Here is a 237988-nt window from a genome sequence, read left to right as displayed (position 1 = left end):
AAGCAAATAAAGGAAAATTAGCTCCAATGAAAAGAAAAATAACCACAGCATACTCCAGAGTATTTCCAGAGATAAGCTAAATCTTCAAAACGCATCTGAATTCCAGGCTGGGCCCAGCGAGTGTGAAATTTTCACAAGCTCCCTGGGGAGTCCAGTACTGCTGCACCCCGATCACACTATTGAGCAGCAAAGGCACTGCATGATTCAGCTATGAATGAAACACAGAACAACGTACACTTTAAATTGTTGTTGTTCAGTCACTAAGTTGTGTCCGACTGTTTGTGACCCCATGGACTGCAGCACGCCAGGCTTCCCTGTCCTTCACTATCTCCCAGAGCTTGCTCAAACTCATCTCCATTGAGTCAGTGATGACATCCAACCAACTTGTCCTCTGTCGCCACCTTCTCCTCCCGCCTTCAATCTTTCCCAGCATCAGGGTCTTTTCCAATGAGTCAGCTCTTCGCATCACATGGCCAAAGTATTGGAGCTTCAGCATCAGTCCTTCCAATGAATATTCAGGGTTGATTTCCTTTAGGATGGACTGTGGTATTGACTCCAGCACCACAGTTCAAAAGCATCAATTCTTCAGTGCTCAGTTATCTTTATGGTCCAGCTTTCACATCCATACATGACTACTGGAAAAACCATAGCCTTGACTAGATGGACCTTTGTTGGCAAAGTGATGTCTCTGCTTTTTAATATGCTGTCTAGGTCTGTCATAGATTTTCTTCCAAGGAGCAAGCATCTTTTGATTTCATGGCTGCAGTCACTATTTGCAATGATTTTGGAGTCCAAGAAAATAAAGTCTCTATTTCCATTGCTTCCCCATCAAATCAACATGAAGTGATGGGACCAGATGCCATGATCTTCGCTTTTTCAATGTCGAGCTTTAAGCCAGTTTTTTTCACGTTCCTCTTTCACCTCATCAAGAGGCTCTTTAGTTTACTCTTTGCTCTCTGCCACTAGGGTGGTATCATCTGCATATCTGAGATTATTGCTATTTCTGCCGGCACTCTTAATCCAGCTTGTTATTCATCCAGCCCACCATTTTGCATGGTATACTCTGCACGTAAGTTAAATAAACAGGGTGCCACTATACAGCCTTGTCGTACTCCTTTTCTAATTAAGAACCAGTCCATTATTCCATGTCTGGTTCTAACTGTTGCTTCTTGATCTGCATACAGGTTTCTCAGGAGTCAGGTAAGATGTGATTACAATGATGAAATACAGTGGTAGGAGGGAAGATGGGAAAGATGCATGCATGTCTTGGGAGTAAAGAAAGGAAAACGAAATCATCCTCCTTTACAGATGGAAGTTAATGCCTAAATGGAAACTATTAAAATTGGCTAGCTCTTTCAATTATGTACAAGTATAAAACTGATAAAGTCCTTAAAAAAAAAAAAGGGCAAAGAAGGTGGACATAATTCACTGAAATGACTGTTTTTCACTTGGCTGGCAAAGAAGTAATTATTCACTGACTGCAACATGAACAAACAGCAACACGTACAGCAATAGTTGTGAAACCTTTTCTGACAATCCTATCGCCCTATCTCTAAAACAATTTGATTCTAGGCATCTTTCTGTGACAGATCTTTTACAGTGACTTCCCAGAATCCACTCTCAACTACTCACTTCCTTGTCTGCCACTCTATCAGGAATGAGAAGATTGTATTTCACTTTGCGCCAGAGTTCTTGACAATGAAACAAGTGAAAGTTGGCCAGGACAGGTTTTGAGAAATCCCTGCCTTTTTCAACACACTTTCCAGGAAATTTTTGCAGAGATTAACACCTGTGGCAGGCAGTTTTTATTGTGATCAAGCAAAAATTGTTATTTTTAACAATTAAAACTCAAAATTCAGAAAACTTAAATCATGACATCCGGTCCCATCACTTCATGGCAAATAGATGGGGAAACAGTGGAAACAGTGGCAGACTTTATTTTGGGGGGCTCCAAAGTCACTGCAGATGGTGACTGCAGCCATGAAATTAAAAGACACTTGCTCCTTGGAAGAAAAGCTATGACCAACCTAGATGGCATATTAAAAAGCAGAGACATTACTTTGCCGACAAAGGTCCGTCTAGTCAAAGCTGTGGTTTTTCCAGTGGTCATGTATGGATGTGAGAGCTGGACTATAAAGAAAGCTGAACGTTGAAGAATTGATGCCTTTGAACTGTGGTGTTGGAGAAGACTCTTGAGAGTCCCTTGGACTGCAAGGAGATCCAACCAGTCTGAAGGACATGAGTCCTAACTATTCATTGGAAGGACTGATGCTGAAGCTGAAACTCCAATACTTTGGCCACCTGATGTGAAGAACTGACTCATTAGAAAAGACCCTGATGCTGGGAAAGACTGAAGGTGGGAGAAGGGAACGACAGAAGTTGATGATTGGATGGTATCACCAACTCAGTGGACATGAGTTTGAGTAAACTCTGGAAGTTGGTGATGGACAGGGAGGCTGGTGCAGTCCATTGGGTCACAAAGAGTCGGACATGGAGTGACTGAACACCTGTGGCCGGCAATTTTTACAGTGGCTGGCCAAAAACTGTTATTTCACTAACACTTTATGGGTTATTACATTCAACAATTACACCTAACACACCTGTAAAATCATTTTCTTGAAACACTATATTCAATACACTTTTCTTTGGAAGCAAAGGAGCATTCTCCAGCACCATTTTCACTTCCCACTGCTGAATCAATCACTAAGGATTGTCTTTTTGTTGGTCTGATATTATCATTTACATCATTTGAATCAGAACTATATTCTGAAGAACTATCATCTGAGACACTAGTATTAATACATATGTCACTCAGAGAAAGTATCTACGTAAGATTCACTGAAAAATTCTTCACTCAAAATTTTGTGATGCTTCTTTCTCGAAAGTTTTACAGTATAAAGGTGTATTTATAGTACACACAGTATTGGAGCAAAAACCTGACACAGCACAATGTGAATGATAATGACAATCGTAAGTTGTTTGATGAACCCCTGATCAACCTATGAACTTCACACAGTGAGGTCAAGGGGGACAGATGTGGAACTCTGATGTGGTGTCGGGTCTGTCACCAGTCCTTTTACAAGTTTGTAACAACTGTAAGCATGTTGGAAACATGCCACAGATAGTGGAGTAGAGAGTTATGAGCGGAGAAGGCAATGGCACCCCACTCCAGTACTCTTGCCTGGAAAATCCCATGGACCGAGGAGCCTGGTGGGCTGCAGTCCATGGGGTCGCTAAGAGTCGGACACGACTGAGCGACTTCACTTTCACTTTTCACTTTCACGCACTGGAGAAGGAAATGGCAACCCACTCCAGTGTTCTTGCCTGGAGAATCCCAGGGACAGGGGAGCCTGGTGGGCTGCCGTCTATGGGGTTGCACAGAGTCAGACACAACTAAAGTGACTTAGTAGCAGCAGCAGAGGTATGAGGGCATCACTGAGCAACTGAATCAACACCTACAATAACTTCTGAGTTTCATGTTATTTAAAAATTTAATTCCTGTTTAAGTCCCTCATTCTTTTCTGTTATACAGCCATATTCCTAAGCGATACATTTTCCCAAAGATGGCTTTTCTGAATCATGTTTTACACCCCTGTATTTATTTGTAAGTTTGATATATAAACTGCTATACAATTATGTTCACTATAAGACATAATAACAACAGAAACTGTTGGAGAGAAAACCTAAGTAGCAATTCTAATACTTTCCCCTGCACACCGATGGATCATCTCATACAGCCTGGGTGTAATCCCTTTTAAAGTTCTGAAACTCTGGCTTCGTTTATTCTGTAATCACTTGGAATTGTTCCATCTCTAGCAATAAAAAAGGAATTGGGATTTGAAAGTTAAGAATTCACTCACAGGATTCAAAGAAGAGCTGCACTAGGCCTCAAGATGTGAATCAAATCTTAGCTCCTATCACCATCTGTACTTGTGTTTCTACTCCATATATAAAATTGAGAGAAACACTCCACTGGCCTGGCCTTGGTCACATCCTGTGGTCAGGGTGCAGTCCTATGACTGACAGCTCTTCCGGAAGCACAGTGAGTCAGAGAAGGCAGTCCCCCAGGAGATGCTCAGTAGACAAAAACAAAAGCTGGAGAATGAGTCTCTTAAATTTTACACAAAGTCACCACTTTTAGAACAGTGCTTTGGAATAAAGTCAGAATTATCAATCCACTTTAGTTTCTTGGAAGAATGTTTATCTCAAGGTGCTAAAACATAGATAATTTTAGAACTCCAATCTACACAATAAGCAAATCTTAAGCTGAAATTTCAGGACATGTCAACAAACCAGTAATTGATGAAATAACTCAATTATAAAGACTGATTAAAAGAATATGATCCACAGACTGCCTGTTCATAGACCTCCAAAAGGATTTAACTACCTTCCAGTTTTAGGTTCCACTCCCCATTTTATTCTCTTTATCTCCTCTACTGGCATTAATCAGTTCATAAGCAAAAGCTACAAAAAGTCAAGTTTCAAATTTTATTTCACTAAAATTAAAAAGATAAACAAAATGTGTATTTCAAATTTTATTAAACTCATTTATTTGAAACATGTTTACACAGAGGACAAACAGATATAGGATTTCAAGTAACTTATGGTAGAGCCCACTGTCCATTAAAGAATATGCTTCTTTCTTTCACAAAAACTCTGCATTAAGAGGCAAAAAAAAATTTATACTGCATAAGAGCTGGATGCAAACTTCTGATGTATATTTATTTCATTATCAACTCTGATGTTGAAGCTGGGAAGCACAAACGTTCACAGCTCAGTTAAATGATGCAAACAAAAAGCTTCCGCTTCTCTCAGATACAAATGAGAAGCGTCCGCTCACGTCTCTTACAGTAGTGTCACATCCTTGATGCTCAGACCAGGTCACTTCTTCTTCTTTCCTTTCCCTTTCTTACTTCCCTCTCCTTGCTGAAGACTTTGGTCACCACCTCCTGTTTTTTGTGTCCTTGTTTTCAGTTTAGGTATCATTTCTGCAGCATACAACATTACTGACTTACCTAGGAACCAGAAGTTAGGCTTAGAATATAAACTGAGAAACAAGATGTAAAAGGTCATCATACTTGAAAATCATAAAGTTCATGAAGTCATCACCACATCAAGAAAATAAGAATTTAAGAAGAAAAACTTAAATAACTAGGAAGACAATGATCTACAGAAGTGGGGACCATTCCGGGAGAAAATGTATTAAGGACAATGCTGAAATTAAATTCAAATGAACAAAACAAAAATTTAGAACACTCTATTTGAAATAAAAATTTTTACCCTGATCCTAGTAATTGACTTGAAGATCAAAGGAAATATCTAAACATAACAAAGTGGTAACAGAATCAGGCTGTTATTGTATCTTAAGCTAGGAAGTATACGCTTCAGAGTCTCCTAACAAAAATTCAATGTCATTAAGCTGTAAAAGATTTTTTAAGGAATAAAATGCTAAAGATAATGCAACAGTCTTCTCTGACCATCATATCCCTGGCACCACTCCTCACCGCCTGCTTACATTAGGGTAACCACTACCTTAAGACCTGGTGTTTTCTTCCAGTCTATTTCAAATATATATATACACACACACGGAGCCAAAGCAAAAACAAGACCCAGTTGTGGATGTGACTGGTGATAGAAGCAAGGTCTGATGCTGTAATGAGCAACTTGCATAGGAACCTGGAATGTTAGGTCCATGAATCAAGGCAAATTGGAAGTGGTCAAACAGGAGACCGCAAGAGTGAATGTCGACATTTTAGGAATCAGCAAACTAAAATGGACTGGAATGGATGAATTTAACTCAGATGACCACTATATCTACTACTGTGGGTAAGAATCCCTTAGAAGAAATGGAGTAGCCATCATGGTCAACAGAAGAGTCCAAAATGCAGTACCTGAATGCAATCTCAAAAACGACAGAATGATCTCTGTTCGTTTCCAAGGCAAACCATTCAATATCACAGTAATCCAAGTCTATGCCCCGATTAGTAATGCTGAAGAAGCTAAACGGTTCTATGAAGACCTACACGACCTTTTAGACCTAACACCCAAAAAAGATGTCCTTTTCATTATAGGGGACTGGAATGCAAAAGTAGAAGTCCAGAAACACCTGAAGTAACAGGTAAATTTGGCCTTGGAGTATAGCATGAAGCAGGGCAAAGGCTAATAGAGTTTTGCCAAGAGAACACACTTGTCAGAGCAAACACCCTCTTCCAACAACACAAGAGAAGGCTCTCACATGGACATCATCAGATGGTCAACACTGAAATTAGACTGATTATATTCTTTGCATCCAAAGATGGAGAACCTCTATACAGTCAGCAAAAACAAGTCCGGGAGCTGACTGTGGCTCAGATCATGAACTCCTTATTGCCAAATTCAGACTTAAATTGAAGAAAGTAGGGAAAACCACTAGGTCATTCAAGTATGACCTAAATCAAATCCCTAATGGTTATAGAGTGGAAGTGAGAAATAGATTTAAGGGACTAGATTTGATAGACACAGTGCCTGATGAACTATGGACAGAGGTTTGTGACATTGTATAGGAGACAGGGATCAAGACCATTCCCAAGGAAAAGAAATGCAAAAAAGCAGAATGGTTGTCTGAGGAGGCTTTAGAAATAGCTGTGAAAAGAAGAGAAGCGAAAAGCAAAGGAGAAAAGGAAAGATATACCCATTTGAATGCAGAGTTCCAAAGAACAGCAAGGAGAGATAAGAAAGCCTTCTTCAGTGATCAATGCAAAGAAAAACAATAGAATGGGCAAGATTAGAGATCTCTTCAAGAAAATGAGAGATAAAAAAAAAAAAAAAAGAAAATGAGAGATAGCAAGGGAACATTTCATGCAAAGATGGGCACAAAAAGGATAAAATGGTATGGACCTAACAGAAGCAGAAGATAGTAAGATGAGATGGCAAGAATACACAGAAGAACTGTACAAAAAAGAGCTTCTCAATGCAGATAACCATGATGGTGTGATCACTCACCTAGAGCCAGACATCCTGGAATGCGAAGTCAAGTGGGCATTAGGAAGCATCACTACGAACAAAGCTAGTGGAGGTGATGGAATTCCAGTGGAGCTATTTCAAATCCTGAAAGATGATGCTGTGAAAGTGCTGCACTCAGTATGTCAGCAAATTTGGAAAACTCAGCAGTGGCTGCAGGACTGGAAAAGGTCCCTTTTCATTCCAATCCCTAAGAAGGGATATGCCAAAGAATGCTGAAACTACCGCACAACTGCACTCATCTCACACGCTAGTAAAATAATGCTCAAAATTCTCCAAGCCAGGCTTCAACAATACATGAACCGTGATGTTCAAGCTGGATTTAGAAAAGGCAAAGGAACCAGAGATCAAATTGCCAATATCCACTTGATCATCGAAAAAGTAAAGAAAGTTCCAGAAAAACATCTATTTCTGTGTCATTGATTATGCCAAAGCCCTTGACTCTGTGGATCACAATAAACTGTGGAAAATTCTGAAAGAGATGGGAATACCAGACCACCTGACCTGCCTCTTGAGAAATCTGTATGTAGGTCAGGAAGCAACAGTTAGAACTGGACATGGAACAACAGACTGGTTCCAAATAGGAAAAGGAGTATATCAAGGCTGTATCTTGTCACCCTGCTTATTTAACTTAAATGTGGAGTACATCATGAGAAACGCTGGGCTGGATGAAGCACAAGCTGGGACCAAGATTGCCAGAAGAAATATCAAGAATGTCAGATAAGCAGACACCACCCTTATGGCAAAAAGTGAAGAAGAACTAAACAGCCTCTTGATGAAAGTGAAAGAGGAGAGTGAAAAAGTTGGCTTAAAGCTCAATATTCAGAAAACTAAGATCATGTCACCTAGTCCCATCATTTCATGGCAAACAGATGGAGAAACAGTGGAAACAATGGCAGACTTTATTATTTGGGACTCCAAAAATCACTGCTCATGGCGACTACAGCCATGAAATTAAAAGACGTTTATTCCTTGGGAGAAAAGTTATGACCATCCTAAAGAGCATATTAAAAAGCTGAGACGTTACTTTGCCAACAAAGGCCCATCTATTCAAGGCTATGGTTTTTCCAGTGGTCATGTATGGACGTGAGAGTTGGAGTATAAAGAAAGCTGAGCACCGAAGATTGATGGTTTTAACTATGGTGTTGGCGAAGACTCTTGAGAGCCCCTTGGACTGCCAAAGGAGATCCAATTAGTCCATCCTAAAGGAAATCAGTTCTGAATATTCATTGGAAGTACTGATGTTGAAGCTGAAACTCCAATAGTTTGGACACCTCATGCGAAGAGCTGAGTCATTTGAAAAGACCTTGATGCTGGGAAAGATTGAAGGCAGGACAGAAGGGGACGACAGAGGACGAGATGGTTGGATGGCATCACCTACTCAATGGAGATGAGTTTGGGTACACTCCGGGAGTTGGTGATGGACAGGGAGGCCTGGTGTGCTGTGGTCCATTGGGTCACAAAGAGCAGACACGACTGAGCAACTGAACTGATACACACGCACATATATAAAATCAATAAATAACACTTTATCCACATCTATCAATAAATAGTAATATTCTATATTTAAATTTACATGTTAGCAGCACCACACTGCATACTTCTTGCTTTTTTCCACTCAATACAGTGTTTCATATTTATCAATATTAGAAATGAGTAACAGACTGAAGCATTTCTGGATGTGGAATAGCAATAATATCTGACCATTTAAAAATTTCTCATTCTTAACCTGGGAACAACAACGGACTTCCATAGGTTCATAAAATGTTCATGTAACAATTTTTTTTGGAGAAACGATTACTAGGTTTCATCAAATTCTCAAATGTCCTTAACATAAAAGAAATTAAAAGCACTGTTTCTCTCTCTCCATCAGCAGTAGTCATTTTTCTAAATTAATTCACATAATGCAAATTATGTTTCTGACTTGTCAAAATGTCAGTTGTAGAACATTTTTGACAATGTAGAGGAATAACCTATCCCAAACTTCATTCATTCATTAAAAAAAGCTTACGTGATGGGAACTGTACAAGACAGAGGCTGCCATCTTCCTGTCTGAGCTGGACCCGGACTCTGCCCCTGTACTGAAGATCACGATTCCATTCTCTAGAGTACATTTTATTTTTCTTAACAGAAAGAAATAAAAACAAGATTTATGAAAGTTATCACATCAATGAAATGAGTATGGAAGTTAGTGAATGAAGAACTGTATCATACCTCAAGAAATACATTAAGTCCAACTGCTGCACATACATCTTGAATCTCTGTAGCTGTGGGATTTTCAACAGCCTGAAATGTTAAAGATGAAAACAGTAAATAGCTCGGCTTTAAGTGGATACTGCTACACTGTTGTATAAACCATTTCAAACACTATGAATAAAACACATACCAAGACCCTTGGTTTCCTTTAAAAAAAAAAAAAAAAACAAACTAGGTACAGCTGTTTCAACTGTAATTTTTAAATTCCTGGGACTCACATATTCAGATTTTGTGTCCATTTCCCTTCCATGAGAAAATAAACTTCTCAAGGTTAAGGACTGCTTTGTTCACTGATATATTCACCTGGCATAATGCTTGGAACATAGGTTTCAATGAATACTGGTTAAACAACTATTACAGACACAACAACTTTAGAAAACTGTTTGGCAGAATCTGTGGAAGTAAAATAAATTCATTCTTTATGGCCATGCAATTCCACTGCAAGGTATATACCCCCCCCAAAAATACAAATTACACAATCTCAAGAAGCATTATTTATAACAGCCTCAAACTAAAAACAACCCAACTATTTGTCAATAGTAAAATGGACTGTGGTACATTCACACAATGCAATACTATAGAGCAGTAGTTTTCAGCAAGGTAATCTTGCACCCTGACACTTAGTGCTTGGAGACATTTTTGATCATCACAACTAAGGTTGGGTAGGGCACTGGCTTCCAGTGGGTAGATGACAAGGAAGCTGCTCAGAGACCCAGACAGCACAGGACAGAACTCACAACCATGAACTATCTGGCTCAAAATGTGAACAGTGCTGCTGTTGGGAAACCCTACAACAGGGAGACGAGATTTAACAAACTATACTCAAAAGTGCAGGTAAACCTCGTAAGTTTAACATTCATTGAAATAAGACAGACATAAAAGCACATAGCGTGTGATGCCATTTAAATAAAATAAAAAAACAAGCAATAGTAATCTATGGTATTGGAAGTCAGGACAGTGGTCATCCTTTGTTACGACTCTATGTGCAGGGGATACCGACTCGGGGTGGGGTGGAGGGGGACATAAAGGAATCTTTCTGGGTGCTAGTAATGTTTTGCTTTTTTTTGATTTGGGTACTTGGTTAACCATGTGCTCTTACTTCATGAAAATTAATCAAGAAAAACACTTAAGATTTATGTATGTAAGCTATCAATAAAGTCAAAAGTAATTCAATCATTCTCCAAATTATCTGAAAGCCTGCTACCAGAGGCCTCTGTCAAAGTGGCTTGATGTCAGGCATTTTTCTGATCAGTGCTTTGGCATCTTCTCCTTTACCCTGTAGCAGGAAAGCAGACTTTACATATTTAAGCAGCAAAATGGGAGATATTAAATAACACAAAAATAATGTATTGCTTTAGTCCAAGTTCCTTAAATCCATTAGATTACAAAATGTAAATCAGTCTTAAAAAATAGGATATAACATTAATTTTGAAAATAAAAAGCTACAAAGATCCCTTCACTTGGCTCTAGGCTCTTTCTAAACTTAAGACAGTAGGCCAACTAAGAACTTGGGTTTTTCTATTGAAACAGCACAAAGGAGAAATAATTTAAGACTATAAACACCTACTTTAAAAAAGTGTTAATTTTAGAGTAACTTAATCCAAGTTAAAAGGATGATGATGATGATAAGGGGCCTAAAACTGTAAAACTCAACACATCTGAATTTTCTGCAAGTCTTGTTTAAAATAAAAAACTCAACTACATTCTGGACATGATATTGTACAGTGCCATAATTTTGGTTTCCTTTATTAAGGAGAAGATTGTCATAACACTGGTTTAAAAAAAGAAAAAAATGTGCAAACCCTACAACACCCCACTCCCAAACTGTTTCAAACAAAGGCTCATGAAGAATCACTTAAAAAGCAGCCTAGTCGTTGGCTGCTTGTTCTCCTTGGGCCTCAAACAATGCAGCAGAGTAAAAGAAGTCTTTGTGGCCTAACAGGACAACCTGCCCAGGTCCTCGTTGCAAAGCATGCTTACCTTACTTATGGGGATTCGCCGCCCCTCCGCGATGGTCTTCTTGTTATTTAAATAAGCAGGATAAATACAAATGAACCTGCCACAGGAAAAGCCCAGCTGGTATCATTAGAGCAATATTTCCGCAAATTCATTCATTCTTTCACCATCATCAAGATTGCCGGTGCACCAATACTATTATTCAGTTCAGTTCAGTCGCTCAGTCGCGTCCGACTCTGCGACCCCAGGGACCGCAGCACGCCAGGCTTCCCTGTCCATCACCAACTCCCGGAGCCTGCTCAAACTCGTGTCCATCGCGTCAGTGATGCTCCCCTCTATTTAAAAACCGAACTTTAACTTATTACCTTAGATGAAAAAAACATCACTTGCAAGACAAAGCTTTTTTAAAAAAAGAAAAGAAAACAATACCGGAACTGTTCATTTAATACAACAGCCCGTCAAAAGCTTCTGAGGGCGGGCTCCGCTCTCACAGGCCAACGATTGAAAAAAAAGTTGTCCCTTAACGACTCCTTACTGCCACCCACGGAGCTCCCAATATCCGTGTCAAGCACAGGTAAACATCGAGCTACGTAAAGTTGGAAGCTAGGGTCCTGCAAACGGCGGCCTCCGGGAGGTACAGACGCCCGAGAACAGGGCCAGGGCCTAGCTCCCTCTGAGGAGCCTTCCTTAGGGCTGGGGAAGGAGGCGCAGAGCCGGCGGGTTTGCCCCAAGTCGCTTCCTCTTTCCGAACTCACCTGTCCTGGTCGGCCGGGGACCGCGCCGCGGCGCAAGCCATCTTCACCCGGGTGCAGACAGCGTCCACGCCCAGACAGCACCCGGGCCGGGCCTGCAGCTAAAAACCTTGCCGGAGCTCAGCTCTCAGGGTCCCAGACCATCCCGTTTCCGGCGGAAGTCCCGCCCGCCGGAACGCCTACTCGCCGGGGCTCTCTGGTTCCTGACGTGGCGTTGAAGTCCCTTCCTCTCGCGAGAGGGTACATGAACGTGACTGTGTGCAGAAACCAGCCTTTGGAACGCTTGCGCCGTCGCTACAATTGGTTTGCGCTTTCACGCCCCGCCTACCCCCCCCGCTTTTTTTAGCTACTTTCGGTTTGAGTGTGCATGTTGCATGCTTGTCTCATCCTTAGAGTACGGCTCAACACCGCGGGTTATCTGTGAGTTCTGAGCAAGTTGTTAGAGTAGGCAAGGAAATGCCCTGTTTGTTTAATCTTTAACCGCTCCTGGGCCCTGCAGCTTGCTTTCAACTTGGCAAAAATGGATTTTTTTAGTGGTGGAACTAGCAAAATTACTGGCACTTTTCAGTGTTCCGTGTAAATGTTAGGAATTCGACTATACACTTTTCAGAATCTCTACCCTAAAATTAAACTCAGTGGTAAAGACTCCTTGCACATGGCTTGGATCCGTGGGTTAGGATAGCAAATAGCAACCCACTTCAGTAGTCTTCAGATCTTTATCTTGGTGTGGGAGGGTAGACTCTAAGTAAAATTTCTCTTGGTGAAACTGTTTCACTACAAATCCTTTAAGGCATTTGAACACAAGCAGTACTGCTTTCGGAGAAGGCAATGGCAACCCACTCCAGTACTCTTGCCTGGAAAATCCCATGGACCGAGGAGCCTGGTGGGCTGCAGTCCATGGGGTCGCTAAGAGTCGGACACGACTGAGCGACTTCACTTTCACTTTTCACTTTCATGCATTGGAGAAGGAAATGGCAACCCACTCCAGTGTTCTTGCCTGGAAAATCCCGGGGATGGGGGAGCCTGTTGGGCTAACGTCTATGGGGTCGCACAGAGTCGGACACGACTGAAGCGACTTAGCAGCAGCAGCAGTACTGCTTTGGTACTGTGAGGAGAAGTGTTACACTAAATCCCAAAGTGGAGGACAAGTGTTCTTCCCACTTCTGTAGGGACAGGGTGCAGCTTTTGGAACCAAGAACTGACAGGATGGCACTCAGTATGGTGCCTCTCACTTAGGCACCACAAAGCTTCTGGCTGACGTCTGATGGAGAGCAGTGTTTTGGTAGGTCTGGTTGGTTTGTAAAGAGTAAGGTGAGAACATTCAATGAACTGAAGACTCAAGATTGAAAAGACTCGGTATTAAAAGACAGGGCTGTGGAAAAAAAGACACACAGCTGGGCTTATGCTAGTAAAATTACTTTATTTCAAGGATTAAAAACAAAACCCTAAGAACACAAGGTAGGAAATAAGTTTTCTATAGGGGAAACAGAACTCAGCCTGATAACGGAAATTTTTAGCCGCAGTAAACATTAGAAGAGTTTTGAAGAAAATGAAATGTGACTAAAGTTGTGACTCAAATTATCCTTCATGTGAGGGCAAAAGAAAAACAATTTTAAACAAGCAAGGATTGAGAAAGTATATTCCCAACCTAGCTTTTCTGGAAAACAAACACACACACACACACACTATTTAAGGACATACTCCAGCCAAACCAAATTATATTAACACAAAGAAGAAAGTGTTTCCGCTATGCAATACAGAGGAAACGGTGAACACTTACATCTAATATAAGTAAATTCAAACAATTTAATAATTTATATAAAGTGATGGTGAAGATAACTGCGATTGTTGAAAAGATTCTGAAAATTAAAAACAAGTGCATGCATTGTTACTGAACACAGATTTTATAAAGAACTTAGATTTCAACTGAAATAGTGTATGTCTGTTTCTAAAACCGTCGCCTGTCGCATCACCAGGGCCACAGGACCCTGACTTCCTGCAATTTTTCCTGTTCTGTCTCTTGTGCTCACATCTCTGATCCTCCACCCCCCATTCCTGGGCACCCCCCAAACCCCGAGTTCTTGCCTCTCTTAAGCACACCTATGCGATTTTCTCTAACCCTCCTCCCACTAAACTCCAGGCTTGGCTTTACAGATCCCAAACCCATCAAGGTCCGCAGCTAAACAAAAGGACTTTTCAAGAATTTTATCTTAGCCAGAGTCCCCCTTTCTGGAAGGAAGTTGTGGTTTTAAGTAGTAACTCTCCTTTGGTTGTGTGTAGACCAAGTCATCTGTCAAACACTGACCCTGTCACTGGCTCCAGTTGTTGTCAGTCTCTTTGTGTTTGTAATTTTGTTTCACACACTTGATGCTTTATCATTTGATGTTCAAAGAAAGTCATAACTTGTTCATCTTCTTTTCATTGTTTGATGCCTTTCATCTGGAATTATACTTTGACATACATTTACCTATACTGCTTTCTTTGCATTTGCCTGTGTGTAGTTGTGCTTTTAGTTTTGTCCAGTCTGGATCATTTTAGGTGTATATTTTACTAATGGCATATAGGTAAAGGATTTTTCTTTTTTACTTGACTCCAACTTTACCATATGTGCTTAATCCACTCATTATTTGTTATTACTGTCATTTTATGCTTTTTTGTGGCTAATTCTCCCTCTCCCCTTTTTCCTATTCTTTGATATCCTGTTCTTGTATTCATAGTTATTTTGACTAATGATTTGGATGGAAAGCTTTCTTTTTAACATTGGCGTTAGCACTAAGTAGAAAAATTGAACTTGTATTTTTCCAAGTTAAAAGTAAAATAGTATCTTTTGACACTGCCTACTTAAAAGAGTAGAAATTTAGCATGCTTCTATGTCTTCTCCCAGTTTGGGGTGGAATAATGTGGAATTTAAATTAAGCATTTAATCTTTTCAGTTCTGACTTCCGTGTACATTCACATTGAGATTCATTATCAGATTAACCACAGTTACTTACAGTAATAACCAGTTATTCAGTCCTAAGGTTTTATTGCTCAAACTGTTTCCTTAATACGTTCCCATTTAATTGCTCAGGCAGCAGGAGTACTATGGTAGGAGGTATGTCATGGATTCTGGTTTCCCAGTCGTGCCTTTGAAATGCCCCTTGTAGGTTTGGAGAATTCATGTCCTAGGCATTCAGCTTCCTCAATGGAGAAACCAAAACACTGAGCTTTCCCAGGCCCTATAGGCATACGACACAGCTTCTGCCAACAGTATCTGCTCAGCGAGACTGCAGTCCAGAATTGAGTGGTGTGATGAGGCAAGTGCTGAATATATTCTTAATTTACGGGGAGGGTGGAGTCAGAGGGCTCCAGAGTTGACACGTAATAACTGGGTTTTTCTGAAGCAGCCTCACAGTATGGTTTGAGTATTGTTTCTGCAGTGGTTTCCAAGCCTGATTTTCTGACCCTCATACAGCTCCTGTGAGCTGATTCCTTAAATGAGTGTCTCCTCTTTTAGAGAAAGTCTTGTTGTTAACAACTGTAACAAGAATCCCAAATGATACAAGTGTTTCAGATAAATTAAGTGCTGGTTTGGCAGGTTTCAGAATTCTTAGGGAATATTTCCATTTGCTTCCAAATGGTACATATATTGTCCTATAGATTTATTTTTTTGGCATTCAGTATTTCAGAGAAGAAATCTGATGCCAATCTATTTTTTTCTTTGTAGGCAGCCTTTTCCTCTTTCCCCACAGATGATTTTAAGAAAGAACAATTTAAAGAAAGCAAGCTTTCTTTATATTAAAAAAAAAAAACAAAAACACTAAACTGTGTCTAAATAGTTTTCTGTTTCAAGTTTAAAGTGGGTTTGAAAGTTCACAAATGTTCCAAACACAAGGAAAAGTAGAACTAGCCCCAGAATCAGCACAACTGCGGTAGCGCCAGGAGCGAGCCGTTCTTGTGCGTCTCTGCCTCCCTCAGACCTGCTCCTTCTCTCTCGAGCGACCGACTTTCTCTCATTTTAGCTTCATGATGCCAATCCGTGCACCTTCAGCCTTAACTCCTCAAGATCTTTCAGTTCTAGTGCTCAATCTCCAACCAGAAATTTCGTGACTCTTTTATTTAAAATTGGCCTAATCTTTTTTTAACACAAGCATACAAGTCTTTGGTAACTAGTCTCCTCTAGGTCAGGTGCCCTCTCTAGTGGAAACAGCCATGGCCGGGGAAACACTGAGTACAAGGTTCAGTGATCAACAGTGAGACTGTATGTCAGGATTCCAAAAGGCTGTGTAGGTGGGACAGGTAATGTCTTCCACAATAGCTAATTTTTGCAACATTCACTAATGTTGCTTTACATTCAGTGGTCACCTTCACTAGCACAATGTTGAGTATTTTTAATTAAAAAAAGGAACAATCTCACAATGTCAAGAAAATAAGCAAATAGTCACAATTGTGGAGAGTTATCCTGAATGTCAGAAGTATATTTAGCACCAAGAACAATATTATACACACACAACATACAGGTTGAAGGAAGGATCAATGGTCTAACAAAAACCAGAATATAGCTTTATAGACCACAGAAGAGAGAAGGGCAGAAAAGAAGACCTGGAGTTTGTAGGAGACAACGTCCATAGGTTTCAACACTATTAAGTACTATTTGAAAGTCAGCATTAATATGAAGGAATTAGAAACTAAAATATAATTTATATACTCTATTTCAACCCTTGTGACTCTTGAAAAGTTATCTTTGTTTGGTTAACTGTGAATGATCTGACTACTCAAGTATTTTTCAGCTCTTGGCAATTTTCTTTTTGCATTTCTGGCACTCAGTTCTTTTTCTATTTAGATACAAGGAAACTCTGTGAAAACATGAATTCAGATATAGTGCAACTGGCTTCCATCTTCAGCAAGACTCATCCCTTCAGTTCATTAACCTTGTGGAAACAATCCATAGTTTATGGGGAAAAGTTTTTTGACCGTTCTTACAATGCAGTTGGATTCTTTGGGGTTTATCTTTATTTCCCTCTCAGTAACTTTCCTGTCAGTGCAAAGTAACTTGTAAAGTTTATTATCAAATACCGAATTTGCCATTGGTTGTTGTTTGTATACTGACTGGGCACATTTTTCCTTCATCTTAAGTCCATTTGCCCTCTCTTCAAAGTTCTCTTCTTTGCCCTGTCCTTGGTGTGTCTCTACTGATATTATTGCAAATCCAAATTAGATATTTGCTGAAATTTTGCCTTTTTGATAACTGTTCCAAAGGGAACATGAGTCAATTCCTCAGATATAGAATTACCTTTTCATTCATGTCTGGTAAACTTGTGGACCATTCGGAGTTGGGATGGGCTGTATCAGATTGTAACTCAATATTCACATCTTTTCATGCCTAAAGGAGAGGGCAGTTTGGTTTACTTTCTCAGATGCTGAGTCCAGTGGTTGAGAAGAATACTCGAACTGAAGGCAGTCCCTTGAGGAGCTTTACTGCAGTCACGCACGGCAGTAACTCTCAGTGGTCTCAGACCAGCAGCATCAGCATCGCCTGCTAGTTCCCAGGCCTGACTCAAGAGTCAGGAAGGATGGGGATGTGTTTTAACAAACATTTTTGGTGATTTGCATGCATTCAAGTTCGAAAACCTCCTCAGTTCTGTCTGCTGCAGTCCAAAGATAACAGGGCACTGCCCTACTTCTCTTAACAGGCGTTGCAACTCAACTAACCCCCCAACGCTGGCTCGGTGTGCCATTTGTAACATACAGGTGTAAACTGGGGACTATCTGGGTTGTTATCAGTTATGGGAGCACTCCCTGAACTTCGAAAATTAGAACTGAGATTGTCTCCTTTACTAATTCAGAGCCATTGTCTCTAAGTAGAGGGTCTCATGCAGAACTTTTTCCTCAATGGGCAATGTATACTGTACCTTCTCCCAGTAGGCACTGCTTACTGGAATTCCTGAGTTTTCTGGGATATGGAGGGCATCCTTTGTTCATTTTCAGCACTGAGGTGTTTTTTTTTCTTCTCCTTTTTCCTTCCTTGAGAAAGGCAATTTTATTCTAATTGACTTATATCCCATTTTTTTCTATAAAAGTATTTGAAGTGGTTTATAAAAATTGGCATGCAGTAGTAACTTAAAAAAAAATAGAAAATCAGGGCTAAACAGGAAAGAAATATGACCTCTATTCATATATCCCTGCTGGATAAGGCATCCTTTGAGGAAAACAGAATAGTCTTATGACTTACAAATGATTTCACTCAGATAGAACTTGACGAAAGTTTAAATGTAGGTATATTCCAAAGGTGAGCAGTAGAAAGAGTATGGGCTTTGGAGTCACATGCCTTTCTTCAAATCACATCACTTATTTACTGGCATTTTAGTAAATGACTTAAAAGAAAAAGTCCTTACCTGTAAACAATAAACACAGGTAAGCGGTAGATAACTAACACTATGATGTGATTTCAAAGACAGCAGGTAGATATGCTTACTCTTCATCACCTTTCCCCAGTGTCCTGCCATATCTCAGTATCTTTTCCCTTCCCCAAATGCAGAGTGCATGAATTAATCATTAAAAAATAAAATGTCATTTATTCAACAAATACGTGAACATTTATCATCATCCTTACTCTCTGATCATTTAGAATAAATTCTGGAAAGATATAATAGCTTTTTAAATAAATCTTATCAGTCTATCTTCCTTCTTGAAGGAGGATCCTCTCCTTGCTGTGTGAGGAAGGGGGCATTTGAACACATACCCCACAACCCTACTCAACAAAAACAACGTTTTCGTTAACAGGCAGTGGTTTCTTAAGAGTCTCTTGAATGTACATGGCAAGGTGCTGATTATATTTGGCTGCTGAAATTTTGCTGTAACACAAAAAGTGATGAAAGGTGTTCATTCCAGACCCAGGAGCAACAGGAAGGACAAGACAGTGACATTCCAAGACAGGCTTGGAAGAGACTACTTCTACCTCAGAATAATTAATTTCTTAAGGACAGAATTCTATTAAGAAAAAAGAAATGTTCTTTGTGGGCCTATTGTGTTTAATGCCCATATGCAAGGCAGTTCACATTGCTATTATATGAATTAAAAAAATCAACTCCAGTGGAGTAAGAAAAAAAAAAGTGAACAGGAAAATATTAAACAGGAAATGCTAATCACACATTAGAAAAATTTTCAGGAAAAGTTAAGTGCCAATGCATTGAATGGTTAAATGCCAACAATCAGCTTCAATTGTTTTTTTTATTACAGTAAGAGGAATTTTACTCTTAATGCATAGAATTTGAAGAAAAAATTTATATAAGCTTTTAAAAGAGGCCCTTTTTGACAATTATTAATACAAATGTGAAATAAGACCCTTCAACAAATACCAATTTCAGTAACAGTTTACATACAGCAATAATTTATTCTGAAATGTTCATTTAGTTTCTGTTGAGACACGATTCATGTCTCAATAATAAAAGAGCAGCCATCTCACCTCAAATACCAGAATATACAACAAGTTACAGCATAGCAAAAATTCTACCTACTTTCAGATGTTCAGGTAAAATAGTTTCATTCAATGTTTTACAGTTACACATATTTTTTTGTTTTGCGCACAAAATAGTGTAAGTTGTTACACTATAACTATCTATATGCACATCATGTGACCACAGAACTGTTAATCATTACTCCTGAAATTGAACCATCAGTTTCATTCATGCAGTAAAGCAAAGCAGGCTGGGTAAACTTGTTCATCGGGAACCATATTACTGTGAATTTCACAGCCACATGATTAATTATGATGTTAGATGGACTCTCAAGGACTAAAACAGAATGGTTTTTTGCATAAATACCAATTTCTCCCTGATGTAAGTTTAGTCAGTTTATTATCTAGAAATGATTGATAACAGCAATATATCATATCTTCTATCTGTAGTGTTATTTTAAGACAAGCAATAATTAAAGGATGCTGGGATGGGACGCTACTTAAATACATGAAAAACATACTGTACAAATATACTTGGCTTTACCATTTTCTTTCTAACTATCAAGAGTGCCTCCCAAAATATGACCAGTGAAGACGAAGTATACTATCAAATATGGCTTCCAGAACAAAAACCCTCTAACAAGAATCAAACCTATTTACAAAATTTTTCAGTCTTTTACAGTTTCACTTGAAACAAAATTTCTACATAGCAGTTGTAATGAACACATATCACATTCTTAGTTTCATCCTTCCAGCTCTTTTCACACAGATGTCACAAGGTAAGACCCGGAATGACGTTTAGGACTTTGAGTCCCACTGGGTTCCGTGCTGTCGGGTTTTGAGTCGCGTTTCTTTGTGTTGTTACTCACTGGCGTTGGGATCTGAGACGGTCGGGCTGAAGTGCCATCTGCGCTGCTTTTCCTTGGGCTTGGGTTGTAATTAAAAGGACTCACCCTGGCGGCAACAGTCCCACTTGGTGAACTGTGCTTGCTTGAGCTGCTAGAACTAAACGGGGTACGCTCAGCTATAGAACTTTCGTTAGTCTCGGATGCAGGGACAGGGTTATTACTTTGTCCCGGTTTTGTCTCAGTTCCTTTTTGGTCTGGAGGATCTACCTGAATAAAGGAATTCAGGCGGTTTTCCAGACCCATGGTGCGTGCAGGGGCACTACCATTGCTCACATTTTGTTTTCCCTGATTATCTTTTGAATCTTTAGGGTTTGGGTTTCCCTTTTCTGAAACAGTGTCAATCACGGGGGGAGTATTTCCTGTTGGAGATCTTCCGGATCTAGGGTTGTTAATGGGGCAATCCTCAATTCTCACCCAAACATCCTCTGTTTTAGAAACAGCAGGTGCCATTTGATAAATCAGAGTCTTTGATTCAGCACCATTTGCAGCACCTGAAGAAGTGGTCTGAGAAGTACTATTTGTGGGAGAAATTTCACTTTCTTTTATTTTTCTCCATGTTCCTTTTGTGGATACCTGGTTTTCTTTAGTTTGTTTGCTTCCTGAAACAGAGTTCACATGTTTTTCGTCCTCACTTTTTGCCTTTTCACTAGATTCTGATGAAGCAGAAAGAATTGAGGATGAACTTCCAGTTCGTCTCCAAGTGCTTACTCGAGGAAGCGATGATGAGTGTTTGCTGTGCTCACGTTTCCAGGTCCCTGACCTATTGATGGGAAGTCTGGAAGGACTTTCAGAATGAGAGCGTGCTATATCATGGCGCTTTACTGGTCTTCCATCATTATACTCTATGGTGGGACTCAGGTTAGGTGGGAGTTTTCGCCATCCACCAGACTGAACAGACGAATGTGTAGATAAAGACATATCAGGAAGGGAAGGACTTAAAACTGGAGTATGTGCCTGGGACCGTGTAGGAGAATCGGGTCTAGAAGATGGAGAAAGAGACTCAAATGAAGCAGACTCCTCCAGTTTTCTCCTTAGGGTTGGGCTTGGAGCTTCTTTGATGAAAGTTGATTGGCGTACTAATACAGGTCTCTCTGACCTATCGGATTCACTTCCACTCGACTTTGTTGAAGACATTCTAGAAAGCTCTACTTTTTTATTGGATCCATTACTATTACTCATTTGATTTAGCCCTTTGGAGGCAGATTCACTTCTTGGGATACCACTGCCATTCTTGGATAAGCCTGTTTGTTTGGTGAGATTCTGCTGGCTCATCTGTCTGCCAGGAGATGTGTAAGACATTTTCCCAGAACCTGAGGACTTAGTTGAAGCAGTACTAGGGGATGACGTCCTTGGTAGTTGAGATAATTTGTTAGGGGGACTTATTCCATTTCTACCAGGAGAGATTGAGTTTCGCCCTGGAGACTGCATTGGTCTACTTAATGGTTGCTGGGCAGGTCTTGAAGGAGTGGAATCTCTAGATCCTGATCTAGAAGGTCCTTTATTTGATCCCGCTGTCTGGGATGCCTGCCTTGTAACAGGGCTTAATTCTGACTTCACTGATGGCTTGGTTCCTCTGGGAGAGGTGGTAGCTGGCTGACTTTCACTAGGGCTTTTGGAGGCTGGAGTCTTGAGGGGTGGGCCTTTTTTAGAAACTGGGCTTGTACTTGAAGAGCTATTCCGAACTCCTGGAATATGAATCATTGTCCGACCTCGAGAGATTGAAGGCATGCTTGTTTGAAGGGGTTGTTTCATTTGGCTCGAAATTTCCGAATTAGATCGAACTTTTCCAGTAATCAAACTTTTATAAACCTTTTTGCCTCCTTTTATTCCTTTATTTTCAGATTCTATTTTTTTAGTTTCCAATGTACTTTTCTCCCCAGGTTTTAGAATTCGTGGGCCTTTATTACTCGTAAAGGGTTTTTCTTCTTGATCAGGTGTAAGATGAAACGGTGATCCCAGAGAGATGCCGGATTTCAGTGAAAGGATGGAATCTGAATCAGACGAAGCCTGTCGAGATAAACATGCAGCAGCAGCAGCTTGATGTAAACTACTTACTATGGAATTTGCACCTTCCTGAATAGCTTTCCAATCAAAATTTTCTGAATCTGGGGATAAACCATGTTCTGAATCTGGTCTCTGTATATCTTTCAAATCGAGTGTCAAATCTTCTGCTAATATGCCACCCATATTTCTGGGACTATGCTTTTCATTATCAGGCTTGAGCCTTGAAGGCTTTTTCTTTTTTGGCATTGCAGAACTTATACATTCCTGCAACAGGTCATCTTCAGAATCAATACTAAGAGAACTGAGAGAACTGTTTCTTGAGAAACAAACAGGGGTGTCTTCCACGTGAAATGATTTAGGAGCATAACCTGAGGCCTGAGGTTTACCTGGTTCCCCCTGTGAGGCAGGGGGCTCTGTCTCTTTCACAGGTTCATTTTCCTTGTTGTTGTTTTCTTGATCAATGTCACTAAGAGAGCTTAGAGAGGAATTTCGAGAAAAGCAAACTGGAGTATTTTCAATAGCGAAATTCTGTAATTTCTCATCTGTTGCTGCCCCTCTGTCTGGTATATCTTTGGAGGACTGGGGGAAAGTGGACTGCTTCTGTAGCATGGGTTTAGACTGACCTCTGTTTATTGGCTGCTTTGTAACAGCTGGTGTCTTACTAGCTGATTGTTGGTTTGAGGTTAGTTCTGTGTGGTTGGTCACTTTAGCTTCTGATTCTTTATTTTCCTTCCCCTTTCTTAACTCAGCCTTTTCCTTGGAAAGGTCAACATCATCATCATCAAAATCTAGAGAACTCAAAGAGTCATTTCGTGAAAAACAGTATGGAGTGCCTTCAATGGGTGTGTAATGATGAGGTGAATCAAAAGTAAAACTTCCTCTGACTCTGTCTTCATTATTTGGCAGTTTATCATTGAAGTCCTTGGAACTATTTTTCAAGTGCTGTTTCTTTGAGTCTTTGTTTTCCGAGAAATTTCTTTCGGCATTTAAATTATTTTTTGAGTCTGTATTTTTTCTTACACGTGTCCTGTATTCAGTATTTTGTGGTATAGGTTTTACTGGTGAAGTAGGTTTCTTTGTCTTACCATCTAATTGATTTTTGTTAGTTCCAGATGAAGACATAGATGCTTGTTGGACCTGGTCCATAATCTTTTTCACACGGAAAGGCTTGTGACTTTTTCCTTTGGGCATAGCAGAATTAATGCATTCTGCAAGAATATCACCTTCTTCTGTTTTATTGTCATCCAGTTCAGGTACAGTGACAGATGAGGCTTTCCCTCTTTGAGCCTCATCTGTACTTCTGCCTTCAGTAGGAATGGTATCTCGTTTTTCAAATTCACTTGACTGTGCCCCTGCTCTAACTCCTTCTCCAGCAGCTAACTCATTTGGAGGGGATTCTATCGTTAGATCACTCAGAGATGTAGCTGTGGAAAAGTTTATAGGTGTCCCTTCTACACAATACACCCGTGGCATATCATCTCCTGGTGTAAAACTAACATGCTTTTGTGCCTGTAACCTGTTTTGTGATGGCAGAAGTTTGTATACAGGCAGCTGACTTGGTTTCCTTGCCACAGGTGGAGGTAATTTCGAAGTAGTCTGGGCTGGTTTTTTGGCTTTGCGTGAAGATTTTGTTGGCATGGCAGAAATTATACACTCTTCTAGTATTTCAATATCATCATCATCTGACTCATCTAAAAGATCTTTTTCAGAATCAGTGGGTTTTTCTGCCTCTTTTTCCTGGTTTTCATTTGATTCTTCAGGCTGCTCACTTTCTGTTTCATTCCCGTTGTCATTTTCCTGAACTGGAGGCATTATTCTTAGTTCCACATCTTTCTGAATAAATGGCTCATCAAGGCTCAGAGCACTCAGGCTAGATGAACAAGAAAATCCATCAGGAGTACTCTCCGTAGCAAAATGTAACAGAGTATCAGCATCTGGAAGAACCTGGACCCTTTGTACTGCAGCATTTATGGCAGCTTGCTTAGGTCCACTTTCTCTCTTTTCAGCACTAGGTGCTTTATTTTTAGGTACTTCCTGGTTCGTTTGAACTGTCTGAGGAGGGGGAGGAGGAGGAGGAGGAGGAGGGGTTTTACTTCTGCTTGGTGGCATGGTTTGTCCAGGGCTATCTGGGAGGTCACTGGGGCTTATAATGCCACTCACCATTCCACTGCAGGGTTCACTCTGAACGGAGCTGGCAATCGAGCGACTCTCAAAACTATCGAGTGAACTGACCGAAGTACATCTGCTAAACATGAGTGGGGTCTCCTGAACGTAGTGCTCTGGTGGACTTTTGGGTGTCTGAGCACCACTCTTGGAAGGAGATTTGGCCCCTGAAGAAAATTCAACAGCTTTGTGCCTGGCTGACTCTGAAGACAGACCAGAAGCCTGGAGTCTGCTGGATTTGGTTCTTATGTGCTGCGACCCTGTTGGAACTTTACTCACAGAATCTTCATTTGACCTAGGTCCGCTGTTGTCCTTGATTTCGGCTATTTGCAGAGTGTTAGCGGACTCTGCTTCCTGTGTTGTCTGATCACACCCTACTTCATCTTCAGCAGATGACAAAGACGATAATGAACTGCATCTTGAAAAACATATTGGGGTATCTTCTACACAGTAAGTCTGTATTGTTTCTTGGTTGATAGAGGGGACTTTGCAAGAGGAAGAGGTGGCTTTTGGGGTCTGACCACTTCTGCTTTGTGCTGAGCTTGGATGCAGCTGATTCTGCCTCTTGGCATTAGATGAAGTCGTGGACGTATTCTCGCTGCTTGAAGAGATGTGTTCAGTTTTTGTGCTCTGTCCAGATGAATTCTTTGAGAATGAATATGCTGGTTTCTGTGAAGAAGAAATGTCTGTGGTGTATTTTAAACTATAATCAATAGGCTGATCCACGTGATGTTTTTCTTCACTGTATTTTATGCTGTAATTGGTTGGTCTCTCTTCTTCCTCATGCTGCCCTTCCTCGGAGTAACGTTCACTATAGTTGGTTGGTTTATCATCTTCATAGTCATCTTCTTGACACAAAGACTGGTTCACATTTTGACTAATTCCATGATTAGCGCCTACTCGATTTGTTTCAGATCCATTGGCTGCTCTTGACCTGTACGGGGAAACACATTCTTGCTGCCCAAAGTGTGGCTGGAACTTGAGATGCTTATCCTCAGTGCTCTCAGGATATACAGGATAAGCTGTGTTTTGTCCCCTTGGTTGTCTCTGCTCGCTCGGTTTTGTTTCATCTTCCAGGATATGTTTGGGTCTTGCCCATCTTTCATTCTGCGAAGGGCTCTGCCTCCCAGAATTCAACTGTTCATCAGAATATTTAAGACTGTAATTTATTGGTGTATCTAGTTCTCCATCATTATCATCCATATGATTTGCACTATGTATTTTATGGGCTAGGTCAGCTGGATACTGACCATAGCTGCAAAATTTACTTTCATCATCTTCAGAATAGGATTCAATTGAAGGTTTCATCTGACCTCTTTTACCATAACCATCACTACTGCTGACACTATTTAAACTATCATTTGAAGATCTCTTATATTCTACTTTGGCATATGGTAATGGACATGTTCTGTTTGAGTTTTCTGACTTGGTAAAGTTATAAGTGTTTGCATGTGTGTGGGTGCTAGAGCTTCTTCTTAGTGCATTCCTTTCATCTGTCCCACAGTGTAGTTCTGTGGCAGACCCAGAACTTCTGTCTTCCTGGGAGGTATGAATGGCTGATACTTCTTCCATGACTTTGGCAATCTGGGCTGCAGTGGTAGAAATCTGCAAACCTCGCTTTGAAGAGGTTCCTGGATTTTCTGTTGCTGGGTGATAGCTGCCTAGGCTAATACCTCGTTCTCTCTCCAAACTTCTATCTTTCTCAGAACGAGAGCTATCTAAACTTCCCCTTGATGAAGAAGAGCTGGGCAATACTGTAGTATTTAAGTACGGTGATAGGACAGTCATGTTTCCAGTATTAAAATTGTCTGACCTGTTATCATCATGTCGATTGGTGTCAAAAACATAGTCACCATAGAGATTTTGCTTGTGTCTCTGCTTACTACGATGAGATGCCTTGGGACTTAAATTGTCAATATTGTCAAAAGTTTCTGATAAATGCTGAGCATCTAATTCTGCTTCCAGAGCCTTTTGTTTCCTGACATGAAGAGAAGGCAAACTTGAACCAGGAGACATGATATTGGCATCTTTATACTTTGCAGGTCTATTTGCCATGAGATTCCTTAAAGCTGCAGCACTTCCCATAGCAATCATCTTGTGCTTTGAATGGATGAGGTTCTTGAGCATGCTGACCGCTCCCATGTCCCACAATGCTTCCTGGTCTTTAGGGTTTCTTGCTGAGAGATTCCACAAGGTTCCGCATGCATTACTGACTATCGTCAAACTGTGAGATTTCAAGTGTTGTAATAAGGTCTGTAAGCAATTATTCTCTCTTAGGATTTGCCTGAAATAAAAACAAGATATTACAGAAGTAAGGTAAAAATCTGTTTGCAGTGACAAATAAAAGGAAAGAGAACAAATTTAAATCTAAAGATAACTGCTAAAACTTGTAACAACAGGCATAATAAAACTACACCGAATTATATTATAAATTTCAAGCACTGCCCATCTCCTTTTGTTCTACCTTAGTTCATTTAATGTTTATTGTTTTATAGTACTCATCTGTCAGACTAAAAGGTAAAAATGTTCAGTTTCATCAATTCTGCACTTCCTATTCTGACCTAACAGCTTTAAAATTTTTTCTTGAGCAAATATATATTTAACTTTACATAGAGTTTCTCAGTTTACTGAGTATAAATATATTATGAAATCTTAGCTGAACAGGGACTCTGTGGTAATTTAACATCTGGGTGGGTTCCACAATGTTGACAACAGAGACATCTCAGAAGAGGTAGAGAGAAGAAATCAACTGATAGATCTTTACAAAGTCAGGGAACACACTGTAAGTTCAGGTCAGCAAAATGACTTTTAGATAATCTCTCTCTGGTTTGAATTTGTAATACTGATATTCCCCCTTATAAGTGGTCGTGGGAAAATTGTGTGTGTAGTTTTTCTAAAAATAAAGTGAAAGTTTTCAAAACATTTAAAAGTAACTATAAAAACACGAGTTGAGAGTCAGCGTAATGAATGTGAGGATCTGAGGAGCTATGGCTTGTTTAATGCATGGTAAAATGAAGTTTAATGAGAGCATAGTCAATTTTAGTGGGCTTTAAACCTGATAGGCAAAAAGGTACAATAAGCTTTAGCATGGCAGCTCTCTCTCAGCAGTCCAGTAGACACCTGAGTGCTTACTGAGTTTAAGAGTTCTTTCATGAGAAGAGGAAAGGGCTGTAAGGCTTGTAGTTTGTGCATCAAAAACTTACAGAAAAGATGTTGACATTCTTTACAAAGCCCTTTTACTACAAGTACCCCATAGTCTTTTTTTTTTTTTAAATGTGAGAGGAACAATACAGGATAAAATAAATAAATACACTGTGAAAGATACTATATTTTTGTTGAGATAATGCAGAGCTCAAGTTCTGAAAATGGATGCCTTGCATCTGAGGTGCTCTGTTAGGTTTTACAGTTCTAATAAATTGGATGAATGGCTGTTGGCTGAAAACCATTTTGATTACTGATATTATGGCTCCACTAGAAAAATGTGAATCATTGTACTTTCTGGATCATAACCACAAGTTTTTTTATAACGTCATATTCCCTAATCCATACTACATATAGGAAAGGATTTTGTTGTCTGTAATATTTATGGCTTTCATTTTTTATTCTACACATGGGTTATATCTCTCAAATATCACTGGTTTTAGACATCTTTGTGATACTATGAACTTTTATTGGCATAAATGTTAATGAGTAAATCAGGTGTTAATAGTTTCACTGTCATAAATGTAATTTGGCTCAGAACTTGCGTAATTACATAAAACACTGCTCAGTTAAGTCTTCTTTCTGAAGATATGAATCTTACAGATTCATTTAAAAGTAACATAAAACTCTGTATTTACCTGTGGTCCTCATTTGTAGCTATCAAGCTGGATACATTCCGTAATATCCCACCTCCACTTTCAATAATGGCTAAAGTATTTGTCTGGCTGCGATAAGTGAGAGTGCCAACCAAAAATGCAAGCGCACCATCTACAGCACATATGTCAGCTTTATTCTCAGTGCAGTGTGCTGACAAATTCCATAAGGCACTCAATACACTTTTGAGGGTTGATTCCTATCAAGAAACAGAATATATGTCATCTAGTTAAGAGTTGTAAGTATGACTCTTAGAACTTCTATGCTTACTTCTATAGAGAAAGCTCTTTCTCTTTTTTAAAAATATCCCCTGGCTGCCCATCCTTTACTGGTAAAGGATTAGGAACGCCTCACTTAAAAAAACTTTCATAAAATACCAAACAGAACTTAAGACAGTGATATCCCCATGAAACAAGCAGAACACAATATTAAAACAATGACCATCACATTCATCTAAACAATGAATGTGAAATGTTTAGATGGCACACACTTATCTCACAGAAGCTTATATTAGAAAATGAAACAACTGATGTGCATTCTGAAAAGATAACATTTTCAGGATAATATAAACTAGAAAAAACCCTCTATATGCTGATTTGAAAAGATATCCAGACCTATCATTAAATGAAAAGAGCAAGTTGCAGAGAAGCATGTACAATATTCTATTTGTATAAAAATGCACATCCATATTTATGTGTGGTTGATGCAAAAGTAACAACTTATTAAAATGGAAGCATACTGGAAATACTCCACTTTCTTAAAATCCTCAAAGAAACAAAGTCATTATAAAAATGAGAACTCCTTGATATACAGTATCATAGTAAACTGTCAAATTATAACTGTCAGAGAAATGAGTATACAATTAAAGATGTTTGGTTAAAACTTGCCATGCTCCTGATGTCAGTCTTCTTACTCAATCAATCAGGGAACAAACAAACATTCATTAGAAACCTACTCTGTGCCTATCACAGTTATAGGTACTCTAGAGGACACAAACAGAGCAACTGACACTTGCTTTGAAGGTGCTGTTTACTTTGGGGAAAAAGACAGTAACACTGTATTTAAAACCAAGGGTTCTAATGAAAAGATTACTGCCATGGGAACTTAAGTCAAATAAATGAAATAATTTTTGGAGGAGAGCACCTCTGCAGATAAAAAGACATGTACGTTCAGAGGAGGCAGGGGAAGTAGAATAAGTAAAGGCATGGAAGTGGGAATAAGCAAGGGAGGACTAAGTAACAGAAAGAAGACACAGAAGAAGTCAAAGTCCACGTTGGGACATTGTGGGAAGTAAGGTCAGACAGGGAAAAGATGGCCCTGAATGTCACGGCAAACATTTTGGGCTCAACCCAATCAAGAGCCATTGTATTCTCTTCTTCAGGATATGAAATGAATAAAATAGATGCTATTTACCACGAGGCAGAGAAGAAATGCTTTCGCCACTGAAGATGTGAAAAGGACAACAGCTCAATTTTAATTATAATGTGGTTGAGGAAATGGGACAAAGTATCTTGAGATCAGAAAAAATGGGAACAGTTTAGAGGAGTGAGCTAAACTCACAACTGACCTAGAGATGAGAGCTGAAGGTAGGAAAACAGAAGTTGCTCTCTTTGGGACTACAGGTAGGGAGCGAAGGGTTTTGTTTCAAAGAAGCTTTATAGTTAGAGGAGACAAGGTGAAACGATTAGATGTTGGAAGTATAGGTGGTAAAAACAAAGGGAGGAGATTCAGTAAGGTATGTGATCAAAGGTATCAAATACAGGTACAGGCAGAAAAGTGATACCCTAGGTAGGCTATACATCTAGATTTTTGTTAGGAACAAATTTAGAAAGGACTGAGGAAGATATGGCCAGTAAAGAAACGAAGGCAGTGACTACTTGACTACTTGTCCAGGGCTTTGGTTGTTACAGGAGACTCTCTGAAGAAGTTGGAAGCAGCAATGAAAATGAACATTTTTGTTTTTATTTTCAAAATACTGGGCTTCTTACAGATAAGTGAAACATTAAACAAGCCTCCTTCTCTATAACCAGTAAAGAAGGCATAGCGGACAAGAGGAAGGGACGAACAGTTCTGAGTCAACAGCAGTGCCCAGAGCACAGGTGCAGGTGAAGGAGAGCCTTGTGTGGAGAGCAGGGCCAGTGAGATGCAGGAGACGCAGCACACGGGACTGCGGACGGGAGCTTTGGCTCCTGCGGCTGTGAGGGGTAAACGAAGCTGAGAAGGAAGAGACGACAAGCTAAAAAGAGAAAGACTGTTCATATTGGCTGTTGCACGGAATGTAGAAAAAGATGGAAAACATAAATCCTAATACCGTTAACCAGAGCAAGACCAAACCAGAACTGGATAATATAACTGTCTGATGGGCTAGTTCTTCCAAGATTGGGCTTACATTAAAAAACATTTTTTTTAATTAATTGATTTTAATTGGAGGCTAATTACAATATTGTAGTGATTTTTGCCATACATTGACATGAATCAGCCATGGGTGTACATGTGTTCCCCATCCCAAACTCCTCCTCCCACCTCCCTCCCATCCCATCCCTCAGGGTCATCCCAGTGCGCCAGCCCTGAGTGCCCTGCCTCATGCATCAAACCTGGACTGGCGATCTGTTTCACATATGATAATATACATGTTTCAATGCTATTCTCTCAAATCATCCCACCCTCGCCCTCTCCCCCAGAGTCCAAAAGTCTGTTCTTTACATCTGTGTCTCTTTTGCTATCTCGCATATAGGGTCATTGTTACCATCTTTCTAAATTCCATAATACACTGTATTGGTGTTTTTCTTTCTGACTTACTTCACTCTGTATAACAGGTTCCAGTTTCATCCACCTCATTAGAACTGATTCAAATGCATTCTTTTTAATAGCTGACTAATATTCCACTGTGTATATGTACCACAGCTTTCTTATCCATTCGTTTGCCAGTGGACATCTAGGTTGCTTCCATGTCCTGGCTATTATAAACAGTGCTGTGATAAACACTGGGGTACACGTGTCTCTTTCAATTCTGGTTTTCTTGGTGTGGGCTTACATTAAAAATTTATAGATGAATTTAGGGAGAAATGATCTTTAATGATCTCTCTCTCATCTAGGAGAGAGAAATGATCCACTCTTCCTTTACAAGACAGGCTATGTCTTGACATTTATTAAAATCTTCTTTTACACTTTTCAGTAGGCTGTGTCTGTTAATTGGTATGTAGCAATTGGTTTGTACGTAGATCTTTGAGGTCCCTGAGTGATAATACAATGAGCTATTCAGCAGCAATACAAGTTCCAATAATATACAAAAACATTAAATCTTTCTGAAAATACACAAAGTTGATTAGAAAGGAGTCTTAAAGTGTACATGGCACTAATTTTTTTGTATAATTTTAGTAAGGTATTAAGGCAACCAATAAACTGTACTTTGATCCTCCTCCAATTTCCTCATACCCCTTGCAATCCACCCCCAAACCCAGGCAACTACTGTTCTGATTTCAGACATAACAGATTATTGCAGGTATCAATAGTTCATTTTTTTTATAGCCAAATAGTATTCCACAATTTATTTACCCATTTGCCTACTGATGGACATTAGAATTTTTTCCTAGCTTTTGGCTATCACAGATATCACAAACATAAACTATATGTCCGTGTAAATTTAAGTTTTTGTTCCTCATGGGTGGCCAGGTTGTATGGCAGGTAAATGTTAGTTTTAAAACACTGCCAAAAGTTCTCTCAAGTGGGACAGGCAGACCTCAGAGATATTGTAGGTATGGTTCCAGACCACTCCAATAAAGCAAATATTGCAATAAAGCAAGTCACACCATTTCTTTGGTTTCTCAGTGCATATAAAGTTACATTTACATTATACTGTCTGTAGTCTATTAACTGTCCAACAGCATTATGTATAAAGATGTGCATACCTTAACTGAAAAATAATGCTGTTGGGAAAATGGCACTAAAAGACTTGCTTAGTGCCGGGTTGCCACAGGCTTTCAATTTACCAAAAATACAGTATCTGCAAACTGCAATAAAGTGAGGTACACTTGTATACCATTTAACTTTTCTGCCAGCAGTGCGTAAGAATTCGTTGTTTAACATCTTTGACAGCACATGGTCAATTTAAAAAATTTTAACCAATATAATATGTGTAATGGTATCTCATAGTTTTAATTTGTATTTCCCTGATGACTAATGATGTTGAGAATATTTTCAAGTGCTTACTGGCCATTCATAATTGTTTTTTCTAGAGCATGAGTACAAGTGTTCTGCTGATTCAGTAGTGTTCTAAAGGTATCTTTATGCAAATCCTGAGTATATTTGAACAGTATTGTTTTCTCCCAGTTTTGAGACATAATTGATATGTAACGCTATTTAAGGTATATGGCATAATGATTTAACTTACATACATCATGAAATGATTACCGCAGTGAGTTCAGTGAACATCTATTATCTCATATATTATCTCATATATATATATGTATATATACATACACAAAAATTAAAGAAATAGAAAACTTTTTCCTTGTGATGAGCACTCAGGACTTACTATCTTAATATAATGATATGGCAGTGTTAACAACCTTTATCATATTGTATATTACATTCTAGTATGTATTTATCTTATAACTGGAAGTTTGTACCTCTTGATCACCTTTGAACATTATCTTTATAGCCAGTTACTTAACTGAATATTTTTCTTACTTCTAATAGTTCTCCAGTTGATTTTCTTGGAGTTTCCAGGTATAAAACAATGTAATTTAGAAAAAAAATACATAAATTTAAAAAAAGCTCCAGACTGAAAAGGAAATTCTGAAGAGAAAAATGTAGGCTCTGGGTCACAGAGGGCTGGTTGGGTGAAAGGAAGCTCAGATTAGCTAAAAAGACTAACTTAGCTTAGTTCTTCGCAAATTTCAATTAAAAAAAAAAAATCAGCTTAGTTTCTAAAGTAGATATCCCACCTGGATATTACTTCCTTTTGTAAACAAATTATTATTTGATGGATTTTTCATCTTTAGGTCTGATTACCTCTATAAGGTGACTATCAAAATCTGGAGACTCTGGGAGATTGGGATTTGGGCAGCAAGGAATCATCTGGGGGTGATTCTGTCCCTTTTCCCTTTACAGGGGACATCTGGTAATAGATGGAGACATTTCTGATTATTATGATTGAGGGGAGGGTATGTCAGCATTTAGTGGGCAAAGGCCAGGAATGCTGCTGAACATCCTACAAGGCACAGATCATACCCCCAAACACAGACTTATCTGTCCAAGATGTCAACAGAGCTAAGTCTGAAACACCCCGATTTACACTAGGTCACCTTGTACAGTCTTGTCTGCCTTAATACTTGCAGAGTTTGGAGCAGTCTAAGTCTTGGGATTGGTAAGCTAAGAGGGTCAGAAATTAGTGAGTCTCAGAGGTGAGAGAGGGCAGCGAAAAAGTATCCAAAGATGAAATGCATATGGTAATACCAAATGTTCTCAAAGGTACCTTTTTCACTTCCAAAGCACATTCCATCAGTGCTTTCACGCTTCCAACTTCACGCAAAGTCTTTTTACTATTTACATCTGCTCTCCAAGACAGATTCCTCAAAACACTTGCAATAACCTGCAAATGGATCAATTTTAGAATAGTTTGTTTATAAAATTATTTATACTAGTTGCTTTCTTGCTCTTAATGTTAAAAGTAAGAGTGTGTGCATGCGTGTTAGGTTGTTTCAGTCGTGTCTGACTCTTTGCAACCCTATAGACTGTAGCCCACCAGGCTCCTCCATCCATGGGACTGTCCAGGCAAGAATATTGGAATGGATTGCCATGCCCTCCTCCAGGGGGTCTTCCCGACCCAGAGATCAAACCCGTGTCTCTTATGTCTCCTGCGTTGGCAGGTGGGTTCTTTACCACAGGCACCACCTGGGAAGCCCAAAAGTAAGAGTAGAAATCTATTAATAAATAAATTTCCTCTTAAAGCTAATATAGAGCCAAAAGGAAGTCTACAGTAAAATTCTTTTCCTCTATTCTGGTGTTAATGTAACCACAATTTAAACATGAGATGCTGAATACTGAATCACAACTTGTATTAACCTAAGTCTGGGTGTTAAGCCACTAATACCCGAGAAAACCAGCGGGATCTGAGGAGTACCTGCTGCAAGTCCTCGCTCTCGGACTGGAGCTGAGCCACGAGCGCCCTCATGCAGCCTTTCATAGAGCAGAGGGTAGCCTGGAAAGTCAAGGGTTACATGGGGTTAGTAACAAGGCAACCTGCAGCTGTGCTCTAGTTTTGACCAGTAAACTTCAAATCAAGTTTCAATTGTCTCCTTTTAATACTAATGATTTACCCATAAAAGAACTAGAACCATAAATTACATAAATGAAAGACAAAGACCCTCCTAATTCTTTGCAATATTCATTCCTTTCTTGGCAAACTGGAAAAATAAAGTGAATAAATAATAAGAAACGGTAAGAAAAGGGTTTGAATATAAAGTCTTTTATTTGGATGCAACACTTGCACCAATCATCAAGATTTCCAGATTTTTGCTATCATTCCCCAAAACAGTATTTTTTTAAAAAAATTACTTTCTGGCCTCACTAGGCAGTATATGGGATCTAGTTCCCCAATCAGGGATTGAACCTGTGCTCCCTGTAGTGGAAGAGCAGAGTCTTAACTGCGGGACCACCAGGGAAGTCTGCCCAGGAACAGAATTTTAAATCTGATGACATAAATTCACTTCTGCGTTCCACCTTTTGCCTTTGTTTAGGCATTAGACACCAAATGAGTAAGGATATGCAGTGGACTATAAAGTACAGGTTTTTATTAGTCAGTGTTTAATGAGGAGAGTGACAAAAAGAAAGTCAGTGAAAAGTAGTCTGTATGAGAAAAAAGCTCATACCAGAGCTACCTTAAGAAATGGATCTTATAAAACATACCTTGTTGGCTACATCTCCGAAAGTCAAGTTTGTCAAAGCCATTCCTGCATATCGTCTTAAAGTAATACTGTAGTGGTCATTAGTAAGCCCATACATTTCACAGTCCACTTGCAATAATTCTGCAATGGCCTGTAGTCCCCCTAATTTAAAAAGGGCAAGAGGAAAAAGACAAAAATCTAAAATAACACAAATGGGTACCAAGTTATAAATTACTAGAGAAAAATCCCAAAGAATGAGAATATATGGTTTAATTCTGTCTTCAGAATTACAAGCTACAAAAAATGTTATAAAGCACTCTTGTGTAATATACTTATCAAGTGACAACTATTTCATTTTCTGCCAGTTTCTCCACCCTCCAGTCACCTGTCTTACTGAGTAAGATGAATATTATACTCTGTATACTCTGTATACACTGTATCCTGTCAAAGAAGACTATTTTCTACTATTAGGGCCTCCTGAATGTAAGCAGAAAAAGGTAACTTTATTACTAGGACTTTATAGACATTCTTCACTGTCACACACTATGGCCTAATTACTTTAATATATTTTTATCTCCAAAATAATTTTTAGTATCATTAGGAATACTAAAACTTCTAAGTGAAATAGTGCATGAAGCGAAACTTATAATTTTTTTATGAAAATGAATTACCTGTTCAACTTATTACTAAGCTGCATAGAACCATTTTTATGTTTTTTCTTTTTAAGTTCTTACTTTTCTTTGATACACACAAAGTGTCAAATACCAATACTAGGATTTAGTATTTCCTTTCCCCTTGGTTCCAACCACTGTGGCATACGTAACAATGTCCACAGTGGCCAACTGTAGGAAGGCAAGGAGGAAAATGAAGGGAAAGGAAAGGAAAAGACAGAAAGGAAGGGGTAGTAGAAAGACAACACCAAACAGAAGGACAAAAAGTGAAGCAAAATGGTGAGGGAGTGAATAAAAAGAAAAATAAAAATGCATATGGAGGTTATTCAAAATATTATTCATCATCAATATTAATCATTATGAAACTGGAGATATTGTTTTGTCAGAGAAGTAGCTAAGACAGAAAGAGATGAATATAAAACAGGTAATTCTTGGATACTGTAAGTCTAAACTGTCAGGTCATTAATCTGAAAGAGGATCTGTACATTCATTATTTTTGTAAATGATCTAAAAGGATCAGTATAAAGAGCAATCAGCAAGTTTGCAATACAGACCAAGTTCAATTCTGGGTCAAGAATCCCAAGCCAGGGATTTAACTCTTAGAACATCTGTGTAAATCTTTATAACTGGCACCAATGACAGGTAAGTCTGAATGTAGGTAAATAAAAATTAATTTGGTTAAGGAAAATCCAAACCATATTTAGGAAGATTTTCCTTCATCCACCCGTAATGATGGGAAAGATAAATGGCCCATGAACAAAACAGCCAATGAACAAAACAACCAATGTCTTTATGGAGCTTACAGATTAGCACAGCCAGCCATCGAACAACTAATTTAAATGTCATGATTCTGTAGAAGCATGGGGCATGATAACAGGCAAACCTAACGTAGATGAAGGATCAAGAAAATGGCTGAGGAACTAAGGTTTAACTTGAGACTTAAAGGATGAATGACCATCTAAAAAGGGCAGAGGAGAAACAATAAGGGAGCATTTCAAGCAGATAAAATAGCACGTGCAAGGGCTGCTGGGCCTGAAACATTAATATACAGCAACAAGGAGAGGCTACAAAAATGCCAGGTAATACAAGACTTTGTGTACCTCACCAAGAATTTAATGCAGGAGAAAAGAATAATCAGATGTATGTTCTAAACAGATTCTTATTATTAAGGCTATAGAAATTAGAAATGATTACAATTGGAAGTGGGGAGTCAAGTAAGACAAACTATGGGAGACTAGGAATGAAGAAAGAGGCTTTGCTTATGCTGGGGATAAAAAGAATAGCAGTGGTGTAAGACGTATTTAAGAACCAGAATTAAAGCAGTTAGCAGATATAGGGGACAGGAATACAGTCCAAAATGTCTTCTAAGATTCTGGCTTCAGCAAGTGGGTTGACGGAAAGGCTACTGTCTGAGAAAAGGAACCCTGGTCAAGAGACAGTTTTGGGGATAGAAGAGACAGACTCAGTTTCTGTGAGTTGAGTCAGAAATGTCTGAAAAATCATCTTGGTGAAAATGCTGGAGGAGCAGTATGAAAATGTGTGTAAATCTCAGGAGAGAAAGCGTGGATTAAGATGTGAGTGTGAAAACCACTGTCAGGGAATCCATGCAGTAGAGCATACAGCCTAGGGAGAGGGGAAGAAAGCCCAGTACCGAGCTTCAGAAAATTCCACTATTTAATCCTTCAGCAAAGGAGGAGGAACTAGAGTCTTGATGAGGAAACAGACCTGGGAGTCACTGTTGACTTAAAGACAGCAGCCCTGGGTACTGATCAGATCACCAAATGTTGAGGACTATAAAGGGGACCATCAAAGCCATACAGAGCACACTCTGCTTCACGCCTACATAAAATCCTGCCTGGTACAGCAGCATCTGTGACACTGTCTAAGAAAGTAACATGGGAAATAATCTTAAGAAACTACCAAGAAGGCCCTTGACTACTTTTGTATGGAAAACCCCAAAATCTTAGGACTTGATTCTGAAAATAATGATTAAAGAACAACATGATTCATGCCAATAAAATGATGAAGAACGTGCTAATGAAAAAAAGAACATTCAATAAAACAGAGTATTAGACAAAAGAGAGAGACCCTTTATGATTTCCAGGAGTTAAAAAAAAACTTCCAGTGAACTTTAAGGCAAAGAATCTATACACTTTATAAATGGATTCACAAAAATATGATGTGAATTCATGACAGATAGGAAAAAAACTGGTTGCCCTAAGAAATACTAGGATGTTTCAAGGTAATGAAAAGGTCATGAGCACATCCTTCCACATTTTCTTGGTGTCTATGTTAGAGAACAGTGGTCCAGATGAACCAAATATTATCTCGTATGATATCTCATAACCTGATAGTAGACGATCAATGTCTTCAGGTGACATTTACCAAAATCTTTAAACTTATCAAAACAAGATAATAGAAAGATGACAGAATTTTAAAAAAGTATATTACTTTTCTTTTACTTGGTTTAGATAGTCACCATTAGCATGAAAAACCTCATTCTAAAATAAGTACGGCTCAGCAACAATATTCTATATATTGGTTCCGTTCCGTTCCATCGCTCAGTCGTGTCCGACTCTTTGCGACCCCGTGGACTGTAGCCTACCAGGCTTCTCCAGGCAAGAATACTGGAGTGGGTTACCATTTCCTTCTCCAGGGGATCTTCTATATATTGGTAGTTTCACAAAATTTCCTGATCATAAGCATCACCTGGGCCACTTACTGGATTGATTCCTAGGTTCCTTGCTCTGGAGACTCTATTTTCCTAAGCTTGCTTACCATGGGCCAGAGAAGTACACGTTCTGACCACTGCCTCAGTGATCATTATCATCTAGTCTGGGAAACACTAATGCTTATTAACTATGAGTCCCTTGAAAATCAGGACCACATCTTAATCATTTTTGTATCTAGTGCCTAGCACAGTTTCTAGGATGGAGCTGGAAATTAATAAATGTGTACATTCCTGGTATTATAGTCTAAAACTTGCAACACTAATAGTTGCAAACTTAAATGACCCTAACAGTTGTAGAATTTTCTTGCATCTACAAAAGGCAGTCCTAGTTGAATGGGCTTAGGAATTTTTCTTCATCGCCTCCTGTCCCTCACTGTCAGATCCCTTGTGCTACCTGACTGTATCTGTCCACAGTCGACACACCTTGTTCCTTCTTTGGCTCCAACGCAAAGTCAGAGGCTAGGAGTGAGAAGGTAATCCCCTGTGGCTACATCCCCACAGCCACACCCCCAGAGGCCCCATCCTGCTCCTCACCTGAAAGCCCCTGCCCTAGCTCCTGGGATGAAATGCCCCGGGTAGCCTTCCTACCTGAAGAAGGAAGAGGAACAAATACTGAGTCTAGATTTTACTTGGAAATTCAGATGATTAATGTGGGTCAGTCCTAGTCTACAGTTCAGTGGAACACAGGGACATTTAGAAAAAACATTTGTGGGAGCTTAAAACTGGATTAGTTTTCCTGTTTGTTCATTATTTTCCCCATTATTACGAGTGTTAAAAACAAACAAACAAAAAAAAACCACCCAAACTTGAAATTTCACCAATGCTGGATTGTACTGAGGAGGGGAGAACTCACAAGTGCATACTCAATTTCACAGGAACCTGGGGAATAAGAAAAGAGAATCAAGAGGGCTAGGGCCTGTGGGGAGAAAAGTATAGCTGGGGGGCAGGCGGAGACCAAGTATACACAGCCTCCCAAAATGACGATCTGAAGGAGACAGCACTCATTTTCAGCCACTCAGGTTCTCTGTGTTTTAAGAGACTCACAACTTTGTCACTTTTAAGATAAATGATGAATGAAAATGGTAAGGGTGGCAGGGATACAAAGTGGGGGCTGGAATGAAAGGTCACGTAAACAGCACAAAAAGCAAGGGCACAGCTGCACTAAGATGGAGACTCAGTGCATGCTTCTTGCTTGTGGCACGATTAGAGCGATCCAGGGTCACATGAGATGGCTCAGCATGACGCAACTTATAAATACCACATGTGCAAAATGAACCTAGAAATCAAAGAGAAACCACCACATGAAAAATGGGGCCACAGAGGCAGGTTTTATAAGGTTCAGAGTATGTGAGAAAACATACTAAGAGTAATCCTTCCAAAATTAAATGGACTGTTTTCTAACATAAATTAGAGAATAATGCTTTTCCATTATTAATGAGTTTCAGAGATACCAACCATGCTGCTTATCATAAAAATCCAGGAAAGTACAAATAACCATGAAGATAAATGAGAATCTTAATAATAATTCTTTCCTGTGTCCATCAGAAGTGACTGAGTTCAAGAATAATTACAAAGCTCCATATCATCACATCTCAAAATGATTCAAATTACCCTCCCAGCAACTGTCACCCAGGGTCTACCTTGACAATATTGGCAAGAGTGGCCCATTTATTTATTTTTGCCCATCTCTGGCTAAGATTTTAAAAACCCAAGTTAGGTTATAAAAGGGTAGCAGTTTCTGTCACTTAGGACATTGTCTTCTCTGGAAACCAGAGTCACTTGCTACAAGGAGGAAGCAGATGGTAATAGAAGTAAGTGGCCTTATATCCTAATTCAACAATGATGAAAAATCTTCAGGATTCTTCTATGGCATTAAGAAACATTTTTATCTTACCAAGTTCATTCATTGCATGTCTATGCTCTTCATCAAATGAAAGTTTCATTAGAACACACACAGCAGGACAGATCTGATGTTCAACAGGAGCTGGCACTGAAAAATAAAATTGACATAAACCATAATGCTTTGTTTTCTCAAAGTAGTGTATACCTGAAAAATACTCAAGTTTGCTGATATACTTCTCATGCATGGTAGCTTAGTGAATCAACAAGTATTTGCTGAAGAGATGAATAAATACTACACACAGGAAAATACAGGTAAAGGACTTTTCTTGGTTCCATAGAACTGTTTACCTCTCACCAGCCTTTGACCAAGTCTGTTGGACTAACTCCCATGTGGGTTTATGCTATAATTCAATTAATAACTTAAAAATTATATTGGTTATTTGAAATAATAAAAACATTTTGGTATAAAACTATTTATTTATAATCTCTATTTTCAACTGAAAGGCACATGGCTGTATAGAAATGTATAGAGAAACCTAGTGCAACTCTAGTAGAGAAAGGTTATTATATAGATACCAGATACTAGATAAAAATTTAAAGGAAAAGTGTCTAAGAAAATGTACTTGCACATTTAATATTATGCATAAAGTTTCAAAACTGTTACTTGAAATAAAAATTTAAAAACCAAGTTTATTTTTCAGAAGTAATAATATTTATTCTATTTAACTTTTCTGAGAACAGGTATTAAGAGCACACAATACAAGTCATTACATGGTTGTGGGCAGTCAAAGAAAACAATTCCCATAATGTTAATGTGTTCCCAGTAAAGCAACTTACTAATTCTCCCTAGCCCTAGGACAAACAGAAAGGATGTTTTTGCTATATTCATATTGTTGAAAAATTTTTAATAAATTCACCTTTAAAACCTAACCCTAAGAGAAATCTACTAAATCTTTATAGATCAAGTTCTTATCATCAGTCTTTCTCCTGCTCCCCCAATCAAGATATTGATTCGATAGTCCTTTGTTGTGTTTATGTCTATGTGTGGGTTCTTATCAGATGAAAGGAGGTCTTACCTTACATACTTACTGCTTTTGGTTCTTCCTATAGGAACGAAGTAAGTTATCTCCCCAAGGGTCCCAACTCCATGATCCCTGTTCCTGGGGGACAGGGCTTCTCCCTGCGCAAAGAGCTGGGTGGCTGATCACCCCAGCAACTGGGGCCCCAAGGCCTGAAGACAGATGGTGCAGTGGGAAGAACACTGGGCTGAGAGTCAGGAGGTCTGGCCTCTGATCCTGGATCCACCACCCACTATCTGTGAAGCCATAGGCAAGTCTTTTAGCCTCTCTGAACCTCAGTCTCTTCATCTGTAAAATGAAGATGATAATATCTTCCCTTCCTACTTCACAAGGTTATTGTAAGGATCAAGTAACAGATATAATACAGCTCTGCATCCACTGAGTAAAGCGATGTGTGAATATGAGAGAATGGCTTGGTCACTCACAGCTGAAGGAACTTACATAAAGTCAGTTTTCTGAGCTTAATCTCGAGAGAAGGAGAACATAATCACTCAAGTTCTTTCTAGATCATCTATGCTATGACTGTTTAAGTCTACTTTGATTTTCTGTTGTTTTCTGGTTGTATTGTAGTGCATACATTTTCCTTTGCTAATTTTTTTTCTAGGGAAATAGAGAAATTAAGCTTTAAACCATGTGAACAGTGTAGGTGGCTAATATGAATTTCCCACTCTGATTAATAAAGACATCATCCCAATTAAAAAACTTTTCATTTCAAAAACTTTTACATTTGTTTGTCACATGCACCAGATGGAACATACTTGCATTTTTGTCCTGGTCCATGCCTTGTTCATGGGCTTCCTGCCACTCCCAACAGGTTTCACAGTAAGCTCGTATCTGTTCCAAAAGATGAAGGACTCGGATTTCACGCCTGCCTCTCTTGTCATCAGGCTGTGAGTGAATGATGTTGTGGAGTGCTGCACTGGCCCTGGCCCGAGCCTCTTTACTGCCCCGGGAATTTCCCAACAACACAGAGTCTTTGTCATTGCCATGTAAAAGCTGGATGAGGAGAGGAAGACATCCAGACTGTCGCATGGATATACAGCTGTCTTGGGAGCTAGACATAGCTAGCAAAGTTCGCGACATATCATCCTTATCATGAGTACCAAGCATTGACAACAATGAATACACCATTTCCACCTGTGGGCCAAATGAGTTTAGAAACAAAATTATGACTTTAATAGCCAAAAGCCAACACCAATGAAGTGATGAATGGGATATTAATTGTAACTCAAACAAAAACAGAAACAAAAATGAAAATCTCTTTCCAAGATGAAGTAATGAGCATTATTTCAAAATCCATATGCTACAATCATCATCACCATCTTGTTTATAAGTAAATATTAGTAATGGTAGTATACAGTCATAAGGAGACAGTAGGTTCTTGCATACCTCAACTGCTATTGTCTGAATCAGTGGGTGATAATCCGTTATAATGAAAGACAATCAACTTACTTCTCTCTTTCTCTCACATCTCCCCCACCCACCACACACACACACCCCCCTACTGACACACACAGAGTAAGAAATGTGGTTTATCTAGAATTCTTTACATAATTAAAAATTTTACTTTTTAAAATCTACAACCATAATCAATAAAGAGAAAATATCTTTTAGCAATTACTATTTACTAAGTACTAGTTCTCAGCAATTGCTAACCCTCAGCAGACTATAATATTGTTAAAATCATGATGTCTCCCTTATACATGTAAAAGTATGTCCTAAAAAGAATGCCCTGATCATATGGATACAAAGTCAATATTCTTATTAAATTGTGTTTTTAAAGCAGCTGGTAAGCATCATCACTCCCTTACTGTAAACTCTAAGAATTTACTCAGAAGCAGACTAGAAACAGGAAACAGCACCCAGTCATCCTGTCCTGTGATCAACCAGTTTTTTAAAGCAAGAGCTACTGCATAACAGTTGAGGCTATTATATAAATGCATCATATCTATAAATTAGTGGTTCCAAACCAGGGGCAACTTTAGTCACCTTGAGACTCTTCTGGCAATGTCTTGGAGAAATTTTTGGCCATCACACTTTGGGAGGAAACACTTTGGGCATTCAGTGGGTGAAGACCAGGGATGCTGCTAAACACCCTATAATGCAATGAGGAATTATCCAGCCAATAATGCTGAGGCTGAGAAACTCTACTCTAAATGTGTATACACACTACTCTTAGATTTGAAAGTTTTATTACGAAGGCAGTACAGGACTGCCTTCCTAATGGAAAAAAAAAAAAAAAAAAGGCTTTCAAATTCTGACTCCACTATTTGCAAGTGAGCTGTGTGACATAACCAAGTTATCTGAATTCTCTGAGGTCCAGCTTTCTCAGTTGCAAAATGGAATAATTTACCTAATAGGGCTTTCTTTGTGAAGATTAAATAAAGTAACACATGTATAGGACAGTAACTGGCATTCAAAAATGTAGTAAGGTCTTAATATTATCATGCATAAATCACTCCAAAAGGAAATTATTCAAGCTGCCAGTTTTCAAGTAACAGTACTCTTAAATATTAAAGGTTTTCTTTATAGTAAAAACTACTCATTGATGTTGGACAGATTGGGGTGGAATTCTAATTACCATGGTTTTGGCTTCAGTATTCTCATTTAAAAGAGGGGCAAGAATAATACATTCAAAGGGTTTTTGAAAAGATGAGAGATACTAAACGTACAACTCTTAGCAGTTATTGGCATACTAGTGATCCCAAGTAGCAACTATTGTGAGTTACTAAAGGGATTAAGCTTTATATTAATAATATCACTGCTACTCTAAAATTCGTTTCTTAAATTGACATTAGTCATGTAATGCTTTTCCTCAAAGCCATTATATTACTAAAGTAAAGAAAGAGTATGTAGAATATGCTATGAAAACAAGGAAGTATTTAGATGTAAAGGAAAATAATACTGTTTAAAAAACAGTCCCTGTGCTCCAGATGTACTGATTCAAAGGAGGCAGACACAGACTGCACGGGTAGGCAAGAGGGCCCTGGAAATCAGAAAATGTTTGTAAAGAAGGAAAGCCCAAGAGGAGTTCTGAAGGCTGGCGAGGACTCTGACGGTCATCTTGCAGTGGCGGGGGAAGTGGAGGGGGACACACCTGCAGACAGGGCACCCAGGCAAAGTCATGGGACGGGAGGGCTTGGGGAGCAAGCCAGCTTTTGGGCTGGACCTTAGGATACTTGCAGAGAACTGGCTGTCATTTCTTTAAGAGACTGTGATGATGGAAACAAAATAATTCTTTAGCTAAATTTAAAAGAAGAATGAAGAATGTTTTAATAAAGTACTCAGAGTTCTAACAACAAGACTTTATAATCTATTACCTTGGTTCCCAGATGACTTGTCAGCCTTCGAGGAGCAGAATGTGTGCTACTAGAACTCAAAACACTGGCTGTTTCATGATCTATTCGTGTAGCTGAACCCTAGAAATTAAGCAAATTATAGACAGTATAATTTAGATTATAGATATATATAGCTAGCTTCATGTTAAGATACTCCAAATAAACTGTCTTTAGGGTAAATAGCTAAATATACCATGAAAGTGTGAACATTTATAACTGCTCAAAATGAGTATTTTTATATATAAACTTGAGTAGAATTTAGAGAAGCACTGAAGGGAAAAAAATCTGTTGCAAAAGACAAAGTACAATGTAGAAGTAACCAAACACTGAAGAAATTCTAAGAGTAATATTCTTTCCCAAATCAAAAGGCATGAAACCACATTCAGTTAAATACAGACTGGTTGGTAGAAAGTTCCACTGAGTGATGAAATACTCTGAATTACCACAAAACTAACTGTGAACTGGGTACAGTCCAAGGTCTCCAGGAGCTGAGAGCAGAGAGAAGACTGCTTGAAACTTCTATTGGGGAAAGACATGAAAAAATAAATAACTGCACTGAGATGTCTAAAGGGACTAATACGGGGAGCAAGTTAGAAGATAATATAGGCAGAACACTCTTTGACATAAGTTGTAGCAATATTGCTTTGGATCTGTCTCCTAAGACAAAAGAAATAAAAGTAAAAATAAACAAATTGAACCCAACTAAACTTAAAAGCTGCTGCATAGCAATGGAAACCATAGACAAAACAAAAAGACGAACTAGAGAATGGGAGAAAATATTTGCAAATGATGTGAGCAACAAGGAATTAAAATCCAAAGTATTTAAATAGCTTATAAGACTCAATATAAAAAAAATGAAAAATCCAATCAAAAAATGTGCAGAAGACCTGAATAGACATTTCTCCAAAGAAGACATATAGGCACAAGAAAAGATGCTCAACATCACCATTTATTACAGAAATACAAATTGCAACGAGATACCATTCTCATAGCTGCCAGAATGGCTATTATTAAAACAAAGTTTTAAGAGAAAAATACATTTATAAATATAACTGTAGGAAAAAACTGTAAATGTGAAACTCACTTAACTATATATTTAAAATAGGTACATTTTACTATATGTTACTCTTTCCTCAATAAAGTTTATTTTTAAGAAGTCATAACTTGAGAGGTCTTGTTTATGTCTCCCCAGATAAAAGTATGAAGACCTACCTCTTCACACACACACACTGGGAAATCTAGGGTTAGATTAAGAATACTAGCGCAGAGTCCCAGACAGGCTACCCTTTCTAGACTCCACTCCTTCTGCGGGTCTGTATGCTTTATGTTGATTAATCTTCTAGGGGTATTTCTCAATTAGAAGCAGAAGGGTAGCACCCTCAGGGCAGAACAGAAAGACATCTCCTTCCCCTGTCACCAGCTACCGTGTGCTTCTATAATGGTATTTCAGTTCACATGCATGCAAACAACAAACATTTACTGAGCTCCTGCTCCTTTCTTCAGTTCAGTTCAGTTCAGTTGCTCAGGCACGTCTGACTCTTTGCGACCCCATGGACTGTAGCAGGCCAGGCCTCCCTGTCCATCACCAACTGCCGGAGCTTGCTCAAAGTCATGTTCAATGAGTCAGTGACACCATCCAACCATCGCATCCTCTGTTATTGCCTTCTCCTCCCACCTTCAATCTTTCCCAGCACCAAGGTCTTTTCCAGTGAGTCAGCTGTTTGCATCAGTGGCCAAAGTACTGGAGTTTCAGCTTCAGCATCAGTCCTTCCAATGAATATTCAGGACTGATTTCCTTTAGGATGGACTGGTTGGATCTCCTTGCAGTCCAAGGGACTCTCAAGTCTTTTCCAACACCACAGTTCTAAAGCATCAATTCTTCAGTGCTCAGCTTTCTTTATAGTCCAATTCTCACATCCATACATGCTTCCCTTGTACCTCACTCGGTAAAGAGTCTGCCTGCAATACAGGAGACCAGGATTCGATCCCTGGAGAAGGAAATGGCAACCCACTCCAGTATCCTTGCCAGGAAAATCTCATGGACAGAGGAACCTGGTGGGCTACAGTCCATGGGGTCACAAAGAGTCGGGCACGACTGAGTGACTAACACACACATCCATGCATGACTACTGGAAAAACCATAGCTTTGACTAGACGGACCTTTGCTGGCAAAGCAGTGTCTATTTTTAATATGCTGTCTAGGTTGGTCATAACTTTTCTTCCAAGGAGCAAGTGTCTTTTAATTTCATGGCTGCAGTCACCATCTGCAATGATTTTGGAGTCTCCCAAAATAAAGTCTCTCACTGTTTCCATTGTTTCCCCATCTATTTCCCATGAAGTGATGGGACCGGATGCCGTGATCTTAGTTTTCTGAATGTTGAGTTTTAAGCCAACTTTTTCACTCTCCTCTTTCACTTTCATCAACAGGCTCTTTAGTCCTTCTTCGCTCTCTGCCATAAGGGTGGTGTCATCTGCATATCTGAGGTTATTGATACTTTTCCCGGCAATTTTGATTCCAGCTTGTGCTTCATCCAGCCTGGCATTTCTCATGATGTACTCTGCATATAAGTTAAATAAGCAGGGTGACAATATACAACCTTGATGTAGTCCTTTCCTGATTTTGAACCAGTCTGTCGTTCCATGTCCAGTTCTAACTATTGCTTCTTGACTTGCATGCAGGTTTCTCCAGAGGCAGGTCAGGTGGTCTGGGATTCCCATATCTTTCAGTATTTTCCACAGTTTGTCGTGATCCACACAGTCAAGGCTTTGGCGTAGTGAATAAAGCAGAAGTAGATGTTTTTCTGGAACTCTTTTGCTTTTTCGATGATCCAACAGATGTTGGCAATTTGATCTCTGGTTCCTCTGCCTTTTCTAAATCCAGCTTGAACATCTGGAAATTCACAGTTCACGTCCAGTTGAAGCCTGGCTTGGAGAATTTTGAGCATTACTTTTCTAGTGTGTGAGAAGTGTGCAATTGTACGGTAGTTTGAAAATTCTTTGGCATTGCCTTTCTTTGGGATTGGAATGAAGACCGACCTTTTTCAGTCCTGTGGCCACCGCTGAGAATTCCAAATTTGCTGGCATACTGAATGCAACACTTGCACAGCAGCAGCATCTTTTAGGATCTGAAATAGCTCAACTGGAATTCTATCACCTCCACTAGTTTTGTTCGTAGTGATGCTTCCTAAGGCCCACTTGACTTCTCATTCCAGGATGTCTGGCTCTAGGTGAGTGATCACACCACTGTGGTTATCTGGGTCATGAAGATCTTTTTTGTATAGTTCTTCTGTGTATTTTTGCCACCTATTCTTAGTATCTTCTGCTTTTGTTACGTCCAAACCATTTCTGTCCTTTCTTGGTGCAATGCTAGTCTCTAGGAACATAAGTGAGTAAGACATGCACACCCTCACTGCATGCGGAGTCTAGACAGGCTGCTCAACGTGTAAATACAGTGCTGTGACAGAGCCCAGGTGTACACACAGGAATGGCGTGCACTCAGTTAGGGATTACAGAGTAAAGGGCTGTCTAATTTTGAATGACAAAGAGGTGTTTAGTTAAAAAAGAGGAAGGTTAGCCACATGGCGGCTCAGATGAGGCAGAGGCCATAAGCACAGGTCAGAAAGATTATGTGTGTGTGTGTGTGAGAGAGAGAGAGAGAAAGAGACAGAGAGAGAGAAACTGACTGACTGTGTGTGTGTGTGTGTGAGAGAGAGAGAGAGAGAAAGACACAGAGAGAGAGAGAGCAACTGACTGACTGTGTGTGTGTGTGTGTGTGTGAGAGAGAGAGAGAGAGAAAGACACAGAGAGAGAGAGAGAAACTGACTGACTGTGTGTGTGTGTGTGTGTGTGAGAGAGAGAGAGAGAGAGAGAGAAAGACACAGAGAGAGAGAGAGAGCAACTGACTGACTGTGTGTGTGTGTGTGTGTGTGTGAGAGAGAGAGAGAGAGAGAAAGACACAGAGAGAGAGAGAGAGAGAGCAACTGACTGACTGTGTGTGTGTGTGTGTGTGTGTGTGAGAGAGAGAGAGAGAGAGAGAAAGACACAGAGAGAGAGAGAGAGCAACTGACTGACTGTGTGTGTGTGTGTGTGTGTGTGTGTGAGAGAGAGAGAGAGAGAGAGAAAGACACAGAGAGAGAGAGAGAGCAACTGACTGACTGTGTGTGTGTGTGTGTGTGTGTGTGTGAGAGAGAGAGAGAGAGAGAGAAAGACACAGAGAGAGAGAGAGAGCAACTGACTGACTGTGTGTGTGTGTGTGAGAGAGAGAGACAGAGAAAGACACAGAGAGAGAGAGAGAAACTGACTGACTGTGTGTGTGTGTGTGTGAGAGAGAGAGAGAGAGAGAGAAAGACACAGAGAGAGAGAGAGAAACTGACTGACTGACTTGGAGATTAAGAGGTTCTTCTGATTGCATTAAAGAAGATGGAGTTGAGGGACCAAGACTCAAGATAGAGAGAGCAGGTAGGAGGCTTTTAAGGAAATTTTGGCAAAAGGCTGCTTTTGATCTACAGGAGGGAATTAATGACTCCTTATCCTGAAGTAAGCTGAACTGTCTTTCAGTTCAGTTCAATTCAGTTCAGTCGCTCAGTCGTGTCCGACTCTCCGCGACCCCATGAATCACAGCACACCAGGCTTCCCTGTCCCTCACCAACTCTCGGAGTTCTCTCAAACTCATGTCCACAGAGTCAGTAGGATATCTAAATACTTTGACTGTTTCTGGTAGTGAGGATGTAACACAACCCTTAAGGATCCTCGTCTTCTAGAATTCACAACCTTATGAATTACCCCTGTGTTTAAGTGTGGGCTAGATTTAGTGAAAGGTTTTTAGTGAACAGTCTGCTGTAGATATGATGAGAAGTCACTTTCAAAATAAGTTTACAAAGACTGTGGCTTCCATCCTGGACACCCTCTCTTGTTCTTCTTTGAGGGATGCCAGATATTACACTATGAACTGCTCTTTGTAGAGGCCTTGGTGGCAAGAAATGATACCGCTGGCTGGCAGCCTGGAGACCTGAGGCCTGCTAAGTCATACGGTGAGTTTAGAAGCAGATCCTCCCCTCATCAAATCTTGAAATGACTGCGGCCCCAGCCAACATGGTGACCGCAGCCTATGAGAGACCCTGAACCAGAGGCACCCAGCTAAGCTGCACCAGGAATCCTGACCTACAGAGACAATAAATGGTTGCCGATTTAAGCTGCTAAATTTGTCAGGCAGCAATAGATAACTAACATATTGTTTGAAACAGAAGAGAAACAAGAGGTTACACTATGAAAAAAGGAAAAACCCATGTCTATGATGAAACATGTTCTGACATTCATTTCAGTGTAGACATCAAATCATCTTTAAGCTTCAGACTTAGTATCTTTCTATACAGGTTCTTGATTTTGGGACACTCTCCACTCTGCTCTCCCAATCTCTCTAGCTAGAAACCCAGATGGATTTATTATAAGGAGATTCCAAGAGAACATTCCCATACCCATACTACCTGAAAGCCAGAACTCGAGTCTTGAGAATCTTTCCTGGGCCTTTTTATTATGATTAAGTCTGCACCAACATCCTTCAGAGGGACCAGAGAAGCAGTAACCTGTAGGAAATGGTTATCGTTGTTCGGTCGCTAAGTCATGTCTTACTCTTTGTGACCCGTGGACTGCAGCACGCCACGCTTCCCTGTCCTTCACTGTCTCCCGGAGTTCACTCAAACTCCTGTCCTTTGAGTCGGTGATGCCATCCAGCCATCTCATCCTCCTTCGCCCCCTTCTCCTCTTGCCCTCAATCGTTCCCAGCATCAGGGTCTTTTTCAATGACTCGCCTCTTTGCATCAGGTGGCCAAAGTATTGGAGCGTCTGGATCAGTTCTTACAATGAATATTCAGGGTTGATTTCATTTATGATAGACTGGTTTGATCTCCCTGTAGTCCACGGAACTCTCAAGAGTCTTCTCCAACACCACAGTTCAAAAGCATCAATTCTTCAGTGCTCAGCCTTCTTTATGGTCCAACTCTCACATCTGTATATGACTACTAGAAAAACCACAGCTTTGACTACATGAACCTTTGTTGGCAAAGTTACGTCTCTGCTTTTTAATATGCTGTCTAGGTTGGTCATAGCTTTTCTTTCAAGGAGCAAGCCTCTTTTAATTTCATGGCTGCAGTCACCATCCGCAGTGATTTTGGAGCCCAAGAAAATAACATCTGCCACTGTTCTACTTTCCCCCTGTCTATTTGCCATGAAATGACAAGACAGGATGTCACGATCTTCATTTTTTGAATGTTGAATTTTAAGCCAGCTTTTGCACTCTCCTCTTTCACCCTCATCAAGCGGTTCTTTAGTCTTCTTCACTTTCTGCCATTAGAGTGGTATCATCTGCATATCTGAGGTTGCTGATATTCCTTCCAACAATCTTGATTCCAGCTTGTGAGTCTTCTAGCCTGGGATTTTGCATGATGTACTCTGCACGTAAGTTAAATAAGCAGGGTGACAATATACAGCCTTGATGTACTCCTTTCCAGATCTTGAACCAGCCTGTTATTACGTGTCTGGTTCAAACTGTTGCTTCTGACCTGCACCTCCTTTTCAGCACACATTAGAATCAAGCACCTCTCTATTTTCCGGTCCTCCTCTATCCACCCTTCAAGACCCACTGCCATCACGGGCACTCAAATGTGTGCCGAGGGGCCCAAGAAGGACTATGCCTGGCAGCTCAATCAGCACAGCTGGGACACGGTCAGTTTCAACTACACCTGCTAGGGACAAAACCCTCTTCTATCATGCTCACTTTAGGAAGTGACTCAAAAGTAGTATTTTTCTGAGAAAACAAAACAAAGTGACTCTAAAAAGTTCACCATAGAGGTAGCAACAGTCTCCAACTCACTGCGAAGCTGTGTAAGAGGGGGAAGAAGGAAAAGCAGCAAGCACCCTCCTCACCTTGCCTTTTTTCATACAGATGGTACATGGAAGTGGTCCAACAGTAGATAAGGAGAAGTTTCTTTATTAAAGTACTACAGCTAATTCTATAACCCTTAGTGAATTAATGAAGCTAGACATTAAGTATAAATGCTGTTAATATCACAAAAAGAGAGCCCACCAGACGTTATATGCTTCCTGGTGGAAGACCACCATGCTACTCGGCCACAGAATGAGGGCCTGAGACCAAATCTGATCACATCTCTAGACCCAAATACCAATTTACAGGGAATACAGAAGACAGAGAGAGAGGTCAAACCTCACCATGCAGATGTTCCTAGCAGAATTCAGACTATGGAAAACTTGAGAAGACAAATAACTTTGGTTATTCAACAAATATATAGCAGAAATCTAAGAGAGAAAGAAGAAATCTATAGACTAAAAGAAAATTCAAAGACACATTAACCAATCTCTGTGCATGAAATTTATCTGGCCCTTGTGTCAAGTAAATTTAAAAATTATGACATTTATGAAACAATGACAAATTTGAATACTGACTAGTTACCTGATGCTGCTGAGGAATCACTGTTAGTTTCTTTGGGAGCATAATAATGGCACAACAGTTATGTATTCTGTAGGTGCCCTCTGTCCACAGGATTGCTTTAGCAATTCTGGGCCTTTTGTGGTTCCATATAAATTTTAGTATCATTTGTTCTAGTTCTGTGAAAATGTCATAGGCGTTTTGACAGGAATTGCATTAAATCTACATACTGCTTTGGGACTTCAGACAATACTACTAAGCTACAGTAATCAAAACAGCATGGTATTTGTACAAAAACATGACAGACAGACAGACACACAGACCAAAAGAACAGAATAGAGAGCCCAGAACTAAACCCACATATCTACACTCAATTAACCCTTGACAAAGGAGGTAAGAATACACAATGGAGAAAAGAAGGTCTTTTCAGCAAGTGACACCAGGAAAGCTGGACAGCTATATGTAAACCAATGAAGTTAGAACACACCCTCACACCATAAACAAACAAGCCACACCCAAGAAACCTCTAAGACATGATACCATAAAACTTCTGGAAGAAAACATAGGCAAATAGTCTCATAGTCTCAAATTATAGCAATATTTTCTTAGATCAGTCTCCCAAGGGAAAACAAATAAAAGCAAAAATAAACAAATGGGACCTAGTCAAACTTAAAAGATTTTTTACAGTAAAGAAAACTATCAACAAAACAGAAACACAGCCTACAGACTGGGAGAAAATATTTACAAGTGATGTGACTGACAGTCAATATCCAAAATGTACAAACAGCTCATACAACTCAGTATAAATAAATAAATAAAAACAACAAAATCAAAGGGTGGACAGAAGACCTAAACAGACATTCCTTCAAAAAAGACAGACAGCCAACAAATCATGAAAAGACGCTCAACATCACTGATTACTGAGAAATTCAAACTAAAAATGGCCACCATCAAAGCAAAAAGTCTGGAGAGAATGTGGAAAAAAGGAAACCCTCCTACACTGTTAGTGGGGATATAAGCCACAGTGAAAAACAGTATGGAGGTTTCTTAAAAAACTAAAAATAAGAGTTACCACATGATCCAGCAGTCTCACTCCTGGGCATAATCCAAAAAAGATGAAAACTCTAATCTGAAAAGATAAATGCACCCCAATGTTCACATCAACGTATTTACAATAACCAAGACATGGAATGAACCCAAGTACCCATCAACAGATGAAGGTTTAAGAAGATATAATGGTTTAAGAAGTCACAAAAAAGAATGAAATATTGACACTCGCAGCAACATGGATGGAGCTAGAGAATGTCATACTAAGTGAGGGAAGTCAGATAAAGACAGATATTATATGATATCACTTATATGTAGAATCTAAAAAATAATACAAATGTATCTATATACAAAACAGAAATAGACTCACAGACACAGAAAACAAACTTATGGCTACCAGAGGGGACAGGGAAGGACAAATTAATGGTACGGGATTAACAGATACAAATAATCCAAAAAATATGTATATATTACTGAATCACTTTGCTGTAGAGCTAAAACTAACACAATAATGTAAATCAATTGTATTTCAATTTAAAAGGAAGTATTCTTAGACACAGAAAACAAACTTATGGTTATCAAAGGGGAAATGGGAGGTGGGATAAATGAGGAGTATGGGATTAACAGATATATACACTTTGATATACACAAAATAAACAACAAGGATTTACTTTATAGTACGTGCATGTGCGCATGCTAAGTCACTTCAGTCACGTCCAACTCTTTGAGACCCTGTGGACCATAGCCTGCCAGGCTCCTCTGTCCATGGGATTCTCTAGGCAACAACACTGAAGTGGGTGCCACGCCCTCCTCTAGGGGATCGTCCCAACCCAGGGACCAAACCTGCATCTCTTACGTCTCCTGCACTGGCAGGCAGGCAAGTTCTTTACCACTAGCACCACCTGGGAAGCCCTAGGGAATTATATTCAATATCTTGTAATAACCTAAAATGGAAAAGAATTGGAAAAATACAATATAACTGAATCGCTTTGCTATATACCTGAAACTAACAATATTATGATTCAGCTATATTTCAGTTAAAAAAGTGTTATATTCTGGAAATACACAGTGAAATATTTAAGCAAAAAATGATGACGTCTGGCATCTTTACCAAAAATAAAACCAGAGGACAGAGTATATAGGGTGCCTGCTGCTGCTACTGCTAAGTCACTTCAGTCGTGTCCAACTCTGTGCGACCCCATGGACGGCAGCCCACCAGGCTCCGCCATCCTTGGGATTCTCCAGGCAAGAACACTGGAGTGGGTTGCCATTTCCTTCTCCAATGTGTGAAGGTGAAAAGTGAAAGTGAAGTCGCTCAGTCTTGTCCGACTAGTAGCGACCCCATGGACTGTAGCCCATGGACTGTAGGGTGCCTGCAGATTACTGTATTACTCTGTTTGCCTCTGTCTAGATTTGAGATTTTCCATAGTAACAGGCTGAAAACATATTATCAGCAGTGGAAAAGGTTCTCCTCCCATTTCATCCCTTTCCCACTCTTGTTTGAACTTCATCACTACTTACTGGTTGTATCACTAGAGATCTGGTTCTAAACATTAAATGGAAAAGCTGAGAATCGATTCATAAAATGAATTACACACAGTTATATACTAAGCAAGTAGGGATCTAGCTCATATAATTTATTTCTAGCTTTCTCTTTTCATTTAACTTTCAAGGGAGATTAATCACAGATCGAAAATCCCTATTTCTAGAAGGGATGTTAGTTATCCCTTCCAACCTACATATATTCATTGCTGTTATCTCCTATTTATCAGGGACTGTGGGGATATAAAAATGGATAAAACTGGAAAGAATCTTTGTCTTTCTGGAGCTTACAATCTAGTAGGAAGAACAGAAATAACCACATAAATAAATATAAAACTGCAAATGTGGTCTTCAAAGAGAGAACAAGCTAGGACAGCCTGTAATAACGGGATGTGAACAGTTCAAGCCTCTTGAGAGAAATCATGCATAAGTTCAGACACACACAAACTGATGTTAACTGAGAGAAGTGGAATGAGAACACACAACAGGGAACAGGTGCAGACGCTGTGCAGGCTGCAGCAGAGGAAGTCCAGTCAAGGGGAGGTCCTGAAGGGCCAGTGTGGCAGAAGTGCTGAGAGCAAAGGGTGAGAGAGAGCTGACAAGCTTACGGAGGAGCCAGATTATACAGGTCGTGATAAAGGCTGGTCTTTTTCTAAGGACCAAGGGACATCAACAGAGGATTTTACCAAGAGGGTGATTTACTCGTGAAAGATCATTCTGGCAGAGTGGTTGTGGGCAGGAAACCAGGTGAGGTACGATGAACTTCCTTCCACAAAGTGGTAGATATAAGGGCACTAGGGTAGAAGCTTTGATGGATCATATTACTGTGATCCTGATTTCTCAGGATAATCAAAGAGATTATTTTCATTTTTGTTAGTGTCAATTGTTTTTGTCTCTGGAGCAAATAATAAAAGAAATGAACAAACCCCAAGAGTCTGTCATGTGTGTCAATCCTATTAAGACAGGTAAAGGGATTCTGGTATAACTAAATCAGTCTCAGACACACCACTTATCTACATTAGGATCTGGAAGTCGCTGCAGCGTCATTAATGTGATCGTGGTTTTTGTCTTCTAAGTTTGTTATGATTTTATGGCACACTAAAGTCTTACATTTTTTAGATGAAACCTATCGTTCTTTTATAGTTTCCTACTCACTTCATGATTATAAAAATTCTATCCTCATTTTCCTACCTTTTAATATTTTAATAGTTTTCATTTGGGGGACTTCCCTGGTGGTTCAGTGATTTAAGAATCTGCCTTCTAATGCAGGGGATGTGAGTTTGACCCCTGGTCTGGGAACTAAGATCCCACATGCTGCAAGGCAACTAAGCCCGAGGGCCACAACTACTGGGCCTGCCCGGCGCAACGGAAGATCCCACATGACGCGGGGAGATCTCACGTGCCGCGACTAAGACATGACACAGGCAAATAAGTAAATTGTTTTTTAAAGTTTTCATTTTTGACATTAAATCTAATATATTTAGAGTTAAATTCTGATACAAGAAGTGAGATAGGAATTTAATTTTAAAAAAATATCCAGCTTATTGGCTAGGTGAGGCTTTAAAGGAAATAATAATTGAAATATGACCCAAAGCATTAATAGTGGGTCTTAAACCTAAAGCAAAAAAAAAAAAAATGTTTTTGTCAAGAAGACAGAACTTCTTTCTACATATGTGCAGGAACACATGATATTCCCAAAGAATTCCCTAAACAGTAGACAAAGAACCCGAATGTACTATTTAAATATAATTTCTTTTGCCCTAATTTACCATCTGTAGAGTATTACCCAGTACAATGTGGACCAGTAATATTAAAATGAAGTACATCTTTGTTTAAATGTGGTAAATTTAAATATTTAAGTATGAGACATTTTAAGCTTTAAATTTTAATGAACTAATAGAACCACGTTCTTTCTAAATAAATAGTATCATTAAAAGTAACCTATAGACACTAAAAGAATATTTTATATCAACAGTAAGAAAATTTCCTTAAAATCAACTTAGTTGAAACTGTATTTTAAAAAATCATTCATTTAAAACATAAAATATTGCTTGAAAAGATGTGGAGAATACAGAATACTCCAAAGAAAATTACTGTCATATTAGGATGCATTCCAATCAAACTCTAATAGAAAACTGATGGCAGCACAACAAGATAATGTTCTACATTAAAAAAAATTATCTTCCATAATTTTGCTAAAGATGATAATAGTAAATATGACTAGGGTATGTATTTACTTTTTTAATGGGCATTAGAATCATCTATTTCAATGCTGGGTTTATATAATCTTGAAATATAACTGAAGACGAGAATATTAACTCTTTATGATTTTTTTAAAAAAACATAAAAATGTTTCAGAAAGAATGCCACAGAGAAAGAGCAAATCTATTCAATGCAAGCAATAATAACTAGGTCAAGTCACATATGACCAAAATGCAGCTCAGTATTTATTTTTCAAAGAAACTCTACTCACATTAATCATTTTAGGCTAAAACAGAGACACATAATTTAGAGCTATAAAATATACTTGGAAATTTTGGAAGCATCATTGTTAAATATAATAAAGAAAAATGACATAGCATTTTAGTACTGAATTCTGGAGATATCCATTTAGGACTAAGGAAACAGATAATATTTACAGATTGTTGTGAGAATCATCTCACTCAGTATTTCTTTTTAAATATTTAAATAGTTAACTATAAAAAAATTAATAAAATAATTTATTTACCTGACCGCTACCCGAAGTTGCCATGTTGATTTCTGCCACTCCTTGACCTTCATTCTGCCGTTCAGCTTCATGTGAGCCCGCTTCATGCTTGCTCTGAGATGACCTCTGTTAATACGGAGTTAACATCAGTACATATAAAAATGGTGCATGCTTTCTTAGCCCACAGCTTTCCTTCTTTCTTGCTTTAAAGCTCTGAATACATCAATTATACAGGTTTACAAAAGCATGGAACTGCACTTCATACTTCATAACCTCCAGCACGGTTGTCAGTTGACTATTTCGGTAAAAGGAAAGTGAAGTGTGTCCCTCGAGCATTAGAGCTGCACAAGACAAAGGATTTTCTGACACTCACAGAAACACCATCCTCCACCAGCTGTGCTCACATCACTATCAGGGACATAACCCAACTAGAACAAATAACTGTCTTTTCCGCAAGGTCATATGGTTCCGGTATTTAATAGAGCTGCAAATGTAACAGTTACTTCCTAAGCTTATAAATACCTTCTATTTAAGTGTATTTATACACACATATATTTTTATGTACATCTGCTAATAAAAGTCATATGAAACCAACAGATAAGCTCTTAAGATTCTAATATGAATAAAACCAAAACCTTTTCTAATGTGACCACCATCTGCTATGTAAAGTGAAAAGGCAAGATTATATCCAGTAAAAGCAGTCATTTCAAGACAGATTATATCCAGTACAAAGCAGTCATTTTGAAAAATATCACCACAGAACCAAAGAAATAAAATAATCTATCAATTATCTTTTATAGAAACAATTACCAGTGTGCCTCCTCTAGGAAAATTACAGGCAAAATTAAAAAGTGTGAAATAATGGAAAACTACATTACAAAATGGCTTCACTGGAATTTCTTTAAACATAAAGTTTTCTTAGACCATTTAAAACGTGACTTAAAAATAATTTACATATACTATTTCCATCAATAAACAAGTGTAAGTTATACACAGGCAAAAGAGGTAGTCCCAATAATTGAGAAACAAGAAAAACCAGTACCACGGGAACATTATAGAATTCCTTACAAAATTCAACAAAATCATGTAAAGTAGAGAATACAAAGTCATTGAAGAGAAATAATTATTGAATATATGCTATGTTAGCTACCTGCAATAGGGTTCGAGAATACAGCACTGATGAAACCAGACATTGTTCAACGCACTTTTCAAGATTTAGTCTAGTCAGGGATACCATCAAATAATGAAAGAAACGACAATAAAGTTAAAAACTTCGACAAGTACTTGAGAAAAGGGTACAGGGTGCTTATAAGGGTATATAACAGAGGGACATCAGACAGTGTGGGAGTCCGGGGAGGCGCTCTCTTAGGAAGTGTTGTTTGGACTGAGATCTAAAATATAAACGGGAGTTCCGGGATGCAGGACGTGGCAGAGGATGAAGGAAACGGAGACCATATGCAGAGGACCAGGGATGGGAGGAACACGGTTTGCTCTAGGATATCAAAGAATTACAGTGTGAAGAGTAGGACAGAGAGATGGTTAAAAAAAGGAACTTAATGATTTTGTTGAATTTTAGTGTGATTCTCAGATGGCACTCATGCCCACACATAACCAATACTAGTAATACTAAAGGAAATAGGTATATGTATTCTGATCGTTTAAACTCAAATTTTAAGTGGTCTAAGTAGGTGGGAAACAGAAGAGATCAACTTGCAGACTCCATATTAAAAGTTAAAGTGGGAGATGATGGCCCTTTAACCCAGGGAAGCGCTGATGCAGACAAAAGCAGTGGAGACAGGTCAGTCTGAAGGACTGCATGACAGACTGGACACAGGGAGTGGAAGCAGAGATCTGGGCTCACAAACCACTCTTCCGTTTCTCAGCTCTCACAGCTGAACAATGGTGGTGCCATTCACAGAGACAGACAATACTAAAGGAGAATGACGATTTGGAGGATGTGGAGGTCCCATGGAGGACTCAGGAGGAGATCATCATTAATTATGCTTTGCATATGTTGGATTTAAAATGTCTTTAAGACAACTTACCCACTTTTAAGTGTACAACCCAATGACTTTGAATAAACTTACCAAGAATCACCATACTTCAATTTTAGACCATTTTCATCATTCTAAAAAGATCCTTCGTGCTAATTTATAGGTAATCCCCATTCCCACTCACAGCTCCAAGTAACTACGACTCTACTTTGTAAACTTGTCTTTTCTGTATACTTACTGTGAATGGAATATATGGACTTACACATCTAGCTACTTTTACTTAGTATAATGTTTTTGAGGTTCACCTCTGTTATAGTGTGTGTCAATAATATGTTCCTTTTAATTGCCGAATATTTACTGATTGACCAGTTGATACACTTTTGCGTTTTTCTACTTTTGGGCTACTGTGAGTAATGCTGCCATGAGTATTCACACTAAAGTCTCTGTGTGGATATACGTGCTTATTTCTCTTAAGACAGCCGGAAGTGGGACTGCTGGGTCATATGGTAACTGTACGTTCAATACTTCAGGTAACTGCCAAACTTCCAAGTGGCTGAACCATTTCACATTCCCATCAGCAACGTATGACAGCTTCTATTGATCCACATCCTTGCCAAAGCTTATTGTTTTCTTCATGACTACAGCCATCCTAGTGCGTACAGAGTGATATAGCATTGTGGTTTTAACTTGACTTCCTTAACGACCAATGATGTTGAGCCTATTTTCATGTGCTTATTAGCCATTCCTATGTATTTTTCTGGTGAAATGTGTATTCAAATCTTTAGCCCATCTGTAAGCTGGGTTGTCTCTTTATTAATGAGTTATAAGAGTACTCTGCATGGGATTTTAAAAACTATTTCTCACTGGCTATTTTCTAGACATTATTAAACCATGCCATAATTTTCCTTACAGCTCCCATCTTTTGGGGTCCCTCTCCCCCAAATGTATACACTTGTCAGTAAATAACCTATTGGAAAGAAAACAAAAGAAAGTGGTAGCACTGGTTGCCTCATGTACTCTCTTGGAACTTCTGAAATTTGAATCAAGTGCAATAGTTATATCATCTGAGTTATATCCTGCATCTAGACCCTAAACCAGAGTTGTCAGCAGGTAGGGCAAAGATAGTGTTATAAGATGCTTCATGGTGGAGAAATTATTTGGCAGACATCTTTTCTTCTCTATACTGTATGTGAACTAATTTGTGAGTATCTGATCCCCAGTTTTCTCCATTTTCTAGCTTCTCCTTCTGATAGTAATAATTTCTTTCTTAAATAAGACATGACATCTTCTTTTAGTTTATATTCACTGAATAAATATAACCACTTAATGCTATGAAAAATACAGCCATTTTTATAACAAAAAGAAACAAGAATAGACTAGGTTACAGTGGTAGACAGTTGGTCCCAAATCCAATGATATAAATGAAATCTTGAACAGATAAAAAAACACAAACAAGCCCCCGACCTGCAATAAACTTATAATTGTGCTGACAATGAGAACTGTTATTAACAAATGACAATTTTTTTTAGGAATTTCTAGAGGCCAGAATGTTGGTAAAGTTTGGAAACGTACTGACAGTGAGTATATTATACCAGGCAAATGATGGCCAAAAGAAGTCCCGCGCAGTCATACTAATAGCAAAGAAGGCTATTTCACACACATAAAAGAGTCAATCAAGTAGAAAAAATAAATGTAAATATTGACTTAGAAATTAAAAAAAAAAGAAAAAACAAACAACCAAACAAAAAAAAACCTTGTTGATGGAGCCAAACAGTAAAAATCATAATACAAGAAAGATGGTGAATAAAAACTAACTATAACTAAAGAAGCTAGAAAAACAGCAGCAAAAACTCAAAGCAGAAAAAATATATATAAAAAGAAAATGTAAATGCAGTGCTGCTCAATAAAAAACAAAAGTTGCCTCTCTAAAAACAGTTTTAAAAATAGAGCATAGTAATTTTGATCAGGGAAAAAAAAAAACAGATTAACTACCCTGGAAAGCCAAAGGGGCCATAACAATCAGAATGCCACATACAGCAATGCCAGTGACACCGAAAAAGGAGTAAAGAGATAGTTTTGTTTTATTTTGGAAGGAAAAAAATAGTCCTGAAGAGATAACATTGTAAAAAGGACACATTCTGTGTATTACAAATATTTGGTTCATACTGACTTAAAACATCCAGGTTAAATTACTTTTAACAACATGACTATCACACTGAACTTGACTACTTGGCAAATACATGTTTCTACATATTTCAAATTCCAATGTACTGAAGCCAAAGCTTCTAAGATATTTAAAAAGCAAGGCATGGATGAAGAGAGTCTTAAAAACAGTTTTCAAAAATCATACTTTTTAACATTAGAATTAGTTGTCTTCCCTGTGTATAAATGGGCCTGCACTAAGTTTCTGCCTCCAAACAGAACTATTCATTATTTGATCAGATTTTCCATGGGTGGAAAATATGTGCTGGTGATGAGCACTGTTGCTGTTGTTTAGTTGCCAAGTCATGTCCGACTCTTTTGCAACCCCACGGACGGTAGTCCACCAGGTTTCTCTTTCTATAGGATTTCCTGGGCAAGAATACTGGAGTGGGTTGCCATTTCCTTCTCCAGGGAATCTTCCCGACCCAGTGATAGAATCTGTGTTGGCAGGTGGATTCTTTGCCACCAAGTTACCTGGGAAGCATGCTGGTGATGAAAGGACATGCCAAACTTGTTTCCCATATAAAAGTTTTCTCTCACTGTAAAAGCTGTACAGTTATTATAAAAACATTACAAAACTGGCCAAACTAAAAAAATAAGGACGTATTAACAATGGTTATCTGCCTTTTCATATTATTTCTGATACACTATGTTTGTTTGTGCATATTAAAAAATGGGATCAAAGTATACATACTATTTTGTATATCATAAACATTGAAAAATATCAACAAGCACTTCATCATGTCTTTAGTAAGTATATTTAGAATAAAGCACTAGGTTGATGTTTCATTCTTTGCATTCTCTTCTTTTTGCCTGTATGATCTGGAATGTGAGTCTCAATCTGGCTGCACATTAGAAACTTTGCATTGATGTATCCCCAAATACTGAGCCAAGTTTTCCTAGCAACAATTATGTGTCAGTCAATGTGGACTTTTATTCAACACTTTTTGTTCTTATTGCATAGAGACAGGTCTTCCTGTATTTGACTTAAGAAGCAAATACTTTATTTTCTCTGAGCCTTCCACATGCTATTTTTCCTTATTCGGCAATAGTTCATTTAAGTTCCATGTAGGTTTTCTTACTATTTACTCATAAACAAGGTGAGAAGTGCCCAAATTCAGTGGCTATAAACAGATGGCTGAAGGGATGGTTTTTTATACCCCATCCTTCTGTGTGGTGATCAAAACCAAATTTTAGCTGACAAATATGGTTTTAGCCCCCTTTTTAATCCTCATATCCAGAAATCCTCATTTCCAATTCTGGAAATGTTCAGGGCTCCACAGGGTAAAGTAAGCTGCTTTATGACCTACTAGTGCTCACTCCGGGGTCAACTCTCTACCGTAATCTAGAAGAATGATTTACCTGCTGTGCAGTTCTCCAAGTTTTATTAATTGTCACCTTCCCTGGTATTTGTGCTTTTTCATTTCATCCTTTTACTGTCATTTTAAATGAATTTTGTAAAGTAAGCATAGATAAATGTATATGATCAATTTTTACTATGGATTACACAAGGAGATAGCTTATTTACAAACTGTTAGTAGCCAAATTATATGTAAACAGATAACTGAAGTAAGGTATCTATTTATGGCTCTATAAACTTTAATTGCCTAAATGTTATGAAGAAATCATAGTAGTACAGGTTTTTGAAATCTACTTAATTTAATGAAAAAGCTTATCAAGTGTCTCAATTCTCCAGAACATCTATTTCAATGACTCTGTGCTAACTGTACAAATCTTCTCCTCTTAGAATAACCACCTGTCATTACATCTGCAAACAAAACAGACAGTTTACTAACCTCTGTTTCTGTTGCTTGGGACTGTAAAAGCTGTCGTATACGAAGTATGTCCTTTTCTATTTGTTGAATTCTGGTTATTCTTCGCTAAAATAAAATAAGTAACCAAATTAGATCTATTTTTATTAAAAACATTAGTTTTTAATATTAATTTAACATTAACCATTCTATGGTTACCATTTAAAAAATTAGGATTATATCAAGTCATTCTTTTTTTCTATACCAAATCATTCTTATTTGAGAATTAGATACATATATATACATATTCATATACTGAGGACATCAGTGGATCAGTTCAACTTCTTAAAATATATAACTTTAAAAAACAGATCTCTAGATTTAGGAAAACTGTACAAATGCAAGTCATGTATCTACTTGGACCATAAAGAAAGGTGAGCGCTGAAGAATTGATGCCTCTGAACTGTGGTGTTGGAGAAGACTCTTGAGAGTCCCTTGGACAGAAAGGAGATCCAACCAATCCATCCTAAAGGAAATCAGTCCTGAATATTCATCGGAAGGACTGATGCTGAAGCTGAAACTCCAACACTTTGGCCATGTGATGCGAAGAGCCAACTCCCTGGAAAAGACCCTGACGCTGGGAAAGACTGAAGGCAGAAGGAGAAGGGGACGACAGAGGATAAGATATGGTTAGATGGTATCATGAATTTCAATGGACATGAGTTTGAGCAAACCCAGGGAGATAGTGAAGGACAGGAAAGTCTGGCATGCTGCAGTTCACAGAGTAGCAACGAGTTGGACATGACTGAGCAACTGAACAACAAATGATACATAACAGTGTGAAACTGGTATTTAAAAGCTGTTCTCAAAGACTACTTCAAAAAGAAAATTACATCTGAATTTAAATTTTTATATTAATTCAGATGTCAGTACAGTATAATGGGTTTATATAAAGGATGGCATCCTGTAAAGAGAAAGAGCATCTGATCTTTTTAAGAAGCAACAGTATGTAAAAAATAATAATCTTCCCGAAAGTTATTCCTATTACAGGTCAGCAGTACCTTTCAGAGTTAGCTTTCCCAAATACTTACTGCATCTAAACATTACTCCCAACACTAAAGATCACAATGATGGTAGGAGTTATTGCTTCCCCCATGTACTGAGATCTTCAAATGAACACAAAGCAGTAACTACAGATCAAACAACGTGGAATTGAAAAATGTAGGAAATGTTTTCAAGTATATGTTTTAAAAATAAGTACTGCCAACATTGTATCGTCTTCTGCCATAATTCCATAGTTGACATTGTAACATTGGTATAAAAAACGGTATTGTAAGAGTCATTATTTCAATGAGAAAAAAGTGTCAGAAACTAGATGGATTCATTTCCAAACTCCCTATGATTATGTGTCCATCAATGAAAACGTTTTGAGCATGTATACTTCAATAGATAGTTAAAGTATTATAACGAAGAGCTTTAAGTATATATAGCTAAAAAACTTACATACAAAACTCACCCTTTGATCATACACAGTTATGTTTAAATACAATGTCCTTATGATTTTGTTGCCATAGTAGGAATGATTATTGCTGCTATTTCTATTATTATGACAAACAAACATGGAAAAGCTCAATAAAGTTGTGCTCACCAAAATAGAAAACTTCCTTCCTCTGTCCCTCCTTTGTAACATTACAAATATGCTGATTCTCTATCACGATTCTGAAAATAGTGAACTTAAGGTAAATAATATTCTCTAATTAAGATATTTTACCATGTCCAATTTTCACCATGAAAACATGCTAAAGAAGAAATACTTTTGGTAGCTCTCTAAAGATTCTGCAGAGATTAGTAATCACTTCTACATCAGATACTAAATACATCCTGGCATTACAGAAACAACAGAACTATCTACACTTACTACTTTCATAACATTTCATTGTTTTCCTCTCTCTATATAACCAGCGCCCCCCGCCAATGAAGTCCCAAGTCAAAATTTTTAATATTTAGAGGATGAAAACAGGAAAACATATCTAACATTCCTCTTCACAGGACTATATTTCTGCATTGCTATTAGGTCACTAAACCCTGTAATCAAGTCAACGCCTTGATGACTGCTTCCACAATAACGTGTGTGCTTCTGTTACTCAACATAAAATGGAAGAAGCCAGTAGCATTTCTTTCCATTCTCTATATGACAATCTTGAATACTTATGAAATTAAATTAAATCCAAAATGCTTAACTGTTCAGCCATACAGAGATGGTATGACTTTTGAAAAACTGATATAAACTTTACTAGCGTGTGAGACGAGTACAATGGTGTGGTAGTTTGAGCATTCTTTGGCATTGCCTTTCTTTGGGATTGGATGAAGACCGACCTTTTCCAGTCCTGTGGCCACTGTTGAGTTTTCCAAATTTGCTGGCATATTGAGTACAGCACTTTCACAGCATCATCTTTCAGGATTTGAAATAGCTCAAATGGAATTCCATCACCTCCACTAGCTTTGTTCCTAGTGATGCTTTTTAAGGCCCACTTGACTTCACATTCCAAGATGTCTGGCTCTAGGTGAGTGATCACACCATCGTGATTATCTTGGTTGTGAAGAATCTTTTTTGTACAGTTCTTCTGTGTATTCTTGCCACCTCTTCTTAATATCTTCTGCTTCTGTTAGGTCCATACCATTTCTGTCCTTTACTGAGCCCATCTTTGCATGAAATGTTCCCTTGGTATCTCTAATTTTCTTGAAGAGATCTCTTGTTTTTCCTATTCTGTTGTTTTCCTCTATTTCTTTGCATTGATTGCTGAGGAAGGCTTTCTTATCTCTCCTTGCTATTCTTTGGAACTCTGCATTCAGATCACCACAGCCCTGTCTAACTCAATGAAACTAAGCCATGCCGTGTGTGGCCACCCAAGACAGGAGGGTCATGGTGGAGAGGTCTGACAGAATGTGGTCCACTGGAGAAGGGAATGGTAAACCACTTCAGTAGACTTGCCTTGAGAACCCCATGAACAGTATCAAAAAGCAAAATGATAGGATACTGAATGAGGAACTCCCCAGGTCGGTAGGTGCCCAGTATGCTACTGGAGATCAGTGGAGAAATAACCCCAGAAAGAAGAAGGGATGGAGCCAAAGCAAAACCAATACCCAGTTGTGGATGTGACTGGTGATAGAAGCAAGGTCCAGTGCTGTAAAGAGCAGTATTGCATAGGAACCTGGAATGTTAGGTCCATGAATCAAGGCAAATTGGAAGTGGTCAAACAGGAGATGGCAAGAGTGAACATAGACATTCTAGGAATCAGTGAACTAAAATGGACTGGAATGGGTGAATTTAACTCAGATGACCATTGTATCTACTACTGTGGGCAGGAATCCCTTAGAAGAAATGGCCACCATGGTCAACAAGAGTCCGAAATGCAGTACTTGGATGCAATCTCAAAAACGACAGAATGATCTCTGTTCGTTTCCAAGGCAAACCATTCAATATTACAGCAATCCAAGCCTATGCCCCAACCAGTAATACTGAAGAAGCCGAAGTTGAACGGTTCTATGAAGACCTACAAGACCTTTTAGAACTAATACCCAAAAGAGATGTCCTTTTCATTACAGGGGACTGGAATGTGAAAGCAGGAAGTCAAGAAACACCTGGAGTAACAGGCAAATTTGACCTTGGAGCACGGAATGAAGCAGGGCAAAGGCTAATAGAGTTTTGCTAAGAGAATGCACTGGTCATAGCAAACACCCTCTTCCAACAACACAAGATTCTATACACGGACATCACCAGATGGTCAACACTGAAATCAGACTGATTATATTCTTTGCAGCCAAAGATGGAGAAGCTCTATACAGTTAGCAAAAACAAGACCAGGAGCTGACTGTGGCTCAGATCATGAACTCCTTATTGCCAAATTCAGACTGAAATTGAAGAAAGTAGGGAAAACCACTAGACCATTCAGATATGACCTAAATCAAATCCCTTATGATTATACAGTGGAAGTGAGAAATAGATTTAAGGGACTAGATCTGATAGATAGAGTGCCTGATGAACTCTGGACGGAGGTTCATGACATTGTACAGGAGACAGGGACCAAGACCATCCCCATGGAAAGGAAATGCAAAAAAGCAAAATGGCTGTCTGAGGAGGCCTTACAAATAGCTGTGAAAAGAAGAGAAGCGAAAAGCAAAGGAGAAAAGGAAAGATATAAGCATCTGAATGTAGAGTTCCAAAGAATAGCAAGGAGAGATAAGAAAGCCTTCCTCAGTGATCAGTACAGAGAAATAGAGGAAAACAAGAGAAAGGGAAAGACTAGAGATATCTTCGAGAAAATTAGAGATACCGAAGGAACATTTCATGCAAAGATGGGCACAATAAAGGACAGAAATGGTATAGACCTAATAGAAGCAGAAAATATTAAGAAGAGGTGGCAAGAACATACAGAAGAACTGTACAAAAAGATCTTCATGACCCAGATAATCATGGTGATATGATCACTCACCTAGAGCCAGACATCCTGGAGTGTAAAGTCAGGTGGGCCTTAGGAAGCACCACTACAAACAAAGCTAGTGGAGGTGATGGAATTCCAGTTAAGCTATTTCAAATCCTAAAAGATGATGCTGTGCAAGTGTTGCACTCAATATGTCAGCAAATTTGGAAAACTGAGCAGTGGCCACAGGACTGGAAAAGGTAGTTTTCATTCCAATCCCAAAGAAAGGCAATGCTGAAGAATGCTAAAACGACCGCACCATTGCACTCATCTCACACGTTAGTAAAGTGATGCTCAAAATTCTCCAAGTCAGACCTCAACAGTATGTGAACTTTCAAATGTTCAAGCTGGTTTTAGAAAAGGCAGAGGAACCAGAGATCAAATTGCCAACACCTGCTGACTCATCGAAAAAGCAAGAGTGCTCCAGAAAATCATCTAATTCTGTTTTATTGTCTATGCCAAAGACTTTGTGTGGATCACAGCAAGCTATGAAAAATTCTTAAAGAGATGGGAATACCAGACCCCCTGACCTGCCTTTTGAGAAATCTGTATGCAGGTCAGGAGGCAGTTAGAACTGGACATGGAACAACAGACTGGTTCCAAATAGGGAAAGGAGCATGTCAAGGCTGTATCTTGTCACCCTGTTCATTTAACTTATATGCAGAGTACATCATGAGAAACGCTGGGCTGGAGGAAGCACAAGCTGGAATCAAGATTGCCAGGAGAAATATCAATAACCTCAGATATGCAGATGACACCACCCTTATGGCAGAAAGTGAAGAAGAACTAAAGAGCCTCTTGATGAAAGTGGAAGAGTAGAGAGAAAAAGTTGGCTTAAAACTCAACATTCAGAAAATTAAGATCATGGCATCTGGTCCCATCACTTCACGTCAAATAGATTGGGAAACAGTGGAAACAGTGACAGACCTTATATTTTTGGGTTCCAAAATCACTGCAGATGGTGACTGCAGCCATGAAATAAAAGACACTTGCTCCTTGGAAGAAAATTTATGACCCACCTAGAGAGCATATTAAAAAGCAGCAACATCACTTTGCCAACAAAGGTCCATCTAGTCAAGGCTATAGTTTTTCCAGTGGTCATGTATGGATGTGAGAGTGGACTATAAAGAAAGCTGATTGCCGAACAACTGACGCTTTTGAACTGTGGTGTTGGAGAAGACTCTTGAGAGTCCCGTGGACTGCAAGGAGATCCAACCAGTCCATCCTAAAGGAGATCAGTCCTGAATACTCATTGGAAGGACTGCTGCTGAAGCTGAAACTCCAATACTTTGGCCACCTGATGCGAAAAACTGACTCATTTGAAAAGACCCTGACGCTGGGAAAGATCGAAGGCGGGAGGAGAAGGTGACAATAGAGGATGAGATGGTTGGATGGCAACACCAACTTAATGGACATGACTTTGAGTAAACTCCAGGAATTGGTGTTGGACAGGGAGGCCTGACGTGCTGCAGTCCATGGGGTTGCAAAGAGTTGGACACAACTGAGCGACTGAATTGAACTGAACAGTTCAATATGAATTCAGGACAGCTCTCAACAAATTAGGAATAGAAGGTAAATTCCTTAACCTGATAAACAGTATCAAAAACCTTAAGTAAACCACATACTTAATGGTGAAATTTCAGAAGACTTCTCTTTAAAGCCAAGGCAAGATGATGAATACCAATTATCATTGCTTTATTCAAAGATGTATTACAGTTCTTATATAATACAAAGAGGGGAAAAAGGGCTGGAAAGGACAAAACTGTCATTAATTGTAGACAATTTAACATTTAAATGGAAAATCCAAGAAAATCTTAAAGTACTGAGACAATCTAACAAAACAATTCGGGAAGACTGTTGGACACATCAAATTTAGGAATGTACCTAGAGAAAAATCCCATTCACAGTAGCAACAAAAACTAAAATATTCAGGAATTAAAAAAAAAAAGATGCGTAAGAATTTTATGAAGAATATGGGCAACAGGGGATGAGACGTTTGGGTAGCATCACAGACTCACTGGACATGACTTTGAGCAAACTGTGGGAGAAGGTGAACGCAAGGGAAGCCTGGTGTGCTGTAGACCATGTGGTTGCAAAGAGCTGGACATGACAACAACTGAGCAGCAAGAGTTTAATGAAGAATATTACAAAACTTTTCTGAAGGACATAAAATAAGATCCAAGTGAATGGAGAGATATAAAACTAGTCACAATACCTAATATTTACTTGGAATTTGCCAAATTCCAAGGGTTTTATGCATATTAACTCATTTTATCCTCACATTTTTTACAAGGAATTATTTTCTACATTTTACCAATGAGAAGTCTGAGGCAGAGTTTAAACAAGTTCAACGTGCTGATAAGTGACAGGTAGGGAATTAGAATCCAGAGTCCAACCTGTCAACCAAGATCCAATCTTCATACTGTAAAGATATAAATTCTCCTTAAATTAACTTATAAATTCAAAGTAATTCTAATCAAAAGTCAGTAAGGTTTTCCTTGAATAAAATAAGCTGATACTAAATTTCAAATAAAAGAGTAACGAAACAGAATATAAACACATTTTCACAAACCTAAATAAGTAGGACTCATACTACAAGACTTAAGATTAATAAAATTATAGCAAATAAAACAAGTGTGGTGTCTACAGAAGCTAAAACAGACTAATGGAATAGAGTTCACAAATATTCAGCAAATACAACTTCTCATATGCCAAAAATAGCATTACTAATCCATGGGGAAATAGAGGCGCATCCAATAAATGATAATGGAAAATTTAGTTAACAATATATATATATATATCTGTGTGTATCAAAGTATCTGTACACAAAGTAGTGTACACAAAAATCACTACTTAAAGTAAGGAAGCAATAAATTCTATTGTGTTATAAATAATATCTTATGGAACATAACTGCAAGCTGTACAAATGGTCTGTTTTAGTTTTTCTACATTAAACTAGCAACAAATGGAATCTTAGAAGGATAGATGGTACATGAACCCATTCTGGGACAACACTTTGCCCTCAGCCCGCTTTTTTTTCCTCACAGGACCAGTCACAGGAACCACGGACAGCCCTTTGGGGCTGAAAATTTCTTTAGATCAAGTGAATTTACCTACTTGGTAATAAAAGAAGAAATGAATTAGCTATCCCATCTTCTAAATAGACATCAAAAATCCTGGTAGGATTCCTATTATTCTCTGAGCATTAAGATTTTAAAAGTGTAAATGTTTAAGATATTTAATTATATACTTTCTGGGAAAATATATAGAAATGAAGTTGTCAGAGGCCGCTAAATATCACTAGTGAGCAGATGATCTTCCAAGGCTGTCAGCGTCAAAAGGGACTTTTATTCAGCTAGGGCGTTATCTTGTTGACAAGGCACTTACTAACCATTGAACAGAAGAAAACCCATTTACAAGAAATCGGCCAGTTGGTGCATCAAATCAGTGGTTAATCTAAACCTAGCAAAGAAGCACGTGCTTTGTGTTAGCTTAGTAGAATACAAATGGGTCATACATTTTCTTTTCATTTGTTCCAATCACAAACCAATTCAGCTCTGTGGACTGTGCCCTGAAGAGATATTGAGAAATACAATGCAGGAAATTGGAGAGGCAATGGCAACCCACTCCAGTACTCTTGCCTGGAAAATCCCATGGATGGAGGAGCCTGGCAGGCTGCAGTCCATGGGGTCACTAGGAGTCGGACACGACTGAGTGACTTCACTTTCACTTTCCACTTTCACGCATTGGAGAAGGAAATGGCAACACTCCAGTGTTCTTGCCTGGAGAATCCCTGGGACAGGGGAGCCTGGAGGGCTGCCGTCTATGGGGTCGCACAGAGTCGGACACGATTGAAGCGACTTGGCAGCAGCAGCAGTGTGTATCTGTATGTGTGTATATATCACTAACTATATAACTACTGAATAGAAATTATACTGCATATAATATATACTAAATATATACACATATAAAAATCATATGCATGAGTGTGTATATAGATATTTAAAAATTAGATTCCTACCTCTTAAAACTAAAAGATGATGCTGTGAAAGTGCTGCACTCAATATGTCAGCAAATTTGGAAAACTCAGCAGTGGCCACAGGACTGGAAAAGGTCAGTTTTCATTCCAATCCCAAAGAAAGGCAATGCCAAAGAATGCTCCAACTACCATACAATTTCACTCATCTCACACGCTAGTAAAGGAATGCTCAAAATTCTCCAAGCCAGGCTTTAGCAATACGTGAACCGTGAACTTCCAGATGTTCAAGGTGGATTTAGAAAAGGCAGAGGAACCAGAGATCAAATTGCCAAGATCCTCTGGATCACTGAAAAAAGCAAAAGAGTTCCAGAAAAATATCTATTTTTGCTTTACTGACTATGCCAAAACCTTTGACTATGAGGATCACCATAAACTGTGGAAAATTCTTCGAGATGGAATGCCAGACCACCTTATCTGCCTCTTGAGAAACCTGTATGCAGGTCAGGAAGCAACAGTTAGAACTGGACATGGAACAACAAACTGGTTCCAAATAGGAAAAGGAGTATGTCAAGGCTGTATATTGTCACCCTGTTCATTTAACTTATATGCAGAGTACATCATGAGGAACGCTGGGCTGGATGAAGCACAAGCCAGAATCAAGATTGCTGGGAAAATACCAATAACCTCAGATATGCAGATGATACCACCCTTATGGCAGAAAGTGAAGAAGAACTAAAGAGCCTCTTGATGAAAGTGAAAGAGGAGAGTGAAAAAGTTGGCTTAAAGCTCAACATTCAGAAAACTAAGATCATGGCATCTGGTCCCATCACTTCATGGCAAATAGATGGGCAAACAGTGGAAACAGTGGCTGACTTTATTTTCTTGGGCTCCAAAATCACTGCAGATGGTGACTGCAGCCATGAAATTAAAAGACGCTTACTCCTTGGAAGGAAAGTTATGACCAACCTAGAAGCATATATAAAGCAGAGACATTACTTTACCAACAAGGCTATGGTTTTTCCAGTGGTCATGTATGGATGTGAGCGCTTGACTATAAAGAAAGCTGAGTGCCAAAGAATTGATGCTTTTGAACTGTGGTGTTGGAGAAGACTCTTGAGAGTCCCTCGGACTGCAAGAAGATCCAAGCAGTCCACCCTAAAGGAGATCAGTCCTGGGTGTTCATTGGAAGGACTGATGTTGAAGCTGAAACTTCAATACTTTGGCCACCTGATGTGAAGAGCTGACTCATTTGAAAAGACCCTGATGCTGGGAAAGATTGAGGGCACGACGAGAAGGGGATGACAGAGGATGAGATGGTTGGATGCCATCACCAACTTGATGGACATGGGTTTGGGTGGACTCCGGGAGTTGGTGATGGACAGGGAGGCCTGGCGTGCTGCTGTTCATGGGGTCGCAGAGTTGGACATAACTGACCGACTGAACTGACTGAATGACCTCTAAAACATATATAGTAGTAAATTTGAGATAAATTAAAGATCTAATTGAAAAATAAAACATTAGACTTACTAGAAAAAAATATGAGGGTATATTTAAAGATAGGAAAAGATGTAAAAACAGTTCGAAGAAAGCACAAATATGACAATATAATTTGGCACTACAATAAAAACTAATTTTTTGTTATCTTTAAGCTAAACTAGGTAACAGATTTAGCAGGGAAGGGTTGTGAAATACATCATGTATAACAGATGGGTATTAAGAGTATATTAAAATCTCTTACATATATATGAATAAGACATCTAATAATAAGAAAGGAACAGCAAAAAGAAAATCTAACAGTCTAATACATATATGAAAAGATACTCAACTTCAGTAGTACTCATGAAAGTATAAACTAAATGACAAGATAATTGTTTCATATGCCCATTGCCTGTTAAGTATAAAGTCTGAGTCACAATTTCTGAAGGAAAAAGAAAAACAAGTCAAAGGAAACAGAATTCTCATATACTGCTGGGAGGAATGTAAACTGATGAAATCATTTCGCGTGCAATTTGGCAAACACTATTCAGAACACTCCTTCCTTAGGACCAGCAATTATGCTTTCAGGTATGTGTACTAGAGCAGAGGTCAGCAAATCAAAGCTTGCCAGTCACCTGTGTTTATGAATTAAGTTTTATTGAAACACAGCCATGCTCATTTGCTCATATACTGTTGTCTATGGTTGCTTTCTTGCTACAAAGGCAAGGTGAGTATTTCCAACAGACCACATGGTCCACAAAGTCTAAAATACTTACCACACGGCCCTCTAAGAAAAAGACTCTTGACCTAGAAAAACTTTTGTGCACGTTTATAGGACATGGTAAGTATGTTTATCAGAGTTGTTTTAACAGAAATTATAAACAACCTTAATTTCTGTCAACCAGAAAACAGGTAAAGCTACACAGAACTATGTCATCCCTGTATTTATAAAACATTACAGCAGTACAGAAGTATAAGTAACGTTCACCCTACCAATCCCCAACTCCCAGACAAAGCTCTTATGAACAACTTCATGTACATTTATCCAACCTTTTCTTACACGCATAGAGGAGAGTATGGAGCACCATATTAGGTACCCAAATTTGTGTAGAACAAATAAAGAAACAAATAAATAAATAACCCAACTGTTAACGTAGGTAGCTAGAGACTAATTCAAACAGGCATGGGCAAGAGTGGATTTTGTTTCAATTTTCCCGGAACTGTTCAACAGTCATTTGCATGTGTTTTATTGGTTATCTGCATTTTCTTTTCAATAAGCTGAATGATTACATCCTCTGCCCATATAAAAAGAATTGTCTTTTTCTTATTAGTTTGTAGAATTCTTACAGTACAGGGATATTAAACCTTTCTCCCCTGACGTGTCACAAATAGTTTCCTGTATGTTTTTTCCTGCAGGATGAATGCTTGAAATTTTACAAAATAAATCCTGTGACCTCCTATTGCTTTTGAGTTTCCATTCTTAATTAAGATCTCTCTTGTCCTCTATTTTCTTCTATTAATTTTATTTTTTACATTGAGATATTTAACTCACCTGTAACTGTTCATGTACAAGATGTGAGGTAGGGATCTAATTTAATTTCTGTACTACCAGATAGGGCTTCCCTGGTGGCTCAGTGGTAAAGAACCCGCCTGCCAATGCAGGAGATGCGGGTTCGATCCCTGGGTCAGGAAGATCCCCTGGAGAAGGAAATGGCAACCCACTCCAGTATTCTTGCCTGAGAAATCCCACGGTCAGAGAAGCCTGACAGCCTACAGTTCATAGGGTCACAAAAGAATCGGACATGGCTTAGTGACTAAAGACAACTACCACCAAAAAGATTCCTAGTCATTATCTATGTGTTCACTGAGTTATTTACCATTCCCCCTCTGCCCCAAACTTGTGACTTTTATCATTGAAAGATTCCAGATTTTCTTACATCTTTTTCTAGTTTCTATTCTGTTCTATTTGCCTACGTCTATGCCTGTGCTATTAATATCATACAGTGATTACTGCAACACCTTTAACAGTCAGTCAGTCAGTTCAGTTGCTCAGTCGTGTCCGACTCTCTGCGACCCCATGAATCACAGCACGCCAGGCCTCCCTGTCCATCACCAAATCCCGGAGTTCACTCAAACTCATGTCCACAGAGTCGGTGATGCCATCCAGCCATCTCAGTAAATTTTACCAAATGGTCAGGTAAATCCTCACTCATAATTTTCTTAAATTTGGAAATTTTTACTTTACAAACTTAAGAATAATTTTTTCGGGCTTTAAAAAAATTAAGTTTATGACTGGAATCATATTATATTTCTAAATCAACTTTTTAAAGAAAGACATCATTAGGATATTAAAATCTTCTCACCTAGGGATCTTATTTATTTTTAGCAACAGAGACATCAATGGTTTAATGGAAGGGGGATCTTACACACCTGAAACAAGGTCCTGGAGTGATACCCTACCATGTGCGATGGATGGCAGGCAGGACATGCAGCAGGCTTCCCTCTCGGGTGGAAGGGGAGATTGCCAGTTATAGAGTGATGTCAGGTTGGCTCATTAGTTACCAGGGAAACCAGCAGAGGGGGGAAGGCCCTTCACTGCCCCAGTGATAAGCACAGTCAATAGCTGGGGCCAGGGGCAAATGTGTGGGAAGGTCAGTCTTGTTATGTAGGGTGCAGGGGAAGCAGGCACTCACAGGATGAACAGACAGCAAGAGAACAGCCAGCTTGAGTGGTCTGACTACTCATGTCACTCTTCCATTCCCTGCAGGACCCTTACAATCTTAGTTGGCCTCTCTTCTGCGATATCCCTGGCGTCGCTGCAACCAGATAACACAAACAACGCAGACAGCCACACAGGCTTCTCTACTTTCAAGGCCACATAGTGTGTCCTTTAGCAATTTTATATTTTTCTTCATGTGGTCTGTCTTTGGTATTTTAAAGTTTCCCGTCATAATGAAGAGATCCTTCTATCCAATTTCCATTTCCAAATGGTAGCCACTGCTAATACAGAAACCCTAATTTGCCTTAACTCTAGCCACCTTACTGAGCTCTTTCATTAGCTGAAATACTTTTTGGCGCTTCACTATGGCTTTTCTAGGTAGACCACCACATAATTCACAAATGACAATTATTTGGTCTCTTCCCTTGTAGTTGGAAAACAGTGCAGTAGTTAAACAACTTGTTTTCTTTCTACTTGAATTAGTGGAACCTCCAAACAAAGTTAAGTAATAGCGATGACAGCAAGCGGCAAACCATGTTAATGACTGCAACGGTAATAATCTAATTATTTCTCTGTTTTCTCAATCTAATATAATGTTGGCTTCTGTTTCTGGAACATGATTATTTTTAAAAAAACTTTTACTCTATTTTTATTTTACTTGGAATTTTTATCCATCTTTTTTCCTTTCAAAGGAGGTACCACATTTTTTTTCTCATGGCCTCAGGCCTTCTTGGAATTCACTTCCATGTTCATTAGCTGGTCATTCTAGTCTTACATGTTGAGTCACTCAAGCAGAGTTACAAGGGAAAGAATTACTATGGACAATTATTTTCATTATTCCCATTACCTAATTATTAATATTTGTAACAGCTGCATACTACTAATTTAATAATTTAATAACTACCCAAATGTGATGGACACTGAAATTGTCTCTCTAAGTGTCTTACAAATAGTGTTGCAATGAATATCATAAAATCTACACTTATATTCTTGATGCTTTAAGTAGACATTCCTGGAGGACATATTCTGAGAGTCTTACAGAATTACTAGGTCAGAGGGTACAAACATTTTAACTTTGACAGGTAGTGCTACAGAGTCCTTCAGGATGGTACCAGTTTATTCTTACAACAGGCAGACGACAACGCTTCGTATTAGTCTCTCACAATCTCACCAGTATTACACGACACTTAACTTTAAAGCTTTTGCCAGTCTGATAGGCAGAAAATTAACCAACCAGACAATAAACCACCACCACCGACCAAAAACGACACTATTTTATGTTACTTTTCCCTGATGACTAGTGATGTTTAAGAATCTTTTCACAATTATTTATTAACCACTTGTACTTCTGTGATGGGACTACTCATACCTTCTGATTATTTTCCTCTTTGTTGTCTTGTTTTCAATTGACTTGTAGGTGCTGTATATTAGGGATATTAACTCCTCATATGCACTACAAATACTCCCATGTTTGCTTTGTGTACAATATTTCTTTGTGAGTGAAAGTCGCTCAGTCGTGTCCGACTCTCAGCGACCCCATGGACTGCAGCCTACCTGGCTCCTTCCATGGGATTTTCCAGGCAACAGTACTGGAGTGGGGTGCCATTGCCTTCTCCGTCTGAAGCCTAACCTTAATTTGTCTCCAGAATAAATGAATGTTTGTTGAATTTATAAAATATGGACTAAAAATTCCTTAGAATATTAACTAGCAAAAGAAGAACGCTATATTCCAGAATAAAATTAAAATGAATACATCTGCACATATCTGGACAAAATGGCCAACAAAGAACTCAAGTTGATCTGTTCTACAGTAAGCTGTCTGGAATATACTTATTTATATATTAATACAGAAATTTTCATATCTACATCTCATTTCTTAAGTACCTATAAAAACAAACACATTAACAGATATAGAAAAACATGTATACAGTATTCCATAAATTCACATTCTAAAAACGTAAATTTATATAAACCAGAGTAAAATTTCTCATAGTTTTTCTATCAACAAACAAAGAAAATCTGTCTGGTATTTTAAAATAATTTCATGAAAAAACCAACTGTTACAAATACTAAATCTGTATTAATTGTATCATAATTTAATTTAAAGTATTTTTGGATATTCATTCTATCTTCTTGATTCCATGCCACTTATATGGTGACAAACACCTTCTCCCAGTATGTAACTTATCTTTCCACCTTTCTTTTCCTTTTGGCTGTGCCATTCGGCTTGTGGGATCTTAGTTCTCTGACCACAGACTGAACTCAGGACCTGGCGGTAAGAGCACTGAGTCCAAACCAGGGGACAGGCAGGAAAGTCCCAAACATGTTTTTCCCCTTTTCATTTTCTTTAAGGTACCTAATAAAGATAAATCCTTAATTTTAAAATGGTAGAATTTTACCCACCTTTATAATTAGTCTAACATCTTAAGAAACCTTTCTTATCCCAATACTGCCTCTTTGCACAGCAGAGGGCAGAAGCATGGGCACGGTCTCCATCCACTTCTCTCCCAACACTCTCTTCATCTGTTTCTCTCCTTGAGTGAGACCCTCCTGCTTTAATACTCTGGGTTTCATTACACAGACACAGAAGTAAATGGGTAACTGAAGTTAGCTAGCAACTAACAAGATGACCAGAACTTACACAGACACAGAAGTAAATGGGTAACTGAAGTTAGCTAGCAACTAACAAGATGACCAGAACTGAATTCTTCTTTCCTCTTATAATTCCAAGGCATAGCAGAACAGCATCAGAGAAGTGAAATATGAAGGCAGAATTATGTGAATGCTGGTTATGCTTCCCAGCAGCCATAATAAATTATTCTTATTTTGAACTAGTGCCAAAGTAAAGACAGACTTTAAAATACCTTTTAATCATAAAACGTAACCAAAGTTAACAGAGCTGTAATTCATTAGATTCTTCACAGAAATCTAGCTACTACCGTTTCAGAGTTTAATAATAAATGTTACCTGTGCTCGTTTTTCCATATCCTGGCAAGTACCTAGTTGTTCTTCCATTGCAACTCTGATTTGCCTTGCCTCATATTCCAACTGCCTTCTGGTCATATCTGTTTGTAAGGAAAACTAAAACCACAAATAAAACGGAAATGTTAATATCTTGTGTTTATCAGTAAAAATAAAAAAGCATATACCTATCAATAAAGAAAATGAATAAACAAATACATAAGTTATTATACATGAGAAAATTATTTTTTACTCTAAGAAGTCCTAAAACTTGATGATCAGTGCGAGGCTCAGCCTGGGTTTCTGATGAGAAGTGAAGAGCTGAAACACTTTTATTGCCCTACAGTCACAAATAGTTTTAATTAAATTATACAAACTCTTTAAAAAAAAAAAAAATATATATATATATATATATACCAGTCCAGTTAAGGTAAGCCTATTTTTTTAGTTCAGTTCAGTCGCTCAGTCATGTCCGACTCTCTGCGACCCCATGAATCACAGCACGCCAGGCCTCCCTGTCCATCACCTTACAATTCTTCTGCCCTGAAGAAGCACTACTTTGAATTATTAAAAATTAGAATATTAATGTGGACAAAATAGAAAAATCAACAATCAGGTCCATCATCCTTAAGTTTATATTTCACTTTAGGATTGTTATATACATGTAGACTAAACAGAGAGAACTTTCCAACATATAAAATGAAGAAGATAGAATAAAGAAAAACTTTTATATAATACAATCATAAATTGCAAGATAACACAAACTTTTTGGTAAAAATATAAATATGAACCAAAGTTGAAACAAACCAAAAAAAGTACTTCTTCATGGAGTGGGTGTTAGTACATTCAAAACTTTATTAGCCCTCTGACTACAATTCCAGATGCTGTGGTAACTGCTAGGTATAAAAAAATGATGAAAAGGAGAAGGCAAAGAAACTTACACAGACAAGCTCCAAGACTAAAAAAATGACTGGACAAAATGACAGGTGACAGTTATAATGGATCATGAAGGGAATAAGCAAGTGCTGTAGATTTTTCTTGCTCTGTAAGTCCAATAAAAAGCTGCATGTGGACAACTCCCTGCAGGTCCAGGGGTCAGGACTCCACGTGCTCACTGTCAAGGGAGCAGGTTTGACCCTGATCAAGAAACTAAGATCCTACATACACATACACACATACTCACACACACACACAGACAAAAGCTGCTTGTGTATGAGTCTGAATCAGAAGAGCATTCTGTAGGCCTAAGAATCCCAAACTGTGTTGTCAGGTAAGTTAGAGGAGTTTTCACCCTTTTCCCTTGAAATATACAGACGACACACGCAGAATGTGTTCCTACAGGCATATCCACATTATGTGTTGCAACACAGCTGAAACAGTCTGCATGCTGTGAGTCATGTTATAACTACAGTGAGTCAGTTATAACTACACTTATTTGTCTTCCACTTCTAAAAATCCCTTGCACAAAAGGTTGAAGATGACACATTATGTTACAATAATGTGGTTTATATCTGATGTTTTAAGCAATGACTAGTAAACTGATAAGTATTTCCATATGAAAGCATTCTTAACTGCCTTCCCAATATAGAATAAAAATTTTGTGAATTTAAAAATATTTATGGCTTTTCAGTCTGGCACTGAGTGGTTCTTTGGATCATGTCTGGTGGCTCCATGGATTATAACAGCAGAGAACATGGCGACCCAGAGGGAATGGACCCCGATGGTGTCATCAAGAGCAACTGGAATGAGATTGTTGATAACTTTGATGATATGAACTTAAGTCTCTTCTTCGGGGCATCTATGCTTATGATTTTGAGAAGCCATCAGCTATTCAGCAGAGAGCTATTATCCCATGTATTAAAGGGTATGATGTGATTGCTCAAGCTCAGTCAGGTTCTGGCAAGACAGCCACATTTGCTATTTCCATCCTGCAACAGTTAGAGATTGAGTTCAAGGAGACCCAAGCACTAGTATTGGCCCCCACCAGAGAACTGGCTCAACAGATCCAAAAGGTAATTCTGGTACTTGGAGATTATATGGGAGCAACTTGTCATGCCTACATTGGTGGAACAAATGTTCGAAATGAAATGCAAAAACTGCAGGCTGAAGCACCACACATTGTTGTTGGGACACCAGGGAGAGTGTTGATATGTTAAACAGGAGATATCTCTCTCCAAAACGGATCAAAAATGTTCGTTTTGGATGAAGCAGATGAAATGCTGAGCCGAGGGTTTAAGGATCAAACCTATGAGATTTTCCAAAAATTAAATACTAGTATTCAGGTGGTGTTGCTTTCTGCCACAATGCCAACGGATGTGTTGGAAGTGACCAAAAAATTCATGAGAGATCCAATTCGAATTTTGGTGAAAAAGCAAGAATTGACCCTTGAAGGAATCAAACAGTTTTATATTAACGTTGAAAGAGAGGAATGGAAGTTGGATACACTCTGTGACTTGTACGAGACACTGACAATTACACAGGCTGTTATTTTTCTCAATACAAGGCGCAAGGTGGACTGGCTCACAGAGAAAATGCATGCCAGGGACTTCACAGTTTCTGCCCTGCATGGTGACATGGACCAGAAAGAAAGAGATGTTATCATGAGGGAATTCCGATCAGGGTCAAGCCGTGTTCTGATCACTACTGACTTGCTGGCTTGTGGAATTGATGTGCAACAAGTGTCATTGGTTATAAACTATGATCTACCTACCCACTGTGAAAACTACATTCACAGAATTGGCAGAGGGGGTTGATTTGGGAGGAAAGGTGTGGCTATAAACTTTGTTACTGAAGAAGACAAGAGGATTCTTCGTGACATTGAGACTTTCTACAATACAACAGTGGAGGAAATGCCAATGAATGTGGCTGACCTTATTTAATTTCTGGGATGAGACAGTTTTGAATGCAGTGCTCGCTGTTGCTGAATAGGCGATCACAACGTGCATTGGGCTTCTTTCTTTGGGAATATTTGAATCTTGTCTCAATGCTCATAACGGATCAGAAATACAGATTTTGATAGCAAAGTGACATTAGTCGTGAGCTCTGGTGAGGAAGTCATTGGCTTTATCCTCTTTAGAGTTAGACTGTTGGGGTGGGTATAAAAGATGGGGTCTGTAAAAGCTTTCTTTCTTAGAAATTTATTTCCTAGTTCTGTAGAAATGGTTGTATTAGATGTTCTCTATCATTTAATAATACACTTGTGGACTAAAAGATATAAGTGCTGTATAAAATCAGCCAATTATGTTAAACTAGAATATCTGCCTTTATTGTGTTTGTCATTAGCCTGAATAGAAAGGCCTTTAAAATTGATTTTTTTTTTTTAGCATTTGAATGCATTTTGTTTGGTATTATATTTATTCAATAGAGTATTTAATTAGTGCTAACAAAAAATAAAAAATAAATAAAAATATTTATGAAATATAAGCAATTTAAATTTGCTAATGTTGCCTAATGGTCTATAATGTCTTACATATCCTCTTAAATAAATGTGACGGACTATATGGTAAATTAATATGGGAATGATTTGAGAACTGATCTTTGTTTCAGGTATTAACCGATTGCTCTTGGACTGTTTCATACACAAGTACATGCAAACAGCTGGACTCTAAATATTGCACATTTTAATCACCAAAGTGAATGTTAAGCAAAACACTGCTTTAACATTAAGAGCAAAGACCCCTCCAAACCCTCCTGAGCTCCTAGTCCTCAGGCATCAACACTGTCTATGAACTGTTCTTTCACTTGTGGTGCTTCCTGAGCTCCCAAAAGGATGTTAAGGATGTTGTCAGGAAGGGAGATTCTTTCCTCTCACAAACCTGGATAAGTCTGTGCTCAGGAGGCTGAGCACTGAAGCTTCTAGTTCTAGCTCCCGCCAGACAATGCTCACGCAGGAAACTGATTAACTGTGTGTTTTGGAAAAGGTTTTTCCTTCATTGCAGTTTTTCTTTTATTATGTCCTCTCAAAACTTTATTAGAAAATGAAAAATCTAAGCTACGAGTGGAAGATTAATTTTAATTATCCTATTATACTGTTTTAAAATTTATGGATGACAGTTAAGACAAAGTCTTATTTAAAATTATTAATGTATTTCAGAAATGTTCTTATACATGTCACCCCTTGAATAAAACAGTTGACTTGGAGAGGCAGGGTGGGGAGAATTAAGAATTAAGAATTCTGGCTGGCAGAATTAAGTTATTTTTTACATAGTTATATTAGCAAAACAAACAACTTTTAGTGCTTGCAAAAAAAAGCCCTAACATCTGTGCCAACAGCTACTGTCATTTATAATAACCAGAATAGGACTCAAGTTATCTCAAAGATACTTTCATTGCAAAAACCATCTGGCACGAGTCCTGTAATATAGTTCAAAAAACAGACAGATGATAATAAAAATTTCTACAGAGTATCTTTGGTAATTCAACACGTCTAATAAAAAACCTAGTTGAATCCTGAATCTTTTAGCTTTAGCATCTTTATATACAAAATTCACTGACTATATATTTATGTTGAAGTTGGATAAAACATATTACAGTTTACAAATAACTATATAGTTATAAACTTAGATATAATTTCAGATATAAAAATAAGTTATTTTGTCAAGTTACTTACATTTTCAGTTAAAGGAAGGCTATCTATTCTTTTAGTGAGATTCTGAAGTTGAGCATAATACCAGTCTTTTTCCTTTTCTTCTTTGTCAAGGTCAGCAAGAAGCAATGATCTGTTTTTCAAAAAAACTTAAGTTTACACAATGCTAATACAGAGCACATTAACAGCAACTCTCACAAGCTATAACTGGAATGTTTTCTATTTAAAGTAATATAATGAATAAGTGAGAATTTTACTAATTTTAGATTTCTGAAGGTGGGACTTAGATTATAGTCATTAAAATTTGAATATTAAAAGTTTTAAACTTTTTCAGCTAAATAAGATGGCAACCACTCTTACTAGAATATTTACATTTCAACCAAATGCTTTCTTGAAAGAATTTTATGTTGGTATACAATAAAAAGCACAGATTTAATAAAACTCAGATATAAGAATAAAAAGTATAATAAAGGAGCAAAGAAAAGCAGTAATTATGCAAAAAGTAAATCTAGAGTATAGGGAACTATTGCACGTAGCTTTCAGTTTCTGATTAGTCAATATAAGAAATATATTATCACTGTGTAATAAGAGGAGGTTGTTCTGAGGGAGAGAAACATTTTCTTAGGCTTGGAATCTGAAGATGAACTTGTTACATAATTTCTGACAACCCAATCGATGATGTCCTCAATAACAACCTATATCAATACTCTATATCTGATCAATATAAACATAAATGCAAAATAAAGTGCTAAAAGGAAAAAATCAGTAGGTACAAGAAGTATATGATCTATGTCCTTTTGTGTGACTCCTTCCCTAAGTGACTACTATTATTCTCTTATATTTATTTCCAGAGACATTCCATAAAAATGAAAGAATATATGTGTATATGTATATGTACATTTTAAAACATAAATAATAGCATATTATTATCTGTGTTGTCTTATAACTTTTCACCACCTAAAAGTCTATCTTGGAGATCATTCTTGTATCAGAATATAAAAAAGTCCTATGTGGTTTTTTTACTAGCTGCAAAGATATTTATGAATCCATAAAAGAATAAATAATAACTGGCTCTATGTTAGAGGGTATTTAGGGTTATTTTTTTTTTTCCATTTAGGGTCTTTCTAATCTTTTGCTATTACAAACAGTGCTTCATTGAATATTCTTATATGTAACTTCATTGTTCAAATATGCAAACATGTATAAAGACAAATTCCTAGGATATGCAAATTTTTAACTTACTGTCCTTACTAGACATTGTACCAATTTATCCTTGTGCCACCTTTGACAATGTAAATGCTTTATCAAACTTTCAAGATTGTTTTACATTTCTAGGGTTTAAAAAATAGTATATCATTATGGACTTCCTTGTTTTTGGCCATGCTGCACAGCTTGTGGGATCTTAGTTTCCAGACCATGGATGGAACCCCAGCTCACGGCACTAGAAGTGTGGAGTTCTAACCACTGGACCAAAAGGGAATTCCCTATCACTATGGTTTTAATTTGATTTCTTTTAGTATAAGGGTAAGCATTTTTCCAAGTTTAAAATCCATTTTTATTTCCTTTTCTATGGCTTTTTCCTATTTAAAGGACCTCTTCTGTATTAAGAACGACAGTACTCTGTCAGTTATAAATGTATTTTCTCGGTTAATCACTTGAATATGGGGATATTTTTTATTACAGCTTCTGGGCTTTGCTCTTACCAAGTCATTCCCCACTCTTGACTGTTATTAATACTTTAAAATTCTATTGGATTATATTTTCTTGATGAATATGTATGCATGTATGTGGAAGGTTCTACTTTTGCTAAACTTTCTTCATTGAGAAGCAACTTGCAAAATAAGAAATAAGCCTTCACTTTTTGCTGTGGCAACCTCAGTAGTGGGGGAATTCATGGGAAGAAGCCAGCCCCTGGTTAGATGTGCCAATCTGAGGCAGAGGTGCTGACCAATGAGAAGCTGCCCTTCCCCTTCCATTTTTGACAACAGGAGCAGAAGAAAGCAGTGCAGAAATCCCGACCCCCTTTCACAGCCTGGGTATTACAACTAGCAAAAAAATGAGATCTGATCCTATTTTTTAATGATCCCTGGTGAGCACCTGCAGGACCTACCAGGACTAAGGCAAGGAAACAAGGGACAGAGGGAGATGTTATTTCTTCTGATTAGTCTTCAGCAAACTTGCTAATTGGATCAAGATCTGGGTGCTAAAAGTGCTCAAAGGAATGAGCTAATTTTAGCAATAGTATTGGAGTGAGAAAAATGTTAAGGAGAATAGGGTCAAGTTGTTGCTATCAAGTTTAAGACTGGACTGTGGCAAAATGCTCTTGCTTTGGAAACCAACATGGACACAAGTGGTTAACTGACAGGAGCTGACCTTGTAACTCACACCACAGTATGTAAGGCTCCAGACTGCAACAAGGGACAGACTAAGACGCTGGTGGGTGTTTCAGTTCAGTTCAGTCGCTCAGTCATGTCCGACTCTCCGCGACCCCATGAATCACAGCACGCCAGGCCTCCCTGTCCATCACCAACTCCCGGAGTTCACTCAAACTCATGTCCATAGAGTCGGTGATGCCATCCAGCCATCTCATTCTCTTGTCGTCCCCGTCTCCTCCCGCCCCCAACCTTTCCCAGCATCAGAGTCTTTCCAGTGAGTCAACTCGTCGCATGAGGTGGCCAAAGTATTGCAGTTTCAGCTTTAGCATCAGTCCTTCCAATGAACACCCAGGACTGATCTCCTTTAGAATGGACTGGTTGGATCTCCTTGCAGTCCCAGGGACTCTCAAGAGTCTTCTCCAACACCACAGTTCAAAAGCATCGATTCTTCGGCGATCAGCTTTCTTCACAGTCCAACTCTCACATCCATACATGACCACGGGAAAAACCATTGCCTTGACTAGACGGACCTTTGTTGGCAAAGTAATGTCTCTGCTTTTTAATATACTATCAAGGTTGGTCATAACTTTCCTTCCAAGGAGTAAGCGTCTTTTAATTTCATGGCTGCAATCAGCATCTTCAGTGATTTTGAGCCCAAAAAAATAAAGTCTGACACTGTTTCCACTGTTTTTCCATCTATTTCCCATGAAGTGATGGGACCAGATGCCATGATCTTTGTTTTTTGAATGTTGAGCTTCAAGCCAACCTTTTCACTCTCCTCTTTCACTTTCATCAAGAGGCTTTTGAGTTCCTCTTCACTTTCTGCCATAAGGGTAGTGTCATCTGCATATCTGAGGTTATTGATATTTCTCCCAGCAATCTTGATTCCAGCTTGTGCTTCTTCCAGCCCAGCGTTCCTCATGATGTACTCTGCATATAAGTTAAATAAGCAAGGTGACAATATACAGCCTTGACGTACTCCTTTTCCTATTAGGAACCAGTCTGTTGTTCCATGTCCACTTCTAACTGTTGCTTCCTGACCTGCATACAGGTTTCTCAAGAGGCAGGTCAGGTGGTCTGGTATTCCCATCTCTTTCAGAATGTTCCACAGTTTATTGTGATCCACACAGTCAAAGGCTTTGGCATAGTCAATGAAGCAGAAATAGATGTTTTTCTGGAACTCTCTTGCTTTCTCCATGATCCAGCGGATGTTGGCAATTTGATCTCTGGTGCCTCTGCCTTTTCTAAAACCTGCTTGAACATCTGGGAGTTCATGGTTCATATATTGCTGAAGCCTGGATTGGAGAATTTTGAGCATGACTTTACTAGCGTGGGAGATGAGTGCAATTGTGCAGTAATTAGAGCATTCTTTGGCATTGCCTTTCTTTGGGATTGGAATGAAGACTGACCTCTTCCAGTCCTGTGGCCACTGCTGAGTTTTCCAAATTTGCTGGCATACTGAGTGTAGCACTTTCACAGCATCATCTCTCAGGATCTGAAATAGCTCAATTGGAATTCCATCACCTCCACTAGCTTTGTTCGTAGTGATGCTTTCTAAGGCCCACTTGACTTCACATTCCAAGATGTCTGGCTCTAGGTCAGTGATCACACCATCGTGACTATCTTGGTCATGAAGATCTTTTTTGTACAGTTCTGTGTATTCTTGCCACCTCTTCTTAACATCTTCTGCTTCTGTTAGGTCCATACCATTTCTGTCCTTTATCAAGCCCATCTTTGCATGAAATGTTCCCTTGGTATCTCTAATATTCTTGAAGAGATCTCTTGTTTTTCCTATTCTGTTGTTTTCCTCTATTTACATTGATCGCTGAGGAAGGCTTTCTTATCTCTCCTTGCTATTCTTTGGAACTCTGCATTCAGATGCTTATATCTTTCCTTTTCGCTTCTCTTCTTTCACAGCTATTTGTAAGGCCTCCTCAGATAGCCATTTTGCTTTTTTGCATTTCTTTTCCATGGGGATGGTCTTGGTCCCTGTCTCCTGTACAATGTCACGAACCTCCGTCCAGAGTTCATCAGGCACTCTATCTATCAGATCTAGTCCCTTAAATCTATTTCTCACTTCCACTGTGTAATCATAAGGGATTTGACTTAGGTCATATCTGAATGGTCTAGTGGTTTTCCCTACTTTCTTCAATTTCAGTCTGAATTTGGCAATAAGGAGTTCATGATCTGAGCCACATTCAGCTCCTGGTCTTGTTTTTGCTAACTGTATACAGCTTCTCCACCTTTGGTTGCAGAGAATATAATCAATCTGATTTCGGTATTGACCACCTGGTGATGTCCATGTGTAGAGTCTTCTCTTGTATTGTTGGAAGAGGATGTTTGCTATGACCAGTGCGTTCTCTTGGCAAAACTCTGTTAGCCTTTGCCCTGCTTCATTTCGTGCTCCAAGGCCAAATTTGCCTGTTACTCCAGGTGTTTCTTGACTTCCTACTTTTGCATTCCCGTCCCCTATAATGAAAAGGACATCTTTTTTGGGTGTTAGTTCTAAAAGGTCTTGTAGGTCTTCATAGAACCGTTCAACTTCGGTTTCTTCAGCGTTACTGGTTGGGGCATAGGCCTGGATTACTGTAATATTGAATGGTTTGCCTTGGAAACCAATAGAAATCATTCTGTCGTTTTTAAGATTGCATCCAAGTACTGCATTTCGGACTCTTTTGTTGACCATGATGGCTACTCCATTTCTTCTAAGGGATTCCTGCCCACAGTAGTAGATATAATGGTCATCTTAGTTAAATTCACCCATTCCAGTCCATTTTAATTCACTGATTCCTAGAATATCTATGTTCACTCTTGCCATCTCCTGTTTGACCACTTCCAATTTGCCTTGATTCATGGACCTAACATTCCAGGTTCCTATGCAATATTGCTCTTTACAGCACCGGACCTTGCTTCTATCACCGGTCACATCCACAACCGGGTATTGGTTTTGCTTTTGCTCCATCCCTTTATTCCTTCTTCTGCACTGATCTCCAGTAGCATACTGGGCACCTACGACCTGGGGAATTCCTCATTTAGTAGCCTATCATTTTGCCCTTTGATACTATTCATGGAGTTCTCAAGGCAAGTATACCGAAGTGGTTTGCCATTCCCTTCTCCAGTGGACCACATTCGGTGGGTGTTTACCGCTTAGCATATTGAAGGCGCATTTAGTACTGTCAACAGACTTCTTTAAAATGTAAACGTTAGCTAGGAAATTAGAAGCGAACAACAAGGGGAGGCCTGGCTGAGAGGGATGCAAGCTGATCTCTGAACTCCATCTGAGACACACCCATGAGAGCTCACAGATGCTACAAAATAACCACAGAGACTTTTCAACTACTGCACATGGGCCCTGGGCACACAGTGGATACAAAACAACCACAAGGGCTTCTCCAAGTAAACTCAGGCAGTTAGGAGACTATTAAGGGCTCATGAATATTCTACATCTAATTATAAGATGGAATTAGGGAAAGACATGCGGGAAGGCATAAACAATACAGTCTGTTGTTCTATAACTTGAAATTTTCAACTGGCCTTGAGTGTATGACCATTTGCATTCCTCTCAATGATTGGTGGTGGGTACAAGCCCTACTGTGCACCAGGCATAACCAAGAGGAGGAGACTGGACGTGTAACAGGGGAGCCAAGAAGGCTCAACAGGACAGATGAGGAGGGCTCCTCTGGGAGTATCTTACTAATAAAAGAGCTGTCTGCCTGAGCTGAACTGAGCTGTAACTTGTCTGACGTTCTACACCTTTTGGTCCATTGCTCCAAATTTTTATTGCGATGAGACAAGAACCAAGGAAGATAAATAAACTGACCTGACACAAATTTCATGTCTTCTTAGTCCTCTAGCTAACTCAGGATCATCTAGAAGAACATGGCACATGTATCAGGCATTTAAGTATTTGTTAAAAAGTATTAATGGCTAATGTGACAATAACTATTTGAGTGTATCAGACATAAGAGTGCTAAGTAGTTTTTAAAAAATATCTAATTTCATCCTCACAACATCTTTTAACTGGAAAACTGAGGTTCAAAAAGGTCATGGAGCTTCCTTGGCGGTACAGCGATTATGAATCCTCCTGCCAACACAGGGACACAGGTTTGACCCCTGGTCCTGGAAGATCCCACATGCCCAGAGGCTACTAAGCCCAACTACTGAAGCCTGTGCTCCCTACAGCCTGTGGGGCAGAACAAGCCCCCATTCTCTGCAACTGGAGGAAGGCCCTGCACAGCGACAAACACCCGACACAGTCAAAAACAAAAATACATCAAGAAAAAAGGGTATGCATCTGGGCTTGAGTTCTGGCTTGACTATACTGCAAGGAGATCCAACCAGTCCATTCTAGAGGAGATCAATCCTGGATGTTCATTGGAGGGACTGATGCTAAAGCTGAAACTGCAATACTTTGGCCACCTCATGCGACGAGTTGACTCACTGGAAAAGACTCTGATGCTGGGAAAGGTTGGGGGCGGGAGGAGAAGGGGACGACGGAGAATGAGATGGCTGGATGGCATCACCGACTCGATGGACATGAGTTTGAGTGAACTCCGGGAGTTGGTGATGGACAGGGAGGCCTGGCGTGCTGTGATTCATGGGGTCGCGGAGAGTCGGACACGACTGAGCGACTGAACTGAACTAAACTGAACTGAACCTCACTTAAACTTACTGTATCTATAGGTAACATAGAAACAAGAAAGAAAGATAGATAGTTCTATGACTTAAGGGATGTCTAGAAAGAACAGAAAAACAGAGGGGGTAAAATCATCAAAGAAATAACACAATTTTCAAAAGTTGAAGAAAACACATTTCCAGATCAAAAGAGGACAGTGAGTAGTATCTAGTATGATGAATCAAGAAAATACATATCAAGGCAGTCTAAAAACTTCGGAAAAAGAAAAATGGCCCCCTGCAAAGGAATGTGAATTAGACTGATATGAAATTTCTCATCAGTGACACCGATTATAAAGAAGGAAAATAAGTTTGAGCCTAGACCTATTCAAACTATCAATCAAGTACGAGAGCAAAATACAGGTTTTGTCACATAAACAAGGACTAAATTTACCTTCAAACAATGGTGAGAACCAGGAGGACACAAGGTATTGAGAACTACATACACACACACACACACTTTGTGAATAAAATCAGGCCTTTGTCACATAAAGCAAAGTAAGCTCCTAGGAAAACTGGTACGTTCACATGCCTCTTAACAGAGCTCAAAGGGGACAAAGTGGTGGAAGAATGTACTCTAGTTAGTTTCTGATTTTTCAAGACAGTGCCTCCTAGACTCGCAGAAACAGTCCTGGTTCAAGATACGAAACAGAGATTCGTTTAAACTCAAGAGATTAAAGAAAGCTTAACACTATTTCTGGTCCATGATTATTGTTATTTTTAGAGATGCTGCTGCTGCTCAGTCACTTCAGTCGTCTCCAACTCTGTGTGACCCCAGAGATGGAAGCCCACCAACCTCCCCCGTCCCTGGGATTCTCCAAGCAAGAACACATGGACACATCTAAAACCAGAGAGAAAGTAGTAAAAGGTCTTTTGCCTCTCAATGAGATATGCTGGGTATTTTCCATATGTTAATATCCATTGTTCACAACTCCACAAGGTAGAATCATATTCCTATTTTATGGAAGGAAATGACACAAAAATTTAAACACTTGACCAAGGTCCCAGAGTATTTATACATTTGTACACTTATGCAAATTAACATTTATAAATTTGAGTATTTCTTGAAAGTCTAACAGAACTTTTAGGAATATAAATATAATATGGTATCAATCATGCATAAAGGAATTTATAATCTTATAGGAGGCACAAAAATACTTGACAAAGTTCTTGGTAACTATATATTCTGATACTTGTAGTGAGATGATTTTAGGTTCAAGAAGAAAAGAATTAACACACTAGCTCTTAGAAAGGAGAACTGATTCTGTGTCAAGCAACATTTTTTTAAGAAACGGAAACTGATGAATTGTTTCATTTGTTTAATAATGGAAACCAGTCAGCTTATACTGAATCTGGTAGTTATTTAATTCATTTGAAAAGATAACCGAAAAGTCAATCAAAACTCAGTTACATATTTTAGCCACTGTGATTATGTATACTATTTGTACATTATTCAATGTACAGAGCGTTTGAGCATTAGAATCCCAAGAAACTGCCTCCTTCACATTTTTAGATGTAAAGTAAGGACAATCAGTAACATACTGCTTTGAGGCAACAAATGGAAAATGCTCTCGAAGTGCTGCTGTGATCACGCACCAGACATGCTTCATAATTCCTATTTTGTATTGTCACAAAATGACAAAATCTAGCAAAAATTGGAGCATAAAAGTTTACTACTTAATGAAGAAAAGTTACCTTTCTTTTTCAAGTTCTTCTAAATAACCGGTATTTTCTCTGCTTCCATTTACAAACCCTCTTCTTGGAAATGAACCCATAGGAACAGGACTGCACTCTCCTGAGCGACTAGATACAGATCCTTCTCGGCTTCCATAAGAACGGAGGGACATTTTGGACCGCAGTTTCACTCCAGGGAAATTACTGCTATCTAAGTTAAGTTCTAAATAAAATACAGACAAGTTTTTATAAAACAACTGCTTTAAGTGATCTAAAATATTGCTAATGTAATTATGTTATCTTTTAATAATGAAACCTTAGGTTCACATTTTAGCCCTCAAATTTTAAACCATTTTATATATATATAAATACATTATATATATATTACATAAAGTATGCATGAGTACTAAATTATGGCAGTTATTGAGCAGCAGATCTATACAGGGACAGAGGAAATCCTTATCACAAATGCTGATGCTCAGAGAAATTCACTGACTACTGGTTTTATAAAAGAAACGTCCTGAAAAAAAACCCAGGCCAAAGCACATATAAAAGGGTACACTTGTGGTGGTGACCATTTTGCAATATACACAAATACGGGGTCATTAATAAAAAAAGTGTTCACCTTTTGGTTTAGAGTCCTGCAACTTTAGATTTCTATCAGAGAAAGCCACAAATGTATATGAGTGAATGAACAATTATTTAGGAATAGAATAGCTAAACTTTCCCTCCAAGATAGCTTGAGTCAGTCCGGTAGGAAAAAAGTATGTTAAAGAAAAATTAGAGCGAATGTCCTTTCTTAGATTCAAAGGTAATTACCTTTGGGGATCCAAAGGTAATTTCTCTGCCCACCTTCAATTACAATGAAAACTTAGCTGATTTGACATTTGAATTTTTAAGTAATAAAACAAGAAAGACATTCTTTCAAAATTCTATTAAAAATGACTTAAAATCAGTGTGTGTGTGTGTGTGTATGCACAAAGATAAAGCACTTCTATTCTGAATGGAACAAAGAAGGGCACTGACTCCTTCAAATGAAGCAATGGGTCCAGTCTATAGCACAAAGCTTAATAAAAGCCTACTTAATGACTGGCAGAAAGCAATGCATTTTAGAAAGAGCTGAAAATTATCAAGAAAGGTAGCTAAAATAGTTTATTTAAAGGCAGTTAAATGTTTTAACTGAAAAAATGACAAGCAAATAGACTTTTTACATATCTGTACTTTAAAAATTACATCCTAATGCATGAGGCTAAGAAAATCCAACACCAACATTCTAATCAAGAGAAGCTGTATTTGGATATATACACCTAAAGTTGACAACTGGAGCTTAAAAAAACTACTTTAAAACACTTCTTAAAAATTTACCTTTAAGACGCTCTAATAAATCAATCTGTCCAGAAGAAGCCATAGCTTCATCTTCAATACTTCCTTGTAGTTGTTTAAGTACTTCCTATAAAAAAGAACACAGTATCTCAATATGACAAAATTCTAAATAACTTTCTGAAGATATGATTTTAAGTTTCTTGGCATTTGGGTCTGCTGGAGGGGGCAGTTATTTCAGATCTATCTGAAAACATATAAAAAGGAAAGTACTTTACATATATTATCTATTACTAATTATACATAATAAAGTACAGCGCAATGACAACAGTGATACTTTGTGATAATGGTGATTACAAGTAGTTTCCATACAGTATACACAGGATAGTTAAGATATACCATTTGTAACTTCTGAAATAACATAACAAGGTGGATTACTCTCATTTTTCAGACAGACCAACTGAGACGCAACGATTTGATGAAGACACAAAAACTAAGTTTGTACCAACATGGCCATGAAAGACAGCAAATTAACACACTATGCTGTTTTATTTAACACCCCAATAAATACCGAGCATTTATATAATAAATTTATATACACTTTACCAGTACACTGATTTATATTCAGCAGATAGTTAAGTGACTGTATGCTGTCTCCTGACCTTTGTTCCATTACTTCCTTTCCCATCTAAAGCCTTCTCTTAACAAATTTTTGTCAGAGAAGGTTAAAAAGTTTCACTTTCTACTAGTTTTTCTGTATGTTCCTTAACAATAATTTATATATATTTTTACATTCTACATATTCTGAGGCATCCCATTCTAGTTCATAGCAAAATCTTTGCTGGCCAAGTAGGATTCCAAATGCAAAACAATGTATTTGAACAGTTACAATCATACAGCTATGGGTAGTGAAAAAGGATCCATAAATAGATTGAAAAGGAAATCTGTCAAAAAGAGTAAATATAGTAAGGACTACGTCAGTGGTTTGCCTTCACAGGGACGTTAGAAGCATTAAGAACAGAATTCCTATGTTAACAATAAGAAACAGCCCGTGACCTTAATGATCTGACCTTCAAATAAAGAACATGATGGAAGTTAAAAGGCTTAGATAAGTAGATGTGGGAACATGGAGGTGACTGTTATTTACAGTCAGAAATTATGCCAGTGTATTAGAACCATGGGATAAGAAAGAAATTTGCACAGGGATGTCTTTCTTGAATGAATGTAGACTACTATAAACATCAGGACACAATTCTCTTCCATAAAGTTTGAGAATTACCACTGGAAGCTACCTGCAGTTTTCAGGATCCTGAGTCTCCCATCCACTGCTGTTTGCAATTCAATGATCTTTTAATCTTATCCTATTTCTTATAAACCCCAGTCTCACAATTCAACAATTACCTTTCTCAAGGAACTATCAATGATATGTCTCTAATCCTAACCTCACAACTTCAGACTCATTTTCCCAGTATGACTGAATGATGCTTTACATTCAATGTATCTGGATGACGTGCACTGTATGTGTAAACGTCCAAGCCATCACCCTGTGCCATTAAATCCTGTTCCTTGCCTATTATCTGTTCAGTTAAATAGCAGTAGCCTTCTTTTCCCTTTAGGCTCAAATCTTCAGCCTCGCCTCTTTCATCTCCCTGGACGAGTCAAGGAGTGAAGTCACTCAGTTGTGTCCATCCAACTCTTTGTGATCCCATGGACTGTAGTCTACCAGGCTTCTCTGTCCATGGGATTTTCCAGGCAAGAGTACTGGAGTGGGTTGCCATTTCCTTCATTTCCCCGATCAGTTATCAATTCTGTATTCTAGGCCTAATATTTCTTATTAGCCATCTCTTTTCTATTCTTATGTCATTATCTTGGCTATTGACCCCACCAAAACTACTAAAATAATCTCCTAAATGGTCCTACCTTGCACAGAACTATAAGACTTTTAAAGCACAGCTCTGATCAGATCTTTCTTTATACATGATCCTTCTCTAGAGCTTATCATCAAGGTGTTAACAGTGAGTATTCTATAAAGTCTGGATTATAAGCAATTTTTGTATTGTAGTCACAGCATGACTACATTACTACTTTCTTGTGAACAGTTTGTGTCTATTCCATAATAAAAATTAAGCTCATTTCTTTTCTGTTTTACTGAGATAGAACATATATATGAAAAGCATACCAATCTTAAATTTCTTAAATAATCCAAGTATCCATGTAATCGCCATCCAGGGAAGACACGGAACATTTCCAGTATCTCAGAAGGTTCCCTTTTGCCCCTTACAAATCAATATTCATTCTCCAGAAGTAACCAGTACTCTGATTTTTGTTATCAGTTAGTTGGCATGCTTGTGAATCGCATATAAATGAAATCATACAGTATACAGTCTTTTGTATCTTGTGTTTTTTGCTCACCAAAATCTCTGACACTCATCCATGCTACTGTATGTATCAGTTATTTAACACTGTGCAGTTAGTTGTCCACTGTATGAACATATCTCCACTGATACATCCTTTTGATGGGCATTTGGGTTGTTGCCAGTTTGGAAGCTTTTATGAAGAATGCTACTGTGTACATTCTTGCACTTATCTCCAGGTGGACACATGTACTCACTTCACTTGAATATGCATCTGGAGGTTTAAATGCTGAGTCCCAGTGATTAACTTTAAAAGAAACTGCTGAATGGTTTTTCAAAGTGTTTGTGCCATTTTATACTCCTACCAGCAAGGTTTGATTCTTCCTAATTATAGATTCCAATTCTCTGTTGAGATTTTCTGACTCTTTATCCATTTAATCCATCAATTTTTTCAAAACATTTAAAATAATTATGTTAAAATCCTTGACTTACAATATGTGGATCATCTTGGGATTTGCTTCTATTACCTATTTGCTCTGTTGGTTATCAGTCGTTTTCCTATTTCTTTATATTTCTTCTAACTTTTAAGTGTATGCCAGTCATTATGTATACAAGAACAAGAAAGACTTGAGATTAGAGTTTCCCTTAACAGAGTTTGCCCTTTCCACCACTGGGGTCTGATTTCCTTCAGCCAATAACTGCAAATGGGTTGCAGATGCAGTTTAAGTGAAATTCATATGGGATTCCCTAATAGCTCACCCTGCTTATTTAACTTATATGCAGAGTACATCATGAGGAACGCTGGGCTGGAAAAAGCACAAGCTGGAATCAAGATTGCTGGGAGAAATATCAATAACCTCAGATATGCAGATGACATCACCCTTACAGCAGAAAGTGAAGAGGAACTAAAAAGCCTCTTGATGAAAGTGAAAGAGGAGAGTGAAAAAGTTGGCTTAAAGCTCCACATTCAGAAAACTAAGATCAGGGCATCTGGTCCCATCACTTCATGGGAAAGGATGGAGAAACAGTGTAAACAGTGTCAGACTTTAGTTTTTTGGGCTCCAAAATCACTGCAGATGCTGACTGCAGCCATGAAATTAAAAGACGCTTACTCCTTGGAAGGAAAGTTATGACCAACCTAGATAGCATATTAAAAAGCAGAGACATTACTTTGCCTACAAAGGTCTGTCTAGTCAAGGCTATGGTTCTTCCCGTGGTCATGTATGGATGTGAGAGTTGGACCCTGAAGAAAGCTGAGCACTGAAGAATTGATGCTTTTGAAGTGTGGTGTTGGAGAAGACTCTCGAGTCCCTTGGACTGCAAGGAGATCCAACCAGTCCATCCTAAAGGAGATCAGTCCTGGGTGTTCACTGGAAGGACTGATGCTAAAGTTGAAACTCCAATACTTTGGCCACCTCATGAGAAGAGTTGACTCACTGGAAAAAGACTCTGATGCTGGGAGGGATTGCGGGCAGGAGGAGAAGGGGACAACAGAGAATGAAATGGCTGGATGGCATCACCGACTCGATGGACATGAGTTTGAGTGAACTCTGGGAGTTGGTGATGGACAGGGAGACCTGGCATGCTGTGATTCATGGGGTCGCAAAGAGTCAGACACAACTAAGTGACTGAATTGAACTGAACTGAATAGCTCAGGTGGTAAAGAATTCGCCTACAATGCAGGAGGCCTGGGTTCGATCCCTGGGTTGGGAAGATCCCCTGGAGAAGGGAAAGGCTACCCACTCTAGTATTCTGGCCTGGAGAATTCCATGGACTGTATAGTCCATGGGGTTGCAAAGAGTTGCACATGACTGAACAACTTTCACTTTCACATCTGATTTGATTTGCTGAGTTCTTTGAATGTATCTCTTCTCTTAAATTTAGACTGTGGAGACCTGCTATGTGAAAGTTTTGCTTTAGCAGGACATTGCCTCCTAACATTCTGCTTCCTAGTCCACCCCAGCATCTTTCCCCTCAACAAGACTCAGCTAACATCCCGTGTATTTGGAGAAAATGTGAGAAACTAGTCATACACTTGGAGCTCTTCTAAACGTCAATACTTCACATATGCCCATGTGTTTGTCAAGACCGCCAAAACAGTTTCTTTCTTCCAGTGGAGTCTTGATGCCAGTGCCAATGATCAATTATCAGTCTGTCCCCAGAATCAGCAAATATCCCTGGGGAATAAAATTACTGGTGATCTCAGCTCATCTAGAAAGGGCTCTTTCCTCTTAGTAATTTTAGTTAATATAGTCCTTGATGATTTCACAGTTCTCCAATGTCTTTAAAAGAATGGTTTTTGTTTTTATCCAGTGTTTTCTAGTTACTGCGGTAGGGCTGATTAGTTGCTTGGGATTGCATACTGAATACAGCCTAAAAAGAAGCCCTTAATTTCAAAGAGGTTTTTAAAGGAAAATACAACACAACTACAAAGCAATTCCAAACAAAATGTTTCAAAAAATGTTTTGAGAAATGACAGTTTTTTAAATTAATATGTAATTTTAAAGGAGAGAATACTCATTTGTATTTATAAATTCTGGAAGTTTGGTTTTAAAAAATTAATCATATAATCAAACATTATTTTAAAAACATGTTAAGATTTTAAAAACGTGAGAGAATTAATTATTACAGACAAACATATTGTGGTCAAATAAGTCAATAGAAAATATCAACGAGTAACTGTGTCATTTCAGTGGAGTTTTCAACTTGACCCACTTCTGTTTTTCTTGCTATGTCATAAAGTGAAGTGAAGTGAAGTCGCTCAGTCGTGTCCGATTCTTTGCGACACCGTGGACTGTAGCCCACCAGGCTCCTCGGTCCATAGGATTCTCCAGGCAAGAATACTGGAGTGGGTTGCCATTTCCTTCTCCAGGGGATCTTCCCGACCCAGGGATAGAACCCAGCCAGGTCTCCCACATTGTAGGCAGACGCTTTCCCGTCTGAGCCACCAGGGAAGCCCCGCTATGTCATAGTTACTGATATTTTTTATTACTAGATAAAAGTATACTTAATTAAATCTTCAAAATAAATTATGAACTATGCCAATTTGAATTTTTACTTCTCATTTTTTTTCTTACCCTCTGAAAATAAAAGATACTCTCCCTGTACAGGTTTTACAGTTAAAAAACAATTTATAAATACTTCATTTTACTAAAATACAAGAGATATAAACGGTTGGTTAAAATTTTACCTAGATATATTTTTCTACACCATGCCGTCTTTCAATTTAAATGCTTCATACTTCACCATATTTTGGAGAAGGAAATGGCAACCAATCCAGTACTCCTGCCTGGAGAATTCTATGGACAGAGGAGCGGGACAGGCCAAAGTCCATGGAATCGCAGAGAGTTGGACACGACTGTGCAAATAACTTAACTTTTCACCATATTCATCATGCTGCAATGCTCAGTATTTTAAGGTAAATCACACTGACTTCCTGCCCTGGAGTAAGATTAATTGCTGCATTCTTATTATAACTCCCACAAAATCTGTAGTTTATTTGAATTACAGAAGCATCAGGTATACACATAAATGTATATGTATGAGAACAATGAAACGACTCCTCACGTTAGTTATTCAATAATTATCAACTCATGGGCTTCTTTCATCTATATTTATAACCACTTCCTCCATTCCCCCTCAACCCAAATTTATTTGAAAAACAAATCTCAGTCCTCATACTATTTTTTCTCTAAAAAAATTCTGCATGTATATTTAAAAAGGGATTCTTTCTAAACACAACCACAATGTCATCATTAGACCTAAAAAATAAACATTTTCTTAATATACTCAAATATAGTCAATGCTCACATTTCCTTAACTTCTGTATACATAATTTCCCTGACTGTCACACACACAGAGAATATTTTTATACTATCAATGACTTGTAATCAATAGCAAAGCAGTATTCTCTTTTGCCACTAGATGGTACTACTGCATAAATTTCAGAAATCCTGAAATTATCTAGTTGGAAGAGACACATCTTGCCGTCCACAGGGTGGACACATTACATACGAATGATCAGGAAACAATACAAGATCATATGATGTATTACAAAGTCTAAAAAGTGATTTTTTTGAGAAATAACCATTGTTTCGGATTAACTTTAATCCAATGTAGTAAGTTCCAATGTTTCCAAGTGTCTTTTCACACATCAATATTTTAAGACAAAATAAACAGAGCATGGTTTCCTGTTACCATAAAGCTGCTGCTGCTTTTTTTTTTTTTCTCAAAAAAGCTTCTCGAAAGGAGAGATATATAAATAATTTTGATATAAGGGCATAACTGCTATGATACCATACACTAAATCCTGAAGAGATATGTGGATGGCTTTGCAAGGATGTCTGTAAAAACACTCACTGAGCAGTAATCAATTCAAGGTTGAATTCAGACATATCTTAAATACTAATATTCATGATGTATATTATACCCCATTGCTAAGAGGTCAACCTGGTATTCCATTGCCGAAATTTAAGGACCTGACTTAAATATTGTCACTCTGAGAGACATTCCACACTTCAGCATTCCCATCCATGGAGATGGATCTAAAGGTATGTTAAAATGTTTCACCAAAATGAAGTTTTAATTTGCTCTAGTTTAAAAAAAGAAAAAACTTTAAAAGGGGACTCAGAATTCTGCACAAGAGACATTCAGACAGCTGCGCTAGGAAGAATTCTCTACAAAATATACTTCTGAAGCAGATGAAGCTGTGTCTCTTTTGCTGTCTCGCATACAGGGTTATCGCTACCATCTTTCTAAATTCCATATACATGCGTTAGTATACTGTATTGGTGTTTTTCTTTCTGGCTTACTTCAACCACATGTCATGTACAATAATTTTAGATACATTATGTTGATCAGTGTTAAAATACCAAACTACTCTTTTTTAACCTAGTAGGTAAACTGATTCAGCTGTTTTCATGGTTTGTGGTGAGTAAAAAAATGTTTCTTTATAGTCTATAGAAAAAAATATTTCTTTATGAAGGACCTGAGATAGGTATCTTGGAGATCTGTCATTGCTACTGCCACAGAAATAGGCAACAGAGTAGAAAAAATTTATGGATAGAAGAGAAAGAAAAGGAGAAAGAAAAAGAAAGAAAGGTTCATATGAGTAAAAGGCTAAACTACTATGATATTGAATAAAAATATAAAAGGAGCAGCTCAATAGTTCAGTAATACACATAAGCTTGAAGAATAAGAGAGACCTCAAAATGCATGGAAAAAGAAATAGAAGAGAATAAATGAATAAGGAATAAAAGTAGTGAGCAGACAGGAAGAAGAGGGTCAGAAACCCAGATGGTAAAATAGCCAAGGCGCAGAAAAAACATATAGCAAGAAGGATTTTTTTTAAAAGAGAACGAGGTAACAGTTTTGTTGATGACCTCCAGTTCTATTAAATTCAGTGAGAGGGAAATCTGCCTAACTAGAAATTAAAACAGTTAAAGTTTTAACTGTAATTATTTTGAAATAAGAACATATTTTCCCAGTGCACACTGAATATTTTATAACTTTTCATGGAGGTTATCACAGCTTTTCAATGCTATATAGCAAACCAATTTCAGGGCTTGAAGGTGTCGTGGACATCATCTGTTACTGCAATGACTACTTTTCAAATAAAGCAATTTAATTCTAGAAGGGCACCCTACAGTCTGTAGCTCAGCTTACGGCAAACCCAGAAATAGAATCAGGTACTAATCTTCACTTCAGGACTCTTCTCATTAGGTCACCCCAAATTTCTTGATGATCTGTCACGGCAGCACGTAAGTGACAACAGGATCTGAGGGGCTTGGGTATGATGACTATGGTCTGTTTTAATCCTTAAGATAAATCCTACAGTTGTGAGGCTAGCTTCTAAGAATCACACAGGACCTCCAGCCTCACTATAGCGATGGTGAAGTTGGTCTCTCATTTTTAAGTTTAAAAATAACGAGGGACTAACTACTTAGTCACTGTGGTTTTATAATCATTTTCTTTATATCATTTGCTGGATGAATTAAAAACATTTGGACTGAAAATATCAATGTTAACTTTTGCAAGAAAGAGTTTACAAATTACTGCTTAAGTTAAAAAATACACTTCTAAGTAAGTGAAGTGTCTAACCCCAAGTTTACAGGAAGAAACATGGAATAAAAACGGACAAACTACAATTTAAAGTCACAGTCTTGATACCTTCATATTAGATGCCTCAGTTTCCAGTTTTGTAAGATGATTGGAATTATCTTCTAGCTCTTGTCGAAGATTTGAGTTCTCCATCTTCAGGGCCTCAACTTGCTTTAACAACTGATCATATGAAGCTGCAGCCATCCTTGGCTACCCCTGGACCTATAAGGTTAAAAAGGATTTTGAAATTCACTACTGAAAAATAGAGTGGCTGCTTGTTACAAAGAAAGGGATAAAGAAACAAAACCTCAGAGACATTTAATAAGACCTGTGTTAATGTAGCAGTTTCAGTCTCAAAACATTGTGCAAGTGACAGCATCTTTCTGAGAAGATGAAATACTGGGATTTTAATTAAAGACAAACAAGATTTAAAATAGAAGAGAACTTCAGTAGTGTTTGAAAAACACCTGACTTTTCACAGGTGGGTAAGCTTTCTATCAGGTTAGAATTTTTTCGAGGTTTCAGAGATATTTTAAATGGTCTTACAGACAAGATTTAGGAAATGCAGTTATTGATAAGAAATATATTTATATTGGTCATATTAATTTATTTCTGGATTTTGTCCAATGGTCACACAATTTTATAGCCCAAATGGATTAATGAGATTAGGTATTGCAGTCTACCACTTTGCATTTGATAAAAGGCTAGTCTTAAACATTATCAATGGGGAAATATGACTGCCTTCATTAAAAAGGCAGTCATTTAACAAAATAGATACAAGGGAGAGGATTGGATTGAGACTTCAAATCTTCTGGAAAGAAAGATGATAATAATTGCTAATATAAAATTCTATCACATTTATCCAAAAGGATGAATATAATAGGCCATGCTATGGCATACGTATCACGGGACCCACTGTGCTCACATTGAGGCTGAAAGACACTTGAAGAAAACAGATGATTTTAGGAGTAAAGACTGTCAAAGAGAAGTGAAGCAGAGCCTGGCTATTAATTACATTACCATGAAAGAAGAGGGGAGAAAAGAAAGATATAGAGGATAGTCAGGTAATAAGAGGTCCTTAGTCTGAAGAATTAGAGAATGTTAAAAGTTGTGTTCAGACTAACAAAGTTCCAAAGACCCAGATCCTCTTTGTAGTTTAATTTCTGTGGAATAAATAAAATTCTACCTATCTCTAAGAGTTAAAAAGTATAACAGAGTTTGTACTCCAGCAATACTTAATAGACCTGGACATAAAAAAATGTTTCTGCAGTAAAAATCCACTATGTGAAATAAGGCAGACAAATTACAACACTGGCTAGTCATTACAATATTGTAGTTCAGCAACTGGAAGGAATTCCCTAACAAGGGAAATCAAGAGACACAGGTCTCGTCTGTTTTCCAACAGCTGCTGCTGCTAAGTCACTTCAGTCGTGTCCGACTCTGTGTGACCCCATAGACGGAAGCCCACCAGGCTCCCCTGTCCCTGGGATTCTCCAGGCAAGAACACTGGAGTGGGTTGCCGTTTCCTTCTCCTTCCAACAGCTAGGGGCAATAAATCTGGTGCAACCCACTGTCAACTGAGGAGGAAACAGTCCTGGGTGGTGGAGATCACCCTGAAAAATCTTCATGACTGAAAAGAATGAGCACTAGACTTGTACTTGGAGATCTGGGTCTTAATTTCAGTCTTTGCCCCTGAATTTTAATTCATTTCACCACTTGTAAAATGGACATTTACTACCTTTTCTAATATAATTTACAGGGATATTATTAGAATTGAGAAACAAAAGGACGGTCTAAAATTAAAAGTCCTGTGTAATTATATCATGAAAATACACTTGAAATGTAACTTCCTTAGTAAGACCTAATGTTAATCTACTGTTACAAGCCTCAGTCCTCTGACCAATGGACAAGAAGTAAAGAAATAATTCACTCTTTTGAAAAAGGACTGAGAAGGTATATCAGAAACAAAGGAGAAATTCACAGGTGGGATCACTTATCTGTTTTGCGTGTATGCATGCTCAGCTGTGTCTGACTCTTTGCAACTCCATTGACAGCAGCCCACCAGGCTCCTCTGTCCATGGGATGATACAGGCAAAAATACTGGTGTGGGTTGTCATTTCCTCCTCCAGGGTATCTTCCTGACCCAAGGATTGAACCCCAGTCTCCTGCGTCTCCTGCATTGGCAAGAGGTTTCTCTACTACTGAGCCACGTGGGCAGCCCTGTCTATTTTATACCGTACCACTAACGAGCAGCTCTACAAAGAGGCGGCACATTAAAAATCATGTGACAAAGGTGGGAATCTGGCAGTATTTAGTAACGTAAGCCCTAAAATTCCTCATTCCAAATAAAATCCTAACAGGCAATTTTCCACTAAAATAGTATAAATAAGAGAAAAAGTAATAATACAGGGAAAGAGAAAATTACCAGAATTATGTTAAGACACAGAGGTTATAACGATACACAATCACAAAAAGAGCCAGATGGGCAAAGTGAGCAAGAGAGCACTAAAAGTGCTCTTTACTGGAACAAAAAAGAATTCAACCCTTTAGGCGGACAATTAAAACATTCCATCATTTTTTTTCTCTCCCTCTAGAATCAAAACATTTAAGTCATTTCTGCTTTAGAAAGCAGGATGTCTTCATATAATTGTATGAGAAAAATAAGATGTTTTGAGGTAATACTTTGCCTTATGTCCTTTTAATATGTTGCAGCCATACCTAAGTCAAAATTGCTTAATGCAAAATTTAAAAAAATCATAACTCTGTTTTAGAAAACCTTTTAAACAATCACAAGAATTTCATACCCAATATATCGTAAATGCAAGTCACCCAGCATCATCAAAAAAAAAAAACCCTCAAAATTTATCTGATGAAATGGAAAAAATCTCTGAATCTTTCACATTACTGAGAATATACAAAGATCTAACTATGCTTTTCAGTAAGTGAAAGGGTCAGTTGCTCAGTCCTGTCCAACTCTTTGGGAGCCCATGGACTGTAGCACGCCAGGCTCCTCTGTCGATGGAATTCTCCAGGCAAGGATACTGGAGAAGGGAGTCATTCCCTTTTTCAGGGGACATTCCTGATCCAGGGATCGAACTCAGGTCTCCTGCATTGCAGATGGATTCTTTCCGAGTCACCAGGGAGTCAGGGTGTGTACTAAAGAGATTTTCATCCCTTAAGAGCAGGGTAGGGGAGAAGAAAGTAAAAGGATGGTTATTTAGGCTTTTCTCCAAATGTTCACTGGAAACAAATATACAAGGATCCTAAGAAATTAATGCAAGGAAGCAGAAAAGTTTAGGTAGGTAAGGGATTTTCAGTTAGAATTAAATCTGAAAGATTCTTTATTATAAATTAAGAAGTTTGGGATTAAAAAAAAATTAGTTAAACTGTTTTTATTCTTTTGGTTTAATGAATTTTAAAAATGATGCATTTGTCAGTACTGTTAGATGGTAATGAAAGAAGAAGAAAATATCAATACAAAAAAAACCCAAAAGAATCATAAAAGACTACTTTGCTCAAGTCTGTGTAAACAAACTTGAAAACTAAATGAAATAGATAATTTATTAGAAAGTGTATTTTATCAAAACTAACCACAAGAGATGGAAAATCTAAAATTTACAACAAAAGTCATTGTTGTAAAATTGATATCACTCAACACATTAATAGAGCTACACAGAAGAAAAATATCATGGCAAAGGTGATGAAAAGACGCTTTAAAAATTCAATGCCCATTCTTGTTGAAAATACTGGATATAAAAGCACACTTTTTTAACATAATAAATTTCAGCCCCACAATAAGCCAGTACCACCCAGTAAGGAAATACTAGATATACTGTATTACTAAAGTCAGGGAAAGCCCCATTTTTACCACTCTTACTCATTTTATCAGCCAACACAGAGAATGAAATTAGAAAGGAATACTACCGACAGGGGTACAATTAAATAACTAGAATATCCCAAAGAATCAACTAAATATCACTACAGCAAGATAATCCAGTAATTTAGTGAAGCATAAAACACAGAAATCTTTCCTTTATATGTAGAAAGAGAAACCAGATAAAACATAAAACAGAAGAAAAGATCTTATCTATAATGAAAAAGACACAGGCATAAACTGAATAAAGAGTTCAAAACATGTATGAGGAAAACTATGGAACACTTCTGAGAGACACAAAGGTAGATTTCAACAAATGGAAAGACGATACATTTGTGTACTAAAGATTCAGTATCATAAAGATGTCATTTCTCCCTGAGTTAATTTTACATGGTCCCAATATAAATACTATACAAAAATTTTTAAATTTTGTTTTCTACAGCTGCTGCTGCTAAGTCACTTCAGTCGTGTCCAACTCTGTGTGACCCCATAGACGGAAGCCCACCAGGCTCCCCCGTCCCTGGGACTCTCCAGGCAAGAACACTGGAGTGGGTTGCCATTTCCTTCTCCAATGTGTGAAAGTGAAAAGTGAAAGTGAAGTCGCTCAGCTAGACAACTGAAAAAAAAAAAAAAACCAAGCAAAAAAAGGGAAAATATGAAGGGAAGAGCAAGAGTATACGTATGTCATATTCAATTACTGGTGCAAAGCCATTATAAGTAAAACAGTATGAGGGTAACTGTGCTGTATCAGTAAGCTAATTTCTCAGTTCTTACCCTTATACTATGGATATATAAGATGTTAACATTAGGAGAAACGAACTGAAGAGTACATAGGAACTCTCTTATTTTTCTAACTCTTTTATAAGTACAAAGTTATTTAAAAATAAAAAGGCTTTAAAAAGCTATGATACTGGCAGATGACTAGATCAACCAAGGGAACACATTTTTTTTAAACTCCAGAAGTATATGTAAAGTTAGTCATAATAAAGGTAGTATCTCAAAAACACCCAAGAAGATGAACTTTAAGTGGCGAGGGCAACAGGACAGCCATGAGGGAACAAAGTGGCACCTGTCTCTGACACTACACATGAGGGTCAAGCACAAAAGAAACAGCGGCTGAAACGCTCAAGAACATTATGTGGCATTCATGTTGTAGAAAAGAGTTGTGCTTTTAAATAAAGCTACTGAAATGGAACATACCCTCTTCCAAGGAGGCTATTACAGAGCAACAGACATCTTATTTGCGAAAGGGTAAGGCACATGGAAATTAAAAGACGCTTGCTCCTTGGAAGGAAAGTTATGACCAACCTTGATAGCATATTAAAAAGCAGAGACATTACTTTGGCAACAAAGGTCCGTCTAGTCAAGGCTATGGTTTTTCCCGTGGTCATGTATGGATGTGAGAGTTGGACTGTGAAGAAAGCTGATCGCCGAAGAACTGATGCTTTTGAACTGTGGTGCTGGAGAAGACTCTTGAGAGTCCCTTGGACTGCAAGGAGATCCAACCAGTCCATTCTAAAGGAGATCAGTCCTGGGTGTTCATTGGAAGGACTGATGCTAAAGCTGAAACTGCAATACTTTGGCCACCTCATGCGATGAGTTGACTCACCAGAAAAGAGTCTGATGCTGGGAGGGACTGGGGACAGGAGGAGACGGGGACGACAGAGAATGAGATGGCTGGATGGCGTCACTGACTCGATGGACATGAGTTTGAGTGAACTCCGGGAGTTGGTGATGGACAGGGAGGCCTGGCGTGCTGTGATTCATGGTGTCGCAAAGAGTCGGACACGACTGAGCAACTGAACTGAACTGAACTGAAGGCACATGGAAGGCCTGTTGGACTTCTGAAATGATTATGTCTATTACTAGAATAGGGGTAATAAATCAAGTTCTTAGGTTACGTCAAACAAATGGGAAAGGTTTTCACTGGATATAAAAGCACAACTACTTTTAATTAAACAGGATACATCCATGCAGTGGAATAATACACTGGCTTTAAAAATGAGGTTGATGTAAAAACAAAGAAAACAAAGAGAGAAAACAAGAGAGTACAGATCACTGTCTCATACTGTTCATCCTGTTTTAGTAAAAAATAAAAGGGTTGTAAAACGATTAAAATGTCATTGAAAGGATATACAAAAACACTGATTGCCTCTGGAAAAGTCTCAGCTCTGCTGAGAAGATGCCTTCCTTTTCCTTGTATACCTTTTTGTAAAAGTTTGAAGATCAGAGCAAAAGGTTGGGAATGTTAGAGACAGACAAGGTCCCAAACGTATAAAGTGAACAACATTCAAAGGTAAGGGAATTAACTCAAGAAGAAATAGATAATAGTTCTACAACCACTGAAAGCTGGAGGAGTTAAATGTTCCCCCTCTCCTCTGTCCAACACAAAAAAAATACCAGATTCAAATGGTTTTATAAACACTCAACCCTGGGTGTTCACTGGAAGGACTGATGCTAAAGCTGAAACTGCAATACTTTGGCCACCTCATGCGAAGACTTGACTCTTTGGAAAAGACCCTGATGCTGGGAGGGATTGGAGGCAGGAGGAGAAGGGGACGACAGAGAATGAGATGGCTGTATGGTATCACCGACTCTGTGGACATGAGTTTGAGTGAACTCCGGGAGTTGGTGATGGACAGGGAGGCCTGGCATGCTGTAATTCATGGGGTCACAAAGAGTCGGACACGACTGAGCGACTGAACTGAACTGAACCAAACATTTGAGTATCATTCCAACCTATGCAAACTTTTCCAAGAATAAAAATAAAGGAAATATTCCCCAACCCATTCTATTAGGCTAATACAGTCATGATATAAAAGTCAAAGGTACTGTGAAAAAGATAATCATAGGCTAACATCACTTATGAATACTGACACAAATATCTTAAACAAAGTGTCAGGAAATAGAACACAAAAGTATAAAGAAACTATAGCAGAATCAAGCTGAGTTTACTCCAAGAATGCAAAGATGGTTTAGCACTGGATGATTTACATGTGTCATTCACTTCATTAAAACATTAAAGAAGAAAAACCATATGATCATCTCAATAAAGAACAAACATTTGGAAAAAGTCATTATCTACTCAAGATAAAAACTCAATGAATTGGAAACAGAGAGGATCTGCCAAAAACATTAAATGTCATTCTTAATACTGAAATACTAGAGGCATTCTTTTTAAAATCAAAAGCACGATAAGGATTCTCTACTGTTACATCATAATCCTGGAAGTTCTAATTAGGACAGGAAATTTTTAAAAATGAAATCATAATTGAAAATGAAGAAATAAACCAAAAATCTCAAGAAATAGGAAACTTTAACAAGTCAGATTAAAAGAAGTAATTCTGCACCTCACGCATTTTTAATTTTCTCTTTATTTAACAACAATAGAGGTACTTATTCTTCATTCTCTTCCTCTTTTCTACTAAAGCCAGGTAGATAATCAGTCTCCTATCTGCTATATTCTTTCCCCACCCCTTCCTTTCCTTTACATTTGTAAACGGCTACATTCATTGGCTGGACTCTGTTAAAGTCCATTCCAAGTGAGGGCAATTTCCAAGATGGCCACCAAAATTACCTGGAACAGAGGTTGGATAATTTTCTACAAGGGCTGGATAATAAGTCTTTGTAAACGATATGATTTCTGTCGCAACTACTTGACTCTGTTGCTGGAGCACAAAAGCAGCCACAGACAATACATAAATAAATGCACATGACTGTTCAAATAAAACTGTTTTCAACAACAGGAGCAATCTGCTAACCCCTGGCCCAGGGCACGAATTCACAATTCTGGTTTTCAAGCCCCTTAAGGTAGCGCACATAATTTCAAAGGCTACTGGAAATTTCAAAATTAATATGTTACTATTTATTTATTGGCTGCACCATGCAGTCTGCAGGATCTTAATTCTCAAACCAGGGGCTGAACACAGGCCCATGGCAGTGAAAGCATCAAGTGCTAATCACTGGACTAGGAAAGTATTCCCTAGTATTTTTTCTTAAATGAGAAGTAGCCTGAAAAGAGACCTGGGAAGTCGTAAGGGCTTTATACTTCAGTGATCATCTTTAATTTCCACGACTTCTTCCTCTTCCAGAAACAACCTGCACCTGCTCCCTTTCATTCTGTGACACTGTCAGCACATTCTTTTAACTGTTGTTTGTTAGTATCACTTCACAATGAGGTCTTAGGAGAAAGAAGTGATAAACCAAGTGAGTTTTAACTCACTAGCTTGTATCAGAAATTATTTTTTACATTAAGATTTTTAATTCATTTAGAATTTTTTTTATACTATGAGTGGTTTAACTGAATTGACTCTCATACGAATAACCAATTACAGAATGATTAATTAAAATATTTCTTTTTCACTTAACTATGCTAAATTCTCATATATACATAGAACTGTAACTGTATTACATTTATATGAATTTGAAACAGATTAAAAAATCTTACCTCAGTCAGGAATAATTCAATCAAATTTTCTATTTTTTTTTTTCCCAAGAAAAGGCCCTGTGCATTTTGTATCGAATTGATTTCCAGCTTTTTGGTTATTTGATTTGCCATGAGTGAAACACCAAATTTGCTAACACTAGTATTATTTTATATAATACATACCCCTTATGGAACCACCTTATCCAATTATCCTATGAATTCTAACAGTCTTTTCCTATAGATTTTCTGGGTATGTAATCATATAATCTATCAGTTCAGTTCAGTCGCTCAGTCGTGTCTGACTTTTTGCGACCCCATGAATCACAGCACGCCAGGCCTCCCTGTCCATCACCAACTCCCAGGGTTCACTCAAACTCATGTCCATCGAGTCGGCGATACCATACAGCCATCTCAATCTCTGTCGTCCCCTTCTCCTCCTGCCTCCAATCCCTCCCAGCATCAGGGTCTTTTCCAATGAATCAACTCTTCGCATGAGGTGGCCAAAGTATTGCAATTTCAGCTTTAGCATCAGTCCTTCCAATGAACATCCAGGACTGATCTGCTTTAGGATGGACTGGTTGGATCTCCTTGCAGTCCAAGGGACTCTCAAGAGTCTTCTCCAACACCACACTTCAAAAGCATCAATTCTTCGGCGATCAGCTTTCTTCAGGGTCCAACTCTCACATCCATACATGACCACTGGAAAAACCATAGCCTTGACTAGACGGATCTTTGTTGGCAAAATAATGTCTCTGCTTTTTAATATACTATCTAGGTTGGTCATAACTTTCCTTCCAAGGAGTAAGCGTCTTTTAATTTCATGGCTGCAATCACCATAAGAAGTGATAATTTTGTCTTTTCTTTCCTAATAATTAGACCTCTTTTTGTCATACTGTTAGCTTGAATCAACTTCAAAATAATATTTTAACAGTGATCTTATTCCTGATTTTAATAGAAATGATATCATAATTCACCATTTAAAAATCTTACTCTTAGATTTCAGTAAATATTTTTAACAAATATTTTTAACATTCAGGTATTTCCCTTTTATTTAAAAATAATTTTAGGAGTGGCTTCTAAATGATTTTATAGCACGTTTTGATAATGCATCAGTCAGTTCAGTCGCTCAGTTGTGTCTGACTCTTCGCGACCCCATGGACTGCAGCATGCCAGGCTTCCCTGTCCATTACCAACTCCCAGATCTTACTCAAACTCATGTCCATTGAATCGGTTATGATATCCAACCATCTCATCCTCTGTCTATCCCCTTCTCCTCTTGCCTTCAATCTTTCCCGCATCAGGGTCTTTTCCAAGTAGTCAGTTCTTCGCATCAGCTGGCCAAAGTATTGGAGCTTCAGTTTCAGCATCAGTCCTTCCAATGAATATTCAGGACCAATTTCCTTTAGGATGTCTCCTTGCATCCTTGGATCTTCTTGCAGTTCAAGGGACTCTCAAGTCTTCTCCAACACCACAGTTTAAAAGCATCAATTCTTTGGTGCTCAGCTTTCTTTATAGTTCAACTCTCACATCCATACATGACTCCTGGAAAAACCATAGCTTTGACTAGACAGACCTTTATTGGCAAAGTAATGTCTCTGCTTTTTAATATGCTGTCTAGGTTGGTCATAGCTTTTCTTCCAAGGAGCAAGTGTCTTTTTTTTTTTTTTGGAGCAAGTGTCTTTTAATTTCATGGCTGTAATCAGCATCTGCAGTGATTTTGAAGCCTCAAAAAATAAAGTCTACCACTGTTTCCCCATCTATTTCCCATGAAGTGATGGGACAGGATGCCATGATCTTAGTTTTCTGAATGTTGAGCTTTAAGCCAACTTTTCACTCTCCTCTTTCACTTTCATCAACAAGTTCTTCAGTTTCTCTTCACTTCCTGCCATGAGGGTGGTGTCATCTGCATATCTGAGGTTATTGATATTTCTCCCGGCAATCTTGATTCCAGCGTGGCATTTCAAATGATGTACTCTGCATATAAGTTAAATAAGCAGGGTGAAAATATACAGCCTTGTCGTACTCCTTTCCCTATTTGTAACGAGTCCGTTGTTCCATGTCTGGTTCTAACTGTTACTTCTTGACCCGCATACAGGTTTCTCAGAAGGCTGGTAAGGCAGTCTGGTATTCTCATTTCTTGAAGAATTTTCCAGTTTGTTGTGATCCACACAGTCAAAGGCTTTGGCATAGTCAATAAAACAGAAGTAGATATTTTTCTGGAACTCTCGAGCTTTTTCGATGAGCCAGCAATTGTTGGCAATTTGATCTCTGGTTCCTCTGCCTTTTCTAAATCTAGCCTGAACATCTGGAAGTTCTTGGTTCACGTACTGTTGAAGCCTGGCTTGGAGAATTTTGAGCATTACTTTGCTGGCATGTGAGATAAGTGCAGTTGTGTGGCAGTTTGAGCGTTCTTTGGCACTGCCTTTCTTCGGGATTGGAATGAAAACTGACCTTTTCCAGTCCTGCGGCCACTGCTGAGTTTTCCAAATTTGCTGGCATATTGAGTGCAGCACTTTCACAGCATTATCTTTTAGGATTTGAAATAGCTTAATGGAATTCCATCACCTCCACTAGCTTTGTTCATAGTCATGCTTCCAAAGGCCCATTTGACTTTGGACTCTAGGATGTCTGGCTCTAGGTGAGTGATCACACCATCGTGGTTACTTGGGTAACGAAGATCTTTTTTTCTATAGTTCTTCTGTGTATTCTTGCCATCTTTTCTTAATATCTTCTGCTTCTGTTAGTTCCATACTGTTTCTGTCCTTTATTGAGCCCATCTTTGCACGAAATGTTCCCTTAGCATCTCTAATTTTCTTGAAGAGATCTCTAGTCTTTCCCATTCTATTGCCTTCCTCTATTTATGATAAAACATAACCATACAGTTTTTCTTTTAATCTGCTGATGCTGTCAGTTACCATATTTTCTCATTTTGATCCATCCTCCATTTCTGCAATAAACCCTACCTGTTCATATTTTATTAATTTTACTACTTTGTTCATTGCTCAGTATTTCATGTTAATTTTTATGAAAGAAATCACAATATGACTGAAATTTACAGTATTTTAAATTGCGGGTTTAAATTAACTTTATGCTAATTTTATATGGTCTAGATAGTTTGAAAAACAACTTATCTAGTCTTTGAAAGTCAGCTAGAATTCAGATCACAAAGTGTTTGTTTAGATGAAAGATTTTTGAGTATTTAAAATTTTCTTCTGTTGTTAAGCCTTTTCATTGTTTCTTCATCTTCCTGTATCAATTTGATTCATTAACGATTCACCCATAAATTATCCATCTTCTCTAGCTTTTCAAGTATAAGCAGAGCATTGTATACAGTCTCTTTAAAATGTGTCTCCTTTCCCATTCACGCTCTTTTTATCTTTTGTTCCTTTAACCCAGCTTTACCGGGTTTCACCTATTTTATTCATCTTTAACTCCTCCCAAAATCCACTGTTAGTGTTATATATCCTTTCCACTATTTTGTATTCTATTTTATTCATTTCTGAATTTACCTTTACTAATTATATCCTCTTATTTTCCACTGGCTTATTTTGTTCTTTATTGTTATTTAAATTGACCAGTAATTCATTTACTGCCTTTATTTCCATGTTCATTTCTTTCTTCTTTAATAATAATAATTTAAGGTATAATACTAAGTTTCTCCTCAGTATAGCTTTAGCCATATTTCATAGGTTTTAGTATGAAGTGGTTCCCTCTTTATTTCTTGATAATTTATAATTTCAATATTGACTTCTTTGACTCAGGGGTACTTAAGATTTTTCTCAATTATTAGCTATATAAAATGACTTGTGAGTCATCTTTTTCTTGCCACTGATTTATTGTTTATTAGACCTACTGGAGACTGTTGCCTACAAATGCTATTATTTTGAATTTTTAAAAGTTTGCCCTGTTATCAAGAACATGACTAATTTTCATAAATATCTGACTGAAATTTTTAAAAAAGGAAAGTGTATAAAGTTCTAAAACAGGTATATAATATGCTAATACCTGTAGCATATTATTTAAATCCTCTGTATATCTGCTAATCTTTCTACTTGATGAAATGTAGAAAGTCTACCATTTATTGCATATTTACAACAGGTCATATAAGTGCCATATACATATCTGTGCGTGTGCGTGTGTGTGTATGTAGTTTAATCTTCACCAACTGTGATGTAGGTATCACTTCGTATTTTAGAGTTAAGGAAGATGGGACTTCAAAAATGGCAAGTAACTTTCCTAAAAACACAGATCAAATGGCTGAGCCAAAATTTTGAAGTCATATTTTTTCTCAATGCTCATGCTCCTAAGACCATGCTCCTACCTCTACGTAGCTTTCACGATCTAGTGTACTTAATACCAATCTTCATTCCAAACTTATTTTCTATTAAGTTCCAAAATAACCCTTCTCTTTAACTAATTCCCTCTTCACTCTTCCATACAAACTATTTTGTACTTCTGCTCAGAAATCATCTCTTTTTTGAATGCCCCATTCTTTTCCCGCTCTGCTTTGGTATACTTTAAAGCCCAATTCTGTTTCCTCACATAAAAACCTTCCAAAATTTGTATCACAAGTCATAGGGGAAAATACTCTTACTTAAAACTTGCAAAAAAAAAAAAAGGCAAAGATGAATGTACTCAGGAATTACTGTATGCTTAAAGAATCATATTGGCTATGACTATGACATCAGCTGCTAATGTTTAAATGTCACTTTAAATTGCTATGTTTTTTTAAACAACAACAACAAAAAAGTCTGTCTTCCACAAGCCAATAATGAGTCTTCCTGGTAATTGTTCAGTAAATACTATACAACTTGGTTTAACTGTTTTCTAATTATTCCATTTTACTTTGGCAAGTTTTGTTTCCCACCTCTTTTTTTTTTGTATTACTTAAAAAAAATTTTTTTTTTTATTATTTAAATTGGAGGCTCATTACTTTAGGACACTGTACTGGTTCTGCCTTACATCGACATGAATCCGCCACGCTGTTTCCCACCTTTAGGACAAGGTTTGTATCTAATAGTTTCGTGACTCCCAAAACATTCAGTGCAAGTCACAAAAAGATAAATACATGCAAGAATAAACAGCCACAGAGAGCAAAGAAGAGTAAAAAGAGGGCACAAATTCAGAGACTGTCCAAGATGACTTTCCCGTTAAAAAAGTAAGATGATGGATTTCTTTCTGTACAATTCAAATCGAGAAACATCTGAAAACTAAATTATTCCCAAGACACCATGCAAATATTATAGGGAGGTTTCATGGGGGTGAATCAGGTTTCCCAAAATACGTTGAGTCACTAGTAGCTAATCCCTGGAACTTGTGAAAAATGGCCTCACTTGGAAAAAGGATCTTTGCAGATGTAATCAAATTAAGATAAGGTCCTATGGGATTAGGACTGGCCCTAAACCCAATGACTGGCATCCCTAAAAATAGGCCATGTGAAGAAATGACCAGAGACACAGGGAAAATGCCAAGTGACAATGGAGGCAGAGACTGGAGTGAGGCAGCTGCAACCCAAGGAACGCCAGAGAATGCCAGCAACTACCACCAGCCAGGGAGAAAGGCGGGGAACAGAGTCTCAGAGTCTCTAGAAGGTTTCAACTTGGCCGACACTGTGATTTTGTACTTTTAGTCCCAGTACTGTGAGAGAATACTTTTCTATGGTTCTAATCCACAAGTATGTGGAACTCTAGCAGCTCTACAACACTGAAAAGATAAACTGACATGTTCCTTATTCTCAATATCTTATAATCTAGCAAATGGATAATATGCCAGTAGGAAGGGGAAACAGGTTCTGTATGCAAACAAATCAGACATTCTCGTCTCATCTTACATTCCCTTGGCTCATTTTAACTGTAGTCACTGCCGCACCAAACACAGCTCACGGCATGACTGCACCAGGCATCCTTTGCTTTCTGTTCTAGGATCTCTGTGACACTCCAGTGTGGGTCCCCAACATTCATGCATGTACAGCCTGTGTAAGAGTGAACACGAGTTGGGACTAAAGGCGAATGGGAGCTAGTACGCATAATTCTTTTCCTTAGGTAAACAATTTTATACCACTCCTCTGAAAGTCCCCGCTTTCCAAATTGTCTGAAGTGGTGATCAACTTGAGAACACATACTGGCTGTACTTCTTCACTATTTAACATTTTCTAAGCCACTGCTACTCTTGTTTCTGGATCACTTCACAAAGCAAGTATTTCATACAAGTCTTGTCTCAAGATTCCGACTTACAGGAGACTCGGGCACACAAGTTGTTGTTGTTGTTTAGTCATTAAGTTGTGTCCAACTCTTTTGCAATCCCATGAACTGTAGCCTGCCAGGCTCCTCTGTCCATGGGATTTCCAGGCAAGAATACTAGAGTGGGTTGCCATTTCCTTCTCCAGGAGATCTTCCCGACCCAAGGATCAAATCTGTGTCTCCTGCTTGGCAGGTGGATTCTTTACCACTGAGCCACCTGGGAAGCCCCAAGATAAAAATTACCTACAATTCAAAGGCAAGTTTGGGCTCAAGAGACTGACAGAGTTTATGAGAGTCACACCTTGCTGAGACAATTGGAGGTAATTGCATAAATGTGGACTGGAACCACATTGTGGCTAGGTAACATCACAGTGTGAGGAAGATGAGGTTTGGATAGAGTACCCACAGAAATGGTATAACAAGACTAAAAGGTACAGCCACACTCCTTTAACGTTTCTCAGCTTCTATTTTAAACAACATCAGAAGTAGCTAATATACTGACAAATTAAATGATAATAAAACTAAGACTCTAAAAATAGCTAGAACATATATTTCAATATTCTTCAATGGATAAATGGTTACCATGTTAGTCATTATTATATACCATACTATAAACAAATTTGGTAAATGAAATATGAATTTACTCAAAAAAGTAACATTCCTTCACAAAAACAAAACTTAAAAAAAAAAAAAACCACTTCAGAATTGCATGTGTGCATCTGAAAAAAAAAAAGGAAAAAGAACTGTATGTGTATGCCTACAGTACAGTAGTCCCACGAAGATGTCCACGTACCAATCCTGGAAGGCAGTCAATGTGTTACCTTTCATGGCTAAGGGGACTTTGTGGATGTGAACAAGTGAAGTTTCTTAATATTGGGAAAATTTCCTGAATTATATGAGTAGACCTGCTGTAATCACAAGGGTTCTTACAAGAAGCAAACAGAAAAGTCTGAGTCAGAGGAGATGTGAAGACAGAAACAGAGGGTCAGATAGAGGTTTACTGTGTTGCTTGCATAAAGACGAAGAAGAGGCCATGAACCAAGGAATGCAGTTGGACTCTAGAAGCTGAAAAAAGCAGGTACATGGATTCACCAAACAGCCTCTGGAGAAAGCATAGCACTGCTGCTATCATGATTTTGGTCCAATGAAAACCATTTCAGACTTCTGATTTCCAAGGTTGTAAGATAATAAATTTGGGCTGTTTTAAACACTAAGTTTGTGATAATTTGTTACAAACAACAATATGAAAAATATCCTATAATCCAGTGATCCCTCTTCCAAGGATAAATTCCAGTGAAATCTCACCAGACATGAAGTGATCTTGAAATACATCCACAATTTCTTTGGCCTTACCCCTTCAAAAACTGAAGCTTTATCCATCTCCTCTTGTGTGGTCTAGACTAAGTGACTCACTGCTAATGAAGAGGATATGGCAGAAGTGATGGAGTATGACTTTCAAGACTATGTCATGAAAGGCTTCCTTCCTGCTCCATTTCTCTCTGGGATCACTGGGGGAAGCCAGTTGCAGTGTCATGGAGACTTTCAAGCAGGCCTTTATAGCAGCTCATGGCAAAGAAGTGAGGCCTTCTGCCAACAGTCAGGAGAAACAGAGTATGAGTTAATCTAGGAAGTTAATCCTCCAGTCTAGGCAAACCTTCAGATGATTGCAGGCCTGACATCTTAACTAACTTTATGAGAGACTGTGAGCCATATAACCAATTATGACATTACTGAATTTCTGCCCCAGAGAAACTCCAAAGTGTTAAGTATTTCTTGTTTAAGCCACTAAGATTTGGGGTAATTTATTATACTGATACATTACTAAAATAGTCTATAGGAAGTCTCATACAAGGATGCATACCATAGCAAAGTTTGTGGTAAAAGAGATTCAGAAAAAAAACCTTAAGGACGTTCCCATCTGATAGATATTACAGAACATTATATAGCAGGCTTAGTACCACAAACTAGATGGACAGAAAGTAAAATAGATCTTAAAAACAGTACGGAGGGACTTTGCTGGCAGACCAGTGGTTAAGACTCCACGCTTCTAATGCAGGGGACATATGTTCACTCCCTGGCAGAGAAACTAAGATTACACATACTGTGTGCGGGCATGTGTGCTAATTCACTTCAGTCGTGTTCGACTCTTTGCGACTCTATGGACTGTAGCCCACTAGGCTCCTCTGTCCATGGGATTTCTCAGGCAAGAATAGAGTGGGTTGCCATGCTCTCCTCCAGGGAATCTTACCAACTCAGGGACGGATCCCACGTCTCCTGCCTTGTAGGCAAATTCCTTACCAATGAACCATTGGGGAAGCCCCATGTTGTATATGGTAGCCACCCCCCTGAAAAATTTTTTAAATAGTATTAAGAAAATAAAAAATAGTATTGAGTTAAAAAAGTTAAAAAGTTATACAAATTAAAAACATAAATTTGGTACAATACCCCAAAGAAGAAAAAGTAGGAACCCAAATAAGTATTTCCACATCCAAGTTCAGAGCAGTGTTATTCATAAAAACCAAAAGATGAAAGCAACCCAAGTGTCCGTCAAAAAATGAATGGATAAACAAATGTAGTATACACACACTGGAATATTATTCAGCCTCAAAAAAGGTGGAAATTCTGACAGATGCAACAACATGGATGAACTCTGAAGACTTATCTTATTCAAGGTTCTCAGTTCAGTCAGTTCAGTTCAGTCGCTCAGTCGTGTCCGACTCTTTGCGACCCCATGAATCACAGCACACCAGGCCTCCCTGTCCATCACCAGCTCCCGGAGTTCACTCAAACTCATGTCCATCGAGTTGGTGATGCCATCCAGCCATCTCATTCTCTGTCGTCCCCATCTCCTCCCACCCCCAATAGGGAAGTCAAATTCATAGGGAAAGAAAATGGAATGGTGGTTGCCAGGAACTGGGAAGGAGGAAATGGAGAATCAGTGCCTACTCAGTATAGTTTCAGTTTGGGAATGTGAAAAAGAACTAGAGATGAATTGTGTGATACATTCACAACAATAGTTAATGCCACAGAACTATATATACACCTAAAATTGGTTGAGCTAGTAAATTTTATGTATGTATATTTTACCACGATTAAAAAAACCCTCATTAACTACAAAAAACACAAAATGCTGAACATTTCACAAGAATTAATGCATTCAGAAAATGAAGATCATGGCATCTGGTCCCATCACTTCATGGGAAATAGATGGGGAAACAGTGGAAACAGTGTCAGACTTTATTTTTTTGGGCTCAAAATCACTGCGGATGCTGACTGCACCCATGAAATTAAAAGACGCTTACTCCTTGGAAGGAAAGTTATGACCAGCCTAGATAGCATATTAAAAAGCAGAGACATTACTTTGCCAACAAAGGTCCGTCTAGTCAAGGCTATGGTTTTTCCCGTGGTCATGTATGGATGTGAGAGTTGGACTGTAAAGAAAGCTGATCGCCGAAGAATTGATGTTTTTGAACTGTGGTGCTGGAGAAGACTCTTGAGAGTCCCTTGGACTGCAAGGAGATCAATCCTGGGTGTTCTTTGGAAGGACTGATGCTAAAGCTGAAACTCCAATACTTTGGCTACCTCATGCGACGAGTTGACTCACTGGAAAAGAGTCTGATGCTAGGAGGGATTGGGGGTAGGAGGAGACGGGGACGACAGAGAATGAGATGGCTGGATGGCATCACCGACTCAATGGACATGAGTTTGAGTGTACTCCGGGAGTTGGTGATGGACAGGGGGGCCTGGCGTGCTGTGGTTCATGGGGTTGCAAAGAGTCGGACACGACTGAGCGACTGAACTGAATGCATATTTAAGAACACATGTGAATGAGTGCCTATAAGGGGAGTGGGAATAAAGGGGTGAAAGCTTGCCTTGTGGGACTGATGATGTCATGATTTACAAAAATAATTTTCAAGAACATACCTAACAAGTGAGATGTCACCTACATCAAAACAAGAAACGACCTATGTAACTTTCCCTCTAACCTTACAGAAACCAAGAACCACAAATTATTGACTATTACAGCTCGAAGATCTAAAATCACTTCATCTTTTACATTCAAGGCACTTAATACTTCGAAAGAAATTTAATTTCAGAATTATCTGCTATTCCAAGCACATTTTACAAGGCATTGTGTTTCAAACAGCAAACTACCACATTCCTTGATGTTAGAAGACATTTTAGATAATATAAATCTTTAAAGATTGTAGGAGCAGCCAAAGCAGTGTTTTCAATGCAGTAGCAATAATATTTCACATAATATTTCTACTGTAAGTTTCTTAAAGGTTAGTTTCCATGTCTTATTTGACTCTTGTACCTTTATATTGTCTGGCATTTAGTAGGTACTCAGCTACATAGTTGGAGAAGGCAATGGCAAGCCACTCCAGTACAATTGCCTAGAAAATCCCATGGATGGAGGAGCCTGGTAGGCTGCAGTCCCTGGGGTCGCTAAGGGTCGGACACGACTGAGCGACTTCACTTTCACTTTTCACTTTCACACACTGGAGAAGGAAATGGCAGCCCACTCCAGTGTTCTTGCCTGGAGAATCCCAGGGACGGGGGAGCCTGGTGGGCTTCCGTCTATGGGGTCACACAGAGTTGGACACGACTGAAGTGACTTAGCAGCAGCAGCAGCAGCTACATAGTGAATGTACTTCCTCAAGGCAACTTCTCTACATCATATTACTCTAGCCTATCCTGTGTACTAGGTGAAATTACACTCAGAGATTAGTAAAAATACAAAGCGGGGGAGGTCAAAATTAAAGAAAACATTTAATATAAGAAGACTGCTGAATGACGTGAGATTACTTTTAAAAACAGAGAAAATGGCAAAAATCTAAGGAACAAGGCATGAAAGACTGCAATTAACAGCTTTGATTCACTTCACACACATACTTAGGAATATTTAACTTCTGAACTCAATAGCTCCATTCTGACCATAACAATTGTAAAAGTGTTAGATGCTCAGTTGTGTCCAACACTTTGCAACCCCATGGACTGTAGCCTGCCAGGCTCCTCTGTCCATGGAATTCTTCAGGCAAGAATACTAGAGTGAGTAGCCATTTCCTTCTCCAGGGGATTTTTCCAACCCAGGGATCAAACCCAGGTCTCCTGCATCGCAGGCAGATTCCTTACCATCTGAGCCACCCATATTAATTAACAATGAATAATTTCAAAGACCACTAAAGCCAACAGTATAGTCTGATATTAGGTATTTCATAATAAATATAAAGGGAAAGAAACCAACTTTTCATACTTTAGCTCTTTCTTATTTAATCCCCCTAAAATTTCAATCTAATACTGTTCTATTTAGCACAAATATTAATTTGATTAATAAGATGATCTTTAAAAAGTATGTTATGAATGTCATTATGAAAACTGCTGCATCTCCACTTGCTTAGCTACCACGTATTTTACAAAGCATTCTTACACCATAGCTAAAAACGTTAAAACCGAGATTTCTTTTTCATTCGGTGAATGATTTGTTGATTTATATTGCTTTTCAAGTAATTTCTGTTATATACTATTTTGTATGTTATGCAACAAGCGACATTATAAAATAGTTTTACAGTTAGAACAGAAGACTTACATTCTTTATGTCCTTATATACAATACATGACCTTGTATAAAGTCACAGTATACGTAATTAGGAATAATCTATCATTTAAAATGAAAATAATGCTACACCGAGCTGTTTAAATAGTAAAATAAGATAATTTATATAAAAATAAGAACCATAAACTCTCAAAAACTATACCAGAGTTCAAAGATATGAATGGCATTAGCTATTAAATTTCACTTAAAATTTTCTTTAACTTATTGGAAAAATATCTCAAAGGATCTTCTAGAAAATTTAGATATACTACAAAAAACAAACAAATTTCGTTTAAAAATTTAATATATTATCTAAAATTCTAGGTACAATTTTCATCAGATTTTAAAAAGAGCTTCTAAGGACTATTAACCCTGATATACATGATTAATAATTCTTAGAGCAAAAATAGTTTTAAAAATAAAGAATAAAATTGCTTATTTATCAGTGAAAACCAGGCTAGTTTTATTCAAGTTCAATTCCTTATCTTGAAAAAAAATTTCTAAAACAAAAATTAAAGGTTCTTTCAAGACTTTCTAATACATAAACGTTACTTAAGATACATTGACCCTGAAGTGTTTTACAAAGCCACTGCCATCCTGATCAGAGGGTAGGAAGGTGTGACAAGCTGGCTACCATAAATAGGCATAAAGATAAGGCAGCATTTAAAACTATACTCAGTCTGAAAACATGTTTTTAGACATTTAATGAAAGGAACAAGAAACAGTGCAATGAAAAGACTCAATATCAAGAGTATATCTTATGAATATTCACTAGACAGAAATATATCTAAAAGAAAAATCATGGTGCTTTAATTTGAAATATTTGCCTATAGACTTTATTCAATGATATCTAAAAGTGACCAAAGAGTAATATAAATACTTAATACAGATCTTAAATATTAAGCCTATGAAAAAATTTATCACAATAATTTTTCCCAAAGTAATTTACATTATAAAGTGATTTACTCTTGAATAACCTAATTAATAGCAGAAAGCTATGCTAACAAAGGAAAAGATCTACTGCTTCATACATAATTTATTAAGATTTCCTACAGGATTTATTTGAAGCAAAGAATTTGAACATCTCTTCTGTGATATAGAATCAAAGTGTCTGATACATTCCACTGCCAAAACATTCATAGTCAGATATTCTTCCTACTTTAAAAAATCTAAATAATTTCTTCTATAGAGGTTGTTAATTATAAACTATGGCTTTTTATAAAAAGACTTTAACCAACAGCATTGCTGCGAGGGTTCTTACTCCTCTGCAGTTATCATTTCAGCCTGGGTGGGAGAAAGCACTGCTGCAGTCATCTGCAAAAAGGCACTAGGGTTGTGACTTCAAAGTAACAAAGGCACTGGTATCTTCACTCAGACCGTTTGCAAAAGCAGGCTCTTTGGTAACCAAAATTTCACCAATCAACCAAAGCCACCACTCAAGCTCTGCAGTACCTGCCTCCACCTCTTCCTCCTCTCCCAAGCTGCCCTCTCCACAAGGTTCACATCAGCCATCAGCAGCAGCTTTGTTATCCCCTCTTGGCTACCACTGCATGTGTCCCTGTGGCCGGGGAGGAAAAGCAGCCTTTCAATGGGCTAGAGCTCCTGCCATGAACATGCTCCATTCTTTGTTGTCCTCTACCCGTTTCCTTAGATACTATTATTCCACTCTACTCTGTCAACAGGCATTATAAAAACAAAACCTCTTTCTAGCTTCGAAAACAGCTCTCTCTCACCAGTCTCCCCTTAACACTCGTACCCCTCCCCCTTCTCCCTCTTCTGTCAAAATCCCAGGATCAGAAGCACAGGAAATCCATCTCCGGTGCTGCAGTAGAGGGAGGTGGGGGGAGACGCCCCTGCCTTTTCGCTTGGCGTGTGCCTGCAGACCCTGTGCCAAGGTAAGGCCATCGGCTTTAGACAGTGCAAGGGAAAATTGCCTCCCCTCGCACCCCGCCCGCTCTCACCCCAGGCCGCAAGCCGGCCGGAGCAGCTCCAGCACCTACCCCATTTCCGAGCCCAGCAGCAGCACCTCCATCCCGTCTCCAGTGACACCCAGGCGGGCTGCGCCACTACAGCCACATGTCGGTCACGTGTGCGCGCGCGCAGCCAATCGGCAGGTCCCCGACGGGAACGGGAGCGCCCTGGTCCGCATCCAGCGATTACACAGCGGCTCCACGCGCCTCTTTCCGACTCGCACTCTGCCCTCAAAGGGCAGCAACGCGAGGGCCCCGCCCCGCCCCGCCGCACGGCTCCGAGCCCAGGACGGCACCTAGCGCCCCCCGACTCTACCTCCGGGCCACCCACTGCAGCCGACGGAAGCTGACAAGCAGAAACAGTGGGGTGCGGGAGGTCCACGGGGCAGAAAGATTATTAGCACGAGATACTAGAGGTGGGTGGGTAAGTAACAAATTACATCTCATTCGTTACTTGCTAAGACTTACAGGCTTGCAGCACAGAGAAAAAGAATTCTACTAAATGTATCAAAACAATGCTACATTGCAAATCACCGATTAGCTAGGTAAGTCACTGGAACTATGAATTAAAAACACAAGTTTCCAGAAAAGCTATGAAGGCAGTACAGAAAAGTGGTTGAGACCAAAATCATGGAGTCACAGTCTGGGTTAAATCTTCTGCTCCTCTGATTTACTAGCTGTGTGACTTTAGTCACTTAAAGGCTCAGTGCTTAATTTCCCCCACAAAATGGGAATAGAAACGTTGAATAGAGGAGTTAATATATACGAAGCTGTATTCAGAACACATCCTGACACAGTAAATGCTATGAGTCACTACTAATCTGTGGCCTAACTATTGCAATGCAAATTCCACATTTCACTTAAATTTAACCAAGTAAAGCTTGAATTATTTTTTATTAGTTAGAAGGACAAAATCCAAATTGTCAAGGATTTAAACTGGATTTAAAATCTGGTTTAAAATGTGAGGGGTGTGGGGAATCAGTTTTCATGATCTATTTCAAATTTAAAAGAATACTTAACTTTAGGTTTTTAAATGAAATATATTTATTATAATCTTAATTTTTCAAATTAATAGCAAGAAAAGCACCGAGCAAGCTATCAAACAGCGTATCTGGAGCAATTTCATTTTAATAAAAATGGTATAAATTAGAAAAGTAATGGACAAAAAGCAAAATGCCCATAGATGTACACAGAGTGGATATTCACAGCAGTTATCCTTGGAAGGTGGATTATGGAGTAATTTCTGCTTTTGGATACTTTTTTCTTTTCTTTGTCTCTATATTATAATGCTTATAAAGCAAATACTCCCTAAATATCTGTTGAATTAACAAATGACTCACATATTGTTAGTAATTAGGAAATTTAAGTTTAAATATATTTAGAAACACTTTCCCTTGATATCTGAAAAGAAACATTAATCAATTTGGTTCTGTCCTAAATATCTCTTTTGTCAAGATGACTTAATTTTACAAAAGGCTTTCAAGACTCTCTTACTGAAAGTGCATGATTCATTGACTAGGACTTATTTAGTCATCAACTATTTGTGACAAATTCAGAATAAGGCCTAAAGCTTCTGGAAAGAAAAAGTACCCTTCTGAACACAGAATACATTTTAAAAGCTTTTAAAATAACTTCTTAGTACCCTAAGAAACAACTCCTGACTCTATGATTCAAGCTATTATTTAGTACACCAGTTTGCAGCCAAAGTATTTGTCTAAATGTTTATTACATGTGTTATACAAGTTAGTGATTCAAATGACAAAATTTTACAGAAAGCTATGACCATTATACATTCACCAATCAATATAATTCAAATAAAAAAACAAGCCAATCTAAAAATTTTACATTTTACAATGTTTTCAACTGAGTTTTTTTCAGTAAGATTTTCAAACCCTGTTTCTTAACAATTCCACAAGTTTGATTTGAATTTTGTATAACAATATATTTAGCTATTTTAAAAATTTACTTTAATTGAAGGATAATTGCTTTACAATATTGTATTGGTTTCTGCCATTCATCAACATGAATCAGCAATAGGCACACATATGTATACCCATATGTACATAGGTATACTCCCTCTCAAGTCTCCCTCCCACCTCCCATCCCATCCCATCCCCCTGAATCATACAGCAGATTCCCACTGGCTATCTATTTTACATATGGTAACGTATATCTTTCTGTATACTTAGTTATTTTTAAAACTACAATTAAAAACATACAATCAAAATGTACTGGCACAAATTTGGAAACAATGGAGGTCACTGAAACATTAATTTGTGCTAGTAGGTTTATATGTATCTCAGAATAAAGCTCCTGCCACCCCTATTCATATAAAAATGTCATCACTCAAGCAACATATATCTATGCATTAAAAATATTTTCTGAACAAAATTTACTACAGAAATAAGTGGTCTATTAAGGCTATTATAAGACTATACCAACAAACAGTCGCTGACTTCAAATGATCTGTGCTCATTAGGATTAGCTCGTCTGTTTTTAATAAATATTCACAAGTAAATGCTGAGGGATTCCCCGGTGACTCAGACAGTAAAGAATCTGCCAGGGGGTTGCAAAGAGTTGGATACGACTGAGTGACCAACACTTTCACTTTTCAAATAAATGTTATAAATACGAATGCATAGTTCACGTCAAGAAAACAAAAAAAACCCTCTGAACATTCTGTAACTTAAAAAAAAAATAGAATAGAAAGAATAGGATTCTATTCTGAATAGAAATAATAGGATTCTTAATATCTTAAACTTTGCATTCCATTTTGACATGAACATGTTAGGCCCAGTTTAACACTTGTGATTTCAAAAACTGACAAGAATATGGGCAACGATATCAACTAGTAAAAAATAAGTTAAAACCAGTGCTCTGAATGCAGCTATTTTGACTCCTGCGCTTTGTTAATACTCAACTCTTTGTTTACTGGAGACCTCAAATAGAACAGACTAGATTAATGCCTACAAAGAGATCAATGAAAGTTTTTTTCTTTAAAAATATAATTATGTATTGAAAAGGCATGTGCTAGTGTAGGTTCTCCAGGGGCTAAGCAATCAAATAAACCTCAAATTCATTTAACAACCTTCCAGTCTTTAGATTTGTACCGAGTTAGGGTATGACAAAAAAGCATAAGAAGAAAATAAAGTCAGTCACATTTCAAAGACCAACTGGTTCTGAAGACCAATTCTCCTCTCTTTTCTAGTTTTTATGGGACACGAGAAGGAGCTGAAATGTTATAAAGGCAATGGGATTTTTAGTGCTGTAGAGACTAAGTAGGAGATACATACACAGTCTTCATATAATATATATGTTCTGTGTTACTTCAAAAAGCAAGTTCCAAAATTGGTCTCACTGAGCTAAAATCAAGGTGTCTGCAGGGCTTTACTTCTTTCAGGAGGCTCCAGGGAGAACCTGTTTCTTGCCCTTTCCTGTTTCTAGAGACCAAAGACAGTCTCGGGTCAAGGGCTCTCCCCCATCTTCAAAACCAGCGGTGGTAGACCGCGCTCAGGCCACAGCACTGTCACTTTGCTCCCTCTGTCATCAGCTCTTTCTCTGACTCTCGCTCTTCTCTTCTCACTTCCATTCTCAAGGACTCACTTTAGACTGTTCTTACACTGGCCCACCTCCACAATCGGACAATCCAGGGTCTCTCCTCAGCAACTTTATTCTATCTTTAGCCTTAATTCCCTTCTGCAACATAATCCAACATATTCACAGGTTCTGGGGATTAGGAAGTAGACATCTTTCAGTTCAGTTCAGTTCAGTTCAGTCGCTCAGTCGTGTCCGACTCTCCAGACATCTTTAGGGAGCCATTATTCTGCCTAAACTGCACTAAAGTTTTATCTTCAACTATTCTAAAATCTGCACCCTAATACCAGTCCAATCAAACTAAAAAGTTGAAATAAAAGTGAAACTTTTTTCAAGTGAAAAAAGCTTTCACTTGAAAGTGAAAGTGAAGTCACTCAGTCCTGTCTGACTCTTTGTGATCTACCAGGTTCCTCCGTCCATGGGATTTTTCAGGCAAGAATACTAAAGTGGGTTGCCATTTCCTTCTCCAGGAGATCTTCCCAGCCCAGGGATTGAACCCGGGTCTCCCGCACTGTAGGGCAGACACTTTACTGTCTGAGCCACCAAACTAATCACTTCAGTTCAGTTCAGTTCAGTCACTCAGTCATGTCCGACTCTTTGCAACCCCATGAATCGCAGCACACCAGGCCTCCCTGTCCATCACCAACTCCCGGAGTTCACTCAAACTCATGGCCATCGAGTCGGTGATGCCATCCAGCCATCTCATTCTCTGTTGTCCCCTTCTCCTTCCGCCCCCAATCCCTCCCAGCATCAGAGTCTTTTCCAGTGAGTCAACTCGTCGCATGAGGTGGCCAAAGTACTGGAGTTTCAGCTTTAGCATCAGTCCTTCCAATGAACACCCAGGATAGATCTCCTTTAGGATGGACTGGTTGGATCTCCTTGCAGTCCAAGGGACTCTCAAGAGTCTTCTTCAATACCACAATTCAAAAGCATCAATTCTTCGGTGCTCAGCTTTCTTCACAGTCCAACTCTCACATCCATACATGACCACGGGAAAAACCATAGCCTTGACTAGACGGACCTTGGTTGGCAAAGTAATGTCTCTGCTTTTTAATATGCTATCTAGGTTGGTCATAACTTTCCTTCCAAGGAGTAAGCATCTTTTAATTTCATGGCTGCAATCAGCATCTGCAGTGATTTTGGAGCCCAAAAAAATAAAGTCTGACACTGTTTCCCCATCTATCTCCCATGAAGTGATGGGACCAGATGCCATGATCTTTGTTTTCTGAATGTTCAGCTTCAAGCCAGCTTTTTCACTCTCCTCTTTCACTTTCATCAAGAGGCTTTTTAGTTCCTCTTCACTTTCTGCCATAAGGGTGGTGTCATCTGCATATCTGAGGTTGTTGGTATTTCTTCTGGCAATCTTGATTCCAGCTTGTGCTTCTTCCAGCCCAGCATTCCTCATGATGTACTCTGCATATAACTTAGCCAATTCTAAAACTCACCTTAAACACAGAATTTTCTGCCTTTACTATAATGTGGTACAGTAGAAGGCTCCAGTGTATACAACTGAAGAATCAGGTTTAGAGTTCTGAATCTTTCATTTCATAGCTCTATGGACTCCGGATGTTACAACTATTCTACTTGATTCTATTTGACTTGACTACCCTTTCATCTGTAAAATGAGAACAACTGTTTGGCTTATTTCACAGAGCTGTTATAAGGATCAAATGTGTAAGTATGGACAAACTTTATGAAACACTTTTTACAAGTAAAGGACTATTAATTGCTCTATTAGTCTGAATCAAGGTTCAGCTTAAACATAGATTTCCATGAAATAATCGACCATTCCACCTAGACTCAATCCACCCTCGTCTTCCCTGAGTTGTTCCTACCTCTTTTATGGTACAAACATACTGGTTCCTCTGTGTACATCTCCTTTCCTCGTCCTGACTGCAAGAATTCTAGGGGAGAGCTGCACCCGACTGTACCATGAACGTCTCATGGTGTACACCATAAATGCTGTTTATTAAGTCCTATTAGTATAAGGAATGATTTGAAATTAATCTCCAAAGGGCATGCAATGCAGATCCCGCAAGGAATAATAGTAACGCAAATGCTGAATAATGAATATTACTGTAAAATGTAACCATCTACAGATGAAATGGAATGCTTTAAATAAAAACCCTGGGCCCTCTAGGTGAAATAAGTGTGATGCAGACTTGGGGTTAAGTTCCTGAGGTTAGGTGGCTGCACAACAGAATCACTTTAGGAGCTTGAGAAGTTTTAAAAACATCATTAAGTCACAATCTCTGAGGATGAGGTCCAGGCATAGGTGCGTACTGTCAGAACTGCGAAGCACCATGCATCACTCCAGCTTCTGCTATCAAAGCTCCTATTGCACTACAATAGGGAGACCGTTTTGAAATGTTTTTAAATTCAGAGTGCTATACAGCCTAATGCATCTGCTTACAGAGGAAAAAAACAAACTTCTTTCTTCCTGTCAAAAAGCTTTCTAGTCATGTACCAGCAATTAACATGAGAAAAACAACAGGGACTAATATACAGAAAACGTTCCACTGCAGTAAGAAATCAAAGAAATAAAGACAAAACAACATCATTCTCACCTATTAAGAAGACAATGATATTTTAAAATAATATTATGGGTCAGTGAGGCTACATTAAAAAAAAATAAGCAGTAGCTTTTCAAAATCCTTAAAATGCTTATACTGGACTTTCCTGGTGGTACAGTGAATAAGAATCTGCCTGCCAGTGCAGGGGACATGGATTGATCCCTGGTCTGGGAAGATTACACAAACTGCAGAGCAAGGAAACCTGTTCGCCACAACTACTGAGCCCACATTCTAGAGTCCACAAGCCACAGCTACTGAAGCCTGTGTGCCTAGAGCCCCTGCTCCACAACAAGAAAAGCCAACACAATGAGAAGCCCCTGCACCACAGCAAAGAGTACCCCACCGCATTGCAACTAGAGAAAGTCTACATGCAGCAATGAAGACCCAGCACAACCAAAACTAAATAAATGAGTGCATAAAAATAAAATGGTTATACTGAAGTAAGTCCAATTAAATGATCTTACATACAATCAGATGAAAATATCAATATTCACAGATACTCAGCATTGTTTCCACAAAGGAAATTTTAGAAACAAACTCAATGATTGATAATAACAGCTTGGTTGATTATACTTTTGGCACAGTTAAAGATGGTTAAAATTATGCCAAATGTAAAAGGAATGTACATAGGAATACATTTAAACCAAGGAAGTGAAAGATCTGTACAGTGAAAATTATAAGTCAGTGATGAAAGAAACTGAAGACATAAATAAAGGGAAAGATATTCCAAGCTCACTGACTGGAAAAATTAACATTGTTAAAATGTCCATACTACCCAAAGTGATCTACAGATTCAGTGTTATCCCTTTCAAACCTCCAATAGCATTTTTTACAGAAACAGAACAAACAATCCTAAACTGTCTATGGAACCACAAAAGACCCAAGATAGCCAAAGGAATCTTGGGGGGGAAAAAAAAGAAGGAGCCATCACATGTCCTGATTTCCAACTATATTATAAAACTATAGTGATCAGAACAGTATGGCAGTTGCAAATCAATTATGCTCCAAAAAAACCCAAAAAAGACACTAATATAAAAACAGACATCAGATCGAGGAAGACAATAATGCCCAGAAATAAGCCTATGTAAATATGGTAAATTAATTTATAACAAAGGATCTAAGCATATACAGTGGTGACAAGACAGTCAGTTCAATAAATGGTGTTGGGAAAACCGGACAGCCACATGTAAAAGAATGAACTGGACCCCTATCTTACAATGTGCACAAAAATCAACAAAAAATGGATCAGAAACTTATATTTAATACCCGAAACTGTAAAATCCCTAAAACATAAGAGTGTAAGCTCCTTGATGCAGAGAGTCGGTCACGACTGAGCGACTGAACTGAACTGAACTGAAGCTCCTTGACATCAGTCTCAGCAATGATTTTTCTGTATTTGACACCAAAAAACAAAGGCAATAAAAGCAGAAACAAACAAGTAGAACAACATCAAACTAAAAAGCTTATACATGGAGACAGAAACCATCAACGCAATGAAAGAGCAACCTATCAAGTTGGAGAAAACATTTCTAACTCACATATCTAATGGGTTAATGTCCAAAATATTAATTACATTTAAAAAACCACAACTAAATAGCCAAAAAACCAAACTGGATTAAAAAGTGGGCAGAGGAACTGAATAAACATTTTCCCAAAGAAGACATCCGAAAGATCAGCAAATACATAAAAAGATGTTCAACAGCACTCATCATCAGGGAAATGAAAGTCAAAACCAGAATGGTATCACCTCACATCTGTTCAAATGGCTATCATCGAAAGTCTGAGATAACAAATACTGAGGAGGATGTGGAGGAAAGCAAACCCTAGTGGGCTGTTAGTGGGGATGTAAATTGGTGCAGCCACTATGGAAAACAGCATGGAGGTTCTTCAAGAAATTAAAATTCAACTACCATATGATTCTGCAACCCAACTTCTGGGTATGTATCCCCAAAAAATGAAAGCAGGATATGGAACAGAGTTCTGCACACCCATATTTAGTGCAGCATATTGTTAATAACCAAGATATGGAAAAAAATGTCTATCAATGGGTGGATAAATAAAAACGATGACACACATACAGAATGGAATATTATTCAGTCATGAGAACAAAGGAAACCCTACTTATTTGGGACAACATGGATGGACCTTGAAGGCGTTGCTGCTGCTGCTGCTAAGTCACTTCAGTCGTGTCCGACTCTGTGTGACCCCATAGACGGAAGCCCACCAGGCTCCCCCGTTCCTGGGATTCTCCAGGCAAGAACACTGGAATGGGTTGCCATTTCCTTCTCCAATGTGTGAAAGTGAAAAGTGAAAGTGAAGTCGCTCAGTCGTGTCTGACCCTTAGCGACCCCAGGGACTGCAGCCTACCAGGCTCCTCCATCCATGGGATTTTCTAGGCAACAGTACTGGAGTGGCTTGCCATTGTTAGGCTAAGTGAAATAAGCCAGGCAGAAAAGACAAATACTACATGGGATCACTCATATGAGGAATCTAAATAAAAAGTCAATCTCATAGAAAAAAATAATTATGTCATGGAAGATAATTAGATACAATTGTATTATACAATTCATGTGACATTAAGTGAAAATGCAGAATTATCAAATTATTAATACATTAATATTTATAATAATTATAGTTAATGTATATAATTATATATTATTTATATAATTTAATTATATAAATTATGTGGTTTATTATATAAATTTATTAATTATAAAAATAAATTATAATAAATAATTATGTATTAAAGTGAAATACATACTTTATTTGTGATATGATACTAACTACCCAACTAGCCTTGTCTTTTTTTAATGAACTATGTAGTACACAGAGAAGATTGAAAAGAGATCACTAAAATATCAAGTGTTTTCCCTGGGTGCAGAAATTATAAAAATCGTAATTTTTCTTAATTTTTATAAAATTTCTACCAACTAACATACATTATTTCTGTATTTTTTCCTCCAAAAGTTAAGTACCTCTAAGTTGGACACAATTTGAAATCATCAGATTTGAAGGAGAAAAAAATTAAGGTAGTCAAAGACAGATCCAGGTACAGTATATAAATTGTGGGGGAGCCTTTCTTAAGGAAAATACAAATTAATTCAAAATTGGTAGTGCTCTGGGCTTCCCTGGTAGCTCAGAGGTTAAAGCGTCTGCCTTCAATGAGGGAGCCCTGGGTTTGATCCCTGGGCCGGGAAGATCCCCTGGAGAAATGGCAACACACTCCAATATTCTTTTTTTTTTTATATTTTTTTAAATTAGCATATTCTTTAATAAAGTATGCATTAGAAAGCACTGCAAACAATAGATATATTGCTAGTGAACCACAGCCATGTAACCAAAGCCAGATGCACTACAGGATATTAATAATAGCCCAGAAAAATCCCACAATCCAGGTCTAGTCATCATCATATTCTTGTAACACCTTAAAGTAGTATTATTTCTTTTTGATTTATATCAATGGAGTTATGTAATCAGCATAACTTTATTTCTGTTGCATGTAATAATAGTTTATTTTTCCATTGCTACGATCATTAGCTGCACGTATTTTTTTGTGCACACCTGTATACGTTTCCTGTGAGGTATGGGTATGCACATCCTCAGCTTTAGTAAGTTTATGGAATAAAGTTATTTATAATATAAGTAGATAGGCAGACTGATGATGACTAAAGGTTTTTTTTAATTAATTAATTTATTTATTTATTTTAAATGAGGCTTTTAATTAATGTTTGACAGAGCTGATTCAAGTTGAACAGACTAAATTTCTTTAAACAAACTTACTTATACTCCAGAGTCCTTTAAAAACTTAATAGCATTTATACATTGAAGGTAATTGATTTTCTTGTAACTAGCACTTCAAATGCAACAAGCATTTGAAGCAACAAGCATTTGACCCAACAAGTAAAACTTTCTACAGTTCATAACTTTTATAAATAAAATAAATTAAATGTACAGTGAATAAGTTCTCTGAAATATTTAAATATTTCTGCAGGTTTAGTAAATCGTAAAATACATTTCAACTAAAATTCACAAATCTAAAAACCTGTTAGGCATTTTTAGGCGTTTTAAGTTGGAAATGAAGGCCAATGTTACATCGTAATATGCCAATTACAAATAGTACTTCAAATAGCAAATACTACAGTTTGTCCCAAACTTTAAAAACTATTCATGAACTCAACACTGAACTATTGATGGCTATGAGAATTGTTTCCTAGCCTTTTTGAAAATTTCAACCCATTTACGTTTAAGGTAATTATTGATAAGTACGATCCCATAGCCATTTTCTTTATTGCTTTGGGATCAAGTTTATACACTCTTTCTGTGTTTCCTGTCTATAGAAGATCCTTTAGCATTTGTTGGAGAGCTGATTTGGTGATGCTGAATTCCCTCAGCTTTTGCTTGTTTGTAAAGCTTTTGATTTCTCCTTCATATTTGAATGACATCCTTGCTGGGTATAGTAATCTGGGCTGTAGGGTATTTTCTTTCATCACTTTAAGTATGTCTTACCACTCCCTTCTGGCCTGAAGAGTTTCTGTTGAAAGATCAGCTGTTATCCTTATGGGAATCCCCTTATGTGTTATTTGCTGCTTTTCCCTTGCTGCTTTTAATTCTTTGTGTTTGATCTTTGTTAATTTGATTAACATGTGTCTTGGAGTATTTCGCCTTGGGTTTATCCTGTTGGGGACTCTGTGGGTTTCTTGGACTTGGGTGATTATTTCTTTCCCTATTTTAGGGAAGTTTTCAACTGTTATCTCCTCAAGTATTCTCTCATGGTCTTTCTTTTTGTCTTCTTCTTCTGGGATTCCTATGATTCGAACGTTGGAGCGTTTAACATTGTCCCAGAGGTCTCTAATATTGTCCTCATTTCTTTTAATTCGTTTTTCTTTTTTCCTCTCTGTTTCATTTATTTCTACAATTCTGTCTTCTAGTTCGCTTATCCTGTCTTCTGCCTCTGTTATTCTACTGTTTGTTCCCTCCAGAGTGTTTCTGATCTCATCTATTGCATTATTCATTGTATATTGACTCTTTTTTATTTCTTCTAAGTCCTTATGAAATCTTTCTTCCATCTTCTCAATCATTTTCTCCAGGTTATTTATCTGTAACTCCATTTTGCTTTCAAGATTTTGAATCATTTTCACCATCAAAATTTGAAATTCTTTATCAGGTAAATTCCCTATATCTTCTTCTTTTGTTTGTGTTGGTGGGCAATTATCTTGTTCCTTTACTTGCTGGGTATTTCTCTGCCTCTTCATCTTGCTTATATTGCTTTGCTTGGGGTGGCCTTTCCCTCTTCTTGCAGTTTGTGGAGTTCTCTTTATTATGTAGTTTCTTTGCTGTGTGTGGGGTTGGACGGGTGACTTGTCCAGGTTCCCTGGTTAGAGAAGCATGTGTCGGTGTTCTGGTGGGTGGAGCTGGATTTCTTCTCTCTCCTTTAGAAGACAATGGGCTGCTTTTGTGGGAGCCTGATGTCCTCTGCCAGTATTCAGAAGTTGTTTTGTGGACTTTATTCCGCGTTCAAATGTTCCTTTGATGAATTTGTGGGGGAGAGAGTGGTCTCGCCATCTTATCCCTCCGCCATCTTGTTCCTGTCTTTCTTTTTTTTTTTAACCAAACAATTTGTCTCTGCTTTGTTTTTTTTTTTTTTAAAGAGGAAAGTTCACTCAGGACTGTTCAGTAGTCAACTCTGGAGAAACCGTACAGCTTCATTTCCTATTTACAAACAGAGCTGCTGGGTACGGATACAGACAAAACCCAACCAGGAGAGAGTGAGGCCTCTCTGTTCCTCCTAGTGTTTCTATAGTTAGAACACACTCCAATATTCTTGCTTGGAGAATCCCGTGGACGGAGGAGCCTGGCGGGCTACAGTCCACGGGGTTGCAAAGAGTCGGATACGACTGACTGACTTCACTCACTTTCACTGCAAAAGGGCATAGGAACTGCAATTAAAGATTACTATTCACACACATATAAAAGTGAGGCTCAAAGAAATTTCTGACTCCTAAGCCAGTGTTGGTCAAACTGCTTCATCCTCATGAGCGCTTCATGTCAGATCATCTACCTAGATCTAAGTACAGTTGGTGCTCTATACCCTTGGGTCCTACATATAACCACTGTGGATTCAACCAGCCATGGATCAAAAACATACAGAAAAGATTTGGGGAAAGTTCCAAAAGACAAAACTTGCATTTGCCAAGCAGCCTGGCAACTACTTACATAGCACTCACAAGGTATTGTAAGAAACCTAGAGACGATTTAAAGTATAATGGGAGGAATATGTGTAGGTTATATGTAAATACTATACTGTTTTATATTAATACAAGGGACTTGAGCATCTCCGGGTTTTGATATTCTCCAAGGTCCCAGAACCAACCACTCAGATACTAAAGGATGACCTTGTTATCTCCCAGAGCAGCTTGTTTCTCCTTCAGAGTCTCATGTTTCATAAAAAGTTATGTGTTCAGTTTGCATTCCCACCAACAGTGTAAGAGGGTTCCCTTTTCTCCACACCCTCTCCGGCATTTATTGTTTATAATAGATTTTTGGATAGCAGCCATTCTGACCTGTGTGAGATGGTACCTTCACTGTGGTTTTAATTTGCATTTCTCTGATAATGAGTGATGTTGACCATCTTTTCATGTGTTTGTTAGTCATCTCTATGTCTTCTTTGGAGAAGTATCTGTTTAGTTCTTTGGCCCATTTTTTGATTGAGTCATTTATTTTTCTGGAATTGAGCTGCAGGAGTTGCTTGTATATTTTTGATATTAATTCTTTATGAGTTGCTTCATTTGCTATTATTTTCTCCCATTCTGAAGGCTGTCTTTTCACTGTTGGTGGGAATGCAAACTAGTACAGCCACTATTAAGAACAGTGTGCAGATTCCTTAAAAAACTGGAAACAGAACTCGATACAACCCAGCAATCCCACTGCTGGGCATACACACTGAGGAAACCAGAATTGAAAGAGACACATGTACCCCAATGTTCATCACAGCACTGTTTATAATAGCGAGGACATGGAAGCAACCTAGATGTCCATCAGCAGACGAATGGATAAGAAAGCTGTGGTACATATACACAATGGAATATTACTCAGCCATTAAAAAGAATACATTTGAATCAGTTCTAATGAGGTGGATGAAACTGGAGCCTATTATACAGAGTGAAGTAAGCCAGAAAGAAAAATACCAATACAGTATACTAATGCATATATATGGAATTTAGAAAGATGGTAACGATGACCCTATATGCAAGACAGCAAAAGAGACACAGATGTAAACAACAGTCTTTTGGACTCTGTGGGAGAAGGCAAGGGTGGGATGATTTGAGAGAATAGCATTGAAACATGTATACTACCATACGTGAAACAGATTGCCAGTCCAGGTTTGATGCATGACACAGGGTGCTCAGGGCCCATGCACTGGGATGACCCTGAGGGATGGGATTGGGAGGAAGGTGGGAGGGGGGTTCAGGATGGGGAACACATGTACACCCATGGCTGATTCATGTCAATGTATGGCAAAACCCACTACAACAGTGTAAAGTAATTAGCTTCCAATTAAAATAAATTAATTACCAAAAAAAAAGTTATGTGTTTTATTATCATCCTAGCACTGAGCTCTGCAGTAGCAGATGCTCAATAAACATTTATTAAGTGAATACATTTTTAAAATAATAGAATAAGTGAAAACAAAACATCTCAAACAGCTTAGACAATGTCAATTTGGAATCCATAAAAAATTCTCTTGACCCACAAATTTTCATCAATGGGTAACCACAGCTTTCTCTGGAATATATCTAGAACAAAATCTCTTTAAATGCAAGAGACATTTCCACATTGTTATGTTCATTTATTTAAATAATTAAACCTAAACAGTATGGGGTTGTCTTATGGGAGTATGGCAAATCTATCAGGCATCACTATCAAGGTAATCCTTGAAAGTGAGCATATAAGCAAAGGCAAAAGAAATAAGAAAAACAGAATGACTCAAATATTAACTCTGTCAGAGTTAATTCTGCTTCACTGTTCTTATATGATTTTAAATATGTTAAACATGTATTAGGCTAAATATGCCCTGGTGTTACAGTAGTGAATACACTATATTACATGGTAAGAAGGACTTGGCAGATGTAACTAAAGTTATTAATTAGCAGACTTAAAACAAGGAGACAAGATTCACTGTCATGTGTTTGGCACTTTCTCTGCATGCCATACGGTAGCCTGCAACCCTAAAGAAGTAACACACTCTGAAGAATGAGCTTATATGGGGAAGATGAGCCCCAGAGCACCGTGACCCTTGCCCTAAAGTTCAGAACAATGGCAAAATTTGTTTTGGCTTTGTTTGGCTGACATTTATCCAATGATGGTATTGAAAATATCTGCTTTAGTTAAGACCAGTATGCATGCAATAAAGAACAATGTAGACATGAGAAAAAAAGACCTTCATACAAAAAAGATCTTCACAACCCACATAATCATATGGTGTGATCATTCACCTAGAGCCAGACATCCTGGAATGCGAAGTCAAGTGGGCCTTAGGAATCATCACTACGAACAAAGCTAGTGGAGGTGATGGAATTCCAGTTGAGCTATTTCAAATCCTGAAAGATGATGCTGTGAAAGTGCTGCACTCACTATGCCAGCAAGTTTAGAAAACTCAGCAGTGGCCACAGGACTCGAAAAGGTCAGTTTTCATTCCAATCCCAAAGAAAGGCAATGCCAAAGAATGATCAAACTACCGCACAATTGCACTCATCTCATGGAGTCGCTACGAGTCAGACATGACTGAGCGACTTCACTTTCACTTTTCACTTTCACACATTGGAGAAGGAAATGGCAACCCACTCCAGTGTTCTTGCCTGGAGAATCCCAGGGACGGGGGAGCCTGGTGGGCTGCCGTCTATGGGGTCACACAGAGTCAGACACGACTGAAGTGACTTAGCAGCAGCAGCAGCACATGCTAATAAAGTCATGCTCAAAATTCTCCAAGCCAGGCTTCAGCAGTACATGAACCATGAACTTCCAGATGTTCAAGCCACTTCAGTGTTCTTGCCTGGGAAATCCCAGAGACAGAGTCTATGTGGTTGCACAGTCAAACAGAACTTATCGACTAAACAACAAAAATTCACAGGTTTCGAAATTAAATTAGAATAAATTCCAAATCCCTTACCTCTGCTTACAAGACTCTGTATAACCTACCTCCTGTTTCCATTCCCACCCTCTTCTCCCACCTCCCCGCGTCTTTCCTCTCTCTAATGCCTTTGCATTGTCTGTCTTTCAGTTCGAGAACTCTGCTCCCAAATCTTCCAATGACTGCTCCACAGTTATCATTCAGCTTTGGTATAAATGTCACATTTTCAAAGAGATCTTCCATTACCATCAAATCAAACTGCTACTGTCCTTAAACTTTCTATCATATATACGATTTTCTCCTCAAAACATTTAAGATCTAAAAGGCTCTATGTATCTATTTAATTTTTTGTCTCTTCATTATCATTTCCAAACTAGAATATAAATGTCATGAGGACAGGAACCTAGATTTTTATGCACTGCTGCTGCCTTCACACCTAGAACAGTGTTTGGTGCACAGCAGACATCCAATAACACTGTGGAATGTATGAATATAGATGATACAAAGAGGAGTAAGGTATCAACTTACAAATGTGCACAGGAAAAGTTTTAATACAAGGTAGCATCTGTATCGGAGAAGGCAATGGCACCCTACTCCAGTACTCTTGCCTGGAAAATCCCATGGATGGAGGAGCCTGGTGGGCTGCAGTCCAGGGGGTCACTAAGAGTCGGACACAACTGAGCGACTTCACTTTCACTTTTCACTTTCATGCATTGGAGAAGGAAATGGCAACCCACTCGTGTTCTTGCCTGGAGAATCCCAGGGACGGGGGAGCCTGGCGGGCTGCTGTCTATGGGGTCACACAGAGTTGGACACGACTGAAGTGACTTAGCAGTAGCAGCAGCAACATCTGCATCAAAGGATGAGAAATCTGATAATTTCTGGCTAGGCAATCAAGAACGAGTTCAGAGAGAAAGCGGCAAGAGAACTAGCCTTCAAAGAGATTGAGGAATATTTTGTCTGGTAGATTAAAAATTTTAGACATCTTATAGGAAATGAAAAATATAGACATTTCAAATAAAGAAGGATACATGATTATGGCAAGATTTACAAAAATTAACAGAACCAGTTGATATTTCTTACTCCAGAGAAGAAATAACCAGGTGTTATATGCATATACTACTAATTTATAGTTAAAATTAATGACCAAAGGCTTTTTCAATAGAAAAACATAATAACAGGAAAAAAACACAAAAATTTACACTCTATAAGAAATTTCATTGTGTTTTAATTACTTATTTTGACAATTTTGACAGCATACTTACTAATTTATGTTGTTAATAAGACAAAAAACTAAAAAAATCACCTTTGACAATCATTTTACCCAATTAACAAATACTCAAACATCTCCTCGTATAGTAAAGGAAACATTTTTTCTAAATTCTTAATGTGCTCTAATCTGGTAAAAATTCCAGTTTCTAGTCATCCAGTGTTTTAAGCTACCCTTCATCTGGGGAAGAAAATCAAGTTCTGATTAATTTTTTAAAAACTAAATGTTTAAAGCAGAATTTTACATTTGCCCATGTGTCTTTTTAAAATTATGTCTTGTTTAATGTTTTTAGCTTTGATCTTTACTAAAAACCTAAAACAGCTATAACACTGCTCCCAAAGGTACAATTTACAATACAAACTTATAAACCCTCCTCCATAAAGACGTGATTTCTACACTAAAGAGTTCAGGGACTTAAATTACCAAAACAGCACCAAATGTTTATGGTATCACTGTGAATTTAAGAAAAAGGAGCACACAGAATGAGGTTTTAAAAAATAGCCTTTTTTCCAAAACATAATTAAAACTACCATCACCTTAACATTTAAAATAAAATACTTAGATCACTCGGTCAATCATTTATCAATTTGTAACACACAAATGAGCTCTCGAAATACATTTGATTTTATAATAAAAAATCCAATTTTTAAACTGACATTAAAAACAAAATCTACTGTAAATGCAAGAATAAATTTATGGCCTGATAATGATGTTTATTTATCAGAACCTCAAACCAAATCCTTGGGTCAAGACTTTTATTCTTACACAGTATCCTCAAGTTCTTACCCTGGATGAGAAAACAGTGGCTTTTTCAATACCCTATATACTGACTGCAGATAGCACTGCCCAATTCTATACTACCATTTCCTGCCTTTTTAATATCATCCCTCCCTCCTGCTTTATGCTGAATTTTACCATGTAAGGCAATGTATGACCAGTGCAGTCTCTTGGCAAAACTCTATTAGCCTTTGCCCTGCTTCATTCTGTGCTCCAAGGCCAAATTTGCCTATTACTCCAGGTGTTTCTTGACTTCCTACTTTTGCATTCCAGTCCCCTATAATGAAAAGGACATCATTTTGGGGTGTTAGTTCTAAAAGGTCTTGTAGGTCTTCATAGAACCATTCAACTTCGGCTTCTTCAGCATTACTGGTTGTGGCACAGACTTGGATTACTGTAATATTGAATGGTTTGCCCTGGAAACGAACAGAGACCATTCTGTCGTTTTTGAGATTGCATCCAAGTACTGCATTTCGGACTCTTTTGTTGACCATGATGGCTACTCCATTTCTTCTAACAGTTAGAACTGGTCATGGAACAACAGACTGGTTCCAAATAGGAAAAGGAGTACGTCAAGGTTGTATATTGTCACCCTGCTTATTTAACTTATATGCAGAGTACATCAGGAGGAACGCTGGGCTGGAAGAAGCACAAGCTGGAATCAAGATTGCTGGGAGAAATATCAATAACCTCAGATATGCAGATGACACCACCCTTATGGCAGAAAGTGAAAGAGGAGAGTGAAAAGTTTGGCTTGAAGCTCAACATTCAGAAAACGAAGATCCATGGCATCTGGTCCCATCACTTCATGGGAAATAGATGGAAAAACAGTGGAAACAGTGTCAGACTTTATTTTTGGGGGGCTCCAAAATCACTGCAGATGGTGACTGCAGCCAGGAAATTAAAAGACGCTTACTCCTTGGAAGGAAAGTTATGACCAACCTAGATAGCATATTAAAAGCAGAGACATTACTTTGCCAACAAAGGTCCGTCTAGTCAAGGCTATGGTTTTTCCCGTGGTCATGTATGGATGTGAGAGTTGGACTGTGAAGAAAGCTGATCGCCGAAGAATTGATGCTTTTGAACTGCGGTGCTGGAGAAGACTCTTGAGAGTCCCTTGGACTGCAAGAAGATCCAACCAGTCCATCCTAAAGGAGATCAATCCTGGGTGTTCATTGGAAGGACTGATGCTGAAGCTGAAACTCCAATACTTTGGCCACCTCATGCGACAAGCTGACTCACTGGAAAAGAGTCTGATGCTAGGAGGGATTGGGGGTGGGAGGAGACAGGGACGACAGAGAATGAGGACATGAGTTTGAGTGAACTCTGGGAGTTGGTGATGGACAGGGAGGCCTGGCGTGCTGTGATTCATGGGGTCGCGGAGAGTTGGACACGACTGAGCGACTGAACTGAACTGAAGGCAATGTATAGACTATAAAATTATTTCACTTCTGAATATCTGAAGATAAATGTTTTCTATTACAGGGTAAACAATCCAAACTTATTCTTAAGTAAAATGACAAAACAAAATCTACCTGGCATTACTAGATTGTGTCAATCAAATCAGAAACCGCTGGGTCACCTGAACTACTCACAATAGATCTAATACACAGACTCATTTTAAAGATTAAGAGAATGAATCACAATGAGAGTTCAACATGAACACTTAACATTATGCTCTAAAAGTAAAGAGAAAGGAAAATCAAGGTAAAGTAATAAATTTAATTCCTTCTTTCAATAAAGGTTAATGTTTTTAAAACTAAAACTTTATATTTACTTCATAAATCTTTTAAAAGACTTTCTCTGCCAAGTCCCGTAAGGTCAGTAGAATTGCAGTGTTTCTACACTGCTTCTCTTCTATTAAAATAGGAAAAGCAGTACTGCTTCTATCAAAGATCAATAGCCTAACGTGGGCATGAAGTCCAACTATTCTTGTCTTTTCAAGAAAACCAATGACTAACCCCTCTCTCTCCTGTACAGTCAGTTTCTCCTCTTCTACTGGACCATTATCGTGAACAAACGTGCTCTATTATTACACATCTTAAGAAATTCCTCGGGACTTCCCTATAGTTCGGATGGTAAAGAATCTGCCTGCAATGCAGGAGACCTGGGTTCGATCCCTGGGTTAGGAAATTCCTCTCTTGACCTTAGCTCCCCTTCATCCCCCCACTCACCAACTAGATATGACCATTTCTTTGTTGTACTCACAGCAACACTTCTTGATCTAGTGGCCTTCATTTCCCATCTCTATTTTCTCACCTTTAATTCACTCTCTAACCCACCCTAATCCTAAACAATCTCCTGAAGCTCAACTGTCGAGGTCACTAATGACTACCCTGCGGCCTAATTCCATTGCCCTCATCTTAGAACAGTCACCCCTTGGGAACATTAGACCAAGCAGACCACTCTCTTCTTCTTGAAGTAGGTGTCTTCTCCTCTACAACATGTTCTCCTGGTTTTCCTCTCCCCTCTGATTTCCTCTCTTGATTTGTCTCTTCAGGCGTCTTCTAAAACAGAAGTGCCTGAGGACTTGTACCAGGACTGCTTTCTCTTCTCACTGTTTTCTCACCTACTCCCAAGGCTTTTCACGTCATCTAATAATTTAAATCCTAACCCTCTTCTGTGAATGTCCAACTATCTAGTTTTCACTTGGATATCTGATACATTTAAAATAAACAGATACTTGATTCACAAATTTCCTGGCCCTCTCCCTACAAGACTTAAATCTTCAAATTCTTACTCCTCTGCAGATTTCTGTCACAAAGAATAAACGGACGATTTTTTTTTCTCTTACAGTGGCAGCCTTGTCCTTCCATACTATTACAGCAGCCTAAGTATATATGTGCTAAGTCGATTCAGTTGTGTCGGACTCTTTAGACCCTATGGACGGTAACCCACCAGGCTCCTCTGTCCATGGGATTCTCCAGGCAAGAATACTGCAGTGGGCTGCCATGCCCGCCTCCAGGGGGTCTTCCCAACCCAGGAGTGGAACCTATGTATCTTACGTATCCTGCATTGGCAGGTGGGTTCTTTACCACTCGCACCACCTTATTTTGTGAAGAGTATAGTTGGAATTCATTATTTTCTGAATGAAAATGCCCTATATACAGTCAGAGTTCTGAATGACACCTGGATCCAATGGCTAGATTAAAGCAGTAACATCAATAGATAAGGCAGGCAAGATTTCAGCACTATATTAAAGCTTGAGGATGTATGCTACAATTTCTAAGAGGAAGCCAGAATACTAATTCTTTAGATATTCCCAGATTATGTGAATTTTGTTCTTATCAGGCATCAAAATACAACAAAAAATAAATCACTGTGAAAATGTTGGCAATCAAACAGGTATTTTCCTAAGCAATGCATAAATAATAGAAAATTATGCAGCACCCTAAAAGCGTTAGACTTTTTTGAATAAATTCACCTTGAAATTTCCATACACACCAAATATAAGATTGCTGATCCAATCCTTATTTAAATGGGGAGTGGTACGATAGCCACTTTGAAAGACTATCCTTAATAATCTTTAAATTCTGATATTCAAGCTTTTGCATAGTGTTCTCCTATGCTGAATTGAGCTGACCTGAGTGACCAATGGCTTCCCAGGTGGCCCAGTGGTAAAGAATCCCACCTGCCAATGCAGGAGACGCAAGAGACTCGAATTTGATCCCTGGGTCAGAAGACACCCTGGAAGAGGACATGGCAACCCACTCCAGTATTCTTGCCTGGAAAATCCCAAGGGCAAAGGGGCCTGCTGGGCTACCATTCACAGGGTCACAAAGAATTGGACATGACTGAGCACACACACAGGAGTGAGCAATAAAACACTGCAGAAGCGTGTGACTTTCGAGGCTAGATCACTTTGTAAGACACTGTAGCTTCTACCCTGGTCTCTTGGATTGCTTATTGTGGAGCCAGCCTCTGTGTTACAAGGACACTCAGGTAACCCTATCTATGGAAAGGTCAACATTTGGGTCCCAGGATGGTCTTTCCATAAGGTTACCTGAGTGTCCTTACAATGACTACCAACTTGCCAGCCAAATGAGTGAGTGAATGACCCCGGAAGCAGATCCTCTAGCCCTACTCAGCATTTGTTGCTCATGTAGACAGAGAATAAGCAAAATAGATTCTTTCACCTTACTGTAATCCATAACAGAAATTCCTCATAACCACTCCCTTGAGTAACTAGAAAATGAGCCATCCTTGTCAGATTTTTCCCAATTATCTTTAACCATGGGACCACTTCTATTAAAATCCAAACCAGTAGGATTTCCAAACTGAAGGACTGGGTAATCAGATTTAAGCAGAAAACTGTTTATCCTCTTCCAGTATCTGCTTTGTAACTTTTGAAGTAAAAAAACGGTTCTGGAGCTTGAATGAGAGTTATCATTATGATTTAAAATTCATAAGTATGTCACATTCCAGAACGCTACCTTTTGATGAAAACACAAATTAGAGTTTACCACAATAGTAAACTATTTGCCCATCTAACAAGCTGTATTTGCGAAATCTGGGTTTCTGTGGACTCCAGTTTGAAAAGTTAAACAAGAACTTGTTACAGTGATCACACTGTTACTTGTGCTAATCACACAGTGGTCGCCTCTGCGGAGGGGACATGTGTAACTAAGAGACAGGGGTGAAAAGTCAAAGTGTGAGTCACTCAGTTGTGTCCAATTCTTTGTGACCCCATGGACTATAGTCCACCAGATTCCTCTGTGCAGGAAATTCTCCAGACAAGAATACTGGAGTGGGTTGCCATTCCTTTTGCAGGGTGTCTTCCCAACCCAGGGACTGAACCAGGGTCTCCGGCATTGCAGGCAGATTCTTTCCCATCTAAGCCAGCAGGGGAGAGACAGGGGTAGCAGATTTATTTTCATTTTGTTTTCTCTTGCAGTTTTTGATATGCATGCTGCATGCTGGTAATATCTGCTCAAGGGTATAACTCTTAAAGTCTCTTTTCCTGACAAGACTATATTTTTTAATGTTTAAAATAAGAGAAACCTAAAACAATTTCAGTACTTATTCAAAATCATGCTCATTACTTTTCAAATTCAACCAAGTAAGACATTATCTCAGTATCTTATTAGTGCCTACATCTGAAGCAAGTTACATGTTACAGTTCTAGAAACAGCCAAGATGGTATGACAAGAAACAATCTGGCTTTGATAACATAAAAGCAGAATATGATTTTTTTAAACCGTGTATGTAGATTAGCCTTAGAAAACAATAAAAAGAAAACTGGTGTTGTTATATCAATCCCAGACAAACTAGACCTTAATGCAAAAAGCACTTTCAGAATAAAAGTGGACTACTTCATAACAGTAAGTCACTAAGCAGATATAACTATTACACATTTCTATCCATCTACTAGGCTTCCCTGATGGCTCAGCAGGGGAAGAATCTGCAGGCAATGCATGAGACACAGATGTGGGTTCGATCCCTGGGTCGAGAAGATCCCCTGGAGAAGAAAATGGCAACCCACTCCAGTATTCTTGCCTGAAAAATCCTATGGACAGGGGAGTCCGGAGGGCTACAGTGTAAACGGTTGCAGAGTCAGACATGACTGAGCAACTAAGCACAGTGTATATATATTCATCTACTAGCATTGTCCCAAATAAATAAAGCAAAGCTGAAGAATACAAGGGGCGATATCTACAGTGGTAAATGGGACATTTTAATACACCCTTCTCTGTGTAACTGATACAGCAGACAAAAGGTCACTTATGATCCTGAAGATCTGAAACACGGGATTAACAAGCAAGATCTAGTGTAAATACATACAACACCACATTCAATAGCTGTAGAGAAAAAATAATGTACTGGGGCCACAGTGCAGATCTCAAATTTTAAAGGTCTGAAATCACAGGCCTTTGAAACACTGAGATTGTTTTCTGATGACACTGTTATGTTGTGGAGTTCTCTGATGACACTCTTATGTTGTTAGAAATAAAAAAATTCAAAAATAACTAGAAAATCTCCATGTGTTCAGAAATTGAGAAATATAATACATTCAACTTATCCAAAAGTAGGTACCAGTGAAAATTAGAAAACATTTTAAAGTGAATTATAAAAGTACTACATATTAAAATTTGAGTAATTTAGCTATCTATAACGGTACTTAGAGGGAAATGCTTAGCCTTAAATGCATATATTTAAAAGGGAGAAATGCTGAAAAGTAGTGATCTACAAGAAGTTAGCAAAAGAACAAAAAATTAAATCCCCAAAATAGAAGGAAGGAAATAAAGAGTAGAAATCAATGCATAGAGAACAAATATATAATAAAAAAAGGGAATCGGCAAGATTCAAACTTTGCTCCTTTGAGTGAGTACTGAGTTCCCAGGGAGACAGAAGGAGGAAAATCAGAAGGTGGCCTCAGCCTGTAACAGACACAAGAAGACAAGTCTCTACTGCAGCCACCAAACGGGTGCCAATGCTTACTATAAATAACTTTATGCTAGTATTAAAAAGCTTAGATGAAAAAGACAACTTCTTAGGGGGAAAACTACCGAAATAATCAACAGATAGAAAATCTGAGAAGGCTTAAAAGTTAGAAATCAAAGTAGTAATTAAAAATCTCCAGGAAACAATTAAGAAAAATAATTTTTACAATAGGATTAATAGTCAATAAAAATCAGATTTATCAAATATTCCAAGAAATGAATATAACCTAATTTAAAAAAAATCAGATATATACATGTTTACACTGTAACAGGGGGGAAAAGTCCGAGCCACAATGAAGAAAGTGAGAAGAGAGGGAAGAAGAGGGGGACTGGGGGGCAAAGGAAGCGGGGAGGAAGGGCTGGGAGAGACGAACACTACACTGGTTTTCTTCGTATGATGAGCTTATGAATGTCACTATACTTTTCTATTTCCTGAATTTTCTTTAATGACTACAGAAAACATTAGTAATGGGGTATATAAGAACTGAAGAAAATAATCACAAACCTAAATAAAGTATCCTAAATATTTTAAAAAGTTCCTTCAAAGAGTAACTTTAAAATTTCAACTTTTATCTCAGTACCATTTTATTCAGATAAATTATTTTTTGACACTTAAATTGTGTTAAGTCTATCATATGCTAATTACTTAGCACAGAAAGAACTTCAAATCATAATTAGTATTTAAAATAACTTAAAAACAATAATTAGATGTCCAAAGATACATCATCTCCAATTTTCTAGCTAGAAAGTGAAAAGTGAAAGTGAAGTTGCTCAGGCGTGTCCAGCTCTTTTCGACCCCATGGACTTTAGCCTACGAGGCTCCTCCATCCATGGAATTTTCCAGGCAGGAGTACTCGAGAGGGTTGCCATTTCCTTCTCCAGAGGATCTTCCCCACCCAGGGATCAAAGCCAGGGAAGTTCCCTTGTGGCTTTCCTTGTGGTTCAGTTGCAGGCTCAGTAAAGAATCCACCTGCAATGTGGGAGACCTGCGTTAGGAAGATCCCCTGGAGAAAGGCTGGCTACCCACTCCAGTATTCTGACCTAGAAAATTCCATGGACTATACAGTCCATGGGGTCACAAAGGTCAGACATCACTGAGTGACTTTCTAGCTAGCTGCTGCTAAGGCACTTCAGTCATGTCTGACTCTGTGCGATCCCATAGACGGCAGCCCACCAGGATCCCCCGTCCCTGGGATTCTCCAGGCAAGAACACTGGAGTGGGTTGCCATTTCCTTCTCCAATGCATGAAAGTGAAAAGTGAAAGTGAAGTCGCTCAGTCGTGTCCAACTTTTAGCGACCCCATGGACTGCAGCCTACCAGTCTTCTCCACCCATGGGATTTTCCAGGCAAGAGTACTGGAGTTGGGTGCCATTGGCTTCTCCAGACTTTCTAGCTAACACCCTCATTAATTCTAAACCAGTTTGCTCCTTGACAGCTAAAGGAGACAATGATCAACAAACAGTCTTCAGGCAGTTATTTTTATAAAAACAAAATAACTGTCTCTTAACATAAAACTGAAAGTGGCTCCTCAGTTTTCTGAAAGCCACTTTCATCCTCGGGGCTGCTATCTCTGGTATTTTCTGACTGCTTATGAGAGATGTCACAAGTAATTTTATATCAATAATAAAGTATAACTGTTTTCAAAGCTTATCATTAGAAATAATAATTTTATTGCTGTTGCTGCTGTTCTGTCACTAAGTTGTGTCCAACTCTTTTTGACTCCCTGAACTATAGCCTGCCAGTTCATAGGATTTCCCAGGCAAGAGTACTGGAGTGGGTTGCCACTGCCTTCTCCAGGGGATCCTCCCAACCCAGGGATCGAACCCACGTTTCCTGGGTCTCCTGCTTTGGCAAGCGAATTCTTTACCAGTGAGCCACCACAGAAGCCATTCAGTATTTACTGAACATCTGTTAGGAGGCCAAGAACTAAAGGTATTGTGCTAATGAATGAAACAGTTGAAAATCATTAGATCACAGAGTTAAATACAATTGGCATTTTAGCATTTAAAGCTTTGAACAGACCAACCCAATCCTACTTTGCACTACTTTCCATAACATGTTACAGAAAAACCCGAACAAACTTTGGCCAACCCAGTACCTTCTCTAGGTCTCTGACTTTTTAAAAAACACTCCAGGCTTTGCCTGCTGCTATACGTCTGGCTCAAGCTGTTCCTCCCCCTAAGTGCTTTTTTGTTCATTCGTCAGCACCTGTAGAAAGCTGAGCACAAGCCAGGCACTGTGCTTGGCATGAGAGAAGGAAAAAGTCTTTTCTATTCTTTGCATCCTTTTGAAGTCCAGGTCAACTTGCATTTCTTTCTCCAAGGGTTACTCACTATCTTCTCCATACTCGGAATGCTATTATTATCCAAAACAGTAGCTCCCAATCTTCGATATAGGAAGCCATTTTCAACATCAAAATGTTTCATGAGTTCTATTCTCACTCCTCAGGTGATTTCATCTGGTCCCATGGATCTAAACACCATCTATACACTGATAATTTCTGAACATTTACCTCTAGCTCTACCTCTCTCTTAAACTCCTAGCTAATATATATATATACATGTGTGTGTATGTGTGTGTATACTCAATGTCTCCAGTTAAGTATCTGATAGGTATTTCAAACAAAGCCACATCCAAAACAAATCTCCTGATTTAATTCTCCAAACCTGCTCCCCATTAACCCCTACCCCTTGCCCCACAGTTTCTATCTCAGTAACATACACCACCTTTCACCCAGTTGCTCACATCAAACAACTCAGAGTCATCCTTTATTTCTATTTCCCTCACATCCCACATCAGTTCCATCAATAAACTGTCATTACTTCACCTTCTAAATAGATCACAAATCTGATCACTTCTTTGGTCCTCCACCACTACCACCTTGCCCAAGCACTACATTTCCAACCTAGATTACTGTAAGAGTTTCCTAACTGATTTTCCTATTTCCATTCTTCAGTTAAGTTCAGTCACTCAGTTGTGTCCGACTCTTAGCAACCCCATGAATCACAGCACGCCAGGCCTCCCTGTCCATCAAGTCGGTGATGCCATCCAGCCATCTCATTCTCTGTCGTCCCCTTCTCCTCCTGCCTCCAATCCCTCCCAGCATCAGTCTTTTCCAGTGAGTCAACTCGTCGCATGAGGTGGCCAAAGTATTGGAGTTTCAGCTTCAACATCAGTCCTTCCAATGAATATTCAGGACTGATTTCCTTTAGGATGGACTGGTTGGATCTCCTTGCAGTCCAAGGGACTCTCAAGAGTCTTCTCCAACACCACAGTTCAAAAGCATCCATTCTTCAGCGCTCAGCTTTCTTCACAGTCCAACTCTCACATCCATACATGACGACTGGAAAAACCATAGACTTGACCTTTGTTGGCAAAGTAATGTCTCTGCTTTTTAATATGCTATATAGGTGGGTCATAACTTTCCTTCTAAGGAGTAAGCGTCTTTTTAATTTCATGGCTGCAATGAGCATCTCCAGTGATTTTGGAGCCCAAAAAAATAAAGTCTGACACTGTTTCCACTGTTTCCCCCTCTATTTCCCATGAGTTGATGGGACCAGATGCCATGATCTTAGTTTCTGAATGTTGAGCTTTAAGCCAACTTTTTCACTCTCCTCTTTCACTTTCATCAAGAGGCTTTTTAGTTCCTCTTCACTTTCTGCCATAAGGGTGGTGTCATCCGCATATATGAGGTTATTGATATTTCTCCCGGCAAATCAATTTTCTATACAGAGTCAGAGTAATCCTCTAAAAATCAAGTCAAATCTGGATATTCCCATGCTTAACACCCTTCAGTGGCTTCCATCTCATAATAAAATCAAGTCTTTAAATGACCTTCAAAACTCTCCTTGGTCTACCCTCCCCACACCTACCCTCTGACCTGTCCTGCCACCTCTCCCACCACACCCCCCTTTCTCTCACTCTGCTTCAGCCACGGCCTCCCACATGCTGTTCTTCCAACATGCCAAGGACACTTCCACGTTAGAAGGTGCTGCTTCCTCTAACCGAACATTTTCTTCCAGACACTTCCATGGCTTAATCCACTTCACTCAGAAAAGGGCTTCTCAAAAAGCCTTTTCTCACCAAACTACCCGAAGTATTATAGTATCCTGTTACGTTTTATCCCCTGAATCTATCTTATTCTGCTTCAAAACCTATTAGCTACCTGACGTGCATGTGTGCGACTGAGTGTGGACACATGAATAATGTCTGTGTCCCTCACTGATACTTAAGCTCCGAGAAACCATAGGTCTATTTTGTTTACCATTGTTGTCACATTACGCACCAACAGCAGGCTTTTAAATATATTTGTTGAAAGAATAAAACATGGTAACCGGTTTTAGTTTGCTGAGAAAATAATGATGGAACACTACTAGAATTCAGTAAAGCTTTCAAATGAATTCATTCTCAATCACGAGAGCATTATACACATACTTTGGTGGTAGGAGTACAACGTTCATAATTCAAGGTTCAGTAACAGATGGAGACTTCTTATGTTTCTCTGCCCCTTCCCATATCCTTGCTTCCAGTCTCATTCATCCATAAATGGTTACTATGTACCAGTGACTCTCTAAGTCAGAGAGTATTCTATGCTTTAAGAATACATAGACAATTAAGACAAGTTAAGGAAATGGCAACCCACTCCAGTACTCTTGCCTGGAAAATTCCATGGACTGAGGAGCCTTGTGGGCTGAAGTCCATGGGATCGCTAAAAGAGTCGGACACGACTGAGCGACTTCACTTTCACAATGCATTGTCACCTTGCTTATTTAACTTATATGCAGAGTACATCATGAGGAACGCTGGGCTGGAAGAAGCACAAGCTGGAATCAAGATTGCTGGGAGAAATATCAATAACCTCAGATATGCAGATGACACCACCCTCATGGCAGAAAGTGAAGAGGAACTCAAAAGCCTCTTGATGAAAGTCAAAGAGGAGAGTAAAAAGGTTGGTTTGAAGCTCAACATTCAGAAAACGAAGATCATGGCGTCTGGTCCCATCACTTCATGGGAAATAGATGGAAAAACAGTGGAAACAGTGTCAGACTTTTTTTGGGGCTCCAAAATCGGATGCTGACTGCAGCCATGAAATTAAAAGACACTTACTCCTTGGAAGGAAAGGTATGACCAACCTTGACAGCATATTAAAAAGCAGAGACATTACTTTGCCAACAAAGGTCCGTCTAGTCAAGGCTATGGTTTTTCCCGTGGTCATGTATGGATGTGAGAGTTGGACTGTGAAGAAAGCTGATCGCCGAAGAATTGATGCTTTTGAACTGTGGTGCTGGAGAAGACTCTTGAGAGTCCCTTGTACTGCAAGGAGATCCAACCAGTCCATTCTAAAGGAGATCAATCCTGGGTGTTCATTGGAGGGACTGATGCTAAAGCTGAAACTGCAATACTTTGGCCACCTCATGCGACGAGTTGACTCACTGGAAAAGACTCTGATGCTGGGAAAGGTTGGGGGTGGGAGGAGAAGGGGACGACCGAGAATGAGATGGCTGGATGGCATCACCGACTCTGTGGACATGAGTTTGAGTGAACTCCGGGAGTTGGTGATGGACAGGGAGGCCTGGCGTGCTGTGATTCATGGGGTCGCGGAGAGTCGGACACGATTGAGCGACTGAACTGAATGCATGAGAAATATAAACATAATAACCGTAGAATATGGCGTGTAATAGAGTTCTATAAAGTTGTAACATAACAAAGGAAGTAATCAACTTTTAGGGGTAGGTGTTCAGGGAAGTTTCAACAGTGATAACATTCAACAAATACTTGCAAAATCAAGTAACAAAAGATATACTTCATTTTACTTTACATACGAAATGAGAGTATTAAGTCTGAAAGTGCTACAGCAATATGCTACCACCAGATAACCTAGCTTGAGAATGAAACCAAAACAAGAGGAATGACAGAGCAGAACAAACCACAGAAACGGAGTCAAGTCCTTGTTGATTTCAGAATGGATGAAGCCCTAGCTGAAGTTCAAGGACAAGATCTAATCATGCCCTTTACTGTGTAGCCAGTCTGAATTTGGTTTTCTGTCACTTGCAACATAAGTATACAGATGAATCTTGGTGAATTCTTTCAAAAACCAAAGCATTTGTTATTTCAATGTATAGGGGCACTATTGGTATTTTGGAAGGGACAATTCTTGTTTTGTGGGCAAACATCACAGGTCACTTGGTATATCTTATCTCTACCAGTAATTGGACCGGACCTCACAATCACTGTGACAACCAAAAAACCAAACCCTTAGATTTCCAAATACCTCTCATCTCCAAGAAGAACCGCAAATCTAATCCCTAATAGTTGCTGCTGCTGCTGCTGCTAAGTCGCGTCAGTCGTGTCCAACTCTGTGCGACCCCATAGACGGCAGCCCACCAGGCTCCTCCATCCCTGGGATTCTCCAGGCAAGAACACTGGAGTGGGTTGCCATTGCCTTCTCCAATGCATGCGAGTGAAAAGAGAAAGTGAAGTCGCTCAGTCGTGCCCGACTCTTAGCGACCGCCATGGACTGCAGCCCACCAGGCTCCTCCGTCCATGGGATTTTCCAGGCAAGAGTACTGGAGTGGGGTGCCATTGCCTTCTCCTTAATAATTGCTACATGTATCCATTTCTCACAGTGCATGCGTAAATGTACTTAACAACAACCTTAAAAGAACTGGGATATACCACTCGAATATACTAATTTTACATAATAATCCAATTTTAATTAGTCATTCATGACTATCTAAATGACTGATCCAGTCCTAAGTATAGCTTATATCAGCTCTTGAGATAAGCAGTGCTTTAAGTCTGCTACTACTATCTGAAAATTCTCATTCATTTAAGCTTACTTCTCCACACAGCACTATCAATATATGTCACTGACAGTGTTGGTTACCTTCCCTGTAGCCATTCATCTAATTTCTTCCTAGACTGAAATGCCAGATACTGCTTTTTCCAGTCCCCTTGCAACTAGGGCATAAGTAATAAGGCTGAAATGAAATCTGATACAGGCCTTCTGTGAAAGGCTCACTTGCTTCATCAAGAGATGAGAGGGCAAAGGCCTTCTGACTTTGGTGGTTGTGTCAGAATGTGATGCCTGGAGCAGAAAGAGAAACACGCAACTATAAAAGGACAAACCTGAGCACAAAGGTCACCACCCTACAGACAATGATGGAAAGAACTTGGATTTAATCTAGAAGGGAAGCCAGTTTGAGCATGAAACTGAAATGGAGGACAAAGTTCAGAGGAAAACGGAAAAACAGAACCTCAGACTGAGGACTAAAGGACTAGTGAGTGAAGTCGTTCAGTCGTGTCCGACTCGTTGCGACCCCATAGACTGTAGCCTACCAGGCTCCTCTCTCCACGGGAATTTCCAGGCAACAGTACTGGAGTGGATTGCCATTTCCTTCTCCAGGGGATCTTCCCAACCCAGGGCTCGAACCCGGGTCTCCCGCATTGTAGACAGACACTTTACCGTCTGAGCCACGGATTAAACAAAAGTAAGTTTGTGAACGAACTACCCTTTAAACTAATCCTACCTATGCACTTGCCAATTACCTGAGCTAACACACCTTTTTTTTTTAAAATCCTATTTGTGTCCTGATACAGGAAACAGCTATTTTAGGGGGAAGAGCAAAAGCAAGACACTGCAGGAAATGTAAAGAAACTTTCAGAGACATAAGAGAATCAGGAACTATAAAGCTAAGAAAAAGAAATCAGATCATTTCATTCCAATAGAGTATATTTCAAAAGTGGTCTAAGAAAACTAAGGACGATTGAGATAAGGCCATTAGATTTGGTAATCAGATTGTCAAGATGACTTTTTAAAAAGCAATTTCAGTGCTGCAATGGTAAAAGAAGTCAGAGCGCAAAGGAAAGAATAATTTATACTTTTAAGAACTCCATAACGGACCAAACCCTTGGAAAGACGTGTAACGTGTTTTAAACCCCGTCAATTACAACTCTGTGAGGTAAGTATAACATTCTGTGCTGTGCTTAGTCGCTCAGTCTTGTCCAACTCTTTGCGACCCCCATGGACTATAGCCCACCAAGCTCCTCTGTCCATGGTGATGCTCCAACAACAATTCTGCATTGGGTTGCCATGCCCTCCTCGTATCAGAGAAGGCAATGGCAAGCCACTCCAGTACTCTTGCCTAGAAAATCCCATGGATGGAGGAGCCTGGTAGGCTGCAGTCCGTGGGGTTGCTATGGGTCAGACACGACTGGGCGACTTCACTTTCACTTTTCACTTTCACACACTTGAGAAGGAAATGGCAACCCACTCCAGTGTTCTTGCCTGGAGAATCCCAGGGACGGGGGAGCCTGGTGGGCTTCCGTCTATGGGGTCGCACAGAGTCGGACACGACTGAAGTGACTTAGCAGCAGCAGCAGCAGCCCTCCTCGTATGACATTCTACTTTATAGACAAAGAATACAGCCTGAGTAGTAACTTGCCCACAGCCACGCAGACAGTAACTGGTTTCAGTAGACTTTAAAATCAGATTTTTGACGCTTAAAAGTAAATGTTCTTCCTACTATACCCCTTCATGGATCACAGCCTTGTCGTGGTAAAGGGGCTGGTATAACTCAATGAAGCTATCAGCCATGCTGTACAGAGCCACTCAAGACAGACGGGTCATAATGACGAGTTCTAACAAAACGCAGTCCACTGGAGGAGGAAATGGCAAACCACTCCAGTATTCCTGCCGCAAGAACCCCAGGAACAGTATGAGGCAAAAAAATATGACACCGGAAGATGAGCACCACAATCAAAAGGTGTCCAACATGCTCCTGGGGAAGAGTGGAGGGCAGTCATTATTAGTTCCAGAAAGAATGCAGTGGCTGGACCAAAGTGGATATGACGCTCAGTTGTGTGGATGTGTCTGATGGTTAAAGTAAAGTCTGATGCTGTAAAGAGCACTATTGCATAGGAACCTGGAATGTTAGGTCCATGAATCAAGGCAAATTGGATGTGGTGAAGCAAAAGATGGCAAGAATGAACATCTCAGGAATCACTGAACTAATATGGATGGGAATGGGTGAATTTAATTCAGATGACCGTTAAATCTACTACTGTGGGCTAGAATCCCTTAGAAGAAAGGGACTAGCCCTTATAGTCAACAAGAGTTCTAAATGCAGTACTTGGGTGCAATCTCAAAAAAAAAAAAATAATAATAATCTCAGTTCATTTCCAAGGCAAACTGTTCAATATCACAGTTATCTTAAGTCTATGCCCCAACCACTAACACCAAAGAAGCTGAACAGTTCTATGAAGTAGAATTGCTGTAGTTCTCGAACTACACCTTCTAGAACAAACACCAAAAAATGATGTCCTTTTCATCACAGGGAATTGGAATACAAAGTAGGAAGTCAAGAGACACCCAAAATAACAGGCAAGTTTTGCCTTGGAGTGCAAAAGCAGGGCAAAGGCTAACAGAGTTTTGTCAAAAGAACACGCTGGTCACAGCAAACACCCTTTTCGAACATCCAAGAGACAACTATACACATAGACATCACCAGATGGTCAATACCCAAATCAGACTGATTATGTTCTTTGCAGCTGAAGATGGAAAAGCTCTATACAGTCAGCAAAAACAAGACCTGGAGCTGACTGTGGCTCAGATCATGAGCTCCTAATAGCAAAATTCCAGGTTTAAAGTGAAGAACATAGGGGAAACGACTAGGTCATTTAGATATGACCTAATTTAAATCCCTTATGATTATACAGTGGAGGTGACAAATGGATTCAAGAGACGAGATCTGGAAGAGAAAGTGTCTACCAGATTCACAACACTGAAAGAGGTTCATATGTTTGTATATGAGTTTACTGAAAGAGGTTCATATGTTTGTATGTGAGTTTATACACAAAGTTCATCACAGTAAAGAGGTTCATAACACTGTGCAGGAGGCAGTGACCAAACTATTCCAAAGAAAAAGAAATGCAAGAAGGTAAAGTGATTGTCTGAGCAGACTTTACAGAGAGCTGAGGAAAGGAGAAGCGAAAGGCAAGGGAGAAAGGGAAAGATATACTCAATGAATGCAGAGACCCAGAGAATACCAAGGAGAGATAAGAAGCCCTTCTTAACTGAACAATGCAAAGCAACAGAGGAAAACAACACAATGGGAAAGACTAGAGATCTCTTCAAGAAAACTGGAGATATCAAGGGAGCATTTCATGCAAGGATGGGCAACATAAAGGACAGAAATGGTAAGCACCTAATAGAAGGAGAAGATATTAAGAGGAGGTGGCATGAATACACAGAAGAACAGTACACCAGTTGGTGTGGTCACTCACCTAGAGCCAGACATCCTGGAGTGTGAAGTCAAGGGGGCCTTAGGAAACATTACTACCAACAAAGCTAGTGCAGGTGATGGAATTCCAGTTGAGCTATTTAAAATTCTAAAAGATGATGCTGTTAAAGTGCTGCACTCAATACGTCAACAAATTTGGAAAACTCAGTAGTGGCTACAACACTGGAAAAGGTCACAGTTTTCATTCCAATAAAGAAAGGTAACGTCAAAGAAAGTTCAAACTACCATAAAACTGCACTCATTTCACATGCTAACAAGGTTACACTCAAAATCCTTCAAGCTAGGCTTCAAAAGAATGTGAACCTACAACTTTCAGATGTACAAGCTAGGTTTCGAAAAGGCAGAGGAACCAGGATGCAAACTGCCAACATTCGCTGGATCATAGGGAAAGCAACAGAATTCCAGAAAAACATCTGCTTCTGCTTCATTGACTGCGCTAAAGCCTTTGATTGTGTGGATCATAACAAACTGTGGAAGATTCTTAAAGAAATAATAGTACCAGACCACCTTACCTGCCTCCTGAGAAACCTATATGCAGGTCAAGAAGCAAGTTAGAACTAGACATTGAACAACTGACTGGTTGCAAACTGGGAAAGAGTACAATAAAGCTGTATCTTGTCACCCTGCTTATTTAACTTATATGCAGAGTACATCATGAGAAACACGGGACTGGAGGAAGCACAAGCTGGAATCAAGATTGTGGGAGAAAGATCAACAAACTCAGATATGGAGATGACACCACTCTAAGGGCAGAAAATGAAGAGGAACTAAAGAGACTCTTGATAAGGGTTAACAAAGAACATGAAAAAGTTGGCTTGAAACTCAAGGTATAAGAAACTAAGATTGTGGCATCTGGTCCCATCTCTTCACGGCAAATAGAAGGGGAAAAACTGGAGGCAGTGACAGATTTTATATTCTTGGGCTCCAAAATCACTGTGGATGGTGTCTGCAGCCATGGAATTAAAAGATGCTTGCTCCTTGGAAGAAATGCTATGACAAACCTCAACAGCATACTAAAAAGGAGAGACATCACTTTGCTGACAAAGGTGCATATAGTCAAAGCTATGGTCTTTCCAGTAGTCACGTACGGATGTGAGAGTTGGAACATAAAGAAGACTGAGTGTCAAAGAATTGAGAATTGTGGTGCTGGAGAAGGCTCTGAAGAGTCCCGCGACTGCAAGGAGATCAACCAATCCTAAAGGAAATCAACCTTGAATATTCATTGGAAGGACTGATGCTGAAGCTCCAATACTTTGGCCACCTGATGCAAAAAGCCAACTCACTGGAAAAGACCCTGATGCTGGGAAAGACTGACGGCAAAAGGAGAAGGAGGTGGCAGAGGATCAGATGGCAGGGTAGTATCACCGACTCAATGAACATAAATTTGAGCAAACCCCAGGAGATAACGGAGGACAGAGGAGCCTGTCATGCTGCAGTCCATGGGGTTGCAAAGAGTTGGACCCAACTGAGCAACTGAACAACAACCAAACTCCTAGGATTAAAGAAGAAAAATACAGTGGCACAGCAGTCAAAATTCAGACTGGCTTCTGTGAGTTGCATGGCACACAGCACCGTGTTTGGCAAAGGTATGTTTAAGCATGTATGTAGGCTAGAGAGGGCAAGACTTAAAAAGGAGTGATAATGGATAATTACTGAGAAAGAAAGAGAGGGATGATCATGGACACATCTGGAAAAGGTTGCTCTTGAAGAAAAGGAAGGACAATTCCTTCTTTTCAAATAAAGAAATGATATCAGGATAGAAAAGATTATACCTCAGATGTTTGAGATTTTTCTCAGGAAAGGAAAAGACAAAGTTATTTACTATAAAAACTTTCATGAAGACAAAAAAAAAAAACACAACACAACTGACATTAAAGATCTAGAAGATAACAAAACACTAACTGGTCTGAAAACAAACCAAAATCCTCACATAACTGTCTCTTGTATCCTTCAGGGATCAAGCTAGTGATGAGGCCTGTTTAGAACTGGGCACTAGAAAGATAAATTGACATAAAGTTAAGTATTCTAAGGTATCAATGACAGGCTGGTAAAAATTGAAGACCATGGGATCCTGGTGACAAGGGGAGGCAAATGGAAAGAGCAGTAGGCTAACGAATGGAATGAATAGAGACACAAAGGTGGGAGGGTTCCTAAAGAGAGGAAGAGGGGAAGAGAGAGAGAGAAAAAACAGGTTCCATAAGTGTGAAAGAGTGGTTGTGGTCAGACAGGTCTTGACACAATGCCTCAGGCAATGAGCTACCGACTAGGGCTCAGCACTATCCTTTCAGCTAAAAGCACAGAACTGAGAGACAGTCACCCCTAAAAACATGCAGTCCTTGGGTGCAGGAAACAAACAGCCTTACCCGGTGGTGCTAGCGGTAAAGAATCCACCTGCCAATGCAGGAGACAATAAGAGATATGGGTCTGATCCCTAGGTAGGGAAGATCCTGTGGAGGAGGAAATGGCAACCCACTCCAATATTCTTGCCTGAAGAATTCCCATGGACAGAGGAGTCTGGCTGTCCACAGAGTCGCAAAGAGATGGACACGACTGAAGCGACTTTGCACAGCACAGCAACATACAAGTGTATGAATTTGCACTTACAGGAATCAAACATTTAAAATATCTCCTCTCCTTTTAAAATGAACAATTCTATCTCCAAATTTAAGAAATTCATCAAGAGGACAAAAGTCTACAATAAAGGTTAAGGCAGATGTGTGTCAGGAGGTAGAAGGAAAAGTTAAATCTGTCAGGCCAACTGTAACCCACCTGTTAAAGATTTTTAGCATAGAATTCCAACAAGGCAACAACAGTTTGTGCTTTAGTAACTCTGGAGAACACCTAGCATGGCTTCAAAAAAAGGATATCACTCAATTTAATTTTAAAAGGTCCACCCACTGCAATCTCAATGGACAAGCTATCATTTATACTCATAATCTCATTTTTTACCATTCTGCTGCTCTTGACACATTATCCAAATACAGGAAAAAAATGGGAAAAATCAGACATGGCAACTTCCTTCACTACCACATCCCTCCTTCAGTTTGCACTTTTTACACCATCAATTCTGACTACTCTTGCCCTAGTAATAAAAAGAAATGACACCGGCACAACCTAAATTTTGCAGAAAATACCAAGTACAACAAGGATAACAATTGAGAATCCAAGAAATTTGAGAAGTTTCAAGTTTAAAAAGCGTTTTCTCCATTTTAGTCCTTTCCAAATAAAACAAAGGGCTCGGACAATACAAAATTCTGAAGCTTCAGTGGACAATTTAGGCTAACAGTGAATAAAGAATCACTAAAATCACTTATCCTTTCTTGGGCTATTACATTTCTTACCTTCATAAAGCCTTCTTTTAAAACCGGACCACTTCTCAATTCTTTCCCTGGATCTAGTATACATACGACTCCCCGCACCCCCACCAAAGTTTAGAGACCAAAGAGTTGCTGTGGTCAGAAAAGGATTAATTTAGATGAAGAATCAGTTGCCGTCACTGGCACCATTCCTCAACTTTGCAGGAGTTCGATGGTCAAATTCCCAAAACCATCCCAGTCTCCTGGGGGCTGCATTCCCCCAACTAGATGAACAGAATCCACTGGCGTCTGGATAGCAAGCTTTTCTTTGTAGGTCTATAAGCCAGGGTAAGCTTTCCAACAGTTAAAAGACTTCTCAGGGAACCAAGAAGGTCGAAACCAGGAAGATGGGGAGGCGACTAAAACAGGCAGGCGACCCACCCACCTCGCGCGAAGGAGAGCGCGCTCGCAGGGGCTGCCGCTTCGGCAGGAGCCCGGAAAGGCTGCGGAAGGCGGCCGGCGCCGCGACCCCCGGGCCCTGGGCGGGAATGGAGGCCCGCAAAGCCAGCGGCCAGCCGGAGGCCCGGCGCGGGCGCGGAGACGAGGGGGCGGCAGCGTGCGCTGAGCACAGCAGGGGCCGAGCCGCGGCGGGGCAGAGCCGGGGACGCTCTGCCAGAGGAGGAGACCCCGGCGCCGGCGGCCTCACCCACCTGCCAGACGCTCGCGCCGCGGACAGAAGCGCGGACGCAGCCCGCGCGCTTCCCCCGCCGCCGGACGCAGCCCCCGGCGCCCCGGGGCCCGGCAGCACAGGGCGGGGCCGCGCTCGGGCAGAGGCGGCTGGACATAGGGGGCGCTGGGGGCTCGGGCGGGCAGCTCCGCGCTTGACCTTCCTCACCGGTGGCCAGCGGCACTCCCTGGGAACAGCATCCCGCCGCGGCCCGCCGCGCCCGGGCCTTCGCCCGCGGCTCCCCCCCGGCAGCGGCCGGGCTTCCGGCGGCCACACCCCGCCCCCGCGCTACTCGGCCGCCGCCATCTTGTCGGAGGCGGGCAGACCGCACTGCGCAGGCGCGCGCCGCGGCCGCCGGGGCCCCGAACCGCGCCGCGAAGGAGCCGCAACGCGCAGGCGCGGGAGCCGCGGCCGAGCCCCGCCTCTGCACCGCCGTCGCTCCCGAGCACGGGAGCCGCGGGACTGTGGCCAGCCTCGAACTGTGCTGCAGCCGAGGTAACAGACCTTTCTGCGCGCCCCACAGCCAGTCATCGTGTAAAAACCTATCTGTGTGCCAGGTCCCGGGACAGGCGCTGGTGCAAGATTAGTCAGACGCGGCTGCAGTGCTAAAGGTGTTCCTCATCTAGTGAGAAAGGACGGGGAGGAACGAGTGATTTCCACAGTTCTTGTGTTTACCTGCGCGCCACCTTCGCTCTCTTGCCCCTTCAAATTTTAACTGAAAACACACCTCTTCCAGGAAGTCCTCCCTCTCACACAATTGGGTCAGTTCTCTTCTCACATCTTGCGTTACCTCTTTAAGCTTTATTTCATTCAACATAAACTCAACAAGTAATATTGGAGTTTCATGTATATTCTAGATATGATTCTAGGTTATAGCGATAACGAAAATAAACTCATGGGACTTGTACTTTAGGGCAGAGTACAAAACAAACAAAAAGAACTTTAAAAAATCAACAAAATAACGTTTGATAGTGATGAGGCATGGGAAGAGGAAAAATCCACCAACAGTTAATGTTGGGTGAGGGGTGGTTGTTAGCGATCTCTCCGCAGAGATGACACTTGAGCTGAGGCCTGACTGACCACAGGGGCCAGAAGTCATGAGGATCACCTGGGCAGGGCATTCTAGAGAGAAGAACAGCAAACGCAGCAAACCTCTCATTCTTGAGGTGGGAGTGAGGACAGAAAGGATAGGTGACATAGACGCCTGGGGAGGATATGAGGTAGCGAGGGAGGGGACAGGGGCAATTTCGGTAGGGCATTGAGCCCATGATAAGAGCTGGATGTTTACTTCACCGTGGCCCCTCTATCTTGTTGACACTGCCGGGACTACTCCTCAAGCACTTCTAGCTCCTGACTGCCTCACTGCACATGCTGATTCCACTGTCTTGAAGACACTTGCTCTTGTTCTTTACACATCTAGCTTCTCATCTTTCAGGTTTCAGTTTAAATGTCACCTCAGAAAGGCCATCTTTCCAAAACTAAGCATCCCACCTGCCCTTTCATTAGTCTCCACCATTGCACCTGATCATTTCTTTTAGGGCACTGAACATATTTATCATTGCTATGAATTAATTGTCTATTCATTGCTTCTTCACCATTCAGTTCACTAAACTGAACTCCACCAGGAAGTGAAGATATTTCACTTACTAGTGAATACTTCATGCCTAGCACCTTGCCTGGCATGAGTGATCACTCAATATGTGTTTGCTGTTTTTAGGAATGTCGAGTTTGCCAGCATTTAAGTTGTCAGTGGTATACTACATTGTTTTACATTGGTTTTTAAAAATAAATGCAAGTCATTTCCTGTTTGTATACCCTTTGCTAGAGTATAAATAAGAACTTTGGTAACAGGGAGAGAGAGAGGAAGAGAATGAGATCAGAGGAGGTGAAGGGGTTAGTGGGCAAAGATTGTACTTTGTGTCTATTTGCAGGACTGGGAGCTGGAAGGCTTCAGTTTAGTGAAGCACCTATTATATGTGTCCTGCATTCGGCTAGATACTTAATTCTCACTGCAGCCTTGCTAGGTAGTTATCCTTAGTTTTATACATAGCAAACTTGAGAGAGATTAAGTTACTTGCTCAAGGTCCTACATTAAGAGACGATGCCAACCATAAAGTTCATGCCCTTCTCTTCTAGAGAAACTGGATTTTGAAATGGGTTTATTTGGTGATATGATTCTGTGTCATTCAGATCAGATCAGATCAGTCGCTCAGTCGTGTCCGACTCTCCGCGACCCCATGAATCACAGCACGCCAGGCCTCCCTGTCCATCACCAACTCCCGGAGTACACTCAAACTCATGTCTGTGTCATTAGCAGGCTTTTATTAGCTATTTCAGCCACTGCCATTTAAGAATCCCAATCATACTGCTGTTCTTGTATAGGATCTCAACAAAGGGCCTGATTTGAAATTGCTGTGATTTTTTTTTTTCTTCTTGAACTAGGGCAGAGCTCATTTTACCATTTCCTTTTCATGTCTTTTTAAAATTTGTATTTCTTTTTATTAATAATGTGTACATGTTTGATCAAAGGAAAAGAGATACAGAAAAATGGGTGCATTTCCTAAATGCTAGCTGCATCCCCTTGGTTAGGCTTGTTACTGTATGACTAACTCTTTCATCTAGGTCCCAAGTAATACTTTAGACATCAAAGACAGTTCTCTGGCAAAGAGTGACAGCCTCACCACAATAATCACTTATCCCATTTACTCATCAAAATTATACACCATCATTTCCCTCCAAACAGGATAGCTGGGGAAAACTACAAGAAAGGAGAGGGCCGCTATCCTGTATCTAGGGCCATTCAGTCTTTATATGAAGGCATTCAGTTTTTTTAATATCATTAACTCATGATAATATACACTTGTCACTCAAACCCAGTTAGTCCATGAGCAAACCAAACAGTAAGTGGGACTACATACTTAAAAAGATTCTTTGATCTTCTACCCCACTGTAGTAGGACTCCTTCTTGGAATAAATTCTGGAATCAAGGCAATGTCTTTGGTTTCTGTGGTATTGCTCTCCTCATGGTTACCATCTGTTATTGGTTGAACATTCCCCCACTACTCAAAAGATATGTTGAATTCCGAACCTCAAGTACTCAACAATATGAACTTATTTGGGAATAGGATCATTGCACATGTAATTAAGTTCAAATGAGGTCATACTGGAGTAGGTGGACCCCTAATCCAATAACTAGTGTCCTTAGAAGAAGACAGTCAAATGAAGAAAGAGACACACAGGGAGAAGGCTGTTTGATGACAAAGGCAAAGATTGGAGTCGTGCACCTGAAGTCAAGGAACACCAAAGACTGCTGGCCAGCCACCAAAACTGAGAAAGAGGCAAGTGAGGATTTCTCTACAGATTTCAGGGGAAACACAGTCCTGTCAAAACCTCGATTTTAGATGTATAGCCTCCAAAACTGTGAGACAATAAATAGCCGTTGTTTTAGGCTACCCAGGTCATGGCACTTTGTTATAGCAGACTTAGAAAGTAATACCACTGCTCTCTCTTCGTGTGTGTCTGTGTGTGTGTGTCCAGGACTCGAAGTAGAGGAAAGAGACTGTCAGGGCTTGAAGCAGAGGAAAGAGATGCGGATGGGCTGCCTACTAGAGTACTCTTTCCTGGAAAATCCCAAGGGCAGAGGAGCCTGGTGGGCAACAGTCCACGACGTCACAAAGAGTCAGACATGACTTAGCACGCACACATGCATCCAAAATATAATTTCAAACTGCGGCGCTGAAATGCAGCTAGTGATGCATTACTGGAGTGGGTTGCCATGCCCTCCTCCAAGGGATCTTCCCAACCCAGGGAACGAACCCAGGTCTCTTTCATTGCAGGCGGATTCTTTACCATCTGAGCCACCAAGGAAGCCCTCGGTTCAGTTCAGTTCAGTCATGTCTGACTCTTTGTGACCCCCATGGACTGCAGCACGCCAGGCCTCCCTGTCCATCACCAACTCCTGGAGATTACTCAAACTCGTTCCACTGAGTTGGTGATGCCATCCAACCATTTCATCCTCTGTTGTTCCCTTCTCCTCCTGCCTTCAATCTAGCCAGCATCAGGGTCTTTTCCAATGAGTCAGCTCTTCGCATCACATGGCCAAAGTGCTGGTGTTTCAGCATCAGCATCAGTCCTTCCAATGAATATTCAGAACTGATTTCATTTAGGGTGGACTGGTTGGACATCCTTGCAGTCCAACGGACTCTCAAGATTCTTCTCCAACACCACAGCTCAAAAACATCAATTCTTTGGTGCTCAGCTTTCTTTATAGTCCAACTCTCACATCCATACATGACTATTTGAAAAACCGTAGCTTTGAATAGCATCTCACATGCTAGTAAAGTCATGCTCAAAATTCTCCAAGCCAGGCTTCAGCAATATGTGAACCATGAACTCCCAGATGTTCAAGCAGGTTTTAGAAAAGGCAGAGGCACCAGAGATCAAATTGCCAACATCCGCTGGATCATGGAGAAAGCAAGAGAGTTCCAGAAAAACATCTATTTCTGCTTCATTGACTATGCCAAAGCCTTTGACTGTGTGGATCACAATAAACTGTGGAAAATTCTGAAAGAGATGGGAATACCAGACCACCTGACCTGCCTCTTGAGAAACCTGTATGCAGGTCCGGAAGCAACAGTCAGAACTGGACATGGAACAACAGACTGGTTCCAAATAGGAAAAGGAGTGCGTCAAGGCTGTATATGGTCACCTTGCTTATTTAACTTATATGCAGAGTACATCATGAGGAACGGTGGGCTGGAAGAAGCACAAGCTGGAATCAAGATTGCTGGGAGAAATATCAATAATCTCAGATATGCAGATGACACTACCCTTATGGCAGAAACTGAAGAGGAACTCAAAAGCCTCTTGATGTTAGTCAAAGAGGAGAGTGAAAAGGTTGGCTTGAAGCTCAACATTCAGAAAACAAAGATCATGGCATCTGGTCCCATCACTTCATGGGAAATAGATGGAAAAACACTGGAACCAGTGTCAGACTTTATTTTTTTGGGCTCCAAAATCACTGCAGATGCTGATTGCAGTCATGAAATTAAAAGACGCTTACTCCTTGGAAGGAAAGTTATGACCAACCTTGATAGCATATTAAAAAGCAGAGACATTACTTTGCCAACAAAGGTCCATCTAGTCAAGGCTATGGTTTTTCCCGTGGTCATGTATGGATGTGAGAGCTGGACTGTGAAGAAGGCTGATCACCGAAGAATTGATGCTTTTGAACTGTGGTGTTGGAGAAGACTCTTGAGAGTCCCTTGTACCTCAAGGAGATCCAACCAGTCCATTCTAAGGGAGATCGATCCTGTGTGTTCATTGGAAGGACTGATGCTAAAGCTGAAACTGCAATACTTTGGCCACCTCATGCGACGAGTTGACTCACTGGAAAAGACTCTGATGCTGGGAAAGGTTGGGGGTGGGAGGAGAAGGGGACGACCAAGAATGAGATGGCTGGATGGCATCACCGACTCTGTGGACATGAGTTTGAGTGAACTCCGGGAGTTGGTGATGGACAGGGAGGCCTGGCGTGCTGTGATTCATGGGGTCGCGGAGAGTCGGACACGACTGAGCGACTGAACTGAACTGAACTGAACTGAATAGATGGACCTTTGCTGGCAAAGTAATGCCTCTGCATTTTAATATGCTGTCTAGGTTGGTCATAACTTTTCTTCCAAGGAGTAAGCATCATTTAATTTCATGGCTACAGACACCATCTGCGGTGATTTTGGAGTCCAAAATAATAAAGTCTGCCACTGTTTTCACTGTTTCTCCATCTATTTGCCACAGAATAATGGGACCGGATGCCATGATCTTTGTTTCCTGAATGTTGAGCTTCAAGCCAACTTTTTCACTCTAATTTTTCATTTTCATCAAGAGGGTCGTTAGTTCTTCTTCACTTTCTGCCATGAGGTGGTGTCATCTGCATATCTGAGGTTATTGATATTTCTCCCAGCAATCTTGATTCCAGCTTGTGCTTCTTCCAGCCCACCGTTCCTCATGATGTACTCTGCATATAAGTTAAATAAGCAAGGTGACAGTATACAGCCTTGACATACTCCTTTTCCTATTTGGAACCAGTCTGTTGTTCCATGTCCAGTTCTGACTGTTGCTTCCTGACCTGCATACAGGTTTCTCAAGAGGCAGGTCAGGTGGTCTGGTATTCCCATCTCTTTCAGAATGTTCCACAGTTTATTGTGATCCACACAGTCAAAGGCTTTGGCATAGTCAATGAAGCAGAAATAGATGTTTTTCTGGAACTCTCTTGCTTTCTCCATGATCCAGCGGATGTTGGCAATTTGATCTCTGGTTCTTCTGCCTTTTCTAAACCCAGCTTGAACATCTGGAAGTTGACGGTTCAAGTATTGTTGAAGCCTGGCTTGGAGAATTTTGAGCATTAATTTGCTAGCGTGTGAGATGAGTGCAATTGTGCAGTAGCTTGAGCATTGTTTGGCATTGCCTTTCTTAGGGATGGAATGAAAAGTAACCTTTTCCAGTCCTGTGGCCTCTCCTGAGTTTTCCAAATTTGCTTGCATATTGAGTGCAGCACTTTCACAGCATCATCTTTTAGGATTTGAAATAGCTCAACTGGAATTCCATCACCTCCATTAGCTTTGTTTGTAGTGATGCTTCCTAAGGCCCACTTGACTTCACATTCCAGGATGTCTGGCTCCAGGTGAATGAGCACACCATCGTGATTATCTGCATTGTGAAGATCTTTTTTGTATAGTTCTTCTGTGTATTTTTGCTTTCTCTTCTTAATATCCTCTGCTTCTGTGAGGTCCATAGCATTTCTGTCCTTAATTGTGCCCATCTTTGCATGGAATGTTTCCTTGGTATCTCTAATTGTCTTGAAGAGATCTCTAGTCTTTCCCATTCTATTGCTTTCCTTGATTTCTTTGCACTGATCACTGAGGAAGGCTTTCTTATCTCTCCTTGCTATTCTTTGGAATTCTGCATTTAAATGGGTATATCTTTCCTTTTCTCCTTTGCCTTTTGCTTGTCTTCTATTCACAGCTATTTGTAAAGCCTCCTCAGACAACCATTTTGCCTTTTTGCATTTCTTTTTCTTGGGGATGGTCTTGCTCCCTGCCTCCTGTACAATGTCACGAACCTCTGTCCATAGTTCATCAGGCACTCTGTCTATCAGATCTAGTACCTTAAATCTATTTGTCACTTCCACTGTATAATCGTTAGGGATTTGATTTAGGTCATACCTGAATGGTCTAGTGGTTTTCCCTACTTTCTTCAACTTAAGTCTGAATTTGGCAATAAGGAGTTCATGATCTAAGCCACAGTCAGGTCCCGGTCTTGCTTTTGCTAACTGTGTAGAGCTTCTCCATCTTTGGATGCAAAGAATATAATCAATCTGATTTTGGTGTTGACCATCTGGTGATGTCCATGAGTAGAGTCTTCTCTTGTGTCGTTGGAAGAAGGTGTTTGCTATGACCAGTGCATTCTCTTGGCAAAGCTCTAGTAGCCTTTGTCCTGCTTCATTCTGTGCTTCAAGGTCAAATTTGCCTGTTACTCCAGGTGTTTCTTGACTTCCCGCATTTGCATTCCAGTCTCCTATAATGAAAAGGACATCTTTTTTGATTGTTAATTCTAGAAGGTCTGGTAGGTCTTCATAGAACTGTTCAGCTTCTTCAGCATTACTAGTCAGTGCATTACTTGGATTACTGTGATACTGAATGGTTTCTTGGAAATGAACAGAGATCATTCTGCATTTTGGACTCTTTTGTTGAGTATGACATTTCTTCAAAGGGATTCTTGCCCTATGCAATATTGTTCTTTACAGTATCAGACCTTGCTTCCATCACCAGTCACATCCACAACTGGTTGTTGTTTTTACTTTGGCTCCATCTCTTCATTCTTTCTGGAGTTATTTCTCCACTGATCTCCAGTAGCATATTGGGCACATACCAACCTGGGGAGTTCATCTTTCAGTGTCCTATCTTTTTGCCTTTTCATGCTGTTCATGGGGTTCTCAAGGCAGGAATACTGAAGTGGTTTGCCATTCCCTTTTCCAGTGGACTACATTTTGTCAGAACTCTCCGCCATGACTCTTGGGTGGCCCTACATGGCATGGCTCATAGTTTCATTGAGTTAGACAAGGCTGTGGTCCATGTGATTAGACTGGTTAGTTTCTTTTGATTGTGGCTTTCAGTCTGTCTGATTGGGCTTCCCTGGTGGCTCAGAGGTTAAAGCGTCTGCCCGCAATGCGGGAGACCTGGGTTTGATCCCTGGGTCGGGAAGGTCCCTTGGAGAAGGAAATGGCAACCCACACCAGTATTCTTGCCTGGAGAATCCCATGGACAGAGGAGCCTGGTTGGCTACAGACCACGGGGTCGCAAAGAGTCAGACACGACTGACCGACTTCACTTTCACTTTCAGTCTGTCTTCCCTCTGATGGAGAAGGATAAGAGGCTTATGAAAGCTTCCTGATGGGAGAGACTGACCGCGGGGGACACTGGGTCTTGTTCTGATGGGCAGGGCCATGCTCAGTAAATCTTTAATCCAATTTTCTGTTGATGGGTGGAGCTGTGTTCCCTTCCTGCTGTTTATCTGGGGCCAAACTATGGAGGAACGCTGGGCTGGAAGAAGCACAAGCTGGAATCAAGATTGCTGGGAGAAATATCAATAACCTCGGATATGCAGATGACACCACCTTTATGGCAGAAAGTAAAGAGGAACTAAAAAGCCTCTTGATGAAAGTGAAAGAGGAGAGTGAAAAGTTTGGCTTGAAGCTCAACATTCAGAAAACGAAGATCATGGCATCTGGTCCCATCACTTCATGGGAAATAGATGGGGAAACAGTGGAAACAGTGTCAGACTTTATTTTTTGGGCTCCAAAATCACTGGAGATGCTGATTGCGGCCAGGAAATTAAAAGGCGCTTACTCCTTGGAAAGAAAGTTATGACCAACCTAGATAGCATATTAAAAAGCAGAGCCATTACTTTGCCAACCAAGGTCTGTCTAGTCAAGGCTATGGTTTTTCCCGTAGTCGTGTATGAATGTGAGAGTTGGACTGTGAAGAAAGCTGAGCGCCGAAGAATCGATGCTTTTGAACTGTGGTGTTGGAGAAGACTCTTGAGAGTCCCTTGGACTGCAAGGAGACCCAACCAATCCACTCTAAAGGAGATCAATCCTGGGTGTTCATTGGAAGGACTGATGCTGAAGCTGAAACTCCAATACTTTGGCCACCTCATGCGATGTGTTGACTCACTGGAAAAGACTCTGATGCTGGGAGGGATTGCGGGCAGGCGGAGACGGGGACGACAGAGAATGATGGCTGGATGGCATCACCGACTCGATGGACATGAGTTTGAGTGAACTCCGGGAGTTGGTGATGGACAGGGAGGCCTGGCGTGCTGTGATTCATGGGGTCGCAAAGAGTCGGACACGCCTGAGCGACTGAACTGAACTGAACTGAAACTATGGTGGAGGTAATGAAAATAATGGTGACCTCCCTCAAAAGGTCCCATGCATGTACTGCTACAGTCCGTGCCCCCAACCCTGCAGCAGGCCACCACCAACCCACGCCTTCACCAGAGACTCCTGGATGGACACAGGCAAGTCTCCTGTTTGGTCACTGCTCCTTCCTCCTGGGTCTTGGTGCACAAGGATCTGTTATGCCCTCCTAGAGTCTATTTCCAGGCTGCTCTATGGTGGGGTCAATGGTGACCTCCTCCAAGAGGGCTTATGCCACACCCAGATCTGCTGCACCCAGAGCCCCTGTCCCTGCGGCAGACCACTGCCGACCCATACCTCCACAGGAAACGCTCAAGCGCAGTTCTGTCCCAGTCTCTGTGGGGTCTTGGTGCACAAGGTTTGTTTGAGCCCTCTGAGCGTCTCTCGTGGGAATGGGGTTTGATTCTAAATGCAAATTTGCCCCTCCTACCGTCTTGCTGGGGCTTCTCCTTTGCCCTTGGACGTAGGGTATCTCCACACCGCCGTCCAGCAAAGTGCAGCTGCCGTGCCTGACCTTGGATGTGGAATATCTCCTCTTGGCCGCTTGACACTCCAGCGCCGTGCAGCCTCCACTTGCCGCTCCTGTGACCTAAATAAAATCCCTTATGACTATACAGTGGAAGTGAGAAATAGATTTAAGGTACTAGATCTGATAGACAGAGTGCCTGATGAACTATGGACAGAGGTTTGTGACATTGTACAGGAGGCAGGGAGCAAGACCATCCCCAAGAAAAAGAAAAAAAGGCAAAATGATTGTCTGAGGAGGCCTTAAAAATAGCTGTGAATAGAAGAGAAGTGAAAGGCAAAGGAGAAAAGAAAAGATATACCCATTTGAATGCAGAGTTCCAAAGAATAGCAAGGAAAGATAAGACAGTCTTCCTCAATGATCAGTGCAAAGAAATCGAGGCAAGCAATAGAATAGGAAAGACTAGAGATGTCTTCAAGTAAATTAGAGATATCAAGGGAACATTCCATGCAAAGATGGGCACAATAAAGGACAGAAATGGTATGGACCTAACAGAAGCATAAGATATTAAGAAGAGGTGGCAAAAATACACAGAAGAACTATACAAAAAAGATCTTCACAATGCAGATAATCACGATGGTGTGCTCATTCACCTGGAGCCAGACATCCTGGAATGTGAAGTCAAGTTGGCCTTAGAAAGCATCATGAACAAAGCTAATGGAGGTGATGGAATTCCAGTTGAACTATTTCAAATCCTAAAAGATGCTGCTGTGAAAGTGCTGCACTCAATATGCCAGCAAATTTAGAAAACTCAGCAGTGGTTGCAGGACTGGAGAATGTCAGTTTTCATTCCAATCCCTAAGAAAGGCTAATGCCAAAGAATGCTCAACTACCACACAATTGCACTCATCTCACACACTAGCAAAGTAATGCTCAAAATTCTCCAAGCCAGGCTTCAGCAGTATGTGAACCATGAACTTCCAGATGTTCAAGTGGGATTTAGAAAAGGCAGAGGAACCAGAGATCAAAATTGCCAACATCTTCTGGATCATAGAAAAAGCAAGAGAGTTCCAGAAAAATATCTATTTCTGCTTTATTGACTATGATGGAGCCTTTGACTCTGTGGATCACAACAAACTGTGGAAAATTCTTCAAGAGATGGGAATACCAGACCACCTGACCTGCCTCTTGAGAATTCTGTATGCACGTCAGGAAGCAACAGTTAAAACTGGATGTGGAACAGCAGACTGGTTCCAAATTGGGAAAAGAGTACATCAAGGCTGTGTATTGTCACCCTGCTTATTTAACTTATATGCAGAGTACATCATGAGAAACGCTGGGCTGGATGAAACACAAGCTGGAATCAAGATTGCCAGGAGAAATATCAATAAACTCAGATATGCAGATGACACCACCCTTATGGCAAAAGTGAAGAAGAACTAAAGAGCCTCTTGATGAAAGTGAAAGGGAAGTCCTACATCTGAATAAGTTTGAGTATTAAAGATTTAGGTAAATAGCAAAGAGATTGAGCTATTTCTCCAAAGCTGAGAGGAACATTCTAGAGTGAAAACCAGAATATGTATTTCAGATATTTCAATTCTGTTTCAGCTTTGACAAGTTAAAATAGGTACTTGTTTTCTGAGTAGCTTATTTCCTCCTCGAACCCGTTACTAGTCATTCCTTGCTGAAGGTGTTCTCTTCAAACCCGAGTTCTCCTGTGGGCAGTGTGACAGGGTTTGCTGGGCTCATGCCACATCTTCCTCATCAGATACATACATGAGGGCAGAGCCCATGAGTCATTCTTCTTTGTATCTGTCCCCTACAATTTCTTGAACTGGAAGCACCCAAATAAACAAGATCAGCAAAATCTGATCATTTTGGAACTTGATGAAAACCATGAACATCCCTTATACCATTCTTACTGCTTTGGTGTATAATTGGAAATTTTCGTAATAAAAAATTTTAAAAAAGACATACAAGAAACTTCTGCTTCAAGATAGCTAAGTACAAATGTTCACGTCCTTCTCTCTGTATCCCAGTAAAATGTCAGCAGCAGGGCTTAATTTTCAATCAAACTAACGAGGGTTAAGCTTCAAAGGCCCTCATTCGCACACACCCTTTCCAAGGTCCTGGAAGGTGCCTTAGCAATATGTTCATGTATTTGCACTTTTTCTCCTCTGTCGCAGTTCTCCTTGTGTCTGGTAGTATTAGAGTAGTTGGTTCCAGTTAAAGGGAAGTTGAGTTTGAGATACAAGTTGTTAAAATTGCGTGGGAGGATATTTATATGATTCATAGTCACTTCTGTGAGTAGCATTTTATTGTTAACCATGGCTGTAGAAGAATAGCTTCCAGCTATCTGCCTCCAGTCCACTGTCTGCTCTCCCAGGATTGTAACACCAAGGTGCTGGGCCAGAGGTTGTGTGGCAATATGAACACAGCCTATGTCATCTGTACCAGACCCAGATGTATGAATAGAGCCAGAAGCTAGTTTGTGGGAAATTATTCCAAATTTTATAATTCCTATTAATGAAACCTAATAGAAGCATCCCCACACGTGACTACAATCTTAAAAAAAAATTACAAGTTGTCAAGCTTGGGGGAAAAAAAAACTATCAGCAATAAAAATTTTTTTGATCAACCATACTTAGGAAGACTGAACGATATGTTCAGTTGATACAAATATGATAAAACAAAATGACTGTCACATGCAAAAAAAAGAAGAGCATCTACACAAAAAAGTGTAGGGAAAAATATTGTAGAAATTATATCAGGAAGTAAAATAATAAACCTATTATGTTGTTTCTTGGATCTTGTGATGTTTGTTGATTTTATGTTAGCATTCCAAAATGTGTAATTTGTTGTGGTTCTTTTCTAATTCAAAATAAATACTTACTTTCATACTTAAATTTGTATTCACATTTTATATGTTTTCTGTTACACAGGGACAGAAAAATTCATCTCCCATAAAACATGGATCCCTGAAATTATAACTGGGGACTTCAACATCCCTCTGTCAGCAACTGATAGAACTAAAAATCAGACAATGAGCAAAGATATTGAAGACCTAAACAGTACAATCAAACAATAGGATCTAAATGACATTTATAGAACACTCTACCAGCAACAGCAGAATGCACATGTTTTTTCTTCAAGCACAAATAGACCAAATACTAGGTCAGAAAACAAATGTTAACACATTTAAGGATTGACTTAAGTATGTTCTCTGACCTTTATGGAATTGAATTAAAAATCAATGAAAGGCAACGAAATTTTCCAAATACTTGGAAACTAAACACCACACTTTAAAAATCATACCTTGTTTGAGTTCCCTGGCAGTCCATTGGTTAGGACTCCACTTTCACTGCCAAGGGCCTAGGTGCAATCCTTGGCTGGGGAATTAAGATCCCGCAAGCCACACTGAAAATACACACACACACACACACACACACACACACACATATATATATATACCTTGTCAAAGAAGACCCAAAGAAAATTTTAAGAAATAAACAAAAAATAAAAAAAACCACAGAACTGAATGAAAACAAAAATACAGCATATCAAAATTTCTGGGTTACAGCTAAAGTAGTACTAAGAAGGTAATTTACACATTAAATATTACTCAGAAAAATGTGACATATTACAGTAGGAAAGTCTCATATCAATAACCTCAAGAAGTTAGAAAAAAAGAGCAGAAATCAATGACACTGGAAAACAAAATAAAACAAGAAATGCAACAAAACACTAGTTAATAGACTTCTAGCAAGACTACAAAATAATAAGGGAGAAGACATAAATCATCAATATCAGTTATGAAACGGCTTATCATTATAATTTCTGCAATCTTTAATAAAGAGTCGGACACGACTGAGCGACTGAACTGAACTGATAACAAACTTATAATTCAACAACTTAGAATAGACAAATTCTACAAACTACCAAAGCTCAGACAAGATGAAATAGAGTAGTCCTATAACCGTTAAAGAAATAGAGTAGTCCTATAACCGTTAAAGTAATTCCCTGGAAAAAGGAATGGAGAAGAATCCTCCTGCCAGTGCAGGGGACACAGGTTTGATCCCTGGTCCAGGAAGATCCCACATGCGTGGAGCATCTAAGCCCATGTGCCAGAACTAGTGAAGCCTGTGAACTCTAGAGCCTGTGCTCTGTAACGAGAGGAACCACAGCAACGAGGAGCCCCTGCTCACTGCAACTAGATACAGCCCGGGGCCACTAAGTGTTCATAAAAGGGAGTGCATCCATGAATGTTAAGACTGGGAGAGTGTTCCATCAGTTTGTGAGGGATTTTGACAGATATCTGTAAGACAAGAAGGGAGAGAAGAACAAGGTGGAGGAAACACTCCAGCCCGGAACGTAAAGGCAGGAAGACTGCAGTGAAGGATCTTGGCAGAGGTAGTTGCTAGTACTTTCTGGAAAAGTCTAGCAAAGATACAGGTTAGCTAGTCATAGTTACAAGCAGAAATGGGAAATGGAGCACTGTCAACACTAGTGTTTCCCAACCATTTTTTTTTCCCAACTAATTTTATGTCATGGCACATGTGGGAAATAATAGTATGTGTAAGGTGATGGACAGGGAGGCCTGGCGTGCTGTGATTCATGGGGTCGCAAAGAGTCGGACACGACTGAGCGACTGAACTGAACTGAAGGGATGGTTTTAAGAAAGTAATTCTCAGATCACCAAATTTCATGACTCTCTGTCTAAAACTGATTTACCTGAGAAGGCATCCTGACTTATACATACTGGTTCTTTGTCAACTCCATTTTCACAATAGCTCGTCCATCACTACCAAAGAGAAACAAGCATTTCTCAGAGATTCATTGCCCTGAATGCCAAGCAAAAGAATAATTTAACATTTATTAATGCTCTATTAATGTCCCCAGTCTGTCTCATTATGACATTGATTTCTAACAAATTTTACTTTTTGTGCTAGGAATTTTTCTTTAATCAATAAGAATAATTTTAAAACACATTCAGTTCAGTTCAGTTCAGTCGCTCAGTCGTGTCCGACTCTTTGTGACCCCATGAATCACAGCACGCCAGGCCTCCCTGTCCATCACCAACTCCTGGAGTTCACTAAAACACATTACCTTATGCTTATAAAAATAAAAGCATAACAAATAATTAAATTTGTTTCTAGCAGAGAAATATGATAGAATTATTAGTGATTTTCAGACACTTCGACTTCTGGATAAGATGAAGTAACATGTACCAGGCACACCCTCAAGCTTTAAAGAATCCCAAGCTGGGAAAAATATGTGAAGCAATGGTTTTGTCTTTTTGTTTGTTTTGAAGCACTGGAAACCTGGCAGTAGAGAAAAATGAACCCTGAAGGGCAGGAAACAAGTACCTTAGATATTTCTCTTGCTTGTTTGCTCTGAGGAGGCCAACTGCCATGCTGTGTGAGGCTCTATGCAGAGGTCTAGATGGCAAAGAACAGAGGAGGCTCCTGGCCAAAAGCCAGCAAAGTATTGAGGTTCTTAGTGCAACAGGTCACAAGGAATGTAATCCCTCCAGCAATCATGTGAGTGAGCCTGGAAGTGGATCTTCTCCCATCAAGCCTTCAGATGCTACCACAGCCCTGGCTAACAGCTTCACAGAAAGACCCTGAATAATAGTGAAAGTGAAAGCCCATCAGTTGTGTCCGACTCTTTGTGACCCTATACAGTCCATGGAATTCGCCAAGCCAGAACACTGGAGTGGGTAGCCTTTCCCTTCTCCAGGGGATCTTCCCAACCCAGGGATCGAACCGAGGTCTCCCAAATTACAGGCAGATTCTTCACCAGGTGAGCCACGAGGGAAGCCCCCTGAGTCATTGGCAGCCAACTAATTTATAAACCATGCTCAACTTCCTGACCTACAGAAAATGTGAAATAATAGCTATTATTTTTAGCTGCTAAGTCTTAGAGTAATTTGTTACGCAGCAATAGATAAATTCATGAAGACTGACCCCAAAAGAGATGGGATCAATTTCATTTCTAACACTGCTGGAATTGGGCAAAGAGCAAGCTTAAAATTCTTTATCACATAACTAATTACACATTTTAATTCTTTTTCTTCTATTTCTTGTACCTGTTTCAACTTTTTGTTCATGATAGAATAAACTGCCCTTTTTCTAAGCTGCATCTATTCTTTAAAGTTTTCCAACTAAAGTGATTAAATGTAATAAAGTAAGCAGCCAGAGATACTTGCTTTTCCATCTAATGATAGAAAAAAAAAAAAGAAAAAGAAAACACTCCATCTGGGTAGAATTTGATAATTAGCCATATCCAATTCCTGGACATCTGGCTTTCAAATGAAACTGAACATAATAATGTCTGTTTCTCAAGGCATTCTTTTTACTGAAAATGCAACTTATTGTTTGGTCTTTAAAAGGATAACATAAATGCACTTTAACATATCAAGTTAACAAAGATTTGTCTCAGCTCTTTTTACATATTACCATTGTGTTACATATTTATTATAGAAAATTTGTAAACTACAGAAAATTACAAGAAGAAAAAAAAACTCACCATCCAAGATAACAGTTCACATTTTGATGAAAATCTTTTCAGATTTGGCTTTAAAAAATAAAAAGGAATTTCCAAATAACAATATTTTCCCTCAACAACAAATTCTCATTAAGGACACAATATTTTAATGGATGAAATTTAATGAAGAATGTCAAACCATTTATTCCACTGAAATTCATATCCATTTTCTCATGCAGTTTAAAGTGTGGCTTATGACAATGGATATTTTAGCCCTGACGAGCAGTCTGAGTAGCTCAGGAAAATGTCTCATAAGGCTAGAGCAGCCCTGGCAGCATATTGAGGGTAGCGGGGCTCAGAGAGACAACATATGTCTGCACCTGCTCTCCCGTCATGCTGCCTCTGCTGCTACAGAATCTGGGGGAGGGGGGGAGCTCATGGCCTTGCACTTGAATCCTTAATGGACTGGAGCCAACTCAAAGAAGTGCCAGAGAACTGATTGTTAAACTTCAGGAGTTTCATGAGCTGGCTCTAAAACAAAGTCAATATTAAAAGTTAAAGGATGTAAGCGTTCAATTAAATAAATTCTATTCAAAGCTAAGGTCATAAATACATACAAGTCATCATTTTTAATCATTTATGTTTTGCTGGTGCCTGTGTTCCTGATGCTGTTTCTATCTACTGCATCCACATTGTGGAAATTGGGTATAATGGTGTGCTGGAGGACGTCTCTTCATCCAGTGTTTTCACGTTGATAGTTTGGAATCCTTCAGGGTGAGAGTATTTAAACCACGGAAATAGAAGAAAGCTCCAAATTTGGGCTCACCTATTTTTGTTGATTGTATAGTGACAGAGAAAACGTTAACGATGTAGAATAAAATTTCTTAAATGTTGTGTCTGTAACTGTTATACTGTGACCAGCACAAAGTTCAAGGAACTATTCCTCCAGTACTCAAACACTATCAAATTAACCCAAGTCACTCACGTCATTGATTAATGAGTCAAGATCCAACACATATCTCTGTTGTTTCACTTTCATCTCTCACTGATGTTAATGAAAATACCAGCCAAGATTCTTGCGAAACTACATTTGTTTATTATTTACAATGGTATGTTGGCTACAGATAAGAAAGAGAAAGTCGCTCAGTCATGTCCAGCTCTTTGCAACCCCATGAACTATACAGTCCATGGAATTCTCTAGGCCAGAATACTGGAGTGGGTAGCCTATCCCTTCTCCAGTAGATCTTCCCGACCCAGGAATCAAACAAGGGTCTCTTGCATTGTAGGCAGATTCTTTCTTTACCAAGTGAGCTACTAGGGAAGCCTACAGATACCAAAGTTCAGCAAAAATCAGTGAAATATTTGGTGGAAATCAATGGGCTATGTGGAATTGACACTAAAGAATGATGTAAATTTTATTAGTATTTGCAAACTATGTGTTCTATACTCTTTATATTAGTAGAGTTTAAAATAAATGTGCATTGTGTTAATATGTGCGCTTCACAAAGCTGGCTGTTAATCAGTTACTAATACACTACTGATCAGAGCAAACTCACCATAGCCTCTAGCAGGTCCCTTTCAGCTACACACAGACTGATAATAGGGAAAAGAAGTGAAGGGAAAGAGCTGGTGGAAAGCAGAAAATGGAGGAAGAAAAAGAAGAGAAAGAAAGGAAAAAGAAAGTTCTCCCTGTCTTGTCTTTCATCATCAGTCAGCAGCTCTCTGCAAGAAAAGAGACAAACCATTGCACAACTGTTGTGCTCTGGAGTCACAAATATGCATGGGGTTAGCTGGTGACCTTAATTTTAGAGAGCTAAGGAGCCAGCAGTCTCCAGCAACAGTGACCATGCTGATGCTTGGTCAGAGGTCGTTTTAGGGTTTTTCGCTTGTTTCTCACATTAAAAAAATAAAGGTATAATTTATATACAGTAAAAGTCACCATAGAGTACAGTTCTATGAGTTTTGATAAATACATACAGTCACAACTACCACTGCAATGAAGACATAGAACATTTCCATCATCTCCCCAAAGTCACTTGAGCCTGTTTGTGACAAACCCCTCTCCCTCTCTAGCCACTTTCCTATTCTCTTGTTTTGTTTTCCAGAACGACACTGAGACAGATTCAAACAGCATGTTGCCTTTTGAGGCTAGCTACTTTCACTTAACATAGTGTATTAGAGAGCAGAGTTAGGTTCACAACAAAATTAAGAGGACGGTACAGAGATTTTCCATATATCCTCAAGTACTCCCTACATGAATCACCTTGCCCATTATTAGCATCACTCATGCAAATGTTACATAAGTTTGTTACCAAGTATGAATCTACAGTGACACAGCACAATCACCGAAAGTTCACATTTATCTTAGGGTTCATTCTTGGTGTACATTCTGTGGGTTTGGACAAATGTATAATGACATACAGCCATAATTAGAATATCATATGGAGCATTTTCACTGACATTAAAACTCAGTGATTGCCTATACCTCCATCATGGGCTGTCCTGGTGGTTTAAAAGGTAAAGAATCTGCCTGTAATGTGGGAGACCTGGGTTTGACCCCTGAGTTGGGCAGACCCCCTGGAGAAGGAATTGGCTACCCACTCCAGTATTCATACCTGGAGAATTCCATGGACAGAAGAACCAAACAAGCTATACAGCCCATGGAGTCGAAAAGACTTGGACATGACTGAGTGACTAACATACACACACACACACACACACACACACCCCTTCACCACCCCTCAAGAAACGATGTTTCTCCATAGAGTTGCCTTTTCTAGAATGTCATATAGTTGGAATTATATAGTATGAAGCTCTTCCAGATTGTCTTCTCTTACTTCAGTTCAGTTCAGTTGCTCAGTTGTGTCCGACTCTTTGTGACCCTGTGAACCACAGCACGCCAGGCCTCCCTGTCCAACACCAACTGCCAGAGTTCACTCAAACTTATGTCCATCGAGTCGGTGATGCCATCCAGCCATCTCATCTCTTACTTAGTTATAGGCATAATGTTTCCTTCATGTCTTTTAATGATTTGGTAGTTTGTTTCTTTTAGTGCTAAATAGTCGGAGAAGGCAATGGCAAACCACTTCAGCACTCTCGCCTGGAAAATCCCATGGGTGGAGGAGCCTGGTAGGCTGTAGTCCGTGGCGTCACTAAGAGTCAGATACGACTGAGCGACTTCACTTTCACTTTTCACTTTCATGCATTGGAGCAGGAAATGGCAACCCACTCCAGTGTTCTTGCCTGGAGAATCCCAGGGACGGGGGAGCCTGGTGGGCTGCCGTCTGTTGGGTCGCACAGAGTCGGACAAGACTGAAGCGACTACGCAGCAGCAGCTGACTAGTATTCCATTATATGAATTATTACAGTTAATTTATTCACTCACTTACTGAAGCACCTCTTGGTTGCTTCCCCGTGTTGGCAACTATGAATAAAATTGCAATAAACATCTGTGTGTAGGTTTTTCCATGGATTTAAGTTTTCAACTCCGTTGAGTAAATACCAACATAGCTGATGAATTGTATAGAAACAGTATGTTTAGTTTTGTAGGAAACTGCCAAACTGTCTTCCAAAGTGGCTGTACCATTTTGTATTCCCATCAAGAATGAATGAGAGTTCCTATTGTTCTACATCCTTGCCAGAATTTGGGGTTGTCAGTGTTCCAGATTTGGTCCTTCTCATAGCTATATGGTGGCACTTGTATCTTTTGTTTTTAAGTTTAGAGAATTCTTTTTTTTTAATTAATTTTTATCTAATAAATGGTACAAAGCACAATGCCATAAACATTAACAGTTAAAATTTCACCAAATGAAAATAATACTATAGAATACACAGTTGCAAAAAGCTACATTAAGTTATTTTACAACTGCCTCAAGCTGAAAAAAAAAAGCAATTTTTCTTTACACATTCTGGATACAAATCTTTTAATTGATGTGCATTTTACAAATATTTTCTCCCAGTCGGTATCTTGTATTTTCATTTTAAAGTCTCTTTTGAAGAGAAGTTTAACATTTTGAAGTCTAAATGATCAGTTGTTGGTTTTTTTAATAAAATATGTTTTTTGGTGCTCTGTATAAAAAAACTTGCTGGTGAAAAGACAGCCTTCAGAATGGGAAAAAATAATAGCAAATTAAGCAATTCACAAAGAATTAATCTCAAAAATATACAAGCAGCTCCTTCAGCTCAATTCCAGAAAAATAAACAACCCAATCAAAAAATGGGCCAAAGAACTAAACAGACATTTCTCCAAAGAAGACATATAGATGGCAATCAAACACATGAAAAGATGCTCAATATCACTCATTATCAGAGAAATGCAAATCAAAACCACAAGGAGGTATCATCTCACCCCAGTCAGAATGGCTGCTATCCAAACATCTACAAGCAATAAATGCTGGAGAGGGCGTGGAGAAAAGGGAACCCTCTTACACTGTTGGTGGGAATGGAAACTAGTACAGCCACTATGGAGAACAATGTGGAGATTCCTTAAAAAACTGGAAATAGAACCGCCATATGATCCAGCAATCGCACTCCTGGGCATACACACCAAGGAAACCAGAATTGAAAGAGACACGCATACCCCAATGTTCATCACAGCACTGTTTATAATAGCCAGGAGATGGAAGCAACCTAGATGTCCATCAGCAGATGAATGAATAAGAAAGCTGTGGTACATATACACATTGAAGTATTACTTAGCCATTAAAAAGAATGCATTTGAATCAGTTCTAATGAGGTGGATGAAGCTGGAGCCTATTATACAGAGTGAAGTTAGTCAGAAAGAAAAATACCAATACAGTATATTAATGCATATACATGGAGTTTATAAAGATGGTAATGATGACCCTATATGCGAAACAGCAAAAGAGACACAGATGTAAAGAACAGTCTTTTGGACTCTGTGGGAGAGGGCGAGGGTGGGATGGTTTGGGAGAATGGTATTGAAACATGTATACTGCCATACATGAAACAGATCGCCAGTCCAGGTTCGATGTATGAGACAGGGCGCTCAGGGCTGGTGCACTGGGATGACCCTGAGGGATGGGATGGGGAGGGAGGTGGGAGGGGGGTTCAGGATGGGGAACACATGTACACCCATGGCTGATTCATGTCAATGTATGCAAAACCACTACAATATTGTAAAGTAATTAGCCTCCAATTAAAATAAATTAAGTAATTTAAAAAATAGAAAAACTTGCCTCACTCAAAGTCACAAAATGTTTCTCCTATGAATCCTTCGAGAAGTTTTATAGTTTATAAGTTGTATAATACATTTATGTCTACCATCTATTTTTGCATATAGGACAAGAGAAGAGTAGAGTTTCCTTTTTTGATATTGTTATTCGGCATGGATGTTTTAAGTTACTCACTAGTTCCCAGGGTTTAGTAAATCCCTGAGGCAAGAAGCTTGGAGGAAGGCTCAGGTCTAGATCTTGAACTGAAGGGAATGGGAAGGCAGGCAGATGCTAAGGAAGAGAGGCATTGTTTCCTTTCATTCTAGTTGCAGGAATAAAAAGCTTTAAGAAAATTATTAAAGCAAGAAAAGTCTTCTATAACAGGACTCTGTCTTTCCTCCTACACTAGTTCACCCTCCCCACTTTTAATGATTTGGTAGTTGATTTCTTTTAGTGCTGAATACTAAATTAACACACACACACACACAATCAAGTGTTAATAATCCAGTGTTCTGAGGCAGAAGAGAGATCAATTATCTTTGTCAAACCATTTTACCCTGGGACATAGAATGGAGGTCACTTTAAAATACAATAGCTTCATCTCTTCTTTTGTGTGCAATTTCACTTCCCGAGTAATAGGTTTTTTTCCTTTTTAACAGAATTTTCTTTGACCTAATCCTTTAAATTGTTACCTGCAACCAAACAGTATGTGAGTACAAAGATGAGCACTATTAATTCTAAAGTTGATTCCATTCATTGAATGTTTCACTTTCTCAAATGCTTACTATGCTGCTGCTGCTAAGTCACTTCAGTCGTGTCCGACTCTGTGTGACCCCACAGACGGAAGCCCACCAAGCTCCCCCGTCCCTGGGATTCTCCAGGCAAGAACACTGGAGTGGGTTGCCATTTCCTTCTCCAATGTGTGAAAGTGAAAAGTGAAAGCGAAGTCGCCCAGTCATGCCCGACCCCCAGCGACCCCACAGACCGCAGCCCACCAGGCTCCTCCATCCATGGGATTTTCCAGGCAATAGTACTGGAGTGGCTTGCCATTGCCTTGGTTTATGTTTCAAACCCCTTTACTGATCCATGCTGTCTCAGGAAAACATCGCGAGCATAGCATTACATTAATTTCCACAGCAACCAATATCATAAACCCCAGATTATGGCTTTGTTACTAAATGTAGCAGATGGGAGATGGAGCTGAGAAAAACAAAGCTCCCTTCAAAACATGGTGTTTTAAAAACAGTTATTAAAATTGATAGGTGAGGGAGTACAGTAGTAGCTTCAAAGAAACTTGCATAATCTTTACCTAAATTTCTTATTTACTTCTAAGAAATGTGCTTAGGGCCAAAACCTTATTTCACAAATTAGCACACAGGAGTTACGTACAAATGAAGTAGAACATTTTGGCAAAATCTCACCATAAGGAATTACTCAGATATATTGTTTCTATGTGTGTCACCCGTAAATCGCTATCACAAACTGTCTTTTTAGGTATTAAATGAAAAAGATGTTGGACTTGCCTTTAGTAAAAGAACAAAACGGCCCCTTTGTGTAGCAGAATTTAACGTGTTTCTCGCCGAGTTTGGAGAAACGCAACGCTCACCATTTGCTCCTGTTGGAGGAGGCAGAGAGTTGCAGGCTAGGAGAAGAGGGGTGAGGGCTCCACTACTCAGAACCATCAGATCCTGACGCTGGGATCTAGGAAAAGCAGCCCTAGAGAGCACGGAGATAAAACCAAGAAAACAGGCCAGATCTTGGACGAACTCTTGTCCTGGACTGAAAAACTTGCAGAGAGAGGGGAGGATGGCAGCGAGGTTTAGTCTCCACTTCTGTCTCACAAGCCCCTTGACTGAAAGCTTCTAGATTTAGGGGACCAAAGACTTCTGGGTCCTTAAGGTCCCCAGGGAACCATATGGGTGGGGTTATCCCAAGCAGCATGTGACTAAAACTACCAGAGTGATAGCTGGACAAAGGGATTCTGAAAATCGAGGCAAATAACCTAAATAATGTTGTTCAAACATATAGCTGGCTGATGCAAAAGTGATTTTTTTTTGGCTTCTCTTAGATAACAATAAAAATTACTTACATCATTTGGTAGGTATAGATGAAAATCAAAATACTATTTTGGAAAAACATATATTAATGTGGTTGAAGCTGTTAGAATATAATTATCCATAGCATTTAATAAGAGCAGATGACAATGTCTAAAAGACAAACTCTGATGGCAAAATTATAAAGTGTGAAATCTACACATACCTTAACCTCAGGGGTAATGGTCAAAATGGTGACTTCCTCCAGTGGGTTGTTAGGAAGCATGTAATATTCTGTGACAAATGGGGCTCTTTGAGGCAAGTGGCGGCTCTAATGTACCCAGAATCCCACAACACCTTTCTTTAATTTTCTATCTTTAGTTTATTAGGCTGAAATTGGTGTCGAAGCAAGGTTTTTCTAATTAACATTATTCTAATCAATATCAAAAGAGTTTATAATTCATGGGCTCACAGAGCTCATGCTGATACAAATTCCATCTTGTCATTCCACTATGTACTCGAGTGATGTGAGCTTTGCACTGGGCAAAGCTTCAAAGAGTTGGCTAGAAAATGAAGGGCATGCCCCAAAGAATGTCCTGCTTCAGTCTCCACAGAGGACAAATTCTTCAGTGGAGCATACCAGCTGCCACAGGAAAGCAGAAGCACAGAGTCCCCACCAGTGAGCCTAGAACCCACACTGTACAACTTGAAACTACATTGGTATCTTGCGAAAGCTCATTGAAGAGCTACCATCAAGTTCTCATGGTAAAAGGTAGAATCTCTTTTTCATTAAAAAGAAATGCTCATTTTTATATATATATATATAATTTAAATTTGGATTTTATTGTGAAGATAGATTAGATTTTTAAGATTAGTACTATCTTAATTTAAATATCTGTAAAATGAGCTTCTTCCTTTGTACATTCAATGACTCTAGCTTATTTTCCCAAAGGACATCATATAGTCAAACATTCCCACCAAGCTAAGAATAGGAACAAGCTGTTAGTAAGAGGGCATGAAAGATGAAAACTAGACCTGCCAAGACTGAATGATTATAAATGATCCTAAGTTTAAAAAGGCAGAGATTCCCCCCGCCCCATTCCATTGTGTCATACTATCTTGTAATTGTAACACAAATGCTTCTCTGATTTACAACAAAAATGGCAGAATTCCTTAGGTCTGGGGATTTAGAAATTCTCCCCTTACCTCCTCCCATAGTGGGGTCACAGATGCAGCTCTGTTGCCCTCTGACTTTTTCCAAAGCAGATAATTGATTTTTTAAAATATCATGCTTTTCTTGTTTCTGATTAAGCAAAATGAAAGTTTATTACAGAGGGCATGTTGACTGGCTGTTCCTCAACTCTGGTGAAGATGGAGAGCCGGGAACAGGGCTCGACTTCGTTAGAAGCAGTTAAGGCTTGACGTAAGAAGAATTTCCTGAATCCAGGAGTTACGAGTCACAGAGCAGAGGTGCTGAATGTGCTTCTCCTGCCCTTGGAGAACTTGCAGGAACAAGAAGACAGACATTTGTGTGTGTGTGTGTGTGTGTGTGTGTGTTGGGGGAGAATTTGCAGGGACAGTATGGCATCCGTTTGGGGGGAAGCAGGAGGTGCTAACAGTAGTGATGGAATCAGGAATGCAAAATATTAGTTACAGAATAACAGACTGCTCAGTTGCTAAGGAATCCTAAAAATAGGGCTGAGTGACTGGCTGAGAGGAGTGGGGAGGAGTAGATACTTCTGTGGGTTTCATCGAGCAGCCCAGGCCTGACTAAAGCCCTGCAGAGCTGCTGCTGCGGCTGCAGTAACAGAGCAGCAATGAGCATGCGCAGCTACCTGACCACCAGCTACCTGGCAGAGGTGTTCTTGCCAGTGGCTGCACTTTCTTCCCACACAGGCCGACCTGACGGACTCAGACCTCAGACTCACAGTGAGGGCTGGAGGCTCAGGTCTTGTAGAATGGAGGTCCAGAACTCGTACAGGAATCTTGCCCATTTACATGTCCCCAGTCCCACTCTCATCTACTTTGCAGACGAATTCATCAACTTGGAAATAGTTTGGGTAACAGACTCACACCCGTCTTTCCACAGTGTGTAAAGCTGACTACTGAGGAACTGATAAAGGACTCTAAGGCTGGGTTCCCCAGGTGGTACAGTGGTAAAAAAACCTGCCTCCAATGCAGGAGATGCAAGAGATACAGGTTCATTCCCTGGGTTGGGAAGATCCCCTGGAGTGAAAAATAGCAACTCACTCCAGAATTCTTGCCTGGAAACTTCCACAGGCAGAGGAGCCTGGCCTCTGTCCATGGGGTCACACAGTATGAGGAGCAGGGTGAGAGATTGCATTTTAGAGGAAAGTGGGTTTTGTTTCCATCCTTTACAGTTGACCTTTCCAGTCTGATGATTTCGAGTCTGACGATTCCCTAAAAAATTTTAAATAAAATATTTCACTGAATATCAAATAAATGGAGAAACTCCCTAGGGAATCTGCCTGCACATTTGTCACATCCTATAACTGACAGCCTAGCAATATGGTGCTATTGTTTTTCACTAAGAGAAGTTCCATTAGAGGTTGTGACTTTCAACTGTTATTTCCTGCTTGGTAAAGTTAAAAAAAATTCTAATGTTGCTATAAGGAAGGACTTTGCTCACCGGTTTATTTTTCTTTTTTGGTGGTAAAACATAGTAGGAATGCTACTTGGTTGCTGGGTGGACACTGGGCACACGGCAGGAAAATGGAGAGGTTGGCGGTGGGGGGGGGACAAGAAGAGGACATCAACTGAGAAACAGAAGCCTAGCTCCTCCTCTGAGCTGGTGTTACTAGAGGACACAGCAGGTTGGGTTCATGTTCTCAGAATTTCTTTGATGTCTTTGTCCGTTCTTTTAAAAAAACTGGCCCCCCCTGGAAGAAAGCTCAAGGCTTTTCCCACAGGTTTCTACTTTAACCTTGATAGCAATATAATTAGTTCATGGACTTGGAAGCTCAGTTAATGGCTTCTATTTGTGAGGTTACACAAAGGACATCCTAACACACAAGGAAAAAGAAAAATCTTTCCCCAAAATTTCACTGAGATTCATTGCTTTAGTTAAGTCACTATCTTTCCTTGAAAGGCTCTGTTAAATTTAAAAACAAACAAAAAATAAGAAATCCTTGGTAGAAAGAACTATTAGTATCAGACAGTATGATCTTATAATATGATGACAAGTTGATAGGGTACAGGATACAGAATAGACGTCTTTTTTTTTTTTTCATTTTTAAAACTAAATATAATTTAGATTCAGCAAATTTCAGCCCTTTTAATATTCAGTTTTGTAAGTGTTTATAAATACACACAACCATGTAACCACACCATAACCAACATGATATGGAATACCTCCATCACAGCAAAAAAAAATTCCTCTATATCCTTTGTGTCAAACCCTTCTTCATTCCTTATAACCACTGATCTGTTTTCTGATCTGATAGATTTGTCTTTTCCAGAATGTCATGTAAATGGGTACATACAGCATATAGCCTTTCAAATCTGGCTTTATCATTTGGGAAGCCCAGGAGACTCAGCGGTAAAGAACCCATCTGCCAATGCAGGAGATGCAAGAGAGGTGGGGTCTATCCCCTGGGTTAGGAAGATCCCCTGGAGAAGGGCATGGCAACCCACTCCAGTATTCTAGCCTGAAGAATCCTATGGACAGAGGAGCCTGGTGGGCTACAGTCCATGGGGTCGCAAAGTCAGACATTGCTGAAATTTTTATGTATGGTATAAAGTAAGGGTTCGCTGTCTGAAGGTACCAGTTTCTGTGTGTTCTTTGCCCTATGATTGTGTCTGCCACTCCCCAAATTAATATGTTGAATATCTAACCCACAATATAATTGTATTTGGACATAAGGCCTTTAGTTAAATTGATTATAACCTTAATTAAGGTTAAGTGGGGTCATAACGGTAGGGCTCTAACCTAATAGGGCTGGTGCCCTTGTAAGAAGAGGAATAGACAAGAGTTCTCTCTGCCGGCATACACACTTAGGACCGGTCATGTGAGCACAAAGAGAGAGGGCAGCCACTTGCAGGTCAAGAAGAGAGTCTTTACCAGAAACCGAATCAGCTGGCACCTGGATCTTGGACTTGCCAACTTCAAGAACTGTGAGAAAATAAATTTCTGTTGTTTAAGTCACCTAGTCTGTCAGATTTTGTTACAGCAGCCTGAGCAGATGAATACAGGTGAGTTTGGGTTGTTTTTATTTTTGTAATTATGAATAAAGCCATGATAAGCTACAATCAGTTCAGTTCAGCTCAGTCGCTCAGTCATGTCCGACTCTGCGACCCCATGAATCACAGCACGCCAGGCCTCCCTGTCCATCACCAACTCCCGGAGTTCACTCAAACTCATGTCCATTGAGTCGGTGATGCCATCCAGCCATCTCATTCTCTGTCGTCCCCGTCTCCTCCCGTTCCCAATCCCTCCCAGCATCAAACACTTTTACAGTAAGTCAACTCGTCGCATGAGGTGGCCAAAGTATTGGAGTTTCAGCTTTAGCATCAGTCCTTCCAATGAACACCCAGGATTGATCTCCTTTAGAATGGACTGGTTGGATCTCCTTGCAGTTCAAGGGACTCTCAAGAGTCTTCTCCAGCACCACAGTTCAAAAGCATCAATTCTTCGGCGATCAGCTTTCTTCACAGTCCAACTTTCACATCCATACATGACCACTGGAAAAACCATAGCCTTGACTAGACGGACCTTGGTTGGCAAAGTAATGTCTCTGCTTTTTAATATGCTATCTAGGTTGGTCATAACTTTCCTTCCAAGGAGTAAGCGTCTTTTAATTTCCTGGCTGCAATCAGCATCTGCAGTGATTTTGGAGCCCAAAAAACTAAAGTCTGACACTGTTTCCACTGTTTTTCCATCTATTTCCCATGAAGTGATGGGACCAGATGCCATGATCTTCGTTTTCTGAATGTTGAGCTTCAAGTCAAACTTTTCACTCTCCTCTTTCACTTTCATCAAGAGGCCTTTGAGTTCTTCTTCACTTGCTGCTTAATTTCTGTTCGTTTCCAAGGCAAACCATTCAATATTACAGTAATCCAAGTCTATGCCCTAACCAGTAATGCTGAAGAAGCTGAAGTTGAATGGTTCTATGAAGACCTACAAGACCTTTTAGAACTAACACCCAAAAAAGATGTCCTTTTCATTATAGGGGACTGGAATGCAAAAGTAGGAAGTCAAGAAACACCTGGAGTAACAGGCAAATTTGGCCTTGGAGCACAAAATGAAGCAGGGCAAAGGCTAATAGAGTTTTGCCAAGAGAACACACTGGTCATAGCAAACACCCTCTTCCAACAACACAAGAGAAGACTCTACACATGGACATCACCAGATGGTCAACACCGAAATCAGATTGATTATATTCTTTGCAGCCAAAGATGGAGAAGCTCTATACAGTCAGCAAAAACAAGACCAGGAGCTGACTGTGGCTCAGATCATGAACTCCTTATTGCCAAATTCAGACTGAAATTGAAGAAAGTAGGGAAAACCACTAGACCATTCAGATATGACCTAAATCAAATCCCGTATGATTATACAGTGAAAGTGAGAAATAGATTTAAGGGACTAGATCTGATAGACAGAGTGCCTGATGAACTCTGGACGGAGGTTCGTGACATTGTACAGGAGACAGGGACCAAGACCATCCCCATGGAAAAGAAATGCAAAAAAGCAAAATGGCTGTCTGAGGAGGCCTTACAAATAGCTGTGAAAAGAAGCGAAGCGAAAAGCAAAGGAGAAAAGAAAGATATAAGCATCTGAATGCAGAGTTCCAAAGAATAGCAAGGAGAGATAAGAAAGCCTTCCTCAGCGACCAATGCAAAGAAATAGAGGAAAACAACAGAATAGGAAAAACAAGAGATCTTTTCAAGAAAATTAGAGCTATCAAGGGAACATTTCATGCAAAGATGGGGTCGATAAAGGACAGAAATGGTATGGACCTAACAGAAGAAGATATTAAGAAGAGGTGGCAAGAATACACAGAAGAACTGTACAAAAAAGAGCTTCACGATGAAGATAATCACGATGGCGTGATCACTCACCTGGAACCAGACATCTTGGAATGTGAAGTCAAATGGGCCTTAGAGAGCATCACTACGAACAAAGCTAGTGGAGGTGATGGAATTTCAGTTGAGCTATTTCAAATCCTGAGAGATGATGCTGTGAAAGTCCTGCACTCAATATGCCAGCAAATTTGGAAAACTCAGCAGTGGCCACAGAACTGGAAAAGGTCAGTCTTCATTCCAATCCCAAAGAAAGGGAATGCCAAAGATAAGCTACAATAGGTAAGTTTAAAAACATTTTTTTTGGTTGCATCACATAGCACGTGGGGTCTTAATTCCCTGAACAGGGATTGAAATACGTGCCTGCCCCTATAGTGGAAACTTGGAGCCCTAACCACTGGACAGCCAAGGGAATTTCCAGTTTTTAACATTTTACTTTAATTTTTTAAAATAGCTAAAACATTCTCTTGTGGTTCAGAATTTTAGACAGTGATACTGTAGCAAATCCAAGATAAGCTTGTTCAGCATATACAACTTTTTATACTGCAGAGCACCAATTCAGTGTATTATCAAATTTTCATGGTTTTACCAATCTAACAGGTGAAAAAATTGTCAGTGTATTTTAATTGAATTTTTTTTTCATATGTTTAGAAGCCATTTATATTCTCTTTTGGTGAATCACTTATCTCCTTTGTTCATTTTTCTGTTGGTCTTTGGTTTTCCATTCAGCATTTTATTTTTAACAGTTATACTAGATTAATTAGCTATGTGTTTATAATATGATTTTTAAATTCCTTTTTCAATTTTCTTTCTTTTCTTTGTTTATAGTGACTATGGTATGTACTTTAAAAGTATATTTAATATTTTTGTGTTATAATTTAGAAAGACCTTTATCATTCTGAGTATTTTCTCTCTTTTTATCACTATTACATTGACTACTTTTTGGTAAACATTTACTCCTTTGATCCATTTGGAATTTATCTTGGTATAAGGGAAAGATATAGGAGTTGATTCCCCATGGATAGCTCATGTTTCTGTGCATCTCATGACAGTTTTTGTTCCAAACTATCTTTACAAGGATGTTTGTATTGTGATCAGCCATGTGTATGTTAATCACTCAGTTGTGTCCAACTCTACAACCTCATGGACTGTAGCTCACCAGGCTCCTCTGTCCATGGAATTCTCTAGGGAAGAATACTGGAGTGGGTTGACATTTCCTTCTCCAGGGGATCTTCTTCCTGAACCAAGGATCAATCCCAGGTCTCCTGCATTGTAGGCAGATTCTTTACCATCTGAGCTACTAATCAGTTCAGCCACAGGAGATAGAAATAGCGTCTCCATGTCAAAGGCTAGATTTGTTTGCTTTCCAGGATGATAAATATAATGTTTCCCTCTGGGTTAGATTTTCTAGTAATCCCTTTATAAGGTAGAGACTTTCCTAAACTCAGAGTTCCTCAACCATGACACAAACCCACTGTATGTAGCTTCCATCTGACCAAACCTCTGCATTACTTAGGGAGCAAGACAAATGCAATTATGAAGCTCATGCTTCTTGCTGTTCCGTGAAGACAAAAGAAAGTCTTTTGTCTCTGACCTAGGAGTTTTATATCATCTGATAGCATCTATGAAAACCGGGTAGGCTAACTTGCTAGCTTTCGAGAAGGAGAAAACCTCAGGCTCATCACAATTCTTGACAGGAATTGCCTGCATTGTTTTCAAATGACTCTTTTCCTATTACTATTTTTTTTTTTTTAAGTGGGGAATAGTTCCTCTTTTGCCGACTGATTCTAGGTGACAATTGTATACTGGATTTTTGTATGAGTTCAGGTTCATTTCTGAGCTCAGATTCTATTCTCAATCTGCCTATGTTTAATATCTGGCAGAATAAATTATCTGGAGAAGGAAATGGCAACCCACTCCAGTGTTCTTGCCTGGAGAATCCCAGGGACGGAGGAGCTTGGTGGGCTTCCGTCTATTGGGTCACACAGAGTCGGACACGACTGAAGTGACTTAGCAGCAGCAGCAGAATAAATTATCACTTATACTCTTCTTTTCCAGAATTTCCTTGGAACTTTCCATATGAGTATTCTGCTTATGAAATTTAGCATCAATTTATCCAGTTTTTAAAAAATTCCTTATATTTTATTAATGACAGTGTCAAACTTATAATTTAATTTAGAGAGGATTAACATGCAGATGACACCACCCTTATGGCAGAAAGTGAAGAGGAGCTAAAAAGCCTCTTGATGAAAGTGAAAGACGAGAGTGAAACGGTTGGCTTGAACCTCAACATTCAGAAAACAAAGATCATGGCATCTGGTCCCATCACTTCATAGGAAATAGATGGGGAAACAGTGGAAACAGAGTCAGACTTTAGTTTTTTGGGCTCCAAAATCACTGCGGTTGCTGATTGCAGCCATGAAATTAAAAGACGCTTACTCTTGAAAGGAAAGTTATGACCAACCTAGATAGTACATTAAAAAGCAGAGACATCACTTTGCCAACAAAGGTCCGTCTAGTCAAGGCTATGGTTTTTCCAGTGGACATGTATGGATGTGAAAGTTGGACTGTGAAGAAAGCTGAGCGCCAAAGAATTGATGCTTTTGAACCGTGGTGCTGGAGAAGACTCTTGAGAGTCCCTTGGACCTCAAGGAGATCCAACCAGTCCATTCTAAAGGAGATCGGTCCTGGGTGTTCATTGGAAGGACTGATGCTAAAGCTGAAACTCCAATACTTTGTCCACCTCATGCTACGAGGTGACCTACTAGAAAAGACTCTGATGCTGGGAGGGATTGGGGGCAGGAGGAGAAGGGGACGACAGAAAATGAGATGGCTGGATGGCATCACCGACTCGATGTACATGAGTTTGAGTGAACTCCGGGAGTTGGTGATGGACAGGGAGGCCTGGTGTGCTATAATTCATGGGGTCACAAAGAGACAGACGGACAAGACTGAGTGACTGAACTGAACTGAACATCCTTACAATGTTAAGTCTTCCTACACAGGAACAGTCTATGCCTTCTTTTCATTCAAGTTTTCTTCGTATATATGAGCTCTGTTGATTTCTGTACAAGAATTTTATATCCTGCTATTTAGAGAATTTTCTTACTACCTGTCGTAGTTTTTCAGTAGTCTTTCTGGATTTTCAAGTTTTACAATTATAGTAACTAAAATACAGATAATCTTATCTCTTCTTTTATCACCTCTAAATCCCTTCTTTCTGTTTGGTCTAGTACTTCAAAAATAATGTTAAAAAATAACAATGGTAGCTAATATTTGTGAAGCACATCCTTGAACCTATCAATTACTTTATGCCTATCAAGCTATTAATACCTCATGGCAAGGAACCTTATGATTTAAGTATTATAATTATGCCTATTTACAGAAAGGGAAACTCAGCAGAGAAATATTAAGTAAATTGCAAGGTTGGGATTTGAACCTTGATAGTGGTAGTTGAATACCAAAGTCCACAAACTTTACCATTTACTAAAGTACCTCTTACAACAAGTGTGATTGAATAAGTATCCTTTGTTTGTTTCTGACTTTGATGGAAATATTTCTGGTGGTTTCCCGTTAAGTATGATGTGGGCTTCAGGTTACGGCAGATCTACTCAATCATGCTAAGGACTGAGAGTTTTTATGAAGAATAGATGTATATTTTTTCCAACAGCTCTTCTAGTATCAATGTAGGTAATATTAGATGACTTTTCTTATAAGATCTATTAAAATGAATTCAGTTAATGGAGTTCCTAAAATGGACTTATCCTTGCATCTCTGGAATGAAACCCACTTGACCTTGGTAATTTAGTCCTTTGATGTGCTGCTGGATTCTGTTTGATAATCTTTGTGATTCCTGCATTGATTTTAATAAGTGAATAGGCATGGTTTGATAGTAGAACAAATTCTGGTGTACAGAAAGAAGGGAAAGTTTTAGTTGGAGGTCACTTAGTGAAGATGAGGAGCACTTGGGAGATGGCACGCAGAGGAGTAGGGCAGCTGTGTGTCCCCATCAAAGGAACTGATGAGATGGGGAGATTCCAAAGCAGTAAAAAAAAAAAGAAAAACATTAAGAGTGAAAAGACTGGCTTGAAGCTCAACATTCAGAAAACAAAGATCATGGCATCTGGTCCCATCACTTCATAGGAAATAGATGGGGAAACAGTGGAAACAGTGTCAGACTTTAGTTTTTTGGGCTCCAAAATCACTGCAGATGCTGATTGTAGCCATGAAATTAAAAGACGCTTACTCCTTGAAAGGAAAGTTATGACCAATCTAGATAGCATATTAAAAGCAGACACATCACTTTGCCAACCAAGGTCTGTCTAGTCAAGTCTATGGTTTTTCCAGTGGTCATGTATGGATGTGAGAGTTGGACTGTGAAGAAAGCTGATCGCCGAAGAATTGATGCTTTTGAACTGTGGTGTTGGAGAAGACTCTTGAGAGTCCCTTGGACTGCAAGGAGATCCAACCAGTCCATTCTAAAGGAGATCAATCCTGGGTGTTCATTGGAAAGTCTGATGCTAAAGCTGAAACTGCAATACTTTGGCCAGCTCATGCGACGAGTTGACTCACTAGAAAAGACTCTGATGCTGGGAGGGATTGGAGGCAGGAGGAGAAGGCGATGACAGAGAATGAGATGGCTGGATGGCATCACGGACTCGATGGACATGAGTTTGAGTGAACTCCAGGAGTTGGTGATGGACAGAGAGGCCTGGCGTGCTGTGATTCATGGGATCGCAGAGAGATGGACAAACTGAGCGACTGAACTGAACTGAACTACCTACTTTATACAAGTTTCTTAAGAAATGGTTTCAAATCATTCAAAGATTATGTTTGTATACCTCTAATATTCTCCTATACCTCCTATTGTATCTTTTCTATTAAAAATATTCTATGGACAGCAGGGAAAATCCAGCTAGGATTCTAGTCATATTATTAGTTACTAATACACTGATCATCATTTGATAACTGAATCAGACCCAAAACACAGGGGCCATGGTCCATACCTCTCTGCTCTTTAGTGAGTTCAGTTCAGTTCAGTTCAGTCGCTCAGTCATGTCTGACTCTCCGCGACCCCATGAATCACAGCACGCCAGGCCTCCCTGTCCATCACCAACTCCCAGAGTTCACTCAAACTCATGTCCACAGAGTTGGTGATGCCATCCAGCCATCTCATTCTCTGTCGTCCCCTTCTCCTCCCGCCCCCAACCTTTCCTAGCATCGGAGTCTTTTCCAGTGAGTCAACTCGTCGCATGAGTTGGCCAAGTGTTGGAGTTTCAGCTTTAGCATCAGTCCTTCCAATGAGCACCCAGGATTGATCTCCTTTAGAATGGACTGGTTGGATCTCCTTGCAGTATAAGGGACTCTCAAGAGTCTTCTCCAACACCACAGTTCAAAAGCAGCAATTCTTCGGCGATCAGCTTTCTTCACAGTCCAACTCTCACATCCATACATGACCATGGGAAAAACCATAGCCTTGACTAGACGGACCTTGGTTGGCAAAGTAATGTCTCTGCTTTTTAATATACTATCAAGGTTGGTCATAACTTTCCTTCCAAGGAGCAAGCGTCTTTTAATTTCATGGCTGCAATCAGCATCTGCAGTGATTTTGGAGTCCAAAAAAATAAAGTCTGACACTGTTTCCACTGTTTTTCCATCTATTTCCCATGAAGTGATGGGACCAGATGCCATGATCTTTGTTTTCTGAATGTTGAGCTTCAAGCCAACCTTTTCACTCTCCTCTTTCACTTTCATCAAGAGGCTTTTGAGTTCCTCTCCACTTTCTGCCATAAGGGTAGTGTCATCTGCATATCTGAGGTTATTGATATTTCTCCCAGCAATCTTGATTCCAGCTTGTGCTTCTTCCAGCCCAGCGTTCCTCATGATGTACTCTGCATATAAGTTTAATAAGCAAGGTGACAATATACAGCCTTGACGTACTCCTTTTCCTATTTGGAACCAGTCTGTTGTTCCATGTACAGTTCTGACTGTTGCTTCCTGACCTGCATACAGGTTTCTCAAGAGGCAGGTCAGGTGGTTGGGATTCCCATGTCTTTCAGAATGTTCCACAGTTGATTGTGATCCACACAGTCAAAGGCTTTGGCATAGTCAATGAAGCAGAAATAGATGTTTTTCTGGAACTCTCTTGCTTTCTCCATGATCCAGTGGATGTTGGCAATTTGATCTCTGGTGCCTCTGCCTTTTCTAAAACCTGCTTGAACATCTGGGAGTTCACAGTTCACATATTGCTGAAGCCTGGCTTGGAGAATTTTGAGCGTGACTTTACTAGCGTGTGAGATGAGTGCAACTGTGCGGTAGTTTGAGCATTGTTTGGCATTGCCTTTCTTTGGGATTGGAATGAAGACTGACCTCTTCCAGTCCTGTGGCCACTGCTGAGTTTTCCAAATCTGCTGGCATATTGAGTGCAGCACAATAACAGCATCATCTTTCAGACTTGAAATAGCTCAACTGGAATTCCATCACCTCCACTAGCTTTGTTCGTAGTGATGCTTTCTAGGGCCCACTTGACTTCACATTCCAAAGTGTCTGGCTCTAGGTCAGTGATCACGTTATCGTGACTATCTTGGTGTGAAGATCTTTTTTGTACAGTTCTTTTGTGTATTCTTGCCATCTCTTCTTAATATCTTCTGCTTCTGTTAGGTCCATACCATTTCTGTCCTTTATTGTGCCCATCGTTGCTTGAAATGTTCCCTTGGAATCTCTAATTTTCTTGAAGAGGTCTCTTGTTTTTCCTATTCTGTTGTTTTCCTCTATTTCTTTGCATTGATCACTGAGGAAGGCTTTCTTATCTCTCCTTGCTATTCTTTGGAACTCTGCATTCAGATGCTTATATCTTTCCTTTTCTCCTTTGCTTTTCACTTCGCTTCTTTTCACAGCTATTTGGAAGGCCTCCTCAGACAGCCATTTTGCTTTTTTGCATTTCTTTTCCATGGGGATGGTCTTGGTCCCTGTCTCCTGTACAATGTCACGAACCTCCGTCCAGAGTTCATCAGGCACTCTATCTATCAGATCTAGTCCCTTAAATCTATTTCTCACTTCCACTGTATAATCATAAGGGATTTGACTTAGGTCATATCTGAATGGTCTAGTGGTTTTCCCTACTTTCTTCAATTTCAGTCTGAATTTGGCAATAAGGAGTTCATGATCTGAGCCACAGTCAGCTCCTGGTCTTGTTTTTGCTGACTGTATAGAGCTTCTCCATCTTTGGCTGCAAAGAATATAATCAATCTGATTTCGGTGTTGACCATCTGGTGATGTCCATGTGTAGAGTCTTCTCTTGTGTTGTTGGAAGAGGGTGTTTGCTATGACCAGTGTGTTCTCTTGGCAAAACTCTATTAGCCTTTGCCCTGCTTCATTTTGTGCTCCAAGGCCAAATTTGCCTGTTACTCCAGGTGTTTCTTGACTTCCTACTTTTGCATTCCAGTCCCCTATAATGAAAAGGACATCTTTTTTGGGTGTTAGTTCTAAAAGGTCTTGTAGGTCTTCATAGAACCATTCAACTTTGGCTTCTTCATCGTTACTGGTTGGGGCATAGGCCTGGATTACTGTAATATTGAATGGTTTGCCTTGGAAACGAACAGAAATCATCCTGTCATTTTTAAGATTGCATCCAAGTACTGCATTTCGGACTCTTTTGTTGACCATGATGGCTACTCCATTTCTTCTAAGGGATTCCTGCCCACAGTAGTAGATATAATGGTCATCTGAGTTAAATTCACCCATTCCAGTCCATTTTAATTCACTGATTCCTAGAATGTCGACGTTCACTCTTGTCATCTCCTTTTTGACCACTTCCAATTTGCCTTGATTCATGGACCTAACATTCCAGGTTCCTATGCAATATTGCTCTTTACAGCATCGGACCTTGCTTCTATCACCGGTCACATCCACAACTGGGTATTGGTTTTGCTTTTGCGCCATCCCTTCATTCCTTCTAGAGTTATTTCTCCACTAATCTCCAGTAGCATACTGGGCACCTACCGACCTGGGGAATTCCTCGTTCAGTATCCTATCATTTTGCCCTTTGATACTGTTCATGGGGTTCTCAAGGCAAGTATACTGAAGTGGTTTGCTATTCCCTTTTCCAGTGGACCACATTCGGCTGTGGTCCATGTGATCAGATCGACTAGTTTGTTGTGATTATGATTTCAGTGTGTCTGCCCTCTGATGCCCCTCGCAATACCTACCGTCTTATTTGGGTTTCTCTTACCTTGGGTGTGGGATATCTCTTCACAGCTGCTCCAAGAAAGCGCATCCGCTGTACCTTACCTTGGACGATGGGTATCTCCTCAAGGCCCCCCCTCCTGACCTTGAACATGGAGTAGGTCCTCTCGGCCCTCCTGCGCCCGCGCAGCTACCGACTGTTGGACGTGTGGTAGCTCCTTTCGGCCGCTGGCCCTGGCCTCAGGCGTGGGGTAGCTCCTCATAAATGAGAATAACTGAGGGTCCTTGACTAGACCACAAAGGCTCATATCATCATGGAGAAAAACTGAAGAAAATACCAGAATGAGAAAAGATGACAGAGCTGACAGATGTCCACGTCATGCTATTAACTGCCCTTGCTTCATTTTTATAACTAGTTCTGCCTAAAACAATTCAGTAGCATAAATGTTCAGGTCCTTCCTTTCACCAGGAGGAGGAGAGAGCTCAGTTCCCCCAGGGGAATGCTCTGCTGTTTCCCCAGGGTGGTGGCTGTTAGGAGATTAGGGGGTCATGTGCGTCAGAATGCCCTAAAGTGAAGTGAAGTCACTCAGTCGTGTCCGACTCTTTGTGACCCCATGGACTGTAGCCCACCAAGCTCCTCTGTCCATGCGATTTTCCAGGCAAGAGTACTGAAGTGGGTTGCCATTTCCTTCTCCAGGAGATCTTCCCGACCCAGGAATCGAACCCAGGTCTCCCACATGGTAGGCAGACACTTTACTATCTGAGCCACCAGAGAAGTCCAAGAATGCCCTAGGTGTTTGCCAAAAAGCAGGTGCCCATACCTTACTTGGGGTGAAACTCTGAAATATGAAGATATCAAAGTCAGATAATTCTGATGCAGACAGTCCTAGGACCTCATTTTCAAAAACAGTTCCTTAGAGATGGTGAGGTCTCCACTTTACCCTTTGTAGAATGAAAGCAAAATCTCACATTTTAAATTTATCATGACTCAGATCCAAGGCCTGTCTCCCAGAAAGATGCTTACAGACAGCCTATGATTCATTTATGCACACAATGCATATACATACTGTGATCATTTTGGTATTTTTATGCAGAGAAAACTAGACAAGTTGATTTTACTGAAACAAATTCATCTAAAGGTAGACAATTGACCTTCCAGGACCTATGCACTTCTCTGCATAAAAGCCTTGCATCTAATCCTAGATGTCAGGGATGCTAAATGATTGCATATCTCTTCACACATTTTAGCGGGTTGAACACTAAAGGGAAAGGTTCTGTGGGTGTCACTGTGGGCCATTACAGGAAGACAGCTGTCCCTGGCTTCTGGTCAACAATCTGCAATGAAAAATGAATGTTTCAGTACTTCTGAATAGTCCACTTAATAATTTGAAGCAGAACCCATCTATCTGATGCTTACTAAGTATTTCTGGCTAACAACTGGATGCATTTATTTTCTTTGACATTGCCTAATGGAGCTGTCTACTTCCCTCATGCATGTTGATAGTGACTGGCTAGAGGGTGTGCATTCTGAACTCTGCAGTGAGGTGTGTGTGCCCCACAGGTGGAAGCAGACCTCCATGGCAGCCAGCCTGAAAAGTTAAACCAACCAGTTCTCCAGGAGCTACTCAGTGGGCATAGTTGTTATTTTAACTTCTTAAGTTAAATCTCAGATATTTCAAGGCTGGTCGCTAGGAGTTAAAAAAAATTTTTGTTTCAGACTGTCAAAATACATTCAAGTTTAAAAAAATATTCAGTCTTTAACTGAGTGGGAAGCAAACACAAAAAGTCAGTGAAAAGGAACACTGCGATTGCTTTACGCAGGTTTCAATTTCTGAACCTGGAGAAAGTGGTGCTAGCAGAAAAATGTGACATAATTAAGACAACCTAAATAGTTTGAAAACTGGAATAAGAATCTATGATAATGAGGATGGTGAAGGACGAGGTGGAGAAGAAGGAGGAGAAAAACTTGGGAGAGTTTTTGTCTATAACATTGTTAGTAACTGATTAGAAACACATGGTCCCTAAATAAAGAAAAGTAAAAAGGGGGCAGGTGGCACACAGCCAGAGACAGGAAGAATCCAAGATCCATGTTTATATTTCATCAGCCCTTAAATTCATCCAAGAAATGGCATAAATGTTGTAAAGGAAAGGTGAAACAGTGGATTTTCACTGGTGAGTCAAGTATGCACAGGTTCCTTCTAACTACTTGAGGACAGTAATTCTAGGAGACAGGCTACTTTCACTGTAGGGGCATGTTCGCTACTCTGATTATAAACTTCGGCACAGCAAGTCTTCCCAAAGCTGTCTTTACCAATTCATACCTCCCACTTCAACACTTGACACTGTCAGCTTAGTTTTTCATTCCAAGAAAGGTGATAAAGTCAAATACGACTGAAATGGCTCTTCACATTTAGGAAAACAGCTATTGGAATTTTATCCAGTTTCACAGAATTTCTGAACAGCTGTTGAAAACAGAGTAACTAAAAGTTACAGATGGATATAAATATTTCAATTATCCACTGTAATAGGTGTAGCTAATAAATATTCTTATTGCTTTGGGACTTTTATTTCAAGAAAAATTACAAATGTTAAATGCTACATTTTAAAGTTAGGGTTCAGTTCAGTTCAGTTTAGTCATTCAATCATGTCCGACTCTTTGCGACCCCCAGGAATGCAGCACACCAGGCCTCCCTGTCCATCACCAACTCCTGGAGTTGACTCAAACTCATGTCCATTGAGTCCGTGAAGCCATCCAACCATCTCATCCTCTGTCATCCCCTTCTCCTTCCACCTTCAATCTTTCCCAGCATCAGGGTATTTTTCAAATGAGTCAGCTCTTTGTATCAGGTGGCCAAAGTATTGGAGTTTCAACTTCAACATTGGTCCTTCCAATGAATACTCAGGACTGACTTCCTTTAGGATGGACTGGTTGGATCTCCTTGCAGTCCAAGGGACTCTCAAGACTCTTCTACAACACCACAGTTCAAAAGCATCAATTTTTCGGCACTCAGCTTTCTTTATAGTCCAACTCTCACATCCATACATGACTACTGGAAAAACCATAGCCTTTACTAGATGGACCTTTGTTTGCAAAGTAATATCTCTACTTTTTAATATGCTATCTAGTTCGGTCATAACTTTCCTTCCAAGGAGCAAGCGTATTTTAATTTCATGGCTGCAGTCACCATCTGCTGTGATTTTGGAGCCCCCCAAAATAAAGTCAGTCACTGTTTCTATGTATGTTTCTCCATCTATTTGCCATGAAGTGATGGGACCAGATGCCATGATCTTAGTTTTCTGAATGTTGAGCTTTAAGCCAACTTTTTCACTCTCCTATTTCACTTTCATCAAGAGGCTCTTTAGTTCTTCTTCACTTTCTGCCATAAGGGTGGTGTCATCTGCATATCTGAGGTTATTGATATTTCTCCCAGCAATCTTGATTCCAGCTTGTGCTTCTTCCAGCCCAGAGTTCCTCATGATGTACTCTGCATACATGTTAAATAAGCAGGGTGACAATATACAGCCTTGACGTACTCCTTTTCCTATTTGGAACCAGTCTGTTGTTCCATGTCCAGTTCTGACTGTTGCTTCCTGACCTGCATACAGGTTTCTCAAGAGGCAGGTCAGGTGGTCTGGTATTCCCATCTCTTTCAGAATTTTCCACAGTTTGTTGTGATTCACACAGTCAAAGGCTTTGGAATAGTCAATAAAGCAGAAGTAGATGTTTTCTGAAACTCTCTTGCTTTTTCAATGATCCAGTGGAGGTTGGCAATTTGATCTCTGGTTCCACTGCCTTTTCTAAAACCAGCCTGAACATCTAGAAGTTCATGGTTCACGTATTGTTGAAGCCTGACTTGGAGAATTTGAGCATTACATTACTACTGTGTGAGATGAGCAATTGTGCAGTAGTTTGAGCATTCTTTGGCATTAGCCTTTCTAAAAGATTGGAATTAAAACTGACCTTTTAAGCCCTGTGGCCACTGCTGTTTTCCAAATTTACTGGCATATTGAGTGTAGCACTTTCACAGCATCATCTTTTAGGATTTTAAATAGCTTAACTGGAATTCCATCATCTCCACTAGCTTTGTTCATAGTGATGCTTCCTAAGGCCCACTTGACATCGCATTCCAGGATGTCTGGCTCTAGGTGAGTGATCACACCATCGTGATTTTCTGGGTTGTGAAGATCTTTTTTGTACAGTTCTTCTGTGTATTTTTGCCACCTCTTCTTAATACCTTCTGCTTCTGTTAGGTCCATACCATTTCTGTCCTTTCTTGAGCGCATCTTTGCATTCAATGTTCCTTTTGTATCTCTGATTTTCTTGAAGAGATCTCTAGTCTTTTCCATTCTATTGTTTTCCTGTATTTCTTTGCACTGATCTCTGAGTAAGGCTTTCTTATATCTCCTTGCTATTCTTTGGAACCCTGCATTCAAATGGGTATATCTTTCCTTTTCTCCTTTGCTTTTTTGCTTTTCTTCTTTTCACAGCTATTTGTATGGCCTCAGACAACCATTTTGCTTTTTTGCATTTCTTTTTCTTGGGGATGGTCTTGCTCCCTGTATCCTGTACAATGTCACGAACCTCTGTCCATAGTTCCTCTGGCATTCTGTCTCTCAGATCTAGTTCCTTAAATCTATTTCTCAGTTCCACAGTGTAATCGTTAGGGATTTGATTTAGGTCATACCTGAATGGTCTAGTTGTTTTCCCTACTTTCATCAATTAAAGTCTGAATTTGGCAATAAAGTGTTCATGATCTGAGCCATAATCAGCTCCCAGAGATAGCACTGGTAAAGTCAGTGAATATATTTTCTCAAATTTTGACTATTTTCATTTGGGCAGTAAAGGAGTTTCCCAAGAAGAATCTCTAAATCTCTTGCTTTCAATTTGCAAAGGAAGGATTTGCTTTTGCTACTTCATGAAATTAAAAAACCCCTACTGTTCTTCTCCCTTCTAGATAGAGTTCCCTAGTGATATAGCATCCTCAGAATCTGCTAAAATGACTATGTGACAACATGGAAAAGGAATCAGTTCAGTTCAGTCGCTCAGTCGTGTTTGACTCTTTGCAACCCCATGGATTGCAGCATGTCAGGCCCCCCTGTTCATCACCAACTCCTGCAGTTTACTCAAACTCATGTCCATTGAGTCGGTGATGCCATCCAACCATCTCATCCTCTGTTGTCCCCTTCTCCTCCCACCTTCAATCTTTCCCAGCATCAGGTCTTTTCAAATGAGTCAGTTCTTCACATCAGGTGGCTAAACTATTGGAGTTTCAGCTTCAGCATCAGTCCTTTTAATGAATGTTCAGGACTGATTTCCTTTCAGATGAACTGAAAGGATCTCCTTGCAGTACAAGGGACTCTCAAGAGTCTTCTCTATCACCACAGTTCAAAAACATCAATTCTTCAGCACTCAGCTTTCTTTATAGTACAACTTTCATATCCATACATGACCACATGACTATATGGAAAATGAATAAGGTATCAGTTCAGTTCAGTCGCTCAGTCATGTCCGACTCCTTGCGACCCCATGAATCACAGCACGCCAGGCCTCCCTGTCCATCACCAACTCCCGGAGTTCACTCAAACTCATGTCCATCGAGTCGGTGATGCCATCCAGCCATCTCATTCTCTGTCGTCCCCGTCTCCTCCCACCCCCAATCCCTCCCAGCATCAGACTCTTTTCCAGTGAGTCAACTCTTCGCATGAGGTGGCCAAAGTATTGGAATTTCAGCTTTAGCATCAGTCCTTCCAATGAACACCTAGGATTGATCTCCTTTAGAATGGAATGGTTTGACCTCCTTGCAGTCCAAGGGACTCTCAAGAGTCTTCTCCAGTATAGTAATAAGTAAATAAAACAGGGTTTCAAAATTGGATTCATGAAATGACTGCTATTACAATGATATCACATATATATGCAGGTAAGACTATAAGAAGATGCATGAAAATGAAGCCAAATGATTTCTTGGGAAGTGAGATTTAAGATGAATAATTTCTAGTTTAAAATTTCCATTACTCTTCTCATTATATTGTTTGAAAAAATAACTTCTTTTACAAAAAATCAATTGACTTCTACTGTGAAAACTATAAAATGTTGTTGAAAGAAATTAAAGAAGACACAAGTAAATGGAAAGCCATCCAGTATACATGGATTGGAAGGTGTGATATTGTTAAGACATCAGTACTACCCAAAGTGGTATCCCAGATTCAACACAATCTCTATCAAGATTCTAACAACATTATTTTCATAAATAGAAAAATTTATCCTAAAATTCATGTGGGATTTCAAGAGACCCCAAATAGTTAAATGATCTTGAAAAAAAAAAAAAGAAGAAAGTTGGAGGTCTCACATTTCCTGATTTCAAAACTTTCTACAAAATCCCAGTAATCAAAACAATGTGATTATTGGAATCATGACAGACATATAAACCAATGAAGCAGAATACAGAACTCAGAGATAAATCCTCTCATATACAGTCAAACGATTTTCAACAAGGATGCCAAGACCAAGGATTCTGAAGGGGAAAGGACAGATTTTTCAATCAGTGGTGTTGAAAAACTAGACATCCATATGCGAAAGAGTAAAATTGAACCCTTATCTTACACCACATATAAAAATTCACTCAAAATGAATCAAAGACCTAAACATAGGAGCTAAAACCATAAAACTGTTAGAAAAAAGCTGAGAAAACTTTCCATGACATAGAATTTGACAATGTAAAACTAAAAACACAAGCAACAAAAGATAAAATATAAACAAACTGCACTTCTTCAAAATTAAAAATGTTCGTGCATCAAAGGACTCTATCAACAGAGTGAAAAGGCAACTCGCAGAATGGCAGAAAATATCTGCAAATTGTGTATCTGATAAGGGATTGATATCTAAATTATATAAAGAACTCTTAATTCAAAACAACAAAATAAAGAACCTGATTAAAAAATGGGGAAAGGATTTGCACAGACACTTGTCCAAGAACATATACAAATGGCCTGTTAAGCATAAGCAAGAATGCTCAACATCATTAGTCATTAGGGAAGTGCAAAGCAAAACCACAATAAGATAATATGTCACACTCATTAAGATGGTTATTAAAAAATGAAACAAAACAGAAAAGAACACGTGTCATCAGGGATGTGGAGAAACTGGAACCCTTGTGCATTGTTTTGGGGAATGTCGAATAGTGCAGCTGCTGTGAAAAACAGTATATGGCAATCCCTCAAAAAATTAAAAATAGCATTACCACATGATCTAGCAATTCCATTTCTGAGTATATACCCAAAAGAAATGAAAGCAGAGACTTGAACAGACTTTTATGTATCTATGTTCATAGCTTTATTCCCAGTGTGAAAGCTACTCAGTTACGTCTGACTCTCTGCGACCCCATGGACTATACGCTGCAGGCTCCTCTATCCATTTAATTCTCCAGGCAAGAATACTAGATTGGGGTGTCATTTCCTTCTCCAGGGGATCTTCCTGGATTAAGGATCGAACCAGCATCTTCTGCATTGGTAGGTGGGTTATTTACCACTGAGCCACCAGGGAAGCTTCAAAATTATTCCTTTGCCAATGGCAGAAGCAACCCAAGTGTTCACTGATGGATGAATGGATCAACAAAATGTGGTATATAATGGAAGGGCTTCCCTGGTGGCTCAGCTGGTGAAGAATATTCCTGTAATGCCGGAGACCTGCGATGGAGACCTGGGTTTGATCTCTGGGTTGGGAAGATCCCCTGGAGAAGGGAAAGGCTACTGGAGAAATACTGGGAAAGGCCAGTATTCTGGCCTGGAGAATTCCATGGACTGTATAGTCCATGGGGTAGCAAAGAGTTGGACATGACTGAGCAACTTGCACTTCACTCCCATACAATGGAAAATTATTCAGCCTTTAAAAAGTAAGAAATTTTGACATGTTACAACATGTATGAAACTTGAAAATATTATGCTAAGTGAAATAAGCCAGTCACAAAAGGACAGTCTTGCAAAATTCCTCTTATGGGGTACCTAGAGAAGTCAAATTTATAGAGACAGAAAATGGAATAATAGTTGCTAGGGAATAGAGGAAAGAAGAGAAGGGAGCTTTTTTTTTTTTTAAATGAGTTTCTATTTTTTATAGAGTTTCAGTTTTGCAAGAAGAAAAGAATTCTGGGGAATACCATGGTGATTCAGGGGTTAGGACTCCAGCTTTCATTGCCGAGGGAGGACCTAGGTTTAATTCCTGGTTAGAGAACTAAGATCCCACAGGCAGCATGGAGAGTCAAAAATAAAACAAACGAAAAGCGTTCTGGAGATGGTTGGTGGTGATGGTTGCACAACAATATGAAAGTGTTTATGTCACTGAACGTCACACTTAATTCTGGTTAAAATGGAGGAATTAAGTAGAACGGGGACCAGTGACTTGCAGCGGCAACCCCCTGACAAGACGGGTGCAAAGGACATAGAACACTATCTCCAAAGGAAAACGAAACACACACAGGAAATGCTCCAGGCCAGAAGTACTGCCACAATCCAGGGAGGGAACTGGGAGAGATGGAGTTGAAGTAAGCTTTGGAGACTGAGTAGGATTTGATTATATGGAGATAGGCGGCATTGAACTGAGGGAAGAGTTACTGAGTTAGCTATTAACATGTGCAGTTTCTCCATCTTGGCACCGCTGGCACTCTGCACCGTGCTGGTTCTGTTTGAGGGCGCTGTCCTGTACACTGCGGGATGCTTGGCACCATCCAGGCCTCCACATAGTAGATGACGGTATCCTCTTTCTCCACCCCAGTTGGGACAATCAGAAATGACTTGTAATTGAGAACCACTGATATATGGAGCCTGTCTCTGAACTAGAAAAGATATCAGTTGGATCAGAACATAAAGTCCACTCATGATAGTATCTTTCACCTACGTATTCCAAATGTCCGTTTTGGCACCTAATACAAAATGGATGGTGTATGTCATTTTTGTTCATTCCTCTTTGAATGGTGCTACCAAAAATTTGATTTGAAACCTTTAAAAGTTGGATAGAGAAAGCCTAGAAGTAGATGGACCATTTAGGAAGCTTATGTAATAAATGAGAAAAGAGATATAAAAACCTGAACTAAGGTTATGCTAAGTGAAATAGAAAAGGGATGAGTGCAAGAATTTGTATGAAGGAAGACTGTACGGAACTTGGGGGCAGAGGACAATGCATCTGAGTGAGCTGTGTTCACCCAGAAGGGCCCTGGTCTTACTGAGAAGCAGGGAAATCAAAATATATATAAGCAGAACTCTCCAAAGAGATAACTGAGTGTTGAGTGTGAATAGTTATTGGTTATCAAATCATCAAAAGAACTTCTACAGAAAATAAGCAAGCTGAATAGGAAAGCACCTTGTAGGTAAAGAAGGCAAGCAAATTTAGACTTTCTTTAGCTTTCTTGCAAAAAGAAAACAGAAATGTAAGAGGAAGGACAAGGAGATAAGTACTACAAAATTCATTTTTCTGTTTTGTTGTTTTTGCTCTGAAATGTCAGTCTGAGATGTAAAGATGAATGAATAATCTCTGATTTATGATTCTGAAATCTGCATTTAAAGCTCAGCTTATCCCTTTAAAAAGCCCTAAGAGAATAAAAACTGTGCTTTTTATAATTCTAAACCATTTCCCCATTTTCATGGAGGAAATACAGACAAAGCAAGGGCAAAATTTCAGCATGAGGGCCTCCCCCCGGTGCATAGACTTGGACTTTGCTAAGCTGGTGAGCATCTCATTGTCATTTGAGAAAGCCAGCTGCACAGTTAGATAGAGTGAGCCTGTCTCTGCAACTCCAAGACTGTAATTATGCTAAAATGGGATCCTGCAGCAGTGAATATAAAGAGAAGCTTTGGAATATCTTTCCTGCACTAAACAACTTTATGGTTGAAAGGAAGCAATTACTGAGAACAAGATGAAGCTAAGTAAAAACAGCATAACTTTCCAACTTTCCTAACTTGGTTATTGATAGAATTGTGCTGACCTCAAACAGTTTTTGCTTCTTTTCCCCTGAAGCCATAATAATTCCAGTTTTCTAGCTTCATTTTTAGATTAAGTAGAAAAAAAATTTTTTTTTGATTAACCATGTCCCTCACTCAGTTTAAAGCAACCTTCTATACAGGCTTAACAATGTCAGTAATTCTACCCCAGTCTTTAGGTTCAGTTATCCCTCCCACCAAAACCTGGAGAGACACTAGCATCCAATTAAGCCCTCTACAACTTACTTGATGCAGCAACTCTACCTTCCCAAGCTATCACTGTCCAGTTAGGAGGAAAGCTTTCTGGGGACAGGACAGATATGAAAAGAGCAGAATATGAGGGTTCCTAATTATTTTTCTCCTCTGGTGACAGAAGTTAGCCGAAATAGGAAATTGCAGATAGAACAGGAATATGTCTGAGGCTGGAAACTGCAAGTGAGTACCACCTACAAAAGTGCATCCTTCAGCTTCTCATTCTGCCTCTGCTGTCTGCAGTTGAAAACATCCACCTTGAATGTGGGGACATCAACAAATTAAGAGACAGTAAGGGAGTGCTTGAACAGACAGACTTGATACATACAGGTTAATTAGATAATTGAGCTCTCTCAATAATCCTAGAACCCAAAGATCAACTTTTACCTAAATTACAGGGATAGTTACCACTCAGTGATATTTATCACCTTTCTGGAGGTCTCAGCCAAGTATAAGACAACAGGAAGAAATTGGAAGAGAAATACTGAAAAGAAAGTGACAATGAAGGTGATATAAAATTTAAGGCAATCAAAGGAAAAAGCAATGAGGTCTACTGAGGGGTATGAGTAAGGAGACCAGGTATAATTATAAGCAGGTCAAATCAGTAAGTTTCTTATATATCAGCAGTAATCAATTATAAAATATAATGTAAAAAAGATTAAATAAGAGGAATTTAAAAATAAATCAGCATATGTCCATCCAATATAATATATACAGCCATTACAAAGAAGTGGAAGTGGGTCTCCATAAAATGATAGGAAAGATACTCAGTAATAAGAAATAGCAAGGTCGAAATAGTATGTAAAGTGAAGTGAAAGTCACTCAGTGTGTCCAACTCTTTGCAACCCCATGGGGGACCATGGAATTCTCTAGGCCAGAATACTGGAATGGGTAACCTTTCCCTTCTCCAGGGGATCTTCCCAGGGATTGAACCCAGGTCTCCCTCATTGCAGGCAGAGCCTTTACTAGCTGAGCCACAAGGGAAGCCTGAGAATATTGGCATGAGTAGCCTATCCCTTCTCCAGCGGATCTTCCCGACCCAGGAATCAAACCAGGGTCTCCCGCATTGCAGGCAGATTCTTTACCAACTGAGCTATCAGGGAAGCCCCAGTATGTAAAGGATTAAAGTAAATAAAATAAAATTATATGTATATATGTGTGTGTGTATATATATAATCCATACATAAAATATGATATGTATGATTTATACAGGTGCATGTATATATATATATATATATATATATATATATATACACATCTATGAATAATCTGTGGCAACCCACTCTAGTGTTCTTGCCTGGAGAATCCCAGGGACGGGGGAGCCTGGTGGGCTGCCATCTATGGGGTCGCACAGAGTTGGACATGACTGAAGCGACTTAGCAGCAGCATGAATAATCTGAAAAAGCATAACCAAATCCTTTAAGGTAGCTGTCTTAGGGGTGAGGGGGGCAGAGTTGAAATTATGGGTAATTTTCTTTTTCTACATTCTGTATTTTTCTAATATTTTCCCATGACAAATATGTATCACATTTGAAATCCAGAAAAAGCAACAAAGGTAAAAATTTAAGAAAAATAGTTTAGACTCTTGAGTTCTCCATTCATTAGAGATGGGAAGTACTCTGGGTTCATCAGCTACTCAAACACCTTCCTTTCACCAAGAATTTGAAAGATCATCTCCTTAAGTAAGATTGAAATTGAAGATGAAATAGCTCCAGAAATGGAATCAAATGTTCTAAGATACCCCACAAACCCCCAGTCCCGCCCAGCATCCTGGGTGCTGTTGACGATATAGGCAAAGCAAGCCGGGACCCACCTCTCAGGAGTTCCCTGCCTGCTCAGAAAATGGGACAGAAGGGCTCCTAAAGAGACATCTGCAGTGGAGCTGGTGGACAAAAATTCTAAGTTTAGTTCTTAAGTGAAAGAAATTGTGTATTAATATTAGTAAATCAAAATTTATTTTAAAAGACAGCATTGGAAAATTCTCATTTCCTCTGGTGTTTAAATGAACTTTAAAAATATTTCTTTTGATTATGTCAGTAAATCACATTTATTCTAGAAATTTAGAAAATATTAAAAAGTATGAAGAAGAAATAAAAATAATCTATAATCATGTTTTCCAGAGATAATCAAGGTTAATATTTTTGTATACTGATATTTCCTTTAGTCTTTTTATCAATGTATACATATGTTTAATAAAAGTAACCTTAGCTATTTTCCTCTGACAACACCTGGTGAACAGTTTTCCATGCCATATTTGAAATATTATTATATCAAAGCATAAATAATCCATAATGATACACTAATATAAAATTTTTGAATAAGAAAAATTAGTTCCACTAGCGTAAAGAATTTTTCTGTGTTATTTACTGCTGTGTCCTCAGTGCAGAGAATGGAGCCAAATTCCTCAGGGAACTCAATAAACGTTAGGGACTGACTCTCATTTGCCCAGGCAAGTGGTGCTGAAGCTTTAAGGTATATAAGAATTATCAGGGGAACATGGAACTCTGCTCAGTGTGATGTGGCAGCTTGGATGGGAGGGAAGTTTGGGGGAGAATGGATACATGTAAATGTATGGCTTAGTCCCTTTGCTGTCCATCTGAAACTATCCCAACATTGTTAATGGGCTATACCCAAATACAAATTAAAAAGTTAAAGATTTTTTTAAATGATATAAGAGAATAAAGAATTATCAGGGAGATTCCCTGGTGGTCCAGTGGGTAGGACCCAGCACTTTCACTGCGGTGACCTGGGTTTAATACTTGGTCAGAGAACTAAGATTCCGCAAGTTGCCCTGTGAGGCCTAAAGGAAAAAAGAACTATGAGGAAACTTTGTGAATGCAAAATTCCCACATCTCAGTCTGAATCAAAGATGCTGATCCAGATATGTTCAAATATCTTTATTCCACAATCTTTGGGTAAGTCCGGGAGATTCTGATGCCAGGACCACACTCTGGGAAACACTGCCTAAGGCTAAATACATAGAAGCAGATTACTGGATCAAAAACATATTTTTATATTGTTAATTTACCTTCCTGAAAGGTTTGGCCAATTTACCAGTGAACTACATTAATGAAGAGTCCTCTCTGCGTTTTAATAAATAAAATTACCTATTTTGCTGTCTTTTACAAACAGTACATATTTTCAGTTTAAAAACTCATTACTGATTTGATAGGGATGAGGAAGAGGAATTAATTTCTCACTAAAAGTTTAAAAACCTCACAAGAGAAAATCACAGTCATCTATAGTCACACCGTCTGTTTCTGGTCTTCGTTGTTTAAAGGAAAGAATCACTACTGTTTTTATTAAAATCGTTCGTGCTGGTTATAAAGAACATACATCCTATGGAAAAAGTTATGTATAAAGGTACAAAAAGCCCTGGGTTGCACCATCTAGAGATAAAGAGAGTTTACAGTAGAAAAGCATGAGTTTAGACATCTTTCTTTTTCGTGTCTATAGACTGGTGACTAAGAGAAGAAGGAATAGAGAGCTGGTTGGAAACACTGTCAGACTTTATTTTTTTGGGCTCAAAAATCACTGCAGATGCTGATTGCAGCCATGAAATTAAAAGACGCTTACTCCTTGGAAGGAAAGTTATGACCAACCTTGATAGCATATTAAAAAGCAGAGACATTACTTTGCCAACAAAGGTCCGTCTAGTCAAGGCTATGGTTTTTCCCGTGGTCATGTATGGTGTGAGAGTTGGACTGTGAAGAAAGCTGGTCGCTGAAGAATTGATGCTTTTGAACTGTGGTGCTGGAGAAGACTCTTGAGAGTCCCATGGACTGCAAGGAGATCCAACCAGTCCATTCTAAAGGAGATCAATCCTGGGTGTTCATTGGAAGGACTGATGCTGAAGCTGAGACTGCAATACTTTGGCCACCTCATGCGACGAGTTGACTCACTGGAAAAGACTCTGATGCTGGGAGGGATTGGGGGCAGGAGGAGAAGGGGAAGACAGAGAATGAGATGGCTGGATGGCATCACCGACTCTGTGGACATGAGTTTGAGTGTACTCCAGGAGTTGGTGATGGACAGGGAGGCCTGGCGTGCTGTGATTCATGGGGTCGCGGAGAGTCGGACACGACTGAGCGACTGAACTGAACTGGCTGGATGGAGAGCAAGGGTAAACTTTCATAAAAGTGGAGTCATACTATAGATAATGGTTGTTACACTATTTTTGTCATTACCTGGGTTCTCTTCTGGGATTCTGTTAACTGCTCTGTGCCAGGGTTTACACTCTTCATTTGAGTGGGTATTCCATTCTTTTCAGTGGTTTGTAGGTTGGGTTTCCACAGAAGCAGGACCTGAGGGGAGGAAATGAGTAGAAGTGGCTGCATTTGGGAGGTGATCCCAAGAAGCACCGAAGAAGGCAATGGCACCCACTCCCGTACTCTTGCCTGGAAAATCCCAAGGACAGGGCAGCCTGGTGGGCTGCAGCCCATGGGGTTGCTAAGACTCGGACACGGACACGACTGAGTGACTTCACTTTCACTTTTCACCTTCATGCATTGGAGAAGGAAATGGTAACCCATTCTTGCCTGGAGAATCCCAGGGAAGGGGGGAGGCTGGTGGGCTGCCATCTATGGGGTCGCAGAGTCGGACACGACTGAAGTGACTTAGCAGCAGCAGAAGCCCAAGAAGCACTGGTTGGGGGAGAAAGAATGCAGGAGGGCAGGCAGGGAAAAGCAGAAAGTGGAGTTCTTACTGAGAGCTCAACAGGAACTCTGGCTGACAGCACAGAACACACAGCAGAGGCAGCGTGCACGCACTAGGGAGAAACCCCTGGTTGTCAGTCAGCTTTGCTGGGAGGAGGCATTTACTCCCCAGCACTTCTGCCTGCCCCACAAGAGGCCATGTGCATTCTGCTGGTCAGAAACAAACAAAACACTCCGAGTTGTAGGTGCTTGCCACTGGCAAACGGAAAAGCAAACACGGTAACTATGAATGCTGAGGAGGGGTGGGCAAAGCCCCTACACTGTGGTTTGGGATTTTTCCCCCAATTCACCCTGGAGCTTGAATCGTTCATGTTTGCCAGAGAGAGTTAACACTATTGCCCCCTGCTCTATTTTATCCATTTCTCCCCATATTCATTTCCACTCATCCTCAGTCAGAAGATGAAAGACAGGTATATATGCACTCGATATATTTCTCTCCAGATTTGGGAGTGTTGGTGAGACTCCTCAGGATTTGACTGACTATCTTCAGTTTCTGGGAGCAGTAGTGACGTTAGGAGCTGGACTTTCCCGTATATCTAGCTTCTATGCTCTGTTCTAGAGTTGGTGTCCACTCTGCAGCCCTTTATACCTCCAGCTGCCCCATTTTAAAAAGCTTGTTGTACTCTAGTTTAAAAATATATCCAAAAATTCTTCGATGTCCTTCCCCTAAAAGGCAGAGGTAAATTCCTCGCCCCTGGAGTGTGGGGCTGAATTGTCCTCTAATGAACAGAATATGGTGGAAGTGAAGCTATGTGCTTAGGTCATGAAAGGCATCCTAACTTTCTTCTCTCTCTCATCAGTCACTCTAACGGAAGCTAGCCACCCTATGGTGAGCAAGCTCAGCAGCCCAATAGAGAGATCCTGTAGGTCTGATTCTGTGAACAACCAGCAAGGAACTGAATCCTCCAGACAACAGTACATGAGTGAGGATGAAGAGGGTCCTTCAACCCCAGCAAGTCTTTTCATGGAAAACCTGGAGCCAGAACCACCCAGCGAAGCCATCTCCAGATTCTTGACTCCCCCAAACTGAAAAGGAATGTCATTTTAAGCCACTAAATTTGAGGGTGATTTGTTAAGCAGCAATAGATAAATTATAAAATTGGTTAGATTTTCCATTTCCTAGTCAGATTCTTTTGGGTAAACTTGGGGCTGGCTATGACACTACATTTTGCTCTCCCTTTTTAAAATATGCAACTTAAATTAGCCATAATACACCTCTGAAGTTAATGCTTTTGTCTTGAACATGGCACAACATGCTAAACTTTGCTTTTTACTCCTTTCTATTGCACATAAGTCATAAGGGACCTGGGGGATCTTTCATCATTTTATTTCCTGGACGACAGTGAAGAGGGAAGCTATCCAGTCTGCTTTTTCCCTTCTCATTTTATCTATAGAGAGAACAAGGTTGCAGGTTAACGTTTTTTTTTTTTTTTTTTTTGAACAGAGGAAAATTTATGCGTCGAACCTGGACTGGTCACTTATGATAATATACATGCTACAATTCCATTCTCCCAATCATTCCACCTTCACCCTCTCCCACAGAGTCCCAAAGACTGTTCTAAATGCCTATGTCTCTTTTGCAGTCTCTTATACAGGGTTCAGGTTACCATTTTTCTAAATTCCATATATATGCGTTAATATACGGTATTGATGTTCTTCTTTCTGGCTTACTTCACTCTGTATAATTGGCTCCAATTTCATCCACCTCATTAAAACTGATTCAAATGCATTCTTTTTGATGGCTGAGAAATACTCCATTGTGTATATGTACCAAAGCTTTCTTATCCATTCATCTGCAGATGGACATCTAGGTTGCTTCCATGTCCTGGCTATTATAAACAGTGCTGCAATGAACATTGGAGTACATGTGTCTCTTTCAATTCTGGTTTCCTCGGTGTGTATGCCCAGGAGTGCGATCGCTGGATCATATGGCAGTTCTATTTCCAGTTTTCTGAGGAATCTCCACACTGTTCTCCATAGTGGCTGTACTAGTTTGCATTCCCACCAACAGTGTAAGAGGGTTCCCTTCTCTCCACACCCTCTCCAGCACTTATTGCATGTAGACTTTTGGATAGCAGCCATTCTGACTGGTGTGAAATGGTATCTCATTGTGGTTTTGATTTGCATTTCTCTGATGATGAGGGATGTTGAGCATTTTTTCATGTGTTTATTAGCCATCTTTATGTCTTCTTTGGAGAAATGTCTGTTTAGTTCTTTGGCCCATTTTTTGATTGGGTCACTTAGTTTTCTGGAATTAAGCTGCAGGAGCTGCTTGTATAATTTGGAGATTAATCCTTTATCAGTTGCTTCATTTGCTATTATTTTCTCCCATTCTGAAGGCTGTCTTCTCACCTTGCTTAGAGTTTCCTTTGCTGTGCAGAAGCTTTTGATTTTAATTAGGTCCCATTTGTTTATTTTTGCTTTTATTTCCAATATTCTGGGAGGTGGGTCTTGGAGGATCCTGCTGTGATTTATGTCGGAGAGTGTTTTGCCTACATTCTCCTCTAGGAGTTTTATAGTTTCTGGTCTTACATTTAGATCTTTAATCCATTTTGAGTTTATTTTGGTGTATGGTGTTAGGAAGTGTTCTAGTTTCATTCTTTTACAAGTGGCTGACCAGTTTTCCCAGCACCACTTGTTAAAGAGACTGTCTTTTCTCCATTTTATATTCTTGCCTCCTTTGTCGAAGATAAGGTGTCCATAGGAGCGTGGGTTTATCTCTGGGCTTTCTATTTTGTTCCATTGATCTATATTTCTGTCTTTATGCCAGTACCATACTGTCTTGATGACTGTGGCTTTGTAATAGAGCCTGAAGTCCGGCAGGTTAATTCCCCCAGTTCCATTCTTCTTCCTCAAGATTGCTTTGGCTATTCGAGGTTTTTTGTATTTCCATACAAATTGTGAGATTATTTGTTCTAGTTCTGTGAAAAATATCATTGGTAGCTTGATAGGGATTGCATTGAATGTATAAATTACTTTGGGTAGTATACTCATTTTTACAATATTTATTCTTCCAATCCACGAACACGGTATATTTCTCCATCTATTCATGTCCTCTTTGATTACTTTCACTAGTGTTTTATAGTTTTCTATGTACAAGTCTTTTGTTTCCTTAGGTAGATATATTCCTAAGTATTTAATTGTTTTCATTGCAACAGTGAATGGAATACTTTCCTTAATTTCTCTTTCTATTTTCTCATTATTAGTGTATAGGAATGCAAGGGATTTCTGTGTGTTGATTTTATATCCTGCAACTTTGCTGTAATCATTGATTAGCTCTAGTAGTTTTCTGGTAGAGTCTTTAGGGTTTTCTGTGTAGAGGATCATGTCATCAGCGAACAGTGAAAGCTTTACTTCTTCTTTTCCAATTTGTATTCCTTTTATGTCTTTTTCTGCTCTGATTGCTGTGGCCAAAACTTCCAGAACTATGTTGAATAGTAGTGGTGAGAGTGGGCACCCTTGTCTTGTTCCTGACTTTAGGGGAAATGCTTTCAGTTTTTCACCATTGAGGATAATGTTTGCTGTGGGTTTGTCATATATAGCTTTTATTATGTTGAGGTATGTCCCTTCAATTCCCACTTTCTGGAGAGTTTTTATCAAAAATGGATGCTGAATTTTGTCGAAGGCTTTCTCTGCATCTATTGAGATAATCATATGATTTTTATTTTTCAGTTTGTTAATGTGGTGTATTACGTTGATTGATTTGCGGATATTGAAGAATCCTTGCATTCCTGGGATAAAGCCCACTTGGTCATGATGTATGATCTTCTTAATGTGTTGTTGGATTCTGATTGCTAGAATTTTGTTAAGGATTTTTGCATCTATGTTCATCAGTGATATTGGCCTATAGTTTTCTTTTTTTGTGGGGTCTTTACCAGGTTTTGGGATTAGGGTGATGGTGGCCTCATAGAATGAGTTTGGAAGTTTCCCTTCCTCAGCTATTTTCTGGAAGAGTTTGAGTAGAATAGGTGTTAGCTCTTCTCTAAATTTTTGGTAGAATTCAGCTGTGAAGCCGTCTGGACCTGGGCTTTTGTTTGCTGGGAGATTTTTGATTACAGTTTCAATTTCCGTGCTTGTGATGGGTTTGTTCAGATTTTCTATTTCTTCCTGGTTCAGTTTTGGAAAGTTGTACTTTTCTAGGAATTTGTCCATTTCTTCCAGGTTATTCATTTTATTGCCATATAATTGCTGATAGTATTCTCTAATAATCCTTTGTATTTCTGTGTTGTCAGTTGTGATCTCTCCATTTTCATTTCTAATTTTATTGATTTGGTTCTTCTCCCTTTGTTTCTTGATGAGTCTGGCTAGTGGTTTGTCAATTTTATTCACCTTCTCAAAGAACCAGCTTTTGGCTTTGTTGATTTTTGCTATGGTCTCTTTTGTTTCTTTTGCATTTATCTCTGCCCTAATTTTTATGATTTCTTTCCTTCTACTGACCCTGGGGTTCTTCATTTCTTCCTTTTCTAGTTGCTTTAGATGTAGAGTTAGGTTATTTAGTTGACTTTTTTCTTGTTTCTTGAGGTATGCCTGTATTGTTATGAACTTCCCCCTTAGCACTGCTTTTACAGTGTCCCAGAGGTTTTGGGTTGTTGTGTTTTCATTTTCATTCATTTCTATGCATATTTTGATGTCTCTTTTGATTTCTTCTATGATTAGTTCATTATTCAGCAGCGTGTTGTTCAGTCTCCATATGTTGGCACTTTTAACAGTTATTCTCCTGTAATTGAGATCTAATCTTACTGCACTGTGGTCAGAAAAGATGCTTGGAATGATTTCAATTTTTTTGAATTTACCAAGGCTAGATTTATGTCCCAGGATGTGATCTATCCTGGAAAAGGTTCCGTGTGCGCTTGAGAAAAAGGTGAAATTCATTGTTTTGGGGTGAAATGTCCTATAGATATCTATTAGGTCTAACTCTTCTATTATATCATTTAAAGATTGTGTTTCCTTGTTAATTTTCTGTTTAGTTGATCTATCCATAGATGTAAGTGGGGTGTTAAAATCTCCCACTATTATTGTGTTATTGTTAATTTCCCCTTTCATACTTGTTAGTAATTGTCTTACATATTGCGGTGCTCCTATGTTAGGTGCATAAATATTTATAATTGTTATATCTTCTTCTTGGATTGATCCTTTGATCATTATGTAGTTTCCTTCTTTGTCTCGTTTCACAGCCTTTGTTTTAAAGTCTATTTTATCTGATATGAGTATTGCTACTCCTGCTTTCTTTTGGTCTCTATTTGCATGGACTATCTTTTTCCAGCCCTTCACTTTCAGTCTGTATGCGTCCCTCGTTTTGAGGTGGGTCTCTTGTAGACAACATATATGGGGGTTTTGTTTTTGTATCCATTCAGCCAGCCTTTGTCTTTTGGTTGGGGCATTCAACCCATTTACGTTTAAGGTAATTATTGAAAAGTAGGATCCCGTAGCCATTTTCTTTATTGCTTTGGGTTCAAGTTTATACACTCTTTCTGTGATTCCTGTCTATAGAAGATCCTTTAGCATTTGTTGGAGAGCTGGTTTGGTGATGCTGAATTCCCTCAGCTTTTGCTTGTCTGTAAAGCTTTTGATTTCTCCTTCATATTTGAATGAGATCCCTGCTGGGTATAGTAATCTGGGCTGTAGGTTATTTTCTTTCATCACTTTAAGTATATCTTGCCACTCCCTTCTGGCCTGAAGAGTTTCTGTTGAAAGATCAGCTGTTATCCTTATGGGAATCCCCTTGAGTGTTATTTGCTGCTTTTCCCTTGCTGCTTTTAATATTTGTTCTTTGTGTTTGACCTTTGTTAATTTGATTAATATGTGTCTTGGAGTATTTCGCCTTGGGTTTATCCTGTTGGGGACTCTCTGGATTTCTTGGACTTGGGTGATTATTTCTTTCCCTATTTTAGGGAAGTTTTCAACTATTATCTCCTCAAGTATTCTCTCATGGTCTTTCTTTTTGTCTTCTTCTTCTGGGACTCCTATGATTCGAATGTTGGAGCGTTTAACATTGTCCCAGAGGTCTCTAATATTGTCCTCATTTCTTTTAATTCGTTTTTCTTTTTTCCTCTCTGTTTCATTTATTTCTACAATTCTATCTTCTAGTTCGCTTATCCTGTCTTCTGCCTCTGTTATTCTACTGCTTGTTCCCTCCAGAGTGTTTCTGATCTCATCTATTGCATTATTCATTGTATATTGACTCTTTTTTATTTCCTCTAAGTCCTTATTAAATCTTTCTTCCATCTTCTCAATCCTTTTCTCCAGGTTATTTATCTGTAACTCCATTTTACTTTCAAGATTTTGAATCATTTTCACCATCAAAATTCGAAATTCTTTATCAGGTAGATTCCCTATATCTTCTTCTTTTGTTTGTGTTGGTGGGCAATTATCTTGTTCCTTTACTTGCTGGGTATTTCTCTGCCTCTTCATCTTGCTTATATTGCTTTGCTTGGGGTGTCCTTTCCCTCTTCTTGCAGTTTGTGGAGTTCTCTTTATTATGTAGTTTCTTCGCTGTGTGTGGGGTTGGACAGGTGACTTGTCCGGGTTCCCTGGTTAGGGAAGCATGTGTCAGTGTTCTGGTGGGTGGAGCTGGATTTCTTCTCTTTCCTTTAGAAGACAATGGGCTACTTTTCTGGGAGCCTGATGTCCTCTGCCAGTATTCAGAAGTTGTTTTGTGGACTTTACTCCACGTTCAAATGTTCTTCTGATGAATTTGTGGGGAAGAAAGTGGTCTCGCCGTCTTGTTCCTTCCTCCCCAGAACACTGGATTCTTATATTCCACTTGGTCGTGGAGTATCTCTTCCCAGCTGCTCCAGCAAGGCGCAGCCGCTGCACCTTACCTTGGACGAGGGGTATCTCCTCAAGGCCGCCCCTCCTGCTTTGAATGTGGATCAGCTCCTCCCGGCCCTCCGGTGCCCAAGCAGCCACCGCCTCCTGGACGTGGCACAGCTCCTCTCGGCCACCGCCCCAACCCTGGGCGCGGGGCAGCTCCTCTCAGCCACGATTCTGCACGTGGTCGGTTGCGCCGGGAGCCGGGCGTCTCTCGCGTCTGCGCCGCCGGGAGCCGGGCGTCTCTCGCGTCTGCGCCGCCGGGAGCCGGGCGTCTCTCGCGTCTGCGCCGCCGGGAGCCGGGTGTCTCTCCCAGGTTAACGTTTTTAGTTGACAAGAGGTACTTTAACAAGTTCTAGACAAAGGAAGCCATTGATGCCGTCTCCAAGAACATCTTCACTTTTTTCTATCTGCTTCTAGAGCTCATGCCGTCTCCAAGAACATCTTCACTTTTTTCTGTCTGCTTCTAGAGCTCCTCTTGGATCCTTGGGATTGTCCAGTTTCTCAGGCACAGCACAGCTACTGTCTTCCCTCCGGTTCAAGCTGAAGGGAATTGATCGTGCTTCTGGATCACAAGGCTCATAGTCTCCATTTTCTCTGCTTGAAATCTCTAAGAAATGTTTTTCTCCTGTAAAGTTCACAGTGGCACTTTACTCTTAGAAACAGCACATGAAGGACATGGAGCAAAGGGCAGAATCAGATAACGAGGGAGATTATGACTTAATGAAATTATGGTAGAGGCTTCTCAGAAACCAAATTAAAAAGTTACTCCACTTGAAGCAACTCTTGCAACTCAGTTTTTTTTTCCTTTTTGCAACTCAGTTTTTAAAAATTTTCTTGCAACTCAGTTTTTATAGTAACTTAAATCACTTTAAAATCAAAATCTTCTCTTTTGAAATGTAAGAATTAGAGAATAGGGTCTCAAGCCATCCTTGATGACTTGAAAAAAAAATCTCCATTAGAAACACGAAATCATAAATACTCTATGATACGAATCATGTGAAAAGTATGTGTATATGTGGAAAAAGATTAGGAGAACTAAAGGAATGTAAACAGCTATTTCCTTTAGACTGAGACATTATAGGTAAACTTTTTGAAACCATGAAATCGGAATCTTTCCAGAAGGAAGAAATATAACTACATATGCTTGGGTGGATTTCTGTAAACACGTCGTGCTGCAGAATTTTAAAAAGTAAACTGGGCTGGGGTGATGAAGGAGAGAGAATGAGACTGTTCTTTCATCCTGGTTGAAGGAAGGCGTCTGGGCTGACACTGCACTCGTGCTGGGGAAAAACTCCCTCTGCTTCCTTCCCTTTCCGGCTTAACCCCACTTCACTATAATCTGCTTTTCTTCTCTCTCGATAGAAAATCTCCAATTTAGCTGACGTTGAATTATTTTGTCTGAACAAAAATAATCATAAGAAAATCTATAAAAAATGAAACCTGGTATATATGTCCCAATTTAAAAATCAAACCAGCTTGGTGGCATCTCAGGGGCTGAGCTTGCTGTCACCTTTGGCTCTTAAGGAACTGCAGCCTGCCTCCTCCTCCTCCCACATTTATAACTCTGAGTGTGGAAATGACCTAAGAGAAAGCAGGCTGTGGAGCCATCTTATGACTGGAAAAATAAATGGGCCTGCTTATTAGGTCTGTCTGTAAAACTCTGATCTGTTACATCCCATTCATTAAAAAAGGTAATAAGCGCCACAGGTTGCATTACAGATGCGCACGTGGTTAACTTTAAAACTGGCTATCTGCAGAAGGAATGATTCTTGGAGAAGGGCCAGTCGCTGGGCAAGGTCAAGCTGTCTCCATCCGTCCTGGGAGCTGCTGAGCACTGATCTTTCATGCCAGATGTGAGCAGTGGGGTCAGCAAGGTCTTCGTCATCTCTTGGCAAGCAGAGAGGGGTTGGAGGTGAACGTCAGACCAGAGGCAGTAGATCTCTACCCCGGGGACCCAGCCCTGACCTCAGTGCTTGAGCAGAGGTAATCTCACAGAGGCTACGTTTGTTTTTGTTTTTCGTCTTTTTCACTTTTTTACCTATTTTTTAAAAAAAATCAGTCTATCCCCCTGCTTCAGGAATCCCTGGTGGCTCAGAGGTAAAGAACCCACCTGCCAATGAGGGAGATATGGCTTTGATCCCTGCATCAGGAAGATCCCCTGGAGAAGAAAATGGCAACCCAGATCAGTACTGTTGCCTAGAAAAACCCCATGGACAGAGGAGCCTGGCAGGCTACAGTCCATGGGGTCTCAAAGACTTGGACACTACTTAGTGACTGAGCATGCACACTACCTCCTTCAGAATGTAAGCTCTAAGAAGGTAGGGAAGTTTTTTCATTGCCGTATCCCCAGCAACGACTCACGCTGGGTGTGGATGACTCTGGGGAGGGAAGCAGTTGAGGGTGGGAGAGGGGGGCAAAGTCTGGATCATCAGAATTAGATTTTTTTTTCCAAAGATTACCAGGGCCACGTGTCAGGAATCACAATCAAGAGAAGCCAGGGACAGAGCTGAGGATCTTGCTAACATGTGGGTTCTGATTCAGTAGGTTTGGGGTGAGGCCTGAGACTGCATTCCTAACAAGCTTCCAGATGCTGCTGTTGGTCCAGGGACCGCACTCAGAAGAACAAGGGTCTAAGTTCAAGTCTGCTATTGACTTCATGGAGGAGCCTGGATGCCTTGTGATGAGTGGGAGAGAGTGAGAGTGGAGACCTGGGCAGGGTGATGGGCACAGTGGGTCTCTGAGCAGCTCGGGGTGAGCACAGCTGGTGAGCAGCTTCAGCTCTGGCTTGTTTAGAGTCCCTGGCTTTGGCAGAAATAAGGTCTTTCATCTTTAAAAAAATGAATAAATAAACTGTGGCTCATTTTCTTACATCCCATTTCACGCTGTGACCTGACTTACTACAAAGGTCAGAATCTCTGTCTTTAAAAATGCAAGTGAAAATAATTAAAAATCAAAATCAAAAAACAGAAAAATAAAAATGGTTTCAGTCTCAAAATTTCTGGAACTCATCTAACCTATCAACCCACCTCTCTTTTCACCTTCCATTCTTTTTTCCCCCATTTTTTTCTTGTAAGTATAAATATCTCTATTCTGTTATTCCTATCATTCTCAGATTTTAATTCCATGTTTTATGATCCTTATCTCATTAGCACTAGATACTTGATTTCTTAGATCAAATGTCTCCCTGCTTCAGTGTCTGTGGGCATATGCTCTACCTTTCTGAAAAATTCTTGAGAAATTCCACACTAGGAATCAGTGTTTCTTCCCTACCTGCAGGCCAACCTTCATCTCTGCAGCTGCTTATTGTGGAAGAGACTGGCTTCTTTTCCCATGTCAATTTCAGCAGATGAGGATTTAATGGTATGACCATGGTAGGTGGCTTTTTTTGTGTGTTCTCAATTTTTTCCCAGGTATTCAGTAATAAACATTTATTACTTTTATTGACAGCTTCCCTGATAGCTCAGTTGGTAAAGAATCCACCTGAAATGCAGGAGACCCCGGTTTGATTCCTGGGTCGGAAAGATGCCCTAGAGAAGGGATAGGCTACCCACTCCAGTATTCTTGGGTTTCCCTTGTGGCTCAGCTGGTAAAGAATCTGCCTGCAATGTGGGAGACCTGTGTTTGATCCCTGGGTTAGGAAGATCCCCTGGAGAAGGGAAAGGCTGGCTACCCATTCCAGTATTCTGGCCTAGAGAATTCCATGGACTGTATAGTCCATGGTGTCACGAAGGTCAGATAGGACTGAGTGACTTTCAGTTTCACTTCACTTTTCACTTTTATTTACAATCTTAAAAGAGGACATTTGTTATAAACATCCTTGGTGTCCTTTATAAACCACTATGGATATACTATTTTATCTAAATCCTTTTTGAACTTACATAAATTTCCTTTTTAACTTATAAGTTAAAGATTTTTATTTAAAAAAACTGCAAATTGACCACTTACTGCAAGGAGATCCAACCAGTCCATTCTAGAGGAGATCAATCCTGGATGTTCATTGGAGGGACTGATGCTAAAGCTGAAACTGCAATACTTTGGCCACCTCATGCGACGAGTTGCCTCCCTGGAAAAGACTCTGATGCTGGGAAAGGTTGGGGGTGGGAGGAGAAGGGGACAACGGAGAATGAGATGGCTGGATGGCATCACCGACTCTGTGGACATGAGTTTGAGTGAACTCCGGGAGTTGGTGATGGACAGGGAGGCCTGGCATGCTGTGATTCATGGGGTCGCGGAGAGTCGGACACAACTGAGCGACTGAACTGAACTGAACTGAACTGAATGTCTTTAATTTAGTAAAGACAAGTAAGTTTGCCATTTTAGAAATTTGTGTTTGCTATGCTTCTTTAAAATACTGAATGTTAGTTACAATCCTCATAAAACTTGCAAATGAACATAAAACACCTAAGTACTGGCTTACTTAAATTTTGTGTCTCAGCGTAAGTGATAAAATGAATTATTCCAGAGAGACTGATGTCCATTTGGCAGCCATTCCCTGGGCAAGGCCATATGAGGGCCTGTCTGACCTGCTGGTGGTCAGCAAGGGCCTTGGAGTCAGTGAGACCTGGGTTTGTGTCCTTACTTATCCCCTTCTATGTCACTTTATGTACAATTTTCACCATTTTGAGCTGCATTTTTCTCACCGGCAAAATGGAGATAACAATAGTACCTAACTCAAAAGATGAATCGTATGATTGTTGTGAGGATTTTGTAATATAGTCTACAACAGCCAGAGTGGAGGAAACTGTACCAGAGGAATGACCCAGAGGAGACAATGAGAGGCGAGGTCCGACTTAGGTGAAGGGGTTACGCCGTAAAAAAGGACTAGCATCTGGCTGTGAGGAGTGTCTCAGGGACCCGGCTCGGGGGAGGGACCTGCAGAGAAAGCTCTCTGAAGTACCCTGTGCTCTTTGCCCTCTGGTCTTACCCTTCACCAGCAGCTTTGGTGGACTTCACCGGCAGCTCAGACGGTAAAGAATCTGCTTGCGATGCAGGAGACTTGGATTTGATCCCTGGGTTGGGCAGATCCTCTAGAGAAGGGAATGACTACCCACTCCAGTGGAGAATCCTGTGGACAGGAGCCTAGTGGGCTACAGTCCATGGGGTCGCAAAGAGTCGGACATGCCTGAGCAACTAAGCACATGTACATCTACAGCGGCCTCAGTGTCCTGTTCAGAGTTCTTAGCACTAGGGCTGAGATGTAGTGAGGTGACTGGGAGAAGCCCTGAACTTGAGTCAAAAGACTGAGGTGAGTTCTGGCTCTGCTGTGTACGGAGCGACCTTGGATAAGCTGCATAAGCACAGAGGCTTGCAATTTCCTCAGCCACAGAAAGGCGGTAAGACCTGCCCCGGGTGTCGTGAGCGCTGTGAGAGCTGAGCTGGTGTGTGTGAAACACTGGCTGTTACATCTGTGACTCTGCTTCCCTGGCCCCGGCGTTGGATATGCCTTCAAATAAACACTCAAGTGAGTGTTTCTACTGCTAGTCTTGACCAGGATGTATACCAGGTGACTTATGTCTATAAAGGTCATTTACATTAGGAATGGTTTAAAAGTTTACTTCATTTATTTCTTCCCTCAGGGAAATCTCTGTGCTCTGTGTGATAGAATCTTTATTCATCTTTTAAAAACTGTACATAAATACTATAATCACTTTAAAGTTACTAGTAGGAAAAACAGGTTTCTTCAAGACTCCATCATTTGCTACTAAGGGTAAAAGGTGACCTTGTCTGAAATACAGGATGTAATTATTTCAGCTTCTGAAAAAACTGTTCTTTGAACAGTCCCTGCCTCTCCTTTGCATGTTTCTTTTAAAAGAATGGCAAGCTCTGGTGAGAAGGATGCCACAAAAATAGAAATGCCAATCTCTAAAGATATCAAGGCACTTTCAAAATGATAAATAATTAATTTTCACAGCATCCTTGATATGATTAATCGTATTTTAGAGATGAAGCAAGGGACACCAAAAGAACTTAGAGGACCTGACCAAGGTTATAAGCAGCTGTGCCTGGAACAGAAGCCAGAATGTAGCTTGGGGCTTCTTCTACCAAAAAGGTTTAGTTTAGTACATTCACTGAGCGTGATCTACTTCCTAGGTACCCTGGAGGCCTTACCATCTAGGAGCCCACGATCTGGTGGGGAACCCACACATACATACAAAGCATATAGAAGCAAATAGAAAGCATATAAAGCAAATAGAAATGAATACTATAATTAGATATCAAAATGTTATAAAAGTAGAAGAGGAAAAAATTAATTATAACCATGCAAAGGGGGAATCTGGGAATTTTTTATAGAGGAGATGGGATTGACCTGAGGCTCAGAGAATGGTCCGGCCCTGAGAGGAGACATAGGAGGGGAAACAAAACGAAGTCCCTCCAGGCAGGCCACTCAGGTTTGAGGCAATTCCCAGGTTTGAAAAGCAAAGGACACATTCTTACAAAATGGGGAGTAGAAATGTGGTCTATGCAGAGTAGAGATCAGATTGCCAAGGATCTTGAATTCTAAATTGAAGAGGATGGATTTTGTTAATCAGGAGCACCCATCAGAGGCATTTGGGTAGGGGAGATACAAAGTATCTGTTCTAACAGGAACTGTGGCACCAATGTGTAGGGAGTCAATGAGAAGAAACAGCAGGCAGGAAACCAATAGCAAGTTCTTTTAATCACTGAACAAGTATTTGTGGGATATTTTATTGTTGTTGTATACCAGTTGTAATGCTGGGCACTAGGGTTACCAATACAAAGACTACCTTTGCTGCTAAAATGAACTAGTGTTTACAGAACAGGCCAAGAAGCTCTGAGCTTTGGAAGCATGGACAGGGGTATCTAAATGAAGGAAGACTGCGTGGGGGTGGGGAGGTAAGTTAGGAGGTTGGGATTGATAGGTACATACTACTATATTTAAAATAGGTAAACAACAGGATTTAAATGAACTATACTCAGTGTCTTGCAGTAACCTATAATGGAAAAAAATCTAAAAAACTATATGTGTGTCTGTGTGTATGTTTGTGTAACTGAATCACTTTGCTCACTTGAAAAGTTGAAACTTTTCAACATTTGAAACTAATACCACATTGTAAATTAACGATACTTCAATTTTTAAAAACTGCAACAACAACAACAAAAAGATTCTCTAAACTCAATAGCTAACTAAATAAATAAATGAGGAAAGACTTCCTGGAGGAGGTTTCATGCTTAGTTGCTCAGTTGTGCCTGACTCTTTGTGATCCCATGCACTGTAGCCTGCCAGATTCTTTACCAGTTGAGCTATCAGGGAAGCCCAGGTTCCACTCTAGCTAAACTAAAACATGAGTAGGGCTTAGTAGGTGAATGAGCCATGGAAGCACAATTAGGTAACAGCACGTGAGAGGCACAGGCCAGCATGACAGCTTCAGGGAAAAAAGGGCTCCGTGTGACTGGGGCTGTGTGTGTGGTAGTAAGGGAGGAGAAAGCTGGGAGGTGAAGCCAGGAGGCTAGTGAGGCTGGAACATGAGAGGTTGTGTGTGCTAGTTAAGGGGATTAACTTCATCCTGAGAGCTTGTAAAGGACTTTTAAGTAGAGGAGGGACTCTATCAGACCATTCAAGTCTTATTAAAGTCATTCTGGTGAGAGACTTTAGGGCTTGAACTATGTCAGTGCCGGGTGGTGAGACTAGAGAGGACTTTATAATTTGGATGAAGAGTTCAGACTAGTGTACAGAGCGAGATTAAAAATCAAGGTCAGGTAAACTTAGTGAGGTAGGTCAGACAGAGAAGTGCAAGTCGCTCAGTCATGTCCAGCTCTTTGCCACCCCATGGACTATACAGTCCACAGAATTCTCCAGGTCAGAATACAGGAGTGGGTAGCCTTTCCCTTCTCCAGGGGATCTTCCCAACCCCGGGACTGAACCCAGGTCTCCCACATTGCAGGCTAATTCTTTACCAGCTGAGCCACAAGGGAAGTCCAAGAATACTGGAGTGGGTAGCCTATCCCTTCTCCAGGGGATATTTCCGACCTAGGAATCAAACCAGGGTCTCCTATATTGCAGGCAGATTATTAACCAACTGAGCTATCAGGGAAAGACAAAGAAAGACAGAGAAAGAGAAATATTACATATCACTTATATCTGGAATATAAAAAATAATACAAATTAATGTATTAGTCAAACTGAAACAAACTCAGAGACATGTTTGTTTTCTAACAAACTTTTGACTACCAAAGGGGAGAGGGAAAGGGACTCCATATTAACTCCATATTCAGTTCAGTTCAGTCGCTCAGTCGTGTCCGACTCTCCGCGACCCCATGAATCACCGCACGCCAGGCCTCCCTGTCCATCACCAGCTCCTGGAATTCACTCAAACTCATGTCCACAGATCGGTGATGCCATCCAGCCATCTCATTCTCTGTCATCCCCTTCTCCTCCCGCCCCCAACCTTTACCAGCATCAGCGTCTTTTCCAGTGAGTCAACTCGTCGCATGAGGTGGCCAAAGTATTGCAGTTGCAGCTTTAGCATCAGTCCTTCCAATGAATACCCAGGATTGATCTCCTTTAGAATGGACTGGTTGGATCTCCTTGCAGTCCAAGGGACTCTCGAGAGTCTTCTCCAACACCACAGTTCAAAAGCATCAATTCTTCGGCGATCAGCTTTCTTCACAATCCAACTCTCACATCCATACATGACCACGGGAAAAACCATAGCCTTGACTAGATGGACCTTTGTTGGCAAAGTAATGTCTCTGCTTTTTAATATACTATCAAGGTTGGTCATAACTTTCCTTCCAAGGAGTAAGCATCTTTTAATTTCATGGGTGCAATCAGCATCTGCAGTGATTTTGGAGCCCAAAAAACTAAAGTCTGACACTGTTTCCACTGTTTCCCCATCTATTTCCCATGAAGTGATGGGACCAGATGCCATGATCTTTGTTTTCTGAATGTTGAGCTTCAAGCCAACTCTCCTCTTTCACTTTCATCAAGAGGCTTTTGAGTTCCTCTTCACTTTCTGCCATAAGGGTGGTGTCATCTGCATATCTGAGGTTATTGATATTTCTCCCAGCAATCTTGATTCCAGCTTGTGCTTCTTCCACACCCAGTGTTCCTCATGATGTACTCTGCATATAAGTTAAATAAGGAAGGTGACAATATACAGCCTTGACGTACTCCTTTTCCTATTTGGAACCAGTCTGTTGTTCCATGTCCAGTTCTGACTGTTGCTTCCTGACCTGCATACAGGTTTCTCAAGAAGCAGGTCAGGTGGTCTGGTATTCCCATCTCTTTCAGAATTTTCCACAGTTGATTGTGATCCACACAGTCAAAGGCTTTGGCATAGTCAATGAAGCAGAAATAGATGTTTATCTGGCAAACATCTCATTTCCAAGGCAAACCATTCAATATTACAGTAATCCAGGCCTATGCCCCAACCAGTAACGCTGAAGAAGCCGAAGTTGAACGGTTCTATGAAGACCTACAAGACCTTTTAGAACTAACACCCAAAAAAGATGTCCTTTTCATTATAGGGGACTGGAATGCAAAAGTTGGAAGTCAAGAAACACCTGGAATAACAGGCAAATTTGGCCTTGGAGCACGGAATGAAGCAGGGCAAAGGCTAACAGAGTTTTGTCAAGAGAATGCACTGGTCATAGCAAACACCCTCTTCCAACAACACAAGAGAAGACTCTACACATGGACATCACCAGATGGTCAACACCGAAATCAGATTGGTTATATTCACCGAAATCAGATTGATTATATTCACCAAAATCAGATTGATTATATTCTTTGCAGCCAAAGATGGAGAAGCTGTATACAGTTAGCAAAAACAAGACCAGGAGCTGACTGTGGCTCAGATCATGAACTCCTTATTGCCAAATTCAGACTTAAATTGAAGAAAGTAGGGAAAACCACTAGACCATTCAGATATGACCTAAATCAAATCCCGTATGATTATACAATGGAAGTGAGAAGTAGATTTAAGGGACTAGATCTGATAGATAGAGTGCCTGATGAACTCTGGGCGGAGGTTCGTGACATTGTACAGGAGACAGGGACCAAGACCATCCCCATGGAAAAGAAATGCAAAAAAGCAAAATGGCTGTCTGAGGAGGCCTTACAAATAGCTGTGAAAAGAAGAGAAATGAAAAGCAAAGGAGAAAAGGAAAGATATAAGCATCTGCATGCAGAGTTCCAAAGAATAGCAAGGAGAGATAAGAAAGCCTTCCTCAGTGATCAATGCAAAGAAATAGAGGAAAACAATAGAATGGGAAAGACTAGAGATCTCTTCAAGAAAATGAGAAACAGCAAAGGAACATTTCATGCAAAGATGGGCTCAATAAAAGACAGAAATGGTATGGACCTAACAGAAGCGGAAGATATTAAGAAGAGGTGGCAAGAATACACAGAAGAACTGTACAAAAAAGATCTTCACGACCAAGATAGTCACGATAACGTGATCACTGACCTAGAGCCAGACATCTTGGAATGTGAAGTCAAGTGGGCCTTAGAAAGCATCACTAAGAACAAAGCTAGTGGAGGTGATGGAATTCCAGTTGAGCTATTTCAAATCCTGAGAGATGATGCTGTGAAAGTGCTGCACTCAATATGCCAGCAAATTTGGAAAACTCAGCAGTGGCCACAGAACTGGAAAAGGTCTTCATTCCAATCGCAAAGAAAGGCAATGCCAAAGAATGCTCAAACTACCACACAATTGCACTCATCTCACACGCTAGTACAGTCACGCTCAAAATTCTCCAAGCCAGGCTTCAGCAATATGTGAACCGTGAACTCCCAGATGTTCAAGCAGGTTTTAGAAAAGGCAGAGGCACCAGAGATCAAATTACCAATATCCGCTGGATCATGGAGAAAGCAAGGGAGTTCCAGAAAATGCCATATTAGGAGTATGGAATTAAGAGATAAAAACTACTGTATTCAAAATAGATAAGCAACAAGGATTTACTATAGAACACAGGGAACTATATTCAATATTTTATAATATAATAAGTGTTAGTCGCTCAGTTGTGCCCAACTCTTTGAGATCCCATGGACTGCAGCGTACCAGGCTCCTGTATCCAAGAGATTTTCCAGGCAAGGATCCTGGAGTGGGTTGTCATTTTCTTCTCCAGGGGATCTTCCCAACCCAGGGATCGAATCTGGGTCTTCTGCACTGCAGACAGATTCTTTACCGACTGAGCTACAAGGGACGCCCACTTATAATAATATAATAACCTATAATAAATACATAATGAATAACCTATAGGTTATTACATTACAATAACCTATAATGAAAAATAATCTGAATCAATAATCAGAATATATATATATAACTGAATCATTTTGCTGTATATCTAAAACTAACACAATATTGTAAATCAATTATAATTCAATAAAAAAGGGAAAGGTAAGGTAAAAGGCTGAATTATGGGTGGATATCAAGGCCTCTGGGATTTTGAAGAGAATAACGCGAAACCTGGCATATAGTGGCAGGCAGGGCTCCTGGAAGGGGCGGGGCCTGTGTGGAGGACGGTGATCCGAGAGAGAACTGCGGAGCAGGAGGGAAAGGCAAGGCCAGCTTCCACAATCATGAGGAGAAAGGGCTGCATCCGTGGAGAGAAAGGGCTCCAGAAAGGGCTGCATTATTTTATCATATGGATGGTAGACTGGTAGGGCTGGCTTATGAAAGGAGAAAAGCTCGATGAAGCAAGCAAGCAAGAGACACGGAAACGTTTGAACACAGATGTGATCTAATACAAATGATATAACTCGAGGGAGTCAGGGGTGGTCGGCTTTTTTTTTTTTTTTTGAGGGTTTCAGTAGTTTTTTATTTTATTTTATTAAATTTTTATTGGAGGCTAATTATTTTACAATATTATATTAGTTGGTTTCGCCATACATTGACATGAATCCGCCCCGGGTGTACATGAATTCCCCCTCCCGAACCCCCCTCCCAACTCCCTCCTTCCCTTATCCTCCCTCTGGGTCATCCCCACATACCATACCCGTGCATCCTGTAACATACATCGACCCTGAACTGGCAATTCGTTTCACATATGATAATATACATGTTTCAATATCATTCTCCCAAACCATCCCACCCTCACCCTCTCCCACAGAGTCCAAAATACTGTTCTATACATCTGCGTCTCTTCCGCTGTCTCATATACAGGGTTATCATTACCATCTTTCTAAATTCCATATATATGCATTAGTATATTGTATTGGTGTTTTTCTTTCTGGCGTACTTCACTCTGTATAATAGGCTCTAGTTTCATCCACCTCATTAGAACTGGTTCAAATACATTCTTTTTAATTGCTGAGTAGTACTCCATTGTGTAAATGTACCAAAGCTTTCTTATCCATTCGTCTGCAGATGGACATCTAGGTTGCTTCCATGTCCTCGCTATTATAAACAGTGCTGCAATGAACACTGGAGTACATGTGTCTCTTTCAATTCTGGTTTCCTCGCTGTGTATGCCCAGGAGTGCGATTGCTGGATCATATGGCAGTTCTATTTCCAGTTTTTTGAGGAATCTCCACACTCTTCTCCATAGTGACTGTACTAGTTTGCATTCCCACCAACAGAGTAAGAGGGTTCCCTTCTCTCCACACCCTCTCTAGCATTTATTGCATGTAGACTTTTGGATAGCAGCCATTCTGACTGGTGTGAAATGGTATCTCATTGTGGTTTTGATTTACATTTCTCTGATTATGAGGGATGTTGAGCATTTTTTCATGTGCTTGTTAGCCATCTTTATGTCTTCTTTGGAGAAATGTCTGTTTAGTTCTTTGGCCCATTTTTTGACTGGGTCGTTTATTTTTCTGGAATTGAGCTGCAGGAGCTGCTTGTATATTTTGGAGATTAATCCTTTATCAGTTGCTTCATTTGCTATTATTTTCTCCCATTCTGAAAGCTGTCTTTTCACCTTGCTTATAGTTTCCTTTGCTGTGCAGAAGCTTTTGATTTTAATTAGGTCCCATTTGTTTATTTTTGCTTTTATTTCCAACATTCTGGGAGGTGGGTCTCAGAGGATCCTGCTGTGATTTATGTCGGAGAGTGTTTTGCCTACGTTCTCCTCTAGGAGTTTTATAGTTTCTGGTCTTACATTTAGCTCTCTAATCCATTTTGAGTTTATTTTGGTGTATGGTGTTAGGAAGTGTTCTAGTTTCATTCTTTTACAAGTGGCTGACCAGTTTCCCCAGCACCACTTGTTAAAGAGACTGTCTTTTCTCCATTTTATATTCTTGCCTCCTTTGTCGAAGATAAGGTGTCCATAGGTGCGTGGATTTATCTCTGGGCTTTCTATTTTGTTTCACTGATCTATATTTCTGTCTTTATGCCAGTACCATACTGTCTTGATGACTGTGGCTTTGTAGTAGAGCCTGAAGTCCGGCAGGTTAATTCCCCCAGTTCCATTTTTCTTCCTCAAGATTGCTTTGGCTATTCGAGGTTTTTTGATTTCCATAAATTGTGAGATTATTTGTTCTAGTTCTGTGAAAAATATCATTGGTAGCTTGATAAGGATTGCATTGAATGTATAAATTACTTTGGGTAGTATATTCATTTTTACAATATTTATTCTTCCAATCCACGAACACGGTATATTTCTCTATCTATTAGTGTCCTCTTTGATTACTTTCACTAGTGTTTTATAGTTTTCTATGTACAAGTCTTTTGTTTCCTTAGGTAGATATATTCCTAAGTATTTAATTCTTTTCGTTGCAACAGTGAATGGAATAGTTTCCTTAATTTCTCTTTCTATTTTCTCATTATTAGTGTATAGGAATGCAAGTGATTTCTGTGTGTTGATTTTATATCCTGCAACTTTACTGTATTCATTGATTAGCTCTAGTAGTTTTCTGGTAGAGTCTTTAGGGTTTTCTGTGTAGAGGATCATGTCATCAGCAAACAGTGAAAGGTTTACTTCTTTTCCAATTTGTATTCCTTTTATGTCTTTTTCTGCTCTGATCGCTGTAGCCAAAACCTCCAGAACTATGTTGAAGAGTAGTGGTGAGAGTGGGCACCCTTATCTTGTTCCTGACTTTAGGGGAAATGCTTTCGGTTTTTCACTGTTGAGGATAATGTTTGCTGTGGGTTTGTCATATATAGCTTTTATCATGTTGAGATATGTCCCTTCTATTCCCACTTTCTGGAGGGTTTTTATCATAAATGGATGTTGAATTTTGTCGAAGGCTTTCTCTGCATCTATTGAGATAATCATATGATTTTTATTTTTCAGTTTGTTAATATGGTGTATTACGTTGATTGATTTGCGGATATTGAAGAATCCTTGCATTCCTGGGATTAAAGCCCACTTGGTCATGATGTATAATCTTCTTAAAGTGTTGTTGGATTCTGATTGCTAAAATTTTGTTAAGGATTTTTGCATCTATGTTCATCAGTGATATTGGCCTGTAGTTTTCTTTTTTTGTGGGGTCTTTACCAGGTTTTGGGATTAGTGTGATGGTGGCCTAATAGAATGAGTTTGGAAGTTTCCCATCCTCAGCAATTTTCTGGAAGAGTTTGAGTAGAATAGGTGTTAGCTCTTCTCTAAATTTTTAGTAGAATTCAGCTGTGAAGCCATCTGGACCTGGGCTTTTGTTTGCTGGAAGATTTCTGATTACAGCCTCTAGTTCCGTGCTTGTGATGGGTCTGTTCAGATTTTCTATTTCTTCCTTGTTCAGTTTTGGAAAGTTGTACTTTTCTAGGAATTTGTCCATTTCTTCCAGGTTATTCATTTTATTGCCATATAATTGCTGATAGTATTCTCTAATAATCCTTTGTATTTCTGTGTTGTCGGTTGTGATTTCTCCATTTTCATTTCTAATTTTATTGATTTGGTTCTTCTCCCTTTGTTTCTTGATGAGTCTGGCTAGTGGTTTGTCAATTTTATTTACCTTCTCAAAGAACCAGCTTTTGGCTTTGTTGATTTTTGCTATGGTCTCTTTTGTTTCTTTTGCATTTATCTCTGCCCTAATTTTTATGATTTCTTTCCTTCTACTAACCCTGGTGTTCTTCATTTCTTCCTTTTCTAGTTTCTTTAGATGTAGGGTTAGGTTATTTAGTTGACTTTTCCTTTGTTTCTTGAGGTGTGCCTGTATTTCTATGAACTTGCCCCTTAGCACTGCTTTTACAGTGTCCCAGAGGTTTTGGGTTGTTGTGTTTTCATTTTCATTCATTTCTATGCATATTTTGATTTCTCTTTTGATTTCTTCTATGATTTGTTCATTATTCAGCAGCGTGTTGTTCAGCCTCCATATGTTGGCATTTTTAATGGTTTTTCTCCTGTAATTGAGATCTAATCTTACTGCATTGTGGTCAGAAAAGATGCTTGGAATGATTTCAATTTTTTTGAATTTACCAAGACTAGATTTATGTCCCAGGATGTGATCTATCCTGGAAAAGGTTCCGTGTGCGCTTGAGAAAAAGGTGAAATTCATTGTTTTGGGGTGAAATGTCCTATAGAGATCTATTAGGTCTAACTGGTCTATTGTATCATTTAAAGTTTGTGTTTCCTTGTTAATTTTCTGTTTAGTTGATCTATCCATAGATGAAAGTGGGGTATTAAAATCTCCCACTATTATTGCATTGTTGTTAATTTCCCTTTTCATACTTGTTAGTAATTGTCTTACATATTGCGGTGCTCCTATGTTGGGTGCATAAATATTTATAATTGTTATATCTTCTTGGATTGATCCTTTGATCATTATGTAGTTTCCTTCTTTTTCTCTTTTCACAGCCTTTGTTTTAAAGTCTATTTTATCTGATATGAGTATTGCTACTCCTGCTTTCTTTTGGTCTCTATTTGCATGGAATATCTTTTTCCAGCCCTTTACTTTCAGTCTGTATGTGTCCCTCATTTTGAGGTGGGTCTCTTGTAGACAACATATATGGGGTTCTTGTTTTTGTATCCATTCAGCCAGCCTTTGTCTTTTGGTTGGGGCATTCAACCCATT

At 39.5% G+C, this 237988-nt stretch overlaps 2 protein-coding genes and 1 pseudogene across 9 annotated transcripts; 1 reads left to right on the top strand and 2 right to left on the bottom strand.

The window, feature by feature from the left end:
• Positions 1-4533: 4533 nt before the first annotated feature.
• Positions 4534-12133, bottom strand: SRP19 (signal recognition particle 19). Its single transcript, XM_055436657.1, has 5 exons — positions 11967-12133; positions 11236-11311; positions 9214-9285; positions 9011-9122; positions 4534-5015 (listed from the first exon to the last, which is right to left on the bottom strand). Exons 1-5 carry the CDS (start codon positions 12005-12007, stop codon positions 4882-4884), a joined length of 435 nt encoding a protein of 144 aa, XP_055292632.1. The 5' UTR covers positions 12008-12133; the 3' UTR covers positions 4534-4881.
• Positions 12134-19152: 7019 nt separating this feature from the next.
• On the bottom strand, positions 19153-162777 carry APC (APC regulator of Wnt signaling pathway). Of its 8 annotated transcripts, none has more exons than XM_055436922.2 (17): positions 162635-162774; positions 102327-102479; positions 93850-93934; positions 92506-92707; positions 83786-83894; positions 79183-79296; positions 63606-63689; positions 57635-57739; positions 44859-44957; positions 42297-42675; positions 40512-40607; positions 39152-39205; positions 35238-35377; positions 34453-34530; positions 33805-33921; positions 28313-28527; positions 19153-26757 (listed from the first exon to the last, which is right to left on the bottom strand). In XM_055436922.2, exons 2-17 carry the CDS (start codon positions 102459-102461, stop codon positions 20160-20162), a joined length of 8610 nt encoding a protein of 2869 aa, XP_055292897.2. In that variant the 5' UTR covers positions 102462-102479; positions 162635-162774; the 3' UTR covers positions 19153-20159. The 8 variants fall into 8 exon arrangements, with proteins under 8 accessions (XP_055292897.2, XP_055292895.2, XP_055292901.2 ...); XM_055436920.2 differs by lacking the exon at positions 162635-162774 and adding an exon at positions 162450-162587; XM_055436926.2 differs by lacking the exon at positions 162635-162774 and adding an exon at positions 162450-162587 and having other exon boundaries at positions 42297-42372.
• On the top strand, positions 80833-82055 carry LOC129563182 (eukaryotic initiation factor 4A-II pseudogene; annotated as a pseudogene).
• Positions 162778-237988: the final 75211 nt, after the last annotated feature.

This window comes from Moschus berezovskii, chromosome 9, assembly GCF_049115385.1.
Source record: "Moschus berezovskii isolate FMDL1 chromosome 9, NW_MosBer_1.0, whole genome shotgun sequence".
Taxonomy (NCBI): domain Eukaryota; kingdom Metazoa; phylum Chordata; class Mammalia; order Artiodactyla; family Moschidae; genus Moschus; species Moschus berezovskii.
Note: the sequence above shows the minus strand (reverse complement) of the source record. Positions and strands in the feature narration are given on the sequence as shown.

What these genes read in the sequence shown, in the direction of transcription:
- SRP19 (XM_055436657.1), bottom strand. Translation starts at nt 12,007, where the DNA reads ATGGCTTGCGCCGCGGCGCGGTCCCCGGCCGACCAGGACAG. An exon ending in TCCCCGGCCGACCAGGACAG is followed by an intron (nt 11,312 to 11,966) that starts GTGAGTTCGGAA and finishes TTCCTGTGGCAG; the next exon opens with GTTCATTTGTATTTATCCTG. An exon ending in TCTTGTACAGTTCCCATCAC is followed by an intron (nt 5,016 to 9,010) that starts GTAAGCTTTTTT and finishes TCTGGTTCCTAG; the next exon opens with GTAAGTCAGTAATGTTGTAT.
- APC (XM_055436921.2), bottom strand. Translation starts at nt 162,584, where the DNA reads ATGTCCAGCCGCCTCTGCCCGAGCGCGGCCCCGCCCTGTGCTGCCGGG. An exon ending in CAAGTCATCTGGGAACCAAG is followed by an intron (nt 42,676 to 44,858) that starts GTAATAGATTAT and finishes TTTGGCCCACAG; the next exon opens with GTGGAAATGGTGTATTCATT. An exon ending in ACATGCAATGAATGAACTTG is followed by an intron (nt 39,206 to 40,511) that starts GTAAGATAAAAA and finishes TTCCTTCTTCAG; the next exon opens with GTAGGAAGGCTACCCGGGGC.